The 256,192-nt window shown below is 37.9% G+C and overlaps 9 protein-coding genes and 1 long non-coding RNA gene across 19 annotated transcripts; 3 read left to right on the top strand and 7 right to left on the bottom strand.

The window, feature by feature from the left end:
* Positions 1 to 9,273: 9,273 nt before the first annotated feature.
* On the bottom strand, positions 9,274 to 25,257 carry cradd (CARD and death domain containing adaptor protein). Its single transcript, XM_077234301.1, has 2 exons — positions 24,741 to 25,257; positions 9,274 to 9,851 (listed from the first exon to the last, which is right to left on the bottom strand). The coding sequence occupies exons 1-2, from the start codon at positions 25,054 to 25,056 to the stop codon at positions 9,556 to 9,558; spliced, it is 612 nt and encodes a 203-aa protein (XP_077090416.1). The 5' UTR covers positions 25,057 to 25,257; the 3' UTR covers positions 9,274 to 9,555.
* Positions 25,258 to 32,832: 7,575 nt separating this feature from the next.
* socs2 (suppressor of cytokine signaling 2) lies at positions 32,833 to 38,200 on the bottom strand. Of its 3 annotated transcripts, none has more exons than XM_077234302.1 (3): positions 37,832 to 38,200; positions 35,245 to 35,499; positions 32,833 to 33,948 (listed from the first exon to the last, which is right to left on the bottom strand). In XM_077234302.1, the coding sequence occupies exons 2-3, from the start codon at positions 35,369 to 35,371 to the stop codon at positions 33,479 to 33,481; spliced, it is 597 nt and encodes a 198-aa protein (XP_077090417.1). In that variant the 5' UTR covers positions 35,372 to 35,499; positions 37,832 to 38,200; the 3' UTR covers positions 32,833 to 33,478. The 3 variants fall into 3 exon arrangements, with proteins under 3 accessions (XP_077090417.1, XP_077090418.1, XP_077090419.1); XM_077234303.1 differs by having other exon boundaries at positions 32,833 to 33,945; XM_077234304.1 differs by lacking the exon at positions 37,832 to 38,200 and adding an exon at positions 37,206 to 37,826 and having other exon boundaries at positions 32,833 to 33,945.
* A 20,697-nt stretch (positions 38,201 to 58,897) lies between these two features.
* ncaph2 (non-SMC condensin II complex, subunit H2) lies at positions 58,898 to 66,883 on the top strand. Of its 2 annotated transcripts, none has more exons than XM_077234300.1 (19): positions 58,898 to 59,085; positions 59,585 to 59,714; positions 59,808 to 59,909; positions 62,062 to 62,123; positions 62,208 to 62,283; positions 62,370 to 62,435; positions 62,675 to 62,754; positions 62,957 to 63,123; positions 63,613 to 63,731; positions 63,836 to 63,910; positions 64,062 to 64,131; positions 64,255 to 64,356; positions 64,440 to 64,484; positions 64,558 to 64,628; positions 65,206 to 65,302; positions 65,457 to 65,596; positions 65,686 to 65,787; positions 65,887 to 66,036; positions 66,295 to 66,883. In XM_077234300.1, the coding sequence occupies exons 2-19, from the start codon at positions 59,601 to 59,603 to the stop codon at positions 66,436 to 66,438; spliced, it is 1,782 nt and encodes a 593-aa protein (XP_077090415.1). In that variant the 5' UTR covers positions 58,898 to 59,085; positions 59,585 to 59,600; the 3' UTR covers positions 66,439 to 66,883. The 2 variants fall into 2 exon arrangements, with proteins under 2 accessions (XP_077090415.1, XP_077090414.1); XM_077234299.1 differs by having other exon boundaries at positions 58,899 to 58,968.
* Positions 66,884 to 68,888: 2,005 nt separating this feature from the next.
* On the bottom strand, positions 68,889 to 73,470 carry sco2 (synthesis of cytochrome C oxidase 2). 2 transcript variants are annotated; one of them, XM_077234297.1, is made up of 2 exons: positions 72,890 to 73,470; positions 68,889 to 69,847 (listed from the first exon to the last, which is right to left on the bottom strand). In XM_077234297.1, the coding sequence occupies exons 1-2, from the start codon at positions 73,008 to 73,010 to the stop codon at positions 68,937 to 68,939; spliced, it is 1,032 nt and encodes a 343-aa protein (XP_077090412.1). In that variant the 5' UTR covers positions 73,011 to 73,470; the 3' UTR covers positions 68,889 to 68,936. The 2 variants fall into 2 exon arrangements, with proteins under 2 accessions (XP_077090412.1, XP_077090413.1); XM_077234298.1 differs by lacking the exon at positions 72,890 to 73,470 and adding an exon at positions 70,501 to 70,591.
* A 144-nt stretch (positions 73,471 to 73,614) lies between these two features.
* Positions 73,615 to 113,865, top strand: cfap54 (cilia and flagella associated 54). 3 transcript variants are annotated; one of them, XM_077234276.1, is made up of 69 exons: positions 73,625 to 74,010; positions 74,140 to 74,245; positions 74,379 to 74,522; positions 74,642 to 74,810; positions 74,897 to 74,955; positions 75,439 to 75,582; positions 75,711 to 75,824; positions 75,935 to 76,036; positions 76,128 to 76,320; positions 76,401 to 76,496; positions 76,580 to 76,692; positions 76,769 to 76,895; positions 77,188 to 77,273; positions 77,356 to 77,493; positions 77,671 to 77,818; positions 78,827 to 78,888; positions 80,385 to 80,510; positions 80,619 to 80,766; positions 80,850 to 80,927; positions 85,640 to 85,761; positions 85,858 to 86,040; positions 86,157 to 86,249; positions 86,925 to 87,110; positions 87,185 to 87,327; positions 87,568 to 87,715; positions 87,849 to 88,004; positions 88,195 to 88,317; positions 88,539 to 88,667; positions 89,140 to 89,266; positions 89,370 to 89,462; positions 89,557 to 89,683; positions 89,769 to 89,865; positions 89,969 to 90,054; positions 90,365 to 90,550; positions 90,725 to 90,909; positions 91,736 to 91,911; positions 92,007 to 92,219; positions 92,738 to 92,931; positions 93,076 to 93,211; positions 93,373 to 93,478; positions 93,652 to 93,807; positions 94,577 to 94,780; positions 94,876 to 94,963; positions 96,860 to 97,030; positions 97,104 to 97,170; positions 97,270 to 97,455; positions 99,915 to 100,001; positions 100,119 to 100,241; positions 101,495 to 101,548; positions 101,657 to 101,807; positions 101,895 to 101,998; positions 102,231 to 102,382; positions 102,977 to 103,106; positions 103,223 to 103,385; positions 103,467 to 103,627; positions 103,722 to 103,868; positions 104,089 to 104,209; positions 104,567 to 104,731; positions 104,810 to 104,921; positions 110,021 to 110,141; positions 110,238 to 110,297; positions 110,710 to 110,836; positions 111,398 to 111,556; positions 111,686 to 111,855; positions 111,936 to 112,031; positions 112,290 to 112,396; positions 112,564 to 112,699; positions 112,808 to 112,894; positions 113,625 to 113,865. In XM_077234276.1, the coding sequence occupies exons 1-69, from the start codon at positions 73,706 to 73,708 to the stop codon at positions 113,742 to 113,744; spliced, it is 9,192 nt and encodes a 3,063-aa protein (XP_077090391.1). In that variant the 5' UTR covers positions 73,625 to 73,705; the 3' UTR covers positions 113,745 to 113,865. The 3 variants fall into 3 exon arrangements, 2 of the variants coding, with proteins under 2 accessions (XP_077090392.1, XP_077090391.1); XM_077234277.1 differs by lacking the exons at positions 112,290 to 112,396; positions 112,564 to 112,699; positions 112,808 to 112,894; positions 113,625 to 113,865 and having other exon boundaries at positions 73,620 to 74,010; positions 111,774 to 111,855; XR_013205240.1 differs by lacking the exons at positions 104,567 to 104,731; positions 104,810 to 104,921; positions 110,021 to 110,141; ... (7 more) ...; positions 112,808 to 112,894; positions 113,625 to 113,865 and having other exon boundaries at positions 73,615 to 74,010; positions 103,805 to 103,868; positions 104,089 to 104,150.
* Positions 113,805 to 120,829, bottom strand: rint1 (RAD50 interactor 1). The gene is made up of 13 exons (XM_077234283.1): positions 120,578 to 120,829; positions 119,911 to 120,152; positions 119,630 to 119,803; positions 119,411 to 119,551; positions 118,723 to 118,879; positions 118,468 to 118,578; positions 117,935 to 118,160; positions 117,716 to 117,853; positions 117,436 to 117,635; positions 115,499 to 115,716; positions 115,119 to 115,299; positions 114,386 to 114,504; positions 113,805 to 114,311 (listed from the first exon to the last, which is right to left on the bottom strand). Exons 1-13 carry the CDS (start codon positions 120,800 to 120,802, stop codon positions 114,101 to 114,103), a joined length of 2,343 nt encoding a protein of 780 aa, XP_077090398.1. The 5' UTR covers positions 120,803 to 120,829; the 3' UTR covers positions 113,805 to 114,100.
* A 459-nt stretch (positions 120,830 to 121,288) lies between these two features.
* On the top strand, positions 121,289 to 191,086 carry LOC143741809 (uncharacterized). The gene is made up of 7 exons (XR_013205238.1): positions 121,289 to 122,094; positions 123,529 to 123,569; positions 128,077 to 128,230; positions 128,524 to 128,593; positions 181,872 to 181,926; positions 189,324 to 190,047; positions 190,197 to 191,086. It is a non-coding gene; the product is annotated as an uncharacterized LOC143741809 (long non-coding RNA).
* Positions 185,325 to 187,671, bottom strand: cdkn1ba (cyclin dependent kinase inhibitor 1Ba). Its single transcript, XM_077234267.1, has 3 exons — positions 186,930 to 187,671; positions 186,665 to 186,782; positions 185,325 to 186,116 (listed from the first exon to the last, which is right to left on the bottom strand). Exons 1-2 carry the CDS (start codon positions 187,405 to 187,407, stop codon positions 186,670 to 186,672), a joined length of 591 nt encoding a protein of 196 aa, XP_077090382.1. The 5' UTR covers positions 187,408 to 187,671; the 3' UTR covers positions 185,325 to 186,116; positions 186,665 to 186,669.
* Positions 189,727 to 195,817, bottom strand: cdpf1 (cysteine rich DPF motif domain containing 1). The gene is made up of 3 exons (XM_077234275.1): positions 195,664 to 195,817; positions 190,233 to 190,344; positions 189,727 to 190,101 (listed from the first exon to the last, which is right to left on the bottom strand). The coding sequence occupies exons 1-3, from the start codon at positions 195,771 to 195,773 to the stop codon at positions 189,973 to 189,975; spliced, it is 351 nt and encodes a 116-aa protein (XP_077090390.1). The 5' UTR covers positions 195,774 to 195,817; the 3' UTR covers positions 189,727 to 189,972.
* A 211-nt stretch (positions 195,818 to 196,028) lies between these two features.
* pparaa (peroxisome proliferator-activated receptor alpha a) lies at positions 196,029 to 248,633 on the bottom strand. 4 transcript variants are annotated; one of them, XM_077234269.1, is made up of 11 exons: positions 248,243 to 248,633; positions 247,320 to 247,390; positions 244,502 to 244,547; positions 224,198 to 224,276; positions 218,510 to 218,600; positions 206,429 to 206,665; positions 205,563 to 205,720; positions 202,444 to 202,582; positions 199,470 to 199,669; positions 198,169 to 198,649; positions 196,029 to 197,404 (listed from the first exon to the last, which is right to left on the bottom strand). In XM_077234269.1, the coding sequence occupies exons 6-11, from the start codon at positions 206,655 to 206,657 to the stop codon at positions 197,160 to 197,162; spliced, it is 1,452 nt and encodes a 483-aa protein (XP_077090384.1). In that variant the 5' UTR covers positions 206,658 to 206,665; positions 218,510 to 218,600; positions 224,198 to 224,276; positions 244,502 to 244,547; positions 247,320 to 247,390; positions 248,243 to 248,633; the 3' UTR covers positions 196,029 to 197,159. The 4 variants fall into 4 exon arrangements, with proteins under 4 accessions (XP_077090384.1, XP_077090386.1, XP_077090387.1 ...); XM_077234271.1 differs by lacking the exon at positions 224,198 to 224,276; XM_077234272.1 differs by lacking the exons at positions 218,510 to 218,600; positions 224,198 to 224,276; positions 244,502 to 244,547; positions 247,320 to 247,390; positions 248,243 to 248,633 and adding exons at positions 208,088 to 208,247; positions 210,334 to 210,476; positions 211,847 to 211,939.
* Between the last annotated feature and the right edge of the window lie 7,559 nt (positions 248,634 to 256,192).

Below are 256,192 nucleotides of genomic sequence, written 5' to 3'. Positions count from 1 at the left end.
TAATATGTGATTCTCAATGGTCAACCCTTCGTATTTTAACCAAATATGCTATTTCTGTATCATTCTGTCAGGGTTCTGTCACTTCGGTCTAGTTTATTCTTGGTTTTATGACAAAGCCCTGAAATACTTGTATTTCCTTGTCTGTCTGTGTGCCTGGTTGCATGTTCAGAGCATTGTGTTCGGATTCCGGGACTCATGTCATGTTTGGTATCGGTTCTGTGTCGGGATTCGGACATTAATGCTAAGTGTTTGTCTTCTGTCGTGAGCGCATGGAATGAGCATTTGCTCATTCTCCTGTGCTCTTCTGTCTGTGTGTTTTGTGCTTTCATGTCATGTTTTGTCTTGTGCTGTGTAGCATGCAGTTTGTGTTTTACACTAGCTGTGTGCTTTCATGTTGTCATGTTTTGTGTGAACACGTGGCTTATGAGTGTTCTCATTGGCTGTGTGTTCATGTCTTGTGTGAGCACATGGCTTGTGATTTGTTTTATTGGCCATGTGCTTGTGTTCTTGTCATGTTTGGTGTGAGCACATGGCTTGTCATGTGTTTCCTTGTGCCATGTGCTCTCCTGATGATTGTCTAACCCCACCTATCATGTTACCTGATTATTGGTTCATTTGCCTCCCTCATTACCCTCCTTGTTTGCTCCCTATTTATGTGTCAATCTCCTCATCTCCTCAACACCAAACCCTGACACATTTAAATACCTGGATCGGCAAAATTGGAACTGCAGTAAAACATGATTTACTAGGTTGGATTACAGTACCTGACAATCATTATTGTAGGCCCCTCTAGACAGACAAAGAAACAGGCAGGATAGGGCTATGTCACACCACTCAGCTATGTCATTTGGGGGCAAGCTATGGGCCACACATTCACACAAAATGTTGAGGTTTTGGATGCAGGGAAAACACACCGTTCCCTACACACAAACACTCAGAGCTCACAGTGGCCACATTGACCCCTAGCGTTAATGCTAAGTGTCTCTCTCTCACACATACACAGACACAAACACACACGCAAAGGATATGAACGCAGAGACCCCACCCGCTCATTACTGTGCAAGCGAAAACAACCACAGCTTAAGAATAACAGGACGTGAATTGAAGGGAGGAATCAGAAACTGAACACAACTGTAAGGAAACAAGGGAGGTTCAGCAGTCTAGATCAACGCAGGGGATTTTTTCTTTTTATTGAATTGAAATATAAAAACATCAAGCATGCAGCAGGATGAGAGAACAAAATATATTTTGTAAAACTAGTTTTTTTTTATGCAGCTGCCAAATTAATCTTTGTGTTTATGTTGGTTTCATATATTTTTTTTAAAATATATTAATCAAGATTTGCTATAAAAAATATCAAGTGTGTGACTAGTGACAAAATAACATTTATAATATATATAACACATTTTTAGATGTTGTTTATGATGTTTTGTAGGATGTTATAATATTTGACAACCTAAACTTTACCCTTGTCCAACAAATGACATATTAGACTTAACCTCGACACACCCTAATAAGGGGTCTTGTTTCCTGTTTCATGATTTAGTCACATAAGAGCAAATTGACTTTTTGAATTTTGGTTGTACTGCACTGACTATGCCACAAATGTATAATATTTAGAAACAGATTGCTTCACTGCTTACTCTTTAAAAGATATAATAAAATTAATAATAATTTTGCCAAAATAATGAAATAAAAGCCTTGCAATTCGGCTTTTTATTCTTTATGACAACATTTAAATGGTAATACCAGACATTTTAGCTTCATTTCTATATTCATAATTTTATTCCCTATATGTAATGTTTGTATGAATTAAAAAAAAAATGTATTTTTAAATAAATGAATAGATAGTTATATGTATATAATTATATGTAAACTACACATATGTATAGTAATGCTTATAGTATGATGCGATGAATAACATGCCTACAAAATGCATAATTTTGCATAGCATTGTGTCTACTGTATATAAGTAGCACAGTATGCATTTCTGAGAAACATCTCCGTAGTGTTTTAGGCTCAAAACATTGCCTACAGCGCTCCCAGTTTATTTACAAATCTAAAGAGGATTATTTTCCTTGTTTAACATGTCACACATGGCATAACAGCTGATTGCACTATAAATTCAAATCCCAGTGATTGTTTATCACTTTAAGTATAGTATACAGTGTATTCCTGCTTTGTGATGGCTCCTTTTGAAAGCATGTTTTGGCTCTGATAAGGATTATCCATTTTTGTAAGTCAAATCACAAAATAGATTACAGCTAACCCAAACGACCCTCATGACCCAATATGGTACAAGAGAAACAACATTTTTCCTATTTTCTAAATACAAACGTCCACTGTCTCCCTACATCCTCTAATCAGATTGCCCCCACACAGTCTCACACAGACACACAATCCCCCTTTACCAGAGCGTTATATGTCATTGAAACTGAAACGCTACACTGCCGAACGCAGGGGTGAGCTCATTACCACGGTAATGCACCAGGTCAGATGACTGGGGTACGCCAAGCTAAATCTAAAGCTCAGACACAACTCTTTGTTCTTGCTTTCATTCACTGCAGCTGTTAGTCTGGCTTTAAGGCTATATAGAGCGGCATAATGTTGGACAAGCTGAGTCTAATCTCACTGGCAGCTAGAAAAGAAAGCAGCACTGACGTATTTTCTGTTGTTCTGTCCATAAAAAAATACCATGTACTTAACAAGGTGAATGTCCAGAAAATTTGCTTCTCAAACTTACCTCTAATTAGCATCACAAACAATAAACTAAAAAGTGTAGTATGTGTGGTAATAAATAGAGTAAGATAATAGAGAATAGAGTTGGCGTGAATGAAGTTGTGGTAGTCTTTTCTACCCTATTGCTGTGTATATAAACGGCTTTTCAAATAAGACATTTTTTTAAACTGCATTTTTCTTTTTCGAGAAGCCGTTTCACTCAGATACGTTACGATAGGGAAGAAAAGACTATAGCACTTCCGTTTGTTATTATTCTATTGTTGAGGGCCAAAAGTTGAATGGAAAGGATGTATTACTTTATGTTTTTAAGTTCAATAACATAGTGGTTGTGAATGCATTTGTCAAGTATTTACGGCTTATTTACGACTTTTGGACACAGACACAGTGTCCTATATGGTTTAGCTGGCTAAATTTGAGTAGCAACATTTTTTACACTATATCATGACTTAAAAAGTTCCGATGTCCCAGCAGAGATAGCAAATTTCACGTACTTTCAGAAGAGTTCTGCTCCATTTGATCAACTTCTAATGAGATGTATAGGACGACTAACAGGTAACTTTCTTCAGATCATTTCTCCAAATAAACCTGGAGGGGGGGAATTGCAAGGTGATTGGAACCAATATTCTCGTAAAACAAGTTAGACAGTGGCATTTCTGAAAAGTAAACATCAGCTAAACTGAACATTTTGCATTGATCCTGATAAGACAGTCTGATGCTTTTCTCATATTATGGTAACACAGTGTTACAAAGAGATAGGCAAGACTTCTTCAGAAGGTCACCGGAGTATGCTATAGACTGTGATCCAGACAACAGATGAGAGACTGTGACCTTTATCACTAATCGTTATGCTTTACTCATGAATAGAACCATTAAGCCATACAAACACAGGATCAGGACACGATAAGAAAGGTATCCGGATTTGAAGGTGTGGAGCTGTGATGGTTTGTTCAGATAAAGTGTCCCCTGTACACAATTGACTAGAGATAAATGATGCACAGGTTTAGATGTTCTTCCTGACACCTACATTTTTACTATTGTACATTTATGTACAAATAATTGACTGCTAAACTCAAGTCTCTGACCTCTGGCACCTTCACTAGGAAGTGCTCAGACTGCTTCATTTACAGCCGTCAGCACTTCCACATATTCAGTTCCAAGCATTCAAGTCAAAATTGATGTATTAATGTTTATTAAAACAGGATGTTTGGGTAAGGCATGTGGAAGCTGCTTTTTAGATAGCTAATAACTTTTAGTTTATGTCACCACCGCAAACCATGACTGGCTACTTTCTATTTCCAATCAGATGGATTTGGTATTAGGGGGAGGGACGTTATCATTCTGAAGAGTATTTGATTGGACAAAAGTTTATATACACAATTGACCTCATATCTCACAATTGTGACTATCACAATATATCGACTTTGTTTCTCAAAATTGAGACTTTACATCATATCTCAAGTGACTTTGTTTCTCGTAATTGCGACTTTACAGCATATCTCATAAAGTGACTTTGTTTCTTGTAATTGTAGCTTCATGTCTCACAAATGCAACTATGTTTCTCATAATAGCAACTATCTCACAAAGTGACTATATCTCAGAATTCTGACTATATATCACAATTGCGACATTCACCATTTCCTTACATAGCAATCTTGAGCTAATCTTAAAGAAAACACCAGTGACAAGTAGAAATTATCATTGTGCTAATTACCGATGCCACCGCTTGCTAGCATTATTCACATAAATGCAAGAGAAAAATATTTCATGTTATAACAGAACTAATGAACAAAAAATCAGAAAAACACAATTTCTCTGCCATCCTTTCTGTACAGATATGTATTTGCTGAAACCAAAAGAAGAGCAGATATGCAGACCAACCCATCAAAAGCACAAAGGATACAGAATCCCACACCATCCAAAACCAGTCTCCATGGCAACCTAAGCCAAGGAGCCCGCCTAGGCATTTACAGCAACCCTCAAGTATAGCCTATATTTCCTCTAGAGTTCAGGACGCGGGTGACCACCCCTATAATTCATTGAAGTACGAAACATTGTTTGTTGAAGAGCTGCTTTAACGCTTTGCCTTCAGCCACTTTTAAATCTAGCGCAAACATGCTCTAAGCCCATGGAGGCATTTTATTTGTGGAGGAGATGCTTTCACGGGCGCCGATGCATTTTTCTGGCACCACACGTGAATTTTCTGAGCCACTGGACCGCACACACACATCATTTTATGGGTATGAATTCAACCGTCCCAACTGAAGGCTGCGATTACAATACCCTGCACATTTCTGAGAAACACCAGAACAAAAAAAAGTATACACTAAGCTGAATTCCAAACGTTTCCCTGGAATTAGGGAACGCAGAGGACGGAGGGCCCGCGCGGCGTGTCAGATAGTTCTGTTTGTGCACGCTTAGTGAAAATAAGTCAGTTATACAGAAAAAACCAACAACATGGGGACGTATGTAGTGTGCTTTATGGATGTTCCTCATTAGAAGAAGATGAACATTGATCACAAAAGATCAGTTATCAATTTAATAACACAAAAGGTCTTCTGGGGTTTCATAAACATTACATTATTGGATCACCTCAGGGACAATGGGGCTGGTGATGGCCATTTATATTTAACTAGGTAAGTCAATTATACATCAATGTAAACTCTTTCACGCTCAGATTCTAGGAAAGCATCCAAAGTCTGATAACATGGCAGTAACACCTGGGAGACAAAGCAGAAAACAAACCAGAGTAGAAGCAGATGAGCACGTAATAAACAGCAGAGAAACCGACGCACGCAAATGTTTACAAATGATGGCACACGCTGTTACTCACACACACAAACACTTTCTGATTAATAAGTGAGAGATTAGGAAATGACCTGTGTCATATTACAAACGCCTGATCTGTAAATATTGATCCCGCTTTGAGTAAACAGCACTTAATAAAAACAGCAAGCGACAGATGGAAAGAGAAATAATAGAGCAGACCAGATGTTGTTGCCTTAGATTGTTGAAAACAGAATTTTAAATATTATTAAATCAAATGATACATTTTATCTATAGCACCGTTCAAATTTGTAAAACTTGACTTACATTACTAATTTTGGAAATTAATTTGTCACACTACAAAAAATATGTGGAAATGAATAAAAATGTGTTTTAAAAAGATGGAAAAGAAATGGTAACATTAGCCTGAGTAAGGGATAATCCACGATTTTGATGCATGACATGGAGGCAAAGATCCACCCGACGCGAAGCAAAATGTATTAAAATTGTTTAATGCACAGTTTGCCGTGGATTATTCCACTTACTGTATACCATGGTCATTTGCCAAAATTGACAACTTAAAGCTTTTATTGATGTTTGCAGTGCAATATTTGACCGGAAAGGGTAAAAATTAAAAAAGGAAAAAAATATTTTGTCAGTTATGGTTGGTTAGATATCATTCTGCCCATTTTGAATCAGACACACAGATAAATTAGTGTTTAAGACTACATTTATTTGAATTAATAATAGCATTTATTTGAATTCATTATCGAGAGAGAGAGAGAGAGAGAGAGAGAGAAAGAGAGAGATAGAGAGAGAGAGAGAGAGAGATGTGAATTAGACATCGTCTGTTCAGCCTCTCTCTATTAACACAAAGTTGTGAGTTTAATTACATCAAAATCAGCAAGTCGCGACGACTCACGAGGGAGTAGAGCTGCACGATTCTGGATAAATTGAGAATCACCATTTTTATGTTTCAAATAGATATCATGATTCTGAACAGACAGATTCAGATTCAGATTATTTTATTTAATGCCATGTCAGCATTTAAAGCTATTTTCATGGCAAAAATTAAATTACAAAAATACAAATATCATATAAATACAATAAAAACAAAACAAATATAAACAACAAGTCATATTATACAATATATATATTTTTAATTAACATATGATAAAAAAAATCCAAATCCTTTTCAGGCATAATCTCATTAAATGTTTCTGAACAGACAAGAGACATCTAAACAAAACAACATATCATTTACTAGAGGTGCTGACAAAATGTTAATTGCTGCTGTCTATTTAAAATGTTTAATTAATTTGAATGACGCTTTTTTTTAATTGGTTTGAATTAATGCTTCAATGACTCGCTCATTAATACTTGACTTGTTTCATTACTGGATGAATCAGTGTTTTTGAACAAATCTCTTGAATGAATGATTCAATGATGCAAGTCACTTTAATTGCCAAGTTACTTTGATGGCTACTGTAGACATCAGTGTTTATATTCAAACTATAAACTTTTTTCCTAGAACTTCTGTGATAATATGAATATTTGTAACACAGATATAACGACACTGTTGGGTTGAAAAGACTGTTTGTAAAGCGGTTTCATATACCTATACATGACAACTGCTGTGGATCAGCACCAAGCCAGGTCTGAATGTTCCGGTGTGATTTAGTCGAAGGTTTAATAGACAGAGCCGAATCGTTGTCATTTAGGAATGAGATTGCATGGGTGTTTGAATCGAGATCGAGATCTTTTAACAATAAATCATACAGCCCTGCATGGCAGCGTTGATAAGTTTCTGTGCTCCTGAATGTTTCTATGTGTTTGTAGCGCAATCTCTGAGAGATGTACATGTGGGCTTTGATGAAAACAGCGCAAGGGACTTGTAAGAGTTCAATTAAAGAGCTCTACAAATTAATTTTTACTAGTCATAAGTCTCCATTGACTTCCATTCATTTTTAATTACAGAGCTCAACAATTGAATTCTTAGTAAAAAAATGAATTAAAGATATGTATAATTGCAGAGTTCAGTAATTGAATTAAAGAGCTCTGAAATTGCATTCTTACTAGTAACAACTGAATTAGAGAGCTCTCTAATTGGAAATGTTACTAGTAATAATTGGATTAGAGAGCTCTCTAATTGTAATTCTTACTAGTAACAATTCAATTGTAGAGCTCTCTAATTAAAAATGAATGGAAGTCAATGGAGACATATGACTAGTAAAAATTAATTTTTAGAGCTCTCTAATTGGAATTGTTTCTAGTAAGAATTGAATTTGAGAGCCCTGCAATTGTAATTCTTACTAGTAATAATTGAATTAGAGAACTCTCTAATTGTAATTGCTACTAGTAAAAATTGAATTGTAGAGCTCTCTAATTGAATTCTTACTAGTAAAAATGCAATTACGAGGAGTAAGGCTGAGTACAATTTAAGCTAAAACGGCTTGCCGCTTCAATGAAAACAGCGCGAGTGACATGCATGCTTCAATCATTCAATGAAAGTATTAATTATAGAATGGTGATTACTCACTTGGAACCTGTGCATTAAACTGAACACCTTCCAGCAGGGGTGACAACTTATGAGTTTAAAGCTTGGAGTGAGAAATAAAGGGGAGGTTGTAAAAAAAAAAACATTGCATCACAATAAGTGTATTGCGATTGTCAAAACATTTGGTAACTAAACATAATTTAATTTATGTTCATTTCATTTATTTAAGTTTAGTGGTGTGTTAATAAGTTAACATGGTTGGTACAACGACTGGTAGGCTATTGGTTTTAGGCCTTGACACAAATGCAACGATTTCAATTTGATTTTTCCGATCTTGATTCATTATGGATTTATTTGGATAAATGGCAGCTACAGTAGCTACATGTTAATTTTTCTCATGGAAAAAAAATCTCTCAACTAATGCTGCAAACATACATGGAGCCCTGTCAGCTACTATTATTAAAGGTTAAAATTAACAACTCAAATTAATAGAATGTGTTTTTTATAATAACGTTAATAATATTTTTAATAAGTAAAAATATAATAAATATTTAATATAGTGCATATATTTAGCTAAATACTTCTCTCTATAGTTAATTTTTCTAGCTAACTAACATTCTATAGCCGTTAAATGGCTTTGTAAATAAAATATTATGTGACATTGTTCTCCAGCTGTTTTATTGACCTCTTTCCGGTGTTTTGAAACACTGATTGGTCAATTACATGAGACGTGATACATTTCGGTAAGTTGTACTGTATCTTTCAACATACCTTCTTGTGTTCATTCGTGTTTATTTACAGTAGTAATAATGAAGAGATGATCCGGTCATGTGCCGCTTGAACTGAGGGGCTACAAATGTGTCACGTCACATTTAGGAGTGACAAAACTATATTTATTTTTGGAATTTCGTAATAAAATTGACAGAATTTGAAAGCTGAGACTATGTTTGATATCAAAAGTAACCTGCTCTGTGACTGTCTTGTTGGTGTCAGTTTCCTCTTTGCTTAGCGATGTTTTTTTCACAGCTTGAGAAAATGGATGTGTGGCGTGAGAAGAATGTCACTGTACTGCAGCCATGTTCCGGCCAATCAGAATCGAGTATTCAGACAGACCATGGTATAATAAAAATTATAAGCAGAAAGATTGTTTTAAAAACTATATAAATATATACTGATATAAAAAGTCAATGTTACCCGTGTACATAAACTACAGATCTATTTTGCATTTTGCATTTAGGCAATATTTGCATAAAAAAACAATGCAAAATGTATTTATGGGTAAAGTGGGTAAGTTCTGTGCCATTTTGGAAGCATAATTTTAAATGATGATGACTTTAATATTAAAAGGCATACATATAAAAAGAGTATGACAATCAAATTCAAAATTTTTGTAGAGACTGTCATATAAGATGCATGATGGATTTTCAGTATATTCCTTAACCAAATATAAATGTCACACAAGGGCACTGTCTGTCTCTCTTCCTTTAGTGTCTGTCGTGTGTTTTCCACAGCTCAAGAGCAGTATGGTGAAGTCCAGAAAAACAGGATCCATGACATCACATAAAGACCTGTTGGAGGACAGATGGCAGGACGTCTGCGGCCTGCAGGCTCTGGAACAGCCGGCTCACTGTGGCTTCTCTTCCGTCCCTCTGCGTCCACATCACCAGTCCCGCGAGCACCTGACCCTGAACCGCGAGGGGGTGGTCAGCACAGCACCGGTACAAATCCGCAGAGGACAGGCCCAGGTCCAGCAGCACAGACTTCCACTCCGAACCCAGACGAGCGGCCAGTTGGTTCAGTTGCAGGATGGTTGGAACAGTCGAAAGGATGTGGTCAGGTACACCACACTGAACTGAAAACAAAGAAACAACCTATGATTTTCAGTAAGTCACACAGTAAGTAAATACAGTAAGTCACACATTGTGATCTGTGTTACACAAGCAAATCCCACTGCATTTATTGACATAATTACAGCGACAATAAAAAAAACGAATACTGTAAGTAAAATATGGCATTTGTTTCTCATTCAGAACCGGTTCTATTTTTTGTATGTGACTGATTTACGTGACGTTCTGTTCTGTTAATTGTTCTTTGACATCTCTTCATGCATAGTCCTTTCTGGTTGCATGCAACAACAAACATAGGCTACAGCATGACCAGTGTAACCCAATTCACAAACAAATGACTCTTTTGAACTGATTCTTTTTAAAGAGTCAGTGAAAAAGACTGACAAATTAGTCTAAAACTTGTACTGTATGTTTGAGACTTGTAATTACTGAACTGTTGCTCATATAAAACATGTTAAAGATTTGAAAATTATTTTTTTACATTTTAAATAAAAGTATAATTAATAAATATAAAAAACACATCAGTGTGGTATATATATATATATATATAAATAATAAACGGAGCAAAAACAATAGGGTCCTCTCACCATCGGTGCTCGGGCCCTAATAAATATATAAATGGGGAATGTAGTCAGGAACAATTATGCTGGGGTATATTTCTTAATTTTTATAAATGTTTTTTTACAACAATAATAAATTATTATTAACATGGCATTGTAATTTAAAAATATCAATAATATATTATTATATTAAAGGAGAACTCCGGGCAATTTTTAAGTTAATCTTGATCGTTATACCTTCGTGAGTACTGTCTATTGAAAAAAAAAACGAACCGGATTGGTGATTGCAACACGGAGCTGTTCCCGCAAATGCCCAGAGCTCCCCCTCAGCTAAAACGGCAGTTATGGGGGCATACATAAAGAGTGTCTTTGTGCCTCTTAACAGACACAAAATGCAATTAAAATGTCTGTACAACATGAACAGGGCCCTTACATGTGAACAAGATGCGTTTAGCAACAACCATTGTTTAAATTAAGTTCCGAATTATGGCAACAGAATGCGAAAATAAAAGAACTTATTTTCATCGTCTTCCTTTCCATGACCTCGAGATTCTCCAGTTGTGTCTTCAACTTGATGCGCAAACTCCCATACAGGTACTACGCACTAAAGATTACCGCATTTGCAGTGAACACTTTGACACGGATGACTACACAGACACAATACAGCGGGGCCCGTTGAAGAAAAAAGCAATTCCATGGACGAAGACGTGTGCAACCACTGTGGAGGTAATGTAAACGCAATTTATCCTTCCATTTGGGCGCTGTGTTGTGTCTTTGTAGTCATCCTTGTATGACACAAACGCGAACCATTTCTTCTTCACCTACACTGCTATTTACCTTTGGCTACAACTGAGTTCCGATGGGACTTCAGCGCGAGACTATAGCTAGTTGTCTAAAACACTAATTAAGTTAATTTAAACAATGGTTGTTGCTAAACGCATCTTGTTCACATGTAAGGGCCCTGTTCATGTTGTACAGACATTTTAATTGCATTTTGTGTCTGTTAAGAGGCACAAAGACACTCTTTATGTATGCCCCCATAACTGCCGTTTTAGCTGAGGGGGAGCTCTGGGCATTTGCGGGAACAGCTCCGTGTTGCAATCACCAATCCGGTTCGTTTTTTTTCTTCCATAGACAGTACTCACAAAGGTATAACGATCAAGATTAACTTAAAAATTGCCCGGAGTTCTCCTTTAACTTTTTTCTTAGTCAAGACGAGTTACTTTTTGCATGTGTAATTTTGACCTCAGAAACCTGGGGGCGGATGGGTGAGAAAGCTGCATCACTCATATGATGTGACCATATTTATTTGAATAACTCACACTGAAACTGTACTATGACCCTGACTGAAAAAACTCATACTCCTGAATAAAATATGACAATAACAACAATCCAGCAGCCATTAGTCTCATATATATGAAGCATCAGTTAGCCAAAGCCGATTTACATACAATACAAAAAAAGCCTTAGAAATATTGAAAACGTAAACATCATTTAAATTATATTAGAAGAGAAGGACTAGGAAAACATGTTTAACCCATCAAAATCAATTTTAAATGTTTTCCATCCATGCGTAATAAAGACACATCATTGTTTTCGTGTGAAGAGAATAGAGATGTGCTTTATTTGAGCAGTGGGGATGAATGGAGCGAAGGTCGGTTTGAGAGTTTGTTTTGAGCTTCACAAATTCTTCACAAAATCAAGGACGTCCATTGATTTCTGCCGTAAGAGACAGAGGTGCCCACACCGGGCCATGAGAATAACAACTCTCTATATCTAGGGCAGGACATCCACATCTTTAGTATCTTCTGTTCTGAGTGGAATCTAACACTCCTGCGATGGACATTTCATCCTTTTCTTCTATAATTTGTGTTTGCTTTGTTTACTTCTCAGAATAATTGAAAGATTGTTCGGCAAACATGTATGAAAACAGTAATTATTTTTGAAATATTTCCACTTTGTGACACTAATAGGTGCAGAAATGGCACACTTCAGCTTTAAATTGAGGAGAAAAGATACACTTCCAGGGCATATATTCAATTGTAATAACTCTATCATGGATTTGGACACTTTGCGGAAGATCTTCACGGTTTTAAAGCTTCTAGACCCCAGAGACTAAGAAGATTAGTGTGCTGAGGTGCCCCGACAATCAGCGATAAACACCACAAAGAGGATTTCATGCAGTGAGTGCTGGTTTAGCAAATGAAGGGGTTAGCTAGGAAAGATCCATAAAATGTCTGTGGCAATACTTTATCTGATTAATGGCGCATGGATGGGGGTATAGAAAAGAATAGAAGGAAACAATGAGACAGCCAGAGACAAAGAGAGTAAAGAAGAACGTGTAGAAAAGACATTGGGAGTGAATGTAGAAATAGGCAGACAAAAGTTGTAAGGGAAAGGAAAAATCAATCTGTAATCTGTCAAAACAGCGATGTGTTTGTGTGTGTGTGTGTGTGTGTGTGTGTGTGTGTGTGCGTGTGTGTGTGGGTGTGTGTGCTTTAATGTTTTTTATTAAAATATAAATGTTTTAAAATATTCATATTTTAATATATTCGCATTCATTTTTATTTCAATATATTCTAAAATAGAATCAAATAAATATAATAAAAGTAATATAAAAATATAAAGATAAATAAAAAATTAAGCACACATGTAAAAAGAGTAGTAAATTAGTAATACTGATTTAACTTTCACAAACTTCAAGTACACAGAACATGCTTTATTTTGACACGGAAATCACAGAAAACAGTTCAGTAAGTGAATCAGATGCTGATTCATAATCCACTAAAATAGATTAAATTAGTTAATTCAGTGAAGGATTCTTTTTAACGGTTTCATTAAAAGATCTGACTCATAAGACTCATTTGACTGTAAATCGTGGTCACATTTTGTTTATGTGTGCAGTTTTGCCACCGTATGCAATATGCTATTCCAGGCATATTTATCACCCATGTTTATTTTATTCTGCTGGCAATATTGTATGATAATGTAGAGATTATCAAGAAAAAAGTAGCATTCGAGTGGCCATGGGACTAACAACAGGGCAGTGTAAATGGATGTGGAAAAACTTAGTGCATCTTTATTTTCCTTTATTTTGCGTGTCAGATTTTAAAAGTGCAAAACGCAAATCAACAAACTAATAATAAGTCACTCATGTTATTGCATAGTAATGGAAAACGTATAGCACAAAATTAAAGTTGATTAAAACAAAAGAAAAAAGAACAATGGTAATCAAAATGAATAAATTATCGTGAAAGAAAGAAAGAGAGAAAGAAAGAGAGGGTGGTCTGTGAAGAACATTGCCTGGGCTTCGACGAAATGCTTAACTTTTCTGAGAATTGCTTCTTTTTTATAAGATGGAGCATTCCAGCTTCAATTTCCGTGCGTACATGTGGAAGCTTAACTCCAGGAACGCTGCTGGAGGGAACAGATTGTACACTTTAAGAATGTAAAGAAGCCTTGATCTGAAGCAGTGGCGTCATGCCCATTCAAAGTGAGGGGGCACGTCCCCCCTCAGATTTTTCCTCCCTGATAATTTTTTTTGTCACAACTTTATTCCTATTATGCTCCATAATTACCAGAGCCTATAACGACTCAAATGTATTCTCCTGGATGTGTAATTAATCTATGAAGGTAAATTAGTAGCAAAACTCGAGAGCACGTATGTGAATTTGAGAACTTGTACAATAAATATTCGTACTTGTACGCGAACATTTACACTCACAGCTCCGATGTGAAAACCTGTAAAATAAAAATGTGAACTTGAACGAGTGAGATTTGCACTTGCAGACGATAGTCACAAACCTGTATTCTGAATTTGAAGCCGCAGACAAGAAGTCACAAATGTGTAAAATGCCATTCACAAAGATACAACGACAGACACAAACTTGTAATACAAATTTTCACTTCTTCCAACATTCAAATTCGCAGTACAGCCTCAAATTGGCACTTGCAACTTCTAAAATCTGTCACTGCAAGTTCAAATTTCGCGCCTTGACTTTTGCTACTCTTTTCGCGATATATTAGGTGCAAAACTAACTTGTGCACTTGCAACTCAGTGGCGGCGAGAGAGGAAGGGGGGCGGGAGTGGGGGTGATCAAAGGAGCCGTTTTATTGGTTGGCGCCTAGCCAATGAAATGGGACTTCTGTTATTTGTGAAGATGTCACTAAACCCGTTTGTGATGGACCGTTATTAATATTAAAAGTAATGATATTATCAAACTCAGTTAACAACACCATACTAATTAAGCATAGCCTTGTAGGCTACAGAAAAGCCAATGAGCCCAGAATATGACGAAAGAAAGCAAATATGTGTTAAGTGCAAATAAACCTGCTGCCTGCAGTTTTATTAATAATAACAAATTATTAATAAAATGTGTGTTTTTTTTTTTTTATAACTGTTGGTCCATTAAGCCTCATGAAGCGTTTTCTTGGTTTTCTATGGGAGGGAAATGCTTAACGTACAATTAAACGCGTGCAAATTACTTTTCTATGCTTTATTAGTAGGCATGGTGTTTCCTGAGTTTGACCTTTTCAAACCACTGTCTTTAATGCATTGTGCTCATATTCTGTGTTGATCTGCTTTTCTGTACATAGCCTGCATTATTATTATGGTGTTGTTTACTGAGTTTGATAATATCATTTATTTCTTTTAATATCAGTCTAATGCATTAAGCCATGTTAGCATTTCAGATCTTTATTTTTTTAATGCAACATTAAATATTCAAAAGATTTGTACATACATAGCCTATACACCTCACAACAACACCTTTAGCGTTTCAGATCATATTCAGTAGTGATGGGCGGATCGATCCTGAAGTATCGATACTTCGATACTGACGTGGTATCGAAAAGGATCGATCCTAACACAAAAATATCGATCCAAATGTGTGTTGTTTTTACCAGTAATTTTTTATTAAATTAGCATGCAATTCAGTGCGTAAAATAAGCTTCTAAGTGGAAAAATAAGCGAATGTTAGCGGGTAATTGTGTAGGATAGAACCTTTTCTCCTAGTCATCTGTATACCATACGAAACCAATCAATCACAGAGAGCGTTCGATGCTGGTGCTTCGCTGAGCTCACAGGCCCAGTGCGTTTGGGAAACGAAGCCTTGCTTAGATGATAGAGAAACAATCGGGAGTTATTTCGCAATAAACAAACCAAAACTGTACATAAAGGTTTAAAATGTTGACGTCAGTAAGATCTTTTTAATGAAATTAATATTTTTATTCAACAAGGATCGATACATTAAATTGATCAAAAGTGACAGTCAAGGGTTTTACACTGTAAAAAAAATCTACTTCATATAAATGCTGTTCTTTCAACTTTGTTCATCAAATAATTCTGCATAAAATGTATCATGGTTTCCAACAAAATATGAAACTGTTTTCAACATTGATAATAATAAGAAATGTTTCCTGAGCAGCAAATCAGCATATTAAAATGAATTATCATCATGACTGGAGTAATGATGCCGAAAATTTAGCTTTGATCACATGAATAAATTACAGTTTACTATGGCATAGAAAACAGATAGCCTATGTTAAATTGTTAAATTGTAATATTACAGTTTTTACTAAGAGAAATAAAAATCTTACAGACCCCAAACTTTTGAACAGTAGACTAGTACTATAATTTGGGTAGTTTTGTAAAAGTCACTGACTAATTAAAGGGGAGTTGAGAGCACAGATCACAAAATATTTAGGCCTAGTAGTCATGAAAACGTGTTCAGATTTAGCATATTAATGATGCATTCACCTCATAAATCATGACACACTGCTGTAAGTGCATACAAGTTCAAATGCATGCTTTTAAAATGAAAAAGTATCTGTATCGGTATCGATATCGGCGATACTGGCCCTGTATTTACTTGGTATCGGATTGATACAGAAATTTGCAGTATCGCCCATCACTAATATTCAGATTGTCTCCGTAAAGCAGTTTTGGAGTTATCATCAAATATAACAGAAGTCCCATTTTATTGGCTAGGTGCCAACCAATAAAACGGCTCCTTTGAACACCCCCACTCCCGCCCCCCTTCCTCTCTCGCCGCCACTGAGTTGCAAGTGCACAAGTTAGTTTTGAATCTAAAAAATCGCGAAAAGAGTAGCAAAAGTCAAGGCGCGAAATTTGAAATTGCAGTGACAGATTTGAGAAGTTGCAAGTGCCTACTTGAGGTTGTAGGCCTACTGCGAGTGTGAATGTAAGAATACGTGCAAATATATGTTAGGCTACAAGTTAGTGTCTGTCATTGTATTTTTGTGAATGGCATTTTACAAATTTTTGACTGCTTTTCTGCAGCTTCAAATTCAGAATACAGGTTTGTGACTATTGTCTGCGAGTGCAAATCTTAGCATTCAAGTTCAGATTTTTTTTTTACAAGTTTTCACATTGAAGCTGTGAGTGTACATTTTAGCGTACAAGTACGAATATTTATTGTACAAGTTGTCAAATTCACATCTACGTGTTCTCGAGTTTTGCTACTAATTTACCTTCAAATTAATCGGTCAGCATCAGCCCGCCCCTTTTTCCTAATATGGTGTCTGTATATATCAAATCTAGAGCGCTACGCGCGTAGAATCTTTGCTGTGTATGTTCAAGCAACTCACACTCACTCGTCTCGCACGTTGAGCTGGCAATGTTTTACAGATGGTCTTGAAGTGGTAAGTGGGCAAAGCAACAAATCGGCATTGAGTTAGTTATCGGATGATATTAAAAGGTAGTGGGATTATTTGTGGTTGCCCTGGATATTTGAACTTTATCAAAAAGTTATGGATTTGATATTAGCTGCGAATTCAGAGCATTAACTTAAGTTGTGTCAGTGTAACGTTATCGATAGCTAGCCTAGTCTAACCGTAAACTAGTTGGCTAACGTTACTACCTGCCATACAAAGCCAATAAGCCATAGTAGGTTAAATGTACAAGTTACAAGTTACTAGCTTTTCTGTTAGCTCATAAATTACTCTTTACAAGTTCCTTATTTAAGTATTTCAATGATTTTACTAAATTAATGTTACATATTACATTTGATTTGATTACTTTTTTACATTTCTGTCAAATATTAACCATTTTCAAATAAACGGGGTAGTGTTAACCTTATTCAGCACTGAAATCTGTCAAACTTCTGTCAAAGTCCTTCATCACATATTAATATTAAATTAACTTAATTTCAGAGCACCACAAAGTCAGATCTCAGCACCTTCATTTACCTTTAATGTGGGATCGTTCTTAGGTCAAATACCAATTTAAAATCATAACATAAAAACTGCAATGGTACTGTTTTTAAAATCATGTGTAGTAGGCCCAAGTGTACAGTAAGTGTGTGTGTGTAAACATGCTTTAATGAAGTAGACTTCAAAATGGGGGCAGTCATAATAGCCTAATAGTAACAGAGTTGGACTGGTGACCCAAAGGTTGCATGTTCGATTCCAGTACCGGCAGGAATATGACTGAGGTGTCCTTGAGCAAGGCACCTAACCCCCAATCGCTCCCCAGGAGCCACTCAAGGCTGCCTGCTGCTCCGGGTGTGTGAATCCACGTTTGCAATGTGTGTGTGTCCACTACTCACTACTCTGCTCCTAATGTGTGTGCACTTACTTGGATGGGTTAAATGCAGAAGTCAAATTCCAAGTATGGGTTACCATACTTGGCCATCACGTGTCACTTTCACTTTCACTTTCAAAAGCTTTTGAATTTGAGTTTACAGTTCTTTCATCAACCTGTCTTTCACTTAAATTTACAAAATAGATACTTTAACTTAGTCCTCAGATAGAGGAGGGTTGCTGCTAGCTCCGTTAAGGTATTTCTGTCCCTCCTAAACTGCATTGAAATGGTATGTTTAGCAGCCAGATTTTAAAAATTTTCAGGGGGAGAAACCCCCTGACCCTCCCAACATGATCCATATCACCCGTCAGAAAACAATTGCAACGTGTCAGATTGTGCCCCCCCCAGAATTTTGGCTTGCATGACGCCCCTGATCTGAAGGGACAGTTACAGTATCTTTAGGCTGAAGAGAGCTTATGGAGACAAGTGTAGATGTACATTATATAGCCTATCCATCACGCTTTTGTTTTAAAAAGTGTCCGTGAGTGCATGTTTAACATCTGCAAATGTTTACAAAATGAATTAAACATCCCTGTGAGAGGATGCTGTAAAATTGAAGGATTAGGAATATGTTTTGGGCTTTGTTGAAGGCAATAAAAACACACAGACGTGAGCGAATATATATGTGTGTGTGAGTGTGTTTGTTTGAATTTCCCTCTCTCTCTCTCTCGCTCGCTCTCTGTCTCTCTATCTCTCTAGGAAAAGTAAATTTGTTCATTTTGGGCAGGACGAAAGTGAACCACCCACACATGGCATCTAGGGAACAGCAAGCTGTGCCGTATCTCCGGAAAATTCCAGGAAATCTCACACAAAAAAAAAACCTGCTTTTCAACAAGCTTGACGTCACAGGACAAGGCTTGTTTATCTGAAGTTAAAGAATAGAGCTTATAAATAAGTACAATATACAATATAAAACATTTATTGGTTTATATAATAATTATTTAACATCTAACCTATAACATAAACCAGCAGGATACAATCACAATGTGACAGTAATGTTCCTGTTTCAGGAGGGTTCACTGAGGACATATACGCCACATTTACACTGCAGGTCTTGATTCCCAATTCCGATTTGTTGACTTTATCTGATTTTTTTGATGACCAGCTTACATCTTTTAAAACTGACCCATATCCAATATCTGCATTTACATTATACACTTGGCTAAACAACCCAAGGTAGACGTACTGACCAGGAAAAGCATAGTCCGCACCATCTTTAAAGGTCAGCAAATACATTAAGGATGAGAGAAAATACATCACACAGGACAAACATGGCATCATGTTAACAAAAAACATTGTGTCTTAACATGTCTCAAATTACTCACTATTTTAAGTGTATATAAGCATAGTTTTAAATTATTTAAAATAGATTTTTAAAATTAAAACTTATTTAAAACTGAATTTGGTGGTTTGATGTGATTGGCTTCTTCTACGATACATCTAATTCATAAACGTGGTTTTAGAACATTCCACTTTTTATCAGGGTTCAAATGTTCCACAACATTCCTTTACTTATGACCACAATTCTGCTTCTCAAGGAAGGAATTATCGTTAGATAACTGGATGTGCTCTAAACTGAAAAAAATGCAGACTGAAAGATAAGATTACACCTCTTCCCAATGGATATTTGCGGTCCAAAATATGTGGCTTATGTGTGTACACGCAAAGAAAACAAATGGAATTAAAACTTGACTTAATACATCGATACTAAACACCGAACAACTATCAGACAAGAGCTATTAATGCTAATTTAAAAAATCTAACTTTTTTTAAATCATTGAAATGTTGTAAAGCATTGATGTAAAGCATTGATATTATTTATATAATTTAAATTATATTTAATATTATTTATAATATTGTTTTTGAGATATTAAAAATTATTACAATTAACAAACCATTCATAAAAATAACAATTATGTTTTTAATTAGCATTAATAGCATGATATTTATTTATGGTAACACTTTACAATAAATGGTCTCATTTGTTAACATTAATGTATTAACTAACATGAACTAACTATGAGCAATACATTTGGTACTGTACTTATTAATGTTTGTTAATGTTATAAATCCAGCTGTTAATTGTTTGTTCATGTTAGTTCTCAGTGCATTAACTAATGTTAACAAATATAACTTTTGATTTTAATAATGTGTTAGTAAATGTTCAAATAAACAAACAAAAATATTAATAAATGCCATAAATTATTGTTAATTCTTAGTTCATGTTACCTAAAGTAAATGTGTGTGTGTGTGTGTGTGTGTGTGTGTGTGTGTGTGTGTGTGTGTGTGTGTGTGTGTGTGTGCGTGTGCATGTGTGTGTGTGTGTGTGTGTGTGTGTGTGTGTGTGTGTGTGTGTGTGTGTGTGTGTGTGTGTGTGTGTGTGTTTACAAAGTTTAACAATATATATATATATTTTTTTTATTTTAATCATTTTTAATAGCATTAGCTCTAGCCAGTGTTTAGTATCCCTTTCACAAAGAATGGATTTTCTTCTGTAAACTTAAGATGTTTGCAATTTGCAACTTAAGTTATTTCACTTTTCAAGAAAAGATTGAAGAAAAGAAAAGTTTATACAGAAAATGTATATTTTCTTTTTGACAATAAAACTGCTGTAAAAAAAATGTCTAGGCTATAATATTTTGTAGTGGGGTCAGTGAAAAGACGGGACGAGAAATTACAAATCTGAAGTGACTGTGCCAGCACAAAATTTCATATTGTGGTTGGTTATTCTTCAGACGACTGACACAATCAGTTCAAGTCATTAATCCAGCTCCATATAAACAAAGACAGAAAAAAATCTCTCTGTTGTCGAACTGTAAAAGATTTGCTCTTCAACTCAAGACAGATGGTTTCGTGTTATGAAGTGGCTCAAAATGTTCTAAGAGGCGGACCATAAATCTAAGAACTATAAGTTGTCCTTAATAGACCCCATCTGTAAGCCTTGCCTTTGGGCACATGGACAGTGAGATAAAGCGGCGCTCTAGTGTGGCTAAACTGGCTGTGTACATCCGAGTGTAGAGGCCAGCTGGAACGGCCTAGCGATGCAGCCGCTTCCACATTCTGACAGGAAGACTCTCCGCATGCCAATGTTCCTGAAAATGGGTGGAGGAAGGAGAATCGATGTGACGTCCAACAAAAACAAGTGAACAGCACTGTGTTGGCTTGTTTCAAAAAGCTAATTATTAAAAGTGTCGCACGAGGAGAAGTCCGGCTTAGTCGACACTAATGCGATTGTTACTAGTAGGAATACAACTATCTTACATGTTGTTATTGATTAACTTGCTTAAATGCCTTCACCATTAACGGACTTCTAAAAATTATGACCTGTTCATAAAATCTAAGTCTGCATGGTTTTCATCACCTCCTCATGATCAAGGTCTCATACAAGCCAGTTTGGACAGGAAAACTTCCACAATAACTCTATAACCAGCAGTCACATGGAAATCTGAACATGCTAAATTAAGCCATAATGGAAGTCAGTTGGGGTAAATTTGTCTAAAGGCCCGCCACAGAACATTACGCCTCGTAAACAACTTCAAATTCAGAACCTTACGGCTTCAGGTACGATGTTTCCCAGAACTCATAAGTGAAGGCTTAAGTTACAATTTGCATCGTTTTCCTTAAAGCGAGCATCTCATAAATAAACATGCAAATGCGCATGACCAGCAGGTGTGCAAATGGACTTGACAAATGAGGATATCATGTCCCCACTTGACTGATTTCCATTCAAAAGTAGGTAATAAGATGATAAGGATTGTGCATGTGTCTCCTTTATTAATGTGTTCGTGACACTGCAGATTCAGCGCCCGTCACAACGATGGAAGATAAAAGCAAGTTGAATGAAAAAACACGTTCCCATGCCAACGGAATGACATCATTGCTGTTAAGATCCAAATTCATAGCGACAAGAATATTAATAATTTGAGCAGCGGACGAACATAAAAAGTGGGAATGGAAAAACAAAGCATCACAATTGTTTGTGTCCCTGAACGGTCAAACAAATAAAGCTAAGAAGATCTTTAAATTAAAGCGAGTACTTAAGTGTAAAGAATGTTTGCTCAGAGTAGCGCTTGTCCTCGACTTCCTCGAAATTTGCAAGCATGTTTCTTTTTTCCCCGTTTCTTTTATGCTTTCTCCCTTCCCAACCCCATCCCCCAATATATTACCATCTGAACCACAGTAAGTCAATAAAATCTTCAGCTCAGCAACTGCAGACGGGAGAGAGAGGGAGACCAGCCAACAAACGGCTTTGATTATATTTTTCCTAGAAAGGAGGATGCTCAGCGAGAGTGCTGGGCCACCGCGCGAGTGCCAGGAATTAATGCAGCTTTCATGGAAATCCAGGCAGCGCACCAATCTGGCCTGACTCAAAACACAACTTCAGCTCTTTTTTTCCTTTTTATACCTCCCTCTCCCTCTGTTTTTCTTTTTACGTCTTGTTTTTCTAGAAGGGAAGGGGTTGGGGGGGGTTTCAAAGGTGTTCTGGGATTTGGTTGACTGACTGTATGACTAAAAATGGGAGATGCGGAGCGTGAACGTGGGGTTGTTAGTGGGTGTTTTGTTCTCTCATGGGAAAACAACAGAAAGCACATAATAAGCTGTCTTTCAGCAAAACAGCAGCTGAAATATAGTGCACAGTGATAACTTTTGTTTTCATAAACATCTGTGCAGCTGAAACAATGGTGTGGATGTAAATAATGAATTTCACAGAGTGTATACGCAAACACATTGGCTTTCAAATCATATGGAAATTTGCTATGCTTTAAATGCATTTGTTATAGGTTCTCTGAATTGGTAACTGAGGGTTTGGTGTTAGGAATTATAGGAGTAGGGCAATTATACCACATGTTGCTTAACCAGATATGGCAGATACACTGGCTTGACCTCCAGCTTTCATAACCTCATCTCAGTTAAAGGATGAATGGGTTCATTATGAGGCAGAGAGTGAAATAAGGTGAAACAGTAAGGGAGTGTAAGGGGACCGATAGATAGATATCAATCTAAAATGCTGTAGAATAATGTTATAGAATGCATGTATATATGTGTATATATATATATATATATATATATATATATATATATATATATATATATATATATGTGTGTGTGTGTGTTTTACATATTTGTTTATTTATAGATTTATATTATATATTTTATGTTGCAGATTAGTAAAATAATAATATCTATAATAAACCATATAATTAAATTACAAACTATACGATATGATGATGCATCAGCCAATATGCCATTATAGGAAAGAAACATATGGTAATTTAGATGTTATAGTAATTTTATAGATATTATTATATATATGTCAAATATTAAAAGAGAGGTAAGATGGCCCCTATGGGGTAAGATTATACTTTTACAGAGTGTCAAAAATGTTTGATTTGATTCTTATTAATATTTTTATATTTTTTAAAGTGTGATTAATGTAAAAAAACACTAAACTAAATTTTATTTTGACAATTTAGTTGAGAAATCCCTTATTAATAAGTAAACAGAAAAAAACTTTGATATTCAACATAATACAATGTCATTGATCACTATTTTCCTGGAATGACTAAATCTCACATATGTTGATATTTTCAGATGAAATGACAAAATTAAAAATAGCGTAGCCATTCATCAAAAGTGCTGAGATGAGATTTTGTGTCATCTATGGTCAGGAGAAAAAATAAGGTTTATTATTAATATTTAAAATAATGGTTTTCTATTTTAATATACTTTCAAATATATTTTATTATTGTGATACAAAGCTGAATTTTTATCAGCCATACTACAGTCTTCAGTGTCACATGATCCTTCAAAAATCATTCTAATATGCTGATTTATTATCACTGTTGGAAACAGTTGCGCTGCTTTATATTATTTTATAACCTTTGATTCTTTGATGAATAAAATGTAAAAAAAAAAAAAAAAAAAAACAACCAGGAAACAAAAAAGGATTTATTTAAAATATAAATATTTTGTATATACACAGTTAAAAAGTTTAGGGTCAGTATATTTCTTTAAAAAAAAAAATTAATACTTTTGTTCAGCAAGGATATGTTAAATTGATGAAAAGTGATAGTAGAGTATTATTAGAAAATATTTCCATTTTACATATATGCTGTCCTTTTTAACTTTTTATTCATCAATGAATCCTGAAAAAAGTGTCATAGTTCCAAAAATATATATTAAGCAGCACAACTGTTTCCAACATTGATAATAGCTCAGTGTCAACATCAGCATATTAGAATGATTTCTGAAGGATCATATGACTGAAGCCTGGAGTAATGATGCTGAAAATTCGGCTTTGCATCACAAAAATGTGTTTTAACTATATTGTTAAACTATATTGAAATAGAAAACCATAGTTTAAATTATAATAATATTTCACAATATTACTGTTTTTTTAATCAAGTAAATGCAGGCTTGATGAGCATAAGAGACTTCTTACAAAAACAAAACAAAACAAAAAAGTAATTTTTCCAAACTTTTGATCGGTACTGCAGGCTATATACAAAAATTACATTGTTTAAATCTATTCTATTTAAAATGTTTACAATAGTGATGACGAGACATGTCCTCAATGTCTTAGGACATTTGGTTCTCGTCGGTGTATGATGAACCTGTGCACACACGCTATTTATTTTCATTTTATGTATTTATTTACTGTCATTGTTGTTCTGTGAGATTTAGCTCAAACGATATAGAGCTAGTAGGCTACACACACAGGCAGGACTCACCTGTGAACGGTGGAGGAGGAGACTCAGACTCGGTGTCTTCCGCACACAGTCGCAGTAGTTTGTCTTTGATCCAGGGGAAATCTTTCTCTAATGATTGTGTAAAGTGATTGAAGGCGCACGAGCCGCGAGTGGGAAGAATATCCAGCAGCTTCAACGTCTTTTTCCTATTAGACGGTTCAGACTCAATCTCCTCTAAATGACTCTCCGTTAATATCTCCTCCTGGTATAAATACTGTATGATCATGCCGTCCACTAAAAGCTCCTCGGCCAAAAAAAGCCGTTGAGATCGGAGCAGTTGTTTGTGTTTTGGATCCATATCTGAACCCGATGACCCAGTTAAAAGCCCGAACTATGCTGAATGTTAACCACAACAACTGGCTTACCTATAAAGACATTGCTACTACAGCAGGGGAAATAAATACGAATCCTTGTTAACCTATCAATAATTGTTGGCAAATGCACAAAGTAATGTTCATGTGTGTATTACAGATATATCACAACTTTGCGCTATTGATAATGTTTTACACATTTCCGCGGCATGTGTTGCATTTATTTCTACCGGCTGGAAACGAGGTTCAGGAGGAACTAAATTTTGGCATCTTTCTTGTTCCCACATTTGTGTAAATTTCCACACAAATTAGGCTATTCACTGTGCAGAAATTAGGATCACAAACCAAAATAAGCTAACAATCTGTATTTTAACATAATACAGCTGTTTTCAACCTTTTCAGACCCATGACACTGGTAACCAGACCCTCTCAATTATAAAACTTGATTTTGTAGGCCTAGGTAATACATTAAAAACATTACCAAGCATCAAAACATTATCAAACGTTATTGCATGCTATATTATTAACGCACAACATTTATAATTTATTTTATTAAGAAAATCTAATATGTTTAATATGCATTTTACTTTTTTACAGAATATTTATTTTTGTATTTGCCTAATGCCAACTTAATACGATTTGATTATATTTTGTTGTAGTAACAATTAATCTTAAAAACAGATATATTATGTTTTAATATAACATAATCTGTATATTATTGAGCTGCCTGTTACTGGCATTTTCCACCTAATTAGGAAAGTTCTGTTGTATTTCTTCTATATTTCCTTGTCCTTGTGACAGTTTGTTTGAAACGCTAAGCTTTTATTTTGCCCATAAAGTGGCTTTAGTCGTTCAAATGCTTGGTTCTGGTTTTTCAGAGCAACAGTAGTTCCAGGAAGAGCGGATTATTTGAATATCATGGCATTTATGAGCTGCAAGCTGGATGTATCTACGTAAATCCCCCTTGGTATTATTTGCATGTCAATCCTGAGGGTCCCCATCATTGCATTTTGCAAATAGAGCCCTATATTTTCAAGTCATTACATCTATGGTATGGCTCCGTTCTTATACAACAGTACTACATAAGGCCTGTCTTACCATCAAGCACATTTTACACTAAGCCTTTTAGCAAGGATTTTCTCTTCAGAGAATCCATTATTTTTGAGGCTTATGGACTTCAAGCTAAAATGGAAGTATCCACAGTGTCGATTAAGGTCATGGATATTTGCATAAAAAATGTCATGTAGGCTATTGATGAGAAAATTAATTGATGTAATGAATCTAATCTAATGTTTTATTACTGTATGTTTATAAACTGTTTCATAATTATTGTCATTTGCTCTGCATGTTGTCCTGTATGTTGTGCTTCTGCTCGTGAGGCCTCACCTGTCTGAAATTTGAATGAACAGTTTAGATATTATCATGGGCTTGATAATGCCATAATGGTACAAAAGGTGTCAAGTATGCTTTTGCATTGCTTTGCATTAGGCTGCTTTTTTATCAGATGTACAGTACAACATGCCATGACTTTGAGCTGAAGTAGGCCTATAGTCCAGTGAATTGTATTCTGTGCATGTGTGAGAGTTCATAGCACTTGCCCCTGAAGCAACCTTTGTTTACTTGACCGCTTGAGCAGTTAAGATGTTCACGAGCCAGTGTCAGGTCCGGTCATGTAACAAGATATTAACTACAGAATATTCGTCACTTGGTCAGTTCAGGTCCTCTTACCTTCAACCACTGACAAATTTCAGGTCAACATGTATGTCTGATTTCCATTACACGAGAGTAGATGTTAAAACTTCATGCTGATTTTTACTCAGCTTTCGCCAAGATAAGCACCAACTAAGACGTAACTTTACAGTAACCTATGCTTCTCCTTCCATTTACGCTTCTTTTCAAATGGTGATGTGAATCTCCTTCTGTCTGGTGTTAATAGCTGCAGTGCATTTGCACACACAACGGCTGCAACCACAGTGCGGTCCCCTCATGACAACCGTCTGGATTGAGCTGAGTAGGGGACATCTCTAGGGTCTTCAAGTGGGCACCTTCCGTCCTCAGTGTTTCGTCGACTAGCCCACGACACCTCAAGAGGGCTTGACAGTGACTCTGGCGTCCCAGAGTCAGCCCCCTCCGTCCCCCACTCAACTCAGCCCAGCTTACTGACCTTTACATCCCTTCTGCTGCTAAGGCTGCTCCTTTGACCTAACCACAATCTCTCACAACCTCTCCACAACCCGACCTACGCGCCAACCCGTTTGACTAAGGCTGTCGAGCCCCACTGCGGATGTTAAAGCGGTCAGTGGCAACGGTTCCGTATGGCATACTACCGCAAAACACAATATCTGTCAAACACCAATCCTCATTCACGCAAAATACACAGGAACGTAATAACTGTAATAACTGTGCAAACTATACAAATAAACCAACAGACTTGTCAAATTTGCAAGAATTTTTCGAAACCGTAGCATGGCGGCCTGTACACAGCCAGCCAGACTCTTTCTGTCTCAACCACAGCCAGTTGCTGCTCCTTTCTGCTACTTCAGATAAGTTCTTTACTGTGCGACGCAACTCTTGGCCACTGAATCCGACGTCTCTGAGGAACCGGGTTGTGGAGTGTGCCACAAATCCTCGACAACCCACTTCCACAGGATAAACCCGGACTCTCCATCCTCGCTGTTCTGCTTCAGTGGCCAGATGAATATTCCCTGTCACTAACGATTTCTTGGAAGATTTCTTCTGGAATTGCATCCAAACTTTAAGAAACTAATTATAAATATTAAAAACCATATTCATAAAATATAAATATTAAATGTATCGATGTAATTAAACTCTAACTGTCTCTACCTGTAAATAAATACATTTAACTAAGTTCAGTGTGCACAAATAATTGTCACAAACAAAAATACCTTATTGTTATACTTTTTACTTAGAAAAATTGCTATCGTAACCAATACATTGTCAAAATATAATAAAAATAAATTAAAGCTAACGCTAAATTTTATAGGTAACACTTTATAATTACTGAAAGTAAATCAGTAACATTATTTCCTGCTACAGTATGGCCAAAAGTTATGTCCTTGGAAAATTGACATATTTTCAGAAATTATGATTTGTAACCGATTATGTTGTAGTCAATTAATGCTTTTTTCCTGTGGCTTTTTTGTATAGTAAAATAAAACCTTTAGCTGTGGTTTAACCCCTTTTTTGGCAATATATATAGCCTATATATATATTAGCCTATAATATATTTGAGAAAATATTTGTACCTGTAGGACTTTCCACCGAATAAATGGGAATAGTGATCTCATATAATGAGTGTAAGGTGTTTCCTGATATTTAGTCTAATCTTTTTTTTTTTTTTTTGGTGCCTAATATCAAGTTAACATTTTTGTTGGTGTAATTTAAAGGGTTAGTTCACCCAAAAATGAAAATGATGTAATTAATGACTCATCCTCATGTCGCTCCAAGCCCGTAAGACCTCCGTTCATCTTTGGAACACAGTTTAAGATATTTTAGATTTAGTCCGAGAGCTTTCTGTCCCTCCATTGAAAATGTATGTACGGTATACTGTCCTTGTCCAGAAAGGAAATAAAGACATCATCAAAGTAGTCCATGTGACATCAGTGGGTTAGTTAGAATGTTTTGAAGCATCGAAAATACATTTTGGTCCAAAAATAACAAAAACTATGACTTTATTCAGCATTGTATTGTCTTCCGGTTCTGTTGTGGATCCGTGTTCAGTGACGCTGCTGACATAAGACGCTGCTGACGTGTGACTGGTGCGCCCGAGCTTCGTTTACAGTCTGAGGGAGACGCACGCTGGAAACAAAACAATCTTCACAAACATGTCTAGGGATTTCCACACAGAGGAAGACTTGCATTTTTTTGCCCAGCCATATTTATTTGAACCCGAATACACGGACGCACCAGATAAACGTCAGCAGCGTCTTACGTCATCAGCGTCACTGCGGACTCGTGAACGCGGATCCACAACAGAACCGGAAGACAATACAATGCTGAATAAAGTCATAGTTTTTGTTGTTTTTGGACCAAAATGTATTTCCGATGCTTCAAAACATTCTAACTAACCCACTGAGGTCACATGGACTACTTTGATGATGTCTTTATTTCCTTTCTGGACAAGGACAGTATACCGTTCATACATTTTCAATGGAGGGACAGAAAGCTCTCGGACTAAATCTAAAATATCTTAAACTGTGTTCCGAAGATGAACGGAGGTCTTACGGGCTTGGGACGACATGAGGGTGAGTCATTAATTACATCATTTTCATTTTTGGGTGAACTAACCCTTCAAAATAATCAGTGACAAAACGTTTATTCCCTTGAACACAGCAAATGATGGGTTCTTCAACACATGAATTAATTCATGCTTTAGGGGGTAGTGAAAATAAGAACAAAAACTTGGGAAAGGATTACGTTGATCTTCTAACATTCTGAAGCCAACACTTAAATGTGTTTGTGACTGCAGAAACTCACGGTGCACTTGTGGGGTCAATTACATTTCATTTCCATGTAAAATCCAATGAAGTTTAGATTACCCGGAAAACAGTGATATCTCCACGTTATCTTTGACTAAACAACTCTTTTATGTTGTGACAAGGAGAACTCCAGCATTTAGCAGCTCTTTCTTGGGAATGGTGTCAATATTTAACAGAGAAACAGTCACTTTCTTACGGAAACGTCTGTGAATACACAGCCTTTGTACACACAGTTTATTCTAAAAATCCTTGGAAAATATGGAGTGACTCAAAATGTTACTCGGAATTTCCATGCTTTGGTGCAAGAAAAGAAGAAGAAAAAACATGGGGAGGACAAGAAAAGCTGTGGAAATGGAAAATGTACAGCGCAAATTGGGACTTAAACTTTCCAAATCAGGTGGCAAAACACTTTCAGGCAAACACTTGCAAATGTTGACAACAAAAATACTTATACATGAAATATTATGAAGTGCTGAAATGTCATATAAATGAAATGTCAGATAAAAATAAAATGTACATGCAAACACTTGGATTAACGAATCGGTGATACAATTCCTGGGTGAATCTTTGCTTTAACTTAATAACCAAACAAACAATTTCCAAACAAGACACTTGGATTATCTGTATATTTGCAGTACATTAAGAACCAGAAGTCTATGTAGGATGTGGGTTTACTGAATGTTTGAGAGGTTGCCAGGATGTGGGTGTGTGACCTTGATGACCAGTTTTATTATCAGTTCTGCACATGATAGGCTCATTCAGGGGCAGAAATAAAGGAGTGAATTTGTAAAGGAAAACAACAAACACGTTGTTTGTTTGAGGGTGTTTTTCTTCACTTTTTTTTCACTGAAATAAAATGATAATATCTCTCAAGCATGTTATTTTCAGACGTTACCAAAAAGACAGTCACAGAACAGGAATTAAAGCTATGATTGCTTTTATTTCTCATTTTTTGGGAGACAATCCATTCACTCCTGAGCACAAAGTTGTAAGGAATTTTGTATTGGCAAAGGGATAATATCAGACTTATGCAGGATTCCCACCCTATAGATAAACCATGTCCTCCAGGAAGACGACAAATAAAAATTACATTAGTATATTGGATCTGAAATATGTTGGCAGAATGACCTTTTATGTTGATCTGAGTTTAATTTCCTAATGATTCAGGTCGGTCAAATTTTGGTGTAATTTCTTAACTTAAAAAAAGAAGCAAAATCAAGCTAATAATCATAATCGTTTTCAGAGCAATGCTTTTAATGTTATAATTGAAAGACTAAGTATGGAGCAAAAAATCCAGGAAAGCACTCTTGTGAATAGGACGTTGGGCGCCCCATTCTTCAAGGAATAGAATGATGTATGTTTCGTTAAACTAAAATAGACAGGAGGTCAGATTAGTATGGAACTTGAAAGGAAAATCGGATATTTCTTACAATCTCTCCATGAATAACAGTGAGGAGAAAAGAAAAATCTTCTGACCTAGTTTGTCATTTTTGGTCTGTGTCAAAAATTACGCTTCAGTATAAAATCAAATATTCTCCAAATGCGACCAATCAGCATGCAGGTTTATTAAGACACCCTCCTGAGGTAGGGTTAACACAGGCCAATGCTTGTTGACAATATGCAACAAAAGCAGAACAATCCATGCTGATAAATTAACTCTTGGTTCAGAATGTGCAACAAAATACTAAGCCGGTGGAATATTTCATTTTCAAAAATACACACACTTAAAGCCTGGAGAATCGGAACTTTTAAATTACACCTTAAGATTTTTATATACACATACCTTTCAAAGATTTGGGGTACATCAGATTTTTAGAAGAAGTCTCATGCATGCAAGGTTGCATTTACTTGTAAAAACCAGTGATATTGTGAAAAAATATCTCGTTTTCAAATAACTGTTCAAATATATTTCAAAATGTTATTTATTCCTGTGATGGCACTCCAGATAGTCTTAGTGTCACATGATCCAGTGTTGCAGAAATGGTTCTAATATGCGGATTTGCTGCTTCAGAAGCACTTATTATTATTATTATCAATGTTGAAAAAAGTTGTGCTGCTTAATATTATTGTGGAAACTACAATAGGCAACATTTTTCAGGATTCTTTGATGACAAGAAAGTTCAAAGGAACATCTTTTGTAACATTATTAATTTCTTTACTGACACTTTGATCAATTAGCTGAATAAAAGTAAAATATATATATATATATATATATATATATATATATACAGTATAAATGCACACACACACACACACACACACACACACACACACATATATATATATATATATATATATATATATATATATATATACATATATACTCACCCCAAATTTTTGAACAGTAATATATGTTTTTTAAAAGGGCTATTTTTAAATGTAATTTTCCAGTAGGTATAACGTTATCATGATGACACTTCAGGATATACAGTATATCATATCGCAAGGTACTTGCCAATTCCCAGCAGTTCCTTGGGCAACCATGACATCAAATGATCATCTATGACTACAGTACAAAAATATAACATAGATAATGAGCAAATAAAACATACTCAAAAAGCATTCAGTTACAAACTCCCATGTCTCAAACACAGGATGCAAAACATCTCTCACACCTATAAAGAAATAATTCACCCAAAAATGAAAATTCTGTAATCATGTACTCACCCTCATGCTGTTCCAAAATCATTTTTGCTTTCTTTCTTCTGTGGAACATAAAAAAAGATACCTCAAATGTCAATTAACATTCGAGGTTTGACACCAGTTGACGTTCGTGTCACAAGTTGATATGGTCTGTGTATGCGTGCTTTGATCAATGATGTGAAAGTAAAATAGCCTAAACTTTCAGAAGACTTAGAATATTCCAGTTGAGTTGAATGAATTCATTTCATATTAAAAATAAAGGTTCTTTAAATGGCTCCATGAAGAACCTTTAACACATCCATGGAAGCTTTCCATTGGACAAAAGGTTCTTGATGGAAAAAGGGTTTTATGATTCACACAAGACCAAAATTTTTCTTTTAAGAACTCCTTGCTGGAAGTTTCTTGGGGAACCTAAAATTCTAAAATTCTAAAAATCAAAAATAAACAATTTGGCACCTTTATTTTTCAGAGTGTAGGCCTACCTGTATGTCCTTAATAGTTTTGAGTTTGACAGGTTTGGACCCCATTGATTTTAATAAATGGACAAAAACAGCTGCAACATTCTTCTTAGTATCTTCTTTTGTGTTCCACAGAAGAAAGAAAATCGAGTGTGGAACAACATGAGGTTGAACTGTTCATTTTATTCACTACCACACCTTGAGGTGTTCTGTACATCTGAGGCATATAACTGTTAGAAACCCACAGATTTCGGTATGTGCCTCACACATGCTGCTCACTCGCTCTTTAAAAATCGACCGTAGAATAGCCAAAATAGGCCATAAACTTGTCAAATGCTCAACAAAGGACACTTAACATTGATATGATATTTATTTTAGTATTATCAGGATAGTTCTCCCAAAAATTATAATTATGTCATTGGTTACTCACCCTCACGATATCCAAAACCTGAAAGACTTTCTTTCTTCTTCGGAACACAGAAGATATTTAGAAAAATGTCTATGTTGATATAAAATGAAAGTCAATGGAGTGCAGTGTTGTTTTGGTCCCTATTGACTTACATTAAACAGAATATCTTCTTTTGTGTTCCACAGAAGAAAGAACGTCAAACAACATGGTTTGGGTTGGAACAACATGTGGGTGAGTATTTAATTACATTTTTGGCTGAACTAACACTTTAAAGTAGTCCTTGGGCACAAGGAGAGGGATCCCAGGCAAATGATCCTTAACCGGACATTAGCACCCCATTATCATTGGGTCTATGATCCATAGAACCACAGCACTAATGGTCATTGTCGTTCACACGGTTCTATACATTATAGGTGTAGTCTGTCAGGTAATCCTTCAGCCGATTAGGCAAAGGAAGTTCTTGTACTCGCCGTGTGGTTTTATTGATGGCAATACGACACAGATGCTGCAGAGACGGTGTGGCCGTGTACACTGGAGTCGTGAGCAGCAGCTGCACGGTGCCGTTGTATGGGGCGAGAGAGGTAGTCCTTTCCTTACAAGTTGTCCGGGACAGCTGCACGTAGTGCTCCACGAGATGGACGACACTGTCGAACTGCTTGAGTTTGGGCTTGACCAGCACCACGGAGTCCAGCTTGAACTTGCCGTCCTTGAATTCAATACGCAGGTTGGTTGGTCCCGCAGATGTCATGGCGGAGATGGTGAAAAGGTAGTCCCTCTGAGAGCTGTCCCGGACCAGAAACGTGCCCTCCGACGTGTCCTGCAGGATCTCCTTGGCTTCGTTGGCTGTCAGGCTGCCCCAATACCAGCCTGCTTCCAAGAAAAGACGACACACAGATGGTCATACGTATCCCGTTCCACAGTACTTGTTTCAGTCATTTGCTTGTGTAATATGAGACACATAATGTTTCCCTCAAAGGACACGCTCACAAAGGCATGACTAACTTGCATCTGATAATGTAGCAAAAACCAAGCACTTCCAAAATTAGCTGTTAAATGAACATTAACTTAAAAGATTATGGCAACTGTGGCACAGCAAGACTAAACAACACAGCAAATATGTCAACAAATGACATATCTTTCCTGAAATACTGAACTAGACCATCAAACTATTTCATCTTGGGAGAATTTGACATTTTTTTACAGGCAGATGCTTGACAGATGGTTTTTCTCAGCAGCAAACAAACATAAAAATGGATCTCGTTGCAGCATCTTAATTACTCTTGCTTTTCTTTTATATAAAGTGCAGTGCTGGACTAAATTTGTTTGTGCACTTGAAACCAGAAATGGACACAAGCAATTGAGGGCAAATTTTCTAGCCAGGCCAGGAAACATAACAAAAGCTTCATAGACATGATAATGTCACTCTTTTGTTGCAGTAAAGCAAACAGAAAATGTAAACAGTAAAGGCTTTTGTCAGGAAATTCACGTAGTTCCTACTTGCATTGCATTCACTTACATATACTTTATATCAGGGTCAGAAAGGGGGTTTGTGGGGAAAATGCCACAGAAAGCGACAAAAATGCCCTCTGAAATCAGTATGTGGGGGCAAAAAAACGCAAAAAGCTTTGTATTTGTAACATCTGATGCAGCCTAATTCTTAATACTGTCTTGAATTAATTGTATTAAACGTATACCCAATCTACTTATATGAATTAATTAATTTATTAGATTCAAGTATTGACATAAAAAGGCACAACAACAAAAATAATAATAATAAAAAAAAAATATATATATATATATATACTTTTTGCCCCTTAATTGCCCCTTAAAGAAAAAACTTGACTTAGGGTTACTTTTTTGATTAAAAATTTAATCATAGCTGCTTTGAAAAAATCAACAAAACTCAAAAAAAGACCTTTAAACATTTTATCAAAATTTTCAAAATTATTTGACACAAAATTTTTATAATTAAAATTATCACTTTAAATATTCGCGATTATCACTTTTAACATCACATCTGATCTGACGCATTTAAAATAATGATTCTTTTTTTATGTAGGCTATATGAATCGCTGCCTGTGGCTGTGTTTGTAGGCTACAATATTAATCCAGTCAGTGGTGCAGAAACAAATGAATAGAATATGGAAACGAGCATTAAACGTTTACCTGTGTTTTTAAGGTCTCTCATGGCAGTGGCTATGCGACTCTGTTCGGACTCCGTGACTTGGGTTTCGGTTTGCGATCCTCTTTCATTCTCTATGCTTTCCGTGGAGTCGGATGAGTGACAGGTCATTGGAGAACCGCGTTCTGCATCCAGTCAATGTCTATAATTATCCCTCAAAGACGACTGACTCTTACAATCAACCAAAACATGAGAGAAGTCTTCCAAAGTGCCCGTGGATTTTGTTTGGCTGAGCGGATCTGAAAATATAAACATGTTTTAGACGACAGAATGCGTTACATTATAAGAAATTAGAATAGGGAGTGTTGTAACATGTTTTGTTTCAAGGTCTGTGGCGATGGCGCTATTTTTTCTTTCAAACGTTGATAATATTCCATTATAGGCTAAAACTTGAAATTAAAGTTGTTTATCTCTGAGGTGTGTAAATTAATGTCAAGTAGCCTAAGAGTGCTATTGTTACAATCTTCCACCTGTTTGTAACACTATACTTGGTCGTTTTACATTTTTGTGGCAATCAAATGTACTTGTTCAAAATAATTATGCCATCATGATCCCACATCAACCTCATTTCCTTTTAAACATTTAAAGGGGATATGAACTGCAATTTGTATATCATTTTATAATGTTTCCTGGGGTGCACTTATAATGTTAGTATGATTTTTACATCAAAAATTGCCATCATTTAGAAATAAAAGGCCATTTTCGACTCTGATTTCAGCCCTATGATGGAAGGGGCGTGTCTGATGTGAGAGTTAAATGTAAACGCACACTGATATGATTGGCTAACATCTTTGCATATGAAATAAGTAGGTTTTACATTTGGAACTCTCTTGATACTATATTACTACATTTTTCCTATTACAGCTGTTGAGCTAATCATGATAACTATCATGACATGAAAGGTTGCAGTGATGAGCATTGCAGCCAATGACAGACTTGTCTGTTGAGCACATGAATGCAGTGATCTCGACATTTCCTTATATTCGCATTGATTTGACGTAAATAAGAAATTCATTGTGCAGTAGACAGCATTTAGCGAGAGTCCAGAATTCAGTCATTGACAGCTCCAGCAATTATAAAGGGAGGGTTCTTTGATCGCTTTCTGAATATATTTTAATCACAAGTTAAATAGCAGATTATTTTCATGCTACTATCGAGAAACAATGTGAAGTTAACGGTTTAGTCCCTGGTTTGATTTAATGACGCATAAACAGCAATACCCGTCCATAGAGTGCGTGTTCACATAAAAAAAATGGAAAGAAGTAGCGCACTGGAATGGAAAAACGTGTTCTGTGTGAACGGCCCATTACATCACACTATTATGTCATAATGTGACAGAATCTGAAACTAGTCATTTTTGGAGCTTGGTTTTAATAAAAGCTGTTTTTGGACTTACGAGGAAGGTTTGAATTCTAAAACTTACAGGATGTTTTTATACCTCTTGCATGGCAAAAAAATCAAGGAAAATTTCTCAAATCATGACCCCTTTAATTTAACCTGGTCCACTTACAGGAAACGTTCAAAATAACATACAATTTGAAACAAATAGAAATTCACTAAACAAAGACAGTTAGCAGCTAAGTTCAATTAAACAATTTGAAACAAATAGAAATTCACTAAACAAAGACAGTTAGCAGCTAAGTTCAGCTAAACACAGTACACACAGTGTGTGTGTGTCTGTGTGTGTGTGTTAGTCACTCACAACAATTATGGTAAGTGTAGCAACACTCTTCTATTTTGTTCAAATATTTGTGTGTCCAGCAAAATGGAAAATGTTTCAACCCTTCCCATTTGTATTTAGATATTTTTTTATTTATAGTTTTTAACACATATAGCCTAGATGAAAAGCTTGTGTGAATGTTTTAGTGTTTCCATTTAACACAGGAAATTATCATGATCGCAAAAGAAGTTATAAGGAATATATGAAATTACTCTTTCTTCTTACCTCCAAAATGTTTCAGTAAATCCTTTATATTACAGCCTTACAGCTTCTACTGTCACCTCACTCAGGAGGGTGGTGCTCACATTTGATAGCGATTTCACCCCTATAGCTCATTTCTAATTGGTTATTTGAAGTACACTCATAAAGTGATAAATGAAAGTGGCCATTCCGTGTTAATCTCTATTGAATAATACAAAGGTCAGGCTTAACTACTATTATTTTGTTCTGTTGTTGTTGTTTTTTAACTTGATAAAATAACGATTGGACAATCGTCATGAGCTTCATAAACGTTAGCCTATAAATATTCCGTCCTTATTCCGAGTGAATGGTTCATTGCGCACGTGTATGAGGAATAAAAAACAAAGGCTGGCTTTTAGAAACGCCAAATACGCAGAACTGCCTTTCCTAGGAAACTGCATTGACAACTCCTGGTAAATGATAGTGTGACAAATAAGACAAACGAAAGTATTTTCTACAAAACGTGTACATGAATAAACGTCTACGCGAATACTTTGATGTAGCTGCTATCTGAGTGAGACATAATGAAGCACGAAAAATAAAGCAGAACAAATTTTGAATATAAACTTGAGCCCGAAAGGCGACAGTCGGAGAAAGCGCACATCACTTACCGCAATTTAGTCCAGTGCGTTTCGCGTTACAGACGTTCAATAGCACCATGATTTAGACCCATTATTTATTAATGGGAAAAACTGATCGGTTCACTGTCAGACGAGTCACCAGCTCGCCCTGATGCTCAGCAGGTCAGGATGCGTTTTTCCTTGTATTCGCATTGGTTCTTTCGGCAGCGACACTCCAGTCTGTCTACAAATGCACCGCACGTCCAAACGCGTTACAGCGCGCGCCAAGTGAGCAGGACACATATAATTACTCTCTCCAGCCGTTTAGCGATATTCCAACGAATCTTTTTTTCCTGCTTTGTGTATGTGTGTGCGCTCGTCGTTAACGACTTAATCCTCATTTAAAATGACTGGGTATACAAAAGACTAATTTCCAGGAACTTTCCAGGAATCGTATCACGTGGTCAGAAACGCGAGCGGTCTCTTAAGGTCGTGCCAAATAGCTATATTGTTGTTTTTGTTTATTTATTTGTTTGTTTTGTTTAGATCTGCCAGACACAGATATTTTTCACAATCCACGCTACATATCATTTTAATTTTAATTAATTTTATTATGATTATATTATACCTTTTGATGTAAAGAATATTTTTAATATGACCATAATAAGCTATTGGTAATTTATTTAGGCAATATAAAAGCAATGAAATACAAGAGACGGGGGCAATTATAGGCTACTGCCATATGTCCAGTGTTGCACACCCCAAATATAGCCTATTTTTTTGTAATTGTTTATTCTTTCTTTCTATAGCCTATGTTTATTTATTTTTAAAACATCTGTGATGGGCTTTTTCTTATAGGATTCACTAAAAAGGAATTTACAGTTGTTGCTTTTCAAGATCCGTGAGCTACTCACAGCGTGACAAGTGCCACCTTAAACCAGGAATTTATTGCCTATGACAAAACAAAATTAAAAGAAGCTGTATTTAACCTGTGTGTCAAAACCAAAAATCACATCCACAGCAGATAGATAGATAGATAGATAAATAGATAGATAGATATATAGATAGATAGATAGATAGATAGATAGATAGATAGATAGATAGATAGATAGATAGATAGATAGATAGATAGATAGATAGATAGATAGATAGATAGATAGATAGATAGATAGATAGAGTGCAGTTTAAAATTCAATAGGCCTATGTTAAGAATGTCTATAAATAAAATTGGCAGAACCTTCCCACATGTTTAACAGGCATTACAATCCCTAAAGACAACAGTGGATTATAGCTGTCAGAGGTGAGTCAGGTGAGGTGACTGTAGGTCTGATGCCTCAGATGACCTTGCTTGGGCTACAGGCTGCTTCTTTCATGGAGACAAATTGTTTGCTTGTTAATTTTAGGGACAAGGTCATGTTAAACCAATTATTTGCACTTTTAAAATGAAGGAAATTGTGGCTGAACATTCTCTTCTTTAGATCAAATTAAGAGAACCTGGGAGGAAGATCGGCAGACCAGCAGATACATGGGAATTTGTTCTTGCTTATTTAGTTTGAATTAATTTAGATAAGGCTCATATGTCAAAAGTTAAATTATCTAAAATCTACCCTGGAACTGGTCCCATAATAGATGTAAATGTTCACAGGATCTGGACATGTTTTTAAGGCTCTTTCAGCAGTTCTGCAGCATAGTCCCAGATTCTGGAATTGCCCCTGAAAAGTCTGTAAAAAAAAAATTACTGTAAAATTTAAAGCAACTATTGGCAATTTTACAAGATTACATCAACTACAATTAAATTTTAAAAATACAGCACACCTGTAAAAGCAGCAAAACAAGAGCAGCTGTGAATTTACAGTTCTTTGCTGTAATCTTTTTACAGTATGAATTAAAACCTGTCTAAACTCATTTCATTTGAGTAAACCAATTATCTTAAATTGGTCAGTTGCCATTTCATACTTATTTCATTTGAGTCCACTAAAAAAATTATGTTTCTAAAAAAAATTTTTTTTAAATGAGTTAACAAAACATAAATTTAACTCACTCCTCTTGCAGATACTTGTTAGTTAACAACAACACATGCATGAGACGAAGAACTTAACAAAAAGATCATCAATGCATCAGCAACTACACAGTCGCTGCCTTTAAATAAAGCAACATATCATCAATGTTTCTCTGCTCATCCTGGCTCACATCACAGGCTCTCTTCAGCACAATGGTGGCCCACAAAACTCAACAGAAATGCTTTAAATCCAAACAGAACATTAAACAAACAGATCTCCACTATATCATTTTGTGAAAAAACACATAAAATAACACTTCATTTCAACATTTACTCTCCTGAGCAGTCATTCCCTAATGAAAAAGAAGTTTATTCAAAGTGTTTTATTAGAATACTTCTTTTAAACTAAAAATAAGAAAGTATACTTTCAGTCTACATTTTTCTATACTTCTCAGAAATATAGGCTACTTTATGTAGGTACTTCTTAGAAATATACTTAAAATTACACTTAAGTGGACTTGACTTATAATGAGAGAAAGGTCCAAGTATTTGGCCTGTACTTGTACTCAATTATACTTTTATCTCAATCAAAAGATTAAGTATTCAAAGTACAGGTATACTCAGCTTGTAGTTGTGTTAACTCTTTTGATCGAGTAGCCTATTAAATATACTTTTTTTTACATAGTTTTTCATATACAGTCTTATGAAACTTACATTGTTTGAAAATATTGATTAGAATTTTGATATAAAACAGATGTTTCTAATTCTGCGTATCTGTTTGTGTAGCCTAGTCCACTGGTAGTGCACATAAGAATTTACTTTAATTCTACTTTACTCTTTCCCCACCATTGACTGAATTTTCCGGCTATCCATATTTTCACTGTACGGTAGGGTGCGCGATCAAAACACAGGAGGAGAAGAAGCTGAAACAAGTGATAGACGATTGCTAACGCAAATGTAAAATAACGTGATCATCAAACATTAAACAGCATGTAAATCAAAACTGCTTAAAGATTAACTGAACTGAACAACATTGATTATTTCAGTTCAGTTCATCTTTAATGTTACCAAATGAAGTGAATTAACCCCGAAGAGAAACGACTGTGAAGCTTTGGGGTTGATGGACTCGATCTAATCCATCTGTGTTTTGATCATCATTCTGAATCTGATTAAGGTGTAGTATTCTTTGACAAAAATGTGATTTTCTCTACTTTTCTGTTTGTTTTGTTTTGTTCTATCTATGCCTTTCTTTATGAAACTTACGGACATTCAAATGTTGATAAAAAAGGATGCATGAAGCTAATAAAATGTTTTTAAAATTAGTTAAAGTACAGTTAAAGTATAAAAGTATAAAAAAATCTACATTTCAACATAGTAGTATACTGTAAGTGCAAAAATAATATATAAATAGTAAACTATAAGTATAATGTTGTGTTCACTTAAAGAAAATGTACAAGTATACTTGCAGTATAAACTACTAAACTAATAGTTTACTGAGAGTACACTTCAGTGTGTATTTTCATAAACTAAAACATATACTACTTGTATTAAAATAGTAAACTACTAGTATAATTCTAAGTTCACTTGTAGTACAGATGCATTACAAATGAGAAACCTAGTTGTGTACTTAAAGTTTACTACTGTTACACTTATAGTAGGCTAACCTTAAACATATACTTTTATTTACTAAAATTGGGCCAATTTAGTCCCAAGCAGTTGAAATAGTACACTTACAAGTTCTGTTTTTGCTCTATTTCTCCAATGACAGTAGTTCCAAACAAGCCACAGAAAAAGAGTATCCAAACAAATCGCTAGTTACGCATGTAACTGTGGTTCTGTAAATTCTGGATGACCGCCAGAGGCCGTGTAAACACTATGGATTATCGCAGCGCCAGCTAGATAGGTCGAGAGAATATACCAACAAAGTCACGTGGCGTGACGTATGCTGAGCCCTGGAGGGTAAAAGCTATAGTAGCTCAGCACTCTACCTCGGTACGCCTTTCTTGCGCATTCTGAGTGACTGAGAACTCTGGCGGTCATCCAGAATTCACAGAACCACAGTTACATGCGTAACTAGCGTTCTGTTTCATTCTTACTGACCGCCAGAGGCAGTGTAAACACTATGGATGACACATACCAACATAGTCATGAGGAATGCCACCCACCTGATGAAATTAAGGCTGCTCCAGAAGAACCGCAGAACTAACGGCATGATGAGCAGCAATGTTGACCTTATAAAACCGGGCAAACGTGCATGGAGAAGCCCAGGTAGCGGCAGTGCAGATATCCACCAGGGAAACTCCTCTGAAAACAGCCCATGAAGATGAAATGGCCCTAGTAGAATGGCAAGTTAGTTTCCAGGCCAGTGGTCTCCCTGCCACCTTGTAAGCCAGCGTAATGGTCTCTACTATCCAGTTCGACAACCTCTGCTTAGACACTGGAGCACCTTTCTTCACACCACCATGGCAGACAAATAACTGGTCTGACTGTCTAAATTGAACAGTAGAGTTCACATAACACTTCAATGCCCGAACAGGACACAAAAGTTGGGCTCTTGAATCAGACCCTGAAGAAGTCTGAAAGGAGGCCAATTCAATGTGCTGATTTATGAACTGAGGAAGAAGGACCTTCAGAAGAAAAGAAGGATTGGGTCGTAGAACCACCCCGGAGTCATCCGGTAACCAACGCATGCACAGTTCACTAACAGACAATGCGTGCAACTCACTGACTTGCTTCGCAGTAGCAATAGCTAACAAAAAAGAAGTCTTCAAGGACAACCATTTAATGTCAATGTTTTGCAAGGGCTCAAATTGGGGTGAGCACAGGAATGCAAGCACGAGTGACAAATCCCACACAGGAAAATGAGGATTCCGAGCAGGGTTCAGACTGTGCGCGCCCTTCAGAAAACTGCAGACAAGACTGTGAGAGCCAAGTGAAGAGCCACTAACTGGAACATGATATGCAGAAATTGCAGCAACGTACACTTTCAACGTGGAAGCTGCTTTTCCTTCCTCCAGTAAACGCTGAAGAAAGCTTAAGATACTTGGAATATCGCATGTTGTAGGAACAAGCCCCCGTTCCTTACACCATGAAGAAAAAAGCTTCCAACGGGAAGCATAAATCTGTCGTGTGGAAGAAGCCCTAGCATTAGAGATGGTGTGAATAACAGCAGGGTCATAATGCTCCAGGGAAAGATTTAACCCAATGGCCAGACCCAAAGCTGCAGTTGAGTCGGGTCCGGGTGCCAGACACTGGTCTCCAGCTGGGAGAGGAGGTCCTTCCTGGGTGGAAGCTTCCATGGATTGCCTGTCAGAAGTATCAGCAACAAAGGAAACCACGGTCTGGCTGGCCATCGTGGTGCCACGAGTAACACTCTGTGCTTGCAAAGGGAGATCCTGTGTAACGTCTCCCATAACAGAGGGAAAGGTGGAAACGCATAGAGCAGGCAGTTTGGCCATTCGTGAGACAGCGCATCCTGGCCCAGGGGGCTGGACACTTCTGTCCTTGCGAACCATAAGTGACAGTGGGTGGTCATCTCTGAAGCAAAAAGATCCACTTCTGCTCTTCCAAATCGTAGCCAGATCTCCTGCACTACCTCTGGATGAAGCCTCCATTCTCCTGGATGTACTTGATCCCTGGAAAGAGCATCTGCAGTCTGATTGCATGCTCCTGGAATATGAGCTGCCCTCAGTGAAGCGAGTCGTGGCTGACACCATGTAAGAATCTCGTGAGTCAGCATTAGAGACCTGAGGGATCTCGTACCGCCCTGGTGATTAAGATGGAACACTGTTGAGGTATTGTCTGACCGAATGAGAACATGGCGGCCTGCCAGAACCGGCATGAAGTACTTTAGAGCCAAGAACACTGCCCTTAGTTCTAGCAGGTTGATATGTTCTGTGGCCTGGATTGGTGTCCAGCGCCCACAAATACCCCTCCGATTCCACGATGCCCCCCATCCTGTGAGGGAAGCATCTGTTTTGACCAACTCCCGACGAGAGGGAACAACACCCAGGGGCACTCCTGCCTTTAGGAACTCTCAGGGTCATTCCTATGAACATAGTGGTCTGTGATGGAATCAGACGGCTCTTTTTCTCGTTCACAGAAAAACCCAGCTTCTGCACATGTCTCAAAAGCACTCTGGAGTCTTGTACAGCCTGCCGCTCTGTGGGGGCACAGAGAAGCCAGTCGTCCAGATAAGGAAGGATACGCAGTCCTCTCATCCAAAGAGGGGACAGAGCCGCACTCGCACACCTTGTGAAGACTCGAGGAGCAAAGGAAAGGCCGAACGGTAGCACCTTGAACTGGTAAGCTTGATTCAGGAAACTGAAACGCAGCAACTTTCTGTGATGCACAGCAATTGGGACGTGAAAGTATCCATCCTTCAGGTCGACACTTACAAACCAATCGTCTGCCGTCAGAGACCGGAGAACATCGGCTGTGCGAAGCATTCGAAAAGGAAGGACCTTCAGGAACAAATTCAGAAGCCTCAAATCGAGAATTGGGCGGAAACCACCGTCCTTCTTTGGAACAAGAAAATATGTTGAATAGAATCCGTCTCCTTGAACGAGGGGATGAACTTTATCTATGGCTCCCTTCTCTAGCAGTGAATAAATTTCCAGAGAGAGAGCCACTGCGCGAACCGCGTCTCTGACAATCGTAGGAACAATTCTTGAAAATCTGGGTGGCCGGCGTCGAAATTGTAGAGTATATCCCCTGCTCAGAGTTGCCCACACCCAGGGGTCTGTTGTTTTGGATCTCCAGTACTCCAGTTGATCTATAAAAAAAGATCGACCGCCGGCCTGACTGTCTCGGGCTTTATGTGTACGATTTTTAGTGGTCGCGGGGGGACGCTGACGGAGTCCTCCCAGAAACTGAGGATGAGGTGGGCGAAAAACTCTCGCATCTTCAGGAACACAAGGTGATTGTGGGGGCTGTGACCGAGGTGTAGTGTGCCGGCGGAAACGTAGCTCCGATGTGGCATAGTGATGTTGGGTCTGAATGCTAGCGTTCGAGCAATCTTAGAGCGCCGCTTCGGCGGACCAGAACCAGTGAGAGCATTTGAGAATTCAGCCACAAAATCCTTACATGGTGGCACCGTAAGGTTAAGTTAAGCGGGATAAAAAATAATAAAAAATAAAATAAAACGATTACCTCGGGTGAACCGACAGGTAATTCCAACAAATATCTCACGAAAAAGATAAAAAGTGTCTAAAATGGCCGGCGGATTGAACCGAGGGACAGAAAGTGTAAAATGGATTCAAGACAAAAACACTCTAATAGAGTAACGGGAGACCGTTAACTCATAGGCGCGGAAAACACAAGCCACCGGATAGCACCGAGAGGCACAGAGTGTCACCGACGAAGCAATATATAAACTCACCAAAATATTATTCCAAATCCTTGAATGGCGTGGAGTAGACACGCGCTGGCACAGGTGAGAAAGCGAAAGAGGTAGAGTGCTGAGCTACTACAGCTTTTACCCTCCAGGGCTCAGCATACGTCACGCCACGTGACTTTGTTGGTATATTCTCTCGACCTATCTACTTGGTGCTGCGATAATCCATACTGTTTACACTGCCTCTGGCGGTCAGTAAGAATGAAACAGAACCGAGGTTTTTGTGATTCAGTGACCTAGCTGCTTGGTTCCAGAATGAATCTACTGCTTTGAACGAATCATTTGAATTAATGCTTCTATGACTCGCTCATTAAGATGGTAATTTGGTAATTTCATAATTAAAAAATATATAATTTAATATTTTTTAGCATCTAATTTTTTCTATATTAAAATGATTATATTTCATATAATATTTATTTATTCATCATTAATCTCAACATTATTTATGGTGTTTTAATTGCAGTGTAAATGCATGGTTAGAACAATTTTTTTAGAACATAGAAAAAAATGCCCCCGGAAACTAATTTAAGGGCTCAAAATATGGGCTATTAATGGGAAAGTTAATGTCTGCCGGTGATATTGCATAATAAAAATATATAAGCAAAGTTAAACATATGACATTTACTATAAAACCAATATAATTAATGCATTGTGAATTTACCTTCAAATGTATTATCTTCAACATTTTTCATATAACTGTTAATATAATAATAATAATTCCAAATTTTGATAATCATAAATACATGCTGTAATAAATTATATGAATATTATTAATATTACGATATAAACGTATAAGAAAGGTAATCAAGGTAATCAAAAATAAATAAGGTTGAGGCCAATATAAAAAAAATTCTGTTTGGTATTGTAACTTGACTAGGACTTGACTTGACCCTAAGCAGGACTCGACTTGACTTGCTTGAAGTGAACCATTGACTTGACTTGACTTGGTTGTGTGTACTGCGACTTGTTGACTTGCTTGAGACTTGATGGTAGGGACTTGAGACTTGCTTGTGACTTGAACATGTGTGACTTACTCCCACCTATTACTAACCAGATTTTCTTTATTTCTGTCATAATCAGAAGTACTTTTTGAGAATACACAGAGGTTTAGATTTTCATTTTGAATATTGGTTTCCTCTGGCTGCTGTGTGTTTATAAGGCACAATAGTTATAGCAAAAAAGCCAAGAGAAAAGTGATCTGGGGCCTCATTTATAAAACTGTGCGTAGGATCCTTACGAAAAGTGTACGTGCGCCAGAAAGCCAAAAATGGCGTACGCAAAAAAATATTCAGACTTATAAAACCGTGCGTATGCCAGAACCTGCGCAGAATTCACTTTATAAATCCCTGTTAGCGGAAGATTGTGCGCACTGCGCATATGCGTCTCCTCCCTGAAACAACCATATATGGAGCTTACAACGCCTAGTTTTACTATGCATATCCTCATCTGCATATCATTTGCATATGATTATTCATCCACGTGATAACAATGATTAACAGTAGGCTACAAGACATTAGGAAAATATGCAATGCGGATGTGCTGTTACATTAGTTACATTAATAAAAATCATTTAGTAGCCTATCCTTGCCTTGTTTTTGAATAAATAAATCAAATAGTGTAAAATACATTTCGGAGAAAGTTTTTCTCAATCTTTTCCACTGGCCAAGGAGTATTTTTAATTGAGTTATGTTTTTAATGGAAACAGATAAACCTTGTTGTGAATTATTTGCATAAAAATATTTTCTCAGACAATCTGCTATTATAGCCCGATCTCACGACAATTCGTACGAATTTCACGAGGTGGCCAATTTCTTACGAATTCATACGACCTCACTCGTACGAATTAGTAAGATTTTTGCTAAATCGTACATATTTTACGAGTATGAATTTGTACTAATGACCTACCCCCGACCCCGCCCCTAAACCTACCCATCACGTGGGTTTAGACAAATCGTACAAATTGGTACGAGTGAGGTCGTACGAATTCATACAAATTAGCCACTTTTTAATCACTCGTACAAATTCGTACGAATTGGTCGTGAGATAGCGTTGGCTATTATCATAAGCAATTATCTCTGTAGTTAAACATTAAAACACAGCATGCCACAGGAAACGTTTTCGAAAGCACTGCATCCACAACAAATATTTCTATTTATTGAATATAAAAAATGTTGTAACTTCTCAGTATTGATTTCATGTAATTATTTAATCAAAATGTTTACATCAGAAGTAAAACAAAGTTTAAATCATTCTTTTATTTATTCAAACTGTTATTGTGAACATGCACTGTGTGGCGAACAGGACGGCCGAGGGACGTGAGAGAACCGCGCGAGGCCGGTGATGCGATTGCTAATGAGCAACATCTGTGAAGCACACCGGTCTCGCATCTCTCACGGAGGAGCGGAAGCATAAAGGAGGAGCGACGACGTTGATGATCGAGAGAGGAACAGGCCTGTATTTTAGTTGAGTTTTGGTTTTTGTATTTGTGTTTTATTTTAGCCAGCAGTCGTCCGCGAGGGGCTGCTGGCCGTTATGTCTATTTTGGGTAAGCCAGCAGTCATTCGCGAGGGGCTACTGGCGGTATTTTAGTTTGTTTATTTTAAATAAAGATTATTTTGATTGTTCGCGGGTTCCCGCCTCCTTCTTCCCTGAACATTGCTTCACTGGTGCCGAAACCCGGGAAGAGGGAGGAACGCACTGTCAGAGAGTCCTCGCCGCTGTGGGGAATCCGCGGTGCCAACGAGCATGGTTGGCGAGTCACTGCCGCTCGCCGTGGGCCGGAGCCTGCTGCCATCCGCCGAACGAGGGGAGGAGCAGGGAGCGGGGGACTCGCGGCCATGGACGCTCGAGGCGGTGCACTGGAGTGAGTTGCCGGGGGGACGGTGGAGCTCGCTGCCGGCCGCCTGGGTATTGGAGGGGCGGCTGCCATCCGGGAGGGAGAGGAGGAGTTGCCGCCGCTCGCCGTGGGCCGGAGCCTGCTTCCGTCCACCAGCGAAGGGGAGGAGCAGGGAGCGGGGGACTCCTGCCGGTCTGCCCAAGGCACCAGAGGAGCCGTCGCCTCGTGGGTACCCCCCAGCCTGTGAGGGGCGATGGGGGTATGTGGCGAACAGGACGGCCAAGGGACGTGAGAGAACGGCGCGAGGCCGGTGGTGCGATTGCTAATGAGCAACACCTGTGAATCACACCGGTCTCGCATCTCTCACGGAGGAGCGGAAGCATAAAGGAGGAGCGACGACGTTGATGATCGAGAGAGGAACAGGCCTGTATTTTAGTTGAGTTTTCGTTTTTGTATTTGTGTTTTATTTTAGCCAGCAGTCGTCCGTGAGGGGCTGCTGGCCGTTATGTTTATTTTGGGTAAGCCAGCAGTCGTCCGCGAGGGGCTGCTGGCGGTATTTTAGTTTGTTTATTTTAAATAAAGATTATTTTGATTGTTCGCCGGTTCCCGCCTCCTTCTTCCCTGAACATTGCTACACACTGTATTTATGATTAGGACTTATAATGAAGATTTACCGTTTTAGATAGGCTTATGCGTCAGTTTCACTAAACGGCCCAACGCGCTCGCTGGCGCGGACATATAAGAAGGGATGTTAGCTTCATGTGATAGGCTTGGTGAGTGAAATTATATTTTTATTAGCCTATCTTTATGTATATATTTTTTTTTAGATTTTCTATATAAAAGTGACCAAAAAGACTTTTCACTTCAGCTCACCATCGGTGTCGCCAAACTGCTCCATCTCCAAAATGTTCATACGCATGGGTCAGAGTTTGCCTGCAGATGCGCAAATTTTCCCGTCAAGTTTGTTTTTATAAATCACAACTTGTGCGTCGGAAGTGCCGTACGCCTCTTTCAGGGCCTGTTTTTTGCGTACGCAATGGTTATAAATGAGGCCCCTGGTGATCTGGGGCCTCATTTATAAAACTCTGCGTAGGATCCTTACTAAAAGTGTACGTGCACTCGAAAGCTAAAAATGTCGTACGCAAAAGAATTTTCAGACTTATAAAACAGTGCGTACACCAGAACCTGCGCAGAATTCACTTTATAAATGCCAGTCAGCGGAAGATTGTGCGCACATGCATCTCCTCCTCGAAACAACCATATATGGAGCTTACAACGCCTAATTTTACTATGCATATCCTCATCTGCATATCATTTGCATATGATTATTCATCCACGTGATAACATGTTTAACGGTACCAGACATTACGAAAATAGGAAATACGGATGTCATTAATAAATTATTTAATAGCCTATCCTTGCCTTGTTATAATCACTGTATTTTATTTTATTTTTTAATTATTCTGATTTCATTTGATTATTTCTGTATTTTATCTTTTATTCTAAACTGTTTTAATTATTCTGATTTCTTTTGATTATTTTAATTTCTTCTATGTAAAGGACTTTGAATTACCATTGTGTATGAAATGTGCTATATAGATAAACTTGCCTTGCCTTGCCTTGCCTTGTTTTTGAATAAATAAATCAAATAGTGTAAAATACATTTCAGATAAAGGTTTTCTCAATCTTTTCCACTGGCCAAATAGTACTTTTAATTGATTTATATTTTTAATGGAAAAAGACAGACCTTGTTGTGCATTATTTGCACAAAATTATTTTCTCAGACAATCTGCTATTATCATGATAAGCAATTCATCTCTGTAGTTAAAACTGTCACATGCCTGTCCTGTCTTGTGTTGCACATGGGTGTTTTGTTATTTTGGGCCATGTGCTCTTATCCTTATCTGATCCCTCGCCCTCGTTACCTGATTATTGTTTGAGTTCTTCCACCTGTCCCCTCTTGATTTGTTCCCTTCTTAAGTCTCCTCTTGTTTGCAGTTTTTGTCGGATCGTTGTCTAATGTTTCCTGTTCCCTGTGATCCTCCAGTAAGTTTCATGTTCTTTTTTGTTTAATATTTATTAGTTATGTTTTCCCCCTCGTGGGTTTTGTTTTGTGTTTATGTTTTCTTTTGTAAATAAATATATTTTCTCATGCACTTGAGTCCTCACACTTTTTTCCTTACCCGTTCCGTGACATAACGATCCGACCTAATGAGGACTCAGCGGAGAAGAGGGGCCAAGTCAGAGACTGTTCACGTTGCGTCTGCCCAGTTAGAGACTGTTCATGTCATTCTGCCCAACGTCTGCCCAGCGAGAGACTGTTCACGTCACGTCTGCCCAGCGAGAGACTGTTCACGCTCCGTTTGCCCAGGCAGAAACTGTGCACGTCCCGTCTGCCCAGTCTGATACAGATCAGGAAATGCCCATTTGTGTGGCCGCCAAGGCACTTATGGACTATCTGGAGCGTCTGGCTCGGATCCTGGACATGCCTGTGTCTCCTGTCCGAGAGCCGGAGCCAGTGTCTCCTGTCCCAGAGCCGGAGGCAGAGCCAGTGTCTCCTGTCCCAGAGCCGGAGGCAGAGCCAGTGTCTCCTGTCCCAGAGCCGGAGGCAGAGCCAGTGTCTCCTGTCCCAGAGCCGGAGGCAGAGCCAGTGTCTCCTGTCCCAGAGCCGGAGGCAGAGCCAGTGTCTCCTGTCCCAGAGCCGGAGGCAGAGCCAGTGTCTCCTGTCCCAGAGCCGGAGGCAGAGCCAGTGTCTCCTGTCCCAGAGCCGGAGGCAGAGCCAGTGTCTCCTGTCCCAGAGCCGGAGGCAGAGCCAGTGTCTCCTGTCCCAGAGCCGGAGGCAGAGCCAGTGTCTCCTGTCCCAGAGCCGGAGGCAGAGCCAGTGTCTCCTGTCCCAGAGCCGGAGGCAGAGCCAGTGTCTCCTGTCCCAGAGCCGGAGGCAGAGCCAGTGTCTCCTGTCCCAGAGCCGGAGGCAGAGCCAGTGTCTCCTGTCCCAGAGCCGGAGGCAGAGCCAGTGTCTCCTGTCCCAGAGCCGGAGGCAGAGCCAGTGTCTCCTGTCCCAGAGCCGGAGGCAGAGCCAGTGTCTCCTGTCCCAGAGCCGGAGGCAGAGCCAGTGTCTCCTGTCCCAGAGCCGGAGGCAGAGCCAGTGTCTCCTGTCCCAGAGCCGGAGGCAGAGCCAGTGTCTCCTGTCCCAGAGCCGGAGGCAGAGCCAGTGTCTCCTGTCCCAGAGCCGGAGGCAGAGCCAGTGTCTCCTGTCCCAGAGCCGGAGGCAGAGCCAGTGTCTCCTGTCCCAGAGCCGGAGGCAGAGCCAGTGTCTCCTGTCCCAGAGCCGGAGGCAGAGCCAATGCCGTCTGCCTTCATGGACCTGGACTATCTGGAGCATCTGGCTCGGATCCTGGACACACCCGTGTCTCCTGTTCCAGAGCCGGAGGCAGAGCCAATGCCTGTTCCAGAGCGAGCCGGAGGCAGAGCCAATGCCTGTTCCAGAGCCGGAGGCAGAGCCAGTGCCGTCTGCCTTCATGGACCTGGACTATCTGGAGCGTCTGGCTAGGATCCTGGACACACCCGTGTCTCCTGTTCCAGAGCCGGAGGCAGAGCCAATGCATGTTCCAGAGCGAGCCGGAGGCAGAGCCAATGCCTGTTCCAGAGCCGGAGGCAGAGCCAGTGCCGTCTGCCTTCATGGACCTGGACTATCTGGAGCGTCTGGCTCGGATCCTGGACACACCCGTGTCTCCTGTTCCAGAGCCGGAGGCAGAGCCGATGCCTGTTCCAGAGCCGGAGGCAGAGCCGATGCCTGTTCCAGAGCCGGAGGCAGAGCCGATGCCTGTTCCAGAGCCGGAGGCAGAGCCGATGCCTGTTCCAGAGCCGGAGGCAGAGCCGATGCCTGTTCCAGAGCCGGAGGCAGAGCCGATGCCTGTTCCAGAGCCGGAGGCAGAGCCGATGCCTGTTCCAGAGCCGGAGGCAGAGCCGATGCCTGCTCCAGAGCCAGTGCGTGCCTTTTTTCTGTGTTTGTGTCTGTTCTTGTGACTGTTACAGTTCTTGTGTCTGTACCTGAGGCGGTGTCTGCTGTACCTGAGGCGGTTTTGTGTTGCACATGGGTGTTTTGTTATTTTGGGCCATGTGCTCTTGTCCTTGTCTGATCCCTCCTCCTCGTTACCTGATTATTGTTTGAGTTCTTCCACCTGTCCCCTCTTGATTTGTTCCCTTCTTAAGTCTCCTCTTGTTTGCAGTCTTTGTCGGATCGTTGTCTAATGTTTCCTGTTCCCTGTGATCCTTCAGTAAGTTTCATGTTCTGTTTTTGTTTTATATTTATTAGTTATGTTTTCCCCCTCGTGGGTTTTGTTTTGTGTTTATGTTTTCTTTTGTATTATGTCCCCACACTTCTGTTCTCGTTTGTGTTTCTTGGTCTGTGTTGTTCTTGTCTACTGGATTGCAACATGGTATTTGACCCCTGCCTGGACTAATTGTGAGTTGGATTACCCTATCATTAAAAACTACTGCTTTTGGATCTTCTGTCCCCTGTGTGTGTTTCCGTGACAAAAACATTAAAACATAGCATGCCAGAGGAAAAGTGTTCAAAAGCATTGCATTCACAACAAATATTTATATTTATTGAATATACAAATGTTGTAACTTCTCAGTAATGATTTCATGTAGGGTGAACTGCCCTAATGTGGGACATTTTTTGCACTTCAGACTTCTGTGACATATTGCGATGTGTAACCAAAACATTAAATCCACACCCAATACCATTTTAAAAACCCCAGTATGTGTCCCTAATCAAATCAGAAAATTCAGATAACCCATTCATAAGAGAAATTGTAGACATTAGTGCTCTTACTGCAAGTCCTCTGAGACAATCTGCAGCTTCCTAATGTGGGACAGTTGTGTCCCCAATATGGGATACTGAAAAATCTATGATAAAAAACCAAAAATCACATTGATACATGTAGAATAGTAAAATCTTATTTTATTTTAGATTAAATCTTAAATCTTAGTTAGTAATTTTCTTGGTTATGAATGGATGAAACATCATCAGACCGATAATACAATAACCTGCATCCACTGATTAAGTTTCTTTCTCTTATCCTTTCCCTGTTTCTGCCTCTCTTTCTGCGTCTGACAATCTGTCCCTGTCTTTCTCACCTTTGCCATTGTGATCTGAAAAACATTTAATTGAATTAATCAGATATATCAAATAAAGTGGATTTGCTTTGTTGGTTTTGTACTGCGTTTTTAAAATCAGAGCTATTTTTCATTTTAAGTCAATTACCTACCTTTTTCACACACTCTCACACTCTCACTCTCTCTCTCTCTCACACACACACACACACACACACACACACACACACACACACACACACACAAACAAAAAAACCTAAAAAGTAGCAGGATTGCTTTGTTTAAAATCTATTTAACTCCTTAACATCAAATTTGTTAAAACTCTATGTCACTATTCTTCGGATGGTCTTCACACAAGGTGCCTCCTGTTTGATGATTGCTACACTATCAAATATGATTGGACATTTTATAGGTCATGTGATTTTGATCACATGACACCACAGCTTTGTCTAACCCATAGTTTCACTGTCATTCATGTATTTATGGGGGACCTACAAACACTAGACCTTAGGAGTCCCACATTAGGGCAATTCACCCTAGTTTAAGTGTTTAAAGGGATAGTTCACCCAAAAATGAAAATTCTGTCAGTATTTACTCACCCTCATGTTGTTTCAACCCTGTAAGACCTTCGTTCATCTTCGGAACATGAATTAAGATATTTTTGATGAAATCTGAGAGCTGGATCACTCCTCCATAGGCTTCTTCAGGGATTGAACTTGCCGGCCTCGAAAAGTTATTACAGACATCGTTAAAATAGTCCAAGTGACTACAGTGGCTCAATCTTAAGTTTATCAAACGACGAGAATACTTTTTGTGCAATTATACTATACAGAAAAATAATGGGTCTTGAGTACTTGTTATTTTACATTAGGAAATCCAACAGCATTGTTATATTTTGAAAAAAATTATGCATAGAAAGTTTTTAAACGCCATGTTATTTTCTCACACACAGACATCAACAATCAGCATGTGAATCTCAACAATGGTGACACTCAAATGAAAAGTGTGTGTTCCAATAATTTTAAAGATTTTGTGAATCGTATATTTTTTAAACCCAAATTACCTGATAATATCTCAACTGGACATGGCTTAGAATCACAGGACTATATTATAATCAATAAAGTGAAATCTTTAACATAAACCTCTCCTTCATAATCAGAGAATAGACTGGTCAAGATCAGCAGATCAGGCCACTATAGATGTTGACTAGGCCAACATCAATACACAACTATCAACACCCGATCATATTTTTCCTTGGCTTTTATTGCTATAACAAATTTGTTTTTTAAAGGGTATGGTTAAAGCAGCCAGGAACTAATGTTAAATAAATCAAAAGTCAAGGCCAACCTACAGTAAATTCTGATCACGATCATGGTAACTTCAAATGAAATATTTCCAATAAATCACCAACATCTAAACCTCTCTTATTCCTCAATAAGTCTGATTATGACAGAAATTCTATGAAAGAAAGTAAATCTGGTTAATAAGTGAGGCTGATAATGCTGTTTGTGGATTGTTTAATCCTTTGCTGAGATCTTGAGGGATTTAACGTCTTCTTTTATCTTCAGTTGATTCCATCTGGCTGTGGCAGGTCGTCAGTTGTTTATAGTAAAATCTCACAGTGAAATTTACTAAACAAAAAAAGTAAAATTCTGTGAATTACTTTATGTGGTTTTATGTTTTTTGCAAATTGCACATAATGATATAGTGGATATCTGTTAGTGTTTAATGTTCTGTTGGGATTTAAATCATTTCTGTTGAGTTTTGTGGGCCACATTGTGCTGAAGAGAGCCTGTGCTTCAGGATGAGCAGAGAAACATTGATGATATGCTGCATGTTGCTTTATTTAAAGGTAGTGACTGTGTAGTTGCTGATGCATTGATGATCTTTTTGTTAAGTTCCTCAACTCATTCATGTGTGCTGTTGTTAACTAAGATTTAGTTAAATTGAGGTTTTGTTAACTCGTTTAAGTCTTGTTCTCAGTGGACTCAAATTAAGCTCACAGTATAAATATTTAATGGCAATTGAACAATCAATTTCCTCAAATGAAATGAGTTATCTCCGGTTTTAATTTAGTACATTATTAATAACAGTAACACACTGTAAAGATTACATTAAAGAACTGTAAATTCAAAGCTGCTCTTGTTTTACTGCTTTTACGTGTGCTGTATAATTTATGATTTACAGTACTCTTGTAAATTAACAGGCTTACTGGCAACCAAAATTGCCAGTAAATTGCTTTGAAATTTACAGCAATTTGTTACGTTATTAGCAAATTCCTTGCTTTTTCTTTCTTGTTACAGTTTATTATTATTGTTTATTATTTAGATCCCCATTAGCTACTCCATTAAGCAGCAGCTATTCTTCCTGGGGTCTTAACAATTTTTTAACAAAATATTAACATCAAGGCTGTACAACAATGAAGACAAATACAGAAATGCACACAACATCATCTAAGACATCTAATTCACCCGCACACAACACAACACATATACACTAAACATAACATAATATTACAATATAAGCTCTTCTTTATACTAAATATTACAGCTGTCCGGGCAAAACACAAAATATGAAAAACACAGTTCAATAACCATAGCTCATTATAAAGTCATTATTAATTACATAATTAAAGTTACTCCAAAGTAAATAAATACAATCTCAATCTTTTGGAAAAACTAACATTGTGACTCTCTGAGACCAAAAATAACGGGAGCGAATTCCATGCCACCATTGCTCTGTAACACGATGTACTTTGAAGCTGATTTGTTCGACAGACAGGTAACAAGAAACGCCTTCACTTGATTGACGAGTGGAATAGGTATGAACGTCACTGAAGAAAGTCAATCTTCTATAAATAATTTCAGGTGCTTTTGTAATAATTATATTTTTTAAGAATTTGATAAGAGCATAATTAATTCTGCTTCTTACATGAAGCCATGCTAACTGATTGTGCATATCCCTGATACTTGTTCTAAAAGAACAGTTTAGAACAAGCCGAGATGCTTTATTTTGTGCAATCTGTAATCTATTTAAATTATTCTCTGTAGTTGAGGCCCAAATGATGGAACAATAGTCCAGATGACATAAAACTATTGATTCCACCAGAGTTTTCCGTATACGAAACGGTATGCAATTTCTGCAATGACGAACTACAGCCATACTCCTGCCCATTTTATTCAATATTAATTTTATCTGAGCGTTCCAGGTCAACCTGCTGTCTACAATCACACCGAGCAATTTGGCCTCCACCACTTGTTCAATTCTCAAACCACCAACTGACAAATTCAAAGCGGGGGAATCTTTTAAAAGATTAGATCCCAACATCATACATTTACTCTTCCCAACATTAATCTTTAACTTATTTACTCTGTTCCAATTTTCAATTAATTGTAATTCATTATTTAATACAGTATTAAGTCTGGTAGAGTCATGATCAGACACAAAAATAGTCAAGTCATCTGCATAAAGGGCAATAGTGGCACACCTCAAAATAAAAGACAGATCATTAATAAAAATAGAAAATAACAGTGGTCCAAGGCAACTCCCTTGAGGCACTCCACAACGCAAAACCTCTGTATCAGAATAACTACCATTAAACAGTACATTAAACGTCCTATTAGTGAGATAACTATGGATCCATTGGATTGCACACTTTTCAAATCCATAACAACTTAATTTTTCCAACAATAGATCATAATCAATTAAATCAAATGCTGCACTAAGATCTAACATTACAGTACCAACTAATTTTCTATCGTCAATTTCTTGCAACCAATCATCCGTCATCTGAACCAAGGCTGTCGTTGTAGAGTGCCCTTTCTTATAAGCATGTTGATAAAGTGAATTCAATCCATTTTTAGAGAAATATAAATTAATTTGATCATAAACTATTTTCTCCGTAATCTTACTCAAAATTGGTAGAATACTTATAGGTCTGCTATTTTTCCCAGAAAATTTTTCCCTTCTATTTTTTGGAAGAGGCACAATTTTAGCTTTTTTCCAATCAGCAGGAAAAACACATTTTTCTAAACTTAAATTAATAATATAACATATAGGCTTAGTAATCACATCAGCAACCATCTTTAATAGCTTGACATCCAATTCATCAACACCAGGAGGTTTATATCTCATTAACTTTAATATGTTTTCTACTGTAGTAAGACTTACTCTGTCAAATTTAAATGTACATGATTTATAGAGCATAATTGTATTTTTAATTGTCTTAAAAGATAAATCAGAGTATTCCTGTGAGATCATATCTTTTTTTAAATTCTGAACTTTCTTTGTGAAGTAATATCCTAAATAATTAGCTATATCAGCAGGTTTAGTCAAAAAAGTGTCACCTACATCTAAAAATGTTGGTACAGATTTATCTCTCCGCCCTGTTAATTGATTTAATGTATTCCATAATTTATTCCTGTCTAATTTTACTTCCTCAAATTTATATTCATAATAGATCCTCTTTTTTGTTCTGTTTAATTTTGTAACAAAATTTCTTAATTGCTTGTACCTTTCCCATATTCCATAATCCCCAGAAAAACTTGCCTCTAACTTTAATTTATCTCTTTTCCTCATAAATTCTTTAAGTTCAGCATCTAACCATGGAGAAGCAACATTTCTTGTCATTCGTCTTAATGGAGCATGTTTGTCAACAATTGGCATTAATAAATCTGTAAAAACCTTCAAAGCTAGATCCGGATCTACTACCTCTAATACTTGTGACCAATCCGTATTTCTAATATCAGCACAATAACTGGCCTCATTGAAATATTTAAACATCCGTTTGATTATTATTTTCTGTCCTGGTTTGAGAATTTTAGTTTTTCTGTTAATTGCGATTAAATTATGATCACTGAAGCCAACACAAATTGAGATTGCTTTCGAGCACAAATCAGTTGCATTAGTAAATAGTAAATCTAAGCATGTTTCCGTTTTTGTCCCGTCAACATTATAAAAAATTCTTGTTGGCTTTGTGACCACTTGCGACAAATTATGTATCGGATATAAACTGTAACTTATTTTTTAATGAGCAATTCTTCAGTAAAGTGGAAGGAGGCTGCTCCACCCACTTACATCTGTCTATCTATCTATCTATCTATCTATCTATCTATCTATCTATCTATCTATCTATCTATCTATCTATCTATCTATCTATCTATCTATCTATCTATCTATCTATTGTATAATGTCTTGCAGCATCTTAAGACTGTGCTGAATGTGATTTGTATCGAAAAATAAAAATTTGAGAACGAAATGAATGAAATTGCTATGAAATATGATTAAATAATCCTAAAATGATGTACTGTAATTGTTCACTTTTATCTTTTTGGTTATACGTACATCTCTGGGGTTAAAGAAGTTGATCATTCTGGCTGCCTTATAGCCTCCTCTTCTGGTCACCAAAGACCTTCACAGTGTAAAGGAGCAATGGGAGAAGGATATAAAGTTTACTTTACAAACAAACAAACAAACAAACTTGTGACGTGCAAAGAATTGTTACCGCAATTTTTTAAAATAGCTTAAATAAATCACCCATTTGACCTATGCTTTATTTGTTAAATTGTATGACCACATTTTATGTAAGATCTTTCTGTATTTTGTTCACTATGAATATATGAAAAGATAAAGCATATTATTATAAATCCCAAATTAGTTACCTTTGGCCTACCTGAAAATGGAGTAGATATTTTTCTCGAAAAACCATAAAAGATACAGTCGATACGCCTCCAGGCCGGCAGGGGGCAGTGGCTCAGCAGACGTCCTGACACCCTGTCGTTTGACGTCATGTACGCGGCAAAAACAAAATTGACGTACGCGCGGCTTCTCACTAAAGTGTAGGTTTTATGGTTTGCAAATTGCACACTTTATTGACACAAACGCTATAATTTTCAACAATACGCAATTAAGAGGATATTTTTATTTATCAGCCGTTGATTATTCGCGTACTAAAGGTGAGTATGTTTATGTTTATTATCGTTTCGCTGTAGCTTCAGTGCTGTAACATTAAAGCTGTTACTAATTTTAAACGTTTGAACGGTTTAAATTAAATTTAACTTACAGTTTAACAGTGAATCTGAGTGGTTATAATAAACTTCAAATGTAATGTTAATATTAATAAAACAGATCTATTTTTTGTGCATGTAAGTTAGTTGTAAGCTAGCAAATTTCCTGTTCACACTTTAACGTTAACGTTACTGTGTTTGAGTAAAAACGACATAACTTATATTATGTAAACAATTTTTTTTGTCTGTGACTGTACAGTACCATAGTAAAACAAAGCTTTGCTAATCAAAGACAACATGCAATGTTTTTTTACTTAAAAAAAAAAGAAAAAGAAAAAAAATATAGATAATCACTTTAAAGCATTTATCAATATTTTTGGTGGATGGCAGTTATTTGTTATGAATGATAAAAATGAACTATAATGCCTGTTAAAACAATGATTTACAGGGTACTTTGGAAGTTCATGGCCATGGATTCTGCAGAGACGAGATATGCCCATCTGCTGCAACCCCTGCGGGACCTCACCAAGAACTGGGACATTGACCTGGCCAGCCAGCTCGGAGAGTATCTTGAGGAGGTAAGAAAACACACTGAGATCAAGCACCATCTCAATGATTCAAATGTGCCTTTTTTCTATCCCAGAGTCTCATATTGTTGCTGTTGTTGACAGCTGGACCAGATGACCATTTCATTTGATGGTGGGAAAACCATGATGAACTTTGCAGAGGCTGCACTTTTAATTCAAGGATCAACGTGCATCTATGGCAGAAAGGTAAATAATGCTTTATGTGTGCAATACATTAATTCATTTCACTAAACAATAAGTTTAGTGATTTTCAATATACTTAAGTAATTTAAACAAGACATCTAGCTGTCATATAGCTTACAGTTTTTCTCAGTCGCTTTGGTACATTTCTCGAATCATCCTCGACATTTGCAAAACAGTAAGTGCATTTCTCAAAACTATTTGTACAAACAGCTAAACACCATGGATTACCTGCAAAATCCAGTCTCTTGGTCAAAATCATTAGTTCATCTCTCAAAAGTAAATATTTGTGTCAATGAACATGTCTGTGCCATCACAATGACAATTCCTTGTGTCATTGTGTACGGATAAGACAGTCAAATTGCTTAGTCATGTTGTCAATATATGGCAGCCAGAAGGGTCATCTGTGTATGTGGCTGGCGATCATATACTTTCCATCTTCATGCTGAGAAAAATTCCTAAATTGGGTTAAGGAATGGGGAGTAGGGTGAGAGGAACTCCATCAGTATCCTGTTGTGGGCCGCAAGCCATTGCCCTGATGATGTTGGAGCGATGGAAACTGACATTGTCCCAAACTATCACATACTTTGGCAGGTCATCTCCAATCGGACCCCTCTCTTGTTCAGGGTTGAGATCCCTGTAGAGAGTGTCTAATAAGGTGACAAGACGCTCTGTATTGTATGGCCCAATAATGGGAATATGCGTTAGCACACCATTCTCAGAGATAGCAGCACACATGGTTATGTTCCCGTTTCGTTAGGTTGAAGCCAGCCTCATCCATGTAGATGAAGCTGTGCGGTGGTTCACTTGTTTCCAGTTCCATTATAAGCTATATCCAGAAGACACAAAATTAGTTTTATGAATTACACGCATTTTCATTTTGGGCAAGATACAGTTACATCAAATGTATACAGCACATATTGCATCTTCTTTTCTACAGCCATAGTAAATGTGTAAAGGTCACACTTACTGGGACTTGCAGTCCTCTGTGGAAAAAATATAGTAATGCAAAACATAAAATTGAGTAAGATAAAAATGTCACTGTTTAAGTACACTTACTGTATATTGTAAAATGCAAGTGGAATAATGTAATATTGTATGAAGCATTACAGAAAGTATACAGTATTACAGTACTGTGCCTATTGTTAGATTACATACCTGTTCAGTCGTCTAAAAGTCTGAATGATTGAGGACACAGTTGTTCTCCCAACATTTGGCTGCACCCTTCGACCAGCCGTGGCCATTGTAAGCTCATGATTGAGAACATGGTCTACAAGTGTGGCTCTTATCTCACCAGGAACGCGCATATGTCCTTTTGACTCTTCTGCCTCTTCCTCTGTTTTGCCTCCCAGCTCCTCCGACACGCAGCCTCACTCCTCTTCCTCTTCTTCTTCCAATTCCTCGTCCCTCCATTGTCAGACATTGTAACATTGTGTTGTGCTCCGGCTATATATATATACTTGCCAGTTCATGGTTCATGAGATGCACCTTCGTTAGAGAAAGTCTAGATTCACCTGTGGGAGCAATTTACCAATTCTGGACAGATTTAGAAAAAAAGTCTAATGGAAATGTATAGAAATATGCTTGACATATTATGACAACTTGTTCAACCATTTTGCATGTAAAGACTTATGCTATGAACTAATGCCTAAATGTTGTGGGTTGTGAGACGATTCAACAGAGACCCTTTATAATACATTTTGATCAACGTGACATAAGAAATTGATAATGTAGGAAACAGCAGAGAATTGTGCATAATCATTTGCATGGATGTACCAACGCATTTGCAACTTGTTCAAAGAAATGAGAAACTGCTTTTTTGATGTGCACAAATGACACAATGATGTGAAGATTGAACTGGTAGTTTTGAGAATTAAACCAAAGAATGTACCAAAGCGACTGAGAAAAACTGTAATATTGTAATGAAATATTAAAGTTATTATCATTTATTTACTTAGTTAGTTTATTTAAGTATTTAAATTACAGATTAAACACTATTTGGAAAATTTGGCAGTTTTGTATGTTGATTCAGAGTTGGAAATGGCTTTAATGTTATTTGATGCATTAACTAATGAAACCATACTGTAAAATGTTTTATGAAATTAACATAGATTTGAGAGGGCACTTTTTTCTTTACAATATTATTCTGAATATTTAGGTGGAGCTCCTTCACACTCTGGTGTTTCAAACATTGGACTACATCTCTAACAAAAACAAGAAGTAGGTGTTATTGCTTTTGCCCTGAAATTTCCGTTCATTCTGTTGAATTGGTTTGTGACATGCTATTTGTGTTTATCTCAACAGACGTGATAAACAAGGTTCTTCATCAGATGGTAACCAAGAAAAAGCCCATTCAGGCAATGAAGGCGACGATTGTGAGGTGTGTAAATGAGCATTAACACTTGTTACCCTAAACACAACTTAACGTTTTATAAATCTGTGTTAAAAATGTTTGTTTTTATGCAGTTTGATGAGATAGAACAGGATGAGAATGTCAACTCTCAGAATATAACAATGAAAGATCCAACAGAGGTGAGTTGGGTTTCACCCCGCCAAAGGTTTTGTTTCTACAATTTTATGGGTAAACTGAACATCCACATTATTTTTATTTTGTGTCTCTTGACTGGGTAAGATTTGAAGATGAGATATGCTTATGATATTAAGTAATATTACTAACTTTGTAAATCTTCTGCAGATTAAGTTGTTGTTTTGCTTAACTTGCATAGCAATTTGTGTTTTTCTGGGTCTAATTATTCCTTATTCTTCTTTAGCCTGTGAAGATTATCCGTCTCCCTCCTGAGTCTCTCATTCCTGCCGAATCACATGAGAAACAGAAATACCCTCTTCTCAGGTAAAGACACTCTGACCCACACAGACAAATAAAAAGTTTGCACACTTTTACACGGTTCCATCTCTAATATGATTGGTCGTAAAGCCCAGCAGTACCAATTCAGTCCTCTTGCTCTTCGGGAGAATATTGTCTGGCTCAGTTGCAGGAAATGATGTTTTCGTACTAAAAAGAACTCAAATGTTTGTTAATCGTTATCCTCTAGTCTTAAAGGGGAGCTTCTTGGCAGCTGTAAGGATTTTCGGATTAATAATTTCACCTTGGATGAAGCAGGATTGATGCGCCTGGGCTCTTCCCACGCTCACTTCCTCAAGGAATTTGCAGAAATCCAGCACAATTTCTCTGTACATGCACCTGTGCCCTTACAGACAGGTGAGGACACAGACTTCTTGTTTTATTTATTTTTTTAAAATACCAATAATTGTCACAAAAATACTAAGCAGCACAACTGTTGTCATCATTGATAATAATAAGAACTGTTTCTTGAGCTGCAAATCTACTTATTAGTATGATTTCTGAAGCATAATCTGGCACTAAAGAATAGAGTAATGATGATGAAAATTCAGCTTTGCCATCACAGGAATAAATTACATTTTAAAATATATTAAAGTAAAAAACAGTTATTTGAATTCTAGCAATATTTCACTATATTACTGGTTTTACTCTATTTTATATCAAATAAATCAGCCTTGGTAGAGGAGCATTAGAGACTCCTTTCAAAAATCATTTAAACATCTTACTCAACTGACCCCAAACTTTTGAATGATGGTGTACCTAAACCATATTCCTATTTACAGACTAATGAATTCGCACACGCTGGTCTATTTTGTTTTTATCTAATTAATATCATCTGGTGTTTAGAAGGGGTTGCTGAGGTTGATGGTGGTAACGATGAAGAAGATGGTGGCGCTGAGGTTCTTCCTCCACTGGAAGATCATGGGATGGAGGTGGAGTCTGAAGAGTGGGTAGAAAGGCATCAGGTACCCAAACACTTTGTGATTGAATGTTGACATTAGTTATGTTTGGCATTCAAGAAAAGCTCTGTTCAATGTAAAGTTTTTTTTCTCCCTTTTATTTGTTCTAGGGCCTGAGTGAGGGGAGGATGCTGAGACCGAGACCTGAAGTACAGCCAGTTTCAGAGGAACCTAAGCAACCCAAGGTATGAGTGCTGCACTGACTTAAAATGCTCTCTTTTCATCACACATACACTTAATCAAGTAACCATGTTCACATGTAGTACCTGTTAAATTATCGTTTCATGATGTTGCATAATCATAGCCTCACAAAACAATCGCATGTGCATATTCTAGGAAAGTGTGGACCCTTGGAAATGGCACGACTCATATGCTGTGTTTGGGGAGGACAGACCTCTCAAAATAGGTGTGTGCTCAATCTGATGTCCCTCAGGATAGGTGTATTGACCTTAAAATAACTCAATTAATTATTCTTTTTTAAATATGACTTTTTGCTGTTTGGAGTTTTATTTTCTTCTCTGCTCTCTAGGCAAGTGTTATAAAGTGCCAGCAGGTCTTGAAGAGTCTGGAAAAAGGAAGAGGAAGGGTACTTCAAAACTGCAGGACTTTGGCAGCTGGTACTCTAAAGCTTGTAAGTTATTTTTATCAGGCTGTTGAAAAGGAACTACATATTTTTCTTGTGAATCTAAGAGTTGTTGTTATTTTCTTTTACAGTTGAGACTGCGGATCGCAAGCTTAAGAATGGACCTACTTATCCTGGTAACAATCTGAGACGTTTTGCTATATAATATATTTTTATATATTGTTGTAATATATATATTTTTAATTGCAGACCTTAATTACATTTTTGTGAGTAAAATGGGTCAGCGTCTGAAAGTACAGAAGCAGATTCTCAGGAAAAGGGTGAGTACAATTTTGTTTTTGTGCGTGTGTGAAGTGGATGTCAGTAAAAAAATAATTTTATGAAATTATTACTTTAATTTAGCAAGGATTCGTTAAATTGATAAATGTGACTGTAAAGACATTTATAATGTTACAAAATATTTCTATTTCAAATAGATGCTGTACTTTTGATTTGTCCTTTTCATCAAAAATCCTGAAGAAAAATGAATCTGTTTCTGCAAAAATATTAAGTAGCACAGCTGTTTTCAACATTGATAAGAATAAGAAATGTTTCTTGAACACCAAATCAGCATTTTTTCTGAAGGGTCATGTGACACTAGAGAAATGGCTGCTGAAAATTCAGATTTGCCATCATAGAAATAAATTACACTTTAAAATATATTACAATTAACTGTTTTCTATACTAATATATGTTTGTTTAATTTATTCCTATCTATTTTTTTGTACTGTATTTTATATATCAAATAAATGAAGCCTTGAGACTTCAAAAGTCATTTACAAAATCTTACCAATCCCCAACCTTTTGATCAGTAGTGTATTGTGATGTGTTGTGTAACCCAAGGTATTTTCTATTTAGGGTATTTTTGTCTCCGATGAGGAGTTAAAGAAAACTTACTTGGAACCAGAGAATCTTGAGGACCAGGTCGAGACGGTCCGGCATCCAGATGTAGAGGGTGAGATGCACACACTAACATGCATGCGTTTAAAATCATCCAACCCTAGATTTTTATTCCCCCTCACTGTCAATTAATTGAAATAGATCATAGAACTATTGTATAAAATGTACCAAACATAAACATTTTGCGGTATTCCTTAAATTTTATTCAGGCGAGGACTTTTCAGATCAGGAACATGACGACTTTGTTGATGAACTTGAACCTGCGGATCACCTCGGAGAACAGGAGCAAATTTTCCAAGATTTGCATATGAGCCGGATGAGTTATGAAGATCTGGTCAAGAAGAGTGTGGTATAAGAGCTTACAACCGATTTCCATCAGAATAATGATACATTAATTGGACAGTGGTAGGATATTCATTTTGATTTCTCTGTATGTAGGATCTGTTTCTGGTGAACTCTCAGAAGTATGCACAGGAGACAGCGTTGTCTCGAAGAGTCAAAGAATGGGAGGATGGAATCAACCCTCATCTTGCTGACCAGGTAATGTGGCATGATGTGACCGATTCTAATGTTTCCAAAAATGTAAAGCATAAAGAATAATAAATATAGAGAACTACCGATTGCAATTTTTGTATACAGGAGACCCGTCTTGCTTTTGACATCCATGAGTATGGAGACAGAATTGTCCAGGCACTCTCTAGCGTGGGGATGAAAAAATCGTTTGCCTTCATTGTCGAAGGCAAGGAGAACACAGAAGCCTGCAGATACATGCTGGCTGCGCTACAGCTGGTGGGTAAAGCTGATACACAGAGCAATGGCTGCTGGTACTACTAACCAGTGAGGCCACGATTGAACTGAAACAAGTGAACGAATTAGTAAATCGTGGCCACTATTTACTAATAATAGAGCACAAATTCTTAATTCGTGGCCACTGTATATATATTTTTGTCTGCATGTAATGTGCAGGGCTCTGTACATTTAACATAAAATGTCATCTTTTATAACAAAAATGTCAGTTTATGACCTGACGCTACTTTTCTATTACAGGCCAATGATTACACAGTGGAGATTGACCAGAAGGAGGGAGTTGAAGACAGCGTAGATACAATGGAACTCACATTACTGACTACACAGAGGGCTCACGAACGTCTCAAAACCTACAACGCACCTTCTGCTACAGATATTCCCTGACCTTTTACTTTTGTTTATTGCTTATCATCTCTTCCCTTTGGCCCCAAACAGAAGCTTTTTATCACAGACAACATCAAAACGCAAAGACTTTCTATGCTTTTCTATTCTAGGCATTTTGGTCTCGTAATTCAAACATGTACTGATAGTCAGCACTGCTCTTGCATTTGAATTTGGTCTTTAAACACGCTTGGATGAATCCGAGTCCCGAGATGAAAAAATAACCGATGTTTTGACATAAACTGCAATGCAAATGAGACCTGCTTTTCATTTTAAGAAGCTAATGTCATATTTCACGTGTACAATTATGATAAAAGTCTGTACAATTGTCTGTTTCTATGCATTTTCTGGACACTTCATCTCCAAGTAAACTGTCTTACAGTTACTAAGCCATTTTTATATAATTATAGAAGAATCTTGCACAAAAATAAAAACTAATGCTGCAAAAGTCATTTTTGTGTTTGATGCAAGTCAGATGCCACAAACATTTAGTAGCAGTGAGAAGTATGACATCTCTTTCAGGATTTTTGTGAGTTTGTGTTATAGCATGGATAAATAACATTCCTCAGTTTGTGCTATTATACAGGTCCTTCTCAAAAAATTAGCATATTGTGATAAAGTTAATTATTTTCCATAATGTAATGATAAAAATTAAACTTTCATATATTTTAGATTCATTGCACACCAACTGAAATATTTCAGGTCTTTTATTGTTTTAATACTGATGATTTTGGCATACAGCTCATGAAAACCCAAAATTCCTGTCTCAAAAAATTAGCATATCATGAAAAGGGTCTCTAAACAAGCTATTAACCTAATCATCTGAATCAACTAATTAACTCTAAACACCTGCAAAAGATTCCTGAGGCTTTTAAAAACTCCCAGCCTGTTTCATTACTCAAAACCGCAATCATGGGTAAGACTGCCGACCTGACTGCTGTCCAGAAGGCCTTCATTGACACCCTCAAGCAAGAAGGGTAAGACAGAAAGAAATTTCTGAACAAATAGGCTGTTCCCAGAGTGCTGTATCAAGGAACCTCAGTGGGAAGTCTGTGGGAAGGAAAAAGTGTGGCAAAAAACGCTGCACAACGAGAAGAGGTGACCGGACCCTGAGGAAGATTGTGGAGAAAGACCGATACCAGACCTTGGGGGACCTGCGGAAGCAGTGGACTGAGTCTGGAGTAGAAACATCCAGAGCCACCGTGCACAGGCGTGTGCAGGAAATGGGCTACAGGTGCCGCATTCCTCAGGTCAAGCCTCTTTTGAACCAGAAACAGCGGCAGAAGCGCCTGACCTGGGCTACAGAGAAGCAGCACTGGACTGTTGCTCAGTTTTGCATGTCATTCGGAAATCAAGGTGCCAGAGTCTGGAGGAAGACTGGGGAGAAGGAAATGCCAAAATGCCTGAAGTCCAGTGTCAAGTACCCACAGTCAGTGATGGTCTGGGGTGCCATGTCAGCTCCTGGTGTTGGTCCACTGTGTTTTATCAAGGGCAGGGTCAATGCAGCTAGCTATCAGGAGATTTTGGAGCACTTCATGCTTCCATCTGCTGAAAAGCTTTATGGAGATGAAGATTTCATTTTTCAGCACGACCTGGCACCTGCTCACAGTGCCAAAACCACTGGTAAATGGTTTACTGACCATGGTATTACTGTGCTCAATTGGCCTGCCAACTCTCCTGACCTGAACCCCATAGAGAATCTGTGGGATATTGTGAAGAGAAAGTTGAGAGACGCAAGACCCAATACTCTGGATGAGCTTAAGGCCGCTATCGAAGCATCCTGGGCCTCCATAACACCTCAGCAGTGCCACAGGCTGATTGCCTCCATGCCACGCCGCATTGAAGCAGTCATTTCTGCAAAAGGATTCCCGACCAAGTATTGACTATTGTGTGCATAACTGAACATAATTATTTGAAGGTTGACTTTTTTTATTTTATTAAAAACACTTCTTTTATTGGTCGGATGAAATATGCTAATTTTTTGAGACAGGAATTTTGGGTTTTCATGAGCTGTGTGCCAAAATCATCAGTATTAAAACAATAAAAGACCTGAAATATTTCAGTTGGTGTGCAATGAATCTAAAATATATGAAAGTTTAATTTTTATCATTACATTATGGAAAATATTGAACTTTATCACAATATGCTAATTTTTTGAGAAGGACCTGTATGTACAGTTTAAATTGACTGCACAGCCTGTGTTTAAAGAAATAACACGCTTCTATCATTTTATACTATTATAGTATTTATGAATGTTTTAAATTAGCTTTTATTTTAATATTTTCAGTTTTCATTTAAGAATTTAAACTTGTTCCAGTTAGCTGCAAACCTCTCTCATTTTTAAAGTTTCCATCTATCATTTATATTTTAGTTTTTCAATTACAAAAAACCCATTTTAATAGTTTTATTTACTTGCAGTTATTTATTCAAATAAGGAACTAGGATGCGGTTGATCAGCCTTGTAAAATAGAGCTTTATTGTGCAAATGCATATTTCTCAGATTAATCTGGAAATAATTTAACATATTTTTTCATGTGATTGCGTATACTCTCAGCAATCTGGGCATCATTTTTCATTCTATTGTAGTAGTCCAGGAAGAGTCCGTCTGGATTTACCAGGTAGATGATGATGGTGTGGTCCACAATGTAATCCCCATCCTCATCTTTAGGACCAGCGCTGGCATAGACCCTATAATCCCGTCCTGCATGCTTCACTTCTTCCGCAGTGCCTGTCAATCCAACCAGCCGTGGATGGAAATCTTTCACGTACTTGGCCATAGCAGCCACGTCATCTCTCTCAGGGTCAACAGTGATAAAAAGTGGCTGGACAGGGGGCAGGCTAGGGTCTTTATCCAGAATACACACCACATTGGTCATTTTATCCAGCTCGTCTGGGCAGATATCTGGGCAGTGGGTGAAGCCAAAGTACAAGAGAACCCAACGGCCCAGGAAGTCGCGTTTGGTCCTGCGCTGTCCTGTGTGATCCAAAAGATGGAAGTCTCCCTGTCCAACAGCCACTTTCCTCAACTGCTCCAGTCTCTGCATCTGGATCCTCTGTTCTTTCTCCCGGTACACATACCACCAGGTACCAATAATACCACCTCCGAAAAGCAGCGTCACAACCAAACGTGTACGCAGCTTGATCCCTGCCAACGAACCGGAGTTTGGAGTTTTAGAGGAGTCTTGAGAGTAAAAAGCTCTTTGTTCTCCAAATAAAGGTGGTAGACGGTAGTGTGGTGGAGGAAAACATTGAGCTGATGTTCTAAAGAGGGACTGATGGGTCTTTTTGAGAGCTCTACATGACGGGGACATAAGATGTGAAAGTTTAGTTATTTCTCCCGTTGTTGACCTCAGGATGCTCCATGACATCACATGCCATTTGAGTCCTCGGAGTCTCAACATCCTCAGAACAACTGATGGAGACAAAGAAAAAAGAGTGGTGTGAGCTGAACACTCAAATACAAATTGTTTTAATCAAGGTTCTAAATCCTGGAGATATGCCTTCCTACAGACCGACATGCTTTCATTTTCAAGTGAAAAGACCTGGATTATCTGGTACATAAGGTGTTTATTTAGAGTTTGAACTAAACTCTGCATCCAAATCCCCAGAAACAGGACTACAATAACACCCATACCCGTATGTATTATGAAAGAATATAAGAGTGTACAAAACCACATCGCAAACTCTTTATTCATCGTAGACACTGGAACAATGCTTAGTTATCTATCTGTGTAAGAATCAATAAATGAATAAACAATTAAAAAATATATACACCAAGTATATAAATAATTTTTGAAAATAGAAATGTTCGTCTTATTTTTTATAATACTGTTAATTGCAGTTTATATTGTTTTGTTATATTAAATAGACGGTATAAAAATAAACAAAAACATCGAAGGATTTTAAACTCTCACTGAAATACAGTATTCCATGCCAATGACAATATTAGCAAGCTAGCTCTGTGAGAGAAAAAAGACTTTAAACCACTATCTTTGGTCGGTGGAAATACAGGACTCGTGTTATATAAGCAAAATCCCGGTTAAAATACGTTTAAATGTTACTAACCCAACAGTTACAGTCGTCTGTCCTTACTACAGGATACACGCTTGAGCTCCGCATGTGACAACATGTACATTGTACAACATTCAAGCTGCGTGAGACTTGTGTTTCAAGGTCGCAGATTCATTTAAGGCATAACAAGTTGATCGCTTAACTTGATGTGATTTGAAATTATTGCTTTAAATAACATATAAATATTTAACATATATTATTTAGCAGTAAGTATTAATATTTGTTACACACACACAATGATAGATTCGTCATTAAAAGTGTTGCCGAAAAGCCACTAGATGGCAGGTTGATAAAGCAGAATCTTTTTTATTTTTTTATAGTATATGAGATGAATAGTTTAGTGGAAATGTATAAAATTGGAAAAGGTTTATTTATTTATAATGGTTTAGAAATTGTAGAGCATATACACTGCTTTACACCCAACACCCAACAAAACAAACAAATGGACTTTATATTTTTCCTTGTGGATCTTAAAGTCATTATATTCTTTTACAGTTGAGACTGCTAGCCTACTTATCCTGGTAATAATCTGAGACCTTTCTCCAAGTAGTTGTTGTAATTTGTACGAATGCTGTTTTTTCCTCCCATTTCAGACCTTAATCACATAGTTGTCTGAAAGTAGTCTACAGAAGCATATTCACTAGAAAATTTAATTTTGCATTGTTTGTGTGTGAAGTTGAACAGTGAATTAATAATTTTATTCAGCAAGGATGTATTAAACTGATAAAAAGTGATAGTAAAGACAATTATAATGTTACAAAAGATTGCTATTTCAATCATGTTTTTTTTATCACGGTTTCAGGTAAAAAATATTAAACAGCACATCTGTTTTCAACATTGATGATACTAAAAAAAAAAATTCTTGGGCACCAAATCAACATATAAGAAATATTTCTTAAGCATCATGCGACACTCTGGAGTAAAGATGCTAAAAAATTCTGCTTTTCCATCACAGGAAAAATTTAGATTTTGTCATAATAAATTATAATATTACAGAACTTTACTGTATTCTAATCAAATAAATGAAGCCTTGGTCAGCACAAGAGACTCCTTCCAAAAGCATTTAAAAATCTTAGCAACCCCAAACTTTTGAACAGTAGTGTATTGTGATGTTTCATGTAACCCAAGGTATTTTCTATTTAGCGTGTTTTTGTCTCTGATTAGATTGTATGGATCTCTACGTCAGACATGTCAGATCCAGCCCAGGATGCTGGATCCTGTCAAAGATATATGTTTTGTCTGGTGTCCAAAACCAGTAAAACTGTTAACAGCAAGTATGGTATCCAAAACTCTATTAAAAGCCAATCAGCCTGAGAGTTTGACAGAGAAAACCAGGGAAGAGCAAAAGCAGGAGAAATAGTAATGATGATAAAAACAACAGAGTTTATTCAATAATCTGAGTTCCATGTGTTTCAATGTTCAGACTTCGTCTGACCGATGCAAATCCAACAAGTGTTATTATACCAATGCACAAGCAATGGAAAATGACTGCTTCAAAACATAATTCTGAGACGTTAAAAACACTGAAATGGAGACATTCTCTTACTCACGAAGAAAAACATCTAACAAAACATTTAACATGTAAATCAAATAATAATAATAATATAAATAAATTAAAAATGATAAACTACACAAATGAGAATGATTATAAAATTCAATCATATAAAAACAAAAGTAGAACAGAGATGTATGGTTGCTTAAAGTAAGAGACACACACAACGGTTGCTATTGAGAATCCTTAGATTCTTCATCGCGTTTGGTCCTGCGCTGTCCTGTGTGATCCAACAAATGGAAGTCTCCCTGCCCGAACGGCCTTTTTTCTCAACTGCACAAGTCTTTGCATCTGGATCCTCTGTTCTTTCTCCCGGTACACATACCACCAGGTACCAATAATACCACCTCCGAAAAGCAGCGTCACAACCAAACGTGTACGCAGCTTCTTGATTCTTCTTCAGGAGTCTTGAGAGTAAAAAGCTCTTTGTTCTCCAAATAAAGGTGGTAGACGGTAGTGTGGTGGAGGAAAACATTGAGCTGATGTTCTAAAGAGGGACTGATGGGTCTTTTTGAGAGCTCTACATGACGGGGACATATGATGTGAAAGTTTAGTTATTTCTCCCGTTGTTGACCCCTGGATGCTCCATGACATCACATGCCATTTGAGTCCTCGGAGTCTCAACATCCTCAGAACAACTGATGGAGACAGACACACAACAAAATGTCAAATGATTTTGATGAACTACGATTTTAATCAAGGTTCTAAATCCTGGAGATCTGCCTTCCTACAGACACGCTTTCATTTTCAAATGAAAAGACCTTGATTATCAACAATGCAAAGTTATCTATCTATACAAGAACCAATAAAGAAAGAAATGCATAATTATACCTATCTCCTGTTGGTCCTCCACATCCTTCAAGTGCTGTAGGTTGTGATGTGGTGGCGCAGCGGATCGACCTGCGCAGCCCCAAACGCAGCAGAGTGCGGTGCACCGTGTATTGCGACACATTCTTCACATTACCATCATTATAAGTTTGTGTGAGTTGTGCCACAGTATTCTTTCTGTTTTCTCGGACCAGATGGATTAGCCTTAGTTGCCCTCGTGCATCGATGAGCCTTGGGCGCCCAACACCCTGTCGTCGGTGGTTTGTCCCTTCTCAGACCACTGTGGGTAAATTTTCACCACTGCTGACCGGGAGCAGTCCACAAGCTTTGCCGTTTCAGTAATACTCGTACATAGTCGCCTTGCCATAACAATTTGGCCCCTTTCAAAGTCGCTCAGATCTTTATTCTTGCCCATTTCTCCAACACGTTTATTAACGTTATATTATTATAGCTGGGATTTTTTTTACCACTATCTTGGTCGGTTCAAATGGACTAATGTCATATAAGCAAAATCACAGTTAAAATACGTTTAAATGTTACTAACCCTGTGTTGACATTCCTCACAACAAGATCAGATACAAACGTGAGCTCTTCTTCTTTTTGTTTGACGGAAGTTGGCATCCAAAATATTGCATTACTGCCATCTACTGTCTTTTGTTTAACGTTAACTTAGAACTTGTATCAGATTCGTCCTTCCAAGGCCTCGCTAGGAAATTAAACAAATACTTTCTTCTTTGGTCATTATTCCCACATTCTACTATACTTTTTACATTATACCCTCCTGTACCTATTTCCTCAGAATAAAGAAACTCGGGACCAATGCATTATGTATTTTTGAATAACTTCCAGACAGAAGATTGGCATTCTTGCCATCACATGGTGCACGCGCATGGCCGTGCACCGTGCAGTCGAGCGCGCGTCGTATCCATAACAACGGATTTAAACACAGTAGTTCTCACACGCTCCGTTGGAAACATGGACCCTTCACCAGCATCCTACTATGGACCCCTGGATAAAAACAACCCTGTCATTTCAGCATTTCAAAGTGACCTAAAAGAGTTTAAAGCGCATATAAAGAAACTTTTAGGCTCTCCGAACTACGACAACCGATCCTACTCCAGGGGGTAAGAGACAAACAAGAAAAAAAGAGCTAAAATCTTTAACCAAAAATAATGTTGGTCTTTTCACTGTTTTGTATTTTATGTTATTTTATTGACGTTTAAGTAAAATTAATGTACTTTGTTAACTGACAGGTCCATGAAACTGTTTGAAACATGGAACAAGTATAAATCTCGCCTTCCTCCATGTTATTTCGAAGAACACCTGTTGCAAACTGCTGATTTTCTCCTTGATTCTAAGGTAATGTAAACTGTATTTTTTACCCTTTTTTTCAAAAGTTACTTTAAATGTATTTTGCTAATGCTTTCCGTTTTCATTAATTTTTCAATATAATGTTTCCTTTATATAAATACTCTTTATAATTTCTTATAAGCTACACAGGCTTGCTCTCTGGCAAGGGTACAGACTCTATCTGCAGCAGTTTTGCACACTAAGCCTGGAAAGCATAAGAGATGTGGAGCACTTCAAGCAGTCCTTCTTCTCAGATGGATTTGGTTCAAAGAGAGCCCAACTAACGGTTAGAGATCCTTGCTGAAGTACATTTAGCTGTTTTCAATATAGCCTAAATGTTAGTTTCTTTAATAAATCGTGTGGTTTGATTCATAATGAATGAACTTTGATCCGTGTGTCTGTTAGTTCTGTGCTCTTGAGGGAGAATGCCAATGCATCTTCTATTTGGAGAGAGAGAAAAGTACACTGCCAGACCAGGGTGGGGTTCAAAAGTTGCTGAGTATCCTGGGATTTGTGCGCATTCTGATGCAGGCTGTTCTGCCTGATGAAAGTTTATGCTGGATCCTGTACAATGGTACCTTCAGCAGAAATATGTCTGGGTGCTGTACATATCACACTGACAATATGTGGTGATGTGACTTGTTTTCTATATTTCCTCAGGCTCCTTACACATGTATAACATATGCAGGTTCCTGATGTCAGCAGGCCATGCTTCACAGGTTCTCAAAAACAGTTTTACATGTTTTGTAGCACTTTTAAGGATAACAATACTGTTTACAAAAAGTATATATTTCATATAAATGCTGTTCTTTTGAACTTTCTATTCATCACAGAATCATGAAAAAATGCAACACCACTGTTTTCATCACTGATAATAACAAGAAATGTTTCTTGAGCAGCAAATCAGCATATTAGAATGATTTTTGAAGTAGTCTAGTCTAATTTTGTTTACCTCAGGTTGTTATGCAATACAAATAAGCAGAAATATAGAAAAAATAAAAAGGGGAAAAGAGTAAAAAAAATAATAATCAAATAATAATAATTATGTTTGTGAATATGTATAAAGCTAATCAACATACTTTCTTAAAATTTTAATTGACAACATGTATTACACTTCTGTGAATCTAATCCCTACATGTTTGGAGCAAGTACCTTTTTTGTGCAATATGTACTTTTTCTTTTCTTTTTTGGCCTTCGTTCAGGTTTTAGAGTACTTACTATGGGCATGCACATGTCTAGAGACTTCTGTTCCTCTGCTGACGGCCAACTTCCTGCCATGGAGGTCCACACTTTACTGTGCTGTGTGTGAATGTTACTTTCATGACTGTGCTTCAGTTCAGGCAGAGGTGGGTTTCACGCAAAAACAGTGTCTAAAGTTGCTCGATAAATTATCTTATAGCTTTATGACGGATATCAGAGACCACATAGGCATTCTGTCCTTCTTGCCTGTTGTTGTGCCCTTACCTGGCGTTAGGTGTTTGCGCGTCGAGCGCTTGGCAAGATCAGCGAACTGGCCAAGCTGGAGGAGATTACTGGCTCCCAAGTGTCATTTGAGACCCAGCAAGCTTATAAGGAGGCCACAATAAAAGTGAGAACTGTAGCCTAAATGAAACATGCTGTTGTTTTTTGGTTGTATTTTAACTACAATATTTTCATGCCTGTCTTGAATCATGTTATTGCTCCATTGACGGAGAGAAGCTTGCAGTGATGGTGTTTAAGCGTTCGGTGTACGAACCCCGCAGGAAACCGAAAGGCCTCTTCAAACCCAAACAGAAGAGCAATTTGAAAGAGCTACAGCTAGTGAGTATTAACTTTAATGGGGTACGATGCCTCTTTTCCCTAGTTCTTTTCTAATATCTATTCTATTTGTTTCCCTTATTTCTCTCTGTAGACTCCATGGCCTCGCACGCCAACCGAGCGTATCCTGATGGAGATGTTTGAGGGAAATGCTGCTCGGTTTCTGGCTGTGCTGGAAGCTCTGCATGACAGCTCTGTCAGGCCCCTGCAGACCGGCATGCCTGAAGAATTCGAGGTCCAGGACGTGGTACTGGAGCTTATTTCTGCTGGCATTAGCTTGTTGTCCGGTAAACTTGTTAATCCTCTCTGCCCATGTGCAACTAAATATCAGTTGTAGAGTCAGAGTGTAAATATCCTTTTTTTGCAGCATTTGGTGATACTGAACACACTTTTGATGAAAGCATGCCTCCCTCTGTTAATGCAGTCACTCCTACCGCCTCTCTCTTTGACACGGCTGTCGCTGGTAAGTCCTTGAATTTAACTGGCCATTTATTTTACTTCACTCTAATTTTTGTTTGCTTAGGGTCTCTATTTTGTGTGTTCCAGGAAATAGTAAGATCGCAGTAGATGCTGCGGTGAAGTTTGTTAAACAGCTCTTCAGATATGAACAGTGGAGCACGTTCAGCTCGCTCTCTTCTGCACTTATGTCAGCACTAGCTGTGAGTACATCTGTGATACGGCTTAAAAAAGCCAGCCAGACTGCTTTATTTAGTCTCTTTCTTGGCCTGTTCACAGAACATGGAGGGCTGCCCGTTTAGGAAGTATGAGCTGGAACTGAGGCTTTTGGAGGCTGTGGAGCATTTGTTGTCCACTCAAAGAGTTAAAATCACCATGAAAGATGCTGCTTTTGATGGTCAAACTGGTACTAATCAAGAATTTAATGATTTCACTCATAGCAATAATCAAATAATCAAGATTTTTATTAATTAATTGATTATATATTTATTCAGTTATTTTTTATGTACTTTTATTTAAATGTACATTTTTAATTTTCTTATCGGGCCAATAACGATAACATTAAAAATGAACATACTGTATATCAACCAATACCGATATGGTGGCCGATATATCGTGCATACCTAGTTATATAAAAATCTTTATTTTAATTTAAAAAAACAAACATAATCCCTCTTTATTGTTTTATTCCATTACAGACAAGAATATTGGGCCAGCAATCATGACAGAAGAATTTTTCAATCTTATTCAGACACTTCATACTTGTGTCTGCAGGACAGACAAGGTCAGACCTTTCACTCACACTGTCTGAAGAGGTCATGGAGCTGTCATTGGTAACCTGATGTTGTGTATGTGTGTGTAAACAGGATATCCAGCCAGATGCAGATTTGGTGTTGGACATCGTGCTCTTCTTTTGGGCTAAATGCAAAACAGTTTTTCAAAGAGCCCAGATGAGACTCTATGACCCTGTGCACTACCGGCGAAGGATGGCAAACCAAGACCAGGTTATTATTCCAATAAAAATTTAATCTAAAATGATTATTATGAGCGAGTTGATTACTTTGACACGATTGCTTTGTACATTTTAAAAAACATTAATTTAGCTGCTGCTTTGTAATCAGTTTCTGAATCTAAAACATGTATGTTTTTTGGGGGTTTTTTTGTATTGTTTTGTTCTGTAGTGGATGGAGACCCTGCTCTTGCTGTGTGAAGTGGCCCATGAGCACCAGCTGGCTGAAGTAGACTTCTTATTAGTGGCTGAAATGACTCTCAGAACTGCCATGGTGTTGGAAAGCAGCATGGATGCCCTGCAGTCCGGGAGAAAAACAGGTACTATTGCTGCGTTCCATTTACCTCAGAAGAGAGATGATGGGGTTGGGAATGGCGTGACACCCAAGTTGACCGGGTTCTAGCATACAGGTCGGAAAACTACGATGGGCACGTCCAGACAAACCTTTGTTGTGCTTGATTTTTCAGAATACATAAAAAAGAGGTATTTTGCACAGATAATGCTGAAGTATCTTGTCTACAAATAGAGGTTGGATAGTACTGTGTGCACCACTGAGTTTATTGAGACACAGACAAACAGAAGTGCTATAAACAACATATTACTACTGTTTGACTATGGTTGATGCACTGAGCCGCCATATTGGATTTTAAAGTCGGGTTGTTGCTTTTTCCCCGAGTTTCCATGTCACAACTCCGACTTGAGAGGTATTCCAGTTAAGAGTTTCTACTGGGGACTAGGGATTTTCCACTTCAGAGGGCAAATGGAACAAATATGTGCTACAATGAGGTTTCACACAACACCAGTCTATATACAATTTTCTGAATATAACAGCAGATATTGTAAACATGACATTGGTATTTATTGCAATACATATATTAACGTTCCAAAGTTTGGGATCACAAAGATTTAAAAAAAATTAATTAAAACTTTTATTCAGCAAGGATGCATTAAATTGGTCAATAATATTATGCAGCACCACTGCTTTTAACATGGATAATTATAAGAAATGTTTCTTGAACACCAAAACAGCATATTAGATTGATCTCTGAACTGAAGGATCATGTGACACTGAAGACTGAAGGGTGCTGAAAATTCAGCTTTGACATCAAAATAATAAATTACATTTTAAAATATATTAAAATAAAAAATGGTTATTTGAAATTGTCATAATATTTCTAAATATTTCTAAAATATATTCTATAATATCTTTTGAATCAAATAAATGCAGCCTTATTGAGCATGACAGACCTCATTGAAAAACTTGTATTGTGTATTTTGCACTTTTAGTTATACATTTATGTTTTCTTCCCTGGTGTTTTTTTCTGTAGCCACCACTGTAGATAGTGAAGAGGCCATCCTTGTTAGAAAATCTTCAAGCTCCTTGTTCATGGTATGTTGTCCTACAATGTAGAAATAGAAGATAAAACTCTACTTAAAGGAGCCGTATGTGAGAATGTGGCCAAAACTGGTACTGCAATCACTTTCAAATTACTGTAGAGCGGTGTATCCCCTCTCCCTCCTCCCTGACTCGAGGTTGCCAGATAGGCTGCAGGATACAGCAGGAACGTAGGCTGCTACAAGAAGCTTTTTCTGTTAATTATGTTTATGCTTCAAATGAGAGATGTTTTGCAAAGTAATTATATATATCGCAAAAATTTACTAATGGTGATTAGCCGAATATAATCGTAAAGATGTACGCTCGTATGTGACAGTACATTGTTAGAACAGTAACTGTTAGTCTAACTTGTAACACTAGGTATCTGTCATTAACGTAAGTTCAAGCACAAGCCTCTGTCACTGTGTGTAACCGATATCAAAGATACAGCTATTCATTTAGCTGACTGTATTTTTTAACTTACCCTGCAGTACACGTCCATAACGCTAAAATATGTGATGTGAAAGATTACGTGTCATTCTATTATTTTTGGCTGTAGAACTTCCGTGATAGACAATAATGGGCGTGCTAATGTTGTTTTCCTCAGCGTCTCAGCATAATGACAGAGAAACGGGCTCTGATAATGCATTGCTAATGTTAGTAATGACGACTCGCCGTTTTTATTACACAAACAATTCCTTACCTTTTCAATTCGATGACCCACCTGCTCCATATGAGCTAACGTAACATTACTTTGCACGAACATGCATAACTTTGTTCGACTGTCATGAATATTTGAAATGTCCATTTACATCAAGTACAAGTTAGCCAAACATAGATGAATCTTACCTGTCCAGGAGAAAATTAGCAACGTTGGCGTCTGTCTTCAAATTCTTCTCCGTTTTCAGCCGTCTCCATCTTTCAAAGGCATCTCCTATACAGATCCTTGTTTTATTTCAGACTTTGTCACAAAGTATTTCGGATTCATAACGAGTTTTTCTTTTTGTTTTGCAACGTTAGACATTTTTTTTATCCGATTCTGACACGCTTGTAGCAGCAGCTGTGGTAACTAGAGCAGAGCTGGCAACCCGGATGCCGCAACACTACTGACTTCGTGATTGGTAGATAGGTGGAGGGTGCCGCATCAGACCAAAACACAACATGACAACATCAAAATCAGTTGAGGGCTGCAACTTCACTTTTTAAATGACAATATCCTGGCCGGACTACTGTTGTCAGTGATATAAGTATTGGAAATGAACATGATTTCTTAATGTCTAGTGACTAATCAGGGCCATTTTATGATTCATTGAAATAAATGTCTTACATACAGCTCCTTTAAAGTTTATAAGCGGTTCAACATCATTAGATTTAACATTTTGAACAATTTAAACAAGTAAAAATACCCTAGAATCTGAGAATGCCATTTAAACCAACAAAATCTTATTCAGTTTTATGGAATTGAGTCAGGTTTAAACCATAATAAAACTTTATTTTAAACATGTCTGCAGATGTCCCGAACTGAACAGCTGCAAACTGCATTGGATTTGGTGAAACGAGGTGTGGATTGTGTGTCCAGAGGCAGGGCCAGGTCACTTAATGGGGGTTCTGCTGTCTTTGACAAGTTGTTTATGCAGGCACGAACATACCAAGTTTTACTTCCTACAACACAAGCTCTGTTACTTCCTGTTACTTTATATACAGTAAGCATGCTTAATAAAATGTGATGGCTGTCTTAACTACAGAAGTTTGGTGATTATAAGAGTTCAAAGAGCAGCAGAGTCCCAGAGAGCAGCAGTATCACTGACCTTACTGCCCTTTCCATGGATTTACACCTAGAGCTAATGGTCTTTCAGCACAGACTCACTCTCAAACTATCTGACTCTTGGCCAGGTCAGTGAGATGTGCAATCTTTCAACATTTGGGTAAATGTCATTTAAGCGTGTCACTTAATGCATTATATTTGTTCTCCTCAGAAGAGATCAGTTTGACGGAGAATAAGAAGTCACATACTAATCGAGTGCAGACTTCAGAAACAAACAGACCTATAGAAGGTGAGTTTCAAAAAAGTGTAACATGAACAAAACGTCTGGGTTACATATGGTAACACTCATTCCCTGAAGGAGGGAACGGAGACGCCACGTCGAGTGCTGGGTGACTTATCCCAAGGGAAAGACACAGGCTTCCGTTTAGGAGCAGCTGTGGAAGAAATACACATATGGGATCCCCGCAAGGTTACACATATGGGACCCAGCCAGTCCAGACCCGGTTCTCAAGGATTCAATGGATAAAGGCCTGGCAGTGGACGCTCCGCCACATCCGGGCTGAGGGTGTTGGAGGACTCAACAGCATTTTCACTCTGGAGCAATAAGGGTGCACAGTAGGGTGCAGCAAGCTGACAGAGCCGGGCCTCTCAGTGCTTCTACCCGTCTAAGGTGAAAACACGGGAGGACACCGGCTCTACACGTAGGCTATAATATCTAGCAAACGTGTTAGGTGTCGCCCAGCCCGCAGCTCTACAGATATCTGTTAGCGAGGAGCCACGTGCCAGTGCCCAGGAGGATACAACACCTCTCGTGGAGTGAGCATGCAACCTGAGCAGGCAGGGCATGACTTGTGCTTGGTAGGCCAAGGCAATGGTATCCACTATCCAGTGGGCCATCCTCTGCTTTGAGACAGCCTTTCCCTTCTGCTTGCCTCCGTAACAGACAAAAAGCTGGTCTGAGGTCCTGAGACTTTGAGTTCTTTCCACGTACAGACGCAGATTGCGAACGGGAGGGTGGAGGGAGACCGCCTTCGCTCCAACCCTTGCTGACAGAAGGAAAGCACGGACCCTATCGAACATCTTCGGGGGTCCTCTCAGCGAGAAGAACACCACTCGACAAACAGGTTCCACTTCAAGGCGTACGCATGTCTTGTAACGGCGCCCGCGCTGAAGTGATGGTGTTAAGTACCTCTGGGGGTAAGTCACCTAGAACCTCCGCATCCCGTCCAGGAACCACACATGGAGTTTCCAGAGGCCCGGGGAGCGGGTACCATAGGGTACCCCATCTCTGAGTCAGAAGGTCCTTCCTCAGAGGAATGGGCCAGGGAGGGACTGTCATGAGGAGCATAAGTCCGGGAAACCAGGTCCGGGTGGGCCAATAGGGAGCCACCAGAAGGAACGGCTCCTCGTCCTCTCTGACTTTGCACGGGGTCTGTGCAAGTAGGCTCACTGGGGGAAATGCATATTTGCGGAGGCTCCGGGGCCAGCTGAGTGCCAGTGCATCCGTGCCGAGTGTTCCCTCGGTTAGGGAGTAAAACAGCTGGCAGTAGGCGGTCTCTGAGGAGGCAAACATTTCTACCTGAGCCTCCCTGAACTCTCTCCAGATCAGCTGAACCGCCTGGGTGTAGCAAATTAGCTCTATGAAATATTAATAATCAATAATAACGGTTTATAATTGATTATGAATATTTGGATCAGTTAATATAACTAACTTAATGTAGTAAAATACATTTTTACTTCAACCCACCTGTTTGTCCCGTGGACATTCAGCGTTAATTGTTTATCAATTCTAAGAAATATTCATTTCCGGGGAAGGGAAATGTCTTTTTACTGTACAGTACTATTAAGAGCATGTAGTGACAATCTAAATCGTAAAGTAAACTTCGTATGCAAGCAGAGAATCAGAACCAAATACATATTGTGCACAAGTTTTATTAACAAAAACATGAAAACATAACTAACATACAAACAATTACACATTCATTCATGCATTCATAGGTAGATGGTGAAAGTGACAGAATTAAACCGGAGGTAGGAAATGGAACTATGGAAAAGATCCATTTAACTATGAAAAGAACCATCAATATTATCATTTTCAAAGCACCTTCTTAAAAGCATACTTGCATGGCCTTGCAGTGGACACAATTCTTGAAGTTGTTGAAAATTGACGTTTGTTGGTTCTGTGAGTGTCAAATGTTGAAGTTGAAATCGTTTTCTTCTCTGTTGGATGAAGAAGATATGATGAACTTGTGTGTTTAGTTCGACTCTTTTGGGAGAGTGAAGGCCTAGAAGCAGGCAGGCTTCTTCAACCCGAAGAAGCAGCAGTGAAGGCCAGAGGAAGAGAGGACTAAGAGAGCAAATGGTAGGAGTTGCGATGGACTTCTTCTGCGTTGAATGAAGATGTTGTGCCAAACTCCTGAGGTTGTCCTGGATTCTGTTGTGGTTGAGAGAGTCCTCTCTCTCCTGAATGAGCACATGGCTGGTTGTGAGTCAAGGCTTGCTGCCCTTGGGCCTGCTGAGGCCACACAGGACAGCACAGTACCGTGAATGTACTGAGATGGCCAAAGAGAGTGAATTACTGGTGTAGATGCAATTTAAAGCTTGAGAAAGGTCCCACCTCTCAGGGTTGGCTCGGCCAATAAGAAAGGTGGAAGTTCCAGGCAGGAGAATTTGGTTTATGGTTCTTTGTTTCAAGGGTGCTCATTTGCATGTGCACGCTGGATGGGTGGTAGCTGATGAAGAAATTATGAAAGATTCTTGTAATACTAATATGTTGTTGCTATCAACATATCATGTACACAGTCATTTCGATCTTCAAAGAACCAAGTTATAGAGCCCAGACATTGTATAGGTGAGGTTACATTGACCGTTGATTCTATCAAAATAGTCTACAGTATCAAAAATAAAAATGAATAGAATTAAAAGACAATACACAAAACAGTAACTCATTAATCATAGATCCGTTCGTCTATGATTAATGCAGCAAAGTTTGTTTCAAAGTCTGTTTCTGTCTTCACATTCTTCACAGCAATAAAACCAACTTATCTGATCATAGTCATGGTAACCAAAGATCCTTCTTGCCCTTGTTGGGGGATGGGACCACAGATCCCAGAGTGAGTTTTAAATTTTATTTTTTACCTAAAACAAATAATTGTGTCTGATTTTGTCTCAGTCGTTACATGGGTGTGGAGTCGCCATTCTCCCGGGGCACAGCTCATGACAGCTCGTCGGCCACACGGTTGAGCACAGCGGGGACATACATGGCTCGAAGCGACCTCAGATGCTTCTGACTACAGATGTAGGATATGGCGGGCGAGTTGTGACTTGTGACAGGAGCGTAGACCATCTTGTCGGTTGATGTATGCACCGGTCGCAGTATTGTCCGTACGGACCAGGACGTCCCTGCCTGTAGCGGCCTTTTTAAGTGGCTCAGACCCAGACGTACTGCTAGCAACTCGAGGCAGTTAATGTGCCAATGCAGTTGGGGGCCCGTCCACACCCCTGACACTGCATGCCCGTTGTACGTGGCACCCCAGCCAGTGGCAGAGGTATTTGTGAACACCCTAGGATGCCTGGACACATGTTCCAAGGGCTCTCCTGCCCGCAGGAACAAGGGTCTGACCACGGGCTGAAAGTCTGGCGACACGCTGGTGTGATAGTCACCCGGTTAGTGCCGTGATGCCACGCCCATGCTGAAGCGGGCTCATATGAAGCAGCCCGAGCGGTGTTACTGCTGCTGCCGCTACCATATGCCCCACGAGCCTCTGAAAAATTTCAGTGGGACCGCTGTCCTGCCTTTGAACGTATTCAGGCAGTTCAGCACCGACCGAATAAGTTCCTCTGTGAGACGCGCTGTCTGTGCGACAGAATCCAACACCATACCGAGAAAAGAGATCCTCTGCACGAGGGAGAGTTTGCTCTTTTCCCAGTTGGCCTGAAGACCTAACTCGCTTAGGTGCCTGAGCACAAGGTCCCTGTGTTCGCATACCTGATCTCGAGAGTGTGCTAGTACTAGTATGAACCAGTCGTCGAGATAGTTGAGGATGCAAACTCCTTGTTCTCCCCCTCTTCGCGGGGACCTGGACAGGTGGGGCGGCCTGCCTGAGACTGGTCCTCGGTGCTGTTACAGTACTTACTGTACTGTTACAGTACTTACAGGTCCGGGAAGGGAGACACGGCTCTCCGGGCCAAGTGGAGTCAGGACACATTTGCATAGAATAGCTCCACTGGTGGGATGTGCGTGTAACCCTTAGCCACCCCACATCAAGGGTGGTGAGGGAGGAGGAGCCACCGGGACTGTTTCTGGCAGTAAAAGGTGCCGTCCACGCCCCAGTAAGCTCCTCATGCACCTCCGGGTAGAAAGGCACCGGGGTGGGTTGCTGAGAACCAGTGTGCGCCACCCCGAGATACCAATAATCCAGCCTCGAAGGCTCGGGACACGGTGGAGGGTTCCCCACGAGCGCAATCCTTTTGGCGCAATCCTTTGGTCTCTTTAAAAAGATCTGCTCTACCCGTGTAAGCTCTTTTAAGGTACTGCTCTCTTGGTGTTGAAGCACGCAGGGGAACGGTCACAGCGGACACGGAAAGGAATGTGCACCTTTCAGCGCTCTCACGGCGCACTTTAGCAGCTTTTTGTTTTTGCTCAGTTTTTTTACAGGCAACAAAAGATAGAGAGAGAAAGAGAGAAAATCGACCCCACTGCCGTGCTGTATTGCCCGCACCAGCCACGAGAGATCCTCCTGAGAACTTGTTCACACTCTGCTTAGATATCAGCATCAAAGTGCTCGGCTCCGAAGAAAAAAGCTGAAGTGCAATTGCACCTTCTGCTCTTTATATACCCGTGCCAAATGATTGCATGTAAATGTGCATTGGCTCATTTAGTTTCACTCGAAGTAGATTGGCCTCTCTAGCGAGATTCCTATTCGTCGTCTCGACGTGGCGTCGACTGACCAACTGAATAGGAACAGTATGTCAGTTTTACCCAGATTTACTCCTTAACAGACTCTACGGAACTTGAAAAAATCAAGAAGAATAAGATCTCTAAGAGCGTTTTCCTGGCACAGAAGGCCTTATTGGCATTCAGGATGAACCAGACTAGTCGAGAGACCAAGAAAATACTTGAGGTCAGTATTTGATGTCAACTCCAAACATTTGTCTCTACATCAGATCATGCTGCTAGTTTTGATTTTCACATCTAAACTGTCTCTTTTTCTCTCCAGGAGGCCACAACGCTGATGGAGAAAGCTGAGCTGGAAGAGAGGAAGCTGGTTAGTTGTACATTTCCTTCAGAGAACAGTTTAGGACTGGCAGAGAAGAGACAGCCACCACCAACCCCAATACTACTGACACGATCTAACTACTCCATGATCTTCACACCTGCGCCATACGCACTGGAAGAGGAGGTTATTACGTCTTCTCTATAAACATAATTCTGAAATGAGTCAATGGCTCTTTGGATTTATTCACTGTGATATGTGTAAATTCTGAAAAACATCAATTAACTTTTATCCTGATCTAGGTTAGCTGGTATTGTATTTATGGAAGAGATGCTGAGGGTATCAACCTAAAAGTACGACTTAAAGACTTCTACCTACGTGGGACTGGAGAAATGGTAGGGTAAATGCAATTGTGGCGAGCAGGACGAGGTCGAGAGACGTGAGAGAACGGTGCGAGGCCGTGGGCGTGATTAATGATGAACGACACCTGTGAGACGCACCGGTCTCGTATCTCTCACGGAGGAGTGGAAGCATAAAAAGAGGAGCGACGACTGTGAAGATCGAGAGAGGTAAATAAATATTTAATTATTTTATTAAAAGTGTTGAATGTTTGCCGGTTCCCACCTCCTTCTTCCCGGGTTTCGGCACCAGTGTAACAAAGTTTGTAGTTGTGGGAACAAGGAGGCAGGAACCGGCGAACATTCAACACTTTTAATAACATAAATAGACAAGTACAAGTAATAAAAAAGCCAGCAGCCCCTCACGGACGACTGCTGGCCACACAAAACAGAAACAAAACACAGGTTCGGGCCTGTTCCTCTCTCGATCTTCTCAGTCGTCGCTCCTCCTTTTATGCTTCCGTTCCTCCGTGAGAGATACGAGACCGGTGCGTCTCACAGGTGTCGTTCATCATTAATCACGCCACCGGCCTCGCACCGTTCTCTAACGTCCCTCGACCTCGTCCTGCTCGCCCCAGCCACTTTGACATATCAAATCACGAACTTAAATTTTTAATGTCTGTATTGTTCATTCATACTCAGTAAGTGAAATGAAATTTGTGTTTCAATCAGATACCTGCCAAAGGTGAATGTTTACTTCACGTAAGCGGGTTGAAACCTGATAAGAAGTACATTTTTGCAGTGGGTGCTTTTGATGCTCAAGGCAAAATGGTGGGCGGAGCCATTGGAGAGACCACCAGGCCTCTACTGGCCTCCCTGCCTCTACCACTGCTGACAACCTGGGCCCACATAGCTCAGGTACGTGGATTGGAATTTTTTGTGTGTCTCCCAAAATATCCACATTTCTTAATGCCAGATTCTATGTTGTTTAGGTGGCTTATCAGACAGGACTCCACAGCCTTGCCAAAAGAGCTTGCAATGAGCTATGGAGCCACTTTACCCTTCCTTCAAGCTCAAATCCTGAGGTTCCAGAGCCGGAACAAGAAGCCAGTCTTGAAAGGCTGGCTCAAACAAGGTAGAAAAATAGCCTGTAAGAGAAACAATCAATTTAGTGAAATAATCTGAAATGCACAATTAATATTGAATATAAATTAATATTAATTATTGTGTGTGAAGGTCTTGAATAAAGTCTTAATAATATAATATAATATAATATAATATAATATAATATAATATAATATAATATAATATAATATAATATAATGTGTCTTATTATGTATCTGTTCCATTTGTGTTCCGTTTTTCCTTCATGCAGACTCCGGCCAGAGACCCTACAGTTTTCTTCTCCTCTCCTACAGCAGCTGTTTTTCTCCACTATTTTCATCCAGACAGATATTCACATCCAAGAGGGGGCACTATTCTGTGACAGTCTCTGTGATGGGGGGCCTCTGATCTGGGGCCAGGTTAGTGCCTACAAAGGGAAATTTGCCTTAAGATTGGTTATATAAATCATCATAACTGATAATGCAGCCTAGTTTTTCTCAAGTAATTCACCCTTGTCCTTATAAATCTGTTCTGTCGGCACATCCATCACAGGAGGCCAGGCTTGCAGAGTGTGAACGGATGCTGGTGGCCATTGATCTTGCTCTGCACCTCAATGACAGCGCTGGCACCCTGCAGGCTGTAGTAAACTGTTACGGCCTTCTCGCTCCATTAATCTTCAATCAGATCCCTTCAGAGCCTGTCATTGAGGTCACTACTTTTAGAAATGTGCTTGATAATGCTTATATGTCAGTGCTAGCTATTCTTGAATCTTTGTTTAGATTTGGTTCGGGTTGAGGGGAACATTATCAGAAGATCCATAATTTCAAAATTAAATCAGCTGTTTATATGATGGCTTTGCCAAAGCAAAGGTGAATTTAGATGCCTCTGTGTGTTTCAGATGCTGCTGAAGTGCTTTTCAGTACTGCTGGAGATTCCAGAAGTCCTCAAGCAGAAACGCCCTGCTTCCACCACAGAGTCCCTGCAGCACATGGTTGCCTGTATGACATATTATTTAGCCAAGGTAGTAAATACATATAACAAACTGCTCACCTGTTAAGAAAGAATATATAAGGAAGAAGCTTCAGGAAGAAACTTCAGTCTTTAGATTGAAGTGTTTTTAAGATTGTGAGAAACAATTTTCTTTGTCTAAACTATTTCATCCAGCATCCTGTAGATTTCTCTTTTGAAATGATTGTGTTTGCATGTGTTATATGTATATTATTCATTTATGTGTGTTTTTAGAGCTTGCGCTCCACTCAGGAGAGTGGCATGGCATCATCTGTGTTTGAGTCAGGAAAGAAACTACTTCAGGAAATCACTGAGCCCCCTCTGCACCCCGCCAAACAAACATCATCAATGGAGCAGGATGGGGTATGGGATTCGTCATCATAGATCCGTCCAAGGTCCTGACTCTCTGTGGTCATTAAAAATCCCATGGCACTTCTCGTAAAGAGTAGGGGTGTAAACCCAGTGTCCTGGCCACATTCCATCCATTGGCCCTTGCCAATCATGGCCTCCTAATAATCACTATCCACTGAAATGGCTCTATCACGCTCTCTCCGCTCCACCTATATCTGGTGTGTGGTAAGTGCACTGGCGACGTTGTACTGTGGCTGACGTTGCATTATCCAAGTGGATGCTGCACACTGGTGGTGATTGAGGAGAGATCCCCTGACATGGTTATACAGCGCTTTGAGTGTACAGTAGTACATATGAAAACGCTATATAAATGCCTCATTCATTCATTCATTAATTCATAGACCCTTTGGGATAGTATGCCACATATTCTATCTGCGCTACATTCATGAGTACTAATGACTGTGTGTGTGTGTTTGATTTCCATAAGAAGACAGCTCCCACGTATGATGAGGATCCCAGTGAACAGCTAAAGATTTTAGAGGTCATTGTCATGAAAAACATGCAAGTAGAAACATTAGGAAACTATGGTGTCACTTCCTGTAACAAAACAGGTACATGTTTTTCATATATCTCTGATTAGAATGGCAATATTTACATTTTTGCCATATGAAGAACTTGTTTTGTAATTTTAGTTTGTTGTGGCCTTTGTTGCAGGGTCTCATGGATCTCAGCTCACTGGACAGGAAGACCCTATCGTACTCTACATGGTGATTGAAAAATGTCCCCTCCAGCATGCCTTTAAAGAGGGTATAACGCAAACAACACATACTAATGAAAATCTGATTCATTGAATGAGCTATCATACACTAATTTTCTGTGTTTGTGTGTGTGTTTGATTCAGTGATGAAGTTCAAGCAGAAGTCTTGTTTTCTGGAGTTTGTTGTGCACTTGCTCCAGAAAGCCCTGCTAGAAGATGAGCTGGATCTGGTGTTGCGGTGGGAGCGGAACATCTTGAACTGGCTCAGCAGGTGAGTGTGTGTCTGTTTGGGTCCATTTTTGCAATGTATGTAGGTGTTTTGTCTTACATTTCTTTGCTGTCTGTAATATTGCTAGACGTGACGAGGCTCTGTTCGTGCTAAAGAAACACTCGATTCTACCAGGAGAGGAGTGGAAAGAGTTCACAACCTCTGTGATAGAGTACAACACAGAGGTAAGCTTCTGTCACTTAAAATGCGGTAACATACTCAAATGTATCCATTTGCATACACTACTTATCTCTTTCAGTTTGTAAATGCCATTTAACTACATTTCAGAAACAAAAAGGTGGCACCTTTTGGGGTGACAGGAAGTTGCTACAGAAAAGACTACTGATTGCATTCAAGAGCCGGAACTCTGAAAGGTAAAGTAATATTCGGGCCAATATTGCTTGCACAATATTGAAACATTCCATATTTAAAAATTATTTTTAAAGTGTACACTAGCGTTCAAAAGTTTTTTTTCTTTTTATATTTTTGAAGTAAGTCTCTTATGCTCACCAAGGTTGCATTTATTTTAATAAAAAAATACAGTCAAAATTTGTGATACATTTTTTTTCTGGATTCTTTGATAAATAGAAAGATTTTTATTTGAAATAGAAATCGTTGGTGACAATGTCAAATTTTTATGAATGTAATGCACACTTTGTCTGTTTTTGCTTTTGTGTCTCTCAGAGAGATCAAAGCTGTGGACATCCTGCTAAATCAACTTGCTAGTCTTATCAGAAGATATCAGCGCCTCTGGAAGCTGAGGCACCTGCGTTCTGAGGATTCGCTGTGGCGTTGCCATGTCAATCTGAGCCTGGCTCGTGCCCACCTAGGCATGCTGAGAAAGAATCTTGGACCACCTCCTCAGCTCTGGTATGCAGATCCAACAGAAAAACTGTGAATAATGCCAATGTCTGGGTCTTCGTCTTTACTCCGAATATCAAGTCTATTTTATATGTCCAGGCCTATGTCCTATTAAAACCCTTATATTATTGCTTTCTCTGAACATACTCGATTGAAATTTGAGTTTTTTTCTATCCGTTCCAGTTTTAGTCATCTATCACAGTCTTTCTTCTCTCTCGCTCATTGTGGAATGCTAATTATGTGGAAGAACGTTTCACTGAAAATCAGGCCACCTGAATTGACTCTTCCATGTCCCAAATCTGTACCTCGTCCTGAATCCTGTGCTAACAAAAGAAAAGTGAAAGGCAAAGTTAAACACACTAATCAAGGTGGGTTAAAGTCTTTTTTAGCATGACAGCTGAATCTACACTACTGGTCAAAGGTTTGGGGTTGGTTATATATTTTGAAATATGTTTTGAAAAGAATCTTCTCTTTTATTTGACCAAAAATTCAGTAAAACAGTATTTTACATTATAATATTTAAATTTAAAATTACTTTTTAAAGATAAGACTGGAGTAATGATGCTGAAAATTCAGCTTTGCGTCACAGGATTGACATTTTAAATGACACACACACACACACACACACACACACACACACACACACACACACACACACACACACACACACACACACACACACACACACACACACACACACACATATATATATATATATATATATATTTTTTTTTTTGTTTGTTTTTTGTCATTTAAAATGTTAATCCTGTGACGCAAAGCTGAAATTTCAGGATCATTACTCCAGTCTTCTGTGTTGCATGATCCCTCTGAAATCATTCTAATACAGTATGCTGGTTGGTGGTCAAGAAACAATTCTTAGAATTATTATCACTGTTGAAAACAGTTGCTTAACACTGCTTAATATTTTTGTGGTATCTATGATAAAAAAAATTCCAGTGTTTTAAAAAAAAAAATATTAATAGATTTTGATAGATTTTGATGAATAAAAAAAGTTAAAAAGAATCATATCTATTTGCAATAGAAATATTGGTAACATTATATATGTCTTAACTGTCAATATTGTATTAATTTCTTTAAAAAATCTTACTTACCCCAAACTTTTAAATGGTAGTGTAGATCATTACATGTAGATGCAGTGAATGATTTTCATACCTTTCTCTACTTCTTCAACAGTACCAAACACCAGTGATGAGGAGTTGAACTCTGCAGACAGTGAAGTGGAAGGTGAAGTGGACTCTACATTTCGGCACACCCACAACCCTGAAGCTGATGACGCTCCTACTGATCAAGCCACCTTTAATTTACTGGACACACTTGACAAAGCCTCTATATACTTGCGCAGAGCTATGGTAAATGCAGTTTCATTTTAATAGGTCTAATTTGATATACTCTTTTTATTTTATTTATTTTTTTATCAATGGTGTCTCACATTTTTTAACATCAGGTGCTAGCACATCGCTGGAGTCACTGGACAACTTTACAGTGGGTGTGTCGGACTCTGTGGGACCAAACCAGTACACTTGCTCTGATGATAGAGCGAGCCCAAGGCCCTGATGCCCATGCCAGACAGCTGACGATAGAGCAGCTTTATACAGTGATCACTCCTCTACTGGTGCTGGCCTCAGATCTTCTCATGGACATGATGGAGAAGCTTAAGGTTAATACACATCACCTCTAAAACAGTGGCTTTAACCTTTATGACTTTTTGCCCACTGTCCAAGGCACCCTACATAATATAATATTAACTATATCAAATCTGGGAGTGACAGTATAGGTACATAAATTAACCACAATGCATTTTTTTTTTGCATTTTAATTTAGTTAGATAATTAAAATAATATAAAATATTGATATATTATTAATTCTTTAATAGAATAGAATTCTCTAATTCTTTATTATTTTATTTTGTTGATTTTATTATATAAACAATTATTTATTATATTAATTATAATTTCAATGCATGTGCTAAATTAAGATTAAGAATCCACTTATAAATGGCCTGCAAGATAAAACCAAATGCCGTTATGTACCATTGTTACAGCTCTCTAGAATACTTCTGGATTCGGATACTTGATTGGGCATTTGTCTCATTCTGCAGTTAGATATTTTTATATAATGACCACTAAACTGTAGGATAAAGTAATCTGACATAACTGTTTTTTTTTAATTCTCTAGTTGTGGAATGTTTATGATGATGAAGAAGGGGAGTTTGAGGCCAGCTTGTACTTCTCTGCTCCAGTGGACGATGGGACAATGATAGATCTGCGCTGGCTGAGGACTCTGGTTCTGCACACATTAGAGCTTCTGTACTATCAGTCCAAGTGGGAGAGTCTCGCCCACCTTGCACTACTTTTCAACACATACACTAGGTACGCTTATAAATCACTGATGCTAGTGGCATTGGTTTGTGTACTTGCTGAAAGTATGCACGTAACTGAAAAGTTTATGAATAGAATTCCTCTCACAAAAATAGCTATTGAAATATACAAGGTGCAATGCGTCATGGGTTTCAGGGAGCGCTACTCTCACATGGTAACACCTGTTCTGGTGCATGCACAGAGGAGGCTGTTGGACAGGATCAGCTGTTTCGGTGGTCCTCCAGCCCCTCAACCTCACTTCACCTACACTGAGATGATCTCTGGAGAGAAGGTAGAAAGAAATGATCACATACAGATTATTCTTATCAACTTGGGCAGAACTATTTAAAATTTGAGTTCAAAGCCTGTTCAACAAACATTTGCAATGAATACTCCAGATGTGTATCCATTAGATTTGGTAAAATGACTAAGTTTTGTGACTGATGTCCATAGGTGACCTGCCGGAATTATGCAAGCAGACAATTGCTGTTTCCCTGTGGAGAAGGTCAGATTATGATTACTGCAAATGATACTAACCCAGAGCTCAAGGAACTTGCAGGTACAGTCTACATAAAAGGGTTGCCAGGTCCCATTTATTTTCTGGTAAATTTTGTTTGTTTTGCATGTCACATTTGGGCCATGTATAATGAATTGTATTTTTTTTAAAGACCATATTTAAGTCTTACTTGTTAAAAAAATTGTTTTTTATAATTATTTTCATCTTTATTGCAGATGTGAAGAGAGCCATGTGTCTTGTGTGTGTACCGTTGGATGTGAAAGACACACTGCAGTGTTTCAGAGAGACTCTGGAGAGAAAAAATCACGCACTGCTGACCTTTCAGCACAGCCGAACTCTACTCCTGCTGCTACTGGCTGACACACAGCACTGTAAGTCTGACCCACAGCGGGTCAGTACGATTTTTGTTCCTTAAAACAAATTAATACGTTTATTCCGCAAGGATTAGCAAGCATTCAATTGATCAAAAGTGACAGCAAAAACATTTATAATTTCTATTCCTCCAAGAACCATGATTAAAATGTATCATGAGTTCCACAAAAATATTAAGCAGCACAGCTGTTTTCAACATTGATTGTAATAAGAAATGTTTCTTGAGCAGGAAATCAGCATATTAGAATTTCTGAAGGATCATGTGACACTAGAGACTGGAGTTATGATGCTGAAAATTCAGCTTTGCCATCACAGGAATAAATTACATTTTAAAATATATTAAAACAGAAAACTTTATTTTAAATTGTAATAATATTTCACAATATTGCGTTTTTTACTGTATATTATATCAAATAAACCAGCCTTGGTGGATGAGCATGAGATTTCTTTAAAAAAATATTTTAAAATATCTTACCGACCCCAAACTTTTAAACATCACATCCATAACATTTTTAGGCCATGGCAAAAAGAACAAAACATTACTTAATGAGACTTTCACATTAAATTAAACCTAAATTACAAAAATATACCTAAATTACAAAAAGTTTTACTGCAAATCTTATTTTACTACTAAAGTAAAAAACGCTATTTTAAAAGCACTTTTGGTAAAACCCATGCCATTCTAATTTTCTTCCGATTTTAGGACTTCAAACTAAACAACTCTATTTTGTTTTCACTTTCAATCACACCCTTTATACGTGGCCTCAGCGTATGTTGAGGTGCCATTCTCTAAAGAGACCAGCGGCGTCCTGCAGGGGAAAGTGGATTTCAACATGGCAGCCTGCATCCCGCCTGGTGTCAGACCTCCAGACCTGTCCACAGAAGACTTCAACTCTCTGGGCTCCATCTACAGCCCCACCCTCCCTACATCACAGCTCCAGACTGTTTTCTCCTCCTACAACAATGCAATTAGTGAGAACCGATCTAAACTCTAACAGATTACAAGCTGAATTTGTTCATGAACAAGCTTTTGCAGTACAGATATGTTGTTTTGTTATTTCATGCAGAATATCTTCAAGCAAATAAGTACAACTCCCTCCAGGTGCAAGCACTCCATGACCTTGGAAACCTGCATTTCTTCAATGGAAATCGAAAGTAGGATGTGTTCATTGCATTGTTTTCCTGCTTTGATTATTAGTTTGAGCAATTTCATACTGTATGTTTACACTATTGTTCAAAAGTTTGGGGTCGCCAAGATTTTTTAAAGTTTTTGAAAGACGTCTTTTATGTTCACCAAGACTGCATTTATTTAAAGGGGTCATGACTGGATTATTTTATTATTCTATAATGTTTCCTGGGGTGCCCTTATAATGCTAGTATGATTTTTACATCAAAAATTGTCATAATTTAGGAATAAAAGATATTTATCCTAACCTGATTTTAGCCTCTAATTGGAACTCTCTGTTTGAAGGGGCGTGTCTGCTGTTAGACATCTTTGCATATGAAATAGCCAGCATTACATGTGGAAATCTCTCGAATACTTTTACAAAGTTTTTACTATTACAGCTATCGGGATTAACAAATCGTGAAAAGTAATGATTATAGCATAATATATTTAGATATATTCCCATCACTTGAAAGGTTGCAGTGATGAGCATTGAGCAGATGACAGATAGTCTGTTGATCGCTTGAATGAAGAGATTCATCATTGCAACGCATTTTCTGCACTCTCACCAAATAACAATGCAAACATGATGTAAATACAGTAAGAGCTTTGTTGTGCAGTGTCCAGATATTTGTTGTCCAGATAAACTCGCGCTGTGTGATTGACAGCTTGGGCGATTGGAAAGGGAGCGTTCTTTAAACGCTTTCTGTATATAATTCAATCCCAGTTTAAATAAGATTATTTTCATCCTACTAAGTGAATCGATGTGATGTTGATCTTTTAGTCACTGGCTTGATTTACTGATGCATAAACAGTATTGAACGATTTTGAGAGAAAGAAAATCTGTCTGAACTTTAATTACACGTCAGAAATCACTGATCACAGATCAGGCATTAGAATAAACATGGTTACTTTCATGTTTGGGGCGTTGCTGGCAGATCCATATTGTTAAAGTCTGTTTGCAAAGCTTGTGTCGAAATTGCGACTGATTCACCAAATAATCCACAGTGAAATGCACCGAATACAAACAAATTATGCACTGCTGCTGAGACATTCACATTGTTGAAAAAAAACGAACTGGAGGCGGTCATGTGCAAACGACTGGTGCTAGGTGACGTCACCTTGCCCCATAGGATCCACAACGAGCCGTATTTGGAGCTTGATTATATAAATGCTTCTTTTATAATAGGGAGGATGTCTTAAGCTATGAAACTTGCATGAAGTTTTAATGGTACAAAGACCTCTTATGTGCCAAAAGATCAATGCAAATTTGGTTTCTCATGTCATCACCCCTTTAATAAAAATAATTGATATTGTAAAATATTATTACAATTCAAAATAACTGCTTTCTGTCAAATGTAATTTCTGTGATGTCAAATCGGAATTTTAAGCATCATTACTTCAGTCTTCCCTGTCACATGATCCTTCTTTTTTCTTTAGTTAGTAATAATGACCACAAACTTTTAAACATTAGTCGAGGTAATTGAATGTTTTGCATATACACTGTAAGACCCAGATAGCAAAATCTTCCGGGCCTTTCCTGGATTCTTCTGGCATTCGTTTGGTTTGTGTACTATGTTGGCAAATGGATGGCAACCCAGAAGAGTTCCGGAATCGGTGGTGGCGCAGCTGGAGGTGGTGGAGGGATATTATGGCATGAATATGGGCCAGTTTAGGGTCTTCTGGCTCTCGTCTAGTAAGGCATTGCCATTTTTCTGGCAGCTTTCTGGCGTCCTTTTGGCAAAACTGTTTGGGCCGGTTTTGGCCCTGCATTCCTGGCAGTATGATTGCCAGTGTTTGGGCCATAAAAGGCCTGGAACAATTTTGCTATCTGGGGAGGAGATGAAGTGCATCTTGCATGAGTGAGTTTGTATGTTTTTTTATAGATCTGCACACTTTTTCTGGAGTAAGGCTCTGGATTGTGCTCTGCAAGACTCTGGAGTTCTGGAATCTTGGGATGGTGACTCATGGAGCTGCAGCTCCTCTCAGGAAACCCTGCGGCATGCTGGGATATGGGGTTGTCTCCAGGGAGCTTTGCTTTCTGCCAAAATTGCACAGTGAGTGAGAAACCATGACCTTTTTTTGTGATGGTGCTCCATTACAGCAGTAAGATTTCTTCTCTATTGACAGGCACATCCTGACTTCCAACATCAACCAGCGCACAAAATGCTGCCTTCTCTCTGCCAAACTCTTCAAGGTCAGAATTGAGTCACTGAAATGTTCTTACACCTGAAAGGACCTCCATTTTTGTATCTGAGCAAATACAAAAAGTTTACTAAGGTCATATGCTTTGCAGTGCCTACTGATGGCCTCTATGCCCCATCCGATGACAGACCTGTCATACTCCACATACTCTGTGGAGATGGAGCTTATCCCAGGCATCGACCTCTTCTCTGAGCCGGATCGTGGGAATCTCGGCACCACTATTGCCAGTTTATCTTTTCTCTGCCACTGGCTATATACCTCAGGACACCTTCTCAAGGTATTAGAGCCTAGGGGTGTGCGATCACGTCTACAATAATATCGTAATTGTTGTTTTAATGATATGCTATCTGACATTATCGCGTATGTCCATCACTTTACAACACACCTAGAGAGTGCGTGCATACACTAAGTGATGTAGTCTAGTAGTTTAGACTAGTGCGCTTGTGCATTTAGAGTGCACGCTTTCACTGCGTGATTTAGTCTATTAAATGCATTTATAATGCCCCCAAAATTCAAGATAAGGGGGCAAAATACCTCTGTATGTGTTTTATTGTTATATAATTTAATATAGTTAAAGGGACAATGTGTAGTTTTTTAGGTATTTTATTATCTAAAATCAATATTTTTATTAATAAATATGTCCTCAATGGTGTACAAATACCTCTGCCAATTATCTGACTTATATTCGTAAACGAAGAATTTATTATCTTTATGTACATGTGACAGGTAGGTCCACGGAGGCTTCCATGTAGTTCCGCCATCTTGAAAAACTATAATAGCAGAGAGGGTCAAAAAGTACTAGGCCAACGCGTTTCCACAACGCAGTTTCATTCAGAGCCGGTGTCACGTAACTGAAAACAGCAGAAATGGCTTTTTGGTACATAACAGCTACCGTAGATGCAACACGCATTTGAAAAAGCGAGGCGCTGGAGAGCACAATTCGTTTAAATGCAAAATACAATTTCAGCGCTAGATGGGAAAAAATTTCTACACAATGTCCCTTTAATACCTCACAAAGAGTGCTGGTTTTCTCCAAATATTAGCACGATTACAAATGTGATATTGATTTTAATAATAAGTGACTTACATTTTAGACAAAATATTGCCTTTTTTATCCATTTCGCCAACGTAAATAGTTTGAAAAAAAGCCATAGGACCGTTTTGCGTCTTTTAGTAACACACGGGGGTTAATGAACAAATAATTTGAATAAATGATTCAATGACTGACTCATTAAGAGAGTCAAATGCTTCGTTTCTGAATGAATCAGCCATTTGAATGATCGGTTAAATATCAATGACTTAGGGCCCTATCATACACCCTGCACAAACGCAAGTGTTTTTTGCTAGTTTGAGCCTGACGCAGTTATCATTTTCACGTCCTGCGTCACGTTGTTTAAATAGCAAATGTTTTGCGCCTATTTATGCGCCCATGGGCCTGCTGGTCTGAAAACAAGGTGTATTCAGGCGCATTGTTGGCTGGTTGCTATTTTGCGCTCTGGAGACATGTTCAGTCTTTCCGCTTGCACATTCCGACATGTAAATAGCAATCCGCCAAGTTGCGAGCGCAACTGGCATTTGAAGGTGCTCTAAGCGATGTCGGGTGACGTCACTTCTTGTTGACGTTTAAAGTATTAACAAACAAAACGGAGGCTAGCTAGACCCTCCCTTCTTCCTCATCCGCACACTAACCCCCCAAACCCCATGCCCAAATCCTTCTTGTCGGTTATTGGCTGGAACAGTTTGTTATGTTTTGTGGTGCGGGTTAACCCAGTTTGGTTTTTGTTGCCGTTTGTGGAGCCTGGGGTGTCTGCAGAGACCGCGTTTTTTACAGTGTGTTCAGGGGACAGGCAGCTAGCGGATAGTGAGGAGATGTTTGCTGTATGTTACAAAAATGTTTTGGCCTAAAAAACACGTGACATCGCTTAGAGCACCTTTAAAGAAAATGGGAGATGAGACTCTGGTTGGTTTATTTCACGTTACGCCCAAAACACACCCCTTACTCATTAAGAGAATAGGGACAACCCTTTTAGACCATGCCCCACGCGCACCGACCATTTTTCCCCTTGTTAAACTAGCAAAAGTGGATTCGGACAATATCAATATTCAACGTTTTATGTTTAAAACATCAAAAAATCATCCATGCATTTGTAACTGCAGGTTAAATAAATTCATGTCGCCTCTGAGCTGCATTAACCAGTCTGTAAATATATCTAAATGCCACTTCAGATGCAGCCTCTCTGTTTCTTCTGCATTGCAAAATAAATAAATTAAATTTTGTTAATTCTGATTTCATTTGATTGGCAACAGCCCTTCTTGTGTCGTCTTATTGAAATAGAACTTATTGATTAAATGTAAGAATTTTGACACAAAAGACGATGCATACATTTAATTAGGTTAGAAAACAAATGCCCATAAAAGGTAAAAAATCAATTTAAACTTCAGATAATTTCTGTCACTGCTGGAAACTGCCACCACACAGAATATCAAAAACTTTATGAGTCTGCTGTCCATGGCAGTCCTAAACTTACCAAGATACCAGTACAATAACACACTAGGCAAAATATTAGAATAAATATTAGTCTAACTATCGCTATCGATAAAATTCCAGAAAATATCGAGATATAATTTTTTGTCAATATCGCACACCCCTAAACACACTCATATTAAGAGCAGCCTTTGTGCATTTGATGTCTGATACATCTTAATATTCAACACCTGTCTTACTGCTTATTTCAGTCTCTTCCTGTTCTGGCTCTGTACCTGTATATTGCCAGAACTGTGTGTCTGGATCCACACCTTACTGTCAGATGCAGAATCCTGAAGGTTTGAAAGACTTCGTTGTTTCTTTCTGTTATTCTTGTATGTATTGAAAAGCTGTATTGCAGTGGATGTATTTTCCTGTTTTGTGAGTTTTAATCAAGTATATCTGTGTGTATACAGATAAAGGTATTGACTGAATTGGGGGCCTTCACTCAAGCGGTTAAAGAACTCAGTAATCTCACATTTGGTGTGGAAATCCCTATGCCTCATGGATGCCACCACAGAGTGGAGAAGCCATCTTGGGTAAAACACCATGAACAATATAGGAAATTTTTAGCTTATGTATGAATGTCTGTCTGTGTGTGTGTCTGTCTGTGTGCGTGTGTGTGTGTGTCTGTTAATCGCATATCTCTCGAACCGTTAGTCCGATGGGTTTCAAACTTGACAGGTGTCTTGGTACGGGCACGAGTAAGTGCATTGCTGAGTTTGACGTTGTTCGCATTAGAAATGCAAGAGATATCGGTAAAAATATCGGTAAAAGAAGCACACATTGAAGTTGTGGTTTAAAAAATAAACATTCTGTCAGCTAAACATTAAGTCAGCTAAACTGTTTACTTCTGAATATTGTAGTTATTCAGAAGTAGTTAGTTGTCAGTAGTTCGTTATTATATGTAGTTACATTTTCCATATTTCTTGTATGTCATTATGTCAGTATCAGTATTTGCTTTCAACCATGCACAAATAAAAATGTCACTGAACTTTTGCTGTGTAATTTTAACAATGAGCACTCAAACACACCAAACCAACAATTACTTAAAACCGATTTTGCACGGGCACTTTGCACTACTTTAGACAAAAACAATACATGCAATTATCTTCTGTATAGTGAAGTGATCAGTTGCCTTGTCTTGAAAAAGGAACTAATCTAAACACATTTTCTCTATTATTTTTTCTTGAATATCTTTAAAAAAAAATCTTTTTTTATTTCATCACTTTATTACTACTATTCAATAGTTGGGGTTAGTAAGATTTTTTATTTTAAAGAAATTCTTATTTTTATTCAGCAAGAATGCATTGAATTGAAAAAAAGTGACAGTTAAGATTTTCACATTTTATTTTATTGCAAAAGATTATATTTCTAATAAATGCTGTTCCTGAAACACTGAATCCTGAAAAAATATGTATCATGGTTTCTGTTTGCAGGATTGATAATGATAAGAAATGTTTCTTGAGCTGCAAATCAGCATGTGACACTGAAGACTCAAGAGTAATGATGCTGAAAATTCAGCTTTGGCATCACAGGAATAAATTACGTTTTAAATATATTCAAATAGAAACATTTATTTTAAACAGTTAATTTGATTCACAAATTAAATTAAAATGTTTCACAATCACTGTTTTTACTGTTCCTTGGTGAGAATGAGAGACTTCTTACAAAAACATTAAAAAAGTCTTACTGACCCCACACTTTTGAATGATAATGAATATAGTATAATATTTGTTAACTTATCCTTTTTTATGTCTTGTAATTTTTAAATGCACATTAAACCCCACAGGCAAAGGAAACCTTTATTGAAGGAAAACCCCTGTTGGATCCTTCCAATCTTCAAGTAAGTTCACCTGTTTTCACAGCTGTATCATTAATAAAAATGATCGATATTTACTTCCTACTGTACTGTTGAATATGAATATCATGCTTTATACGATCCATTTTTTAGGTTCTGGAAGAAGTGGTCAATAGGAGGCCAAGTAAAGACATCATGGCTGTTTATGGCTCAAGATTCACCACATGGCTCCTGATGGCCAGAGTTAATCTCATCTTGGCTATATGTAGTACTATACAAGACCTGCCTGAGCCGACGCTACCAGGTATCATCCTATTACTGGTTTGTTATGGGCAATTACAGATTGTAAATCTACGTAAACCTTTACTGAATCATATACTTTAACCCACAGAGTTATTAAAATCTCAGGAGAAAAGTTTGCTTGATGCCTCCAGCAGTGACGAGTCCAAGCGTCTCCAGCTCAGTCCCAGGAAACTCACATTAGGAGAAGTCAAGGTGCTCCATTTTAGCTTCACTTTATGATGTTAAAGCTGTCGAACTATCCTTTCTGTTAGATTGTTCTTCCAGATCTAGGCTTATAAAATGTTTTTAACATTATTTGACCCTATAGCAATAACGGCTATGAAGTATGACGTTATAAACACAAATATACAGTAAATGCATCTACCAAATGCCAAGAATATTAAGGACAAAGTTAAACATAATTTCTCTCTATTTCCCTGTTCAGGCCATACTCCTAAAAGAAGCACATGCTCTGGTTAATCCTGAGCTCTTCACCCCACATCCGCTGAGCATTGATCCTGAAGAAATGGAGCTGGCAGTGGAGATCAGACTGTTAATCTCCAATATCAACATGCAGCAGGGCAGAATGGCTGCCAGGTAGTGCAGAAACATAAATCATGAGGAAGAGTGCACGTTTGTTGTTGTGTGGGTGTATACACTACTGTTAAAAAATCATTACGATTTTTTTTTTGAAGAAATTTATTTATTTAGCAAGGAAACATTGAATTGCTCAAACATGACAACAAAGACATGTATAATGTTTCAAAAGTTTCTATTTCAAATAAATGCTGTTCTTTATTTCACAAAGAATCCTGACAAAAATGTATCAGGTTTTCCACCAAAATATTTAGCAGCCCAACGTTGATTCAGCATTGATAATAATAAGAAATGTTTCTTGAGCTCAAAATCAGCATTTTAGAATGATTTCGGAAGGATCATGTGACACTGAAGACTGGAGTAATTATGCTGAAAATATTACAATAGAACACAGTTATTTTAAAATGTAATATTTCACAATACTATATTTTTGAGCAAATAAATGCAGTCTTAGTGAGCATTAGAGACTTCTTTCATAAACATTAAAAAACCTAACTAACCCCAAACTTTTGAATGGTAGTGTATGTTCTTGGGGATTCATGTCTGGATGTTTGAATCTACTAAAAATCTAAACATTTTTAATTTCTATTGTAGTGCAGATCTGTCAGTGTCTGCTATGAGGCTCCTCCAGGGTTCTCTTGTGTTTCAAAGTGATTTCCGCCCACTACCTCCTCCTAAACCACCCTCCTCTGCTCTCAGACGACCCAGAGCCAAAGCATATCAGGTAATGATCAACCTCTGATTTCCCTACATAAATTCAATACTTAATTCAGCTCTTGAGTCTCTCATGTTCTAAAGTACAGATTCAGTTTCATTAAAGAAAATGTCTTTTCTCTACAGACTAGCTACCGGGATGCAAAGTCTGTTCTCGATCTCCATACCGGTGATCTTCCAGAAGAGTTGGAAGCGAGAGAACGCATGGATCTCCTTTTCTGGCTGCGCTGTAGGCTGGCAGTGGTTCGTTCCCTCGTAGGCCATATCCCTGGAACTGCAATCTACTCTGGTTAGCTGCTCTGAAAAGCTTAATGTGGTGGAAATATCGTTGGATGGTGTTTGTTGATGATTCTTGCACGTTTTTGTGCAGGTACAGACAGTAGTGCAGAGGCGCTCCGGCTGCTGAAAGAGGGTCTGGCTGAGGCAGAGGCCTGGGGAGATCCTGACACTAAAGCCCTCCTGCTCCTACAAGGCGTCCAACTCAACACACACCGTGGCAGACCCAGAGAAGACAGTACAGCCATGCTACAGGTCAGTAGGTAGCTATGACAGTTGATTTTGATTTAGTGCTATTTGACCTGAACTTGACTGTTTCTGTTGGCCGATCACATGTGTGTCTGTTTAGGAAATTGTGAGCTTGTTGTCTGGGCGTAGTGCTCTATCTCTGCGCTCTCAAATGACTCTAGCTGAGGCTGCATTATTACTTAGTGAACTGAGAGGAACAGGAAGCCAGACTCTCCACCTGCTCACACAGAAACTGCTGCAGCAACAGGTTTTGTTACTCTTTTATGCTCAAAATGTTTGTTAAAACTAGTCGCAAGAGAAATGTAAAATTCCCATTTGTTGTTATCTAAAATGTTTTAGGACAGTAAAGATCTGGTAAAGATGTACAGCTCCCAGATCACATAGTCATATTGAACATACAAGAACAAAAATATTAAATACATGTGTTTTACATATTTTGTAGTGGTAATATTATTCTTTGTTTTCAGCTCTGTGCCACTGGAGAGTCTATAGGTCTCAAAAAAGGAGGAGAGGTGGACCTACGAGCGGGCCTAAAGAATATTTATCTTCCACAGCTTCCCCTGCTTGCCAAGACAACCATGCGGATTGGTATGTCAACTACAATAAGGCAGCTCTGTATTGATATTCCAATAACATTATGGATAGGTGTTTTTTCTTAAAGCTGCAATAAATTCAGACAGAACTGCTTAATGTATAAAAACTTTTTTTAAATACCCATACGTATGCAATGCTTTGTCTTGTTGTTTTTGGCTTTGTTTTTTTTGTTTCTTGCATTATTTTGGTTTTGTTTTGTTTTGGATAAATGCACTGAATTCTCCTATTGACTTATATTGAAAGAATGTTCAGAATTGAAAATATGTAGAATTTGAGTACTAAATTGTTATTGGTCTTCTTTCTTATATAAATTTGCATACTAAGCTGTTATTGGTATTCTTTCTGTTCCAGGTCGCTCTTTGGCATTGCAGGCCTTGTCACGTTCTTCTGAGGGAGGTGAGGAGCCTTGGAGGCCCTTAATATTTGCTCAAGAAGTTTTGCAGTCTGCACTCAGCATCTCTCAGGCCTCTGCCAACAGAGACTGCCAGCTGGAGGCTGATATACTCTACTGTACAGGTGATCAATTGGGATTGTTTTTTATATTTGCCTCATCTTGTGAACCAGTTGTGAATGGTTGATTATTTGTGTCTGCAGGAGTGGTGGGTAGACATCTCATTTCCATGCAAAAATCGGGTCCCCAGGAAGTCCTAGAGGCCTTGTTTGGGTGTTTAACCACATTTAAGCACACTCATGGCCAAAGCTTACGGTAAGTTGCCTTACTAAAGCCCAAAATATACTTCGCCCATCCGCATTCCGCAACGGTGCTGATGATGCACGTACAACAGCGCATGAGTAAGTGACTTGAGCGTTTGAAAACAAAGTTCACTAGATGCACGCCCTGAATGCGTCTTACGGTTCTCGCGGCCAAAGGGGTATACTTTGAAGGGCTGCGTCTGGGCCTCCTATATTCTCCTATAATTGTATTCAAACTGAAAGCAAAGTGGGAGAGGGACTTGAACTAAGGCCCCCTGAAGCGCAACAGCGCTGTATGTCAACACACCGCCCACGAGGCTATCGGGACCAACTAACCAGCAGTAGTTTTTTAAATATTAGAACTAGGGCTGTTACTATTCCTTGATTAAAGTGGAGTACTCGATTTAAAAAAATCCTTGATAGCAATTTACCCATGTCGGGCGCATTCCACAGACGAGAATCCATGAGACACATTATTACACCGTTTTCTAAGGCTACGCGATATATATAAGACCATTTAAAATCATAATATAGCATAGTGCTATTGTGAAATCACAAAGGTTGCGATTCAGTTAAATAAATACATGCACTGTTTTTTTCCACAGAGAAGCAGGATACTTTAATTATTTACATGCATGCAGATTACATGTTAAAATTACTTCAGCTCCGTTCACAGTAAAGACTGCTCCACGCAAACTCATGCCTTGTCCAAATACCCACACTTGCGGTCTTGACCACTTGAGAGCGCATGCACGCGACAGGAAATAAGTGCGCAAGCCTGTCCCTTGGCTTAAAAATGCCAAAGTGCAGTGCCCTTAATGCAAATTATACCCACACTATCTCGAATACCATTTCGGAGTGGTATTCGAGGCTAAGCGTATCCCATCATGCATTATGTCCAGGAATTCGTGCCCCGAAATTGCGAGATGTCAAGGAAAACATTCCACTGTAATTTAAATTAATTAGATACATATAATTTGGTAGTAAAAACATAAAGGGCCCTATTTTAACTATCTAAAATGCAAGTGTCAAACGCAAAGCGCAAGTAACTTTGTGGGCGGATCTCGGCGCTGTTGTTATTTAACCGGCGGGATAAATGACTCTTGCGCTCGACGCAAATCTAAAAGGGGTTGGTCTGAAGTAGCTTCATTATTCATAGGTGTGGTTTGGGCGTAACGGGAAACAAACCAATAAGAGCTTTATATCACATTCCCTTTAAGAGCATGATGAACGAGGTGCGCTTGTTTCATGGCGCAATACTATTATAACGTATAATAATTTGGGTAAATGTGTAAGCTTTATGCCTATTTTTCCCATCGTCATGGACACAACAATGATTTCCCTCGTGTTTTAATATTTTTCCTTATAATAATGTATCATTTGCAAAAAGGAAAATGCATCTGTGTAGATGAAAGAATCATCTACAGTGTATGCCCGTGTTCACACTCTGTATTATGGCCAAGCATGCGCGCTTAAAATACCATCTGAATGTACGCGCAAAGCGCAAAATTTTGCAGTTCCAGAAAACAATTGAGCCACTGACCAGAAAAAACCTAGTCTAAAGTCAGTGGCGCAATTGTTTTCTGGAACTGCAAAATAACACCAGGGATTGTTTGCGCCGGAACACGCCTCCTTTTTTGTACTGAACTGCCCAGGGAGCGCAAGTTCATTCCCTAGTTTGCTGGTGTGCGTCTGTGGAGGGAAAAGTCCGCTTTACGCGGGTGCAAAATACAAAATGATTCATGCATCGGTGTACAAAGTCAGTTGCGCTGGGTGCAAGATAGGGACCAAAGTGTTGCACATTTTATTGGTGCAAAGATGAGTATGGTATGTGTAGGCCTATTTTGTAACTGTTTTTATCACTTAATTGGAAGCTCCACAATTTTAAATTTGTGTCTTCTGTTAGTTACATAGTGACTACTGAACAGACATTTAGAAGTTTATTTTAAAATGCAAAGTATTGAAAATATAATGAATAAAAGCTCTGTAAACACTTGCATTTTTTTTCAAGACTATAAGTGTGTCTCATCGAGTAATCAAAGGTTCTACGTACACACACTTGCAGTCTTTACACCTACTTGAACACTTACGTCATGCAAGCAGACACGTGGTCAAGTGCAAAGACTGCAAGTGTAGGTATTTGGACAAGGCAACAGTATCTGCATGTGCTGTTTGTTTAGCTTTCTAATAATGCGCATTTGGGAACGCAAAAGTCGGACGCGGTTTGTGTTTCATAGTTGCACTGTTATCATTTGTATGTGTGGAGCATGTCTCTGGTTTCTCAAACTCCATCTCTGCATGCTTTGAGTTTGGGTTCCTTATAACGTTCACTTTGGAACGCAGTGTGCGCCAGTTCACAAGATTTGTACCGTAATTCATTTGTAAATCTATGCCAAAACAGGAGAATACATCAATACATTTCTAAATTTGCGAACTGTTGTTCATGGCGATTTCAAAATAAAAGTTTAAATCCTCGCACTGACTTTGCATGTTTTGATGTGCACATATTCTTGTTCAAGAAATTACAGCAGCTGTTGCATTTCTATCGTACAGAAGTGGCCAAATATTAAAGATTAAGTGGACATTTGAATTACTTGTTGTTTGGCCAATATTAAACAAGAATTTGATCATTCTGTAGTGTAACAACAACTAACACCAGGCCGCGTAATCTACACAAGTTATGTTTATATTAGTTTGTATAATTTATTTTACATGGTGTATTTTAATAGTGTTGTTCAATAAAACCCATATGATTACTTTGATAATTTACAGTATTTGAACCAATTATTATTGCTTGTTATTATTGTGGCGAGCAGGATGAGGCTGAGGGATGTGAGAGAACGGCGCGAGGCCGGTGGCGTGAGTGATAATGAACGTCACCTGTGAGACGCACCGTTCTCGAATCTCTCACGGAGGAGCGGAAGCATAAAAGGAGGAGTGACAACGCTGAAGATTGAGAGAGGAACAGGCCTGATTTTATGTTGTTTTTTGTTTCCCTTTTGTGCATGATCCTTTTGTTTTTGTATTTGTTTTATTTTGTGATTAAATTATTTAAATGTTCGCCGGTTCCCGCCTCCGTCTTCCCATAACAACGAACCTTGTTACATTGGTGCCGAAACTCGGGAATAAGAAGGAGGCGGGGACTGGCGAACAATCAACAACTTTTAATTATCAAATAAAACAAATACAAAAACAAAAGTATCCACCAGCAGCCCCTCGCGGACAACTGCTGGCTATACAAAAGGGAAACAAAACACAACATAAAATCATGCCTGTTCCTCTCTCGATCTTCAGAGTCGTCGCTCCTCCGTGAGAGATGCGAGACCGGTGCGTCTTACATGTGACGTTCATTATCACTCATGCCACCGGCCTCACGCCGTTCTCTCACGTCCCTCAGCCACGTCCTGCTCGCCACAATAATATATTTGTATTTTAAGTAATGTTAAAGGCTGTTTTTCACTTGGATGTATTTTTATTACCACTATTTTTATCCGAGTACTCGATTAATCGATGGAATAATCGGTAGAATACTTGGTTACTAAAATAATAAATAGATGTAGCCCTAATTAAAACCTCATTGTGCAAGAAGCATGTGGAGAACAGAATGTAGACAGGATGTGAAGTAGGGGAGAGAGAAAGGGGAAAAGTCCACGAGCACCTGTTAGTGCTGATTCTATCTTGTGTGGGCACGGAGCTTATCCAGCATATCTTAAAACCTCATTGTGTAAGAAACAAGGAGGGAGCAGAATTCGACAGCATATAATCCAGTTGTCGGAATCCGTTCCCCCACCCAAATGATGAGAGATGCTCATGTAGTGACTTAAAAGATGCTGATTCTATTCTGTATGTGCATGGAGCTTATCCAGCACCAATTTGTTAAATATTAGAACCCCCTGAGAAACATGGGGGAACATAATCCGACGGCAAACTAATCCCGATCCACATGATTAGAGATGTTAATGTAATGACTTAATAGATGCTGATTCCAATATGTGTGTGGATGGAGTTTAACCAGCATCAGTTTAAAGATGTATGTGTTGGTGTTTTGGCCTTTTATTATGATAAGACAGTAAGTAGGCAGGAAGCAAAGTGTGAGAGGGGGGAGGGTGTAAAAACGTCCGAGTGCTCTTCTCTTCAGGTTGAACGGTGGCTACTGCAGTTGAATTTTCTTATTGGATGTTGTGGTACTGCTTGACGTAAGCAGGCACCAGCTCACCACTCCCTTGCCTACAGAGAAACGCGGGTCTCAGGTGCAACTTGCTTCGTTATTGAATGAATGAATGACTCGATGACTTACTCATAAAGACAGTGACTTACCGCCACCTACTGGCGATTTTAATTTAATATTTAAAAGTATCACTTTTTTTAAGTTTTTATCATCATTGCATATTTATTGAGCACTATTTTTACATAAAGCATTATTTATTTTATGAAGGGATTTACAAAGGTAAAAAATGAACTGGAAAAATCGATTAAAGGGGGCAAATATTGTCCCTTAATGGAAAAGGTGTGACTGCAGTCTAAGTGGAACAGATCGGGTACGGCACTCTAAAAAATTGGAGAACCACTGAACTAAGGAAAAGGGATATGTAGAACTGCACAAGTGCCAAAGAGCGCAATGTCAATACAGCCTGTTACCCTCATTTAAATTTCTCATAAGCTTAATTGAATTGGCCTAGAGAGAAATATTATAATTACTTTTTTTGTCTAAAGACTACATATAAATAGCTACCAAAATTAACTGCAGTTTGACTAAAAGTAATGACCAAAAGTTGACAAAAAATGCTATGATTTTTCGTCACCTAAAACTATGAAAGACAAAATGACTGAAATGTGACTAAGACCAATAAGCATTTTCGTCTGAAGATGAAGACTAAGACTACCGTAATTCAAAAATGGCTGCCAAAATTAAAACTGTCTGTCAGAATCTGTTCCCCCACCCCCATGATGAGAGATGTTGATCAGGTGGCTTAAAATACGCTGATTCTATCCTGTGTGTGGATGGAGCTTATCTAGCATCAGTTTAAAGATTTTTTGTGGTGTTTTTGCCTTTTATCACGAAATGACAGTATATAGACAGGACTCACATTGTTTTGTATGTGTGTATTTCAGATTGGCACATAGGTGCTACCTGGAAATGTCATTGATATACTTGCAAGAGTTTGTGCAGATTCCCCCTCCCCCTGGACATCTGACTCCTCCTCCATCACCAACACCTGACGAGACCAGCAAGGTGTTGTGAAATGTGTTTGTGTGTAACAGCCGAGCTATGTATATAAATGTTTAATATTGTAATATTTATGTACACATGTGTGTGTGATTTTCTCAGGAATCAGTCAGAGAGACCTGCCTATTGCTCTGCTGGATTTGTTTGAGAATAGCTTTAAAGGTCTGTATTGACATCATTCACACATCTGTATGGAGTGTGTTCAATGTAAATTATTCAGTAACACTTTACCAAAAAGGTTTCATTAGTTAACATTAATTAACTACTTTAGATAACTAGAACTTACAATGAACAATACTTCTACAGCATTTATTCATCTTAGTGAATGTAAATTTCAACATTTACTAATACATATTAAAATCAAAAGTTGTATTTGTTAACGTTAGATAATGCACTGTGAACTGACATGAACAAACAATGAACGACTGTATTTTTATTAACTAAACATTAACAAAGATTAATAAATACTGTAATAAATGTGTTGCTCATTGTTAGTTCATGTCAGATAATACATTAACTAATGTTAACAAATGAGACCAATTATTCATTCTTCTTTTATCCTTTTGCTTCATAGACCTCAGAAGTTTTTGGCAAATATGGCCATTCACATGGATTCACTGGAGTAACTGAAGGCCCCGTACCCCTTTCTTCAATAAAAGCCCTGCCTGACTTTGCATTGAATGATCTTCTCCACCCTTGTGGTAACCTTTAACCCCAAATCACAGTTTTGCATTAGACATAGGACATTTTGGAGTACTGTATTGGATTGTTTTTATGATTACCATTTTATGATTTTTATGATATGATGTACATTGCAGATCAAAAGTTTGGGGTTGGTAAGATTTTCTAATGTTTTTGAAAAAAGTCTCTTATATTCACCAAGACTGCATTTATTTGATTAAAAATACAGAAAAATATGTGATTTTGTGAAATATTATTACAATTTAAAATAACAAATACTGTAAAATGTAATAATGTGTTGGCAAAGCTAAATTTCCAGCATAATTACTCCAGTCTTCAGTGTCACATGATCCTTCAGATATTATTCTAATATGCTGATTTGCTGCTTGAAAACGTTGAAAATGCCTAATTTTTTGTCTAACCTTAATTAGTTTTTCTTTGATTAATAGAAAGTTTAAAAGCACAGCATCTATTTGAACTATAAATCTTTTGTAACATTATAAACTTTATAAACACTTTTAATACATTTAATGCATCCTTGCTGAATAAAAGTATTAATTTATTGCTGATTTCCTTGGCAGGGGGGCTAGGAAACCCTGAGAATTGTATCCCCAGACCTGAAGCATTCATAGACATTGAGAGTGAGATACACAGCAGGAAGTGCCCTCAGCTGACCTGGGTTCATATGTCCCGCTACTACATGCACTTAGTCAACCTTCTACAGCTCTCCTCACAACCAGGTACAGCACAAGTATCTCTTTTAAACTAGGTTATTCAATTCATTCATTCATTAATCAATCAATAAATCTACCCTTTGAAAGCATTTGTACTGTATATGTTTTTTTATGTAATCCGGCTGTGCTATTCAGGTTCAATTCAGGGTTTTGATGGATTGCTGTCCACGTCCGGTGACCCCAAACTTGCTCTCAGACTCTCATATTTGCACACCTTCTTCAGCTGTCACCAGCCATCTTACAGAGGGCAGTGGGCCATTCCTGATGCCCATGCAGCTCTAACACAAACGCCTCAGCGAATACAGGTTCATATTCACACATTTATTACCATCTTAAAATGCTGAGAAACAAATAAAACCATTGTTTCTCTATTACTCTGTGCCAGCACGATCAGCCCTTGTCCAATCTGTTTCCCTGGGCCAACACGGACATCCAGGAACTGATCATCCAGTGGTACAGATCCTCCTCCGAGGACAACATGGTAGTCAGATACTCATCCATTGTGTTTTCAAAAATGTAAACTTTTTTTTTTTCCATTTAGAGTATTCTTTTACAGTACAGTAGATATCCTTGTATATAGATTAATAGATTCTCTCTGTCAATGAACATCAGTTAAAAACTGTGTTAAATACTTTTTTATTTTAGAAATGGAAATTGTTTGGACCAAATGAGCTGTATAGTCGGTTTATATGATGTATTTCTAGATCCTAAGCAGCAGGTTTGTGTTTGATCTCTTCAGATTTTGCTTCTGTTCACTGTGAATAAAGCTCCTATATCAGCAATAAACTCTACTGCAGACACAATGGCTGTACTACAGGCTGGACAGAGAACAATCTGTTTGGACAGGTAGACTTTATGTTCATCTACCCAAAGAAAAACGGAATAAAGAAAAACTTTTTCACATTTGGTGCAATGTGGAGTGCATTATCATCCAACCTTTCTGTTTCTGTTCATTTCATTTAAGTGGTAGTTATTACAACTCAATTTTCTCTTATGGCTTAATGCACTGGCAGGCTGATGGCTGTTCATGCCTTACTGAGCTCAACATGTGTAGAGGTTGATGGGCATGCTTCACCCTCCACCAGCTCAGCCTCCTCCTTCAGCCCAGAAGAGCAGAACAGAACAGCTACCTCCACCCCACACCAACAGGTCTTTCTGAGCCCTGAATTGCCATGATGTACCTTCCTTCAGTCGAACACTAAATGTTGAATACACTATTAACCTCTTTTTTCATTCTCTTGCAATTGTTTCTTATAGGAAACGCTTCTGGAAAAGGCCAAACATGTCTGCACTGAGATCAGGAATTTTTTGAAGCCTGATTTTAATTCAGCACCTGTCACAGAGGTGAAGTGTCACAGACATTTTTACTGTAGTTTTAGAATTATTTATATACTATTATAGTATTTATTAATATTTTGAATTTGATTAGATGTTTAAATTTTCAACTTTGTTCTACAACTTTGTTGAGGGCGCTAGGATGATAGGTCCATTACATGAAATCTGCAAGAATCACATCATTACCACATAGCACAAGCTGATTCTGCAGCCAATGGGATTGCTTGATCAACATTTAAATAGTTTGGTTATTTTTTTGCTGTAAGCTAGTCCTGCAGCACTGATTTCCTCTGAGGTTCACCTGCCTAGATCTGCTACTGGATTAATGTCTGTCTATTTATGTGTTTATCTGTGTATCTACTAGAAAGAGCAAGTCTTTACTTGCTCTTCAGCAGCATCATCAGCATAGCATATCTATTCCGCCAAGATTTATATATTATATACAGTATAAACGATCCGTGTGTCAGGTCTTAAAGTGACAACAATCTAATATACCTGCTGCCAAATTATGAGATATTAAAAATATCTATTTGGCAATTTTTCCCCATGGTATCGATTTCAAAATTGTGGCCAGTGAAAATGCTGAGTGGCTAATAACTTCAAAAAGTCTACAAAAGTCCTAGCCACAGTGGCAAGTGAGCATAAAGTTAATATCAAGCCCTGTGTGTGTGTGTGTGCGTGCGTGCGTGCGTGCGTGCGTGCGTGCTTCTGTCTTTAATGTTTGATTCTACCAATGCAGATGCCCTTTGACCCAAGCATCCAGACTCTTCAGAACCTGGAACGCTGCTTTAATCCTGCAACAGGTGGCATGCTGCAAGATACAGGCCTCATCTCGTGGCTCCTCTCTCTTCTCAGTTAAAACCTGCAGCCTTGATCTGCCCTGGATTCATAAGATAAAACAAAATACCCCAACTACACATTTAATATCCTATAAAAATATTTTAATGTTGTAGCACCAAATAAAGAGGAAAGCACAAAAACATGTATTAATTTATTCATAATGTCAGCAAAAGCCTCTATTTTTCCTTTTTATACTTTATTTTTTGTTTTTACATCCACATCCGCATACTCTTCATATCTCCCTTCTGAGGTTCAGTTCACTTTAAATACTGTAGCTCATCCAATGTTGGCGATTAATTCATTCATATCTGGAGTATGAGAGGTGTTTTAGTGCTTGGTAAAGCATCCTGAAATAAGGAATTGGTGAATTCATTATCATTGTTTCAGCCAGGCTGAGCGGAGGTTGAGAAGGATCTGTGCGTCACTGGGAGCCAGCTTGTAGACTCCCAGCTCATTGAGCACTGACTCTGGACTGGACTGCTGATGGTTCAGATGGCCATCATCTTTCTCTGACTGCTTCAGCACATCACACAACAACAATGCCGGACCAACCTTAAGATTCAGGATAATGCAGGCCTCCTTCACACTGAGACAAGGAAAGAGAGACATTAAAATGTTTTTTTTCTCTATAGAGTATTAGCTCTGAATAAACAGACGTACTGTTTAAAGAAGTTTTCAGGTCTCTTGCAGTAGTGTCCAAACAGAGGGAAGAGGTTTCTGGTCATATCGTATTGAAGCTGTGCAGCTCCACCTTCATTGAAATGGTTATACAGGATCAACTGTGAGTGAGAGCAAAAAACAGATAAACACACTCCAAACTACTGTACACAGACTTCATGTACATGTAGATGTAATCCGGCCTATTGTAAAGTTATTATATGAAATGAACGTCTTTTTCTTTAAGCATTCTACATTTTTTACACTATTGTTTAAACGTTTGGGGTCAGTAAGATTTTTTATTTTTTGGAAAGAAACAAATACTTTTTTTTTTAAAAACATCACACTGTCAACAAAAATTTTAAAAAGCACAACTGTTTTTAACACTGATAATAAGAATTGTTTCTTGAGCTGCAAATTTGGCACATTTTAGAATGATTTCTAAAGGATCATGCGACAGTGAAGTCTGGAATAATAATGCTAAAAATTCAGCTTTACATCACAGGAATAAAATATATTTAAAAATATATTGAAATATAAATTTGTAATTATTTTAAATTGTAATAATATTTCACAATATTACTGTTTAACTGTATTTTGATCAAATAAATGTAGACTTTTTGAGTATAAGAAATTTCAAAAAGCTTACAGATCCCAAACTTTTGAATTATTGTGTCAACATTCGCTTGTGGTAAATTAGGGTTTAACAGTGAAAACGTTGAAGCAATAGACTGACATCTTCGTAGATGAAGCAGTCGAGCCTCTCTGTGAGGCCCTGCCAGAACATCTGAAAAAGAGGAAGACACAACATCTGCTGCAGCTGGAGCAGGTGATCCCGCAGGCAAAGCATCATGGGACATGCAGAGCTGGATAACGACATAGTGGCTTGGTCACTTTGGGATGGCAAGGAGATCCATCTGAAACAGACCAGATTAATTTCAACAAAAAGATCCTTGAAGTAATGCCACCATGACTTCCTCCAGATGCTCAGATTAAGATGCTCCTAATTATCTAATTTTAGTCAAAGAGCAATGTAAAGGCTCTTGAGGCTTAAAATTAAACTACACTGACATAAAGCATATTCTCACAAGAAATTATGGTTATGTCCACCCATACCTGTCCTTGCAGTATGGCTGTGCCTTCTCCTTGCAGTCTCTCATGACTGCATCCAATAATCGTCCCAGCATGTCTCCTCGTAGCCTCTCCAGCAGAGCCAAAAGAGCCTCAAACAAAGATCCCTCCAGAGAGGCCAGTCGGCCCGTCTCCGTGGCCCCTAGAGGGCCTAGGATCTCCTCGCCCACTGACACCGCCGCCTGCTGCAACTGCAGGAAGAACTGAGAGAAAACACATTAAAAGTGAATCTGTACACATATACGTATTTCTGTTCTAGTTTTTATTAATTCAAGGCTCAAAGATACATGATAGTGTCCACAACAAAAATAAGAGAGATTTTTTTTTTTTTGTAAATCTTAGAAATGTACTTTGTATTCATGTTGGTTTCATATGGTTTTTAAAATGTCTAAAATTGTAATGTGGTCTAACAATGAAGTAAAAAGTAATAACATATTTTCCTCTCACCTTGAATACAAGCGAGTGTACACACATCATAGTCATTATTTCTAACAAGTTAAAAAAAGTTATTTTTATATTTAATATAATGATTTATTACATTTTATAAATAAATATTACTTTTTTGAGAAGTTCACATGACATTTTACCACATAAACTAACTTTGCCTTGTCATAAAAAGGTCAAAATATCTGATATTTTAAGAGGCTTATTGACCTGGGCCCGTATTCATAAAGAATCTTAATGCAAAGAGTAGCTCCTAGTGACAAAATTCTAAGAAATGTGGGCGTTTACTCTTAAAAATAAAGAAAAAATCCTAGTAAAGAAAAAAGTAATTCAGAAAGCATCTTAACCCTTAAAAGAGGTCTTAAGGTCAAAATTGTTAGGAGCACGGACGAGGAATTTTAAGAGACTTAAAAGTTTCTTTAGCAGAGGAGAAAATGGCAGAAAGACGAAGAGGGAGAAGAAATGTGTTGCAGACAATAGATGACAGTGAGTTAAAAAGACACTATAGACTAGATCGTGCAGGGAACGTGTTTGTGACCGATTTTATTAGAGACACAATAGCATCTCCGACACAGCGCATGGCGATGGCCTTGTGGTCATCCACTAACTGGGCTAACAGTAAACACTGTTCCTCTGTCCAGTTGAGCTTTCTTGTCCTTCTTGTTTTTTTATTCCATGTTTGCTACTTTAAAACCAACATTCAAACCACCACTTAAATAGACAGTGGAACAATTTTTATCATTCTAATCCAATCAAATACCTTATAGGAAATTAACAGTATGGAAAATAAAAAAATGATTTATATACACATATATAATGTGAATGTGTGTGTGTGTGTGTGTGTGTGTGTGTGTGTGTGTGTGTGTGTGTGTGTGTGTGTGTGTGTGTGTGTGTGTGTGTGTGTGTGTGTGTGTGTGTGTGTGTGAATGGTCAAATAGGAAAAATTATGCATGTAATTTCAAAGTGAAGGCTTAGAATAGACCCTATACTTAAAATCACTCTTTTTTTCCTTCTTGGACAACCAACCAATCACAGTCTTCAAAAGATTGTGTCATACATACCAACGGGGTCAGCCCCGCCTCCTCACTAAGATAAAAGTTTTTGTCTTTTCCTTACTCAGAGTTGCTCTCAGATCGGTCCCGAATTGCTCTTAAGCTAAGACTCCTACGTAAAAGATTTTAAGCTAAATTAAGAGTTTTCTGAGAGGATTCTTAGAATCTTTATGAATACGGGCCCTGGAGTCATAGTCATGAGGGTCCTTCTCTATGATTTCATTTTATTTTATTTATTTTTTTGCCTCTTGGTTGCACCACATGACTTTGATTTGGTGGACAACTTTTTAAAATATTAATAAGCAGTTTTTTTTTTTTTACTAAGAAATTATTATAAAAGATGACAAATGACTACAACAAAAAAAATTCAACACCCTCATAGAGAGTAAACTCCTGTTAGCCGCAGTGTGACTCAAAAACACTTACAATATTGTCCCCCCAGTCACTGAGAACAGTGGAGATGTAGTTGGCAGCGTTGAGGATGGCGCAGTAGCGGGGGCTCAGCGGCTGTCGGGACTCTTCTTTCATGACCTGTGTGAGGCGGATTCGGAAATCATCCACCAGCTCCTTCTGCAAAGCCAGGAAACTGAGCTGAGCCCGCGGACATGGCAGAGAGCGGTACCGTTCTGAGAAAAGGATGGCGGAGAGGTTCAGAAACAAGTTTTAACTATCAGCATCAAATCTGAGGATGTATTTTTAACAATACCTGTGATGACCAGCAGGAGGGTCATGAAGGTCTCTGCACAATCTGGTGCTTTGAGCTCGTCCACATCGGTGATGTCCTTGTACTGAGAGCTCCAGGCTCCCTCTGCAGACAGCATGGCGTCCACTTTTTCCACAGCCACTAAAGGGCAACATACACAATTTAATTTATCATCAAAACTGAAATCGAGTCGTGACCCAAGTATGCAGAATTTAGACTCACTTTTTCTCTCCACACTGAGCCACTTCTGGAACACGGTCTCCTCCAGTAGTATGTGCAAGATGCCAGGGTAGGCGCGCGGGTAACTGTGGGTGCTGCGGAGCTCTTTTTCGAACTGCAGAACCTCATCCACTAGGTGGCAGAAGAGAGCGTCGTCATAGAGCAATCGAGGAGCATCTTGGGCTAACTTCTCCTGCGCCAGAATCAGGAGTCCTCTGCACAACTCCACCTGGAGGATAGATTGAGAAGACTTTAAAGCCTAGAGATGGCTTTGTCAACATTTTTCAATTCGTGATAAAGCGGAAGAAGCGACAGATCTTTTCTTCTGTAACGTGATGAACGTCTAGTGAAACGATTGAAAGAGAAATGATTGAAATTCCATTTGGGCAAACATCACCAGAGATAAGTCTGACGCTTCACAGGAAGATCGAGTAATGACATTTGTTTTTTTTTAGAATGAAACGTTAAGATCAATGACATGCATTTGGAAAATGTTAATTTCGTGCCAACATTAACCAATGCAATTCTGAACATACCCTAGCGTTAACTTTGTTCCCAGCACGATCCAATATAGGCTGAATCTTCTCGTCCATAAAGTTGGAGCTGTTTCCCATCCACATGAGGACTTGGGTCAAATACCACTCTGGCTGTAAAGGTGACAGAAGATTTAAGTGAATATAAGATCTTATTGTTGCATATTGCATATTCACACAACTCTTTGTGTTTGTTTGTTTTACAAAATGAAGGAGACTTATTTTAGTCTGAATGACAGTAAATGTGTAATCTCTGACCTTGCTTAAATTGTTGGTCTGGCGGTTTCCAGTGAAGTGATACCTGAACCTCTTACTGAGAGGAAGCAGCATGATCTGAATGGGCAATGAGAGTGGAGGAGTCTGGGACTGTCCAGGATGAGATGGTATTTCCTTCTTTTCTGATATAATGTCATCACTTCAACACCTGTTAAGGAAAATGACCAGCCTCGCATTTAAAAACCCTGAAATAAATAACGTAAAAAAAATAATAATAATAAACAATAAATAAATAACAGCATCTGCAGTAGTTTGTCTCAAAGTTGGTGTTGTAAATTAAGAAAAATTACTAGCTTCATACCTTTTAAAAAAAGAAATAACTATAAATGATAATAATATAAATAAAAAATAAAACAGTTGACCTTAACAGCATCTTAAGTTAGTCATCATGTAGTCAACAGCATCATGTAGTTAGTCTCACACTTTAAGCAAATTGTTGTGGACATCATAAGGGAAATGGCCAACTTTATATCTTTAAAAAACAGAAAATAAATAAATACAAAAGAATAAATAAATAATGAAAGCATAAATAAATAATAAGAAAAAAATAGTAGGTCTTGTGTAGTTCGTCTCACTCTTTAATTCGAGTTATGAACATTAAGCAATCTAGTGGAGCGTATTCAGATGAATCTGTATTTAGGTGGATTTGATGCCAGAATATTAAGGATACGAGGTTTGGAGAGAGAGAAGTTGGGAGACCAGTAGCTCCAGCTGGCTGTTGATCTCCTGTGCGTTGGCTGGGGGAGAGAGGGTCTGTGTTGGGGGCGAGATGAATGGCCAGTGGAACTGCGTCAGGACTTCCTCAAAATCACTGAATCAGAACCAAACATTTAGCGTGAAATCAGCACTATCAAATAGCACAACTCTGAATACTCTATACATCTAATACCTGGACAGTTTGTCTTTAAGGATCTTGTGCCAAAAGCGAAGTGTTTCCCTGATGAAAGCCTGCAGGTGGCTACAGGCGGACTCACGCAAACCCATATCCAGAGTGGCCATACTGTCTATTGCACCCACTGCATCCCACACGCTATTGGTCATCAGATATTGCTGGATACGGTCACTAATGCAACATGAAAGAAGGGAAAGAGCAAATGTGTTGGATACCAATAAAAAACCTGCATGAGCCTCCAAAACATTTGGACACACAATGTAGGGTTTAAGCCTTACCTGAGCTCCTCAATACGAGCCAGACACTGCAGGTATTTCATATGCCTCTCTAATGTGTCAAGCTGACCCAAGACCTGCCCGATGCTGTCAGCCCAGACCTGTGAGCCCTGCAGATGCTGCTGCAAAGTGTTTGACAAAAGTCTCTCCTTCTCCAGTAAAGACTCCAGCTTCACTCGAGATTCCTCTGCTGCGGACAGGGCAGCGGACACACGCAACGGCACGGAAGAGGATACAGTCAGCACCTGCATGCATAGACACATGCTGTCTAAGTGTTCTTTTGCATTTTCATTAGGATGAATCCTAACTTCTGTGTAACAAGGGACTCAAGAACTACCATCACAAAACAAAAACAAAAACAAAAACAAAAACGTTGTGGATCATCCAGGTAATGACGCACAGTATTAAGAATCAAGAGTGTGCAAACTTTTGAACAGGGTGATTTTTATTAATTCAGCTATAGTTTTTTTTGTCTTGTAGACTATATGTACACATCTTTTATGTAAAATAATTTGTTCGGGACACTAACGTTATTAGATAAAACAAATAACATGCATTTTTAATGATTCCTCTTATTTTGTTAAAATAATTAACATTTTGCAGATTCTGCAAGGTGTATGTAAATATAAACATACATATATATAATGTTCACAGAGTCTCTTGTATTTACCTGCTCCTCCAGCTGCTTGTTCTCTAATGTCAATTTCTCCAAAAGCCCTGGCACCTTCTTTAGCGACTTAAGATCGCCACCTATCTCTTTCTGTACAAGTTCGACCACATCATCTGTAAGGTTTCCATCCTCTGATGGAGATTCAGATTTACTGCTATCTGCACGTTTTTGATGAGAAAGATCATTGCTGCTGTGGTTGTTATGCTCCATCATAGTCGCTGCCATGTTGCTCGACACGTCATCAGTGGATTTAGTCTCAGCGGCTCCCTCTTTTGGCAGAAAATGCTACTGAAATTATTAGTAGTTCTACTTGTGTATGATTCTAAAATGGTAACAAAAATTGTTGTTCCAGTCAGACCTTTTTATTTACAGAAACTAGGGCTTTCAATACACGTTAATTAATTTAATGACATCAAAATAATTATCATGATAATAATCATGATAAAATAATAGCAAATAATGGATAACATCATGGTTTTAAGATATTGTACTTTTTTGGATAAAGAAAGCTGCTCTGATGCAGTGCCTACATTGTAGCAGACATATTACATTTTATTTGTTAAATTATTCAAATTTGAATAATTTATTCGAATTTATCTGTGAAATGTTTTAATTGTGAATTTTGGATCACACGTTCTGGCTCATGAATATTAATATACTTAATGACGTAACTGAATACGTAAACAAAACCGTTTGCGACGTAATCTAATTAACATTCATGAGCTCAACCTTCGACCTTGTTTGTGGCGTTTCAATTTCTCTACCTGGCACTGGCAGCATGGATAAAGACATTTATTTCTCAATTAGTCGACACTTTTGTGTTTAGAAACCCGTATATGCTAAATGTTCACCGTATAGTTGAAAAAAAAGTCTAAAATATCGTAGAGACGACAGCTTTAAGACAGAACTAACGTTATCTCAATTAACAACGGCGTGAACAACGGCGTTAACTCGCATAAAATAAAAATGGCATGGATATTTATTTTATTATGTCTAAATATTTGCCAAACATATGCTTTGTGCGTTACTAGATTGGTACCATTTTATTTAACTTGCGTTCAAGCAACGGAGAAATTACTGTCACCACGTTTAGTGCTGTAAAAGCATTTATACAATATTTCATGTCATTTCCTAGTATTGTGGTCGTGCAAAAGACATAAATCGCCCAAAACTTTATTTCTTGGCTCATTTAGTTGTAGGAGGCGCTGGCATAAGTGCCTGAAGGCCTCTTTGATACACTGTGCTGGTTTGAGGTTTCCTGACATGACTCTGACAGGGCTCTGCTTGCCTTGGATGGCAGAAAGGACATAAGTTGTTAAGGATTTTGAGGTTTCAGAGTGTTTGCCAAAGTCAATTCTGGCCTGAGCAGCAGCTGTATGTAGTTTCTTAAACTGGCAAGGTATATCAGTCCAGCGTAACATGGCAGTAAGCATCACACAGTGCCTTCAAGTTTATGTATAGCACCCTAGAAAAACCCTGGACCCCCTTCTCCTGTAACAGTGCACAGATGAATACTGGTGAGTCTGTTGTGTGTTGTTTATAGTAAAATAAAAATACATAGACACACACAATTATAATTTGTTGTTAATAATATTATACTAATATTAATACAAATATTAATTATATTCTTATTATTTTTGTAAATATGTGTGTGTTAAAAATATTTATTATAAATTTATAATTTTATAATTCAAACATGTATAGTACAGGTCAAAATTTTGGAAAAGGATATTGGAAAAGATTTCTATTTTATGTAAATGCTGTTCTTTTAAACTTTTTATTCATCAATGAATCCTGATAAAAGTATCGCAGGTTTCAAAAAAATATTAAGCAGCACAACTGTTTCTAACATTGATAATAATTGAGTATCAAATCAGCATATTAAAATGATTTCTGAAGGATCATGTGAGTTAAGACTGGAGTAATGATTCTGAAAATTCAGCCTAGCATCACATGAATGAATTATATTTAAAGTATATGAAAAAACATTATTTTAAATTGTAATAATATTTCACCATATTACGTTTTTTTCTGTATTTTTTATCAAATAAATGCAGGCTTGATGAGCACAAGTGACTTATTTCAAAATCATTAAAAATAGTAATGTTTCAAAAAAAAATTACCCATACTGTACGTATTCAAATATAAATTGTGTATTATTAATATAGTATCTATATATGTGTTTATTTTTAAAATGTAAAAAGTGTATACAGTATCTTCATATATATGTGTATTTTTAAAATACTCTTTTCTTTTTTCTTTCTTGCTAAGTCCTGAAAAGTCATATAGATTACCTATATACCTTAAAGGCATTTGGAACATATTGGCATTTTCAAACTGTCAGAAGGAAATAAGTCAGTCAAGTGTACTAAAGCCACACACGTTTATCGTCAGGAGAGGGGGCAAACGAGAACATTGTCCCGGGACTGTTGATGAGCATGGCTTACTCGTTTAGACCCCGGGGTAAAAGCGGCTCACCCATAAAATTTTGCTTTTGGACCCTGAGCATTTTAGTAACAACCTTGGTCTTACAGTGTGACCCTCCCAGTCTGAGTCAGGGAGTGAAGCTGAGCAGTGCTGTCAGCCCAGGAAAATCTGAATCGACCAGGCAGAAGGGACTGTTTATAGGGAAGCTTTCCAAACCAAATCAGCCCCTTTTGTACAGTTCATACCAAAGACTTAAACAAAGTTGCAAATTTAGTTCTAAGTAGCTCATATCTCCCAAAAAATCTCAAGTTGCTATCATGTTATGTGTATTTAGTAAAGAATGTGGGAGGCCATGATTCAGGACTTAGCTGAGGTTGATATATTACTATGTCTGTTACCATCATGGTCGTTGAAACAGGTTATTTGATCTAACTGTGAGATAAAGGTCAAACAGTCTTTTATTGTTGTATTTTTGTCATGTATACACATGGATACAAATCTCGTTTTTTTTTTTTTATAAACAGGAACCGTATGCATGCTATGGAGCCATATGCACCATCATAAGGTACAGTCATCTCTTTCACTATAGGACAATGGTCATAGCAATTCTAACATCCGGCAGCACCTCCATAATCCCGCATTACAGTCTGACTGTGAAGTATCAGGAGTGCCTCTGAATGCTTCAAAGCGGCAGTGGGTGACCAGCGAAGTTAGTGCTATTCAAAACAGATCTGGGAGCATGTTTTCCCACATTCCTTACCCAGCTGTTTGCGTGTGAATAGAGAGGCCGCACAAGTTTGCGTGAGAGAGTGTGTGTGTGTCAGTGTCCTTGTGTCTTTTTTCCTGTGTCATAGCTTGGCATGCAAATATCGCTGATTTAAGGACTTTTTAAGTTCTGTAATAATCCCTTTTGTATATAAATTAATGTTTAACCCTCAGAGACACTCTGTAGCATCACTTTGCAATCAAATAACGCCTATTTACAATAAACAATTACAACAGCAGCTCACACATCTGAAATGCATTAAAGGAAAGATCCTTAAATATAGTAAAATGGTCTCATTTATGCAACTTTTTCGGGGGGGGGGGGGTATTGCAATAAATAATAAATTATATAATTTAATATTATTAGATTTGCACTTTGCAATTATAAAATACCCATATTATTCAATTATATTAAAATTAATATAATACCAATATTATAATAAATTCAAATAATTGTAATACATAATTTTAACCCATATTTAGTGCAATTACAACATCTCTTATTTTAAAGCAACAAGCATACAATTCTTAAATATTTATTATAATATTTAATAATTATAAAATATTAAGTTATAATATTAAATTTTTATAACTTTTATTCACATTTTTTGGGAGTAATACTAAATTATATTATATTATAAATTATATTATTGTTGTTATTATTATTATATGTGAACTTGTGATATCCCTATTATTGAATTATTAATTGTAATAAATAATTTAAGTAATATTTATTGTAATTCATTTTCTCTAAATATGGGTTAAAATTACATACATCAGTTACATCAAGTAATTTATAAATAAATGTATATAAAATCAAAAACAATGTTTTTGCAAAACATTTTTCTAAATGTATCAGACCTGTGTATTATGCGTTTAAAATATTTTAGGGAAAATTACAGGGGCAAGTGAGGTGTAGATGTCCTGACACTTCTCAAGAAATTAAAACAAAATCAATTAGTTATAACTGTTGATGCATTGAAGACTTTTTTTCTAGAATTCAGTGCAACAAAATATGCTTTAATACCGATTCCTAAAAACACCATAAATCTGAATGCTCGAGTCTCTGAGGATTAAGAAATGATAGGGTCATTATTCTTGGTATGTTTGTGTATGTGCAGGGGTATTTCGTGGAATGTGTGTACGTGTGTGTGAGAGAGACTGTGGAGAATGCGCTTTTGGGGGCAACGGTCGCACAGGACTGTGTTATGAGTTAGAGGCTCTCCTGTGGACAGGACAAAAGAAGACATAACGATCTTTAATAATGTTGCCTTTTGATCTAGTACTGCTTTGACATTCCAGTTTCATTAATAAACAGTCCAACAAGTCATCATGAAAGCCAAAACATCACTAAAGTCAACTGTTAACCGGTTCTTGATAAATAAAGCCTTTATTGTTGGGAAAAGTTGCTTGAATCAAAAAGGTGATGATGCATCCATGTGTTTGTGGCAACATAGCTGTTTTAATAAATGTATCAATTGAATTTCTATAAACTAAGAGTTTAAGCTATACTCTCCTGTATAAAAAAAAAAATCAATTAGCCATTGGATTGTGACGAGGGATTGTGTATGTGTGTGTGAAGCCTGGTCTGTTTCTCTCCGCCTGCTCCCGGGAGCTTGTTTTCCCAGATTTGGGAGTTGCAGGTGCAGTGTCCAGCTGCAGCTCCGCTGCGCACGCCAACGGCATGAATCATTTTCCCTCCTTTCAGAGCAGTGAAATCAAAGCATATGGAGGACGTAAAAAAGGGGGGGCATGTTTTATCTGGATCTTTACCATCGTTCCATTAAGCTACGTTACCGAGCCGAGTGTGGAAGAAAAAGAGAAGATCCAGTGTGTATGTGCATGTTTGTGGGACTCTTTCAGATAGGGAGTGGAGGGCAGTGAAAATCCAGCTCTCACAGTCGAGTTCACAGCCCCCGCTTGATTGTTTTTCTTGTCTTGGCTCATCTCAGTCCGTCAGTGTTGTCATATTGTCCATGTGCATGGAGGCACACAGCCCTGAGAGAAACAGAGAGGGGGACCACACATGGAGAGTGAAGCCCCAGGGAGAGTATCAGGCCTGTGTGGAGTGCTTTGCCAAGACCCAAGCCGCCTCGCTCCACTGCTTGTCATTGGATCTCAGATCTGCTGATAAAATTTGCCCCCTCTCCTCTTTTAAAGTGATGAAATGTCTCACCTTACCCAGCCCACCTGGGTATGGGTGAAGAGGTCCAGTAAGTGTGGTCTGCAGCTGAAAGAATGCTCATAAATGTGAGGTCGGTGTGGTCTGAAGATGTCAGATGAGATGTATCCACCACCTATTTTTTAGGGAGTGACCCTCATAACACATTTTTAATGCTGTTTTTGTGCACGGTAAAATGGTAAAAGTGCACTCAGTATTTTTGAAATGTTTTTGCTAGTCTTATGATCTTAAATATTTGTGGCCTTCAGCTCCATGTAAAATAAAACAGCTTTTTTTCAGCCACTGATCATACTGTATGTGTGCATAATTTAACAATAACTTGACTACTAGAGAAGTACAATAAATCAATCTGTTATCAGCTGAAAATAGAGTTTTTTTTTTTTTTATCGTTATCGGACGATATTGTTGGTATATTTTAGTATTGTTTATATATTATTACAGTATGTTTTAACATTTTGAAATAGCTTTTATTTTTATATTTTAAGTTTTCATTTGAATTTTAGTTTAACTTTTGTATTATTTCTTTAATTATTTTTTATTTCAGTTCTAGTTTTTGTCATTTTAGTACTTCAACTTAAACTTATTTCAGTCAATTTGGTTAAGTTAACATTCTTGTTTTTCATCTAATGTTAACTAATATTACTAAATTAAGTAATATTATAATAGTCTTAGATAATTATTACAACACTGGATATTGCATAATACCTTTGCTGTCATTTAACACTCACTTAAAGTTACTCTTTAAAATCACTTATAATTTATTAACACTGTTACATCTAATCTTTTGCAAATCTCAAAAAGAATATGCATTTTTATACCGCACCTTAATGTTGTAATTTCTTAATTCAATTTGATTTTTATTGTATTTAGTGATTTATTTAGTGTTATTTTTCATTTATTTAGACAAATTATTATTATTCTTATATACATTTTAATATTTTCTACTTATCAGTTTTCATCTATAATAGTTACATAAATATAAGCATGTTCTTATTGTCCAAAATGTTATTTACATTTTTATTATTTACCATTTAAATGCAATATCTATCATATCTATGTATTATTAATTTCTTTGCATAAACTTTTTAATTTATAAAATATAAAATATAAAAAATACAGATACACTTTGATAGAAGATTTTATGCATAATGCATTATAAATGTATTTATACATTTATGCATTTATACATTAATGCATTATAATTGTTATAAATAATTGTAACCAAAAGTAATACTTGCTTACTCTTGAAATTGGTCGATTGCCGTATTTTTTAATGCATTATACTTTCTAAAGGTGTAACATGTATTATAATGTATTATAACTGTGGTTACAATTATTCATGAGACCATACAATGCATTATAAGGGAAATTAATACAAATTAAATACTTTTTTAATACAAAATTTTGTCGTATGGTTTACACACTAGCTTAATTTTTAGCTGTAAAGCTTTAGGCCTATCTGTGTCATGACACTCATTCATTATACTTCATGGGAGTCTTCTAGGGTTATTTATAAACGAGCGAATAAGACAGACCTGTGAATTAACTCCCAGCTTATCTGATTGCTTTACAATGCCTGATAGATTATAAAGCTTTATGAGTGACAATTGCAGTCTCTTATAATGGCCAAATGCTTTTCTCATCTTCCTAATTCTAAAAAATAATTGACTAAAATGGTTTGTGACCCGCTGTGCAGTGCTATTACCATCAGATAGGTTGACTGCAGTGATGTCTGGCACCCAGAGAGATTAGTCTTCAACGAGTTATTTCAACAACGAGCTAGATTCAACAAAAGGGTGACCAAATGATTCAAAGGCGGTTTTAAATATTTGTGACACACCACCAGACTACATGGCACCTGATGATGACTGATAAGCCATTTCAGATTAATGTTAACTGTTGTCAACGCATTGTTTTCCCACATTTGCTGTGGCAGTTAGGGCTGCTGTCATTTTTGGCTTAGAGGATAAAAGCCGTACCAGTAATGTAACAATGACCAAATCCCATTTAAAGCAGCCCTTTATCAGCTCCAATAGTCACTCATTACCTTTTAATGTAAGATTAGTAGTCATTATACAGGCTTATTAACTTCTGTGTTTATGTTTGCTCTTTAATTCTTTACAAGTGGCCTCATCTGCCCATGGTGCTGTAGACGTCAGTACTCGTAGACGTGTCTGTCTTCAGTGGGCGTCGCTTGGCTCTATCTGGCTCTTCCAGACCTGGCACATCTCTCAACATGCTTTTTGCCTTCCCTCTAATAAACCGCCGCACATGCTGAGGTAAGATGTGCTTACCTTGAGTCTGCTGTGTGTTGTGTCTGCTGGCATCCCACATCCACGAGCCAATCAGATGTGTTTTTCAAAACTGATAAAACAGTAATTATTCACCAGAACTGTTTACAGTGCAAAAGGTCCCTCGGCTGTAGAAATCACAGTAACAAGCCTTAAAATCTAACGCTTGCTTCCTTGAAAGTTAAACAAATTCTTTTTGCAGGAATAATTTGCGTGTACCAAATGTATTTCTGTGATGTTTGAAAGTATAACAGCTCATTTCTTTTACGTTTGGTTTCCAGAACTGCAAATGAGGCCACAACAATATCTCTAACTGCCATCGTCTGTGAATTCTTGGGCTGATGAAAGAAGGTAAGGTCACCTACACTCCCATGCAAGCTGGAAGAGAGTCTGGTAGGCATAGCCTTTGCCTTGATGACTCTCTTTGTAAGCATGCTTTCAGTGTACCCTCATCCGCATTGGGTTCAGTGTAAGGCTGTCAGCTGGTGAGAAGTAACACAATGGCCGCTGCTTCTAAAGCCACTTTTTGTAATCTCTATTTATTTATTTTCTGACACACTATGTGAATATTGATGTAAAGAAAATATATAATATATATAAAAGATGGGATAAATTAGTCATCTACTAATTCTATTAAAAATTAAAATAGTTTTAAAACAATATCAACAGGTTGTTTTCAGTTTTTAATTTAGTTTAAAATAGTTGCGGCAGTGGAAAAGAGTTTAAAATTAAAATAAATTTTAATATATTTTATCTATCAATAAAATATAATTTTTTAAACAATCATCCACAACATTAAAACCACCTTCCTAATATAGTGTAGATCCAACTCATGTTGTTAAAACAGCTCTGTTGCGTCGAGGCATGGACTTCTGAATGTGTCCTATGGTATCTGGCACTGGGACATTAGCAGCAGATTCTTTGATTCCTGCAGGTTGCCTCCATGGATTGGATTTGTTGGTCCAGCACATCTCATAGATTTTTTCAATAGGATTGAGATCTTGGGAAATTGGAGGCCAAGGCAACACAAATTTTCCTCAACCTCAGCCTACAGTTTTTCAGCATTTTGAGCTACAGTAGCTCTTCTGTGTGAATAGACCAGACGACTAGACTTCTTTACGCGCGAGCATCAATGACCATTGGTTAGCCCATGACTCTGATGCCGGTTTACCCTTTGTTCTTTCTTGTACCACCTTTGATATGTACTAACCACAGCATACCAGGAACACCCCTCAAGACTTGCTGTTTTGGAGATGCTCTGACGCAGTCTTCTAGCCATCACTAATTGGTCATTGTCAAAGTCACTCAGATCTATTCGCTTGCCCATTTTTCCTGTTTCTCACATAAAATTCAAGAACTGACTATTTACGTGCTGCCTAATATATCCCAGCCCTTGATCCACTGAGTGTTCTCACACCTTTTATCATGAGCAGCCATACGTTTTACTGCATTTTGAGCAGCACTCGAGCTGCATGTATTGCCATTGTAACGATATAATTTGTTATTCACTTCAACTGTCAGTGCTTTAATGTAGTGGCTAATCAGTGTGTGTGTGTGTGTATATATATGTATATACAGTCGTAATCGAAATTATTCAACCCCTATTACAAATTAGGTTTATTGGCAAAATTAACAGGCTTTCTGTAGTAGTTAACCCAAATTCAACTGAAAATGCAACTCAAAATTATTCAATTATTCATGGGCAATGGCCTCCAGTTCAGTATTATTCTTGGGTTTGCGTGCTGCAACCACCTTCTTCAAATCCCACCAGAGATTTTCTATGGGGTTCAAGTCAGGTGACTGTGATTAGAGTTCTCAACGGGCCTGAAAATTACAACCCGACCCGACCTGGCACGTGGCTTTTAAAGCTCGGACCGGATGTAACCCGACACAAACTTTAAATATATAAATAGGCTATATAGGCTAGGCCTACTAAATATGCCTCAAATAAAAATCTTCTGGACGACCCTGTTTTTTTGCTGTCATATTTCATCAGCACCTTGCATTTTGAGCATTGGACATAACCTGTAGAATTTCCATCAGAATCCAGCACCACTCCAAACACTTTCCAGACCTCTGATTTTCCCACTCCTGTAGTAGCGACGGTGAATTCACCTGCGGCAAGTTTACTTTTCACCAACTCCATCTTCTTCTCCAGGCTAAAGGCGTGCACGCAGCGGCGTCAGGTCTGCCCCCGCGATGCACGTTGCACGCAGCAACCAGACTTACTTTACGGTGAACAGCAGCGCTGATTAATAAATGTTTTTTTATTCACTGAGCGGAAAAGATTAAGCCCGAGGTCCGACCCGACCCGAGTCATTTGCTTATATTTTCGACACGAACCCGCGGGTCCCGTCGGGTTTGTCGGGCCGACCCGGCCCGTTGAGAATTCTGTGATGGCCACTGTAGAATCTTCCAGGACTTCTTTTGCAACCAAGCCTTGGTGGAATTTGAGGTATGCTTTGGATCATTCATTGTCCTGTTGAAAGCTCCAATGACGCTCAAGCTTCAGCTTCCTCATTGACGACATGAAGTTTTCTCCTAGGATTTCCTGATACTTCAATGAATCCATCACTGCAGGTTTCTAGTGCCAGAGGATGCAAAGCAGCCCCAGAGCATCACCAAGCCCCACCATGCTTAACTGTTGACAGAGAGTTATTTTTAGCATATGCTTAATTCTTCTTCCTCCAGACATACCGCTGATCCATAGGGCCGAAAAGTTCTAGTTTTGTTTCAGCGCTCCACAGACCATCTTGGAGTCTTGGCATGGGTTTAGTACGCGCCTTACTATGCAAGCTGAAAACTCAGTGCCTGTTGCCACCAAGTCTTGCTGCAGGTCTTTTGGAGTCACTTGAGGGTTTTTTCTGTTACCTTCTCAGAAATCTGGTTGCAGTTGTTGATAGCTTCCTTTTTCTGTTCCATCCAGTAGTGTAGCTTTTCTGTCCCATCCAGTAGTGTAGCTTTTCTGCCCCATCCAGTAGAGTAGTGTGACCATTGTTCCTTTAACTTTGAACTTGCAAACTATGCTTTCAATGGTGTCTCTAGTAACATGTATTTTTTTTTATCATATTCCTTGTGAAGGATGATGACATCTCTTAACTTTTCTTTTGACCATTCTTTTGACGTAGCCATATTTCTAACATGCAGTCAAACGTGACACTCAACAAACCTAGCCAGTTCAGATATGTCATGTGTTCTAGCTCAAGCACACCTGGTGCAACTAATGAAGCCCTTTATTAGTTGCATCCGGTGTGCTTGAGACAACACCTGATTTACATTATTGTGCTCTTGTGAGGGATTCTATTGAATAATTTTGAGACTGCGGAAGTCATTAAAAGTTGCATTTTCAGTTGAATTTGTATAAACTACTTGAAACAGTTTTTGTGTTGAGCTATTTCAATTACTTTTGTTTGATTTGTTAATTGAAAACAGCTAAACGTCTGTAAATGTTGCCAACAAATCTGATTTGCAATGAGGGTTGAATAATTTCAATTACAACTATACAGGATACACTGTTCAGAAGTTTGGGGTCTGTAAGATGTTTTGATGTTTTTGAAATAAGTCTATTGTTCTTACCAAGAATGCATTTATTTGATTAAAAAAACAGTAAAAAAAAATCCTGTGATGGATTCCTGAATTTTCAGCAGCCATTACTCCAGTCTTTACTTTCACATGATCCTACAGAAATCATTCTAATATGCTGATAAACATTTCTTATTATTATCAATGTTAAAAACAGTTGTGCTACTTAATATTTTTGTGGACACCATGATTTCATTTTTCAGGATTCTTTGATAAAAAATGTAAAAAATAAATAAAAGAACAGCATTTATTTGAAATCCTGAAGTGTTTTGTAACATCATAAATGTCTTAACTGTCACTTTTGATCAATTTAATGGATCCTTGTTGAATAATTAAAAAATATGACTGACCCCATACTTTTGAATGGTAATGTATCAGTGTTAAATGCAAACAGTGTAAAGGTAATGCATTTTACTCAGTAGAGTTTCATGTGTTTAACCATTCAAAAAGGAAATGTGTTGTAGTATTTGATGACCACGCACTGCAGTTCTATCAAGGTCAGCATTCAGGAATCTCATCCTCCATAGTGTTTTGTAATCACAGTTTGTTATTAGGCAGTTAATTAAATGCATGCCATTGTGACAAGTAAGGATGGGGGTTTGCTCCTGTAGTAATAACCAGCTAAACTAAAGAGAAGGGAGACGTCTGAGGAACATTTTCCAAAGTGAATTATGGAGGTAATGAAAGTGTTTCTCTCCTCAGTACAGTATCTGGTGAAATAATGTAGTTAAAACCCAGGGGTGATGTCATGCAGACGAATGTTTCGGAGATTGAAAATCCATCAGTCCTGTGAAAAATGGGGGGAGGGGAGAAAGAAAGAAAATAGTGTGCGTTCAATATGTTTTCGGTTATAGGATTTGACAGGTTTGAGGCAAGGAGAAAGAGAGGAGGAGAAACGCACTAAAAAAAAAAGTTGGCAGGGAAGAACTGCGAGCGCGTGGCAAAAAGTGCAACCGAGGTGGGGGTGAAGGGCTGATAGTGCGAGGTGGGAGCTTGAACAAGAGCTGCTTTTTCATTTAACCCCTGCCTACCTCTTTGCTTCGATTTAAGGAAATGCTAGGTTTTGGAACAAAGATTTTGGACATTAGAGATGTTAAATACTTTGGTTGGATGTCACACTCAGGCTATAGTGTGATGTTTGGCTAGCAGGTGATCGGAGGGTCTATATTTAATCTCTTAATATTTGGTTTGTCCCACTTTTGCAGTTATAACAGCAGCACTGGAGCTGCATGAACTCCACAAGTTTTTGAAAAGTCCTGATGATTATATTCTCCAGCATGATTTGAGATAATCCAAAGAGCACCTTGAGCTACATTGGAAGCAAGAATATCTGACCAACTGTTAAAACTGTCATTTTGAATTTGGATTTTTTTCCCCAGTATTTATTTCCAGGTTTAAATTGAATTTTAATTCAATTTAATTCTGTTTTTTCAAATATTTGTAATCTCTCTTGTTATCCTAACTGATGCCGACTGTACTGTATGATTGAAGAAAAATGTATCAGACAGCTGCTTTGCAAACTGCTATTCTGGTTTGCTGATTTTTTTTGCTCATAGTCAGCCCAAAAAGAGAGTGTTATTGTCCTTTATTTTTCTTTCCCTCAAGGGAAACAGACCATGTACAAATATCAAAATCACAAATTCCTGCCATGAGAATTCCAGTTTTTAATTGGAAATCCAGCTAATCAGGCCAAGCCATGTAAACTCTAGGTCAGGAAGACAAGATCATAATGATCGACTCCATTTTTTTGTTTGTTTACTATGGATCAGCTCTCGAGAGTGAGAGTGGAAGCGCTTATACTGACAAGCCGTCTTTGTGGAACTGTGAAGTACCTTTCAGATAATGGTTATTTATTGGTGTTCTAAGTTTCCTTCATGTCTGAAGGGCAGACCTTAGTTTACCTGTTGAACCTGGCTAGTTAAACACTTCATCACTCTTAAAGTAACTGTTGATACATGTTCTTCTCCCTGGGTACAATTAATGTAGAGCATAACATAATGTAATATTTGGGTCAATAATTTAAATAAGCATTATGCCTAGATCTATTTAAGTACAACCTTATTCCAATCTTTTTTTTTGTAATAATTTCTTTAAAAAAAAGATCAATACTGTTTTAAGATCAATATGTTTCTTAAAATATCAGACAATTTTGCCTATTTCACAGCAAGATTAGTTCAGGATATAAGATATCATATGGTAAAACTGCCCCCAAAAATGTAATGACATTTTATAATAATTTATGGTATTTGTAAAAAAAATATATAAAAATTGTACCTTGAAAATATATTTAAAAACTTTTTATAAAATGATAAAGATGTAAAATCTTATTACTTTTTTACTTGAGGGTTACATCACATGACATTTTTAGAGTCATTAAATTTAAACTTTTTTTTTTCAGAACCGCACGAAACCATCATGAATCCAAACTACATTGCTATAAACTAGAAATTAGAACATTTTCTTTTTTTTTATCTGGGACTGCCTTAGTCATTGACCCATGTTTTGAATATCCCTTCAAATTAAACTAGACTAGGGATGTATATTTAAGTTCCCTGTTCTGTCAGAACATTGCAAGCTGGCATTAGATGTTTAATAAGCTGTAGGGAGCACGAAGGCTTTTGCAAAATTTCCTTTTTATTGTTTTTCTTTTATTTAAAGGATTTCCTAATATTTTGCACTCACTGTAAAACCTTTGAAAGTCTCTTTGGGACACAGTTTCATACTTGAAGCAGGAGAGATTTTTTATTTATTCAGTATGTAAATCATGATGTAACAGTGAAAAAGCAATCCCCCATTGCATATATATATATATATATATATATGTCTCTCTTGATTGTCCATATATATAATCTCGAGTGGCTCGCATAGGAATAACAAATTGGAAACGCGAAGGAGAGCGTTTACCGTACTAAATAACACCAAGGTCAGTTTAGTGAACATTCAATTTGTTTTTCTTAGTGTTTTGGAGGGAAAGACTGAAATCAGGAGGACTGCATTTCATCCTGCTCTGCTCTTCATCTTATGTTACATAGATTCAGACAAAAAGACCCAAGCTTTTTTGGCCGAATCAAAGAGGGCCGCAGGACTCAAAACATCACTATGAAAATGCATGACAGAGGATGAAACCTAATCCCGTTCTAGGCCCTCAGTCTAAATCAGCTTTAGTTATGGAGAGGGCTGGCAGCGAGTTTGGTTCCACAGTTCACGCCAGGGCTCTCGACACGCAAGCTCCTGTGGAGCGTTTGCCAGTGTCCTCGTCTGAACTAGCCTGCTGATTGATTTGCACCGAGGTTCCAGCCGCCCCTCTCCCCAGCCTCAGCAGGTGGTGAGTGTTTGTGACTTAAACCAGGGAGCTATCAAGTTACGTCCATTTCTTTAAAATATCATTGATAAATATGGTGGAATAGCTCAGAAGCATTCAGCCTCGTTTGTTTTGGACATATAATCTCATTCTGGAAAATAGTATATAGCTGTGAAAACAGATGTAGGAAATTGTTCTGTTTGTTACCCCAGACTCTTTCTTTAACTCAAATATTTAAATAATTGTTCACCCAAAAATAAATATTCTCACCGTTAAGTCGTCCCAAACCTGTTTTACTTTTTTATGGAACACAAAAGAAGATATTTTGGAAATGTGTCTCTTTTTTTTTTGTCCATACAATGAAAATCCATTGGGTCCATTTACATTTTTTCATTTAGCACTTACAAATTACATTAAGCCACTTACAAATGAGGAAAACAAGATGCGATATATAGTTTTAGACCCCACTGATTTTCATTGTATGGACAAAAACAGTTGAAACATTTGTCAAAGTATCTTTTGTGTTGTCCTCTAATTGGAATCTACACTTTAAAAATAACCCGTTAAATTTACAGTAACAAACTGGCGGTTGTGGTTGCCAGAAATACACTGTAAAAAATACTGTGACAAAGTTTCCAGTTTTAAAGGATGCATGTATATTAATTTATAACCATATATTTCATTAACTGATATAACGTTAATATAATGACTTTAACTACCAAAATCTGCCATTTTTCCTTAAAATGTATTACCACCACAAGAATGCAGGTGGCAGGTGGTAGAAATGCCATATGATGAATCAGAGTTCAAGTGGCTTTTCCATAAAACATTGCCAATACTCCTCTATATAGACTTATACTCATATATAGGTGTACAAGGTCATACACACAAAGACAAAACATAATCAGGTTAATGCTACACTAAAATAATGCAATAAACATTAACTAAATAACATAAAATGTAACAAAAAAAACACATACACCAATATACATTACTAATAGCAAAGATAAGCAGAAAAAAATAATCATTTGAAGAAATTGTAATCGTATGTGTTAAGCAGGGATTTCTGGGAATGTCCTTTTACTGTTTTTTTTTGTTTTGTTTTTTACCATAAATAATATCGTTAGTCATAGTTTTTACTTTGCAAAAACCATAGATTTGATGGTATTTTACAATAAAACGTCATATAATGCGATGTTAAACAGTTTTTTTACCATACATAGATTGTAAGGTAACTTAAATTTTTTACAGTGTATAGTTTCATGAATAACCTTTCGATTCCATAAAAGGTTCTTTGTAGTGTAGAAAGGTTCTTCACTTTTTAAGAGTATACTATACCTTTACTAAGGCAAAATATAATTCTTTGGCACCAATGAATGACAATGTCAACAATAGTTTACATACCGCTTTTTGTAGTTGCATCAAGGTAATTTAGGCTGATTTATGTATTAGCACTAGATTGTACTCTTCTTGGGGATTTATTATCCGAAGATGGGGGAAAACTCATGAATATTTCCACCACTCTGGAATGCTAATAGTCTTCTGACTTTATAACGATCAAGAGTGAAATAATTTATTTGTTAACTTCAGTGCAGATGCACCTGCACAGTGTGTTTTTGGAGGGATTCCTACAGAGTGAGACATCAGTTTATTGGAAAGTTTCACAGTTTCGGGAAGCTACGCATCAGAGGCCCGTTGAGGGAGGTGCGATTTTTAAAAGTAGTCTCTTTCATTCAGAAAAATGTCCAGCGGCCAGCCAGGTCCAAACACTTCTACAAACACGCCATCTCCTTCTTGTTTCCAGCTCTGTCAGTCCTTCCCACTGGGTTCAGTTTCCACTAAGGAAGCCCAGTCACATCCAGAGAGTCTTTTGACACTGGTATTTGTTTAGTCTACAGTCTGAAGGAAACACTTGTTGCCAGCTGCAGGGATCGTGATTGCACCGTAACTAAGCTGCAATCTCAGAGGTTTGCGTTTACACCTTGGTGTGAGGTTGCGACTTTATTGGCCTGACTTGGAAGCAGACCTTAACAGCCCTCACACCTGTTTGTTGCTGTTTTACTGCCATTTAAATCCAGCTGTGCATTTTAAGGGTAATTACAACTAACAGGTACCCTATCCAAGCCGTGACTCGAACCTCATGGCATTAGCACAGAACCTCACACAGCCTGACGTCCGTCCAATTATAGTAAGCTGTTTTCCACAGAAACTGCTTCTGTGTAATATCAGCTAAACAAATTGTGTCTGGCTCTTAACAAAAAGAAAGTAAACCCAAAAGTGCAGATTTGATGACAAAGGACTGGGCCAAGTTCATCACTTTTGCGAGTTTTGTGATTGCCACAAGGGAGCGCTTATGCTACACAGGAACACCTGATATGCTTCACTAAAATGCGTGCACAATTTCATTCACTGGGTCTCAGAACTCTGTGTTGATTTCATAATCTCAGGCATTTTTACTTGGCCCAAATAACAACCAAAAATGTATTTAGCATATAATAGAAGTAATTATTGTTGAAATGTTTTAGAGAGAGTTGGCATGCACCATTTTATTCTGTGTGTGTGTGTGTGTGTGTGTGTGTGTGTGTGTGTGTGTGTGTGTGTGTGTGTGTGTGTGTGTGTGTGTGTGTGTGTGTGTGTGTGTGTGTGTGTGTGTGTGTGTGTGTGTGTGTGTGTGTGTGTGTAAAATTAAGATATTACATGAAAAGGGCTGTGCGGAAAGTTCTTAGTTTTGCTTTTATTTACGTATAAATTAACATTGTGCCTCATCTCTCTCTGGAAGGAAGGTGCCAAATGGAGTGAAGGGGGTGTAGCATGTTTCTCTTGCGGGACACTGTGCTAATGCGTGCTGCTGTTGGACAGCTATGAGCAGTCTACTATGTTGTTTTTAGTGGGCCTGATATATCTGACCTTTGACCTGTAGACAACACGCACAGCTGTGGAGAACACACCTACAGAAGACACAACACATACCTCCTAAAATTGATTTCTCATCACACCCATGAAAATACAATAGGGGGCGAAGTCTAAGCCTAATACATAGTTTTTTTTTTCTTCTCAGTTTCATTTTTCATTTTAACCAGAAAAGAACAGTCTGCGTATTAGTAAACTTTCCCAAAGCAATTCATTTTAGATATGTGTTGAAAATAAAGAAGTTTTAAAGTCTTTAGTATTTTGCACCGTAGTGCCGTATTTGTTTTATTTATTTTTTATCTAATTTTTTGCATAGAGAAGTATAGCATTATCTGCAGCTAGTGTGGTCCCTGAGTTTTACCACATGAACAATTGATAAACCGTGTGTATTTCACAGCAGTTATTCCACACATTTGTCTCACTATAAAAAAAAAAGACAGAGCTCTAATTTAAAATCTCATGATGTCTAAATCTATACTATCTGCTAAACACATTTCACAGGGCATGTATAATGGGCCCTTACTGGCTGGTGAAGCGGGACAGACTCATAGTTACTAAAGGAATACCTTAACTCGAAAACACCCCCTCCCCCACCAGACGATCCTTCCCCACAGTGTCTGCGCAAAATCAGAGCTCTTTAATCGGTCTATTTATTCAGTTTTCACATAGAATGGCTCTGGGCCTGCTTGGAACAGATTCTGTCTGGGTTTTCAATTGAATTGGCCACGCTGGACTGAATTGCCTTTGAGCAAGAGGTGCAGGAAACATAAAGGACCTATCCTCTGAATATTCTTGCAACTCACTGAGCCTCTCTCTGCAAACAGAGAGCTCTCAAAATGCTGTCTAAAACATCCCACCCCTGTTATGACATTTAGACTAATGAAAGGAGATAAAGCTATGAGTTGCGCCCCCTCCAAGTCTTTTATAGTATGTTGAATGCAAAAAGGAAAAGAAAATTTGTCAAAGCAAGCGTGAAATTGAATTTTAAAAAACTGAGAATGGCACAGATTAAAAATTACCTCTGAATATATTTAGAATACGATCTTAAAGATTGTTACATACTGTAGCAAGTGTAAAACGAAATACTTGGCTCAAGAAAAAGATGTTTATTTCGTGGATATACTGGTAATTACTTAACTATGCATTAAGGTATGCTTATGTAAGCAAGGAACATGGTAAATAAAAGCAGAACCTGATTCTGTCCGAGTGTATTAAAAAAAATTTGCTTCCTTAAAATATAATGTCCCGGAACAGCATTATTTAAAGTCTCCCATTCATTTTCTATTATCGCTGCCGAGAACATTTCATTCCACTTAATGCAGCACAGTAGGTGGGTCAGCGACAGAAATCATAGGTGTAACGGTTGATGAGATTTAAGATAAAGCTTTTTTTTTTTTTATCAGGGGAGCATCCCAGCTCATTTAGTGTGTGCACACAGGCAAAACTTTAAACAAGAACGTATATGAGTCTGCCATTTACTGCGCTTTGATCTTCAAAGAAAAGTATGGGATGTACGTGCATTGAACCTGACTGCGTTAAGATGGCTATTGTTTCAGACTGAGTCTTATTATTGGCATTTATTATGCGGGGCTGTGACATCCGCTCTCTGTGGCCACATTCATTAACAGTGTTTTTTGGTGTCTCGTTTCACGCGTCTCTCTGCTAGTGGGCAAAACAGGAAATGAACTCTGTGAAATAGGTCAAATTGAAGTTCCTGTTTCACCTCACTCAGCTCTGTCTGGTTGTGTTTGCTGCTTGGGGCCAATGAAATGCTCAAAGTGAAACTTTACTGTTCTGCATGACAATTAAATGATATCTGCTATACCATTAAATAAAGAGAGCAGCCTTCATCCGCTTTGTTGAAATGAAATATCTATCATTATTTACTCATTTACATGTCATTTCAAACCAGTTTGCATTTTTTTTTTATGATGAAAAGTTGAAAAATTCCAGTGGGCTCTCCTCCCTATCTTCTTTCTCTCGGACATGGTGAATGACGATGATGTTTTTTTTTTTTTACATTAATGACAGACAGCAGCAGGAATATTAGGCTGCAATCACTTTAAGACTGAATGCACGGACCGAATATACTGACACACTTCCGATTTCTTTATCAAATGTTCACTTATGACATAACCAGGAGAATACTTGCCCAAAACGGCTATTTTGATATGATTTTAAGTTGTCCATTCAAGTGCAAGTAAACTCGAAAGAGGAATCAATTCGGAGTTCAAGTGTTGTCTGAAACACGCCTCTCTCTCTCTCTCTCTCTCTCTCTCTCTCTCTCTCTCTCTCTCTCTCTCTCTTTCTCTCTCTCTCTCCGTGCATGAGCTTCGGGTGGGTGAGGATGTTTGCACAGATAACAGTGCGCGAGTCCTGATTTTCGCCTCTTATTCCACGTTTAAAATGGTTTGAATGTGTAAATTGGCAAGACAAAGCACATCCAAATGATAAACTTTCACTCTATGATGGTTAAACTTAGCAGTTAATCCACGAATCACTCTATGATGGTTAAACTTAGCAGTTAATCCACGAATCACATGCGTGTCGAACCGCACGGATCACAGATCAACTGCGATCCGTTGCACCCCTAATTATTAATGAACACACTTATCATCATGATTGCGATTTTACCAGAGATGGAGAAAAATCCTACTCCAGTAAGTAAATGTGCACCTGTCCCCAAAAATGCCATACCTTTTGGTACTCAAAAGCTCTTTCCTCCATGTTTCCTGTTGCACATCGTTTATTTTTACCACGCATGCGCTCCTGCACACCAGTTATGTGCATCCCTGATTAAATTTATGTGATTTTGGTCCTTATTATTTGCTTTTTGACTTGAATAGCAAAAACTGTTTACTAATCTGAGGATTAAAACTAACTTGGATCATGCACAAAGATGCACTTTTTTAATGCAAGTGGGTTAATGTTCTTGATTGTAAGGCTTTTGTTGAACACTCTGGACTTCTGGTTAGAGTAAGAGCGTGACTGACAGCTCATAGTGAAAAAGTGTGTGATGACCTTGTAACCTCTCCCCATATAAACAGAAGATGACTTTTTTGTACATATGCCAGTCTTCCTTGAGACGTACTTAGCGCTGGGAAGACAACACTGCAGGTTGCCTAATCCGACAGCTTTTTGCGTGTGATCTCATTCAAAGGCTCTAAATACAGCATTACACGCATGCCACACATGCACATAACAGACACGTGTACCGTAAAAAGTAAACATACCGGCTCAGAGTGAGACACACCCATGCACACTTGTGGCTTAACGTGCAGCCGACACAAAGTACATGGAGAACAGTAGGCTTCATGTGTTTTGGTATAAGTAGGGGTGTTTCCTGAGCGATCGTGTTTGTTTGGGGAAGTGTGGTTGGTGCAGTATTGTTGACCTATATAGTTTTGAGCCTGCAACCGTGTCTATTCCTCCCCCCAGCTGAGTTTTGCAGGTGCTGTGAGTCAGAAAGTCTTTGCCTGGAAGTGCTCCAACTCTGTGACTAGGAAAGAGACTCTTAGGTCTCCGTGTAGGGCATTAAATGTTTGAACACAGTGCTAACAGCTTGCTCAAGTATCTGAGCGGTCTCTGTGGTTATTCAAATGCTTCCATGGTTACTTATCACCCAATGGGATGGCTTCGAATCCACTCTGACCCCCTTGAGCTGAAGGTTCCTGTTTGCAGAGTAGGTTTGATTTCTACCCCCCTGGGGTAAAAGTTTTGTGCTGTGGAGGTTGGCCCTGGATTGGTTATTTAATGCAGTTTTAACCTTCCCCCTGCACCCATTTTAATTAAAGCATTTGTCAACAGAACTATAAAACTTGTTCTCTATTGTTTGTTAGACAGCTGAAGATCCAGCATGGGGAGATTATGAGGTCTGTTTAAGTTCATGCCAGCACCTATAACATTTTATTTGGAGATAATATAAACTAATCTAATGTTCCTGTACACAATATCTTTGAAGTTCTGTGCCCCATAATATCACCTATTGATTCGATATCTGTAGTCGTCAAAATGACTGAATCAAAACCAAAACGTAACACTCCCACGGTCATCTGACTTCACATCTGTTGTGTCTGATTAAATAGCTACGCCTTTGATCAGTTGTTTACGACAGACTTGAAAGAGACTGCAGAGCAAGGGGAAAAGGAACAACTCTCAAATTCAGTCTGAAACTGATTCAAAGTACATACAGATCAGAGGACCAAAAAAGCGGTACAGCAGCTCACAATTTAATAAACACCGTTAGGTCTGAATTGAGGCTTCTCTGACAAATATTGTCTTTGGAAGAGCTCCAACTTTTTTCCTCAGATGAATCCATGCCAAATGAAAACTCCTCCAGCCCAGAGTATTCTCTAGAGCCCCGAGTGTTGTTATGGAAAGCAGTGCGGGGAAGAATGCCCTCGCCATACTCTGTTGAGGTGGATACTATAATTAATTTTCTGCAAAACCAGCATTAAAAGACAGAAAAAAAGAACACTTTGTTTGACAGGGATTTAAACTTCTTGAGCCAACTTGTAAACAGAAAAAGAGCCTGCTGCCTGGATTTCTCTGTCATGGAAACTCAACCTGCTTGTCAACCCTATAGTGTCACTAAATAGTTATTGGAAGAAATGTGCGTGTTATTGCAGAGATAATATCAACAGTGGTTTACTTTTTTATTTTTTAAGGCCTCTTGTCCTTCAATCCAGCCAAGTAATAGTGTTATGATATTAGGAGCAATTTGAAAAATCTGTTTTTGATCAGAAAGGCATGTAATGACATAGTCTCTGTAGTTAGATTGGTACGATTTCCTGTAATCCCTTGTTTTGTTTTCCTCCAGAGTAGCATGTGCAATGCCATCATATTGGGGTGCTGTCATTTAGCATCACAAAACACATAATTTACTAACTTAAGCATAGCATGTATTTCTGCATGCTCCATGTTTGTGCAGCTGCCTGCAAGACAAAGGACAAGCCGGAATAAGTACATCCGTTTCAATGTTCCTGTCTGTGCCATCTGGTAGCTGAGGTGAGGTTCTGGTTTATGGGAAGCCTCATGCACCATTTAGGGGCTGTTTGGAGGAGAAGAGGAGGAAGAGAGCACGCATCAGTGAAAGGACCATGTCCACCCTGCCTTTAACTCGGTCATTACCAACATATGGCCAGTGGCTGTTTTCACCGCTCTGTGTCCACATGCTTTCTGCCATCTATTATGAATGCAGCTATTATGAGTGATTGTGAAGGCCAGACAACCCAGCTGGAGCCTGACTTCACCAGTCCAGAACTGTCGTTCAAGATCTGTAATTTATTGGCTTGAAAATCCTGCAGTTAATTCCACTGGATGAGAGTTCTGGAATGTTTGGATGGGGAAACAGATATCTCCTGGGTGGGAATGAAGAGCATTTTTAGTTCGGTGGACCCGATGATCCACTTGCAAATTACATCTCAAGTTTATCCTGGCATTGGATGCAAACCACCAGTCATCATCTTGAATCTCTGCAACAGAGTCAAGCTAATCACATTGATTAAACTTCAAGATATCCTGCTGCCGAATGCGGCATGATAAGAGGATAGACATCACTGTGAAATCCTACTCTATTTTTTGCATTTTTGGCCCTATTTACACTTTTTATTAAGATGCTCTTTGGTTGATCGGATCACACGTGGATGACGCTAAATACAGGTATAAACGGGGTCTAAAACGTTTTGAGCTTGTCCACTTTTGGCCACTTCCAAAAGTGGTCAAAAATGCATTCGCCTGGATTGCTTTCGTATTGTAAACGCTCATGTGGTCGAAAACGTTCGAACAGCCACAAAAGACCAACTACTCTCTGCCTACTGACTTAATGCGTAAACATTATGGGAAGTGTGCTAGCCAGAAACAGAAACTTGGCTGAAAACCCAAATTTGGTTTGAAGATGAACGAACCAAATGTACCAAAGAAAAATGTACCGAACACGATGTTCTCTCACCATTCCTGATTTCTAACACGCACTCGCCGTGTTCAGTGTGGTCTTGCGGCTAGATCCGAAATAAAAGCTGCTGCTCTCTGTATGTTTTTCCATCGGCTCCGGGTGCGTTCATATGTCAATTGCGCAAGCTTATTTTGTCCATTAGATCAAAAGATCTGAAAAAAAGCCCCCAAACATTTCTCCCCTAGAAGAAATTAGGACACAAGTTGTTTAAAGTGGACAAAAGAGATGGATTAGAATACGAGGTGTAAATGGGTGTGTGTCCCTCGTCTACTCTTGATCCGATCGACCAAAATGCATCTTAAAACCAGGTGTAAACTGGGCCTTAGATTAACCATACATTCAGAGTAGACCTAAGTGATCCAGCTTCATTCATGCATCAATCACAGAAGGATGTGAGGGAGAAGACACCCTGAGTTTGTTCACCACATCTTCATTGTACCAGGTAATCCTAGAAGAGGAGCTTTTAGTGGATCTAGCAGGCCACACATATTTTGACCTTATGACCAGATCACCAGACCAGTGGATTACCAGATTACTATGGATGACAAACTTGCAATAGGAACTGGAGAATTCACAGGTCTTCTACTTTGATGCAAAAAATGTCCTTATATAGATGACAATGAAAACAGGTACTAATATCCACAAAGCTCTTACATCTGTTTGGTTCCTCACTGCAGGAACATAGGACTTAAACATTCCTACAATTTGAATGTCAGCTGTATCATTGTAGAAAAGAAAAGTCAACAGTAATACATTGTGAAAGCGTCCATCATGTTCTCAGTCTCAGCACTCAAAGAAGTAATGAATATGAGGTTTTGCTTGGAACATATTGATATTTATGGCAGTTAATAGAGATGGTAGGATGAAGTTAGGAGGGAAATTGTGAGTGCTAAAGCATCTGTCCTGAAGCCTTGTGGTAAACCATTCCACACCAACACTACGCAGTGCTCTTGGGCGGCTGGGCTGGACAATAGAAGATCACATTACAAGCTGCACTTGATGCTTATTAAATCTTTAGCAGAGGCTGTGGTTGTGCAAGTCAGCTGCGTGTTTTGGAGTTTATTAATAAATATTAATTTCTTGCTGTGATGGGTGTCAAGGCGGAGTTTGCTAGTCAGAGTATTTTCACCCTCTCGTAAACCACAGTATTATTCACAAGCATGTCGTGAGTTTCACAACTGTGTGAGTAAGTTGTTAAGAGCTGAACAGAAAAGCAGAATTTTCACACTTTGAACCAACTTCTCTTGAGTCAATTCTTCCGTTGTATAGAAACCTGGATTCAGGATTGAAGTAGGGAATAAAAATGGACTATACTCATTAAAAGGAACTTTGATTGGCCTCAGCTGGAACAATAACACCCTGCATTACAGGTCTGCATTGGGTGGAGGATGAGGGAGAAATCCAGCCTTCTGCCATAATGAAACGGTAGCACAGGGGAGTGTCTCTCTTGGTCCCTCCACACAAGATGGAGGGGTTTTTATTTATTGATAGAACAGTGTTGACTCAATGCAGTGCTCTGGAAGAAAGTTGAGACGTGCTTCCAACTATGAACCAATGTTTCTCTTTCAGAAAGTGGCAGCTTATAGTGAAACATGAAAATCATCTACTGCATTGGCAATCATATTTTAAAATTTCTGCGGAAATGGTCCAGTGTCTTCTCACTTAAACTCAGCTGAATTGAGTTTGTAAGGCGTCTGAAGGGTTAAGGCCTCTGAATTTAAAAACACATGGCTTCCATAAAGACATTTTTTAGATTTGTAGAGGTAACTTGTGATATTCCTGGCTGAAAAAAAAATCTCTTGTCCTGTTGTGGTTTGACACGCAGATACACTTTGAAGTCTAAAACTAATATTGCCACCCTGCCTTGGTAATGCATGATCTACAGCATGCCTTTCTACTTGGGAACACATTTAAAACAAAAGCAGTGAATAGGGTAGAATATAATGTTCAATTGGGAGTTTACATGCTTGGACCAGGGTAAAGATTTTCCATCCTTCATATGTTTGAGAAAGATGTTCTCAGGTGCTTGTTGACAGAAGCCTGAAAGTGAAGGATATGATTTCTCTTTCCATTACACTTACTTGTAATGATGCCTGCAGTTTCTTGTAATTTTTTTTGTACTTTGCATTGAGTCAGTTAAGTCTTTTTGAAGGGGCTATGTTTGTTTAAGACTTTAGCGTGTATTAACATTTTTACATGCAAGCACAACAAATGAAGGTAATTACTCATAAAAAAAGCCAGGCTTAATTCCAAATGATAGACGCAATACTTATTTTTGTTTTGTTACCCACCATAAGTTTGCCTTCCTCCAAAAACATACACGCCCACTCAGGGCATGTCTGAACTTGTTGTGATACTAATTTCGTCCAGGCAGGCAGAAGGGGGCAGTGTTGACTCTCTGGCCCTTCAACCGAGCTCTTGCAGAGTTTCCCCATCCAACTTTGCATGTCTGTCATTGGTCAGTCTATGAGAGGAAAAACAAAACATGCCCTGTCCCTTAAAGATAATTTTTTTTTTCTTTAAATAATAATGTATCACCATCAACAAGGGCCAACAGTATGTGTGTTGCACCCGGCTCTGGTTTAATCCGAAGATTATACTGACACCTAGTTCTCTGCCATTAGCACTTATCCCAGTGTGTCTCTCTTTGTGCTCATACAGAGAGATAAAGTTGTGTATTTTGTTCAGCTTAGTTTGAAATGAGGTATGAATCTCATTCATCCATAGCAGCACTTGTAGCTTGATTGGCATGCTAAGAGCCCTGTAATGGAAATGATCATCTTTAGTAACATGGGGGCTCCACTCAAGGGATCACATGGTTAGGTTGGATAATTAAATATTTGGCCCTTACGCAAGACAGCTGCAGGTTCTAGTCTGTGTGCTTTGAGAAATAACCATAGATGTTTGTATTTTTTTTCTCTCAAGAAAATGGCAGTGGTTCTTCCTTAATTTAATGTTTCTATTTTCTAAAATCAAGGCGTTAAGCCAACATTCAAATTTTGACTTGACAAATTTTTCTTTCCTGGTTAAAGGAGCAGTTATATGATTATAAGTTTGCTCATTTTGCTCTAGTTTAAATTATAGAACTGAACCGAGTTTCAAAAAGACATTCTCAATTAAATTTTGAATAAAGCACAATGCTGGTGATTTCTAGGTGGTGTTATTTAATTGTATTTCGTTTTTAAAATTTTTGTGGCTTTTTCTCAAGCTATGTGATTTGAGGTAACATTCATGTCTGTAGTACTAATGTTTATTAAAATTCTCAACCATTAGTAAGAAAAATAGTAGATGTTTGCCTTATTAAACATCAGTAGGGATTCAGACATGCACAAAAGCTAATGGTTAATTTATTAATTTATTTTTTAAATAAAAGCCAACGTATAAGAAATACAAAGTCTCTTTTTATTTGTAATCTCTCTTCATTTTTTTAATACCTAGTAGGATTATCTCATGGGGAGGTCATTAGTGGTCCATAATCAGGCACAAAAATGTCCTAGGGCAAAGGCAGGAAAAAGAGGAACGTATTGGAATGAAAGAGATACAAGTGGCACACCCATGAAAAGATGTCCCCAGAGCCCAGTATAGGAAAATTACAGTGTGTGAGAGTGGCACTGTGGGGCCCAAGAGGTGAGCAGATGTGGTGTTTTTGGGGTGAGACTGTCCCATAGTCCCACTGTTAAACTGTCAGACCAGGGCTGTCTAGCAGCCTCTGTGGCCTTTCGCCAGACTCTGACACACATTGGATTAAAGAATGGATTAATTTAATGTTTCACCGGTCATGCTTTTCCATCCCCTCGAATACATCCTAGCATGTACTGAGCATGAACCAAAAGGGAAAAATGTGTGTTTACAAGCCTCAATGTGTGAGTCATGGACTGGGTTGCATCAGGCCGGGTCTCTGTGCAAACTGTGGCACCAGTGTTTCTTCTCACAGGGATTTCAGATCCCCATCCCAGAATCCTTTCACCTAGTCATTCCATGGAGTTTTTGCTCTCTCTTTTGAATTTCAAAAAGATGGAGTGTTTTTATGGGATGCATATTTATGAATCAGATGCGGTACAATATTATCCATGGCTTAGTTTAATGTTGAAGTGTAATTTTTCAACCGAGGGGGGAGAGACAACCCAGAGCTCTCTCTGCTTGGCTTCCTTCATATTAATACTGAAGGGGTAATCCAAGAGGTCTCAAAAAATAAAGAGGTGGAAAAGGCTTTAACGTGCCATGTAAACTTTGAAGAGAATGAATTGAGTAATTATGTCTGTTCTCCTGCCGTTTTTCTGTTTATAACTGAAAGGAAACCAAAGGCTTAGCCCTAATTGTCCGGTTAGTTTATTTTATTTGTGTTACTATGCTGCTCTTTCATGTTTCCGATTAGCTTCACTCTCTCTCTGTCTCTCTCTCAACACGCCACTTTTCTTAATATTTGCACATTTTGCTTGTAGCAAAAAAGAGACACTTCTTGGCTTCCATCAGGGTATTTTGATGTTTAAAAGGAATAATGAACAGCACTAGAAGGGCCTCTCCCTCCATAAATTCAGCACAGGATCTGTATGTTATGTCAGTATCACCCTCTCTGCTCCATATTGTTTTTGACCGCACTCCAGAGTGCTTCAGCAATACTGGGCTCCTGTGGTGTTTTTGACGAATGAGACAGAAATGGGGCGTGCTGTAGCCAAAGGCCTGCGCCGCGCTGACACACTCACCTGCACGGGCTCTGTTTCACAGTGCTGTAAGACTTCAGGTAGCTGATGGATGCTGGGTGGATCCTACTTTTATATGGAGGGATTTTGGTGAAGCCATCAAGATGACTTTGTTACAAAATGGACTTGATGAGAGACATAATTTGGGCATTAATTAGTTGGCGTGACTAATTGGGCATGACTTAAAATGTGTTCCCATGTTTAATTGTATTTTCATCGAAATGATGCCTAAATAGGGTAAAATGCTGTTGCCAAGGCACTAGTGTTACGAGCTGTTTTTAAAACAAATCTTGCTGTGGATTCAATTCACCCTCATTCACAAACAAAATGTATAATATCAATAAAGCACCTACATTTAAGTTAAAATAAATGTTAAATTCTGTATCGACTCGGGTCATAGTTGAGACAATAGTGAGAGTTCACAGTATAATTTTGAGTTTCTACAATAATGTTATCACGGATATCTTTTTTCAGACTGTGACAGGCGTTTCCTTCGATTCAGGTTCACAGTTTGCACTTTTAATCTCATTACATGCAATTTCTTTTAAGAAATGCTTTGCAATGTCACACTTTGTTCCAAGAATAATATTAATTCAGACCAGTTTTTACCAATTTACGAGCACATTTTGCTGAAAATCACATTGTTCACAGAAATCTCCAGTTTCTTCCTATGGGATGCTCTGTCAGGCATGTGGGAGAGCGTATGGGTGTGTGCTGAGAGACAGGACAGAACAGCAATGGTATCCCACAATTCAGTGTGATGGCCACTTTGATTTTATGGTGCAGTTTAGCAGACTTCAGATGGTGGTTACCCTCTCTGTATAAGTGTGTGCCTCTATATTTAATTCTGCATATTCTCTAACCACAGATGCTTATCCTAAGTGCCTACTGACAGATTAACATACATCACGATAAATGTTAAGTCTGCTAACTTAATGATCATCACAAGTATTATATAATATAAGCTCAAATAATGTGTAAATCATTCTCAGAGATGCCACTGATGTACATGTATGAGTTAATGTGGTGGAGTCAGGGATGGGTTTTGGTTGAGCGTGCGATGATTTTCTTGTGCACTGAGCTCCAGTAGTGTGAATCACTCACTCTGAGTCAGCAGTAGACCTGTCTGCTAAGGAAAGTAAGCAGCTCAAGTTTCAATCCAGACATATTTGTCCCAAAGTGTCAAAGTGGATGTGTAAAATGTTGGTTATATTTATGCATTTAGCAGACATATATCCAAAGTGACAAAAGTGGAGCAAAAGCAATTTGTCAAAAAGCCAACAATATTCGTTATATACAATGCCAGGGTTACTAAGCAATTAGGTAAGCAAGGTAAAGAAGCTCGCTAGCCTCAGTCTCTTAGAAAACTGCACTTCACACAAACGTGATTTTTTTTTTCTTGTAGTTTTGTTTTGGCGGTTTAATGAGAGCAATATTCCACTTATTTGTCGCCACATGGAGAAAGAAATACTTTAGGCATTCTAGATTAAAAAAATTGCCACTGGGTAAAAAAAGCTGTTACTTGGTGATTTACATCAGTGAGGAACAGATTATCACTTTTTATAGATCTGATTTAATCCATGTATTATGTTTTAATTTCTTTTACATTTACACTATATATGAAGACAACTGGCAAGTAGTTCTGTTTGGTTTATTCACCAAATTCAATTTTTACTCAAGTCTTGTACTTGTGGAGTATTCATTTTGGACCCTGTGTGAAAGTGAGAAAATGAGCCATAGCTTGTTTTTACCATGTTTTTTTGGTGAGTGTTTCTGTATCATGTGATTGTCCGACAATGGGTTTGGAAACACAAATGCTCTACAGATGTGGCCTTGCCTCTCTATCTCTTCGTAAAATATATATATATATATATATATATATATATATATATATATATATATATATATATATTTATTGTACTTTTTCTGGCTCTTCCCCCTCCCTCTCATGCCTTCACTACTGTTGGGCATTTCTCAACTGAAAGATCACAATACATGGAAAGAGGACATACTTCCCTTTGCTGTTAGTCATTAATGTCCCGCTTTGAAGTCGTCTCTGGGCTGGTTCAAACGAGCACGGCACTGTCTCTAGTGTACGAGGATCAAGGCAGTCGGATCAGAGCAGTCTTTGACCATGTCCCCCAACATAAAAAACAAATGTGGCTGAGGGTGAATGAAATAAGAGGAGAGCTTAAGTGCAAACACACGCTCACGCAGCTCTGTGATGCTCAGGATGTCTGAGAGAAGGGTACATGCCAGAGCTCAGAAGGTCACTGCCATGCCACGTTTGAGCATCTGTTTACTATGTTCCTCACTGTTTCTGCTGTTGTCTCATTTGTACCTGGGAGTACAGACAGAGTCTAGATGAAATCATGCCGGTGAAGAGCTCAGGTTGGCTTAAGCCCTATTGGCACGGGATTGGTATTATCTGGGGACCTTGTGTGAATTAGAAATTACCCACCCACATCTGAATTTCGTGTGGCCCAATCGCACGGGATAAGCAAAGCCTGTGACTTTACTCGAATTACTGACTTATCTCCCGGATATGATGTCAATAGGCGATTGCTTGGAAATGTCTTGTCGTTGTTATAGGCCTAGCTGTATGATATATCATAAACAGAAGAATGTGCCTTACCGCATGCTGCTATAGCCTACATGTCATTCATTTGCATCTAACCATTCTTTTTGTTTTTGCTCTTCTGATGGTTTTCAGCTTTCTCTTTCTGCAAATTGTATACCGGTAGTTGTATGTGTATAGCGATATGACCCACCCATAATACTATCAAAACACTCCCACGCAGCCTCCATTCTTTGCGAAAGATGGATAAAAAAGCGCACAGGAAACAAAAACCTTGAAAAAATTATAAACGACCCCGCCAAATCACAGAGATGCCGATTCGCACCGGACTGATATTATCACAGGACCTCGGTGTTCGGCGAAATATGGTAGGTCATTTGCGGGGGAATTTTTACTTTACAAATTACAGACATTGCCGATTCGCACAAGATTAAGATCACAGACAAACTCCGCAATTATTACAAATGACTAGAGGTCACCAGGTAATACTTATCCCGTGCGAATAGGGCTTTAGTTCCCATCACGTTAAAGGTGCTGTATTGTACATTTTTATAAATTTTTTCCCTGAGGTCCACTTATAATGTTAGTCAAAGTTGTCCGAAGTAATTTATTTTTTCATGGCTATTTTCCATCCTCTCTATTATAATTTTTTTTTTTTTTAGATTTTTTTTTTAGAAATAAACAGACCCTTTTTTCCACTGCATCTTTTAAAGGAATATTTCACTCAAACTATTGACTTCAGATGACTTGCTTGACAGGTTCATAAAACAATCCGTGCTGAAATGTGTTGCTCAAACAGTCAAGACTGAAATGATCAGGTAACTTGTTAACATTGAACTTTAGCTGCTCTTTTCTGATGTTCAAATTCTTCAGAATGATGTACAGAGCTGTCGGTTTGTCATTATTCATGTCATTCATGTCTTAAATTTTGAGCTGTTCACCATACAAAGCTATCTTATGACTTCAGAAGGCAATATAGTGCACAGCTCATATGGACTACTTTTATAGCGCAGATGCATCGTTTTTCAAAGCTTGAAAGACTCAGGCCCATCGAGTGTAATTGCTTGGAAAAGAGTGACCAGTACTCAGTCGCAATGAAACAGAAATAGCGACAGATATATTGTCATGTATAATCATGTATATAACTGATTATGGTGTGGGGACTTGGTTTAATTCATTGGTTTCTGATTTGGTTTTGATAAGTGGGGGTTGCACTCAAAACTGAATGAAAGCTTACAGTTGATTATAACAAAGATTGAAGAGAACTAAATGATTGGAGAAGTCCGCCATACATCACCAGTGAGAAGACTCACATTTTTACTGGAAGATCGAGTTTACATTTTTAAATAGGATGTGCAGAGGTATAGGTGCTACACCTAATTGGGAATGGCACCTAATTGGGAATGGCACCAGTGTTGGCAGACTTATTAGTATTTACAGTATGCTACTTCCTCATTGTGATTGGGACAGGCTGAGTTTCTGAGCATATAGTGGGCGTTGTTGACTTAAATCTGTACAGTCATGCATTTCTGTATTTGAGTTTCAACGTGCTTTGTTTAAATAAATGTTCTTTTTTGGAAGTAGTGTTGTGTTCTGGAGAATTTCTCACTGCCATGTATTTGTTACTTTCATGCGAAGTTGTGTATCAGAAAATCTAAAAGCTAAGCCTTTTTGACTTCGCCGCAGTCTGTAACTTTTTTGTGTTCAAAATGTACAAAATCTATATAATAAGCGAGTACATCATGAATCCATTTTCCAAACCGTGTTTTTGTCTTATACTGAATTACCATGTTACACCTATAATAAGTGTTTATATTCTGACTATTTTAGACAGGTACCACTGCGGAGTAGACCAGTACCTGCGTGACTCGTCATAGACATAAACAGAGAGAAGTAGCTCCGGCTACAATGTTTTTCCGCAGGACGCATGCAGTTCTGTTTATTAAACGCTAGAGTGCCAAAAGTTACAGACTGCAGCTTTAAGGAATGATTTATATGTAACAAGGAGAGGATGACTCAGAGTACAGAAAACATTGTTTAACTAATGTGTTTTGGTGAGGATAAATGTAGTCTTAAACATCTTAAAGCAAGCCAGAAGGCTCATAAAGGCCTACAGCCACTCGCTGCCTGCACTGCAGCCTATATACAGTAGATTTACATCCGTGGTGTAAAAAATACTGAGATGTTACCCAAAATGTGCTTTCCGAGAATTTTGTCTGTGAGTGATTTTGTCTTGGTTTTGAGGCTTTTTGGCTCATTTTCCTACCATTACCCTTGCTGTTTTGATGTATGTCCTGCTGTCCTGCTATAATAAACATCCTCCATAGTTTATTTCCATTTAGCATTTGTCTAGTTCATGTGTGCTTGTCCTCTGACACCAAACATTGTTGTCTCTGAGGAATGTGCAGTGAAATTTTTATCAAATGCTTTTGTGACATCATGCTGCTATTATCCAGTGACCTCAGAAGAACATTTTTTAATACATAGTTTAAACTCTTTAAGACAACAATCATGACATGTCCAATATTTGTTGCATTTTTGAAAAAGGAAAACAAGTATCTAAGAGCTCTCAATCTGTGTGACAAAAGACATGTTTAGATGACGAAACCTTTTATGGAGACTTATATATCACTCTCTTCAGCTTGATTGTCAGAATATTCAGCCTTTGTCAGCTTTCTCGCATTTATTATGCATATATCATTGCTTGCATCAGAAACACACCGACATCTAGCAATTTCTTCTCTTGTTTTTTAACCTGCGCCTTTAAGTGTTTAGTCACTGCAAAATGTTACACATTAGGGATGTGTAAAACTGCAGATTTTTGAGATGTAATAGTCGTTTGCTTGGCTGAATTACTGGTTGGCTCATAGGTCTTAACTGGAGATGCTGTTTCCTAAAGGGCATTACATAAGACATGTTTTTGTGTTTAAAATCAGCTTGATGAAATGTAATGCTCATTGTTAATGCTGAAAAACTTTCCATGGACTTGTTTATTGTTGTGTAATTCATCTACATAGTCGTTCTGCATAGTAGGTGGAAACATAAATTAATTTATTTTTAAATCGCTAGACGTTCTCAATTTGAAAAATGCTTTCCCAGTACATGGAGGAGCACACAGGCGTGGAGATGGAGGGATGCAGTGGGCAGGAAGCTTATTGTCATTTAGAACGGCAGCAAACTTTACCTTAATTGCACTGGCATTTCAACTAAATGCCTGCACATTGATTGCATCCTTCTTGGCCCAACATGGGAATGTCTAGTCAACATTTCCATTTGACCTCATAACCTGGTCTGGACTGAAAGATAAGAGATGGAGATGAAGAAAGAGAGTGTGAGATGTAGAATACATGCATCTCTCGTTCTCCTCTTGACTCTGAGAGAGGTGGGGTGTGAGTCGGGCCATGAGGTGAATTGTGGCTTCAATGTTCTTCTCTCATGAAGCTATATATATGTGTGTGTGTGTGTGTGTGTGTGTTTGTGTGTGTGTGTGTGTGTGTGTGTGTGTGTGTGTGTGTGTGTGTGTGTGTGTGTGTGTGTGTGTGTGTGTGTGTGTGTGTGTGTGTGTGTGTGTGTGTTGAGAAAGAAAGAGAGAGACAATGTAAAGACTAGAGCTTAGTCTATTTTAGGATTATTAAAATGTTTTGCATTGTGACTATTTTTATTACAATTAGGCATGGTCTCTTCCTAAATTCTCATTACCGTTACAAGTCTGGATATTTAGATTTTTTTTAAATGCCTGTTGTCAATATAGTGATTCTCATAAATTTACAACAAATTTGATCCTGATAAATAATGTTTTATAAATCAATTATGTTATTAAAGTAATAACAATATATTTCATTTTAATTTTAATATTTAATTGTAGGGTTTGTTATTCTGCCTTTTATTTGTGCTGATTAAAAAAAATCGCAGAGAAGAAATGACTATATAACAGTTATTAGAATAACTAATGAAAATAATGTGGATTAGAGAAAACCAAATCCAGACATATTACAATAATGAAAATGTTGAAGAAAAAAAACATATTTTGTTTTTGGAATGATCTGATTGTGATACTGTAATGCCGTTTCTCACTACTCTATTTTAGCCCCATATTGGCACGACCCATTTGGTGTAGGTTGTCGTGTGGATTCTTTAACGACAATGGGTGTCAGAATGCAAGTCGGAATGCGTTTTATCTCTTATATTATGTCATAGTGGGCGACAACTGATTCCGCGTCTGCAATGCTTCATGACGGAAAGACTAGCATGCTTAATTTGTTTTCGGTCTTCAATGACGGGTTCCGTCACATCTGTGACATTGACCAATAGGAGCACAGAAGCTCTTCACTACTGGCTTTCAAACATGAAACAAAAGAGAAATGATAGTATTTGTGCAATGGAGGAAAGATTTGTGGTGCTATGGCAGTACTCCTGCCGTTATGGTTTATGGTACATTTATTTTCTAAAAATAAAAAATTATATTTTGTGGATTACATACCGTTCTCTTCGAGCAATCTAGGAATGTGTCCACTATTCAGTTTTCTGTTGTTTTGGGGCTTTTCTGATGACAAGCAAAACATGGCGATTCGGTATCCATTGTTTGGTTATGCTCACAACACCTGTCAGTCGATAGTTCCTTCTTCTCTATTACATCACACATGTTGTTAAAGATGGCAAGTGATAATTGGTTGGGAAGAAACGTGTAGTCTGACATGTTTTTTGTCCATGACACGACTTTTTTTGTCCATGACACGACAAATTTAGGAGTCAAAGGGCCAGATTTACTAAACAGGGCAAATTAGCGTCAGAGCGCAATTCCAAATAAGCGGTGATGGGAGTGGAAAGTTCTGCACATAATCTACTGACGACACGCGAATTAAAGTACACAGACGCAGCCGGATCATTTCCATAATTACCAACGCAATCTACCAAGATCAGCACAAATTAGCGTCTGGTTTAAGACATGCATTTTTGGGGCGGTAAATAATGTTGCAAATAGGAGTAAATTGACTAGCGCAAACCTTAGTAATGATCACTTTGCATGATTCATTTAAATACTCTCCTCCCATAATTTTGCGTCTGAAAGGGAAACTCCTACAAATGCATTTGCAGTAAGGTCAGCCTCAAAAATAACTGTCCACTCCTTTTCAAAGCAAATTTTCACTGTGTCTCTTTTGTAAATCCTGACAGTAGTTTTTTAGCACCAAAAGAGGGTTTGCGCTGGTGCAAGCTGTTAGTAAATCTGGTCTAAAATCGCATAATCTTAGACTGACTACGTTTACATGCAGCCAATATTCAGGTTATGGTCGGGTTAAGGTCACTATTCGGGTTTCTGAAACATTAGGAATAACTCGTTTACATGCGTGAGCAGGGAGAGTTACTCCTGTATACATGTAATTGCAATATCCCGATGTAAATGGCGACGCACGGTTAGCGTCTGGACGTACGGACAACCTTAAGACGCAATATGCGTCATTTCTGATTCTTCTTCCTGTATCCAAAGACAACAACAACAGCAGCAGCACGCGGATAATGAATAGTTTGGGGCAGATAGCGATCGCCTTTGTTTGCGCTTTGGTGCTGGTACTGACCTCGCTCCAAATGTATTCTGTGCCGCGTGTCGCCATGTTTACTTCCGGTATACTGCACGCGGGTTTTTGTATGCGCCGAGAAGTTCCTTTACTCAAAAGACCAAGATTCCTTGCGAATAGAACATGCGCAGAACACAAATCACTATGGGGATATGCCGATATGCATTTACATGACCAAAAATTCGGGTTAGAAAAGGGGTACCCCAGGTATCATATCCGGGTTTTTAAAATCCGGGATATGAGCATATTGGGGTTTTTGCCGGTGTTTACATGGCCGTGTGTGACCGGGTTATTGCTAATATTCCGGTTTTGAACGGGTTATTGGCTGCATGTAAACGTAGTCAATGACTTTCGTAATAGACAAAAATATCATGTTGTCTGAACCCGACATAAGATTTGTTCTGAGGTGAAGAAAAGCCCACTCATGGGCGTCCTGCTTGATAGTTAAGAGTAGATCAATTAAAGGAGACTGACTAAATGTGCAGGAGGAAGAGCCTCAGTCTGCCCAGTGCCCACAGGAAATGAGCAAATGAACTACAAGCTTCACCTTTTAGCACACAGCACTGAAGTTCAATGAATTATTTGTAGAGCACAGAATTAGAAAATCAACAGTCTGTTGAGCAATAGAACTGGGATAAAGTTTACTCTGTAAGCATAGTGCTGCATGTGTGTTAGGACTTTTTCACATCATCTTTATGTGTGTAAGATAAATAGAGTCATAGTGTTCATTTCCGAGTGTGTGTGTGTATTAAAGAGTACATGGGCTGGTTTTCTGTGACCTCATCAACACTCCCCCTCTGTGCCCATACAGGTCCATTTCTGGCCAAACGTACGTTAACAAGGTTGAGAAATTGCATGATTTGATAGCACATTTGATTATGAGCCAGCTGTATCTCCCCCCCACTCCTGCTTGTGTTTGCTGGACTTGGCAAGCACAGTAAGCCAAAAGAGTTACACATTAACCCCTGCGGGATCCGTGACCTAATCAGAGGACAAACTCAGCACCAAAGCAGCCACATAGCATGTCGTGCTCGCAGCCGTCTGACTCAGACCCTGCATCCCCAACAATGCGTCTTTATGGACGATCATAAATAAAGCCAGTTGATTTAGGCCCCTTGTGCTTTTTTTCGCAGCCTAAATCAACTGCTCCGAGGCAAATACATGGAGGGACTTTTGGCAGATTGAAGGCTTTATGCTACAGCAGTTTTTATTCCAGTTCAAACCTGAATTAAAAGGTTATGAGTGTAAAAGAAGCAAGGCTAGGTGAGAACAGTGCAGTTTGATCATAGTTTATGTGCATTTTTCAAATGTGTCGTCACACTACCTGAGATGACAAGGAATACAAAAACAGAAGATCTTTTCAGGCACTAACGATAAGGATTTTGTCTGCTGGCCCAGCTGTGTGTGTGTGTGTGTGTGTGTGTGTGTGTGTGTGTGTGTGTGTGTGTGTGTGTGTGTGTGTGTGTGTGTGTGTGTGTGTGTGTGTGTGTGTGTGTGTGTGTGTGTGTGTGCGTGTGCGTGTGCGTGCGTGTGCGTGTGCCAGAACATGTATTTATAATTTAAATGTTTCTATACTACAAATGTATAATGATAACAAATACAATTAATAATTGTGTTCTACTTTCGAATAACCAAACTCTTATTGAAAAATGACAACATATATAATCTAAATTTTTTTCAGAAAAAAAACAATAATATTATATATTAAGATTTCTTTTAATACACGTGTTTTCTGTCTTGCTGCACTTCCAGATTTTCAGAAGTTAAAAACAGATATATTTATCTTGTTTTAATGATTTTTAGCTAATTTAATTTTAAAGTAAAAATAAATAAAAATCAGTACACAACATAAAATTGAGTATTTAATTGCATTTTGCAAAGCATAAAAAGACCATGTACATAATCAGTGAATATAAGACATAATGACAATATAGCACTGGCACAACTGACAGTCTTTGCTTACTGGCCCAAAGCCACCACATGACTGTAAGATTATCTATGCAATCATTTTAGTTTTTTAAATCAGCAGAAAATGTTTTATCTGAATGTAAGGTAAATTGCATTTCCATCATAAACACATGAGCCATTACGGTTTATGACATTGTTGTCAGCAAAACTTTGTGCTGCACCTTGCCTTATATTTTTTTATTAACCGCTGTTGCAAACCCTCAGTCATGTGAAATACATGAATGTCGTGAATGTGCTGGGAAAGGGGGAACTCCAAGATTAGTTAAAACGTAAATTTTTAAGTACAGTAGAAGATGGCATACGAGTCATTGCGTCTGACACTCCAGATGTGAACTTGATTTTTCAAACAATGCTGATTTTTGATTAATTAACATTAATCATTCACAAAGAATTTGGCAAGCTTGTCATTGCTTGAGATTTTAGGACATTTAGCCTATATGATTTACTCCAAACTGATGGTAAATAAACCAGACCAAAAAAAGTATGTTTTAGATAATGAACCGATTCATGAGCACAGCTGGTCTCTTGCGCCTTCTCCTAAAGCCTAATGTTCTCCATTACACATTTTAATATTCCATAACTGAAAACATCAGAGAGAAAAAGAAATGAGCAAAACATCAATTTATTGTTTCGTTCTCCGCTTAAGGACTAACAACATAAGTTTGCCTCGCTTTTCTGCGGAATTTGTGCTTTTGTCCTAATTTTGGATTCGCAGAGGCACTGTAATTGTGGCTGCTAGTTCAGGAAAGGTTTTTTCAGCTGGAATAATATGAATCATTTGTTACTAATCTAAAGGCACTAATGGACAAGCAGAAGTTGCATGTAATGCATGTGCTTGTGACGTTCTTTTCTCAGTATCGACGCCCTTGCGCTAAAGAGGGAAAACTCAGACATCTGTCATCCAGGAAGACATGCTTAGGCTCATACTGCTAGAGGAGTTAAATGTCAAATGTGCATACTTTATTTCTCCTCACCAATTTGGCTGTCCAACTTTGTTGACTTCCTTTCCCAAAAGAGTCGCATACTTACAGCTGGCGGTTATTTAAAATCGAAAATAGGCTCTGAGCATGTGTGGGGGTGTGTTCGGATTGACCTGTTGTTCACATTCTGTAGTCATCAGGTAGTGAGTTATCTTTTTGTTTCCTGTTGGGTTTCTCTTTGAACTTCCTGTGTGAAGTGTACGTGTGAGGTTGCTGCTTTTCTTTGCATCGGTGGACTTTCACTCTTCTCACAAGTTTTAATGTAGATTGACTTCTGTAGCCCTTTACCTTCTCCTGAATGCATGAAATATAGGGGAAACAATTGTTTAAATTGGCTTGAAAGGTCACTTAATTACAACAAAGAAGTCTGTAGGTTGAGAATACAAGATTTTAAAAAATGCATGGCTTTGACATCTAGGAACTGAGACTTGTTGCCATGAGACAGTAGTGAGGCCTTTCACGGGGTTGTCCATCTTTAAATAAACTGAGCCCGTCTGAAACAAGTAGCTGTGTCTCTACAGGACTGCGAACTGGAGCCCGCTGTCTCTGACTTGACCACAAAGCCTAACCACTGCCCGTGCAGGATGACGCTGCCTTATACTCCAGCAACAATTAACTTCACTGAGCAGTGCATGAAAAGGGGAAACCGAGAGCAAAATGGGCTTTATTTTCACAGATTGTGTTACAAAACAATCGCAAAGGTTGATGGAAAATTCACTATGGTTTCTTCTGTGGAGGAAACCTCGAATCATCCAAAGTTTATGTGAACATTTATTGTGCATGCGTCTCAAGTTCTGTGAATATATATTTCACAACACTGTAAAAATTGATCTTTTGATTTAACTTAAAGTGAGGAAACCTGTTGCCTTAAAAGTTTTAAGTAAATAAACTTCATGGGGCAAAAAATTAAGTTATGTGGAATTTTCAAGTTCACATAACTTATAATTACGCATTAAGTTTATTTACTTATAAAAGTGAGGAAACCTGTGTTGCCTTAAAATTAAGTTGTCAACTGATCACTTTTAACAGTTAACCTTAAAAATTATAAATTTCATGTATCTGTATAAAGTAGCAAGTAGCAACAAAGTCAGCCAGGCCAAGATGAATCCTAAGATTTTGAAGTTCAACAGTGGTGAAGACATACAAAATGCAGTTTGCAAAAGGAAATATGTCATTGTATTGTATGTATGTTTGTACACTGCCATTCAAACGAGATTTGACTAAGATTTTTAATGCTTTTGAAAGAAGTATCTTATTCTTACCAAGGCTGCATTTATCTGATCTCAAATAAAGTAATATAATGAAATAAATATAAATAAAAGCAATATAAATAAAATATCTGTTTTCTATTTTAATATATTTTAAAATGTAATTTATTCATGTGATACCAGAGCTGAAGTTTCAGCATCATTACTTCAGTCTTCAGTGTCACATGATAATTCAGAAATCATTATAATATGCTGATTTGATGCTCAAGAAACATTTCTGATTATTATTTGAAAAAATAAACAGTTGTGCTGCTTAGTTGTTTTTTAAAACAGTGATACTTCTTTTTCAGTATTCTTTGATACCTCGGAAGTTAATAAGACCAGCAAATATGAAATATATATTTTACTTGTGAAATAGATTTTACTTGTGATCAATTTAATAAGCCCTGAATAAAAAAAATCACCAACCCTAAACTTTTTAATGGTATGATTTTTTTAATGTTTATTATTGTATGGGGTTCGTTGTTATGTGAAGGAGGAGGACAATCAAAAACTTTTAATACTCAAAATAAAAGAAATACAAAAACAAAAGGATCCGCCAGCAGCCCCTAACGGACGACTACTGGCTACACAACACAGAAACAAAACACAACATAAAATCAGGCCTGTTCCTCTCTCGATCTTCAGCTTCATCGCTCCTTTTATGCTTCCGTTTCTCCGTGAGAAATGCGAGAACGGTGCGTCTCACAGGTGTCATTCATTATCAATCACGCCACCGGCCTCGCGCCGTTCTCTCACGTCCCTCGGCCTCGTCCTGCTCGCCACAATTATTTATTTATTTTAGGAGCCAATAGGCTTTAGCTGCATCAGTGTTAGACGGGTATCAAATCTAACAGACATTAACTATAAGCCATGAACTCTCATTTGAATTTTCTAGTTTTGAAGGTATCTGTTCTTCCGTTGTGTATTTTCCCTTGATGGGTGTGGAATGGCATCAGCTGATTCACTTCCTGCTTATGTCAGATGTTTATAAGTCATGGTCTTTTAGAGGTTTTTTGCAAGCCTTCACTGTTTACCTTTTCTGATTTGACTGATTCTGCACTGTTTTCTGTTTCTGGGACTCCACATAAGGATGATATCACCTACCAAAAACAGAATCGGACATCCCGGACACTCAAAGGATGGAGGAGTTTGCAGTACCACAGTATATTTACAGGGAGATGAGTTCATCTCTTTCCCTGTAATTGTTTGGAAACCGGAGTGGCCTTGCTGTCCACTTTGTGGATTTGGTTACATTTCAGGGAGGGCCTTTAGGAAGAATTTGCACAGTTCTGTTTGTGTTTAGGTGTGTTTGTAAAGTCAGCTTGCGAAAGGGCGTGTAAGATTTAGAAATGCGTTGTGTGTATGTGCTTTTCGTGACGAATGGGCAAGAGCAAATGTTGTCATCAGCTTCAAGTGGCTCCACCAGTCTGCTTACTTGCGCAGTCTGTGCCACACTGGCCATTAGCAGGTGACTAAACTCTCTCGTTGATAATCCACTGCACTTTCCCACTCACACCCTGCCATATGTCACTGTCCAGAACCAACATCATCAAGAAACAGCAGCGTTCTCACTGACGCTGGGCAAAGTCATGATCATGACTGACCTACATTGTTCTCTCTGCACCTTTGTGAAACCTAGTTGGCATATCGGCACCATTCCAACTTCTAATAGATGCAAGCTGTCAGCTGCCAGTAGAAAATTACCCATGAATTTATGGCTAAGCTGCGTCCGAGGCATGCTTGTGTTTATTTTATTTTGCATAGCTGCAAATCATTAACTTACTGTGGCAGAAAAAATTTGATTTATGTCATGATAATTGCTTCATACTGTATGCGATTCTTGTTTAGCAATCCTCCGTTTAAGTATGTGTGTAAAGATACATGTGTACTGATAAAATGAATTTGCTTAATTAAAAAAAAAAAAAAAATCTAAGCATCATTTCAAAACGTTGGGGTCGGTAAGATTTTTTAAAATGTTTTTAAAAGAAACCTTATGCTCACCAAGGCATTTATTTGATCAAAAATACAGTAATATTGTGAAATATTATTACAATTTAAAATAACTGTTTTCTGTTTTAATATATTTTAAAAATATGAATTATTTCTGTGATGGCAAAGCTGAATTTTCAGCAGCAGAATTTACAGACTTCAGTGTCACGTGATCCTTAATTTCTTCTTATTTTCAATGTTAAAAGCAGTTATGCTGCTTACAAATTTTGCAAAAACCATGATACAATAGAAAGTTGATGAATTTAAGTTGAGGAAATTTAAAAGAACGGCATTTAGTTGAAATAGAAATGTCTTGTAACAAATGTTTTTACTGTCACTTTTGATAAATGTAATGAATTTTTCTTTACTTCTGTGGCAAATAGTTTTTTTGTTTGTTCTTAATTCAAGCATAGATTTAATAAATAATAATTTAATAAATCTAGTGCAGTTAGGGTTTAAAAATAAACTATTTTACTTAAAATTAAAAATACATTTTTTAATTACTTATATAATATGGTATCTTAAGATATTTCTACTGGAAAACCCATAAAGAATTAGTGATTGGGAATTAATTATTTGAAGTGAAGATTTATTTGTTTAATTTAACATTGTGTGAATTTTCCCCAAATTGTAAACCACCTTTATGCATCCTAGTCTAATGGCAGATAGAGGTATCTGAAGCAGAAGGTAAAACCTAATTTTAGCATGTCACTAGGCTGGAAAGTCCAGTAGAGCAAGTCATTCAATTAACTAAGCCAAAACTGCAGAGGCAACACCCAAAGAGCTGACTGTGCCAAGGGCACAGCCCAAAATCTCAATCATTTCATAGTATTATGTGACTAGGGAGATTTATCAACACTCTTTTTGCACACAAATAGCTTATAGAATTTGTCAGATGCTTTAAGTGTCTCTCGTCTGTCTAGAACTCATTTAGTTTCATTTTCTTGTGCTTATAGGTCAGTTTACAGCAGAACTGAAACTTATAATCCTGAAGAGATGGAAATCATGTGTGGCAAGCAAATATAATTACTTTATAGTCCTTTATCTTTATACGTAATTAAGTTTTAAGCATCAGTTGTTATCAGCTATTTGCTTTAGTTATGATACCACAACTAGGACACTAGGTTTCACTTCTGATATCACATGTGACTTATAAGCATTTGTCTCAGACTGGCCACGTCCATCCAAATACTGACAAGGCCTTAGATTGATAAGTTGTAAGACACTTCAGGAAAAAACTGAAAAGCGCCTGAAGCTTCCCGACAGAATTGGGTGACCCTTGATTTCTCTTTCCACATACTTTTTTTGCGCATACTTGTACGCTGAAAACCTGGCGTCCAGCCCTGTCGCACAGTGTGCTAAGATCATTTGGGGTAAGCTAATGCTGAAGGACCACTTGCTTCATCTTCGGTACCAAATGAAGGGATTGCCTTCTGCACGCTCGGCCTACACTTTTCCCCTCTTTAATCAGGCATTACGTAGTGCCATAGTGTGGTCTGTGGTTTCAGCTCAGATTTTAAGCATCAACTATTCTGTGGAAATAAAACACCCGGATTTGCCAGTGCTAAATATGTCTGGAAATAACCAAGACTGGCTGAAAATAGAGTGACTTAGGGTATCATTATCATTAATAAAGAATAAATCTGTCATCCGATAACATCTGAAAACAGGCAGCGTTTTAGGGGTTCCAGGGACTTGCAGTGGTATAATTGCAGTGTGGAGCTGTTCTTCTGAATGAGCAGTCAGCTATTTTGGGCACTTATGCCGTGTGTTACTTTTAAGAGCACTTTGGTTCTACTTTTAGCTGATGCCTTTGCCGGCCTTTTTTGTTATTTCCGTACACGTGCCTCATTATTACAATATATTGGTACTATATCTTTTATATACTGACGTATATCAGTATAAGATCATTTACTTTATTTACAAACCTGGATAAATTCCAAAGGATATATTTTTACACAAATGGAGACCTTTTTAATAACATATAGCCGTTTGCTGTTTTCCGTGCAGTTACAGTGAATTGAGAATTGCTTTCAAGCTTCAAATGACTCAAAAGCACATATCATAAAAAGGGTCCATGCGGCTTTTGATCAAGCTTCTGAAGCTTTATATGACAAACAAATTAAAAACAAACACATTTATCAGTAAATTGTTAGTTATTTACTGATGATTTGACATTTCAGTGGACTGTTAACCAGATCATCAGAGTCAGTGAGTTGAACTTGAGAACTAGATCAGTCTGACTTGTGAAATAATTCAGAACATTTTGTGAACTGATTGTTTTACATAGCACACCAGCAAACCTCTTTGCGAAAGCTGTTCAAGTGGTTCAAGACACGAAAGCAGCGGTCGTGTTTCGATGCACTATGTTAGTGGCGTATTTTTAACCTGCGTATACATGCATCACATCAGTAAGATGCTTTTTCAGTGCATTTCTGTTACTTTAGATATTTTACGCACATAAACACTTTTCCAAAAAACTGTAGGAAAGCCACTTAAACCACATTAAACTCGTTCTCCGGCAGAAATTCAGAAGTGCTAAACTGCTTTCTATTAATCCTATAAACTGCATAAGAACAGCAGTATTCACATTTACATGATGTTTGTGAACAATGCTTTTTGCAAAAATAAACCCTTGAATAAACTCTTTTCCTAAGTGCAATGTAGAGAGTTGAGCTTGAGATTTGTTCGGATTTAATACATTATTCAGACAGATTTTATAAACTACGTCAACCATCTTTAGTTCAATAATGACATCTCTTGAACTCAAGAACACACCAAGAAAAGGCTGAGCAGATGCCAAGATTAATTGTAAATGACCAAAATTTCAGTCTAAACTATAATACGTTTGCAGATGACCTGTAATCTAATGTTATAAGCTTTGATCGCACTAGACCTTGAGCGTGTGAAAGTTTCTTTGGGAAACGCAACAAACAAGATGGCGTCACGCTAGGGCTAATAAATCACAAAGAAGAAATCACAAGGAATACAATTAATGTATTATTTGTATACTCTGTGTCCTTTTTAACATTTGAAAGCTTCAAAGTTTCTCTTTTTTCTGTTCCACGAAAGAAGGTCAGTCATCAGAATCAGAATCAGAAAGAGCTTTATTGCCAAGTGTGCTTTCACACACAAGGAATTTGTTTTGGTACTGAGGCTTCCAGTGGACATATACAAATACAGATACAACAAGAACATAATACTACAAATTATAAGAATAAAAAATAGAAATAGAAATATATGAGAATAAAAGTATCACAGTTGGGTTTAGTCAGAATAGACGACATTTACAGATTTACAGATCAGGGACATATGGGTCATATGTCCCTGTCAGTCATATCTCCCTGTCAGTCAGTCATATTCAGTCATATGGGTTTGACACAACATGAGCGTGAGTAAATGATGATTAGAAGCAGCATATCTGACGTTTTTGGGCGTTTTTCCATCTTTTGTGCTTTGAGTAACAGGATGAACGGGTCCTCTTCTCTGAATTTCAAATCTGGAGTGGGTGCCATGACATCTTGATGACCAGTCAACAAATATAGTAGCCAATTTAACCCCTCCCTTTTTTTCATCCTCCCTTTTTTTTTTTTTTTTTTGCTGTGGAAAGTTCCTACCACTCTTTTCTCCACCCTCCTCTAATGGCACCCTTAAGCAGATGAACACTCATAAAGGTCTTCTATGAGGTCAATTATCCTCAGGATCAAAGCACTGTGAAATGAGAGAGAAGTGTGAACTGTCCCTGAGTCTCAAATCATTAATATGGGATGTTCTACCAGAATTTTGTTAATATAACCCTTTGAATTTCTAATTGGAATTTGAGTTTTGTAGATTTTAGTCTATTAACTTTTTTTAAAAAAGTGTAAAAAAAAAGAATAAAAAATTTAAAAACGTACAACTTTAAGTAAAAATTCGGTTCATTTTCTCCATAGGGGAATTGATTTTTAATGATTACTTAAAGAACACTACTGTGACATACAAGGTTGTTAATCCATAGTATATGCCTTTGTTGAAGCCATCAGCACACATTATTTCAACTTTTTTTAAATAATCATGTTCAACAGTGGAATTCCTTGTGAAAAACTACATTCTCCAGAGAAATCTCCACCAATCAGAGAATCGCGATCAGTACATCATGTCAATCACATAGCCGCCACCCACTCCCATGAAGCACTGCGAATGACATGGAGTCAGTTTTCCTACACTCTGAAACTACTTAAATATGTGTCTGCATAATATGCTTATTTTTGGAAAAAAACTAAAATATTAACATTATACTATAATACATTTTTGCTTCAAATCAAAGTTTGAAATGTTGTGATTCGGCTCATAGCTGGTTGGTTTGGGTTATGGCTTATAAATCTTAAACAAGACTATTTTAAAATCACAATGGAAAAAATATTGCCGAAACCAAGGCCAGATACTGTTGCACTCTATTGAAATCAATTGCAAAGTGGAACAGTGTTTGTGATGTTTTTGCCTGTATAGAGCATTCCAAAATGCTGCCTATGTAGGCAGCGAGGCAGCTCACTAGATTTTGGAACCTTGCTTATATATGTTTCAGTGGTGAAACAGCAGATAGAGCCCTAGCCCTGTATGGTTTACCTCTCAAGATTTGGCTATGCACAGAGATTTGCCCCACACTGCTCATACAAGCAGTAATCTTACCTGGGCCTCTGGTCTCCTGTGGTCTGCTTGCACGCAGAGCAAGCCTGTATCTGCTAATGCACTTCCCCTATTTAGGGACAAGTCAGACTCCTCCAGTCAGCATTGCATGACTCCTAAGGTTTACTGTCTGTTATTTGCCAGGTTTAATGCAGGTGTGTGCTCCAAGTATAATCATAAAATCATTTAGAGTCTCCTCTCTGTCTGCAACCTTGGCCCAGACGGAAGAGTGTCATGATAACAGCCAGCAAATATTTAATGTCTGTTGTAAACTGGTATCAGCATTTTTTCTGTTAATGGGTGCTAGCCCCGTTTTTAAATGTGATACCAAATATCTTTTTTTTTTTACTTTGGGCTGTAGGCGTGAGGAAAATTCTTATAATAATAAACACATTCTTATATGCCTTATCAATTTTAATTATGTATTACTTCTGTTTAATGAAAGCATTAGCAGGACACATTACTGTTGTAGATAAGTGCTGTCGAGTGCAACATGCACATCTGCTGTGACATATTTTTATTATTATTATTATAAATGGTGCTCATACATTGTGCAAACAAACCAAAGAGCCTTAAAAAGCGTTTACCAGCCAAGGACAGAAAGGCTCAATAGGCTTTATTTTACATCATCTTAGACAACATTCAACCCACATTCTGCCTCAAACAAAGTGTATTTAAAGGGAATCAAAGGGTATTTACAAAGGAATCACATTCAACACTAACTGTAGATCATCCATTAAAATCAAGACAAGCTGATTGACAGCAATAGTTTAAGGATTTACACAATGAAATCCACTGAGCCCTAAGCTATTGCTAAAAAATAAAAATTCATTTTGGAATCAGTGTGAATAAATAAAACTGTAAAATAACTGAAACTGAAAATATTCCCACTCTTATTGGCCTGCAGGGTTATAATAATAATATTTATTTATTTATCTGGCGTTAGAAACTATGCTGACGCTCTCTGCCTAACCCCTGTGTGTTGTGTGCGTGTTCAGGTTTTATCACTTGCAATGTTTTACACATCTATATGCCATTAATGTGATAAGGATTTTATGGGTACTCTGTAAGGAATGTACCCACTACAGGAAACATTCTGGTCCTTTGCCCAGTTTCTGTTCCAGTTACCACATGTCAGCATAATAAGTGTTATTTGCTTCTATATATTACGAGATCTAATCTCTGTCACGTATAATGGATCTGAGCAAGCACTCATGTTTACAAAGGATCTCTCCAGAGAGCCATTTTTAAGCTTGTATTCTTCACATTAAGTGTGCTAAAAATAAATTAAATACTTTTATACTAGTACCAATTTACAGTATTATCAGTCTTACCAGTCTGACTTGAGTCAAATAGATCCCATATCAGTACAAGCACATCAGATGTGATTAGGTAACAGTTTATTTTACAGTGTTCATGTTACATACTGTCAATTTAACAGTGTAACACAGAGCTCATGGCATGAACTGCTAAAAAGTAGCGAGACCCAACGCAATAGGCAACATTTGTGATTGTTTTAGGGTGGCTAATGCAATAGGCTTCTTGTGTCAAGTCAGGTCTGTGTGCATCACAACTTTTATTTAAAGATGACCTATTAGGCTTTTTTACATTTTCAAATGTCTTTAGTGTTGCCGTTAGAACACGAAAAGGTTACAAAGTCCACTCCGAAGGGAGTTATTCTTTATATCAGTAAGCACTGTTTCTGGCCTTCCTTAAATGACTCCATTGTAGTCTTGAGTTTACTTCCGGGAACATACACATCACAATATTCCTCATTTAAATAATTCCCACCCAAGACAAAAACACAAAAAAACGTAAGAGGCCTGGTTGAGTTGCATTAGTAGTGTTGTTGCCATGTCCAAGAGATGCTGTTTTTTTCCACCCCGAATCTAAACCCAATTTTTCTGGCCTTTCTTAGGAAACATTGGTTAAAATGTATATTTAACACTATTTTTCACCAGTACAACCACAAACTTTTGTTGTGTTCTCACCATTTTTCTAATGACTGCTTTCTGAACCATGCAGTTCAATGCAGGTCAGATGTTATAAATGAGAGCTATAACATTACATCTGAAATGTAAGAGAGGTATAAAATAAAGAATTACCACTGTGAAACATTCTGCACAAGTCCTGCTTGTGAAGGTGGTTCAGATTAATCAGCTTGTTCTTCTTAACTGTCATTATCAGACTCGGGCTAGAACCGGTACTGTGATGACACAGCGTAGTTACAGTAGTGTTTAAAGCGCCTCCAGAGCTGATATGCGCCGGTTATGGCAAGGTGTGTTACATTCCAAAATAGTGTACAAGCGGTAAACCTGTGTACTTACAGTAAATCAGGTCAAACTTCTCTGTGAACATTTCTCACACAGCAACTCTTCTCCCCTTTATGTGAAATGCACATAATCACAAGTTGCACCTAATGCATCCAAGCACAAGAGTCGTGAAAAGCTGAGATTTTTTTAGAGATTGAGATTGCTAGAAAACGTGAACTAGAAAAAAAAATTGTGATGCACGTTTTATAGACCAAAGCATAATAATGCTTTTAAAATGTGACTAAGAATAATTTGTTCGACAGAAGGACCAAGTTATGAAAGTAGAGCCAGATTTTTAAATCTAATAATATGAATGTTCATTATTGGAAACCACCGAGCTAATAATACAGTTTCATACAGATCATGCAGTATATAAAACATTTTTATTGCATCTATCCGTAAACTGTAAGGTTTGCAGCTGTAATTGCTATCAGAATCCTGTGCTCAAGCCATTAATGACATAAACTTTTATTATCGCCCATGTTGTTCAAAACTGTATGACTGAATTTCATCCATGGAAGTCAAAAGGAGTTTAATGAACATAAAAACCACCATAAACCAAAAACCTCCACAAATTATTCATACAACATATGCATATATTGTATGTCTGTTGGATTCTTACAATAGCTTTGTGTGAGAAAAAAATAAATAAAATCTAGCTTGTTTTACTGATAATCTCTGCCATAGCAATGAAGTTTCATTGACGTTTGTATTGTATTGACGGATGTGTCATGCCAGATTGCATATCAATGATGGCCAATGTCACTGCTGGTTGTCTCGTAAGCAAAAGCAATGAATATGTGCATATTCAAAATTCCACAAATAGATGAGCAGATGGGATGTTTTTCTTGAAATGGCAACTTATAATGAGTCAGTTGGCTTCAAAAGATTTGGAATAGTTTATATGGAGGGGATAATTTTATGATGCTTTCATTGGAGCTTGTCATTTTTGGAGCTTGACACCATTCACTTTTCATAATATGGAAAAGAGCAGCATGAACATCTTTTTGTGTTGTATTGAGTTTATGGTAAGACTTTACTTGAAGCCATTATTTATTATGCATTATTATTATGCATTCATAATGCACATTATAAAGCATTATATCTTTTTATAAATAATTGTAACCAAAGTTAAAATGCATTATATTATTTGCAGATTCCTTGTTACATCTGAAATTAGTTGATTGTTGTGTGTTAAAGGCGAAACAAGTATAATACTGTTATTATAATTGTGTTTACAGTTATTAATGAGACCAAACAATCCATTATAAGGTGCATTACAAGAAATAATCTGATACTTTTATAATGCATTATATAAAGGTTTTAAGTAAAGTGTTACCAATTTTTTGAGGGGATGAATTAATCCTTCAAGAGAGAGATACTAAATCCTCACTTGAGTCTCAGCATCTAGAGTTTAAATACTTGGAAATATTCTTTAGATATTGAAAGGGAGAAAGAGAGCAACATAAAACACCCCCTCCCTTCCATTGTTCTCATTGTTTTTCCCTCTCTGCTTGTGTCTCTCTTCACGTGAGGCTCCAGTCAGCCTGCTGTAATGCTGCTTAATTGAATTAGAGGGAGTTTATAAGCTGCTCTTGAGCCCTCTGAAAGAGACCCTCCATAAACAGGAACGCTGCCCTTTCATCTGACGCTTTTCTGGAATATTCTTGTCCCCCATATCGCCCCAGGCTTTGGCCGGACCCTCAGTACAGAGTCTGCTGCCTGTCTCTAATTTAGGTCTCCAAAAGTCAAGGATAAAGCCAAGAGCAGGCAAAGTCAGCTGTACTGGGAACGCAAATTCATCTGTTCAGCACAACACGATCCAGATCCCGAGTGGAGATGGGGTTTTGATGGTTTTGTTCGAGCAGCTCTGAGGCATGTTTGTCACCAAAGTGCCGCATCCCTGCTGACACAGAGAAAACCGTGGCCGTAAAATCAAAGGAGCCAAACAGGCCCTCTTCTGTTGTGTTTTGAAATGTTGTGTGATTTATTTTTCTTTGTAAGCAAGGCCTCTTTACTCCCCTCTTGTCTTTCACCCCGTCTACATCGCTCCAGTTCTGTTTGTTTGCTTAGCGCCCTCCCTTTGAAATCTTTTCAGCTGATGTATTTTTGGGTTTCAAGCTCTGTTGAATTTTATTTTCGTAGGGTAAATGGGACATTTTTAGCCCCTCCCGCTCGTGGAACGTCTTTAAATACAGTTTGGACTGAATAGGGAGTCGAGAGTAAAATAGCATTCATTCAGGGATTGCAGATCTGACTGTGCAGGTACTGTATGATCTTGATGCGATATCACGCTACATAGTAAAAGACAGTTTAATTAGAAATAGCCTGTAGGGATCGGCAACTTTTTCTTACCCAGCTACTCTGTGTCTGGGCAACACCCTTTAGTATAGTAAGCAACCACAAGCTTGCAGCAATATTTTTACAATCGTTTTTTTTTTTTTGATAAAGGTTTGGACACACTCTGTATTTTTCCACTCCTTAGTGAACCCTATGAGAGTAAAAGGGACATGTATGTGTCATCTGCTAACGTAAAACTGCACCTTGTAAATCTGGAGGAGAAATACACATTCAATCAAATTCCTTTTTCCCCCCACTGTTGAAGTTATGAAAGTAGTGGTACTTATGATAAAAATGTCAATCTCAACAAATAATACCAGCTGTAAAGGCCATTTTTTTATTTGCCATTGGTCACATGATAAAGCCAAGCTATAATCACCTTCCCTACGTCCCAATATGGTCAACGTGATTTTGCCAAGACATGTTCCTGGATCAACATATTTTGCTGATCCTGGAACAACATTTCAGTACAAAAATTGAATCCTAACTTACCCCTAAACCTAACATAACGCATAACTTATCCCTTAAATCAGAGGGAAATAATGGGTGAGTAACTTATGTAGAAGCACCTAACCCTGGAAGTCTAAACTTGACATAAACTGTAAACTTGTCCCTGAAAATTGATTGGTTGTTTGGAATGTTGTTCCAGGATCAACAAAGATGTTGATCCAGGAACATCCAGGAACATGTTGTACTTGATGAAATCACATTCACCGGTCAGGGAAGAGTTGTGAATGCCAATGAAATGTTGCACCTGACACTGTAAGTCACATGAAAATGACAACATGGCGTATTTTGGCTGGATTACATTCATACTACTACACACATTCGTACTATGAAGAACTTGCTTTTTTTTTTTTATGGTCATGTAGTTTGTTCCTTGTCAAATCTAGTACCTCCTCGAAGTCTTTTAATATTGTACCCACATAAAATATATGTCTGTTAATCCAACTTTTCAAACAAATAGACTGGTATGATTTCAGTTGAAGCGTTATGTTCAAACTTTTGAAGTTTATGTAAATGCACTTAATCATTAATCATCACTTTGCTTATGCATTTATTTAACTAACGAGTCTCATTTAGTCATGCTTTCAGTGACCAATAAGGTTGAAGGTGCCCTGAACTTCTGCTTAACACATTCTAAAGTTTCACTACATTCCTCTAAATTTTCATTCTAAAATCAGCACATAAATATGAATGAAGAGTCTGTCCTGTTGTAATCATAGCAACCCTTCGCGATTCATGGCTTTACACAAAAACGAGAAACGGAGTCTCTGCATTAACAACTAGTTATTTGTGCTTTGTACACGCTCCATTGATTTCATGTGAATCTTTAAGAGGTAAAATCAGTTTCAGAATGTGGTTGTCAATTCTGTAAATAACCGAACTTTGTGGAATTAAGCAATCAGAAGTTGTGTGAGAACCATATTTATTAGAAGTGTATACGTGGACTGTTGCACTGACAACTGTTGCACTTTCACTCTCTGCTATTCCCGGACAAGAGCAGGGATATTTGCATCGTCATGAAAATGTAATAATAAATTTATTTTATATAGCGCCTTTAAAAGTTGTTTTCTCAAAGCGCTTTACTGGCAAACATAACAGAGAAAACTACACACTTTAAATACAAAAATAAACAAATAAAATGAATAATCAAGTAAAAGCAATCCTAAAATAAAAAAGTTTTGAGAAGAGATTTAAAAGTCACTAGTGTATTTGTGAGATAAGATGTAAGATAAAGTATAAAGATTTGGTGAAAGCCTGATGTAGACCAGTGCATGGAAATATGACAGCATTCTCCCTTTGAAGCCCTTCAAGGACTGTTAGAAGTAAAAAAAAAAAGAACATTTGCAATTTTCTCTGGTGTGAAACATTCAAAAGAAACAATGGCCACCCTGGGCGACAAGCCTCTTCAAAGGTCATGTGGTTCACCTCAGACTGTGACAGGATGAGAGGCAGAAGGTAATTGGCCGTCCATCACTCAGCCCTTCCGCCACAGTCTCTCTGAACAAGTGCAAACATGTCCGTAAACAAAGGCAACAAAGCCCAGGCTTGTCCAGTGTAGAGATCCTGGAGAGTTGATTGATCGCTTTCCTGTTGTTGTTGTGTTTGTGTAAGACCGAGGAATTTTTATGTGGCGTTTGTAATTATTAGTATCATATACTGTCACGGTTTTGCGGTTCCAAATGATAATGGTATTTCATTTATAACCACGATGGCAGACATTAGACGTATCTGATTAAGCCTCAGTTTGTTTTCCTTAATGCTTTCTGAGGTCAAAATTAATTGTCAAAAAGAAACAAGAACTAAACAGTTTAAGGAACTATTCATATCGAGAGAAAGGGAGTGGGTTGAAGTGGAGAAATTTAAAATGTCGGATCAGCTGACTTGTAGCTAGGTAAACTTCACGCTTTCCATGAGATAAACGCTTTTGCACCAGAGTTTGATTTGAGGCTGTTGGCGTTTATCCTGAGGGGATTTTTTTTCCACTTCCTCCCTCTCTCTTTCGCTCTCTCTCTCTTTCATAATGAGTTTGCTTCTCTATTCGCCAATGCCAAGACATTCCACAAGCTGGTAGTATTTTTGTTCCTTTGGCAGCTAACCCCATGTTCTTCCACGCAATGAAAAGGGAGACTGTGGTTTCATATATCTGGTCTCTATTCAGGGACATTCATCTATTTACTCAGCCACAGAAAAAAAAGCATCTCTATTTGCTATGAGAATCCTGCGCTCAAGCCATGAATGATATTACCTGCACCATCCTGGGCTGAACCGTAATTACGACCTCTTATTGCCCCAGCCCACAGATAAGGTAGATTTCGTTGAGGAATTCCTTCGTCATTCTGACACAAGCTATGATTGCGGATCTTCTCTCGTATGATCTGATATTCCAGAGATGTTGTCAGAAATACAGTCCCAGTCACCTCCAAAAGAGGGCAGCACTCTGCATTGGAGACTTGTCACAGTGTCCGCTCAGGTCAAGAAATGTGAGAGAACACTGACTTGAGGGACTTGATGTTTTAAATCAGGATGTTTTACAGGATATATTCCACTACTGTGTGTAAACAAAAGTGAATTTATTAATTTATAAAAGTGAATTTATAAAAGTGAATGTGCCCAAACACCAGAAGTGTTTTTAAGGAGTCAATGAGTGTGATTTGTGGTGCATGACCATGCAAAATTTGCATTATGTTAGGCTGTTAAAGTTGGTTGTAGGGGTGTTGTAATGTGGTTGCTAGGATATCCTGGGACTTTTATCACAGATTTTTACTGTGTTTGATCGCTTTTTGAAGTGCAGTTTACAGTATCTGTTTACCAGTATCAGTTTACCAATGCTGACGGGTTACACATCAACGTTTTAAAAAGTATGAGCATTCCTTATTGGATTTTAATCATCTAGGTTGGTTTCTGGACATTCAAATGTTTACAGAGTGAATATGTATTTAGAAAGCCTTGAATAAATTTGAAGTTAAACACACCACACCCAAGCATGCAGGCCTGTTGTTATATGTCATCATCATGATATGGGCTGTAAAATGTCAACGAGCATTTTGTTTCGGCTATATTTGAGTGGTGCCTGAATACACAATAATTACAATTTTGTAGGTAGAGCAGGTCTAGACCGTTTGATATGATGTCTGTCTTCCCACGAATATGCCGGGTACGTGTGCTGTACACAAGTGCGTCTTCTTCTACCACTGTTATTAGTGCCGTCTAAACATTCTCCACATCAAACTTGAAATGGGTCAAAATTACACAGGTATTTTAGCAAGTTTTAGATTTAGAGATAGATGTTAAGCATGTCGGATGCTTCATTAGTGTCAGTTTCGTTTCTCTTGATGGCTCAGCAGCCTAAACACATGCTTCTCACACCACAGTCCCTCAAGATCCTGTTACAAAATACAAGGAATGGTCAGTTTGGATGAGTAATGTACAATGGATTAGTAACAGTGGTTGAGTTATTGTCCAATAATCGACTAATCAATTACAGAGGCATTTTTTAGATCCAATAGTTTAACTGTTGGTGCTTTAATGTGTCGGTGTGCTTGTATCCTATTGGGGTCAAGTGAACCTGTAACCTGCCTAATTATACAGAATCTCCTTGAATCCCCCAAAAAATACACTAGCTGTTCAGACAACCCTCTGTCTAGTTGACTTTAAAAATATGTAGTTTTGCACATCCATAGACAGTGATTATCATTCTCATGGCTGCCATGGGCTGTTACACAGTGTTGGGCATGACGTTTGAGCTGTGGTTTAGCAGTGAGACAGACATCAGTGGTTTCTGTTAGATGTAGGTGTTCGCCAGGCTTTGCAGACTCTGTCTGTGGCTGCCGTAGGCTTGAAGGGCTTCTGTGGTGGGTGATGTCTGCATTTTAAATGACTTCTGTGTGTTTGTGCAGCAAGCAGAGCAATCAGATAACCATAGGCAAAGTTGTTCTTTTTATGCTGCTTTGAAGCCAAATAGTCCTGCTCTTTCACAATGCTTAAAAGGGACCAGATATCTTTAAACAAGATTTGAAGGTATGCCTTCTGAGATTGAGAGGCTTCTGAGATGTTGGTCAAAACCCAAACTAGAAGTTGACACCACACACAATTTCCATTCCTTCCAGCTTCCATACCTGTCATGGCGCTGCTCTGAATAAGGTCTACTGCAAAACATTTCATTGTAGCTGAATCCTATGAACAAAAATCAACAGGCTAAAGAATACTTACACAAGGAACTCTTGCTTTTGCTAAAATAACATGGCAAAATCAATTTGCTTAACTAAAATAAATTCCAAGCATTATTAAAGACAAGTAAACACTCAGTAATTAAAAAAATAACAAATTAGCAATCGGACAAATAAATACAACTGAACAAAGATACAATTGAAATAAACAGTTTTATGGTATTCAGGTACAGAAACTTTAATAAAAATTTAAAATAACACTGCATTTTATAAATGAAATATTCATTACAAAAATAGTTACAAAAGTTAATTAAAAAAAAAGCGAGTGAACTTGCTCTTTGTCTTTGTTGTTTGATTAACGTTATTATAGAGACGGCAGCAGAAAATCAGGCTGCTGTCACTTTAAGAGCTGCACGGATCCAATATACTATTACACATTTTTTTTCAACTGTTTATGTTCACTTAAGACGTAACTGACACGTTTACGAGGATATTTTAACGTGTTTGTCCGTTTAAGTGCAAAAAGACGCAAGAGAACTCATTTCAGTATGGCGCACTATACTGTATGATGTGAGAACGTTTTGGATGTGTGTGCAGAACAAAAAAAAACAGCGTGCGGGTCTTGCGCTTGAATGGTTTAAAGTCATATTAAAAATCACTTTTCCTGTATGCTCATTTTGGATGTGTGTGCAGCACAGAAAACAGCTGCGTGGGTCTTCTTGCACTTGAATGGTCATATTAAAATGCACACAAAGGATTCGATATTTCTAAATTTTATAACAAGTATCCAATTCCTGACCTAAAGTATCTGATTCCAAAATTGGAATTGATTTTCGATTCCCAACCCTAGTCATGCACCATCAAAAAGTAGTTCATGTGACTTTTTCGCTATATTCTAAGTCTTCCTAAGTCATACGATAGCTTTGTCTGAGGAAAATAAATAAATATCTCATTTGCTGTGGCTCTAAAATCTCATTTGAGTCATTTTAAACATGCGCATAATCAAATTAGGTGCAGTGATCAGTCATGAGACATGAGACCCCTATAAAACCAAACCAATCTCTGTTACCTTAAATGATATGTTTATCTCTGTAAAGCTGCTTTGAAACAATCTACATTGTTAAAAGCGCTATATAAATGAGGATGACTTGACTTGACGTGAACCAAATAAATTTAGCATCATTAGTTGCAAACTTGGAGCATCACCTTTGATGTGCCATATTTGAATATATACAAATGTGATACCTGCAGGAGTGGTGAAGATTATCAGTGAATAATGACTCGGGAATGTTTGTGTTGAGCCTTTGTTCATTTTTGACAGCCACCATTCTCTTGAATTGTATGTAAAAGAGCATCGTGGACATTTCTCTAAACATCTCCACGCCACAATACAAAAAGACTTGCATGTTTGGAATGACATGAGAGTGAGTAAAAGATTTTTGGGTGAACTATTCCTTTAAACATCTTTATTCTACATCTCTTTACTCCTACTTGTGGCATTTTACAGAGCTAGCATTCAACGTTTCAGTTCACCCTGCGTAGGAGGCTGCAGTAAAGTGTCAACTTAATTAGCACATGTGCAGTTCAAACTAGAATGTGAATCTTGAGCTTCTGAACTTACTGCATGGGCTTCTGAGCTTCTGCATTATTTTAAGTAGCATAATAGAGCAAAAGGTTTTGCTAATCATTTCTAAATTGAGCAGAACAGTTCATTTGAGAGTCAGTGTAAGACATAGGATGGCTACACTAGATTTCACACAAGAGTATGAAGTATCTAATGCTGATAAGAGTGTGTCATCAGGTGCTTATATTTGTTTGTGACCTCTAGTGTGGGTTTAGAGATCTGAGAACCACAACAGTGGGTGTAAAAAATACAAATTCTTCTTCATTTAACCCCTACACGTTTTACTTAGTATTTAGTATGCCACCATTTAGTATTCCAGATACTACAATCGTTCTGAAATACCATTTTTGTTAAATATTAGCATAGTTACAAATTAGCTTACCTGACCTCTCACCTGGGATCTTTCTCCTGATTTTATCAGCACTAACTGGATTAGTGAGATACAATGTGAAATTGTAAGTTAGCTTTGTTGACAACAAGATCAGCTTGAGAGACCTGAGGTGTGATGGGCCTTCTGTAAAAATGTTGTGCTGTAGGGTATTTGTTTGTTTGTTTGGGAAAAAAATCAATCAACTGTGTTAGCTGGATGTGTAATATCTTTTCTTTTCATAATTGTTCTTGAGATACCTTGGTAATAAACCTGCATGCATTAAAAAATCTGCCTTTTTTTACTTATCTTTTTTTGTCTTTGTTGCATTTAGCAAAAAAAGGTTTAAAACTTACAAAACAAACAAAAAATTCTGTGAAAGTTTACAGCAATCAAGATTGCTCCATACACGTCTCTTAAAGGCCTTCTCCTGATGGTTTTAAGTAAAAAGAAAACATTTACCCTCTGCTGATTCACATAGGTCATATACACTGACCTTCAGCCTTCACCCTTCTTTAAGCAGTAGCTGTTTGTCACCTCATAGAGTGTCTGTTAATTCCTACAAAGAGAGGTAGCTTGACCCTTGAAAGGTCTTTGACCTTTGAGATTTCCTCCAGCCGCACCGCTGGAACAACGTATCTAACATGCTGCAGTAACACTAACTGGAAAGTGAAGTCAAACTGTGTAAAACCCATAGACTGTAAGAAAAATATGGACGTAGTGTCTGTGACGTCACCCGTAGGTTTCTGAAGAGCATTTTTGAAGGCCAAAGTGGGCGGAGTCAGCCGTCGCCATCTTGGCAGCGCGTCACACCCGGTTAACCGAAAATGGGCACAGGCGTTGAGTTATAAAAAAAATCTGTTAAAATAACTGTTTTCTGTTTGAATACATTTTAAAATAGGATTTATTCCTGTGATGGCAAAGCTGAATTTCCAGCATCATTACTCCAGTCTTAAGTCACATGATCCTTCAGAAAGCATTCTAATATGCTGATTTGCTGCTCAGATAACATTTATTATTATTGTCGATGTTGAAAACAGTTGTGCATTTTTTTCAGGATTCTTTGATTAATAGAAAGTTCAAAAGAACGGCATGTATCTGAAATTGAAAGCTTTTTTAACATTATACATGTCCGTTCAAAAGTTTGTGGTCAGTAAGAATTTTTTTTTTTTAAAGAAATTAATACTAGCAAGAATGCATTTAATTGATCAAAAGTGACATTAAAGTAATGTATAATGTTACAAAAGATTATATTTCAAATAAATGCTGTTCTTTTGAACGTTCTATTCATCAAAGAATCCTGAAAAAAAATTGCACAACTGTTTTCAACATTGATAATAATAATAAATGTTTTTTTTATTACAAAAGCGTACCGATCCCATACATATATATATACACTCTCATGATCTCCTTAAGAATTAGAGCTAATTGTTTTTCTCTCTCTTACACCCACTTTTGCCTTTAAAAATATGGCATGAGATAAAAGAAATTAAAGCCAGTTGATCAGTACAGATAAAAAGAGTGAATGCACAAGGAAGGGGAAAAAAATTTGGTTGACCCCACGAGTACAACACTGAGAGCAAACCAAAAACACACATGCATGTGAAGTTCACAGCACGATGTTGAGCTTTGAGAGCCAGAAAACAAAAAAACCCGCTGGCAAAGGTAACTGTTTACATCCTTCTTTTGGACACATTTTGGGCCAACTAAGACCGACTATCTGCCAGAGGTTGTTTCTCTGCCTGGCCGACACAGGTTTCTAGTTGAGCAGAGGACAGCCAAAACACATGACTGCTGGGCAAAGAGAGGCCGAGAAACAAAAAACACTGAGGCTCATAAAACTCCCTCAAATTAATAACAATGCAAAACAGATGGTATGTTTCATTTCCAAAATAAGATTGAGATTCACAAAGGTTCCATTCCTAAAAGGAGGGCCAAATATGAGGTCATATGCAGAGCTGTGCAATATCTATTAATAGGGCCAGCTGTAAACATTTTCCGATTTTACGATCCTTCTCCTCTCATTATCTGCAAGGTTGTTAAATTAGCCTTCAGCTAATTTTGTCCTGAAAATGTGGTGTAAGTTTGACAGAGCTGGAGGGACGTTTGGCTGTTCTGCGCCTTATTGTTGCATGTGTTGAAATTTGTGATTACAACTTGCACACATCTAAGAGCTGATCTCAGAGATTGGGACTCTGTAATTAGTCACGAACGCAGCAAGTGTAAATAAATGGCGGCAAAGACAAGAACGAACCACCGCACAATCTCCCGTATCCTATATAGTACATGAGCTCATCTCTGGCTGTGATTAGTTTTGTGCTGTGATATCATCCTCCCCTTTACGAGGTGCACAACTCGAAGGTCAGAAGTTGAGTTGTTGACCATCTCTGCTATCTGTATGCCTGCCTAGAGTTGTTCTGTACCTTAAAACTGCTTGTATCATTATAGTAATAAATGTTTATTTCACCGAAAACGCATTAGGACACTTTAGAAATTATCTTAAATATTTATCAAATATAACACAAGCACACTTTTTGAACTAAATGAAGTTTGTTAGATTTTAAAGTATGTAGAAATCGTTTAAAATGAAGACAAAAAGCCATGGACACTTTCTGGTTGTCAAAAGTTGTGAAACATGTGAACTACACCACTAAAACGCCTGTGGGAAACTGACTTCATACATCCATGAAAAATTACCTTGAGAAATAATTGAAAAATGAAAAAATAAAGTATTGGAAAATTGTATATTGCTTCATTTACTGTTCAAACAAATACTTAATACTTAATAATAGTTGTGTGTGTGTATTTACACACACATTTATTTTTTATCTTTTATGTCTTACACATTTAATTATCTTTTGCAGTCAAGATGTCTTACACAAGTATCATGCCACGGCTGACATCTCAAATGCAAAGGAGGTAAAGAAAAATCCCTTTTTTCCTTCCACGTATAAGACATGTAATAGATGAAATTAATCCTTTGATTTCAAAAAGGTTAACTATAATTTGATATTAAAAAACCAGTTAATAACTAGTACAGGATCTTTAACTACTGCATAGGCCAAGCAAGGGCGTTGTCATTTGTGGTTTACAGCTGCAAATGTGAAACCCTCAGCTGTTTTTGTATTAAAATTACTGATTTCATCAGCCTGCTATTAGTGTTTACCAAGGCTCATGCCATGGCAGGCTGCCAGTTTATGAAGTTCATCACTCATTGACCAGAGGAGGACTTAGATTGTCTGATCAAGGGAAGGACTGTGTAACAAAGTCAGCAACCGTGGTTTTCTCACTTATTTGACCACAAGCCCGTATGATTTTCAGTGGAAAGATGTTTCTGTGAAAATAACCACTGATAGTATAAATTTTGTTTTCACTCGTATTAAAGATTTCCACCCTATACTGAATATTCTATCATAAAGCTTCAGATGTATTATTATAAAATTGGAGACTTTATTAGTATTATTATCAATTTTTATTTTTTATAATATTAAAGTAATCAAAATAGTGAAATTACAGAATTAGAAGTATGGGAATAATGTAGTGGGCAAAAATGCTTGGCACACTCTGGTTATTCATCAGCTTCATGAGGTGTGTATCCTGGTAGTCCTCATGTACGTATGCTGGACACATGAGTGCTTTTCCTTCACTGTCTGCTCCAACACATGCAAAAGTAGTTATAAATGAATTCATTATAAAGGTAATACAAATAATATGCAGGAATTTACATTTGTCAATAAAAAATAATTTCAAACGTTTAAAGGTTTTTCAAATTATGTAAAAAACGAATTTAGTGAAGTGTGTGAAAAGTGTGGATATGTTTAAATATTTATTTTATAAATCGCTGTAAGTCAAAGTCCAATTTAACAAATTTGGGGTTTCTTTATTTATTTTTTTCTTCTTCTTCTGTTTTTACCCTTTGGTATCAAACACCAACTTCAAAACTGATTATTCTTAAATTGGAAAAAAAAAATTCTCCACACTAACATCCCAGAAAATGCTAAAATTTCTATGTTTGATAAACAAGTGAAGACAATAAAACTTCACTACATCCAGTCAATGAATGTATTTTTTTTTTCAGTTTCACAGGAAATTAATATTTATTTATATATGTTAGGACAATTGTATTTCTTATTTGTTATAAATGTATGTTTATTATTTTTGTAATTTCTGTCACTTATTTGAATTATAGACCTGATTTGTAGGCCAAAATAAGTGGGTGGGTGTAACCTTTTAAATTTCTGCTGTCATTATGTTTTTATATAACTTTTTCACGGTTTAAATCGGCGAATAGGCCCATGGTGATAACATGCACGATACAACTAGCCCCCTATTGTATATCGCACAGTAACATATTTTTGTCACCAGCACTTTCCCATGGTAAACATTATGGCTCATAACGAATCGATAAAGTAAAGAGAAGAAGTAGTTGTTTGGAAAATAATTTCGCGTGCCCTCGTGTAAATTGCGAGCGCTGTGTGTTAATGTGCGCTTCGTCATCTTATATGCAGCCGTGATTTTGAGGAAAAGTAGGACGGGGCTTTAGAAAGATCCATCCGATTTAACCCTCGGGCCAAACTCACCTCTCCCTTCCCTTTCGCTAACATCAGCAGAAATATCAGTCTGACCAATGGCTCTTATTCTGGGTTGTGCTTTACGAGTAGAACAGTCTGTACAAACACACTCTTTTTAGGCTACTCCAACCTCAGCGCGCGCAAAGCCAATCTCAGTGGCTGCAGTAAGTGGTGTGTCTTTCTTAATAGTTGTCTGATTGGACAAACCGTATGTCAGTATCTTGGCTTTTTTTCCCTCCGCATGGGACGTGTCCTTGTTTTTTCTTTTTTTCTTTTCTTTATTCTTTTCTGAATCGAAGTAGGGAGCTCAGCAGGTCGTGTGTTAGAAACGCAGGAGCTTTACACACAAACTTGTCGCACATTGAGTTAAATTATCAAAAGGAGCACAAGCATCATAATAGCTTTGACAAAAATCGTGTGTGTTACAATGATAACGTAGCAGAAGAATAACGTGACCGTGTAGCCTACGTTATCTCCAGTCGTGCAAGTCAACACGCGCGACCAAACAGCGGTTCTATTTGACATAGAATGAATGGTTCGCGCTATATTGCTTAAAACACTGTTTATGAAATATATTACAGCTTACTCAAAACATACCGGGTCAGTTGCAGTATTTTGCAGTCAAAGTTTTCTTTTTTGACATGCTATCTCAGAATAATATTCAGCACTGAGCTTGTTCCTATTTATTATTTTTCATATGAAATATTACAGGCACACATTATTTGAAGACAATCTAATAGGATTAAAAATAAATATTGCCACCAGTTTAATTGCAGGTTAATCATAACATGTATTACAGTAGGTCAGAAAATAATTAAACTTTTTAAAAGCATTTTGCATCCTACTTTGTTTAATATCACTAAATAAAAAAACTGGGCAGTTCAAATTAAATAATTGCGTATTTGTGCGCAGGTGCTTATATTGTGTGGGTGGCTAAACAAAGAACACAAATTCTTTAGGTTGTACAGGGCCAAATACCAGCACATACCAAATTAGCACTTGAGAGAGATGTATTTAACAGTTGGATAAAATTGTTGTAAATGTATTTCTGTTATTAGCACAGCTTAGAGTCAGTTTGGGGCTTTTGCTAATGCAGGGTGTGAGTGGTGTATTTAAGTTTCCCCTAAGAGTGTGTTAACATTCAGAGGTTTTTCTGCACGATATAATGGAAAGGAGTCAGGTGAAGGTGTCCATGTCATTATGGTTTAATCATCTCATTTATAAAGCAGTACACAATCCACATCAATGTCTTAATAGGCTCAGTTTGCAACCTTGCACAAATTTGTGAAAAAAAAATCTTATAAAAAGAAGTACATACAGAAAATGCACAAATGCCACTTTGGATAGTCTTAAATGACAAAAAGCTTGACATAAATAAGTTAGTATAATTTCCTCAGTGTTTTTTATCCTTTTTTTTTCTCTTCTTTACAAAGCAGTATGCACAGGTACACTTATATGTTTTTCACACTTGCTGTGTAATGTCTTAATTTAGTTTTTTTGCCGGTTTATACATATTTTTGTCATTGTGCCATGTCATGTTCAACATGAAAGCCAAATATGTTGTGGCAAAAAAGTAGCTTCATGTTGTTCTTAGTTGTATGGCCCAGTGTTAAAGAAAAAAATTATTTATATATATATATATATATATATATATATATATATATATATATATGTATATATATAAACATTATGCTACACAGCAATGAATAGAAAAACATAAAATTGACCCAAAAAAAAGCAAATCAATTGGTCACTACAGTTGCACTTTATTTATTTTTTAATGTGTACTCAGTAGGATTTGAGTTTATGAGAATTTATATAATTATGCCAAAATAACAAAGGAAATAATTTAAATAAAAGAACAGAAAATTAGTGGAATAACCCAGGGATATAATACTGTAAAGAAGTGTGAAAACCTTAATACCACACTAGGAGTCACAGTCCCTTCAAAGAAAAACACAATTGACCAGGTGCTGTAACCTTGGCTTGGAAAATCATATTAAGTACCAATAAACATGAACGACATTAATGCAGACAGTGACATTTGTGCAGCTTAAAAATGGCCAAGATTGTGCAGCTTGACATAAATGCCAGCCAAAACTGAGACAATGGGATTGTTTAACCTAATTAAAGGAGCATGGTGTGTGTGTGTGTGTGTGTATATATATTTACTTTAAAAGGGTTAATTTTAGGGAGACGTTTAAAAACTGCACAGCAATTCTTCAAGTCAAACGCACTCCATTTATAAATGATTGTTTTTTAATCTTAATATTACATTTAAATGTGCTACATATAAAATGAAATTATATACATAGGTAGTAAAAGAACAAATGAAGCAACTCCAATTGCACACTGCTACATGATCTGCTTTTGAGGCATATATATTTTGTCGAGTGCCAAAACTTTAGTGTAAAAATTCAGTGCTTATACAGCCTCTCCAAGGCTCGATTTGTTTTTTGTTTTTTCAACTGCTGTCCCTGTTTACTTCATAAAGCTCTTGAAGTATTTGATGGAGAAAATAGGCGTTTTCACCTCTCTCTGCAGGGAACAAAAAAAGTTGATTAGCAAAGGGAATAACATGTCGAAAGCCAGAGCAAAAATGTCACTCAGAATCACACAATGCATTAAATAACTTTAACGGCAAAATATTTCAGAATGCATTATAAAGCACTGGGAACGGAAAGCGAACAATTTTGCTCGCAAGTAAATGCCTGCATGCATTGTGAACCCGGACCCCCTCCTCCGCGCGCACACGCATACACACACACACACACACACACACACACCCTACAAGAGACCTGCTGACGTGTTACTACAATGTTGTGCATTTGAGTCGACTGTCACTCGCGCGGTGACAGAATGTTTTGTTTTAAAACGCCAAACCGGATAGTTTAGACTGATCGCGTGGAGCAGCATCGACTAGAAACAAACATTAGTAATGTGTTACAATAAAACAGGCACAGCAATAAACACAACCAAACAAACAGCGACATTTAAAATTTTTATACGAAAATAAAAAAATGTTTCATACGCGTTTACAAATTCCATCCCAGGACCAGTACGTTACGCACGAAACTCACTCTGACCTTGTTTACGTTTTGGGATCTGACTTGCTGGGCGCTTGCTCGAGCGAACTCGTCGTATCCGGACAGCGGTTCTCCTCGTTCGCGTGCACGTTGGGTCTTTTGCTTTGGCAAGGAAGATCTATTGGAAGAATGAAGACTGTGTTAGAAAACTGATTGATTTCCGTCTCGCAAGCAAATGCAAGAGGAGGGCAAAGCGTTTGTCCCCCGAGATCAACGCGCAAATAGCACTGTCTACTGCGCTGTCACGAACTCGCAAAACATTTACCCCGATCCTCTGTTGACGATCTTTTCCTCGGCGTAGATAGCGCCGTTCGACAGTCCGTCCGACTCCCGGTCTCCGCGCTGTCAGAGTCCCCCTCTACGCTCTCCAGGGAGGGAGTTTTCGTCAACAAATAATCGTGGTTCCCGTTATGGTCCACAGTCCCGGTAGAGGTAACGTTAGCCCGTTCTACGTGAGGCGGTCTGATGTAAAACTCCGGGACCTCTTTGGCGTCCACCTCCTGCCACTCGTAGTTGCCCGGCGCGAGCGGCTCGTTCTTGGCGAAGTCGTAATTCCATTTTTCCTTGGACGCTTTCTCCATCTCCCGCATTTGGTCCTCAAAGTCCCTGGCTGACTCTTCGCGATCCCCGGAGCCGAAGAGATTTCGGCAGACCGGCGGTTTGGCGTGGTCCGCCTGCCTCGCGTCCACCCTCTCCAGCGTGGGACTTCCATTGGAGACGCGCACTTTTGACATCTTGCACATGAAAGTTTGTCCGAGATTCGCAGTCGCAATCGAGCCAGACGCAGTCTAACTAAAAGCGAACCCTCCCAAGAAAGCCGAGTGAATCGCTGAGCGCACGCATAACAAACGCGCGAATGCGTGTAGAAAGACTAGAGCGCGTGGAAAACAAGTCATGAAAACAGCGCGCGGCTCCGAACACGTCTCGTAGTAATTCCGAAGAAAAACAGACGGGTCATTCGAGTAGGCGAGCACCCAATATGGCGATCGCAAGTAAACTGGCTAGGGGAAAAAAGATTGACAGCAAAGGCTATTTAAACAGAAGACGCCTTTGATTGGCCGGAGGGGCACGGGGCCCGCCCACCGTTGAAAAACGATACAAACAGTAGAAACTCGCGCTCCCTTCAGTTTGGTGTTGCCATGTCCTCTTATTATAAACCACTGTGGCCTAGTTTATTATGGTAGTATAAGCAGTGGTTCTGAGCCTTGGGGTCCGGGTCCGCTGCCAACTTCAAAGGGATTGTCAAGATGACTTCAAATTAGACAAGACATTGAGATTCAAAACCTCAAATCAAGTAGATAAAATAATAATAATAATAATAATAATTGCAACGCCTTGGAGATTTTTCTAATAAAATATATTTAATTGCGTAGAAATTCGTATAAAAACAAATACTTGTCCAGTAAATCAGTAATGACTGAAATAGTCATTTAAATTAATTGATTAAAAAGTATGGGAGGACATTAACTCCTAAAACTTCTGGGATAGTGAAACGTAGATATTTGAAAATAAAGTATTTGTTACTTTTTTGATTATATGAAAGACATAAAAAAATGGTTAAATATATGAAATGTTTTAATTTGGATCTTGCTTTTCTTTTGTGATCTGGCAACACAGCTGCAGATTGGAAATTTGTTTAGCCATTTGTGTAAATCACATGAAGGTATTAAAAAGATGATAGTAACACTTTATAATGCACCTAGCAAGTTTTAGCTGTGTCATAAAGCTGTAATATACAATATTGTGTAAATGCATAAGACAAGAACATTATTATGATAATGAACATTACTCCCTTCAGTGGAGCAGTGTCACTTTCTAAACCTCAGTGTGATCTGTTATCTCCTTGCCAAGTCTGAGGTCATATTTGGCAGACGGCTTATCTCTGGCAGACTTTGGCATTACCAATAATAAGTAGCTGAAATGTTCCAGCACCCCCTACAGAATTTTTCAATAATGTCTGTGAAGACTTTTAAGTGTTAGCTGAATGATGAGGTGAACTGATGACTTTAGGAAGAAAATGTAATTGCCACAAACACATACAAAAGAGTTATGTTGTGAGAACCAAGTGACTGTCATAAGGTTTGAAATCAAAACATATTTTCATGGAGAATTGTGTAAGAAAGACATGGCTTTACTGCCATCTAGTGGGTGTAATGAACGATATCCAGCAGAAAAAGCACCTGGCATCAGTGACTCTTCCTGTTGGCAGGAGATAATCAGACTCATTTTGCAAATATTGGTAATGTGAGGAGTGATGTTCTGGATTAATAAAGGAGTTTACTCCCTAAAAGGAGTTTAAATTAGTATATGCTCAAGGATGATGTCTGACAGCAATCCCTCATTGGTTATGGCAACCGGTACTGTAGGTGACTCCCAGTGTGGAGGTTTTTTTTTGGCCATGCTTTTGTATAATTTATAGTGCAAAAAATAGAATTTTTTGTTAAGTTCTCTTTGGCAAAATTAAAGGATTGGCTGTATAACCGCTGCTGGTCATTGTCTTGGAGGCCGGGGGGGGACCCAGGTCACGGTCCCCCCTTCTTCTTTCTTCGGTTGCTGTCTTCACTCTCCTCTTCACTCCAGTCTTACATGTTGACCAGTCTGCTGCTTGCTCCTCCAGTCATCTTTGGTCTCCATCCACGTTTGCCTCTGCTCTGTCCAGGTCCAGTCAGCTTCTCCATCCAGGTTCGTCTCTGCTCCGTCCAGGTCCAGTCAGCTTCTCCATCCACGTTCTCCTCTGCTCCGTCCAGGTTCTCCTTGGCTCCATATTCTCTGAGATCTGGCTGGATTTGAACCAGCGACCTTTGGCATTGTGTGCCAGTGCTCATACCGCTGAGCCACAGATCTCTGACTATGTGTGTGCCGGAACTTATACTTCACTACTAACCTGTGTTTTTTCCCTACTAACGAAGTAGGGTTCAAGGCGATAAATCTGGAGGTAAGTAGCTTCCCAGCTGTGGTGTAGGGGTATTGCCCATGTTCACAACAATTCTGCACTCCTCCAACAACAGGTTCAAATCTCATCTATATCATTTTAACCTTCTGTAATCAATCACAACCAATGATACAACTTAACATAATTTATTTCATAGCTGACATAGTAAGACAAGGCATTTAGTGCTATTGTAAAACTAAAAACACTCATCACAGAACACATATAATTTCAATTAAAAGATGCTTTGTCACCTCCAGTTTGATTCGTATAAATAGAAAAAGGACTATAGACAATTTTTTTTGTATTGTGTCTGGACAGAAGGCTCGCTAGTGTCCTCTGTTCATAACTGATGGCTAATAAATAAATCAATATATCATCATGAGGACGACGTCTTCTGGACACTCTTCTTCCTCTGCACCTCATTTTGAACCTGCTCTGGAAACTGATGAAGGTGATCCCGCACACACGGCAAACAAAAGCGTTTGGTGTAGAACAGACTGCAGTCCTGTCAATAAAAAAACAAGTTTATTGATGTGTTCATATATATATATATCCTAAATATTAATAACTGAGTTATAAATTCAATTCTTTCATTTGCAGAAAAAGGAGAAATATTCTACATAGTCACAAACGTACCATTCCCACACACACTGTCTTACTGCACAGACAGCACTTGGATCCTAAAACGAGGAACTTCTCTCTCTCTGGGCAGAAGGGATCCTTCATGCCGTAACATTCCTCCAAGAGCCTGCAGGACAAAGCACATCTCAATCACTGTCATTTTTTACACTCATTCAGCCAGACATGGTTCTGAAACCTACAACTCCTTTGACTGTTCAAATGAACACTCAATTCAGAAAACACACCCCCAGCACTAACATTTTACAGTTCAGGTGATGGAATCCTGATAATCATACATCATCGTCAAAACAGAGCAGACCAACGCATGCACTAGAAAACTGAACGTTATGTGTGCATTAATCAGACACACGATAGCTAGACACATGATTCAAAGTAGAACATAAAATCACTACAATAAATACACACACTGTTGTTAAGTTCAACAACTGCAAAGTTTACATACATTTTGGTCAATTCATGACCTGGTTTGTTTATTTATAAAGGTTTCAAGCATTTCCCACTCATTTGATATTACGTTTACAATTTACATGGACTGTTTGTATGAAAAGCTGTTTTAACATTTAATCCCTAAAAAATGCACTAGTATCTATTTTCATGCTTCATGATTTTGTGACATTAAAAAATATATATATTTGGAACTGAAATATTGAATAGAAAGATGGAAAACCTATGCTCCTTTTTGAGAATATTTATTTTAGTGCTGTACTGATTTACATCATTTATGAGCCTGTTCCATTTTAAATCTTGCTTTTTTTGGATGTTAGTAAGTGTGGTTTGCTTTATGATAAAAGGTGTGCCCCTACAATTGCACTGTAAATCTGTAAAATGTGTAATAAAACTTCGAAAAACATTTCTATTGTAAAAAATAATAATTCCCATTTCTATATTCCATTACCTTTTTCTGTTGATCAAAAAATCCTGATAAAAAAACACCTCCACATTTCAATAAGCAGCCCTACCATTTTCGGCTAATAATAAGAAATATTTATTTTTCACCAAATCCACATACGAGTTCTGAAAGATCTTGTGACACTGAAGACTGGAGTAATGGAGCTTTGCCATCACAGGAAAAAATTGCCTACATTTTACAGTACATTCAAACAAAAAACTTTTGTTTTTTGAAACTGTAGTGTTATTTCACAATATTACTGTTTTTACTGTATTTTCTATCAAATAAATGCATTATTGTTGAGTATAAGAGACCTCTTTCAAAAAACCTTCCTGACCCTTACTGTATATATTTTTTTTTTTTATTTATAATATTTATTTTGGGGTGTATTATTATTACTTGCCTATATTATATAATATAAAAGAGTATATATATATATATGTATATGTATATATAAATAAAGTTATTAGTCATTGTGTAGTCAAATTAATTATGTGGCATTCAGTTGAAATATTAACATAATTTCTCAATTAAGGAGCAAAAAAATGTGAATAGAAATTATATTTCTGAGTGTTACTGTACGTACACACAGCCGCCGACTTGAGCGGCAAAGAAGCTCTGGCCGCCCTGTCGAGGACGCTTGTCAAAAGTACGGGGAAGCTTGCTGACCATACTGTGCCGAAGTTATGACGTCACTTTGTAGGACAACTCGGAAGTTAGCGGCGCATGGGTTCCCTCGATCGAAAAGCTGTGCATTTTCCCCATAGACTTCTGGAAAATCGCAAAAAATAAGATCTGTGTTCAACAAAGAGTTGTGACCCTTACACGTTTTGTTTATCAAGATAATCTTTACAAGTTAATCCAAAATGTATACAATTTGAAGCCTATATAAAGATTTTAAAAAAACACGAGCAGACACAATAATGTTTAAAAAACCACAAGCAGGTTATAACTGGTGTGTTTTATGTCATAGATCAAAACGTGAAAATATTTAGAGGCTTTAACCACAAACCTTATTAAAGGCGATTTAGCAAAAACCCATTTAAAAAACTCAGACTTTAGGTCGAGGGAACCGGAGGGAACTCACTTCCGCGTTTTGGCGTACAAAGTGACGTCATAACTTCGGCACACCTTTTCACCGCTGAGCTCGTTGTCTTTTGACTTCCGGTCTGTATTTTCACAGCAATCTTGCGTAGTTATGAATGAACGGCTCGTTAAAAAAATTCCAAGGTCAATTTGTTAAGGCATATGCTTTACAATGCTCATGATAACTTTCGTTAACTCTAAAACAAGTAAATCAACTTCACCAGCTAATTACTCCTGGACAGCGATGCCATAGAAGTATATAGAGCGAACGCAAAAACGGAAGTTCAAAGACAATATTCTAAAGATGGCGGCGCCCTCGTTTCTCTGGTGCATAAAAGAAATGGACATAGCGACCCCCTTGATTTCAACGGAGAAAAGTGAAGCCCATTAGAAGCACTTACTTCCTGATGGCTGAGCGTACTGCGCAGGCTCAAACTGAGCTCGACGACGTAGATGTAAGCCACTCATTTTGGTAATTGCACTGCTTGACACTGAGAGGCGGCTTGTGCGTTCCACTCATATACAGGTCCTTCTCAAAAAATTAGCATATTGTGATAAAGTTCATGATTTTCCATAATGTAATGATAAAAATTAAACTTTCATATATTTTAGATTCATTGCACACCAACTGAAATATTTCAGTTCTTTTATTGTTTTAATACTGATGATTTTGGCATACAGCTCATGAAAACCCAAAATTCCTATCTCAAAAAATTAGCATATCATGAAAAGGCTCTCTAAACGAGCTATTAACCTAATCATCTGAATGAACTAATTAACTCTAAACACCTGCAAAAGATTCCTGAGGCTTTTAAAAACTCCCAGCCTGTTTCATGACTCAAAACCGCAATCATGGGTAAGACTGCCGACCTGACTGCTGTCCAGAAGGCCATCATTGACATCCTCAAGCAAGAATGTAAGACAAAGAAAGAAATTTCTGAACAGGCTGTTCCCAGAGTGCTGTATCAAGGCACTATGTATGACCTGGGCTACAGAGAAGCAGCACTGGACTGTTGCTCAGTGGTCCAAAGTACTTTTTTCGGATGAAAGCAAATTTTGCATGTCATTCGGAAATCAAGGTGCCAGAGTCTGGAGGAAGACTGGGGAGAAAGAAATGCCAAAATGCCTGAAGTCCAGTGTCAAGTACCCACAGTCAGTGATGGTCTGGGGTGCCATGTCAGCTGCTGGTGTTGGTCCACTGTGTTTTATCAAGGGCAGAGTCAATGCAGCTAGCTATCAGGAGATGTTGGAGCACTTCATGCTTCCATCTGCTGAAAAGCTTTATGGAGATGAAGATTTCATTTTTCAGCACGACCTGGCACCTGCTCACAGTGCCAAAGCCACTGGTAAATGGTTTACTGACCATGGTATTACTGTGCTCAATTGGCCTGCCAACTCTCCTGACCTGAACCCCATAGAGAATCTGTGGGATATTGTGAAGAGAAAGTTGAGAGACGCAAGACCCAACACTCTGGATGAGCTTAAGGCCGCTATTGAAGCATCCTGGGCCTCCATAACACCTCAGCAGTGCCACAGGCTGATTGCCTCCATGCCACGCCGCATTGAAGCAGTCATTTCTGCAAAAGGATTCCCGACCAAATATTGAGTGCATAACTGAACATAATTATTTGAAGGTTGACTTTTTTTTGTATTAAAAACACTTCTTTTATTGGTCGGATGAAATATGCTAATTTTTTGAGATTGATGATTTTGGCATACAGCTCATGAAAACCCAAAATTTCCTGTTTTAAAACAATAAAAGACCTGAAATATTTCAGTTGGTGTGAAATGAATTTTAAAATATATGAAAGTTTCATTTTTAGCATTACATTATGGAAAATAATGAACTTTATCACAATATGCTAATTTTTTGAGAAGGACCTGTAGATCAGAGGTGCACTCGCTTTTGGTTTGAACCCTATGGGAATTTGTATTTCCCATATTTATGGTTTGTCTGCTGGCCTGTATATAGTGTGCATACAGATGTATACTTAATTTGATATTTTAATATCGCTGTCACTACATTTAGGCTACTTAGTACAAACCTGGTAAAAATGACTGTCAGTCAATGGAGGAAAGTCTTGTTTTGCTCTCCAGGTGGGCGTTCCTATAAGGGTGTGATTTCATCAGCGACTAGTTGAAATCTCAACTCTCATCACATAAATGTTGCTAAAAAAATCAGAAGTCTTCCAACCCCTACCGTCAATTCTAGTCACAATGTGTAAACTGGCAGTTTGTAAAGTCTACAAAGGACTCAAACGGCATGACACATAGCGTCAAAATCAAAACAAATCAGAATCCATTATAATGAGCGATTCTGTCTACACTGGACGAACACTAAGTTTTGCTTATTTAATGGTACTTTTTTGGGTAACACTTTAAGTTTAGGTTGCAATTCTCACTATTAACTAGTTGCTTATTAGCATGCATAAAACTAGAATATTGTCTGTTTATTAGTACTTATAAAGCACATATTATTTCCTTATTCTGCATGACCATATTCTACATCCCTTATTCCTACCCAATTCCAACTTGATACCTAAACTTAATCACCTTACTAACTATGAATAAGCAGTAATTATAAGTTTATTGAGGCAAAAGTCATAGTTATTAGTGAAAATTGGATCCTAATCTTAAGTGTGACGCTATTTTGTTTAGGATATTATTGGTCTTAAAAGTTACCAGTAACTAAGAAAATAAGTACTAGTATATTAAGTGAAGTTTAATTAAATACTAGTCACTATTGAAATAAGCACTATTATCTAAAAAAAATAACAACTAGTATCTAAAACCTATACTAGTACCTAAAGCACTACTATCTAAAGAACCAGTAACTAATGGAATAGACTAGATATTAGTGTCTACAAAAATAAGCACTAATAGCATGAAAATAGCTACATTTTAAGGGTTAAATGTTCGAACGCTTGCCATACTGTTCGCACATAATTAACCATGTCGCTGGAAACATACATGTATGACTTTTTTCTGTGGAAGACAGAGAAGTTTTTTTTTTTTAAATGTTGCTAACCATTGAATGACAATAAATTGCACATTTCTCAAAATATCTTTAGTGTTCTATACAGGAAATTAAGCCACACAGTTTTGAAACGGCATGATGAAGTCGTTTTCTGTCATTATCCAGTTTGTAATATTATAATTTTATATTACATCAAATTATATATACTATGTGCATGTAAAAATAATGGTTTATGGTTCATTGAACAAGCATGAAAAACATTGTTTAACCCTTTTCAATAAAGACCTGCAAAGTTTTTTTTGGATTTTACTAAATTAACGTTATATTTAAATTAAAATATACTGAAAAATCGTCATATCTTTCCAGACGTCACGGCAAATTACATGCTATATATATATATATATATATATATATATATATATTCTGTGCGCTAAACCCAGTGCTATTAATTTCACAAATACTTGTGTACTTACACTATTGCTCTGGTGTTTGGCGGCTTCTGCCCGTAGAAACTGTACGGGCTGGACAGCTCGCACAGCTCACAGGTGAACACGCCGAGCGCGGAACCTTCGCTCAAATCCATTCGCTCTAAAGCGCGGTCTTCATGCAGCACAGTTCCTATATCCCGTTCAAACCATAGACAGTAAAACAAGGTTCCAACAAACCCTAGCTGTTTGTTTTGAATGAGCACGCGTTCTCAAGGCACGCCATAGTGCTGTAACGTCACTACGGCGCGTCAAACAGGACAGTCTCAAAACTCAAAATGGTTTTTAATTTACGCTTGCAGTACATCAGAGTTGCCAGAGGACGGCGCCTGTAATAAAACACTTCCACGCCATTTATTGCACGTTTTTTATGAACATTATATTTCATTTCAAACTACAAACAATTACACATCCACAACTGAAAATTATTTTTTTCATTAAAATCAAAGAACTTATTGGCTTTACTCATTGTTAAAATGAAAGTCTACAAAGCAATTTCTGATAATCAAGGGTCTCGTAAATTGCATCAAGTAGATATGGCTCTAAATTTTAAGAAAATTAAAAATTTTCCCTAAAAAAATCCCTCAATAAAACAATAATTTACCAATCAAGTACAAGTACTGAGTCAAAACACAACACATTTGTACAATAAAATTACAGTTGGAGTGCTATACAGTGTACGATGATATTTTTTATACAAAATATTTTACAAATGATGTTCAATATACAAGCATTTCAAATGAGGTAACAAACAATCTGATTTATATGGCTCTCCCAATACATATCATTCTAGCATTAAAACATGAAAAATCTCCCCTTTGTCAGAAATAGGCAATTGCCGGTCCAAAATCTTTACTGTAGGAGCTTATTTGGCAGAAGCGGTGATGCGACGTCAACGGCTCTGAAAGTGACACTAGATTAGCAACGCCCCGCCCTAAATTTGCAGCAACACCCTGCAAATATTACAATAAGGTGGAAAAAGAAAGCACCATCACATCATCTCAATGTGGCCAAAAGTGTCAAAAGCAACAACAAAAACACATGCTTATAAAGCTGAAAATGGCACTTTAATGAGCTCTCTCTCTCTCTCTCTCTCTCTATATATATATATATATATATGTGTGTGTGTGTGCGTGTGTGTACTGTTTGCTTACTACACTTGAATACCATTCGCTTCATTGGCTTCTTTTAAGTACACATTATAGGCTGAAAGCATATATTGCACTTATTAGGGGATTATAGGCATCGTCCTTGTAAAGGTCAGTTCCGTTTTAAAGGTTAGTGCAATATTAATGAGCCTAAACTTACACTGGCTTTGCCCTATAATGTCCCAGCAGTGCTTGATCCAAAAGCTGGTACACACCCCAAACATGTTCCTGCCGGTCTTCCTCCCCCTTGGAGCTGAACATTCAGCAACTCAAAGGCTTTCTTCATCTCCTGTCCCGAACACAGAGGGATCTCTCGTGCATCAGCGCTTGGAGCTCTCAGTACATGTCTCTGTAGATCTCCTGCAGAAGAGGATGGAGTGAAGCATCTTCTGTCTTCTTGATCTCCTGGACCAGCTCTGCGTGCTCTGTCACCAGCTGCCGCAGGTCGGCCAGTTTCTGCAGCAGCTTGGGAAAGAGCAAGCCGTTGTCGGGGTGGTTGGACAACAGATGGAGTCGTAGGGCGTGAACTATGCTCTCCTGGATGTGCTCGATCTGGGACACGTCACTCAGTCCTGGACGGTCTGCCAATGGAGATCAGACAGAGAGAGAGAGACAAAAGAGACATGTCAGGATGTCAAAAGCACCGTTACGGTACCAAGTCTGTTTACTTGAAAACTTATTAAAGGCTACATGCCATTATTTTCTCTTAAATTATTCATTTTTTATTTAATATTGAACTTTTGAAATAAAGGACACTGACTTTAACTTTGGTAGTGTGACATCCCTAGATTTATCTGTACAGTGTGTCCACAGATATTGATGAAACACTTATTGTTCAAGTGTCATTTTGCTAACGGTGTCTCTCTTTAGCATATAGGTTCAAAGAAAAAAAAAAAGAGTCAGTGCGGTTCTCCAGGTAGCTGTGGTTTGAGGTACTGTCTGCGGTTGCTGCTGGAACCGGCGGAAGAGGAAACTGTGGTTATTTTTGTTAGTCCTCAGAAGAACAAAATCCCCATCTCACTCTGACCATTATTACGTCTCTCAAAAGCTATTCACTGTGGGACTCCAGAGGTGACATGCAAAAAAAAAACTGGCACCTTGAAGATACTTTAACTTGGACAAGCCCTAAAAAATTGTCAAATATATTTATTTTCAAGCACCACCTTGTGATCCCTGGACCCCAGTTTAAAAAAAACCTCTCCAGTTGGAGTGAAGCATGACATCAATTTCATGTCAAGCGTTTCATTTCTGAGTAGGCGAATGCCCATTTTTAAAACTGCTAACGTTAGTCATTTAGATTTACACTGCCTCTATTTCACTTCTCGTTGCTCTCCCTGCGTCTCACCTCCGCAGCAGATAATGGCAGCCACAAACAGCGCCAGGTCGCTGTCGTCCAGCTCGAGAGCGTTGAATCTCATGGCGAACTGAAATTTGGGCTCCATCATGTCACTAAAGGGCTTGCGTAGACTCTTCAGAAACTCGCGGGTGATGAAGCCTCCGCCGCGAGCCACCAGCAGCCCGTCTTTATTCATGCAGGAGGCCAGCAGGGCGAAGAGCGCCTCGTACACGCCGTACTTCAGCAGAGTCACCTGGTCGTTGAGGTCCAGGGTGGCGAAGCCGGGCAAGGCCTTGGCGAACTCCGTCAGCTCCGTGACCGTCGCCACCGAGGCGTATTGACAGAACAGGAAGAGCCGGGCCTCCACTTCTCTCTGCCGCAGAGGGGAGGTGTCGCCGGACGCGTCGCCGGACGCCACGTTGCCCAGCAGCTGGGTGAGTAGATTCTGCTCCGCGTGCTGGAGAGAGTCCATGTCGTGGATGACGAAGGGCTTCAATGAAGGACAGAGAGAGGACAGTCAGAGAACAGGTGTGCGGTCAGCTCAATAACTGAGTAGCGTGTTCAATTAGCGCTCTCCGTTTTTTATAATTACCGAGTTTAATTACAAATTTTACTACTTTGACCGAGTAACGTTAGCTCGGCAAGCTGTGGATTCAATTACAGTCAAGCCTTTTGAAAAAGTAGTTACCTACTACAAACTACTAACAAACAGAAGAAAATAACACTGAAATGGGTCAATATTTGTAAAAAAAAAAAAAAAAAAAAAAAATATATATATATATATATATATATATATATATATTAAGCTATCCGATTTAAATAAAGTTTGTTTACTCTGACCTTCATTTTGCTGGTACAAATACTATTAGGGATTTTGAATGAATGAATCACTGTTACAGTGTAAAAAACACAGATATTTACAAACTGAAGGCTGGAATGTACACAACTATTTTAAAACAATGGGAATCACACAGAAGCACAAAAAAAATCTGTGCCCATCATAAGCTATGTGACCCATCCAGACTATAAAGTCGTTTAGTTTTTTCCTGCCTTTAATGTAACAAAAACATAATAATTTAATTCTTTGTATTAACAACTATAATAAATATAACCACGATTACATACAAATGAACAGCAGCATATAAATAAAAACAGCTACAATGGTGTGCAAGGACTTATATAATTTTTTCCAGTGCTTTTACAGACAGATTAGTAGAGATTTTGATTATCACTTCATTTTACTCTGCTTTTGTGAGCAATACAATGTGAATAGTGGGTGAGTGAGTTAGTTAGCAACTGCAGTTACTCACCGGAGTGCTGGTCTTGCCCGTGAGAAACACGCGTGCTTTGGCTTTGTTCATGTGGAAGTGTTTGAGGTAGGCTTCATGCATCTGCCTGGCCAGACTCCTGGTGTCCGGCTGCAGAGACTGGTGCTCCTCTTTCCCGGTGACATCCTTCTCTGCTTTCAGCCTCTTCTTCTCGGATTGGGGTATCCGCCCAAAACGGATAGCTGTAAGATGCGCGCACACACATTACCAATAAAATAGGTACAACCTCATGCATGTTGCCACAGTCAATGTATTGTATACAAACAAAACAGGAACACACACACACACGTCTGGTTTACTATCTTTGTGGGGACTTTCCATAGACGTATTGGTTTTTATACAGTACAAACTATATATACTATCCCCTTACACCAACCAACCCTACCCCTCAACCTACCCATCACAGAAAACTTTCTTCATTTTTACTTTTTAGAAAATAAAATCATTCTGTATAATTTATAAGCTTGTTTCCTCATGGGGACCTCAATTTAGGTCCCCACAGTGACACGAGTCCCCATAAGTCTGAGTTCATTGAGGTTGAAGTACCCACCAGGTTAGAAAAAAAATTACACACACACACACACACACACACACACACACACACACACACACACACACACACACACACACACACACACACACACACACACACACACACACACACACACACACACACACACACACACACACACACACACACACACACACACACACCCACCCCTAACTCTATAGTAAGCACATGTACTGTAGTTAATTAATACTACTCAGTACTTATTTGAGTAAGTACAATGTAGCTATGTCACCTTAAAATAAAGTGTTACCAAATGTTCACACTAGGGTTGTTATTTGATTTTTTTTTTAAAGTGATGTGAAATAGTTAAATAAATAAGTTGCTTAATTAATTAATTGTGTCTGACCACAGAAGGTAACCCAGTTCTAATGTTTTTTTGGAATTCATAAATTGACAAACATTTTTTTAGGAAATAAACCCTTCGAATCTGCCTATTCAGTTTGGTTTGTGTTGTGTAGATGCCCATTTTCTCCATATTAGAATTTTTCTGCCTGCAGCTTTCAGTTCTGTGAATGATGGTCCAGCTATGAAATTACATCTGGATTACATTACTGAGGAGGACATTTCTGCTGATTTATTATCCACACCAATTTCAAGAATAACTTTTAAAGAAAGCAGGGGTTATTTGGCAAAGGAAGACCTACAACAGAGCTTAAATTTGGTACAGAAATCCAAAAGCTTTTGAAAGCATTTCAACCCCAGCAAGCTTTATTTGTGAAAACAGTCATTTTGCAGAATTACTTGAAAATCTGTAAATTTACCATAATGCACATTTGCTGTAAATCTGCATAATAGTTATAGACACGACCACAACATAGCCCTGAAGTGTCAGCAGAGATTGTGTCAACTAGACTCCCCTGTGAACGCCTCATCGACACAAGCCAGTGGCACAGATCCTCAACATCAACCTGTATCCATACCGGCTTGATGAAACCGATCTTCAACCAGATGGAACTGGATTAAGTCCCCCCCCCCCCCCCCCCCCGACTGAGCCTGGTTTCTCCCAAGTTCTTTTTTTCTCTCCTTTCTGTCACCCAATAGGATGTATGGATCCGCCTCTGGCTTGCTCAGTTGGGGAGACTTAATATACAACAATATTATTGATCTGACTGCACTGACACCATTGTATGAAAACTGAACTGAGCTGGATGATGACATCACTGTTTTCTCCAGAGCTGCTGTATAGATATATGATCTAAATTAATAACTAACGATTTTTACAACCGAAATTAATCAACACTGAACTCACTTAAGCTGGACAATGCCACTATATTCTTCTAGAGTTGCTGCACAGCCGAAACAAACTTTGTTGCATTATATTCCTGTTAACAGTGTAAAGCTGCTTTGAAACAATCTGCATTGTAAAAAGCGCTATATAAATAAAGATGAGTTCACCTGAATGCACACACCGATTGTGTGATGATGCAATTATTTGTAATGAGGATTTGCAATGTATAACAAGTTGTTTTATTTTGGTGATAAACCTCAAGCTCACTGTGCTGAATGTTTGTTGCATTTCTTGTCATAAGTAACTTATGCAGTGCTATAGAAGAGGACACGGTAAGCTAGCCTGGTTTTATGGCGAGTTTACTCTTTCCTGACCAGGGAAGGGGGTGAGATTTTTTTGTGTGTTGCAATTGCATTTATCAATCTGTCTAAGAAAAACTTAATATCACAGATCGGATGATAAATACCAGAACGGGTCCTTTTTGATTGCTGGTGTTTGTGCAGATCCACACTCAAATAGCTTGGATGGTAGAAAAATCCCCAAAACTCGAATGCGGGTCTGAGAGCACTGATTGTGTTAATCTGTTTGCCTTTTGTTTATATATATAATTAATTGCACTGCTTTAACGTATTGAATCATCAGCTCCAGTTTATACACAAACCGGGAGTAGTAGAACTTTAGGTCATTACACTGCTGCCACTTCATCAGTAGCGGGACAAAGGGCAGACATGGGAGGGGGTGTATGGCGTGATATGATACAGATCTACCTCTGAAGGGATTACACTAACAGTGGCACATGACACTAGCCCTCGCTAACAGAAGAGACTACCCTAGATCCAGGTCAAAGTCCCGTGATAGAACGGGACGCCGTGTGACTTAGTTCATCTGCGATTATCCTGTGATAGCTCTTGGATAGCGTATATTTGTGCTACCTCAGGATGTCAAAGCTAAGAGTGTCTAAAGGTTGTTGTTTTATATTTTGATTCTAATCTAAATTTCCTGACTTTCAAAGAAGCAATTAAAGTATGTGTTACGAAATATTATTGTAGTAAAACAGAACACCATCTTGATTACCAATAAAACAATTAAAGATCTTTAATCATCAAGCCATAAACCACCTCTAATCTATAATCATTTGCTGTTAGTGAAGCTCTTACCGTTGTGGGACATGCCCACTGCAAGGCACTTGTGGAAACGGCAGTATTGACATTTGTTTCTGTTCTTCTTCTGGATCTTGCAGTTGCGTTCGCACTTGTCGTACTCCAGTTTCAGTCGAATGGTTCTCCTGAAGAAGCCCTGTGTAAAATTCATAAAAGACACTTAAAAATGCAACAACAAAAAAAAAGTATGATGACAAATTGTACATTCTCATGTTGTACAGGCGATTCAAAATGTAAACAAATATAAGGATTTCACTCCCTAAGGCCCAATACATAGCGGAACCTCACAAGACGTTATAAAGTGACCTCGATAAAGCAAATGCAAATAAGATCAGATGTGCGATAAGATTCACACCATAATAATATTTATTTCTCAAGTACACTGCATATCTATGAACAGATACAGAGTGTTGGCATGTGTGGGAGAATGTCAAAACACTATAACTGTTTATTTTTCAGATAAGGCTACACAATATTTCAGTAACTCCAGAAGGTCTTCGATAGATGCTTGGGAAAAGGTACATTGTGAAAATCATTTTCGAAATGAAGAGGCAAAAAGAATTGTAATGAAGATACAGTGAATGATCTTTGTCATCATTACATTGGAATAGACACTGGGCTGGTATGTGTAGTAAGGGTCACAGTTACAGCACAGGCTATGTGTGTCCCGCCAGCCGAATTATTCAACAGGGAAAAGCAGAACACGTGCGTGACAATGGAAACGGTATCAGATGTGAGCTTGTGACAGACTGTCACGGATCGCTTCCAGAGCTAAAATCAGAACCGATGACGCATCTCTACACACCGAACATACCAAACGATAAAACCGGACTGAGGAAACAGCTCGTTACCTCTGAATACCAACCTTTATAGGACAAAGCATTATTTCATACTGTTCTCAAAAGCTGTGGGAAGTGAAGTTTATAATGTATCTGCACACTGCAAATGACTCATTTATTCTTCCAGATTTACCTCAAAAGAAAACACAAGCTAAAATGTTAAATGTATCATGTAGAATATCTTTTTTCAAAGCAAATAAAACCGTTAATAAACACTTTACAATATTATTCTACACATTAACATTAGTTAACAAGTATTAACTAGCATGAAATAATGAACAAATCTAGCTTTCTGAAAATGTTGGTGATTATTAATTTCTCATTACTCTAATAGAGTGCAGTGCTGGCGTATTTTTCTAGGACAGTCCGGAGGTTAGAATCACCCTGGTTCCCTCGATAAAAACCCAATAGGATTTTTTTCCATTGGCTTTTTGATTATTGCAGAAAATAAGCTCTGTGACCAACAAAAATCTATAATTCTTACATGTTTTGTTCATCAAGGTAATCTTCACAAATGAAAAATTTCAATGAATTCTGATGCCTAAATACAACTGCCAGAAGTAAAAAGCTAAAGTCAGACAATAAACAAACTATACAATGTTCGAATGACTTCAACGTCACCACCACTAAGCCTCTAACAAATCTTTTAATCTTTATTCAAAATCTACAAGTTTAAGTTAGAAAAGTTTTGTTAGCAAACACGTCAAACCACCTTTTTCATGACTTGTAAAAGCCTAATATGATATATTTCATGCCATAGGTAGAATACAATGTGAAAATACCTTGAACTTGTGTTAACCACCTTATTTCAGGCATTTAATCAATAACCCATGAAAAAAATACTTCTTTTCATTGAGTTTTAGGACTCAATGTTGCAGCACTCAATACCTGTAACATGCATGCTCTGTTTTTACTTTGTTTCTTTGTGTTTTTGGTTCTGTCCTGTTCACCTGTGTGCCCTGTCAGTTGACCTAGATTTCCAAGTCAGTTGACCTAGATTAACCTAGATACACCTGTTGTCCAATTATCTAGCTTATTGGTTCCCTCCCTGTGTTCTAGCAGTCCATGTACTGTCTTGTCAATGTTGTTCCTGGATTATTCCTGCAGTGCGCTGTCAAGAACAACTACCCATGACAATATCAAGGCATGGTGCAGGAGTCAAGGTTTTACATGTCACTCAAAACAACCTTGCTGCACAACAGTGCACCCACAAGCAAAGATGGCGGATTTTAAATTGAATCCTTATGGAAGCATCCCGTCAGCCGAGCGACAGCTGTTGAGGAGCATTCTCCAGGTGTTACGCCCCTCAAAGTTCTCAAAAGGAATTTGATAATATACAGTTGTTTTAGACCAATGAAATTTCAATGTGGGAGGGGCTACAGAGCTCAACACCATGGAAAAACAAACTACGTGAAGGACAAAATGTCCCGTCCTTGTCGTAGATTCACTTGGAAGAATAGCTTTTAGCGCTTGTTACTTTATCACATTGTTCTTAGTTAGGACACTGTGTAAATCTCAAACTATATAATTAACTAACATGAAAATGAGTTAAACCAGAGGCGCATGAAACTTGAAACCAGTGAACTGAATAATAAACTTCCAGTCCAGTCAGTCCACAGAGATCCTGATTATGTATGACTAGTTTCACACAGAATATGTTTTTTAATTAGCATTTCATTTAAAAAATAGCTTAGCTACAACTACCATGATTCCTAAAACAAAACGCATAACGTATATTTTATAGTGCAACGTGGAAAAAGTGGTAAACTGCATCAGTAATAAACCTTTGGTTGTAATTGTTCCAGTTTAATTGCACCCTGAGGGGTGCCAATGGTCAAAGTCTGCCCTTGCTAAAGAAAAACACATGGCACATGGCAATAACTGGGCTGGTGGTAGTTAACTTTAAAGGAAGGAGAACGGCTGTGACCTAGGCTCGAGTCAGCTGGGCTGTGTTGTGCGGAGGTACGCACTAAGTCCTTCTGATGATTTTGACATGCACCACATGAAGCAATTGCTCTTGTACACGCTTCGCCTCACATGTACGAAGAGGGAAAAAGCCTCGGGGGAACTCTCAGTCTTTTTGCAAAAGTAGCTATGAAAATACTCCAAGAACTTGCGTGCTCTCCGTTGACCCTGGTGTGCTCGCTCAAGTGTTTTCAGTCCCGGACAGATTTGTGGTTATGGAAGTGTAACACAGTGTCTGCACTAATGGCATATCGATATCGACTCTTGGCCTTCGTGTGACAATTTTCCACTGTACACTTTGCATGCGCTTACCTTACACCCTTCGCAGGCATGCACTCCATAGTGGAAACCTGAGGCCCGGTCGGCGCAGACGCGGCACTCGAGGGCGAGAGAACCGGAGGAGTTGTCGTCCTGACCGATGCTGGCCACGCACACTTCTGAGGACGGACTAGATGCCGGGGTTAAGACATCTACAATACAAACACACATGTCCACGGGCAATATCACATAGATTTATACTGACCCAAATGCATTTAAGTTGATGTCCCAATTTGGCGCAAATAAAAGCGTGGATATATACTTTTCCTTCATTTTTTGTTTCATTTTTGTTTAATTTATCTACAAAATTTACAATTTTAAAAATATAATACAGCATTTAAGGATAAGCCTTTTGATCAAAATGATTTTAAAATTGTCAAGTGTGTCCAAACTTAGGTCTGGTTGTTTATATACAATAAAATGAATGCAAATGGTTAAATCTTTAACTTGACAGATTAGGGTTGATTTAAGATTTTTTTTGTAACAATTTATTTTGATGGTCCCTTTTGAACATTCTGTTGACTATAAGTAACTTTGCAACTCCATGTCAACTAACTCTCATTAGAGTATTAGTGTACTGTCTGCTTAAAATCTGCTAGCTCTTTATTTTGATGCTCCCTCAACATACTGTACATTCTACTGACTATAAGTAACTTTGCAACTACATGTTTCTGTGGTTATTCTAACCCTACAAGTCTAATAATACTCTTCTGATACTCTACTGAGAGTTAGTAGACATGTAGGTGCAAAGTTACTTAAAGTCAACAGAATGTGTTAAAGGGACCAAAAGTGAAACCCTTTTTTTATAGGCCTGATTGGTTAGGATTATTGTTCAGATTGCATGTGTCCAAATGCTCTACCTAAGACAGTGGAGTCGTCTACTAATGTGTTGCAGCTCTGGTATTCCAGCATGTGAAAGTTGTAAGTATCGTCACTGAGAGACTGAGAGATGTCGTCAAACACCTCCATGTCACCAATGAGTTCTCCACACAGAGGGCTGTCCAGGATTGGATCGCCCAGAGGGGACAAGGGACTGTACAGGGTCGGCATATCTACCATGGCGCTGGACCACGGCAAGCTTTGAATCATTCATCCGTCTGCAAAGACAAAACAACAACAAGAAAAGTGATTATCTTTCATATCTTTTAAATAACTGCAAAACACAATCCCTAGAATACACTGGGACTAATGGCCACCCAGATAAAAACAACAACCAGGGATTTCAGACGCTATTGAATTTAATGCGGGGCTGTGAGGGGTAGACTTACAGTCTTTACAATGGCACGCACTGAATAAATGTCCTAGATCACGCAATTTTCATTTGTTTAATGGAGTTTTTTCTACTGAACGAAAGTGTTGGAATGTTGCGAACAATCGTTATGTTGTTAAACAACATCGCAATCCATTGAACAACCTGTAATTCTATCCCTCACGGTCTTGTTCTCATTATTGTCAACATTAAATATGGTTCTGCTACCCTGACTAAGGTCCATTGTCATCAAAATGTATTTGTATATGTAAAACATTACAATTATTTCAGAGCAACTCACTGAAATCAAAGCTGAATTGAAAGTTCAATTATTCAAAAAGAAAAGAAACAATAGCAGTTATTTTAAACATCACTGTTCGGTTTTGATAATAATGGAGACTCAATATCTACTTAGTATGCAAACTGCAACCTGGTCTCTGTGAAACACTGACTAGAAGAAGTTCCATTCAGAGCAATGCTAGAGAAGTAATGTGTTTAAGAGGGGTTGCCACAGAAACCGCAGGCGAAGTTATCGCAGCGTTTTATTCAGACATGAGGGGAGCGTTTCAAAGGCTTTGGCCTGCTTCATCACAGGAATGTGATCTCATTCATCCTGCCATGTGAACTTGTGCTCCTTCGATTGAGGTGATCTCAAGGTTGGGTCAAGGTTCCAGGGCGTTGTTATGTGGTTGCTAAGGCGTTTCGAGAGGTTGCGGGGCAGTTATTTTGATGCACTTCATTTGCTTGATAATATCACAAACACTGTGGACAGACGTTTCAAGTGCAGTGCTGGGCAGGAGATAACAATCCTATTCGAAAGAATTAACTACTCAAATGGATTCAGACACTCGGGAGGGAATTCTTCAGGCAGCTCGAGGGGTCTTGAGGACAACGGTTCAAATGGCATTCCACTCAACCCTTTAATTTCTTGCAGCAGTGACATGGAGAAGGCTAACCAATGCCAGACTTGGCATTCGAGCACTTTTGCAATGGATCACAATTTTTTTTAAGTAACAACACACTTTACCTTCAAGCGACAAACACAGCCAATCTAAAATAAACTGCAGGTGCTAAAGAGCTGACAAAACTGCGCACTAACATCGACTGCTGATGGTAGACAAGCTGTTTCTACCACTGTCATAAATCAGTGCTTGGCAGACAAGCCCAGTTTCCAGCTCTGTCTGCGAGGGGAAGCCGGCCAGCTTTCTAAAGTTATACCTGATCTCTCCGTTCTGTAGATTTGCCCGAAGCAGAACAGCAAAAATCTTACCCAGCTGTTTGTCTCCAGCTGTTGAGGCTATGTGAAACCTGAGCTGAGCATGATCTTCAGTCAACGAACGCACGCAGCGTTCTCTCAGCCGCTGTGCGACAATCATTCCTGATTCTGCCCTTGACACAACATGCACAGACGAGTGCAGTAACAAGCGTTCCTATTGGAGAAACATACAGACTGCTATAATGACTACATATTAGTTAATACACTGCAAAAATATTGTCCTGTTTTTCCAGTAAAAATATATATATACATGCTTAAATATCCTTAAAACAAGATTCATTTACTGGTTAAAAATTGCAAAGGGAATGAGAGTGATTTTTAATATCTTTAATTGCTTTATTTTTTGGGGTGGGGATTATACATAAAACAAGAAAAAAATCAATTACAATATAAATTTGCTAGTAAATTTATATTTTTGTATAAATTTGAAGAAGATGAAGAAGATTTGAAATCATCTGAAGAAGATTTGATTTGATTTGAAGAAGATTTGAAATCATCTGAAGAAGATAATTTTCCTCTGTTTTCTGATTAAAACAAGAACAAAGGTGTGTATTTCTCATACTAGGTAGAGAAGGATTATAGCATATTAGTCAAGAGACTGCAAAAAAATATATCAGTTTTGTGTATTGTTTTCCAGTAAAAATATATATACGTTTACAATTTGCTTGAGAAGCAAAACTGCATACAATATTAAGACATGTTTGCATCTTGAATTAAGATTAATACCACACTGGGAAATAGTTTTTGTCTTGCTTTAAGCTTAAACCTCATTCGGGGTTTCTGCAGGTTTGATGAAGGTAAATTTAAGACTTTTTAAAGATCTTTTTATGACCAAGGAAAGAAAATTAAGGAATAAATTGAAGGGAATACAATACATCAATGTTTTCTATATGTCTAGGGAGAAACACAATGAGTTGTATTAGCAATACAACAATACAAATATACAACTTCCAACCGATATCCATTACTTTTTCATTTTATTTCATTTTACAAAAAAGCTTGAATCACTCCGCTACCAACCACTAGAATATGGACAGTTTTACTGTACCATCTACGAATAAAAAAAAATGAAGATGATTTTCCTCTGTTTTCTGATTAAAACAAGAACAAATATCTGTCAGTGGGGTCAGAAAAATAAACTCAATTCAAAGGGAAGTTTTCATAACTCACTAACAGGTATTTGTTCTTGTTTTAAGCATAAACTCACATAATTTTTACAAATGTACATTTTGGTTCTCCAGTGAATGTATCTTGATTTAAGAATGTTTAGATGTTTTTGTACAGGAAAAATGACAGAAATACTGAAGAAGAAAATCATCTTTTGGAGAGCATGCAATATTTAATGCCATGAACTTAAGACTTTTGGCTCTGATTTAAGAACTTTTTAAGGCCTTCATTTGTGTAAGGGTGAATTAAGACTTTTTAAGACCTGCAGAAACTCTGCAATACTTACATAAAAAAAAAAAGATACGTTTAAGATACATTTTTAGAGTCTAATATCCAATTTACTTCAAGCAAATGTGTTTGTTTTATTTAAATGTATTTTTTAATTTATTGTTCAATAGAAACAAGACAAAATCTAGCAGTAATTTCATGGTAAACAAGATTAAGCACGCAGCATGCATTTGAGTGAGACTGCATTTGTGTACGTTATTTGTGTATTAGGGTGTAGCAATAAGCATGAGCTGAAGCTACTATATTTATTCAGTCTAAACCCAGACACTCACATGGGCACACATGCACATGACTTGAACCTCATGACAACACACGGGAGCCAAGCGAAGTGTAGGAGAAATGCCAGTTTCTGCTCGAATGGAAATTTGCCCGCATGGAGACCAGCTGAGCCATTAACCAGCAAAAACAAACCCCATATCATGCTTCCAAACTACAATATATTCTACACAAATATCTCAACACTGGATTCAATAACCTCACTGTCCACAACACATGTTATATCCATTGATGTGGAAACAAGACAACACGTATGAATGCTCAAGATGGATCCTCAACAAGTCCTAATAAACAAATGGAACCAGTAAATGTTTAACAACTCTGAATCACGGGACAGTTGTACAAATAATACAAAATTAATCAGTATCTTATTTTCCAGTAAGAAAATCTGAAAATCCTTAGTAAAATAAGTAAATGTCTGCGAAACCACTTAATAAAATGATTTTTGCAGTGCAAGGTGTGTGTTTCTCATTCTGGCTGGAGAAGGACACAGGCACATCATAGCCTACTTGCTGAGGAGGGGGCGGCCCGTTGTGGAGGGTCACAGCTGACAAGACTTGGAAACCAATACAGGCTGATTTACCCACTCCTTCCTGGTTGATCTTTACCAGCTGTCTGACTTGACCGTGTAGTAACAACAACACAGCAGTTCCTGGGGGTATTTTAGATCCAAAAGAAGACAATGAATGTCAATGTACTTTAGCCTAGTATCCCAAAAACTTGCATATTGATCATGTTTTCCCCATCATTTTCACATACTGTAAACAGAACCAGCCTTGGACTCAATGCATTAGACAACACACGTAAAGCAAACAGTGTCTGTGTAGAAATTTCCACTGCATCAGCCAACAAGCAATGATGAAGCAGAATCTCTACATGCCCCATAGAGACAGCAGATCTGAAGTATAAAGATTGATCTGTGACCACACAGTGAGTTTGTTTTTGAAAGAAATATTGATTGTGGACATGATAAAGCGCACGTATTCCTATCTTTTCTCAACTGCATGTGAAACTGAACGGTTTGGATGTGGGTCAAGACTATTTGTCAAAAATAAAGACAGGTCAGTTTGCTCAGTGTTGGTAAATAAAGGTTATTTACCAAAAAGAAAATATGACAAGATCAAAAGTGATGTTAAAGGGTCAAAGACATGACAAGTCATATTCAATCCTCAAAAATACATTAAAATGGTACTGATACAAACATTAACTGACTACACCTCTTCTATGATGAGCATGGTCTTCATTTCTGAATTAAAATGATTTTTTATTTCACAAAGTATAATGATTGTCCTGATATTTTAATGAAGAAAAAAATCTTCATTAAAATAATTAACTTCTTGAAAAAAACCTGGTTTGACATTATTTATTATTAGTTTGTTCATTAATTTATTATTATAAAAAATATTTTAATAATTAAAGTTCGATCACCAAGTCAAAGTCATGTGATGCAACTGACTTGCAAAAACATGCAGAAAATATATAAATATATCCTGAAGACCCTCACGATTATGTGTCAAAAAGACCCTTAAAATGTTAGATTTTTTCCCCTGACATTTTAAGAGGTTTAAAACCTTATTACAAGTTATAGTTAGTTCACGTTGTAAAATGTACAACTCCAAAAAATATTATATTAATATTTATGGATTAATAATAATAATAATAAAACATTTATCTTCAAAAATATACTTAAAAAAGGATCGAGATGTGTACACTCACATGTGTTCTTCAAAATAGTATAAAGTTTTTGAAACTTGAATAACAAGAACTTGCAGTGTTTTACAACAATTTTAGAATAATTTGTGATTGACTCAAGTATATCTACAACAAAGCAGCACAAATTTAGGAAAAATCATGCCAAAACAGATCCTTGCTCAAAAAACGAGAAGATCCCAAGCTTCGCTTTTCACACAGGCTGTGAAAAAGCAATGCTAGAAGTCTTCGCTTAAAGCCGACAGACCAATGACGAATCGTGTTTAAATCATCACCTAGCTCAGAGCAAAGCAGAATGAAATCAGTGCTTACCAGATCACGATTCACAGTTCTGCTCTACCAGCTGCCAATAAATACATGCACCCCTTTCAGGGCCAAAGTCCGAATCCACACACACACACACACACACACACACACACACACACACACCCTGCATGCCTGCTTCTCTCCGGTCAGGAGTCTGAATGGCGTTACACTAACAAACGGATGCTGAAGTCAACTGAACGCATCAGATAAGAGAACCTTAATGTCTGGATGGATGCATTTATAAACAAGACAGCTGGGATTTCAACAATAGTGGGAGGAATGACTTCGTTCCACACACCCAAGAAACATCCTGTCTGTTTAGTACATTCAGCCTACAGAGAGACAGCTCAGCATTACGTGAAGGCAGACGGATTCACACGGACTATGAAATGCAAACATGGAGCTTAGAAGCAGGTGCATTTATGTAGGCCAGATGTTTCTCTATACTTCAACCTGTCAATATAGTCATGGCCAAAAGTCTGTGTCTGTGTTACAACAAATTGTATACAATAAACTCTCCACAAATGTGTATAATTATCTAATCTTATATAATAATACGACAATCAAAAGTGTTGACAAAGCCAGTAGTGTGAGAGAAATTTGGCCAGAGACATAAAAGGCTATAAAATGACTAATTACTAATTAATTTGAAGGAAATAAATGTACAAGTTGCCTAAAAGGGTATCGGTGCTTTTGTAATTGTATATACATATAATTTCAGACTTCTAAGATCAAATAAATTTTAATGTGAAATAAAGTGAATTATAAAAAAATATAATTTAATCATTCATAAACTGACTTGATAAGACTTATCAAGTCAGTTTGTGAATGATTGAATGATATTCTTTGTAATCTGATATTCCCCTGATAGATCCTCTTCAAGAATGAGACTCCTAACGCCCACACAAAGACAAGATGACACGTGCGTTAAGATATGTGTGACCCTTTTAGCAAGTTACATAACAGAACCGAATGGACAAGTCGTGTGACCCTGTAGTCGCAGATGTGTGGGGTACAAAAGCTGTGCTAAACTCACTTTCACAACTCCTTTAAGATAATTTATGTAAAGAATGTCGAAAAGGGGGTCCCTGAAAATGCACAGCAGTAAACATTAACTGAAATAAAAATAAAATATAACATTTTTACTTCATTTCTCATTTTCATGTAGTGTAACTTGTACTTAATTTGCTAGAAATGAAAACTGAAATAAAAAAGAATCAACTATAAACATAAAAAAAACTAACAAAAATAGAACAAAATGGCTAAAACTTTAAATAAAAAATTAATTCATGAATGAATGAATGCAATATGCATATAAGATTAATAAAAACTATAATAGTATCTCTCAATCTCAACTTTCTATCTAAAATTAACAAGTTAGCATGCGGTGGAACTGACCTTCCAAGTTATATTTTACATGTTAATTGAAAATAAACATATAACTTATAATTTGAGAGACCATAGAGGGTTAAAAAAAAGTGAAAATGGTTAAAAAAAAAAGGTCATGGTAACACTTTATTTTACAGTGTCCTTGTTACACATGACATTACATGTAGTTTCTATAGTAATTACTATAAAATATGCATAACCAAACCTAATCCAAACCCTATAGTAAGTAGGCTACATGTAGTTTTACTCAATATATTACTCAAGTACTTAAATGTATAATTACACTGTAACAAAGACACCTTAAAATAAAGTAACCAAAGTTACTGACTTTGCAAACTACTTTTGAATAATATTTTGGACAACACAGCGTGAGATTCATTTCCTGTTAATTCATAATCACATAACAATTTCGAATTCATAGATAAAGTGGACTTCCATTTATTATACCGTTTCGAATTCTAATGGATTCTTAACAACAGAATTCACATTTTAATTAAATTTAACTATAATTAAATTATAAATGATAGACGGGTATGCATGATTATGTAAGTTAACATTACATTATGTGTGTAACGTTAGTGTGTTTACACTGCGTAAACTATATGCTGCAAGATTCTTAAAAATAATAGCACTATAACAACAACTAACTAACTAACTAACCAACCAACAAACCCGATGGCTCAATCAGCAAGCTTTAAAGACCAACAGACGCTGTAAAGTTTCGCTCCGGTTCCTACAAGAGTTAAAATCTTGATAAACTGTAGCAAAACGCATTGTCTTCTACAGACTATGTGATAAGAGCCTCGCTGTGAAAATAGCACAGACATGTGTTCTTATGTGAATGTTTGCTTTGCTCCAGCTAAAAGCGTAGTATCACAGTAATTACGGCCATAAAACCGGATAAAACATGTTCATAATGTTACACAAGCGCTTTGTTTACAAGAGCTGCGCGTCTACCTCCCAATCCCAGGCCGCCATGCAGGCAGGAATAAAACACACGGGCTCTGTGACACTGCCAAATCTCAACTCGGTGGTGCGTTTGAAGCTGTAGTACTCCTTAAACGTCCTATTTAAAATTCACCGCAACCACTGCTGTCAAACCACTCTGACACCAGTCGAGCTCGCGACAGCGCACACCTACTGACACACCTATAGATTCGGCCAATCGGCGCAGGCTTTAGGAGAGCAAGCCACGCCCGCCGATTTAAGCTCGCGTTGCTGGGCAACAGACCTCATTGTGAGGATGATGATGATAATGATGGAATTATTTCATGCGCCGTAATGCCGGCTAAATAATATCTCGCCACATTAACCCTTTCACACATAGAGGTCACAACAGTAACTGTACACAACTATTCAAAAAGCCATTTTCTTGGGTTTTGATGGCATAGTTGCACATTAACCACTACAGTGGACCAACCCATCCTATACACTGCCATCCATTACTTATATCCTAGGAGATTCTTGCAGGTAAAAAAAAAAGAAAAGAAAAAAGTAACATCTAAGGAGTCATTTCACTGTTAAATTTTACAAGTATTGATTTTAGATTGGGAGGAAATTCTGATTAACCATCTGTCCACTAAATTAGACATTCACCACTATATATAAAGTATTTAATCTTTTTTGGGCTGTACATAAATGTATTTGTGTTATGAGAATGTAATTTGCAGTTACAGCAGAAAGTAATGCGAAAAGTGATTACGTAATGCATGTGACCTGTAATGCATTACTGTACTTGTTACATAAAAAAGTAATGCGATTACGTAATGCATGTTACTTGTAATCCATTACTTAAGTGGTTACATCAAAAAATAATCTGATTACCTAATGCATGTCACTTGTAATCCTTTACTCCTTACATTAAAAAGTAATCTGATTACGTAACGCACATTATTTGTAATGATTTACTCATTACATGAAAAAGTAATCTGATTAAGTAATGCATGCTACTTGTAATGCCTTACTCTTTACATTAAAAAGTAATCTGATTACTTGTAATGCGTTACCTCCAACACTTCTCATTTCAGATGAGATTGAAAACACCTGATCACTAGTTTTACCAGTCTGAAAACAGATCAATGTAGATTTCAGTCTGAGGTTTTCTCAGAGCTATGGTAAATATTTGTCACTTTTTAATATAATCAGAATTATCAGCTAATTAGTGTAAATCGACATACTCTGGTAGTCTGGATAGAGCGTGAGGGTTTTCTACATAGTCTGAGTTGGGTTTTCTACATAGTCTGAGTTGGGTTTCAAAAGGGTTGTACCTTCACTGCTTCATATCATATGGAATCATATCATCATGTTCTGATATTAACTATACGCAAAGTTCAACTTGTATGAAGTTCTTCGTCTGCTGGTCGAACAGGAACAAACTCAATTGTGTTTGCAATAATTTAAGCCGTTATATTTTTTGTATATATTTTATATAATTTTATTAATTGGTTTGTTAAATACACACAGTATTACAGTGTTATTACTGTATTATGTTTAGTAAAAAAGAATTTCAGTTAAAACCCAAAATGCATAGCCTACTGTAGTTCAAATCTTGTTTTCATGACCTAAGAGCAAAAAAAATACAGGAAAAACAAATACTGACTGATGTTGTCATAATTCATGCATGAAAGGGTTAATTAAAATAATGAGACACATGTTGTCCCAATAATAAAGGTATGTTTACATATAATAAAGAGGCTTTACCTTTGGCCTCTGATTCCTTTTTTTTCCAGAGACACTGACACAATAATTACGCCTCTACTGACATCTACTGGTGATATTCTAAAATCAATCACAGATTCTAGAATCTGTCCATCATATATATATATATATATATATATATATATATATATATATACACACTTCATTAGCCTAGCAAGGGTTTTTTAATCTTTCAGATGCCACAAAATGCATGAAAATGCAGATTCATGAATAAAGAACCAATTTAGTTTTTTTCTACTCAACATCGTACTGTTATGCACTATATATTTCTGTATTTTATTTTAATCTATTTAGTTAGTTAAACCTTATGTTAATTATTATTTACTTAACTGTTTCCCCTTGTCACAATGAGATTTGTGATGCATTTATTCATTCATTGACATTTTTCATCTATTTGTAGAGAACATTAAGTATTTTTACTGAATTTAAAGACAATTCCTGATTCTATTACATAGTGGCTTACCATAACTCTATTGGGTTATTTAATTGTCTTTGTAAAGACACAGAAAAGCTTGAGGAGTGAAAGGGTAAAACCGAGGCAGTCACAGGAGAAAATGATTAAACTCTTATTGAATTACTGTAATGTGCATAACAAAGTAGTTTTTCAATCACGGTGTTGCACTCCCCTAGGTAATGCTGCCATTAGAAGCATGCATAACACCTGTTTCCAAAGAAACAAAACTTTTTCAAGGTGACATGGCCATTACATTCTGTCCTTTCTTGCCAATACTCCTCTCCTGTGAGTGCCAGTCTAGGGGTGCTCCTGTGGAGATCTGCCAGCCAGTGCCCATAAATTGTGCAGCAGTGAAAGGTCAGCCTGCCTACAGCCCTGTAGCTGTTAACATCGGCTAATGGCCGTCTGGAGCCATGGCCATGTTTTATTTACAATACAAGTTATGCTGGCAGAAGCACTCTGCCTGGCTTTGCAATGCATCTTTAATAAACAAATGAAATAATGCAATGTCATAGTCTCATTACATCCTTGTGCAGGAGACAGGACATACTCTTCCGAACCTCAAACAGGAAATAAATGTGCCATAAATATAGTCCATACCACCTTCGGTTCATTATAATGAAAAGAATGGCAGGGGATATTCTTGAAAAATGCACCTTTTGTGTTCCACAGAAGAAAGACGTCACGCTGGTTTGGAGAGACATGAGGTTAGTAAATGTCGGAATTTAACTCATAATAGAGCATAATTGCAAGATTATTTTGACTTATCCTTTAACATCAATTTCATGCTTTAGGCAAAGAAAAAAAAAATCAGGCAATCTTTGAAATATCAAACATTTTATTTCAGTTTGAATTATTACACATCTGCGATGTATCAAGTAATGATAATGCAGCTATAAATGGCAAAATCATCATAAGTAGAAGCTTGGAAAACCAAGACAATTAAGAAGAGCAAAAGAAAAAGTGAATGAACCGTGACTGGCGACGTTTTGCTGCCCTTCAGGGAAGGCAGTAGGTTGTATAGTTATCTCCTGATGGGGTAAAAACACAACCCTGAAACCACACAACCTACTACCTCACCCTGTACGAACATCACTGCTGAATATTCCACGACAAAGCAGCGGCACATTTTTACACTTATCAGTGGTATCCTAACTACAATTCTTTTCTATTACCTATGATGTTTTGTAGCTCCTATTAGATTTGAACCTATCCCATCTACATACTTGTGTTTTCCTAGAAGCTGGCAGTTAAGTCTTTTTTCTTTAAAAAATTTGGGCGACAAGCTGCACTACGCTGATATTTTGTCCAATCAAAATCAGTTCTGACTTTGATGTAACCGAAGGCAATTGGATATTTAATAAAAAGGGATAAGCCTTTCAATATACCCCCTACCCCTCCCCCTCAAAAATTCTGATTCCAAAGGAAATAAGCTAATACAGGAAAGAAAAGAGATTTCATGTCTCTATCATTTTAAATGATCTGTACTTTTTCTTTAAAATCACCATACATGTTATTATCAGCTTATACTGTTTTCTTTATGTATTCACTGCAAATCAAACTTAAAGGCTTGCATTATAATGCATCACAACTGCATTGATGTGTACCTAACACAAATTTCACAAATGAAAACTTTTGTTGAAAAATGCTTTCATTGTTAATATCTGATAAACATTTAAGTCAGCATTATTCATAAAAGCACGTCTTTAATGAACACAGATTAATGCTGGATCATGGAAATGTGTCATTTCTTCCTTAGTTGACGTCCTCCATGTGATTCGATGGTACTACGGTCACTTCGGGAAAGACAGTAAGTTGTATAGTTATCTGACAGCAAGGGTTAAACCCTCAAACTATACAACCTACTACCTCACCCCAAACGACAGTCTCTTTATTCCTCTTCCCGCAACAGAGCTTCCATTTCCTGTGTACCTTCTTGTTTTCTAAAATCTAATATCCAACTAACCTCATTAGGTGATACTATGCATCACAGAGCTGATGTAAGACACTAAAATGTGAATTGAAGACCCTGAAAGGGTTAAATATGTGGGCTAAAACTGTTTGCCATACAACACTCTTTGCTGTGCACTAAATACACCCCCTATCACCTCTATCTCCAAAGCTTCAGTCTGGGATCCTTCAAAACCATCAAGGTCACCAACATGAGAAAGGTAGATAGTCACCTCCTGGGTTTACCATCTGTGAAAGGACGAGAGAAAGAGCGAGAGAGAGAAAATTAATCAGGCACAGAATTCATATACTCAAGTCCCTACATAATCAGTTCCATGTCCTGTCTGACTAAAATCATCTGTTGTGCTGTATGTCTGTCTACGGCTGACCCTGACAGTACACAGGGGTGCATGAGAGGATTAGGACTGGGGTGTTTGGGAACTGGTGTATGTGTGTGTGTGTGTGTGGTCAGATTGGGGAAGGTTCAGTGTGAGTGAGTAAGGCTGTGGGCAGCAGTATGGTTTACCTCAGACAAGGGGGAGGCACACACACACTGCTGACTCACACAACCCACGAACCTCACAGGGGTGAGTGGTTACACACACTCACATACACAAATTAAGAAAATATTAAGATAAAAGATATTAAGACTTGAATTCTTACCCTTTGGCAAAAAGCTTTCTTATTTAAACCTCACAATTTTGTCACATTTACTTTAGAAATTTGCAATAATATCAAAAATAAACAATATTTTAGTGCGCTCTGAAAAGAAGTTCCTTTTAAAGTAAATTCATATATTTTTAATGATGTTGAGATATTTGTACTGGAAAACTGAAAAACAATTAAGATCAAGTTGATTTTTGAAGTGTGGGATTTGTTTTGTTTTTTTAAATCAAATCTAGAAATAATGTATAACTATTTCTAGGTCATCTATCAAATTTGACATTGATCACATTAATCTTGACCATACAGATGGTCAGATTTAGTTTGATTAAACTTCAAGATGTTCTGGATCATCTAAAATCATGCTGGAGAACATGATCCTCAGGTTTTATACAAACATGTGGAGTTCATTTATACATTTCTCAACTTTTTACTCAAATTGTTATTATACTGTGCTTTGTCAACATGACAATATATTTTGTAATGTGACATTTTCAATATTAATAAAACACAACAATAAAGCCATTTTCCCTAGTGGTCTTTGATTTGGATCAAAGATTCAAATCAATCACTCTTTTTTCTCAAACATTCAGAACGCATCACACAGCTACATGAATTGGAACCGTTACACCTCACTGTATGTCATGACTTAAGTGTAAACCTGTTGTTTTTTTACGAGAAAGAGCTGACAGCAGACATCTCCGCTTGGATAACTGCCTGCTATACTTCACCTAAAGCTGGTTCATCAAAACCACCAAAGCCTTATGCACATTCGCTTACTAACATCATTAAGAACATTATGGGATTATTAAAAAGCATCGCTACTGATAAAAACAGGCAGGTTGCAGTTTACATTAGTAGTGAAACAAATCATAGATCATTAAGCTCTTGAATTACGGGTACACTTGAAAAGGTTATGGAGTAGCTAACAGCCATAAGGAGGCGCTGTATACCAGAGACACATTTCCTCAGAGTAAAACAGCCGTTCAGCGACAATAGGCCCATTATACCGAAATGCTGCTAAATAGTGATTATTATTTCCTTTAATCACAGTCTGATACACTTTGTTTATATCCCTATTTGCTTCGCATCAATACTGCAGGTACAAACAACAAATCTGTTGCACGATCTTTAAAGCAACATTATATTTGTTGCACGATTTAAGAACTGTTGACTGGCTGTTTTATCGCTCCTGAGGCAAAGCCATCTTCTGTGTTAGTATAATACATTGTTCCAAACAAAATCACAGAAAGCAAATAAAAATAAATAAGACCATGTGACTTGCTGGAGGGGGAGAGATATCGCAGACTGATTACAACAGAGCGTAAATACAATGTCTGTAATGGACTTTGAGCTTGAACTTTAAACCGCAGATTACACAAGTGATCGGTATCATAGTATTATTCTGCTTTGTCTGGGCAGGCCATGGCTTCTTGTACTTTTTTGTTGCAATTGTGAAAAATAAGAAAATTGAGGTAAAAATCACGATTAGTTTTGATATAAAAACCTAAAAACAGTTAATATAAATTTCAGAGAGACAAAGCACATACCATCACAAAGCCTTTGCTAAGACTGTTAGCGGCTCTTGGTCTCAAGACTTGCCCATGACATCATCTAGTGTTGAACAATTACTCAGCTCCACCCCACCTTTTGTCACCTGCCAATCATGTCTGGCTCCTATTGTGCCCATGGGAAACAAGTTAGTTGAGTATTGCTATCCCTAAATGACCCCACAGTCCTTTACTCTGTTCCATTTCACTTCACTATAGTGTCCATAAGAGTTTACTGGCTTAAGGATATTGATTGTAAAGAAATGTAGAATAAAATGTCTATTTCTGCCATCATAACCAAATTCTAAAAAGACGCACAGTGGTTAAAAACTTAAATAATAGAGTTATTTATACAGATTCATTTAAAAACTTTTTTTTTGTAGTGTTCATTCTTGTTTTTGTAATTTATGAACTGTGTAAATTAGATATGGAAACTACACTACAGTTTTTGTGGGTCTGCTATACAATTCAGAAGAGATATTTAATGAGTTAAATCTAAAATTTGAAAAACACTATATGGATACATTTTTTTTTCGTTCATTTTCAGTTTAAAATTAAATTGAACCACAAAATTATAACCAATACAGCAAACAATATTTCTAATATTTTGAAGAATTTCTAATATTATTCCGTGCATTTGTTTCCAAAGGAAGACATTTTAAAGTCATAAAATATAAGCATCTCAACATAATCAATCATCACTCCAACTTACTGCTTTAAAAACTCCTTAACTTAAACTAATCTATATCTCAAAAACTGTAAGAACTTTTTTTTATTCTTCTTAATAGTATCAAATTAATAGAATGAAATTGTCTTTAGTTTAAAGTCAATATTCAAGTGAAATAACATTTCACAAATTAAGTTGGCTAAATAAAATGAAACAATTTTTTTCTGTATGAAAAATGAAAACCCGCAGGAACAAATATGTGTTCATGAAATTATTTTAAAATATTGGAGACACACAAGTATGCGAGTGTCCATCACCTTCTATGCTAGAAAATGTCAAAAAAAGAGTACACAAACATAATTGATCTTTTCTATCTATGGATGTTTTTATATTTTTATAATAATTATACATAAATACTGCATTTGGATGATCATTATACAATTGGATTTGCATCATTAATGCTGTTTAGTGCAAATCATCTTATGTGGTTGAGCTGAAATTACAATTAAGTTATGGAATTATAATTCCATTAAACTGACAATTAAAATAACCTGAAATCCAAAACATTAAAAAATGTAAGTGACATTGATGAGAATCTATGAGGCTTCTAATTGTTTTGGTCACTTTGTCACATATCCTTCATTAAATTCCACCCTTGGAACTTCATCCGAAATCAACTAATTATCAATTCACAGTGTGTAGCTTCTAAAATACACCTCTAAACCGAATGGAGGAGACATCTTTAGTCTAGACTGTGTGTGTGAGAGTACACAAGTATCTTTTGAAAAGGGCTGGGGTGGGGGGTGGGGTGGTGGGGTCTACACCCTTAACTATTACACACACACACACACACACACACACACACACACACACACACACACACACACACACACACACACACACACACACACACACACACACACACACACACACACACACACACACACACACACACACACACACACACACACACACACACACACACACACACACACTGAGGCGTGGGAACTCTATTCAGGGCTGAATCAGAGGTCTATTATGGAGCACATGGCAGCAAGTGTGTCTGGGTGTGTGTGAGAGAGTGTGTGTATGTCTGCATGTGACAGCGAGGGCGGGTGTCTCAGTTAGTGCACACATGTTCTCTGCTCTTCGGCATGTCTGGGAATGCCTTGCCCCAGCTTGACACACATTCATTTCTATTTTCTCTGCAAATAAAATAAAAAAGGATCCCACACAAGCACATTTAAATAAATTCTAATCCTTAAAATGATCATTTCAGTTCATTTTTAAGAATAAATGTTTCATCTTTATTTACACTGTAATACACTAGTCAGCATTTCTGTAAAAACCACATACATTTTCACACACACACACACACACACACACACACACACACACACACACACACACATACAAAAAAGACAAATCTGTAGTACAAATGACTAAAGGGGTAAGTTTATCCTGAAAATCTGTTCCTGCGCCAACCCCCCTCTTCGTTCTTTAGATGATGCCACCTGCTCTGTTCTTTACACTATACATCATCTCTGGAGTACTCCATTCACAACCAAAAAAAGGGGTGGGGGAGGGCACTGCCAACCCAATGTGCATTTTCTGTGCCAACACACTTCATCAGCACTGCCCCTGGCGTTCTCACTCATGCTAATAAACAGCCTGCTATGAGCCAAAATCATTAGTTTGAACGATGAAACAGAACTGTTTACTTTTATGCCTGTAAATCCTACATGATATGTATTAATCAAACACAATGCTATTTATGTCAAATGATCCTTAATCATCACCCAGAGATCAGCTGTTAAATTTTGAAATCTCAGCGACTCTAAACATGATTTTACTTATAAATTAATAAATTATAAGAGGGCCTTAAGAGAGTTTTTTTAACGAGTGTGTGTGTGTGTGTGTGTGTGTTTGAGACAGAGAGTGTGTGTAACAAAAAATAAAAAATTTCAAGCCTAAAAAAAGCCTAAAATCTCAACAAAAGACATCTTTACAAAATGTTTTTCTTTAAAAAAAAAAAGACTTCAAACAATACATAGATCGGTTAGATTCAGCAAATCCGTTCTGTAAGTACACAACTAGAATGTATATTGCAGGTAACAAATTTGATAAATTGCAAAAGTTGTTCTCCGCTAAATTCAAATGAAAGTCAACATATTTAAATATGCGTGAATATAAACAATAATATATTTTAGAGTCAAATTGACTCAAATTTTAGTTGAATTTGCATGCCTTTTCATCTCCATTGAAATCATTTAAAATAAGCAACCAAAAAAAAGAACATTTAATGGAACAATTAAATAATTAACGCAAAATACTTCCTAATTTTAATGCATAATTGCGCAAACTAACCTCTGACGTGGCATATACAATGCATCTATCCATAAGCGCCCATGTTATAATTTAAATAATAATATAAAAATAACATTAAATATTAATCGCAATGAACTGTTCATAAGATAAACGACAATACAACGTGATAATCAAACACAAGGCCCTACGTAAATAGCTGAGCTCCATTCACTGTTAAAGTGCTCCAGTAAACACACAAGGAATGCATCAGAAAATGAAAGGTTAATGTTTAAACACCTTTTCCCGATAACACAACTCAAAACTCTTACTCCCAAAAAGTGTACCTCTTCTCAATCACTAAAACATTAACCCCAAAACTATGCACTGTGGAAGGTCGACTACAGAGGTACATCGTGTCTGTTAGGTGCTGACATTAAATGCCGTTACATTCCCCTAACGCCATTTTCCTTAGGAATCGTACCAATCATAAATCCCCCCCCCCCCCCCCGTATAAAGCGTAAAACCAAAACGAAAAATATTACGCAGACACATTCTAAAGACAAAAAAACCATTTGAATCAAGAAATACATTAGAGAAACGAGAAACAAACTAAATATGCAGAAATACCACAGTGTATAACTCAAAAATTCACAACTTACCCCATAATATTGACATGCATCAGTAGATAGAAACATCCAGAGCAAGTGCTGAAGGCCTTTTCTACTCACTTCACCAGTCCTGTGTTGAAGGAGAGAAAAAGGAAGAGACAGAGAGAGAGAGAGAGAGGGGGGGGGGGGGGGGGGGGGAGAGGGAGAGAGAGACAGAAGGAGAAGAAGAGGCAGTGAGCTTTCCACACCAGGCACAAGGACCAAAGGAGGTAGGCCGGGGGGCCAAGCCAATCCTTCCACCCCAGCGCTAGGCTACACGTCTGCCTGCAGTCCCCTGATCTGGGACAACCGGGCCCTGGCCACAATAGCAGCCCGAGAGACGCGCGTGTCGGCCCATCTTGCAGTTAACAAGTCTTTGAATGAGGAATGTTAGCAAACAGAATGTCCGCTGCATGTTAATGTCCCAGCCAGTCCGATCGCAGCATTGGCCCAGGCGTATGAATAATTCAGAAGCTTGAAAACCGAGCCCCCTCCCCTTTCCACCCCCCATGACTAAAATGCCTTCAGTGGCTGAAGAGCGCCAGAGAAGTGAGGGAGTGTTGTGAGAGAGATAAAGAAGAAAAGTATTTCGAATCTTAGCTCCAAACATTTCTATTCAGCTGAACGCACGCAAACGCGCACGCACTCGGTCACCACAAACTTCTTTCGTTTCATCGTGCAACATATTTCTTTCTTACGATCGAGGCATCTCTCACTCAGTGCCTTTTTATGTCTTTTGTTTGGAATTGGCACCTATCCCAGAAAAAGCTCCAACACTGCACCGCCCTCTGAAAGGAGAGCGGGAAGAGAGGGAAAGAGCAAGAGAAAAAGAACTGTATGTGTGTGTGTATGAGAGAGAGAGAGAGAGAGAGAGAGAGAGAGAGGGTGGCGCTAAAGTGATAGAACTCCAGGCGCCTCCCTTCTCCGAGACACGCAATGAGCAGGGAGAATACAGCCATTTTCAAAGCTCAGCAACAGAAAGGATCCGTTAACCCCTGGCGAGGATGAGAAATGGCATACACCTCCATCTGCCATAAATGCACCGTTTGAAAGTATCGCAACGTAACGAAACCGCAGAAGAACTCGCCGACAAGGTTTAGGGAAGTGCCGGAAAAGAAGCAGAGGAAAAACTGAAGTGGCAGAGAAGCTGCTTGAGCCAATCAGTTGTGTTACAGGGTTAAAATCCTGTGAGTAGTAGAAATCCCTCCTTCTCTTGGCACAGACTGGGTGAAGGGGTGGGGACTATACTGTGGAAACAGCGGTAGAGGCTTTTTTCATTTCTATCTGCACAGAGAGAGAGAGAAAGAGAGAGATGGAGGGAGGGAATTAGAGGAGAAGAGAGAGGGAAAAATGAAGTGGGGGAAAAAAAAGTTGATGATGAAACCGAGAGGCAGTGGAGTACGTGAGCAATCTTTTTTTTTTCTGAATCATTGCTCCAGTCAGTGAGCGAGAGCTCGAGTAGGGAGGGAGGGAGGGAGGGCTGAACAGTGGAAGGAAGCGTGACACAGACTCCGGTTCACCCGGACAGTGCACAGAAACATACGCTCAAACCAGTTATGAACCATTCAAACACAATTTACAGAGCATGCACACGCTCTACCGCCAAAACTAAACTTAATCCTTGAAGCTCGAATGGACTGAACAACAAAACAAGTAATCAGAAACAAGAAAGAGAAAGTAATACAAAAACCCTCAGCAGTTAAAAGACGACCATACCATGACGTGGGATTCTGAGAAAAGTGAAGTGCGCAAATGTTGGGGTGTCTTTCTGCATCTGCAAACATTAACGGGACCTCCTCCCACTGCCCCGGGAAGGAGTTGAGAAGCAACAGGCGTATGGGTGAGACGGTCTGGAGGTGAAACATCGGTCGCAGTTTGCAGGGAGATATCATCTGCAGTGTTCGCATAGACACGAACACACACACACTGCACCCACGGCTTACCTGAGAAACTGCCCGGTGGAGTAATTAGCTGAGCGTGTCACCAGTAGTGTTTTTCAATCTTTTAGGGTGCACCTCCGTCGTGCCTCCCTTTTGAATCCAAATTCAAGTGTGTGAGGCAGTCCGGTGGTGAGGATGCAGAAAACAGACTCAAGATTTTGTTATTCTATATCTTATTTTACTAACAATCATTTGTGCATAGACTGCACGCTTATGTAAGCGTGCCAGTACTGTCTAGTGCAAAACTTTTTTTTGTTTAATCAATGCGAATTAATACAAGTTCAAACAGATGATTTCTCTACTGCGAACAAGCCCAAAAAGAATGCAAAAACACATACCAAAACATGCTAGTGTGGGGCCTGTGCCTGATTCTGTTCCTCGGACCGCCAGTGTAATATCACAAACAGCTTTTTTGTGTTAAGCGAACCAAACAGTTGATAAAAGCATGCTCGTCAACCAGTGAACATGGCTGCGTGGAGGGTGCTGCTGCTCATCAGGCTGTCACACACACACACACACACTGACGTGGAGGAGGGACCGAAAGCACCCGGGTCCGCCCAGATTTTATTGCCTCGTTCTCGGCCTCCTCTTTCTGGCTCCCTCATGGCACTGACCTCTCATTACACACACACACACTCTCACACACATACATATTTGGTTCCTCCTACATACCACACACCACACCCTCGATTCAACACCAAATCTGGGCCGAGTTGCACCCGTATAAAACCGTTACTCCTAAATCAAACCGTTCCAAGCGCTCAGCCCTCTCCTTTTTAAAGTCTGATTCCCTAATGGCAACAGGTCATGCTCTGGCACGAGGTATGACGCGTCAACGTCACATTGCGCCACGTCTGTCGGCCAATCACGAAGAGGGCGCATCTCACAAGAGAAAATGTGCAACGAAATCCAACCTTCTTTTTTAAACCACATTATCTCTATTTTACTTCTCATTCTCTGTTGCTGATTCACAGGCGTTCATTTTCCTGCTTGTTTACTATAGGAGCTGCTAGTGGGGAGTCGCAAATTGGCGCACGTGTTGTGTTGTACATTGCATTAAAGTTCATTTGAGGATACAATTTTGGTTTTGGGTCGGCTGCCAACTCCCAAACAGTGAGCTGTTCTGTAAGGCCCCATCCTTCACAAGGCTCAGAGACTATGATCAAACGCCAATCAAAACAAACTCTTTATGGTACTTTTCAGGGCTCAACCTCAGAGCACTTTAATGCACCATGGCTGAGATCATTTTAAAAAGACTCATGTGATTTGAAAAGCGTGTATGTGTTCTGGGGTTAAAGTTACCAAAGAGCGATAACGGCTATAGCAAGATTCAAGTTGCTGTCGGCGCAAAGTTAAAAAGAACAGTGGACAGGTCACTTTGTGATTCGTGCATTCGACACAGTTTATTGATACTAGTGACGCACCGAAATGAAAATTCTGGGCCGAAACCGAAACTTTAGGATGCACTTGGCCGAAAACCAAAACTGAAGCCGAATATGGCTTCTTTTAAAAACGTATACTATAAATATATATATATACACAGTACAAAACCTAAAATATTTTTAACAATAAATATAAATAATAATACCAAATAATATTATTCTTCAAGTTTTATGTTCCATCAAATAAAATAGTTTTTTAACAATTGTGCAAAAAGATCCACAATTATCTGAATAACTGCACACAAAATCACAGAATGGCAGTGGGCAATTTTAATGTAACTGCTATACAAAAAAAATTGGACTGGGGGTCTTACATGCGCTTCATGTGGCACACTAACACACACACACGCAAAGTCTCTCGCTCTCTCTCTCCCTGTCTGGCGTGCGTGCACTAAACGGTTTGGAGCACAAGCTCTTGCTCGCTCGCTCTTCCGGGAGATTTGAGCTAATTTGCGGGCATCAGGGAGCCGCTATCAATATGCGGGAGACATCCCTATCTTTGATAGGGAGACGCGTGATAACAGCTTGACCGTGAGTGAAACCTAAGCGCTTGCACACGGATTGGAGGGGCGGGTGACATTCATTTTCGGTTTACGTTTTCGGCTGTTTTTTTTATTTCGGCCCGAAACCGATAATGGCATTTTCGGCCGAACATTTTCGGTGCACCCCTAATTGATACATATAAAAAAAAAAATATGGAATATCAAAAATGAGGCACAGAGAACAAAATGGTCAGCATACATATGCATGTTACCTTCTGATTAAACACTGAATACTAAAATGCACATTAACCCTTTTAAACCGGAATGAGAGATTGAAGCTGATATCAAATTCACAATCTAAAATAATGAAGTATACTTACAAACAATGTGAAGCTATTCGCCATCACAGATCTTAATAACCATCTGTAGGAGCTTTACAGTATATTTTCTTTTCCTCCTGAATGAACATCGGGGTCTCCAGCACAATCAACTAGAAAACTTAAAAAAGCATCTGAAGGAATGTGTTGCACATGCACATCATTGAGCTACAATTTTCCACTCATAATTATGCTTTTGTGGAGATGGCAATGAGTAAAAACTAACATGACATGAGCTTCTTTAACCAACAATTTTTAATCCATGCTCTAGGAGAGCAAAAAAAAAAAAAAAAAAAGTGCGAGACACTACAGGTGAATAGGGTAAAATTTCAAAATAATAGATATCACCATGAAACTTCCTCAGCTGATTACTTACACAAGTATATACAAAAAATGATTTAATTTAATTATGCAAATTAGGCATTATCTCATTAAATATGCATGATTTTGCATATATTTTCAGTAGATCTGAACATATGATAAAGCCAGGTGCAAAATTCTTTTTTCATTTTGTTTACACACAAGATGAAAAAAATAAAATTCAGTATATATGCTTTCATTACCTAGAAAATAAAAATATACTGTCCATAGCCTTAAAAAATCGATTTTCGCCATTTTTTTTTATAAAAATGTCACATAAATAAAGCCAGGAATGAACAAATCCCTCTGAAAATATCTTCAGAATACTGATTAGTTTATAATTGAAAAGTTTGGTGTACATAGGCTGAGATGTTTGTACTGGAGAATGACAAAAAACTCATTTTGAGAAAACGGCATTCAAAAAAATGCTCAAAAACAGAATAAATGGTCAGGCCCTTAGTAATAATAATATATAATATTTCAAGCTCATGAAAACGGATTATTTAATAACATGGCAGGCATGTAAGGCCTACAACTGCAGTAACTCAATTAATTAACATTGGTGTATCATGCACAAATTTGCCGACAAAACCCACGCTAGACAGTTGTATGAACACAGAACAAGACCAACAGTAGCTGTCACAGCTTTCTAAAGTCTAATTATCCATTCCAGCACAATATGGTCCCTCAGGTCCCTCTGACATCTCTTGCTGATGCCTTTTCACTTTCTTGTCTGAAAGTGTCAGAGTACACCACGTGATGCGTCTGAGCGAATCACGTTAGCAGAAACCAGCAGTAGCCAAAGAGATTTCGTCATTAGCTTTAAATCCCCCTTTGGACATTCACGATTGGTTACTGATAGAAAGGAAATGGCCAAATTTGGGTTACATAGCGTTGTGCAGGAAACTCAGAGCTTTACAACGATACCGGTCATGACAGACTTCAGTAAACAGACGGAAGTCGGCATGTCGCGTTGGAATGCTAACTTCTTTGCAAATTCGGGAGAACTTTATAACAAAATGTAATAAAATAAACATCGTAATGTATATTTTCAACGTTTTCTTTATAACAGCTTGAACGAACACATATTGAAGGAATAAAGTAGCCCAAAATCTCAAAATTGATCACTGCATGAAAAATCTGTTTTTGCCTGCCATGTCTCGCCTTAAGCAAAAACTTAATAAAACACAAGACAAGCCTGGCACAGATTTAAGTTGGTGGTTAGTTGGCTAGTTCATTAACTGAGTTACACTTCCTCTTTAAGAGAAAAAAGCCGCAAGTTTAAGATCTGAAATGTCCATCAGCATCTAAGTCTCTGCAAAGGTCTAGAGTTTACATGCGAATAGAGAGGAATATTCAATAAAAAATGTGCCCCCACATAAACATGACCAAAAGGACGGAATGTGAAGGCACAGTGTATCTGTAGAAGATATTTAAGCCAATTTAGCAGTATTTTGCACAACATGACAACAAACAAAACAATGGGAATTTATTAGAAAACCATAGCAAGATCAGGGACTGGTTGCATAAACTGTTAAGACTAGTCTTAAGTTAGTCATCAAATTTGTCTCTTTATAACTTCTTGAAATCAATTTGATACCAAAAAGTAATACTGCTTGCCCCTTGGCAAACTGCAAGTTGGTCATACTTGGTCTTAAGACAGTCTTAACAAATGGTTATGTTATGCAACTGGCCTTTGATTGGCCAAACCTTTTTTCTTGGGACCCATAGGAAACAACATTTTCAGACACCCTTTTCCGCCAGCACAGAGGTAGCATTGAGATTGCAGCGGTGGTGGTCTCTCCTGGGCCCCGTGGGCACGTGTCTACAGGGCTCCTCAATTACAGAGGTGAAATCTGAGGTCAGCCTCTGTAGAGAAAGGAACAAAGGGCACGACCCACAGGTCAAAAGTGCTAGACTGGGAGCAGGCTGGTCCCCATTGAGAGGGAGGGTGCTGTTTGCTTTGTGTAGGAAAAGAGTACTAAAACACAGACAAACAGAGATTAAGAGGTGAGCCCCTTAGGACTGTCATTCGAAGGGCCCCTCCATCAACTCCGATTAACTCCCTTGACCTTTGGCTGCCGTTAGAACGAAGATGCTTAATGACCCTTACAGCTCGCCGCAGCACTGACAGAAAGTGGCAGCGGAGCTCTGGCAATTGACTGACACCAACTGACAATAATAATAATAATGCATTTCTTTATAAACAGTATTCATATCTTATGCTGAATAAATCTCTTTAAATAAATGAATACATTCCTTTTTATAAAATAATGGATTAAACGCAGCAAATAAACAATTTAAAAATATATATATTTATTGTTTTATTTTAACCTATTTACTATTTGAATATTATTCATAAAAAATAAATAAAAATCAATTCCAAAAAAAAAATAAAACCCTTCCTTATTTCCTCAATTATTGTTCAAAATGAAAAGTGTCTTTGAAACTATTTTCAATTCACATTTATTTGTATAGACCTTTTCACAATACATATTGTTTCAAAGCAGCTTTACAGAAAATGCATTTCTACATTACAATTTATCGGAGGTGACTGTGTCCAAGTTATCTATTTCAGTAATTTACATATACAAATCACACAGTAAGGTGATAATGTATTTATTTAAACAATGTATTAATTACAATTTTTCCACAATAATAATAACTACTATGAATTAAGAGATACGATGGATTACACTGAGAAATATCAACAAAGTTTCTTTTACTGCAACATGTCACTGCAACTGATTCTGTGGATATGATAAAATTTGACCACAAACAAGGAAGATGTCATAATTACACAAACACACACCTCTTGTCCTGTCAGCTAATATGAGGACAACTGTTCTTCTGTCAAGTAGAAGAGTAGATGACATTTATCAATCATAAGCTACTGGTATGGTATTGTCTAGGAATTTGCTATCCCTGACCTAGCAGTGCAAACTACTGCGTTTTAAAAAGTCTACAATTCTATGAATTGTTTTTTTGTTGTTTTTTTTTAAGAAGAATACTACCTCCATGTGAAGGAACATAAGCAACAATATCTCATAAAGTAGAATATAATTTTGTGCCCATGAGGAAAAAAAAGTTAAAAAGCTCAATAATTCCACATGAAATCAGTAAGGATTAATGTCAATGTTTCGGATCCATCGGGATACGGCTGCATAATTTCGCAAGGGTGGGGCAGCTGTGCTACAGTAAAGGTCTGAAATCACAAAATGGAGGACAGTTAGACAACATGGCGGTCACCTCTGATAAGAGCATGCGCCTATGTCCACGCAACCAGGATGAGGTTGTCTGGGTGTAATTATGTAGATATCTGTATTATAAATAAAAGTATCATATTTTGGTGTATGAAGTCTTGATATTTTATAATAAAAAAAAGCTGCAATATGCTTGGTATGGCTCTGCAAAAGAGTAGGCATAACCTTGAACGTGTGTGTTCAGAGTGCCAGGCCATTACACAGATGGTCAGAATTGATTCCAGAAACAAAAAGGCTGCAAGGAAGAATAATTTTAAAACAAATAAATAAAATATGGCAAAAATAAAAATCAAGGTAAAAGTTACAAAAAAGTCAAAAGAGAAACAAATCATGGTATGGCCTGGGTTTGCATGCAAGTTACTTTCTACATGGTGTGATTTTATTATTAAGAAATAATACAAATAATTTAAAATGTCACTACTGTGAAAACAAACATATGGATCTCATATTTATTATGAGATTATTTATTATGACAAATTTATTATGATTAAAATAATAGTGCTATGATATGTTTTTTATTTTATGATACTACATCCTATGATCAATTGCTTTGTAGTAGTAACAATGCTGAAAAGTTGTGTCCCATAATTTTCATACATGTGATTTTTTTGCCTCATTGCAGATAAATTTACTGTAATTTAGTAGTGTACTCACTGTCCCTGTTATTTATAGCAGACAAAGTTAATAAGTAAAAAGCAAATTAAGCAGAGCAAACAGAGATACAAACCGACCACAATATGTCAAAGGCTGAATGACATTCAAATTTGATGAAAATATGGATTTTTTTTTTTACACACAAGCGGTATTTTATATGTATTATTTTTACACAAAAAGAGGAAACAATTTTAGTCGTTTCCAAAAAAAGAAACAGAACTAAAGAAAACCATTGAGGAAAACATCAGGGTCCTGGTGCAATATATTTTGACTTTGGAATGACAATATAGATTTTCCCCTACTACTATTTTTCTCATTTAACAGAATTATATAAAGATTGTACAATTTATGTCCTTGCTTGAATAATTTAACGAACAACCTGAACTTGTTTTGTCCTTTCTCTTTCATAGGCAGTGGGGGTTAAACAAAGCCAGAAGTTTGTTCCTATTAGCATTTATAACAATAAATGATTCTGTTTATAATATATAATATAATATTATTCTGTTATAATTAATTTTTTTAAAAGGCAGAAGCTCTAAATCTTTAGAATTAAAATATTCTAATACACACCAGAATCAGAAGAAACAAAGCTCTGTAGGAAAAATGGATTTAATACAATGAGGAATATGCCTGAATGGCTCTTCAGTCTCTGATCTGCTAAAAACGAGAGACATTTAAGACATTGTATATATATATATTTTTAAAATCACTGTATATTGAGGTTGTAGAAATCCTAAACTGTTCCTCTATGTAAACAAATTAACAGATAAATTCAGGTAACAGGAATAATGCAACAATACATCTATTTAAATGCTTGCTTTATCTAAAACATGCAATCTTTCCTTATGCACTGTTTTTATATACATTTATTTTATTAGGTATTGTTTTATTTATTAAACAGTATTGCAAAAATACACTTTATTCTACTGAATAATAATGATGATAAAACCTTGGTTAAAAATCTGTTCTTTTTATTCATTTTTTTTTTAAATCAGTAAAATAACATATGCTAGGATTTTAGAGATGTTAGAGATATTTTTACCTTATTTAAGTGCTGTTTTGTGCTATTTTTTTTTAACTATAAAGAAATAGTAACATTAATTAGGAATGAGTTCATCACGAAGGTCCCACTTCAACCGGTAAATAGAAATTCATTTGCCAAGAGTTTGTTTGACCTCACTACCGTAATTTATCTGTATCTGACAGCTACAAATACATTGAAACATTTTAAAAACGACTTTACTCGACTTTACTAAAGTAACTCACCTTAAAATATTCAGTCATGTGGGGAAAAAGAGAGAAAGATAAAAATTAAAAAAAGATCGACATGACAGACTTTCTCCGTGTCCACTTCACTCGCATGGCCGCTAACTAACGCATGCTCGAATCTCCTGAACTGTCTGCTAAGCACTGTGTTTGGAGAGAGGAGCAGGATTCTGTGGCACTTTGATTAACTCTGAAACTTCCAAAACTATCAGACAGTTTCATAAAGAGCACAAAATTACAATTAAAAGGTGCACTATTTTTGAGGGGACATGTGCAGCTCACAAAACCAAATATATCACTTAAAGCTGTAGTGGAAAGGGCATACACCAAAAATGTCATTATTCTAACCAATTACAAGAAAATGTTTAACCTCAAATGAACTCCAGTCCAAGGGTCTACCCAAATGTGAGCTTCTAAATAAGTTTTAAATAGTGTTAAATTATCAGTTATTTCTAATGCATTCAAACATTTTAAGAGAGTGTTTGAGGCTATGTACAACAAATCTTCAATCTCTAAGCCGCATGCACAAATTAATTGCTATGTCCGTATCCAAATATTTCCCTAACACGCAGCACAGGCATCATTCAGTGCTTTCTACTCCCCCCTAAATAACCCCTGAAGCATGTTAACTCTCATCTCCACTCTAAACGGCCTGTCCATTCTGGTTTGCTTCTAATAATACATTTTAACAATCCAGTCCTTCTTTATTTTCCTGAGTGCTGGAGAACTGTGTGTGTGTGTGTGCATGAGGGGAATGGGGACAGTTCTGGCACTTAAAAAGTTCTGGCTCTTAAAAGCCAGCAAAGCCTGCTTTTGCATGTGCCACGTCACTTCGCCTCCGAATGGACAAGATCTCCAGGATTTGCCCCAGCTGAGCCTTATACACCCAGTAAACCCTTTTCCCCCACAACCGACAATGACCAGAGCGAGGGATGTGCTGGACGAAGCCCCAATGGTGCACTCTGGATGATGAAAATCATTTTTCTTACTTTTGATTTCCTCTCTATATTAAATAAAGACATAAGAGAGGTATGGTTTTAATGATAGCAAGACCATGAAATAAACTTTCCAGTCTAATTTTTTTTTATTTTAATTGAGCTCAGATTTAGACGAAATGTAGTCACTATGCAGTTGTTAGCCTACATTTTAGAGCACAAACAATTTGAGTCAGACTAACGCTTTGGTTTCTACTTTATATACCATAAAAAATATCTAACAAATTCCTTAGTACCATGCAATCTTAAAAATAATTGAAAAATACCATCAAACGATGGTCTAGAGGTCAACTTCTTTTCTTTGGAACGTCTAGCTCTACCTAGGTCATCGCAACAGTACAGGGCACAGAAGTTTCCTCTCAAGTATATAATAACATCCAATTTTTAGAAGAACCACGCAGAATGTGGCACTTGTCATTGCTGGTGTTCAAGGACATTATTCTGGTTAAAATTCATTGTAAAATGACGATTATAGGTCAGTGGAGGCTCATTATCGCAAATGTATTATCTTGTCATGCTTTTTCTTATTTTTTGTTCCATTAATTGTCTGCGCGTGAGTGTTCTCCCGATGGGAATCCCAACCTTTAATAGGCTGAGGTGAACATGGTGCAATATCGGCACGGCAGTTGCAAGGCAATGTCTGCCGTCATCGTTTCATTTGTAAGGCCCGTGTCGACTGAGGCCCAACAGACACGCACGCTGCTCGTCATCTACCGATAGCATTAAAAAGACGTGTGGAACTTCTGCGTTTACTCTGAATCCTTAGAAAATGGCGAACAGAGTGAGTTATGCCGAACTGGAACATTATGTGATTTATAGCTAAGAATAGTTTTATCCTATAATGAATCTCTAAAAAGATAAAGTCACTTAAATTTTATCTGGAATGGAATAAAATAAGATTTCTTGTCCCCAGAGTGAAAATAATGGGGAAGAAATATATATTTTTTTTACGTTTATTTATTAATTTTGCTCTAAAGTTTTAGGGGTGTGAGCTAATAAGACTGAAAGTCACGGTCTGTTCCCTCCATAGGGGTTTCTCTAGTCAGCCTGGTGCAGTTTGGTGGGGCTGGGGGTGAGGGGCTATAGATGCCAGCGGTCATGAGCATGCAGGCTATAACAAAAGCAGTCTTTATGTAGCATGCATGCTGATCCAGCAGCCCATGTTTTGTGCTGCAATTCACACATCCAGCTAAGGACGGTCCAAAGAGATGCAGAGATTGACTACTGCCTTCCTGTGGCAAACACGCAAACAAAACTGGATGTGACAAGAATGTACGCAATAATGACAGTTTACAATAATTTAATTTAATTTTTTGGGATGAATTATAGCTTTAATTCAACTAAAGGAATGCAACTAAACTGGTACTTGTTATAAAATAAACAAACAAACAAATAAATACAAAAAACATAATTCTTTAATACACGCAAAAAAAAAATCAAGGGGCTCGTTACACAAGAGAGACTTTCTCAGTGTAAGGTCACGTGTAAGTGTCTCTCTCTCTGTATGTGTACATGTATGAAGGAGTGTGACATATGGAAAGTACAGAGTTAAAGCTCTGAGGATTGGGCCATGAGCTCACTCTGGGATTAATTATGAAGACCTGGATCTTCTGGTTCTGTCTATGTGCGCGCATCTAAGAAGCTATGTGTCAGCACTGCAGCCATTCAAACTGCTCACAAACAATAGTCCTGAATAGGCTCCATTTAATCAGGTATGCTCTGTGTTGTTCTGCCTCAGTGTGCAGACCTACAGACGCACGCATGGGCTAAATAAGCATGTTCAAGTGTGATAATCAAATTATTGTTGGTGTTTGCTTGAGGGTTACCAGGGGCCTCTCTTCAGTCTTATTCCCAGCTTAGAATTAATCACTCACCAGACATCTGAGGTGTTGCTACGCACACACACGTATGGACAAACACATTCCCAGGGAGACGGGTAGAGTTTATCATGACAACCAAGGAAGGGCAAAAGAAGGTTGAGAGAAAGGAGAATAAGAGGAGAGAGGGTTCCTCTGCATGTTAGCTTGGTCTCTATTGACCTGTAAACCTTTGTGACTGGAACAAATGCAAATGGCGCTGACTTGCTCACAGAAAATACTAAAGGGCTATTCAAATGAGCCACTGCCAACAATGCAACATTGGCCTACCCATGGAGCAGCCCTCGTCTGGAGCTGGGCCTTCACACTCAACACTAACAACAGCCTTATGGAGAAAAAACAAAAATCTATGAGATCCATTGGATGCTTGTATGAAAAACAATTTTGTTGTTTTTTGTTTATTGTGTTGGGGCCGGTTCACACAGAATGCATTTTTGCTGTTAAAAACACAAGACACAAAAGAGTGGTGCCTTGAGACGCGTATTTTTAGAATGCCATGTCATGCTCGAGATGCTGCAAAGGACGATGTGACGTGAGCACAACGGTTAAAGACGCTGGTCTAGAAAGTGTTTACATTGTGAATGGCCCCTTAGGATTCTTGATTCTCATTTAAAAATTTGCAGAACAAATTAATACAAAAATCACAATTTCTGCACCTCAAAAGAAATTGTGCACAAACTAATGCCATTGGTCAAGCCAATGTTGCCGTGTCAAGGATGCTCAAACAAAGCAATGTTTTAATAGCATCACAGAGCCAGCATTTACACTTTTTGGGGGGAATCAAACATGTTTGTCCTTTTCAGTTATTTGAAATATTACTTGACACAGCCAAAACTTTTAGTCTTGAATGCTTTGTGCAGAAAACCTATATGGCCATCCATCATAGAATAACAAACGCAACTGCTTAAAGTTGACAAAATGGTCACTTGAATGTGGAAAAGGAGAATCTTTACAATTAAAATGCTGGAAAGAGCTTTATTAAACTGGATAGGCAGCGAATAAGTCAGGGGACGTCACAATTAACAGTTTTAGAGACAAAAAATAGCACGTTTAAAGTTTCCAAAAATGATAAAACAAAAATTAAAAAAATGATAAATGACATTACTCTGCAAAAAACAAAAACCTATAAGCAAAAATACAGCTGTGGCAAACAACATTACTCATTTGTCAATTGTCATTATAACCAGCGGATAAGTAGATGATGACGCCTGAACAAGTTTTCCAGGACATATAATATCAATCAAATAAAAATTATAATAGACCTAATCTGACAGTGAGCTGAGGTAAATTATTTTAAACCACCATTAGGCACAAACAGCTGACTTGCTGATAAAACAATTTATGACTGTGCAAAATGATTACATGCCAAACAAAAAGTTTATGTAATAAAAATGTATGCTTGATTATGATCTCTAAGAATGAAATGTCTCAAGGACATTGTTCTGCTCAAGCTGTATGATTTTATTACTACATAAGATATTGTCAGGAATTCTGACTCTCATAATCATTATGCTAACTAAACAGTCCATATTTGGTCTTTGTCAGTGCAAATTCTTGACTCACTGTAGTCGGGAAGACGTTTGGATGTTGCAATGGTTGATTTGGAAGCTTTTGCTATGATAAGAAATTGATATGAAATTCCAATTCCATCAAACCGCACCTACGGAGAGCAGATGGAGCTGCTCACAGTCACAAAGAATGGGTTCTTGCATTACAGCTGGACGAAGCAGAACAGATCAAATGCAATTCTTCAAAGTTGCAATATTTTTAACTTGACACAGTTTCTTAAAAACATGGCACTCATTGTGCAAGATGCTGAAAAAATATGACAAAACAGTCTAAGTTGTCTGTCTGTCTGCATGTGTTAACAGATTTTAAATAATTTTTTTTTTTGCATGTCTTGTGTGAACAGGCCCAAAGTCTACCTTGACAAACTTAATTGCAAAAATGAGGACTGTGGGTAAGTGTTAGACTTTCATTAAATTATAAGGAAATAAAACAAACATATTTATGTTATATTACAAATGTGTATTCATATTAGTGCCATCAATCGATTGAAAAAATTAACTACATCTTGAGTTTTTATACGTTTTTTAATATATTTTATGATGTAATAATTTCACTGTTAATCTCCAAATTAATGTAGAGACAAAAACAGTATATTTGAAATACTTGTTTAATGGCATCTTTTTATAAATGAAGGCCAGTTTCACTGATTCCGCAACGGATGTCTTGATGAAAATTATTTCCCCCACCTCCAATTTTAAACATTAATTATAGCCATTCAACATTACAGTGTATTGAAAGCAATTTTTTTTAAAAACATATATATGTTAGGCTTCAAAGAATACAACAACTTTTAATTGGAGTGGTTCATTTAAGTGAATTTAAAGCAATCCCCACTGTGGCGAGCAGGACGAGGCCGAGGGACGTGAGAGAACGGTTGGGAGATTGTTAATGAATGACACCTGTGAGACGCACCGTTTTCGCATCTCTAACGGAGGAGCGGAAGCATAAAGGAGGAGCGACGACTGTGAAGATCGAGAGAGGAACAGGCCTGTGTTTATGTTGTGTTTGGTGTTTGTTTTGGGTACCCAGCAGTCGTCCGTGAGGGGCTGCTGGCGGTTCCTTTTGCTTTTGTATTTCTTTTATTTTATTATCAAAAATGTTAAATGTCTGCCGGTTCCCGCCTCCTCCTTCCCTGAACTACGAACTTCGTTACACCCACATTAACCGATAATAAATGTCATATTTATTTGTACCCTGTGAAATATACAGAAATTGAATAATGAAGATATCAAACAGTTTGCACGGCATATAATCAATTAAATATAGATTAATCCTTATAAAAGATACAAACGTTCTTTAGTCAAGAGCAGCGAGTAATTTTCTCAGTTACGTTTGTTCTTTGATCAACTTTAATGACAGACAGCATTACTGTACGTTCACACCGCCGCCGACTTGAGCTTCCAAAGCTACCGGAAGTCATTCATTTTCAATGGAAGCTGGCTTCTCTCAGCTGCAAGGAGCGTCAAATCCATCGGCGTCGCATTTTGGGCGTTTTGAGCGTCAATCAGAAAGTTGAAAGTAGCTCAACTTTATGGTAATGAGCTATGACGCGGTTCAGCAGCAAAAACCAGCAACCAATCGGAATATAGACGTCCTTCGTGCTGGCTGATTCCAGTGAAACATACCATGTAAACTTTCGTTCCTACCAAAACATTAGTTCTGAGAAAACGGAGGAGAAGCTAATCATCACCGTTGCTGGGTTTCTTATCATTTATGATATGACGTTGTTTGCATATAGGTCATGAACCCAAAATCTCAGAGTCCGACGTCTTCTCCGCAAATACAATACAGCAGCAACAAACACAACAACTTCACGATTATCCATGATCCAGTGTTTGAGCATGAGCGCAACTTTTGTTTGAAATATTTACGAACGCTCGTTTCAAGCGGGAATGCAATTCATTTGCTCACGGTAACACCGTTTTGACCAATTGCACTAATGCAAATGCAAATAATAATAATAATAGCTAATTATTCTTTTTTTCACCTGATCAAATGTGACCAAAACGGTTATAAAAATGCTGTCATTATAAAAGGTTTCTTCAATGTATTGCTTGTTTTTTCTGTTTATTACATTTAACGTTGTGACACTTCTCTTCTCCCTGCTACGTCAGAGCGGCCAAAGCGTCAACAAGCTTCCCAGTACATTTCGACAAGCGTCCTTTGCAGGGCGGCCAGAGCTTCTTTGTCGCTCAAGTCGGCGGCTGTGTGAATGTACAGAGTTAGTGGCTGCTGTCACTTTAAGACCTGCTGCTGATGCACATGACGTGGATCTCACATGAGTATCATTTTTTCACAAATCTTTATGTTCATTTAAGACATTATTTAACTAATTTAAGATTACTTTAAAGGTGGGGTATGGGATTCTCTTTTTTGTCCATTTTTCAAAATAACTTGAAATCCTATTCCTAACCCACTTACAGCCACTGAGTTAGAAGCACTGAAATGAAAATTAAGCAATGTAATCATCTGTGGAACGGGCAGGACTAGAAAAACTCCAGCCAATCATTTCCAAGACCACCTGGAATCATTGGACAGTAAATTCGTCAATCAAACGGTCGTACCACACCCCTCTCCCCCCAGCGCGCGTGACCTCCATCGTGCGCATACTCAAAGCTCATGACGAGATGTCAGTAAAGTCGGTTCCATGATTAGTAGTAAATCGTCATTACAATTTCTCACGTATCTGAGTTCGTGCATGTTCTTCGAATGGGTGGAGTCAGGGCCAGTGTTGGAGGAAAGAAGGTAGGACCATATGAATTGTATATTTTCAAAATCTGCCGGTCGTTTTCCAAATCACATACCCCGTCTTTAATGAAGATACTCATGCAAAAGAGAACTCGATTCTGGCGCGCTGCCTGTGCGCAAGATACTGGCGAGTGTTTTTCTGTGCGTCGTGTGTGTCATAGACAGGCCATTAACAAGCAGTGCGTTCTCTTTTGTCTTGTCGCCTGTGGAATGGTTTAAAAGCATTTTCATGAATAAGAGCGTGATCATATAATGTAACGCTAACCAAAGGATGACAGAAAATATGGATGCTGCGTTAATTGTGTTAAATAATAACACATTAAACTGGCCAAAAATGAATTGCATACGTTAACGTTGACAGCACTAATTCATATATGAAATATATTGACTTTTTTTGCAATGTCTATTCAAAGATTAGAATGTAAGGTAATGTAATGTATAGCAATCTTCATTTGGGGGCTTTTCTCAGCAAATATTAATAAATGCCATATTATTTCAGTCGATTCTATTAATTCTATAATCACATGACAGATCTAACTAGTTAATTAAGTGTACTGTATGTGTGTGTTTTCATTTTAATTTATTATATAAATGCAGCTACTTAAGAAAATATATTAATAAATGGACATGAAATATTGACTTGAGTTTAAATAATTTCATTATATGAGAACAAAGAGACTGGAAAGAAATATGAGACATGAAACTAGCACATTTATGTAAGAAATTGGTTGGATGGGTCAATTATACAGTTTAGCGGTCATTATGCAAAAAAACACAGATTCATGAATCAAGTATTCCTAAGTGTGTTCCACCGTATGGATATTTTGTTTCTTACTATTTATCCTTTTAGCGTGTAGCTCAAAGAACACTCTGCACAGACGGGAAATGACTGCAAAAACTGGAAGAAAACCAGGCGTGACAGTGTCATGCCACACGTGTAAAGGCTGATTTATACTTCTGCGTCGGACCTACGCCGGGGCCTCTACGCTAAAGACTACGCGTTGGTTTTCATTTATACTTCTGCGTCGTTGTCCGCGTTGACGCGCAATTACACATGCAGATGGAGCATGTGAAACCCGAGGGAGGGGTTCTAGCAGACCAATCACAGCGCTTGTGTCCGCGTAGATTTGACGCATTGTTACATGTTTGGAGAAGTGCACGTCAGGGTACGCCGAAGGGTATGAGCGCTACACACAGCCTACGACATAGCTAAGGCGTGAGTTCGACACAGAAGTATAAATTGGGCTTGAAGGGTTAGTTCACCCAAAAATGGGTGGGTTAGTTAGAATTTTTGGAAGCATCGAAAATACATTTTGTTCCAAAAATAACAAAAACGACGACTTTATTCAGCATTGTATTCTCTTCCGGTTCTGTTGTCAATCCGCGTTCACGAGGCCAGTGACGCTGCTGACGTAAGACGCTGCTAAAAAATTATCTGGTGCGTCCGTGTATTCGGGTTCAAATAAATATGTCTGGTTAAAAAAAAATGCAAGTCTTCCTCTGTGTGGAAATCCTTAGACAGGTTTGCAAAGATTGTTTTGTTTACAGCGTGCGTCTCCCTCAGACTGTAAACGAAGCTCGGGCGCACCAGATAACACGTCAGCTCGTCTTACGTCAGCGGACTCATGAACGCGGATTGACAACAGAACCGGAAGACAATACAATGCTGAATAAAGTCGTCGTTTTTGTTATTTTTGGAACAAAATGTATTTTCGATGCTTCAAAAAATTCTAACTAACCCACTGAGGTCACTTGGACTACTTTGATGATGTCTTTATTGCCTTTCTGGACAAGGACAGTATACCGTACATAGATTTTCAATGGAGGGACAAAAAGCTCTCGGACTAAATCTAAAATATCTTAAACTGTGTTCCGAAGATGAACGGAGGTCTTACGGGGCTTGGAACGACAGGAGGGTGAGTCATTAATGACATAATTTTCATTTTTGGGTGAACTAACCCTTTAAGCTCTGCACAAAAAAACTTTAGCTTTTTTTCAAACTTATGTGAGTGTGATACTCTTTGCTAGACATCAGGAACATTTCTGCAAAAAATGACATTAAGTACTAACAGAGGGAGCATCAGAACACGCAAGAAAACATCTGGATGACACCTGTAAATCTCACATGACCTGAGAGTACATCCACACTGCAGGAGACAAGGAAATGGGTATAATGTGTGAAACAGACTGTTAGATGATTGAGTGATAAAGACATTGTATCTTCATAAACCAGTTTCCACTTTCTTTTTCTCCGCTGTACAATACATGCACTGAGGTTATCGAAAAACGCAACACAAACATCCTAATACTTCTTACTGTGTATCTTTACAAAGTTTGGGAGCACCAACTCTTGAGTAAATTAAATCATTTTGGAGGTACTGGGATATTTTGCAAAAGTAAAAGACCATAAAGACAGAATGTTTTAGTTCACGTCATGCTAATTTCACACACTTCGAAATCCATGAAACAACCAACATGTCAACCTATAATACAGCGATGAACAGAGTTAGAGAAAGACAGCCACAAAGAAGCAAAAAACCAACCCTGCAAATCAGACAACAACTTCACCACTAAGATAAATCATGTTTGATCAGCGTGGTTTTGAGCACAGGCACGCTGAAATGATCATTTTCAGACAATCAGGATACTGCAAACCTTTCATCCCAAATCTGCCTCTAATTTCAGTCAAACTGATGCAATGGGAGACTAACAGGTAGATTCTCGTCATTTTTCTGCTCTGCCCACCATAGAAATAAGCTCTCAAAGACGTGCCCTAGATTTGAACAACCCCACTGTCTGATGAAAGATTTGATCGGCGTATGATGTTCTGAACATGTAATCGAGTGTCAGGACATTTAGGATTATGCAGTACATATCATGTACATTCTAATTTGGAAAAAACATGTCTAGAATACCTGATATCTTCTTACTTCACTAAACGACCAACATGAAACGTTCACAGAAGATGAATAGAGAGGCCTCCCACACAGAATTCACATTTCAAAGAGACCACACGAACACTGCAGGCCTGCAGACTAGCTGCAATATGCACTTAAGATTGTACAATTATTATTGTAAAAGAAACATGTCAGCTTTTGCACAATTATATAATATTCACAAAGTAGTTTAAATATGTACATTCAAAATATTTTCAACAGAACAATACAGTTGCATAAAATATGCCTGTTTTATTTCTTAAAAGAATCTGTTAAATGAAAAAAATGTTTTCATTTTAGAGCACTATTTTTTAATTTAGTTAATTTACTGGCCAGTTCTGACAAGGACTGGCACTGCAAATTGTATGTTTTTGATGGTCACTTTAGTTTGTCAAATTGTTTCTCACCTGCGTAGTCAAGCATGTCTGTCAGAATCGTCCAAAGTCCCCGAACCTGTGAACAACAAATCACAGCCCATGAACATTTACTTAAACTCAATGAAAAAGCACAAGCACTTTAAGTCATTTCAAGAACCATCCATAAGCTCATCTGTGCTGCGAAAAAAATTCATCCAAAACCAACGCAAACAGCACAGCATTTTCTCGGGTCACGACCCGGCTCAGTTAAGCATGGAATGTAAAACCGAACCAAAGGAAGCAGGGGAGAACCCTGCAGAGGATTGTTTCATTTGCTCACAGGATTCATGAAGTCATTTTTGACTTGGGATCTCAGCTCCTGCTCACTGTAAGCCCAAAAAATAGATGTTTTCTTGGCAGGAGCAAAAAAAAAATTAAGTTCAGCCAAAATAGACAATACAGCAGTATAAGGAGCTAAAACACATGCCAGATTGCAGAAGGGCGATTCAGAGCTGAGGCCCTGTCTTTCTCCCCCTCTCTAGAATGATCCACAGTGGAAAGAAAAGCCTTCTCCCTGTCCTCAAATGAACTCAAACATGAGCTTCCTGTTAGACCCTGGGAGGAAACACCCAGCACAGCAACCTCACACTAACAGAGGAAGGCCTTCACTGTCGAATTCTTCTCTGCCTGTGAAATTAGGTCAAGCACTTAAGAGCTCCTCGCTCATACCCACAAATTCTTGAAAACGAACGCGCACACACGCTGCCATACATAAAAGACACACATGACCTCAGTTACCTCATGCACATGCGCTCACAGAGGACAAGCACGCACAGAATGCGTCACCTGATGTCTCCCTGCATGACAGGTAAAACACAACCCTGTGACTACAGAATGTGTGTCAGTCTGACTGTCCTCTACTGCACCCTGAATCTGAGCAGCTTAGACACATCCCCCAGTGATCTGTAATGTTCCAGACTCCTGTCGGACATGCAGCGCTCTAACAGCTCTTCCTCACATCTGTGCAACCTTTTAGTGCCAGCTTCAGACAGGCTACAGGCTAAAAGCACAGACACGCCCCTGACCTCAGCTGACATTACAGGCCACTCAAATCATCTCAGAGAGCTGCACAAAAGCGAGGATTTATTGTGTGAATGTGACAGGTTAGCCGAGGCGCCTCCTCTCTCTGTGGTGATTGCATTTTAAATTTTAAATGATGAATGCTTTTTTCGTAGGGTTAGCTGAGGTAAACTAGCTTGGATACAGGCCAGCTACGAGACAGATGAATTTATGACTTCGCCGGTGCAAAGAGCGCGTAGGACTGTTCTCCTCTTTGTAATCTCAGGGCTCGGTTGGCTTTCGTCAATTATCTGGCGATTTTCAAAGTGTTTTAGCAAAAGATGCCAGTAACGAGCCGTCGGCATCATTATCAAATCATTTCGAAAGGCCAAGCGTAATGCTCAGATTACAGTACAGAGTCCAGGTCATGTTGACACATTACATGCTTGGCCTTCTGTCTCTGCTGAAATGCAGCAAGGGAAAAAGGGGAGAGCGCACAGGAAAACCTGAAGCCGAGCACAAAAGCAGAGGAGGGATGAAGAAAAAGTCTGAGAGAAAAAGAATATGACAATAACATATGCCAAATTTCTGTCATCTGTTGCAGAGAGTTTGGGGAGACATTCCTGTGGGATTGACAGTTTGGCGTGGCTGTAGCACCAGGGGCCAGTCATGGAAAGACACTTACAGTGTGCACACACACTTTACGAAGTCAGCCAGACCTACTGAATGCAATCTGGCCACGGTCGTGTGCTCTCAGCATCGGCCTGGCCCGATCCTTCCCGCCTCGGGTTACGAAGCTCTCTGCTCAACGGTGGATTGGTTATTTCACCGACAAGAGATGTAAATGAAAAGATATTTTTGGCAAAATAAATTGAGTGCTGAGTGACAACATTAAGACAAGTGGAAACAGATTGCACAAATGACTGATGGCCTTTTTCTCTTTTTTTCCCCAGTTGTTTTGAAGTGCAGACATCAGCATTCTGAACTCCTCTGTCAGACGGTATATGACTAGAAAAATTATTGTGGAAAAAAGAAAAATACACAGGCCCTTCAAAATAATGCATGGCACTGTTTACAGTGAGCGTTGGATCACATTAAGAGGCAAACATATGTAAAACATCTGACTGAGGTTTCATGTAAAACCTCAAAAAATACCTAAAACATCCCCATACTTAAAAAAAAAAAATCTCTTCCCTCTTATTTTCTGTTTAGTGTTAGGGGGTATTTCTGTCTCCATAAAATGCAACCAAGCAATGATAAGGACAACTACAGCTGAATTTCTCTAAAACACCTTCAAACAGGCTGACAACGAATTCTAAACTATTACAAATCCCAAAAATTATTAACAAAAGGAAATTAGAGAATAAGCAGGCCGCCATAACCAGACGTGGAAAACGCACAGTCAGCATAACAAATCTCAAAGGACAGTGGTTAACATGTCATAGCATGTGTGTGCAACACACAGAGGTGTTTGACTGGTCAACAACTAAAAGTAATAGCCTACCTCAAAGACACAAAATGAGATGCACAAATCCATACACTTTCAAATATATTAATAATACATTACAAAACACATACACACAGTAAAGCAATATATGCGCCTGAAACTTTAGTTTCGGTTATTCAGTAGGCTTCATTATTCTAACATCTGTCTGATGTACGAGTAACAGTGACAACAGAAGTACAGAAAACTGTAATTTCACTTTCAGCATATAACAGCAGATTATTATCACATTCAATTATTTATACAGAGTTGCTCACCCTGAAAAAATTAAAAACTGTAATGTTATATTTAAAGATAAAATCTTACCAGATAAAAGGTGGACGTAGATTCCATCTCTGGGTTGAGTCCGAAAAAGATTTTCGCCATTTCAAGCACCACTGCAACAGACACAGACACACACACACACACACTAACATTTCAGAATAAGCTATATTCTCACTGACTGTAAAAAAAACAATGTCTACAACAAGCAATATGCATTTAGGGAAATAAAACCATGTCATATAAGTGGGATGTATTTAAATAACTGCATTATGATCAACCAAAAGGGGCTGAGGCCTTAGTTTATGCATGATACAAGGATGTAAACTAAGATATTAGCATGCATTTTCAATACAAAAGGGACATAAAATATTCTATTTTAATAATAATTACATTAGTTGAGATTAAAAAAATAATTTCACCAAGTTGCATGAAACATTGTAGACAACCTCAGTTTGAAATAGATGGGATGAAATAACTTTAGTCTGTTAAAAAAAAAAGACATTCGTTTGGCAGAGATCTTTTAGTAAGACACCCCCATTTATGAATCATTTATCTTTTAAACGAGAAGACCTAACGTTAGATCCTTCTCATGGTGCCTTCAGTAAAAGAGAAGAATCTATACAAACCCAAACGAGAGCACAACGATCGATTATTTGAAAAGCGTGAACAAAAACGTCTGGCCATGAGAAACTGACATCTTTTTCTGTCTAATGTGTGTATTACTCTATTCGACGTGCACTAATAAAATGAACTATTCCTCGATTCGAGTGCGTGCTCGACAGATATTTTACATTTGACGCCAGGAAAACAAGCTGTGAAAACTAGGCTACAGTTCAATGCCCCATATGTCGGCTTCGTATCATTGGCGCATATCATTTCAAGCGTAACAGCAAAATAAAAGAAAAAATAGAAAGAAAACAATTCAAACGACGGGACCAGCTACAATATGATAACGGAAAACTTACATTATTTACGTCCGCGTTTCATCCGCTTCCTAGCTTCATCTAGGTCATTCGTAGTCCTTTAGTAGTTGTAAGAAACGGCAAAACAAACAAAAGAAACTTGACGGGGGTCGGTGAATAAACCACGACGACCGTTATTATTCAAGTTCAGACTGAAATTCCCTGTCGCGTGGACACTTTTGCTAGGTTAACACACGACCGTTAATACAACCCGTCCGTGAGCAAACTATCACAACCAATTCCCATCTAGACAAAAACATGACGACACACTGCGTCTTTTAGGGGTAGTTTGATTTTTTTTAAATGATCAAGAATATCTGTTCGCTCTCCCAAAAGCCATAGGACCGGACCAACAGCCTCACACTACCGTGAACTATATCACACAAGTTCAACTAAGGTGAACTAACTGTGATTCACTCACACTCTCTCTCTCACACACACACACACACACACAATCGCGCGCAGCGACCGTTACACAAGAGCCAGACAGCAGCCGCTGACCGATCTAATATCAGCACAAATAACATAGTTTACTCCTATTCACATTGGATATAATGATGGTGGCCGTGGGCTTTTTATTTATTTTTTTAATTAACGGGCTCGTCGAGGTCGACCCGTTCGGCAGATTTACCTCAGCTCGACGAATATGCATTCCGTTTTCAAACCGACGACAAATCTGAGGTAAAAGTTTGGACTTGAGGAGCTTTTATTTAGCGTAGGTAAATACAAGTACAATACATAAAAGTGTGGATCAGGAACATCTATGATGTTTGATACTAACATTTTTAAATAAAGAAGGTTTTAGGAATTATATCTGGTCATAAGTAACTACATGTTGCACTAATAAAATATTGTACGTATATTTTAGTACAAATGCCTACATATTAAATATTTAAAGACGTTTAAACATTCTATAAAGTTTTTCATAATGTTTTTAGGTGTCCCGGGTCTTGTAATCCATCGTTTAACCTGTTTAAACCCCAAAATTGTTTTAGGCCCAGCTAAGTTACAATGAAATAAACTAAGTTTACTTACATGCATTTTCTAAAAGAAAAAAAGGGGTTTAACTGTTGATAAAAGTATATGATTTTTTTCTGCTCATTGTTTCTGTAAACAGTTGCTCAATAAGAACCAAAAGAAAGTTACAAAAAATAAAGTAACAAATTATCATGCTTTTTTTTACTATCAGACAACAGATTTTTTTCTTTTACTTTGTTTCATTTAATGTGACAATGCTTTAATAAAAAGTCTGCCATCTTAAAATGTGAATCAATCAATCAGTTACTAACTTTACTTAGAAATGTGACCACTAACATATTTCCATGTTTATTATGATGATTTATAAGAAAAAATAGACTAAATGTTATATGAATGAATTTTGGTAGCTGTATACTGAGCTTTGACGCAGACATCTTTCAGAAGGGCAAACTGGCATTAAACAGCTCTGGTCATGTGACTATTTACATCAACCATATTAAATTAATTTAATTTATAGAACTTTGACAATGCTGTAAAAGTAATTTTTGGTCATATAATTTTGAATAAGTTATTTTTTAATGACAAATGGGGGCAGGGGGATTACATGGGTTAAGTCAGAAGGGCTTCAGGGATTCAGGTGATTTGGTGTTAAACCTTTATGTGTGTGTGTGTGCACACACTATTGAAGGCATTCTAAAAGGCATTTTCATCTGGTAGTGAGTCATAATTCATTCTTTTATTATTTTTAAAAATAATTTTAGGCTAAATTGCATCATTAATATTAAGAATTTGTGTCTGGATGTTCAGTATACTTACAGAATGTGTAAAACATGTTAAATGCACAATGTACATAAAACAACTTTAACTTCCAATGCTATAAACTGTTGATGAAATAACGCTTTAGATGGCATTTAATATTCTAATTTACCCTATTTATTGAATCTCAAAGACCATTAGTTAGATTTTTTTCCTGCTTCAGGGCTCCTTTAAGTCAAGTCTGCTGTATTTGTGGCCCATAGTCAGCAATAACAATTTCACAAATGTATTTTTAAACAATTGCTCGTAAGAAAATATTTGACAAAGCCACTAAAACAGACAGAGAACCGTTTTATCTGTCAGATACAGATAAAAGTTTTTTTCAAACAAGGCAATATTTTTCCAATAAAATGGGCAGAAGACAGAATAAATAATTAGTTTACATTTTTGGGCTGACATTTTTAGATACCGTTTTAAATATTTTATTACAAAGATGAAAATAAATCACATAAAAGCTTTGATCACCCTTATTTAGTTATTCTTCCTTTTTGAAAGAAATGTCAGTTAAAAAAAAGGATAAAACTGACATAATGAGTAGGCCTAACTAACATCTTTTTAACACTTGAAAATATTTGTTCTCATACAGGATGGTGGTTGACAGATATGACAGCTAAAATGTATTTTAAGAACAATTTACCTTGCATTTTCCCCCTCTGGATCCAAAAATCAGATTACTTTCCCTATGAATACTGGTGTCATTGCTTCCATCACTCTGCCAGTGGTTAAAGTAGAAGAGGAATACACTCAATGAACCCACAGGTTCATCCATACAGACACAGCTAATCAGATTAAAAGGCCGAATTATGTCCTATGTGTGAACGCCTGTGTGTGTTTATATCCTACACAAAGTGGCCTCGTGGGAATTAACAGGAGATGGTGGCAAGCAGATTATTATGAAAGGGTTGTTGAGTTCACATGGCATCACATGTTTACATGAAACTTATTATTGAACTACTGTAGTCTCCACCATTACATGCCTCTCAAATTAAATAAATAAATACATGCAAGAAAAAAAGGGTAGACATTAATGCCACCAAGTGCTCCACATTTATAAACCAGAAAGTCAAGGGAAGATTTGATTATATGACATTTAATACACACAACCTTTACGGCCTTGTGCCGGTTAAATTGCTTACTCGGGCAACCGATTACCTTGAAATCAGTTGGCCAGGGCGCATATAGGTCAAATGATTACATTTGCATTTGTAAGATAAAGACGGTGAATTCTAACGCCAAATAGAGTCGTCATGTAACAAATTGAATGCAATCCTTTCTGACACATGTCAATCACACCGAAACGTATTGAGAGGCCCACTCGCGGAGCCCGCTGATGTAGAGACGTCGCTCCTGTAGTGCACCGGCTGCACCTTTTGTCTTTTTCAGCTAATCACAAATTCAGACCCGGCATCACTTGCATACTAAGCAAGCCCAAATGCTTTGGTCATACACAAGTCAGCTCAAGAGAAGCCTGCTGCTAATTATTTTTTGTGCCCCTGACTGAAATGGGGCACTATTCAATAGAACGAAGGAGCGTAATGATTTTCAACGGCGTTTAATGCAGAACTTTCTCCACGCCTCACACCGCCAGTGCATGAGTGTGTATGAGTGCATGGAGCATTGAGCCCTGGGCTGTGCTAATTTGCAATCAGACACTCTCTTTGAGTTCTGTCTCTATGCCCCCAGACAGTATAAATGGCAGCTGAGACAAAGCTCCCATTCTCCCGGCACAGGCCCTCATAGTTTTATTTCAGGCCAGTGCTCTCAGACAGAGGGCATTCTGGGAAAGCCAATAGATGGCAGTGGCAAAGGGGGCGGGACACTGAGAGAGTGGAAGAGAGAAAGGCATGCTGCAACAGCCCCCTACTTCCCTCTATGACCGGCGTCCATGGGCACGCTGCAGTGCCACACCCACAAGTCTTGCACTCTGCCAGCCAGTGTCTCGCCATTACAACAACACCATTTTTATTTTTATTTAATAGTTTCACAATAAACTGCTTTTTTTATAACTAAATAGATAGATTAGACATTAGAACCTTTCACTTTATCTATCCTTCTCTCATTCTCTCCTATCTATCTTGAAATTATTTTTGATCTATTTAAAAATTATTATTATTATTATTATAGTGCAAGGATGTCATCGCTTTTAATACAAACGAATATGTCAGTGCAGGTTGCTTTCAGTTAAAAAAGCTCAAACATTAATTTTAGTCTGGGACTATAGGCTTAAAGGTATAGCGTAGCATTTTCTTTTTCCGGGTGAGTAGCCTATACTATTGGTCCACCTAAGTGTCAATCATTCTGGTGATATGTTTACGTGAACAAAACGTAGGCTGTCGTACGTGCCTGTCCCTATGTAGTTTTCGCTTTCTGCGCATGCACACTTTCATGTGTATTATGTGTGATGAGTTACGGTTTCAGCCCTTCCTTTGAGGGTCGAAATGGCTGAGGGTCGAAAGAGAAAAAATGTATACGAAGTGTATGATAAGAAGAAAAAAGGCCGCAGAATATAGAAACAAGACCAGAGTGATTTTGGGTGAATATTTCACAAGCTTGCGTGCACTAAAAGCACAGGTTGGGCTTCCCACTGATGCCGCAGTCGCGAAGATTCTACTAGACAGGTAAAGTTTGTCATGCTATTTGGAGAAATCCATTTAAAATCACTGCTAGTAAAAGTTTTTAAAAAAATTGGAGAGGGCGGGTCTTCTCTAAATTTCGGAAAGATCCTCCGCTATACCTTTAAGCCTTGTCTGTGAAACCGGGGGCAATACTTTTATTTAGCAAGGGTGCATTAAATTAATAAACAAGTAAAAGGTAAAGACATTTATAATGTTACCAAAGATTTCTATTTTAAATAAATGCTTTCCTTTTGAACTTTCAATTTTATCAAAGAATCCTGGAAAAAATATATATTGATTTCCACCAAAATGTAAAGCAGCATTGATAATAATAAGAAATGTTTCTTGAGGACAAAATCAGCAATGATTTCTGAAGGATCATGTGGAATAATGGCTGCTGACAAATACAGATTTGAAATTTTAAAAATTCAAAATATATTAAAACATAAAATAGTTATTTTAAATTTTACTGTATTTCTGGGTTACACTTTATTTTAAGGCAACGTAGTTCCATGTACTTACTATAGTAATAAGTAACTAAACCAAACCCTAACCATAACTCATAATTAATTAACATGTAGTTAATTAACTACATCACCTTAAAATAAAGTGTAAACTATTTCTGATACAAATAAATGCATCCCTGCTGAGCATAAAAGACAAAAATATTAGATTACGATATCGACCCTAAACTTTAGAATGCTAGTGTCCATACAGAGTACTAAACTGTTTCAGAGTCATTGGTTTCGGAACAAAACACATGCCTGGGGTGTCAGTAATGCAGGTCTATTACATGAGATAACTTTACTTTGTTTTCAAGAGCCAAGACAATGCCTGTCACTGCCACGCAACCCAAGGCTACAAGTGAATGATTACAGAGAAACGAGCCGTGTCCTCAGCAAGGGGTCACAGTCTCGAGGCCACGAGAGAACGATAAAACCCAGAGCACACCTATGACTTTTTCACAAATCCAGATAACATCCTTGACATATTCTCCATGCTGACACCCATTTCTTCACAGTAAATCAAGTGCCCGAAGTATAAAATTTGACTACTGGCTCCACATGGCCTCTTTGTCTGAGGTTAAGTGAAACACGGTGAGCCCGGTTAAGGCCGACAGCTGTGTGTATCACTTTACATTAAGAGTGATTTCTTCTGGTGTTAACGCTTTGATATGCTGTTGGTTCAGCTCTTAAAAAGTATGGAATCCTTCAGATTCTCTTTAACCTGACAAGCGCTCCAAAGATGTTTCTTTTACAACTGCTTATTTTGCACACCAAGCAATATAATCACATGAAAGAGTTAAGAATTAGTTCATATTTGCATCGTCTTGGTCCGGTTCCCAGAAACAGCTTAACCTTAGTCCTATACTAAAGTGCATTATCAACAGTGATTCTCCATAGAAAATCTCTTTTATTCTGAGATTAGGTTTAATCTGTGCCAGAGAAATCACACGTTTAAGACATATAGCACTAAACCTTGAGATTTGAGGCTCTGAAAGCGAGACATTCCTTCTTTTGAAGGATTCGCTCACATGTGGACGATTGCCCTAAAGACTCTCGTTTCAAACCCACGAGAAATCTATAGATTAAAATGTGCGGGGAAAAAGGATTCGGTTAAAATATTGAGTTTTAAAGTGGCGACCTCAGAAAGTTCACACAGTCCGCCTGACTGCTGGTCTTCGGCTCCCATCTTAATACTGTACAATTCTTGGAATTAAACAAATGCACACTTTTTTGTCAGCAAAAATAACTTGCAATTATCAATTAGGAGGAACTGAATATGTGAATGGGTTAAAATTGTCAATGAGAAAAAGGTGATCTTATTGGCGTAATTGGCGCACAACATGGTGGGATCGAGGGTACTTTGACCTTGGTGTGACCCTGCCTGGAAAGCCTAGCACTGGAAGCGGTGTAGTGAGGATACTGTGTGTGCTGCCCCATCTCTCTCTGGCTCCACATGATGACAAACAGCTATTGTCACGGCATACCACAAGAACAATTGACTTCTTATGCCTCTCAAAGAGAGTCAGAAGACAAGCAAAAGTTTAACATTGCAACCACAATTAAATCAGAAACCTTTAGCTCAGTGGCCCATTATAGTGAGGTTTTGTGCAAGGTGGCTGGGCGGTGGCGGCAGGGTGCAAAAAGGTAAAAGGCCCTAAAGATGCCTTAAACTCTTTCAAAAATAAGACCCCTGTAGTGCTTAGTCTCAAGTGGAGACCTTATACCCCCGAAAACCACGGAGGAAAGCAACTAAAACAAGGGGTTAAAATCCTGTTATGTTTTGGATGCTGGTATTTCCATCAGGCTTGAAGATTTTATGTCCACCAACTCCAGATCAACATAAACCAGCCTGGACCAGCATGGAAATTTATGTCCCTTTTCAACAGGAACGACTGAAAATTTCACTACAGACCAGAGAATTGAGTGCACTTTGTCATTGCTCCTCCCCGTACGCTCACACACACTAAATGACATCACCACACATCTGTTGTCCCAACAGGCATTCATCACATGGGTACCAAAAAGACAAGCCCTCTTTTTTTACCCATTACAATCTCTCCGGTTTTCCTTCTCTCTCCATCCCCTTCTCTCATTCTCTACACTGACCTGTGGCTTTTCTCTACCTCATCCTACATTCTCAAGCACATGCATTGTGGAATCGGGAAAGAACTTTCATTAGTAGTCAATTAGCCATTTGCGTGACCCTTCAGTCCACCCGTGTGATTACACACAGAACCCATCAAGCAGGTCAGCACCAATACAGTGAGATAGAAAAAAGACCATGAAAGATTGTAGATATAGCGGTCTTTCTCTAGATCTCTTGTTCTTTCATAAGTATTTTGTTTATCTCACACGTTTCATTTTTTTTTTTTTTTTGCTGAATAATAATGACATCCAGTCCAGAAACATCCAAGGTCAAACTTTTATTGCCCTTTGAGACTTAAACCAAAGGTTCTGGCAATCGTTTTTAGACATTCATTTTATATGCATCGCTACCAAAAAAATGTAGTGCTATATATCATTAATAGCATTTTAATAACACAGCATTCTTTGTCAAACTTATTCTCAAATTATTTTTTATTATATAAAATGTTACTAAACCATACAAATGACAAGATCTTGCCATATGTGTAGACAATGAAAGCTGTTTGAATGCCTCATGCAATGTGATTTTTCTGACCTGTTCTAAAAAATGGCGAGCTTTGGGTCAGAGCCAGGCAGCCTTGAATCAGCTTTAATCGGCAGTGTATAAGTTTATACTTTGGAGGGCGGGATACAAGATGGCGGAAGCAGTGAGGTGCAGTTCTCATTCTGGGCGGCAGCAAATAGGCAATCCGAGTAGAGCCCCCTTGTGGAGTTTCATAGAAATTGCTCTGACCAGAGGATGTGGGGGGAGCTGGGAAGGTTACGCCTATGCAAAACCTGAAGTGGAGGGTTTTTACTGTGATAGGGGACAAGCAGTGGATACCCTTACACCACTGATGAGTGGAAGCCTGGTCTGAAAACCAGGAGTGGACAGGGATTATTTTGTGGAGCTC

The sequence above is a fragment of the Siphateles boraxobius genome, unplaced genomic scaffold (assembly GCF_051911475.1).
Source record: "Siphateles boraxobius isolate OS27281-9 unplaced genomic scaffold, OSU_SipBor_1 19, whole genome shotgun sequence".
In the NCBI taxonomy this organism is placed as follows: domain Eukaryota; kingdom Metazoa; phylum Chordata; class Actinopteri; order Cypriniformes; family Leuciscidae; genus Siphateles; species Siphateles boraxobius.
This window is presented reverse-complemented; position numbering and strand designations above follow the sequence as displayed.

What these genes read in the sequence shown, in the direction of transcription:
- cfap54 (XM_077234276.1), top strand. Translation starts at nt 73,706, where the DNA reads ATGCATTATGTATTTTTGAATAACTTCCAGACAGAAGATTGGCATTCT. An exon ending in ATGCTGGATCCTGTACAATG is followed by an intron (nt 74,811 to 74,896) that starts GTACCTTCAGCA and finishes ATATTTCCTCAG; the next exon opens with GCTCCTTACACATGTATAAC. An exon ending in CATCAATGGAGCAGGATGGG is followed by an intron (nt 88,668 to 89,139) that starts GTATGGGATTCG and finishes TTTGATTTCCAT; the next exon opens with AAGAAGACAGCTCCCACGTA.
- rint1 (XM_077234283.1), bottom strand. Translation starts at nt 120,802, where the DNA reads ATGGCAGCGACTATGATGGAGCATAACAACCACAGCAGCAATGATCTT. An exon ending in GCTCGTATTGAGGAGCTCAG is followed by an intron (nt 119,804 to 119,910) that starts GTAAGGCTTAAA and finishes ATGTTGCATTAG; the next exon opens with TGACCGTATCCAGCAATATC. An exon ending in CAGCCATACTGCAAGGACAG is followed by an intron (nt 115,300 to 115,498) that starts GTATGGGTGGAC and finishes GGTCTGTTTCAG; the next exon opens with ATGGATCTCCTTGCCATCCC.
- socs2 (XM_077234302.1), bottom strand. Translation starts at nt 35,371, where the DNA reads ATGACCTGTCACTCATCCGACTCCACGGAAAGCATAGAGAATGAAAGA. An exon ending in GAGAGACCTTAAAAACACAG is followed by an intron (nt 33,949 to 35,244) that starts GTAAACGTTTAA and finishes TTTTCTTGGAAG; the next exon opens with CAGGCTGGTATTGGGGCAGC.
- cradd (XM_077234301.1), bottom strand. Translation starts at nt 25,056, where the DNA reads ATGGATCCAAAACACAAACAACTGCTCCGATCTCAACGGCTTTTTTTG. An exon ending in TCCTCCTCCACCGTTCACAG is followed by an intron (nt 9,852 to 24,740) that starts GTGAGTCCTGCC and finishes CTTTGTTTTCAG; the next exon opens with TTCAGTGTGGTGTACCTGAC.
- pparaa (XM_077234269.1), bottom strand. Translation starts at nt 206,657, where the DNA reads ATGATTCAAAGCTTGCCGTGGTCCAGCGCCATGGTAGATATGCCGACC. An exon ending in AGTGGGCATGTCCCACAACG is followed by an intron (nt 199,670 to 202,443) that starts GTAAGAGCTTCA and finishes CGCATCTTACAG; the next exon opens with CTATCCGTTTTGGGCGGATA. An exon ending in CGGGCAAGACCAGCACTCCG is followed by an intron (nt 198,650 to 199,469) that starts GTGAGTAACTGC and finishes CCTTCATTGAAG; the next exon opens with CCCTTCGTCATCCACGACAT.
- cdkn1ba (XM_077234267.1), bottom strand. Translation starts at nt 187,407, where the DNA reads ATGTGCAAGATGTCAAAAGTGCGCGTCTCCAATGGAAGTCCCACGCTG. An exon ending in ATCGTCAACAGAGGATCGGG is followed by an intron (nt 186,783 to 186,929) that starts GTAAATGTTTTG and finishes TTCTTCCAATAG; the next exon opens with ATCTTCCTTGCCAAAGCAAA.
- sco2 (XM_077234297.1), bottom strand. Translation starts at nt 73,010, where the DNA reads ATGTGTCGCAATACACGGTGCACCGCACTCTGCTGCGTTTGGGGCTGC. An exon ending in GGAGGACCAACAGGAGATAG is followed by an intron (nt 69,848 to 72,889) that starts GTATAATTATGC and finishes TGTCTCCATCAG; the next exon opens with TTGTTCTGAGGATGTTGAGA.
- ncaph2 (XM_077234299.1), top strand. Translation starts at nt 58,919, where the DNA reads ATGTACGCGGCAAAAACAAAATTGACGTACGCGCGGCTTCTCACTAAA. An exon ending in AGGAACCTAAGCAACCCAAG is followed by an intron (nt 63,911 to 64,061) that starts GTATGAGTGCTG and finishes TGCATATTCTAG; the next exon opens with GAAAGTGTGGACCCTTGGAA. An exon ending in CAGCTGGTACTCTAAAGCTT is followed by an intron (nt 64,357 to 64,439) that starts GTAAGTTATTTT and finishes TTTCTTTTACAG; the next exon opens with TTGAGACTGCGGATCGCAAG.
- cdpf1 (XM_077234275.1), bottom strand. Translation starts at nt 195,773, where the DNA reads ATGGATTTGAGCGAAGGTTCCGCGCTCGGCGTGTTCACCTGTGAGCTG. An exon ending in CCAAACACCAGAGCAATAGT is followed by an intron (nt 190,345 to 195,663) that starts GTAAGTACACAA and finishes TTTGTCCTGCAG; the next exon opens with GCTCTTGGAGGAATGTTACG. An exon ending in AGACAGTGTGTGTGGGAATG is followed by an intron (nt 190,102 to 190,232) that starts GTACGTTTGTGA and finishes TTTTATTGACAG; the next exon opens with GACTGCAGTCTGTTCTACAC.